This window comes from Cupressus sempervirens, chromosome 10 (assembly GCF_028749045.1).
Source record: "Cupressus sempervirens isolate cs-2001-9-10 chromosome 10, ASM2874904v1, whole genome shotgun sequence".
NCBI lineage: Eukaryota > Viridiplantae > Streptophyta > Pinopsida > Cupressales > Cupressaceae > Cupressus > Cupressus sempervirens.
In genome coordinates this window covers 41,778,726-41,986,002 of record NC_143127.1, presented here as the reverse complement: position 1 = coordinate 41,986,002, position 207,277 = coordinate 41,778,726, and the positions used below count along the sequence as shown (strand labels likewise).

The 207,277-nt window shown below is 34.9% G+C and overlaps 1 protein-coding gene across 2 annotated transcripts; it reads right to left on the bottom strand.

Annotated features, from left to right (window-relative positions):
* Window positions 1-61,816: 61,816 nt before the first annotated feature.
* On the bottom strand, window positions 61,817-179,189 carry LOC149532468 (uncharacterized). Of its 2 annotated transcripts, XM_089804768.1 has the most exons (17): window positions 178,769-179,125; window positions 131,542-131,942; window positions 123,577-123,652; window positions 123,276-123,317; window positions 123,001-123,063; window positions 108,398-108,447; window positions 108,266-108,293; window positions 106,760-106,834; window positions 106,436-106,546; window positions 106,280-106,340; window positions 104,931-105,065; window positions 104,665-104,786; window positions 83,205-83,280; window positions 82,857-82,901; window positions 82,684-82,724; window positions 62,262-62,385; window positions 61,817-62,128 (listed from the first exon to the last, which is right to left on the bottom strand). In XM_089804768.1, exons 1-17 carry the CDS (start codon window positions 179,027-179,029, stop codon window positions 62,049-62,051), a joined length of 1,791 nt encoding a protein of 596 aa, XP_089660894.1. In that variant the 5' UTR covers window positions 179,030-179,125; the 3' UTR covers window positions 61,817-62,048. The 2 variants fall into 2 exon arrangements, with proteins under 2 accessions (XP_089660894.1, XP_089660895.1); XM_089804769.1 differs by lacking the exon at window positions 82,857-82,901 and having other exon boundaries at window positions 178,769-179,189.
* Between the last annotated feature and the right edge of the window lie 28,088 nt (window positions 179,190-207,277).

Here is a 207,277-nt window from a genome sequence, read left to right as displayed (position 1 = left end):
TAAATCTTAGATATACAAGCATTTATTATTATAAAATATATATGCTATTTATAATGACAATAATTGTCATTATAACTCTTTTTTTCATTTAATAAATTTATATAAAAAATATAATTTATAAAAAAAAAAAAATCTTTTGTCTAATTATAAACTTTTTTGAATAATAATTTATTTTAAGTACTCATTAAATTTTATACATTGGATACTTTTGATTAAAAAAAAAACAAATATATTTGTAAACTCGTAGAAGTTTGAATCATTAATACAATATTTGCAAGCTTTAGATGTCATTTATAGTGCATAGAGACAAATGATGACAATAGACTTGATTACTCACTTAAGTCCCACTTCAATGGGTTAAATTCAACATGTATGAATAGGTTGGTTGGGAAAATATATTTCTATTTTCCATTTGCCAATATAGACTATTTTCTAACTTTAATTCCTCTTCTAAGCATTTTTACAGTTTATGAAGCACAATTCCATTAGTCTATTGCCAAAAGATAATCGTTTTGAAGATATAAATTATTTAACCAACTTGAAAGAAATTTGTGTGCAAAATAAACTTCGTACTCGAATTTAAGCAAGGAAGTAATACAAAGTACTATTAGAACCTTTAATTTTTTCCAAATTCAAATGCATGCATATAACAAAATAATCATGGATAAACAAATAATGCCAAACATATGTAGCAAGTCTTTTTGGAAGAAAAACCTCACTATGCAAAGCACAATTTATGTGTTAGGATTAAATAAGAGTTTACAATGCCACAACTCATCTTTCAGGAGGTTTCACACTTGAACTATATTTTGGATTAATTTTGACAACACATGGATACTAATGAATGGCTAATGATCCAATACTTCAATATATAGGAGTTTTCATTGTGTAAATTAGATGTTTCTAAAATGGTACCCAACTTATCGTACACATGTAAAGTAAAAGCTACTAATTATTAACAACACTTGCAAGTTCTCTACTCAACATACAAGGTAGATGTATTCATGCTAAAAATAATCTTTCCATGAAAATGAAACAACATTTACAAGTCCACCTATTCTAACAACTCCAAAATTGACTTCTCTTTGAAAGCTCAACATGGGTTAATAATTTTGGCATTGATGAAGTCACACAAGGTGGGATGTTTATCTCCTAAACAATATGAAGCATGACATCTTTGTCTCTTAAAAATAGGATCCTTAGCATCTTTGCAACTTTGCATGCAAGATGATAAGTCATAGTGAATCTAACATGTGACATAATCATATGTGCATAAAATTAATTGTAGTGGTAAATTAACAACATAAAATCAATATTAATAACTCAATGGAAAATCAAAGGTTAAGATAACTTGTTCATAACATTTTTTTGTTTGTCAAACATCTTTGAAAAGCTAATTCAAATAACAAGATTTTCATTGCTAGGGCTTGTGAGGCTCCTAATATTTGAACACCATCTTAACATTATCTATGTGCACAAGCTTTGAGGATTGAAGTATCAACTTTTTGGACAATTTCACATTTCCATCTTCCACCATCTCACAAGAAAAATGATATTGAATATTAATGTATTTAATTCTACCAGGAGAAGTAGGATTATTTGCTAAGTAAATGGAACTCCCAACATCACAGCAAAAGGATTCCTTATGAATTTATAAGCCAAATGGATTCCTTACAAGCATGTCTAATTGTCATATACTAAATGTTTTTCATGGAGCAATTGCAACTTGTTGCTTACTTATCCATCTGAGAGCACAACCATACATTTTCAATACATGCCCACTAGTAAATCTTATGTTGCTAACGTAACCTATATTATTTGAATGCACAAACCCACAAATACAAATAGAATGTCAAGGTCTTCTAGGACACAAATAATATTTGAAGGTATTGTGCAAGTACTTGAACAATTTCTTAATTGCCTCCTAATGTACTAATCCAAGAGAACCATAAATCAATTCAAGGCTTCCACTATTTAGGTAATGTTCAGCCTTGTATAGATCATGATACATCAAATTGGAAGTAGCACTTGCATATAGTACTTTGGTCATGTCATTCATCTTGATAGGAGATCTTGGACAATTCTCTGTAGAAATTTTTGTTCCTTGCAAAAAAGGAACTACAAAGGATTTGCAAGGTTCACACTAAACCTCTCCAACACTAAGCTTGTGTACTTACTTTGGATTAACCAAAGTTTTCTATTAGTATTATTTCTTTTAGTCTTAATTTCTAGAATGTACGTAGCTACATCTATATCATTTATCTCAAGTATTATTGGTAACTAAGTCTTCAAGCCAAAATAGAAAGTAACATATCATATACAAATAATGCAATAATGATATTGCAGCCATAATCAAGTTCATGGTAGACACAATAATTAGATTTAGATCTTTGAAACCTCAAACTCAACAATTAGGTATAAAAATTTTGGCACTAAATTGTAGGGGATTATTTCTAGTCATTGGTAGATACTTTTAAATTACAAATGAAATTCTCTTTACCTTGTATCGCAAAGTGCTTTGGACACCCCTTCCTCAAAGTGATGTCATCATTACATCCATCTACTCAAGTTTTAAATTGGAGGTTATCATAAGTGATAATACAAAGCAAATGAATGTTATCTTTGTTACATGAAAAATATTTCAAGTCAATTCCCTCTACTTGTAATTACTTCTTTGCAACCAACTAAATTTTATACTTGTCAACCTCAACATTAGGGTTGGATTTTTTCTTGCAAATCCATTTACAACCAACAACTTATATCCTTGAAGCAAAGGCACCAAATACCATGTGTTAGTTGTCCTCATTACAACCATTTCTTCGTCAATTGCATTCATCCAAGACTATATTAATCATACCTATAGCCAATTTAACAATCTTAGGACCATGCATATTAGTAATCAAGGTAAAAATACAATTGTACACTAACAATAAATAACCAAGCATTTATGGTTGTTGCTTAACTCATCTTAAATCATTAAGTTTGAGGTTCTTTTTCTTTAAAACTTCTTTACTTTGTAGAATTCTCCTCATCATCAAGTCCAATAGGTTGGGTAGTTCATTCTTCATCAAAATAGGTGGTATTTGAACTACCTTCTTATCTCACTTGTCTTTCTTTTATTGAAGTATGAAAAAGGAAGTTTTGATCTTTTTGAAAATTCACACTTTTTCTTTGGGCCATTGGACCCCAAAGCTTGTACAAATTCACATCAACTAGCCAATGAAGATTCATTTAACTACCTTCTCCAACTTTAAGATTTTCTCATTTGGCATATGTGTATATGACTCACAATCGTATGTATTGAGATGTCCCACTAAAGGCTTGTTGGTGTAATTGAATATTCACTAATTACACTGATGCAGGAGCATCTAAGGATCAAGGTTGTTGAATCAGATGTGGGTTTTGGTTGAGATTCACTTCTGAGGGTCATAAATTTTGACTCGGATGTGGGTTTTGGTTGAAATTTTATAGGCAGTTGCATGAGGAGTTATTTGGATTGCTAATGGAGCTTAGCTCAATCGGTGCCTATTTTGATATTTTTTGGGAGCTTGAAATATCATCTTGGCCTCTGAAATTGGGTTTTTGTGTTTTTTCCAATTTTTTAGAAAGTTGTTTGTAATAAATCTAAAATGATATTCTTGATTTTGTAGATTAGTTGGCAATTCATCTTGCCTTGGGGGCTTTTCTTGGGAAAAATTAGGATTTGTAGGATGGGTTTTGAAAATTACCAAAAATGGAAAAATCTATTTTTCCTAAAAATTTGCCAAATATGGTAATTTTCAAATTTGTATTAAGTAGTTGTTTTTCTTTCATTGTAGAGGAGAGTAGAGTTGGAAAAGTTTATTGAAGAATCTATCATTCTAAAACTTCTATGTTGTGTAATTTTTTGAGTTATTATTTTGAAGAGTTTCGGCTACATCATTTAGTATCAAAGTGGGAAGATGCTTGGGAGAGGAAGAGGAAGAGGAAGAGGAGGTGTCACTCCAATGTAAATATTTATGTTGGATATGTAGAAGTAGGTTGAATGACTAAATGAGCGAATGGATAATCAAGGAATACCAATAGTACAAGGAGAGAATGAATCAAATGAAGAAGGAAATCAAAGATATGCTAATCAAAATGAAGAAAATGACGAAGAACACTTGGAAGAGTTGAGCTATAAAGATAGAGTGCTCCAGGCTTTAAAAGGTAAAAATGAAGGGATCAAGATCAAAATTTCAGACTATGCTGGTAGTCTTAAGCCAAAAGAGTTGATAGACTAGTTAAATGAGATGGGGAATTTTTTTGAATCAAATCCTATGGTGGAGGAAAAGAAAATGAAGTTTGCATGCACTAAATTAAAAGGACATGCAATGATATGGTGGGACGACTTCCAGAAGGAATGAATCAAAAAACAAAAGGAAAAGATCAAAACGTGGAGCAAGATGGAGAAAAAACTTTGAGAAAAGTTCTTACCCTTGGATACTCACAAACCCTCTTTCATAAGTTCCAGAGTTTGAAGGAAAATTTGTCTCCTAAACAAGAGTATACAAATAAGTTCTATAAGTTATCCATGAGAATAGAGCATCAAGAAAATGATGAGTAAATGATTGCTAGATACATAAATGGCCTAAAATTTTCTATCCAAGATGAACTGAGCATGCATCGTGTTAACAATATGGAAGAAGCCTACAATTATCTCTAAAGGATAAAGAAAAGTAGAATAGGCAATATATCTAGATGAATAGAGGTGGTCGATAGGTACCTCTACTCCATTTTGGGGAGGTTCTAATAATGCTTGGCGAGAGTCTTTTCAAGGATTTGAAAAAAAATATAGACACTAGGCAAGATCCTCTAAATCAAGAAAGAGAAAGGGGGTTTTAGAGAGGTTGAGGCTACAAAAGCGGAAGAGGCTAGGAAAACCAGAGAAGGCCTCTCACTTGTTTTAGGTGTGGAGGAAATGAGGCCTTCGAGTGTTCCAATTTTAACATGCAAGATGGAAATCAAGGAGGGCCATCTAGAGTGAACCTAGCCCAGGCTGACAATGATGGATCTGAACAAGAAGTGTCTCTGGATATTGGAGAAAGTCTAACGATGAGGAGGACAATGATTATTCAAGCCAAGGAGGATGTAGAGGAGAAAAGCACTAATCATTCATGGCTCAAAACCAACATATTTTAGACAAGGTGTACCTTAGGAGGAAAGGTATGTCAAGTAATTGTTGATGGAGGCAATTGTGAGAATATGGTTTCTAAAGAAAGGGAGGAGAAACTAAATCTCCAATGTGGAAAGCACCCTCGTCCTTATCGGATTGCATGGTTTAAAAAGGGAATTGAAGTCATAGTAGGTAAGAGGTGCCTTGTTAAATTTTCCATAGGAAACGTCTACAAGGATGATCTATGCTATGATGTGATTCTGATAGATGCATGTCATGTCCTCTTGGGTCATCCTTGGCAGTATGAAAAAATAGTTAATCATAATGGGGAAAAGAATACTTACACCTTATAGAAGGATGGATCTAGGGTAATGTTATTACCTCTTAGGGGTGATGGAAAAATTGAAAGTATGCTATCTAAAAAAGAACTTGTCAAGGAGATGAAAGTAACAGGGTATTATTATGCATTGGTAATAGAAAAGGGGCAAGAGGAAGACTTGACTATACCACCAAAAGCAGTTGTAGTTTTGGAAGAATATTCAGATGTTATTCTAGAGGAGCTACCTAATGGACTTCCCCCAAAATGAGATATCCAACATCATATTGATCTTATTCTAGGAGCAAGTCTTCCCAATCAAGCGACATACATAATGAGTCTGACACAACATGTAGAACTAGACAAATAGGTGACTGAGCTTGTACAAAAAGGTTTAGTATAGAAAAACATGAGCCCCTGTGCTATCCAAGTGTTATTAACCCCAAAGAAAGATGGAATGTGGAGGATATGCATACAATCGAGCCATCAATAGGATAACCATTAGGTAACATTTTCCTATCCCATTTTTGGATGACATGATGGATGTTCTTGCTAGAGTAATGTATTTCTCTAAGATTGATCTTTGAATTGGGTACCACCAAATCCACATCTGAGAGGGGGATGAGTGAAAAATTGCTTTCAAATCTAGGGATGGTTTGTATAAATGGAAGGTTATGCCTTTTGGTTTATCTAATGCACTTAGTACTTTTTTGAGACTCATGAAGAATGCGTTGTGTTCCTATATTGCTAAGTTTGTAGTAGTTTATTTTTATGATATGTTGTTTTTAAGTAAGGGAAGGGAAGAACATCTGCAACACCTGAGGATCATATTTGGGGTATTGAGAAGAGAGGAACTCTATGCTAATTTAAAGAAATGTAGGTTCATGCAAGCAAGTTTGGTTTTTTTGGGGTTTGTCATTTTTGCAAATGGTGTCAAGATGGATCCAAAGAAAGTTCGAGTCATTCTTGAATGGAATAGTCCACGCAATATCATCAAGATGATAATTTTTCATGGCTTGGCTACTTTCTATAGAAAGTTTAGTTGTAATTTCAGCAACATTGTAGCCCCTGTGATAGACTGTACTAAGGGTCAAAAGTTTTCATAGACCAAAGAGGTTGAAGAGGGTTTTCAATACTTAAAGAAGGTCATTGAAGCTCCAATACTAGCCCTACCAAATTTTAATAAAGTGTTTGAAGTGGATCGTGATGCCCCACATGTGGGCATTAGTGTTGTACTTAGTCAAGAAGATAGGTCTATTGCCTTTTCTAGTAAAAAATTGAATGATGTATGAAAGAAATATTCTACATATGATATAGAATTTCATGCAATTGTGCAAGCTTTGAGACACTCGAAGCATTATCTAGTAGCCAGAGAATTGGTGTTGTTTACAGACCATATTGCTCTGAAATACTTGAACACACAAAAGGAATTAAACACTAGACATGCAAAATGGGTCTCTTTCTTACAAGGCTTTAGTTTTTTTCTAAAGCATAAATCAGGGAAACATAATCAAGTTGCAGATGCCTTGAGTAGGCGACTTGTTCTTCTGACCTTCAGGGAAAAATAAGTGGTTGGCTTTGATGCAATCAAAGACTTATATTTATCTGATAGTGGCTTTTGGGAAGTTGTTGATCAGTTGAAGAATCTAGTACATGGGAAGGCAAACACTATTCAAGGTGAGTATATTATGCAAGATGGTTATTTATTCAAGGGGAAACAATTGGGTGTTCTTGTAGGCTCAATGTAGGAAAATATTATTAGAGAATTTCATAGTAGTGGTATGGCTGGGCATTTTGGGAAGGATAAAACAATAGCTTTGGTAGCAGATAAGTACTACTGGCCAAAGATGAAGTGAGATATCATCGGGTTTGTGGAAAGGTGTCAAATTTGTCAAGTAGCCAAGGGGCACTCCCACAACACTAGATTGTACCTTCCATTACCAGTACTAGTAGGACCGTGGACAAACTTGAGTATGGATTTTGTATTGGGACTGCCACATACACAGTAAGGTAATGACTCTATAGTGAGGTAATGACTCTATCTTTGTAGTTGTGGACAAATTCTCAAAAATCGCTCATTTCATTGCTTGTAAGGAAACTAGTGATGTGACTAGGGTGGATGAGTTATTCTTTTCTAAAATAGCTAGATTGCATGAGGTTCTAAAAATGATCACCTTTGATCGAGATACTAAGTTCTTGAGTCATTTCTAGAGGATCTTATGGAAGAAGATGGGGATAAAGTTACTGTTGGATACAACTGTTCAATTATGTGTTGTCTTTGATGTTACACAAATGTCATATCAGTTATAAGACAGAGTCTACTGAGCTTAGTTGGTCAGCAAGGCAAAAGACAGAGTCTACCAAGCTCAGAAGGTTAGCAAAGAAGGTTTACAATGTCCACCGAGCATTCTTAGGCTTTACCTTATGTAGACAGTTGTTACCGAGCTTTCAAGGTTAAGCAAGGCAATCGTGTAATACCCCAAAATTGGCTCATTGCCATGTCAACCAATTCTGGTCTATTTTTGATCAATCCTAAAGTCCTATTCCATTAGGCAAATTCGTATTCAGCTACTCGCTACTTGACTTAATTGTCAGATGCAGAAAACCCTAATCTGCATTCATCATGCTTATTATTTAATTCCTACAGTATTTACTCATATTAGTCACATTAAACCTATTGATTAATATTTAATTTAATTACTAAGTATTTATACTTTAATTAAATTAAATTATATCTTAAGGCTAATGTACTATGGAATTAAATTTATTTAATTTAATAAATGTGCCTATTTTAATTAATGAAATGAAATTATTTAATTAAATGGAGTACTTACTTTTAATTAATTAAACAAAGTTATTTAATTAAATGGGAAGCCATTCCTAATTAATTAAATGAAGTTATTTAATTAAATAAGAAAAGTGTCTCTAATTAATTAAAGGATTATTTAGTTAAATAGAAAAGGTAATTATGAGAGTATATCTCATTTTATTAAATTAAATATCTCACCAAAATCTCTCTTCAGTTCAAAAAGGGAAATTTCCAGTTCACTATTGATAAAAAAGGAATTAAATCAGTTAACTCCTTATTCTACTCAAATTAAATTAGTTAACTCCTTATTCTACTCAAATTAAATCAATTAACTCCCTTTAATTTGGGAATCTTCCTTTATGACTGAACTTCATCTTCAATCCTGACTGTTGATTGAAATCAATCTCAACCGTTGATGGATTCCAGGAAAGTCTATTTAAGAGACCCTCATCTCTTCATTTTGGGGGAGGTTGAATGAGAATTTGCATCAAATTGCTGCTGGATTGTGCATTCATTTGAGCTCCTTATTTTCATAAGATTTTCATTGTTAGTTTAATTCTCATATAGATTTAATATGCATACATTTTAGCATAGCTTTCTTTTACATGTTCTTAGATTAAACGTGCACACTCCATTTTAGATTAATCTGCATTCTCATATAGATTAGTCACATTCTCTTTCAAATCCTTCATTCGTAGAGGGTCTGGTTGCTTAACACCTCAAATCTGAGGATATCTAACAAGCAATTCCCTTTAGATAGAAGGCAATAGGTCGTCTTGCCGACTGATTTTTAGATGAACAATTCAATGTTCATTCTGGGATGAATCTGCAAATAAAGATCGTGTTAGCAGAGGCCGCGTATTCACACATATAAATTCAGTGTTTATCGAGCTTACTTAGTCATCAAAAGGAAATATGGCAAAGACAGTTCTTACCGAGCTCTCATGGTTAGTGAAGGAAATTCAATTCTTACCGAGTTAACTTGGTAGCCAAAGGATTTCATAGAAATTGTAGTATTAACTGAGTTGAGATGGTTAACTCAAGAAATTATTTCTAGAGCAATGTTTATCGAGCAGGGTCAGCCAATGAAGGGTCTTATTATTTTGAGAAATAAAGTTTATTTGTTTAATGTAATATTTGTAGCCAACTGATGTATGGTTTATTAGTAAATGTAACTTGTGAATGAGCTGACTTGATAATCTGAATGGTATATATAAGAGGTCAAGTTGCAAATTCTAAGTGTGTGATGGATTAGATGTGATATGAGTGTGAAGGAGCGCTGATTATTGTGAGAGTGAATTTTGAAGGATGATCAAGGATCATTGAGGAGCAGCAAAGCTATATTTGATCGAGGAGGATCTAATGGTGTTGAATAGAGATCTGTAATGAGCAAATTTAGTTGCATCATATTCAAGTCAATTCATTGTTACTTTCTAACCATTGTAGTAGTGATTTGAAAATCTCTTAAGAAGTTGGTTTAACAGCCATTTTGTAAATCCTCTAGCAAGGTGACAGTTTAGTTGAATTGTTCTAAAGACCTCTAGCAAGGCCACTCCTAACAAGGTGATTAAATCCTCTAACAAGGTCACACATAAGAGTGTGTATTGTAACCTTTTACTGGATTGCCTCCTAACAGGGCTCACTTTAGAAGAGTGAAAATTGGTAGCTAGTTACTTGGTGGTTTTTCCCATATTGGGTTTCCACATTAAATCTGGTGTCTCTTGTGTTCATGATATTTACTTTTGCATGCATGTTAATAATTATGAATGGTTGAAGATTAGTAACAAGTTAATCTACTAAGTTACAACATTTTTATAGTATTTACTGAGTATCAATAGTAACTAGTTATTTAAGACATCTAAGGGATCTATGGATTTTTTTTTGTGGTAACTAATTCACCCCCCCCCCCCCCCCTCTTAGTTACTCCATCTATAATTCCAACAATTGGTATTAGAGCTTTTGGTGCTTGTAGGAAAAGATTTCAAGGCTCTATGCCAAAGATTAGGATGTCTTATAAGAGGGAAATTCCAAGACTTAACAGGGACAACTTCTCAGCATGGCAAGGGTTGATGAGACTTCATCTAGCTCCTATTGGTGATACAAGACTAAAGTATCTTGATGAAAAATATGCAGAACTTGCTGGTACATTATCTACCAATGATATTGCTGAAAAGAAGACTCACAACAACACGATCATAGATATTGCATCTGCCCTAAGTTGTGAAGAATTTGATGACATCAAATATTGAAAAATTGCCTTTGAAATGTAGAACAAGCTGAAAGAGATCTATGGAGGAGATGATAATGTGAGAAGAGCCAAAGCAAAAAGTTTGAGAGGTCAATTTGATCAAATGAGGATGAGAGAAGATGAAAACATTGCAAAATATGTTGAAAGAGTTAAAACATGTGTTAGTGCAATCAAAGCATATGGAGGAGATATCAAGGAGAAAATAGTTATAAGTAAAGTTCTTAGAACCCTACTTCCCATTTATGCAATCAGAGTTGTTGGAGTTTAAAAACTACTAAGTTGGAGTTTAAAAACTACTAAGCAACAAAAATGCTTAATACCAAAATGATATCACTCACACAATCTAAGGATTAGCCAATTCCTATTAACAATTATATGTGCAAACCATTCAAACCCAACTTCAACAAAACCAAGGGTGGTTTTCTACTCTTTAGGCTCTGCAAAACCAGGGTGGGTATACCCAAGGATGATTCAAGACTGGAAAACACTATATGAGAATTATTTTAGTTTCATTCTGATTCTCATCTCAAATCCTCAAATACATGCATAATTCTTGACAATTTGATAAACACATCCCATATAACAGATTTGGCCAAAATTCTTCTATGGATCTACACATGTTCTCAGCAATAGTGGCTAACTAAAGCTAAAAAGTTTTGTGCAAACAAGTACCGGCCAACTTTGAAGATCTTCAAGAAATAAAAGTAAAATTGATTATAATTATGCATTTGAAAACCATTTATGATATATTCCTCTTCTAGCTGAATCAATTTGACCAGTGCCTAATCCATTAAGGTTCAAAGTCTATTACAAATCCATAGATCTAATTTGTTGCCTTACAAAAAATATTATCAGTAATTTTTATCAGAATTCATCATTCAAAAAATCCTTCCTACTACTATAGCAACCTTATCAAATTCATCAAAGCTTTTACTTAATCCATTGAACTAATAGTAGTGGTGAATAGATATACAACCTAATTGGATTGCATTCAATTGCACAAGCCTTTACTCATACAATATCAAGATGACCAATTTACTAAAAGGAGACAAAATTTAGAAAGAACTGATATGGGGACAGGTCATAATTTTTATTCATTTTCTTTGAAAATTGTATACATTTGCAGTAAACTCATAATGACCTTAGGAAAAACACAGAGATCATTCTATATTAATGTATTCTCAGGAACTAATAGAGATAATACATCATAAAACTTGATCCAAACATTGGACCAAAAACAAACTAAGTACATGACCTAGAAACAATAGAAATCAGACCATTCTCTAGCCCTAGAATCTCACTTATATAATGTGAGATGCAACAAGCTATAGGCTAAGAGAAAATGACATGTGTCCTTTACAAGAGATAATTACATACACCTATCACAAAATGACAAAATGTGGGTAACAGAAGATGTCTAGATCAAACATTCCTTTTGGTGGGTCTGCTTCTGTCACATCCTCTATTGTTGTTGATTTGGATACTATTCTGATCTCTCTTTGTATGCAACTACCAAATTATCCAACGATGAAGTTTGTCCTGATGATTGCAAGTTACTCTCCACCTGTGGTTTTTCACCATCTTTATCTTGCATGGTGGGAATAACTTCTACTTTTCCTTCTTCTTTGGTTGTATCAATGTCCTATGGGCCCGGGCTACAATTGAAAGTGACTAATCATTCTTGTCTTCTTCCCCCTATTGGCCTTGTGTAGTGACGATGTCAATAATTTGGATCTCATCACCCTGCACCTCATCACTGTTAGTTTCTATTTCCTCAAACTGTTCACTAGGAGCTATTTCTGCCATCCACTTGTCAAACAATGTGTCATCTGGCCAATTGAATTGCAAGATATCACTCTGCCTCTTGAGTACATACTTAGCCTCATTATCAATAGCAACAAATTCCTATTTTAAAGAATCAAAGAATATTTGGGCCTTCACCATTTCTTCTGTTGTGGTAGCCCACCATGCATGTCATGTTTCATTTATAATTCTATTCATCCTTAAACAAAAAATATCATCAAGTTCCTTCACCCATTCATCTTTATTTTTCAAATTATTTCTTTTATCTAGGGCACAAGGAAACAAACTAAATTTTTGGCTCTTGTACTTGTTCAAGTAGCCTACTATTATTCTCTATAAATGAATCCTTTTATTGTCAAAATCAGCAAGATCAGAAACAATGTCAAAGGTTTTTTCAATTTGATCATAAGAATTCTTTATGAAAGAGAAACACAAAAATGTCATTTCTTTCTCGCTTCTCACCCATTTATTCACGATAGGCTTTAAAGCCTCATCATTGGCTTTCAACTCCTCCAAGATACTGATCACCCTGGCCAACTGGTCATGAATTAGTGGCCATTCAACTTTGTCCCCCAAATATGTGAGAGCTTTTCTTAATTTATCTTCATATTTTGCCTCCAACTCTACATGTAAGGCCCACAGTTTACCCTTTACTTCTTCAAAATCCTCACCAGTGTAGTATTGTGGCCTTTGCGGTGTATCTGGTATTTCTATGAGGGGGGTGGATTTGAAGGGTTCAACTAGGGGGTGAGGGTATGTTATTCTTAGTATTTCTGACCTACCCATTAGCTTGTTCTCAAGCTCAATTCTCCTCTTTACCCCTTTATTGTAGGCATCCACAATTGCCTCATACTTGCTCTGTAGCTGAATCATTTCCTTTTCCTCCCTCTCTACAGTAACCAAGGCAAATTAAGAGTAATCTACATTCATGTGAGTTGCCTGTACATGTGAGGTATCGACAACTCTCCTCACAATGATACTCCCTATTAGTCCTAAATCATCAGGTTGTGATGGAGCAGCCCTGGATCCTCTTCTCAATGACCACATGACAAGAGCAGCTTGGTCATTACTAAATGCAGTTCCTAAGAACCCTTTTTAATTTGGATCTTGCAATCCCAAATTATTTGACACAAAATTGAAAATCAAGGCATCAACAATGTCCCAATTGGGCAATAATAAAATATTTGCAACCTTTACCATCTATCTCCCTTCTTCAAGGGTTATATTCTATAACTCTTGAATCATTTGTTGCTTTATTTGATTTTGAATGGAGGCTTCATCCATTATTAGATGCTCTATTTTCATATTCTTACATCTTTCCTTAAAAATGTGCATGTTTTCCCTCCAAGCAAACTAATGGAAAGCCCTAGACTTTACAAAACTGTCATCATAAAAAAATTGTTGACTGGCTTGTTCCAAAATAGGATCTAATTCCCTTCCCCTAAAATTTACTACAGTCAACTCAAAACTTGGCACCAAAAGCTCTTGGGGGTTCCCTTCATCAATCTCTGCTTGGGTAACAAAAACTCCCCCTTGTGATCCAATTTGTTCAATTTTCTCATCAGTGAGCTGCTCCTGCTCAATTCTCATGGGGGTTTGGGAAGGTGAGTAACTCTCATCATGTGGTTCCTCTTCCCTTATTATCTTTCTCCTCTTAGGAGAAGGTTCAAGAGGCCTTTCTTCAAAAACAACACTAGAAGATTCAACTATCTGTTTTCCTTTATCCACAATGGGCCTTTGATCTGAATGACAGTAAATCCTAACCTCCTTTGAACAACTAGTGGGATTGCCCCTATATTAGGAGTGAAACCCAATCTCCTCATTATTTCCCCAGCCTTATCTGAAAAAGAATCAATGAAATATTTCTTTTTCTCATTCATCACCTCCATTATTTCAAAGAATGCATTCATAAGCTTATTAATTTTATCTGCAGTAGTTACAACATTACTTAGAGGAGTGTAATCTTTGTCAAAACAATTAATGAAACTCAAAACTTTTGAATAGACTCTCCATTTTTCTTTCTTTTTTTCTTGCTCCTGCAAAGAGTACTCATTCCTTATTATGTCTTCAGGGAAATAAAATTCATGCTCAACTGGACGAAGCTAGATCCTATGCCTAAGAACCAAATTAAAGAAACCTTTTGCATCACAAAAATGAGGGTGAGATACTACCATCTTATATTGATCCAAAAATTTGTAGAGGAAGACCCACCCTTCCTTGGTTATTACAAACTAGTGGGCTACTATGCAAGTGGGAAAAATTGATCTTGCTCCCCTTTTGTGCAAAAAGGCTTCTTCTACTCTTCCCAACTGCCGAAAGAATTCAGCTACTCCTACCTTTAATGGCACCTGGTAAGGTAGTACTTGAGGTGTTCCCATGAATCCATAAATTCTAATAACAGTTGAAACTGAATATGGGATGATATCTCCCCAATTATGTGAAACCTTTAGATTATGGGGTTTATCCATAGGCCTAACAAGGTGCATTAGTGCCTTAGGGATCCTAGGATTATCACTCAATACAAGGCACCTCGGTTTGGAGGTGAAGTACCTATCAAATCTAACAAAACTAGCATTTTTTGCTTTCCCAGTCATATCTACACTCCACAATTGAACTGGCAATGCTTACCCCTCTTGTTCTCTATTCAAAACCATTTCTTTACCAAAGTATGTAGCCCCCTTAAACAGAAACATGTGCATCAACAAGGAGTATTGGCCCCAAACCTTCTCCACCTTTCCCTTAGCAATCCCAACCAATCCAGTGTAAATCTCATCAGCCAGGTAAGAAGAAAAATAAAAAATTATATCCACACCGAAAGACAAGATTTGAGTAATCATATATATGAAACTCACAGGCATAAAATCTTCTTCACCCTCTTCAAAAACTCTACACAGGGTCTTGTATATCTCTACTGCCCTGGCATTGAAGCATGCTTTCTTGAAAGGTTCTTTAGAGGATTATGTTATTGCTGGTAGGGTTCCAATTCTTCCAATGTGGGCCTTGAGTGCACCTTGTTTAACTATATCCTTCTTTGACATATATTCTTTTTCTAAATCTGTCAAATTAATGGGCACATGATACCTAGTGGGAGGTCCCAAACGAAAAACTTCCCTAATCTCTTATGGACTGATGGTGATTAGAATTTCACCATCTACTCTTCTCACTACCCTAGTGGCTTGGTCATAGCTCTTCACCATAGCCTCAAGGAGATCATAATCCATAAACACATTGGGAACAACTATCTTTCCCAGGTCAAAATTCCATATATTGGCATGTGGGGCAAATAGTTTCCTTTTTGCATACCATTTATTGAACAAATTTAAATGAGTTTATGAGGTTTGAGCATCCTGGACCCAATTACCTTTATCATACAATCCATCTGCTATTCTCAACCTAGGTTTTAATGAGGTCAACTTTTTAACTTGTACTATCTCTACAGTAGACTCAAGAAGCAACTCAAGCAAATCATCATGTTCATTTCTATCCAAATAATTTACTTGACCTGAAAACTCCTTCTTCGGAGGCATCTTTGGTTATGCTTTACAAAACTGAAATATTACAGAGATTACAGTAGGATTACTTACTTGAATTCTATGCTCATTTTCCTTTGTATTTCTTTAATTTTTTCACGAACAAACTACTTCACAATTTTGTCAAACTTCAGCACGATCTTCTTCAGTAATTGCTTTTGCTCAGGAAAGGCTCAAAATCTTTGTTCACATCAGGTGAAACTGATAAAATCTTCTGTATTATACTCTATTTGTCCTCACATGTGAAGCTTTCACATCTAATTAATACATAGAGTGGCACCACCTTCTGCGTTTAAATCTATGTCGTCAATCTTTAAAAATCCTATGATCATGGGATACGGAGAAAGAAAACTTGGCGTTCCACTTGACAAGTTGGCCAGTCAATCCAATGAAAACTGCCCACATACATAGCTCCTTCCTTGATGGCACTTCTATCTAGACCCACTGGTGACTGAGGACACGTGTCAATAGGTTGCTACTTTGCTATACATAAAGAACGAGCACCTTTCCATAGTGAAGCAGTGACAACCATTGATTTGATCTTGATCTTGTGGATGATACATTACTACATTGCTTAGAAGAATAGTGGTGGGCCCTATATTCACTACCTTGCTATAAATATCCTCTAAGAAACTCTTCATGGTGAGATAGTGATGACCATTGATCTGAGATCAAATCAAAGGGTAAAGAAGCTGAATAGAGTATCTTGAAGAAGTGGTGGGTCCCATACTCGCTATGTCACATAAACTAAACATTGCACAACTTTCCATAGCAAGATAGCAAGGAATGTTGATTCTAGTTTGATCTGATGATCAGGATCCCTTATATGCTTTATGAATGGGGCATGGGTCTGGGGCACTAATGACGTAGGAAATTCTGCAGTGCTGGCACCCAACAAGACCTTACTTTTAATCCTAGTCACCCTTCTAGGTTACTTGAGGTCCCACCAGCTATTCTTTTCAGGGTGCCTCGCTACTTCGCTAATGGCAAGATGTCAAATTTTTTTGATAGCAAGGTAGTGAGCTCCGGTGACTTTAATAAAAATCAACGCCAGGAGAATTTTAAAAAAACATCAAATCACCATTGCTCCTACTAACTGCTTCTAACAATAGTAGTTATTACTCATCATGCCAACTAGACAAACTATGGGTACCAAGAAACTTGGAGGCCATCATATCTTTGGTTTCATGGCACCTTGCTACTTCGTAACGGCAAGATTCTTAGTTTTTTCAATAGCGAGGTAGCAAGGCATCAAAAAGACCTTTATTCTGGCGTTGACTTCTGGGGTCTTCTACTGGGTCCCTTTTCCTATTCTAATGGTACTTACAAGGTGCACATGACTAAAAAGTTGGCCAAAAAACAAATCCCTGACCATCGTTCCTGCATTTTACACTCTCGTTCTTTTAAAATTCTCGGTGCTCGCTACTTCGCTATGCATAAAAAGTGCACACCTTTTTATAGCGAGATAGCGATAACTATAGATCTTTCCAAATCAAACGATGAGGAACATGTGGAAAAAGGCTACCCAGGGGCATGAAAAAATAAAAAGAAAACAAAATATTCACCCAAGTTCCTTTTTCAAATATTTCATACTTGAAAAATTTTAAATGGAATGAGACATAGGGTTTTAACAAAAAATTTCAAAGGCTAACAATTGGATGATTTAGCTAGAAACCCTATTCATGATCAATGGATTCCAATCTGAATTTTTATACCTGGACAAAGGAATTTTATCATGCAAAAATTCAGACCAACAGTGGCTCTATCTAGGGACATTAAACTCTCTGGATTCAAATGAGGGCTCAAAATTTTTGGGAGAAGCAGACCAGCCAGACTCCCTACAAACCAACCACTACTAAGAGAACAACACACACAGGAGAACTATGCACAAGAAACTATAAAAAGACAAAATGATGTACACATATGTACAAAAAACCCTAAACTACTATTCATGGAAAAACAAGTATTTCAACAGAAATACCTCTTCAAGAACTATCCATGAACTCGCAATTCAAGAATATTGTCTGATAAAACTTTAAGAATATAGGAGTCTTCTCCCCATGAATTTACAATCACATAAGGACCTAACCAGATAGGATCAAGTTTGTCATGTTTTCCTTTATCCTCCATTCTGGCATTCCACATTAAGACTAGTTCTCCATCTTCAAACTTTTTGGTTATTGTCCTTTTATCATAGAGTGTCTTAACTTGCAGTTGCAACCTTTAGTTATGGAGATATGCTTCCTTTCTAGTTTTTGCTAATCCTACAAGTTCATCTAGACTTTCTTGCATGTCATCAGTAATATCTTCATCATATAACTGAATGTAATTGTAGAGTCCTACCAAGTTGTTCTAAGGCATCCTGGCCTGAATTCCATATACCAAATCAAATGGTGCCACACCAATAGCTTTCTTCATAGTTACCCTGTCAGCCCATATTGCTAACTGCAATTTAGAATCCCAAGCTTTCTTATTATCATCCAATGTCCTTTTTATTATTTTCAACAAACTCTTATTTGTGGACTCAACTTGTCCATTTCCTTGTGGATGATATGGGGAAGATGTTGATCTAGGGATTCCATATTCGTCACAGAATTTCTTGAATTCTTCAGACCTAAAGCACATTGCATTATCTATTACAATATTATGAGGAAAACCAAATCTGGAAATAATGTTATTCAGCAAGGAATTATTGACAACTTTACTTGTTGCATTCCTTGTGGGGATAGCCTCTACCCACTTTGTGAAATAGTTTGTAGCAACTAAAATCCAGGAATAGCCAGTGCTAGATTTGGGAGATATTTCACCTATAAAATCCACACCCCATTTTTGGAAAGATGCTTGGAGCTCAACAGGCTTTAATGGAGTATTACCTGAGAATTTTAGTTTTCTAGCAAATCTTTGGCAGGCATCACATTTTCTAATCATGATTTAAGCATCCTTGAAAAGAGAGGGCCACCAAAATCTAGCTCTCATCACCTTATGTGTAGTGGTCTTGGCCATATAGTGTCCTCCACAAACTCCAACATGCATTTTTTTTAAAACTTCTTTTGCCTTTTCTTGATCAATACATTTCAGTAACACTCCCTCAAAATTTCTCCACCATAGACTACCTTTGACAATTATGTATCTGATGGCTTGCAATTTAGTATTCCTTTTTTTATTTTTTTTCAAATGGGAAGGAGCTTCCATGTATTGAAGATAATAGATAATATTTACATACCAATCATAATGATCCATGTCACATAAGTCAGATTTAAGGTCATCAACTACCACATTTATCTGATTAGCATCCAAATTAGATTCAGCCATGAGTTTAGCCAAACCTTGACCTCTTACCAAATTAGTTATCTATATTTCAATATTGAATTCTTGGATCTTGTTGATCCATCTACACCTTCTTCTCGACACTTCTTGCTAAGAAAATATATCTTTCACTGTAGCACTAGGTACAAAGGCAATAACAATAGCACCTACCAAGTAGCATATGAAAGCCTTCACAACTTTTACTAAAGCATATGCTTGTTTTTCATTTATCTCATATTTTAATTTAGTAGGTTGCAATGACTTACTGAAAAAAGCAATGGGTTGTTCATATCCTTCTTCATTTTTCTGCAACAAGACTGTAGCTACAATGTGAAAGGAAGCAAAAGAAAATATGTGCATGGGCTTTATGTACTCTGGAGTTCTCAGTACTAGAGCATTTTTTATTGCAATTTTAATACCTTGGAATGCTTGTGAAGGCTCACCATTCTAATCTATGGTAACTCTCTTCTTGAGCATCTTTGAGATAGGTCTACTAATTTCAGCAAAATTGGTAACAAACCTTCTAAGAAAATTAACTTGGCCAAAGAAAGATTGTATTCCTTTCACATTTTTGGGCTTAGGCACCTTATCAATGGCTACCACTATTTCAGGGTTTATCTTCACTCTATCTTTAGACACTATATGTCCTAGCAATCTTCCTTTAGTCACCCCAAATGTACATTTCTTTGAGTTCAAGGATACTCCATATTCCAAAGCTTTGATAAAAAAATTCTCCAAATGCCTGTAGTGATCCTCACCCTTCTTGGAATAGGTTGTAAGATCATCTTGGTATACAACCATACATTTGTTGATATAACCATGAAATGTCACATCCATGTTTCAGGGTTTATCTTCACTCCATCTTTAGACACTATATGTCCTAGCAATCTTCCTTTACTCACCCCAAATGTACATTTCTTTGAGTTCAAGGATACTCCATATTCCAAAGCTTTGATAAAAAAATTCTCCAAATGCCTGTAGTGATCCTCACCCTTCTTGGAATAGGTTGTAAGATCATCTTGGTATACAACCATACATTTGTTGATATAACCATGAAATGTCACATCCATGGCTCTTTGGAAAGTTGCTATTGCATTAATCAAGCCAAATGGCATCCTTACATATACATAGGTTCCCCATGGGGTTGTGAAGGCTGTCTTAAATTGTTCATTTTTCTTTACCAAAATTTGATTGTACCTCGAGAAACCATCCATCATGGACATTAGTTCAGAACCAGTTACTTGCTACAGCATGGCTTCCATATTTGGCAATCTATAATCATCCTTCAAGGATGCAATGTTCAAATTCCTGAAATTCACACATAATCTTATGTCTCCATTTTTCTTTTTGATAGGTACCAAATTTGAAACCTAGGTGGAATGTCTAATTGGTTTGATTATCCCCCCATCCCTTAATTTCATCAATTTTTCTTACATTTTGGGAGCTAGGGCAGGGTTTACTTGTCTTTGTTTCTATTTGAAAGGTTTTACATTATCCTTTAGTGGTATCACATGTTGGGTACAAATCTTCCCTGTAAACCTTAAGGTTATCATATGACCATGCAAAAACATGTCTATACTTCCTAAGCAAGTCAATCAATGGTTTTTTGATTTCAACAGGCAGATTTTGGCCAATATAAACTTTTTTGGGAGCTTCATCATTACCAAGGTTCATCTCTTCTAATTCCTAAGGCTTAGGGTCCTTAACTCCTAGTTTTACTCTATCCTGATTATCAAAAATACTTTCCAAAACTACTAACCCCTTTGGCACCTTGTTGGTTTTCAACTGCATAATCTCCTGGCCAAAAGTAGTTTCCTTACCATCTATAGTTTCAATTAAATCACTGCAATCCATTTCTTGACCATGGTATTTGTCTTCATTTAAAAAAAAAATTAAAATTTCTTTATCATCTTCAAAGACTTGTCAATTTTCAACATTATCAGGTATTGAAGGTCTACTTTGTACCTCAGTTTGAGAGATTCTTGCAAATGATATCTCCTTAGGCTTGATTGCTACATTTTCTAATAAATAAACCATCTTATTTTGTGTCCTATCTCTCCATGAGATACCAAATCCATCAAAAGATTCTATCTGGTCCCAAACAACATTTCTATACTGCTTCAATCTCCTATTCTTGGATGCATAGGTTTCTTTTATCTTGGAGATAACTAGTTCAGAATCCCCTATGACATGAAATTTCTTAATTCCATGATGTGTAGCAACTTTCAATCCTACTTTTCTATGTTATTTGTGCAAGAAAACTTTAAAGTGAATGAGTATCTGAAAGTATTTTTCTCGGGAGAAACAAAAACTACCCCTGCCCCTGCACCCTCTTTTGAACTGGCCCCATCAAAAAAAATTGTCCATAATATTGGTGATTTCGTACAACATTCAACTTCATGTTCAATTACAATAGGAAAATTCTCAATTTCTTGAATAATCAATTCAGCTCTGAATGGATTCACACTAGCATCTAAGAAGCAAGTGGCATCTTTGTCAATTTCTTCCCCTAAAATGTGACTGACCCTAGGCTCTCTATTTACCTTGACATCTTTATCTCCAATGTGAAAAGTAGCATAGGTTAAGTCACATTGCAAACTGCCTCCCATAGCAGCACTCCATTTTTTAGAAAGCAACATTCCATAGTGTGGATGTATATCCACTACAAGGATTGACATAGTCATTTCCACCTTAGGGTAACCAGCTAGTCTAAATGGTAAAGCAGTGATAGTCCCTATGACTAGAACTTCCCTAGCATCCATACCTCTACACCTGCCTTGCTTAGTGTCTACTTTCAAACCTAATGCTTCCATTATCTTGAAAGACACAATGGTATTAGAGGCTCCTGAATCTATCATGCAATTTTTTAGGGTCTTTCCATTTATGATCATAGTGAGGAAAAACGGGTCAATATCTTCTATATATGCCACTAAGGAATCATCTAAAAACATTTGGGAAATTTGAGATATTATACCACTATCCTCTACTACTGATGGGGTTTATTGGATAACACTTTGTTCTACAACAATGTTGTTGTTTCCTATCCCTCCCAACCATGATAAAGCCTTGCTTTTATGCTCTTCAATTCTAAGAAGTTCAGATAAAGGTACTTTTACAATTATTTGGGACAACATGGATATCATATCAATAGGTTCAACAATAGTGGGTTTTACAAGAATACCTAGAGTTGAAGTCTTTTGAACAGCAGGCACCACTGTTTGCTTGATAGTATCAGGTCTTGATTTCTTTGCTTGTACAACTGCTTTTTTTGTTTCATTTGTTTGAAATTGAACCTTTTTTTTTTGTTCCCACTTATTAGCCTTGTTATCTTTGATCTTAGGCACATTTATATTGACCTTTTTATCTTCATCATTCATCTTATGGCTAATATCTTTGATGAATACACTGGATGGCTTTCCTGTATCATTATTTACTATTCTATTTCTCAAATTGTAGTTACTATGAACTTGGGAAATCATTTCTGTTGTGATTCTGTCAATCTCCTCTTTAGAGGGCATTCTTAAGCTTATCTGACCTACATCAAAAGATGTAACACATACCTTATCTTCATCATAACCTTCATCATCTGAAAGCACTTGCTAAAGATGTAAATGATAAGTAATTCTTTGACTAGTAATATCATTTTTAGGTTCCTCAGAATCAAAATCTATAAAATCATCACACATGCTTACCATATTGCAACTTATATCATCATGGCTTTTCTCTTCATTTTCTTCTTCAAGTTGCACACCTTGATCCAGTGGAAATGATTGAGCAACAGAAAAATAATCAGAAGAATGAAGTGATTGACATACAATGCACCATGGTACATCATCATTGATATTTACAGTGTTCCTTTGCAGGGGGTCTGGGGTACTCTTATCCTTCACATTTTGTGTCTGGTTAGGGATTGGCCTACCATCTTTCCACTGGGTGGTGTAAGGGTAATTTTGCATTCTAGGTTGCCTATTGAAACTGTTGTTATTCACAGGGGCCTTTTCTCCAATATTAGGCTTATGTGCATTGAAATTAGTTGGGTTCATCTTTTTTAGCAATTTCAACACCTGGCCTATTGTAGGTTCTTCTGGCTTTTTTCCTATAGGAGTTTTATCACCCTCCCTTTTTTTATTATTCTTGGGATTGAAACGCTTTGGGTCATCTTTTCTACCCATTTTTCCAGAGGCCTTCCTATTGTTTTCTATATTTACTGCAACTTTATAGGCATCCCTTAAAGTTTTGGGATCCTTATCCCTCAATTGGTAAGCCATTTTTCTAGTAAAAGCATTAAAATATGTTGTGAGAAAAACATCCTCATTCAACCTCATAACTTGAAACAATTTGTACATACCTTTTTGGAATCTAACATTGAAATCGAATGTGGACTCATTAGAATTCTTCTTAATGTTATTGAACTCATTTAACATGAATCCTACATTAGTGTTGTCTCCATATTGCTCTTTAAATAATTTCTTCAAATCACTCCATGAGGTGATACTATCATCAGGTAGCCTTCTAAACCAATCCCTTGCATCCTTAGTTAGTGAATAAATAAATAACTTCATGAACACATCTTCATGTTCAACTTCATAATCTTTTAACATATCAATGAAAATTTTCAAATGTCCTTCACTAATAACAACATTATTCCCAGAAAAATTAACCACTTTATCTCTTAAATCAAACGATATGGGATGTGGAGCACCAGGAATACCAACAAATGATATTTGTCTATACTTTTCAAGGTATACAGGTTTCTTTTGGAAACCAAGAACATTTGAGGTACTCGCTATGTTAGCTTGGTTTAGAGGAGCGGCTTGGGATTGTTGAGTTTGGACAATAGGGACTTGAGTATAAGTAGTGGATGATGAGGCAGGAACAGACTGAGATATTCCTGTCATTGAAACTAATGGTCCAGAGGGAGGTATAGAAGTTGAAGCTGGGAGGGATAAATTTTGTCGTGAGGCTAATGCAGAATTAGTCTTAATAAACTAAATTTTTCTCCTAGTTTCTGTTACTTGAGCTTCATTCTCCACCTTCTCAAGCTCTTTCACAAGATCTTTCTTCTCTTTTCTAGCCTTTTCTAGGTCTAAATCTAACTTTGAGATAGAAGGTTTTGTGGGTTTTCTTGGTTGAGCTTGAGGCTCATTCATCTGGACTCCTATAGCTTTACCCTTTCCTTTGTCTACAACTTTCACAATGGGTTCTATAGGCTTTACTTGAACATGTTTATAGTCTTGGACTTGAGCAATACCTGGTTCTTGCTTTTGATTTAGGCGTTGTTCTTGTTCTTGAACTTTAGCTCTCAAACTATCTACGTCTCGAAAAACATTAGTATGGAGTCATAGTTTTTTCTTCTAACTTTTTATTCTGCTCCTTCAAGGCAAAAATCCTTCTCGGCAGAGCATCTCTTTATATTATGGCATCCAAGGTGGCTTGCTCCTTCTCTTTTTCAAGACGAATGCATTTAGCTTCTTCCACAATAACCCATTTCTTTAGAAATCTTGTCTCAAATTGCACTTCTTTAGGGTCTGCAGAAGTAGCTTCTGAATTAGCAGGGTCATCCAGATCTATAAGATTTGGTTCTTTATATGGGACTGCTCTAGGATTAAAAGGATCATCAAGTGAACTCCTAAATCCTAGCCTATGATTCATATCTGCTATGAGATCTGGCCTTGGTGAAGCATTTCCTATTGGTGACATATCTTTATCTTGATATGCTCTTTCATCTAATACTAGGGTAGTAAATATCCCTCCTAAGAGTCTTGTGGTTTTGGATTCATAACTGAGTGAAGAAAACTGTCTCCCTAATACTAGTTGATACTGGGAATTGATGGATACACTACCTCTGAGTTTCTAGGTGGGATTAGGATCTATCCTTTTCTTATTTTGGTTCTTCTTACCACCTTTTGATAAATTAGTATACATTGGTTCGTCAGGATGAGTTCTTGTGTAAGCTCTTGTGTTTCTCCTTTTGTCAACCATACTCACTATTTATAAATTAGCACTAGCTCCAAAACCTTGACTGGTCACCACCCTTTTCTTGGGAAAATACAAGATTACAATTACTCCCGACTTTGAGGAAAAACACAATTAGAGATAGAAATATCAAATACAGACGGACCAATCACTGATATTGTATGACTACAACTCTTGCTTGTTAGAGAAGACACCTGGAGAAACTGGATACTTCAGTGTGTCGCCATAGTATTTGGGTTATTCTCTCTTTAAATAATCAAGGTTTGTCACTAAAATATCCCCTTATAACAATGGGAAAATCTTAGATAATCTGACACACAAGTACACAACAGGACCAAAGAATCTGCAGTACATTTCATAGATGTGTTAGACAACTCCCCAATAGAGTCACCATTTTGTTGGAGTTTTAAAACTACTAAGCAGCAAAAATGCTTAATACCAAAATGATATCACTCACACAATCTAAGGATTAGCCAATTCCTATTAATAGTTATATGTGCAAACCATTCAGACTCAACTTCAACAAAACCAAGGGTGGTTTTCTACTCTTTAGGCTCTGCAAAACCAGGGTGGGTATACCTAGGGATGATTCAAGACTGGGAAACACTGTATGAGAATTATTTTAGTTTCATTTTGATTCTCATCTCAAATCCTCAAATACATGCATAATTCTTGAAAATTTGATAAACATGTCCCATATAATAGATCTGGCCAAAATTCTTCTATAGATCTACACGTGCTCTCAGCAATAGTGGCAAACTAAAGCTAAAAACTTCCATGCAAACAAGTACCAACCAACTTTGAAGATCTTTAGGAAATAAAAGTAAAATTGATTATAATTCTGTATTTGAAAACCATTTATGATATATTCCTCTTCCAGCTGAATCAATTTGACCAGTGCCTAATCCATTAGGTTTCAGAGTCTATTACAAATCCATAGATCTAATTTTTTGCCTTACAATAAATATTATCAGCAATTCTTACTAGAAATCATCATTCAAAAAATCCTTCCTACTATTGTAGCAACCTTATCAAATTCACCAAAGCTTTTACTTAATCCATTGAAGTAATAGCAGTGGTGAACAGATATAGAACCTAACTGGATTGCATTCAATTTCACAAGCCTTTACTCATACAACATCAAGATGACCGAGTAACTAAAAGGAGACAAAACTCAGAAAGAATTGATATGGGGAAAACTCATAATTTGTATTCATTTTCTTTGAAAATTGTATACATTTGCAGTAAACTTAGAATGACCTTAGGAAAAACACAGAGATCATTCTATATTAATGTATTCTCAGAAACTAATAGAGATAATACATCATAAAACTTGCTCCAAACATTGGACCAAAAAAAAACTAAGTATATGACCTAGAAATAATAGAAATCAGACCATTCTCTAGCCTTGTAATCTCACTTATATAACGTGAGATGCAACAAGCTATAGGCTAAGAGAAAATGGAAGGTGTCCTTTACAAGAGATAATTACATACACCTATCACAAAATGACAAAATGTGGGTAACAGAAGATGTCTAGATCAAACATTCCTTTTGGTGGGTCCACTTTTGTCACATCCTCTATTGTTGTTGATTTGGCTACTATTATGATCCCTCTTTGTATGCAACTGCCAAATTAGCCAATGATGAAGTTTGTCTTGATGATTGCAAGTTAGTCTCCACCTGTGGGTTTTTACCATCTTTATCTTGCAGGCTGTGAATAACTTCTACTTTTCCTTCTTCTTTAGTTGTATCAGTGTCCTATGGGCCCAGGTCTGCAACTACAAGTGACTGATCATTCTCGTCTTCTTCTCCCTATAGGCCTTGTGTAGTGATGGTGTCAATAATTTGGATCTCATCACCCTGCACCTCATCACTATCAGTTTATATTTCCTCAAACTATTCACCAGGAGCTATTTTTGCCATCCACTTGTCAAACAACGTGTCATCTGGCCAATTGAATTGCAAGATATCACTCTACCTCTTGAGTACATACTTACCCTCATTATCAATAGCAACAAATTCCTATTTTAAAGAATCAAAGAATATTTGGGCCTTCACCATTTCTTCTGTTGTGGTAGCCCACCATGCATGCCCTATTTCATTTATAATTCTATTCATCCTTAAATAAAAAATATCATCAAGTTCCTTTGCCCATTCATCTTTGTTTTTCAAATTATTTCTTTTATCTAGGGCATGAGGAAACAAACTAAAGTTTTGGCTCTTGTACTTGTTTAAGTAGCCTACTATTGTTCTCTATAAATGAATCCTTTTATTGTCAAAATCAGCAAGATCAGAAACAATGTCAAAGGTTTTTCAATTTGAACATAAGAATTCTTTATGATAGAAAAACACAAAAATGTCATTTCTTTCTCGCTTCTCACCCATTTATTCACGATAGGCTTTAAAGCCTCATCATTGGCTTTCAATTCCTCCTAGATACTGATCACCTAGGCCAATTGGTCATGAATTAGTGGCCACTGAACTTTGTCCCCCAAATATGTGAGATCTTTTCTTAATTTATCTTCATATTTTGCCTCCAACTCTACATCTAAGGTCCACAGTTTACCCTTTTCTTCTTCAAAATTCTCAACAGTGCAATACTATGTCCTTTGGGGTATATCTGGTATTTCTATGAGGGGGGTGGATTTGAAGGGTTCAACTAGGGGGCGAGGGTATGTTATTCTTAGTATTGCTGACCTACCCATTAGCTTTTTCTCAAGCTCAATTCTCCTCTTTACCCCTTTATTGTAGGCATCCACAATTGCCTCATACTTGCTCTGTAGCTGAATCATTTCCTTTTCCTCCCTCTCTACAGTAACCAAGGAAAATTAAGAGTAATCTACATTCATGTGAGTTGCCTGTACGTGTGAGGTATCGGCAACTCTCCTCACAATGATACTCCCTATTAGTCCTAAATCATCAGGTTGTGATGGAGCAGCCCTGGATCCTCTTCTCAATGACCACATGACAAGAGCAGCTTGGTCATTACTAAATGCAGTTCCCAAGAACTCTTTTTAATTTAGATCTTGCAATCCCAAATTATTTGACACAGAATTGAAAATCAAGGCATCAACAATGTCCCAATTGGGCAATAATAAAATATTTGCAACCTTTACCATCTGTCTCCTTTCTTCAAGGGTTATATTGTAGAACTCTTGAATAATTTGTTCCTTTATTTGATTTTGAATGGAGGTTTCATCCATTTCTAGATGCTCTATTTTCATATCCTTACATCTTTCCTCAAAAATGTGCATGTTTTCCCTCCAAGAAAATTGATGGAAAGCCCTAGACTTTACAAAATTGTCACCAGACAAAAATTGTTGGTTGGCTTGTTGCAAAATAGGATCTAATTCCCTTCCACTAAAATTTTCTACAGTCAACTCAAAACTTGGCACAGGAGGCTCCTGGGGGTTCCCTTCATCAATCTGTGCTTGGGTAACAAAAACTCCATCTTGTGATCCAATTTGTTCAATTTGCTCATCAGTGAGCTGCTCCTCCTCAATTCTCATTTGGGTTTGGGAAGGTGAGTAACTCTCATCATTTGGTTCCTCTTCCCTTATTATCTTTCTCCTCTTAGGAGAAGGTTCAGGAGGCCTTTCTTCAAAAACGACACTAGCAGATTCAACTATCTATTTTCCTTTATCCACAATGGGCCTTTGATCCTAAATGATAGTATATCTTGACCTCCTTTGAAAAAATAGTGGGCTTGCTACTATATTAGGAGTGAAACCCAATCTCCTCATTATTTCCCTGGCCTTATCTGGAAAACAGTCAATGAAATATTGCTTTTTCTCATTCATCACCTCCATTATTTTAGGGAATGTATTCATAAGCTTATTAATTTTATCTGCAGTAGCTGTAGCATTACTTAGAGGGTAGTAATCTTTTTCAAAACAATTAATGAAACTCAAAACTTTTGAAAAGACTCTCCATTTTTCTTTCTATGTTTCTTACTCCTACAGAGAGTACTCATTCCTTATTACATCTTCAGAGAAATAACATTCATGCTCGATTGGACGAAGCTTGATCCTATGCCTAAGAACCAAATTAAAGAAACCTTTTGCATCACAAAAATGAGGGTGAGATACTGACATCTTATATTGATCCAAAAGTTTGTAGAGGAAGACCAACCCTTTCTTAGTTATTACAAATTGGTGGGCTACTGTGCAAGTGTGAAAAGTTGATCCTGTTCCCCTTTTGTGCAAAAAGGCTTCTTCTACTCCTCCCAACTGCTACAAGAATTCAGCTACTCCTACCTATAAGGGCACTTGGTAAGGTAGTACATGAGGTGTTCCCTTAAATCCATAAATTCTGATAACAGTTGAAACTGAATATGGGATGATATCTCCCCAATTATGTGAAACCTTCAGATTATGGGGTTTATCCATAGGCCTAAAAATGTGCATTAGTGCCTTAGGGATCCTGAGATTGTCACTCAATACAAGGCACCTCAGTTTGAAGGTGAAGTACCTGTCAAATCTAACAAAACTAGCATTTTCTGCTTCCCCAGTCATATCTGCACTCCACAATTGAATTGGCAGTGCTTCCCCCTCTTGTTCTCTATTCAAAACCATTTCATTACCAAAGTATGTAGCACCTTAAATAGAAACATGTGCATCAACAAAGAGTATTGGCCCCAAACCTTCTCCACCTTGCCCTTAGCAATCCCAACCAATCCAGTGTGAATCTCATCAGCCAGGTAAGAAGCAAAATCAAAAATTATATCCACACCGAAAGAGGAGATTTGAGTAATCATATATATGAAACTCATAGGCATAAAATCTTCTTCACCCTCTTCAAAAACTCTCCACAAGGTACTGTATATCTCTACTACCTTGGCATTGAAGCATGCTTTCTTGAAAGGTTCTTTAGAGGATGATGTGATTGCTGGTAGGGTTCCAATTTTTCCAATGTGGGCCTTCAGTGCACCTTGTCTAACTATATCCTTCTTTGACATATATTCTTTTTCTAAATTTGTCAAATTAATGGGCACATGATACCTAGTAAGAGGTCTCAAAAAAAAAACTTCCCTAATCTCTTATGGACTGATGGTGATTAGAATTTCACCATCTACTCTTCTCACTACCCTAGTGGCTTGATCATAACTCTTCGCCATAGCCTTAAGGAGGTCATAATCCATAAACACACTGGGAATAACTAGCTTTCACAGGTCAAAATTCCATATATTGGCATGTGGGGCAAACAGTTTCCTTTTTGCAAAGATTTTCTTGAACAAATTTAAATGAGTTTGCATTGTTTGAGCATCCTTGACCCAATTACCCTTATCATACAATCCATATGCTACCCTCAACCTAGGGTTTAATGAGGTCAACTTTTTAACTTGCATTGTCTCTACAGTAGACCCAGGAAGCAACTCAAGCAAATTATCATGTACATTTCTATCCAAATAATTTACTTGACGTGAAAACTCCTTCTTCGGAGGCATCTTTGGTTATGCTTTACAGAACTAAAATACTTAAAGAGATTATAGTAGGATTACTTACTTGAATTATGTCCTCATTTTCCTCTATATTTCTACAAATTTTTTGTGAACAAACTACTTCACAATCTTGTCAAACTTCATCATGATCTTCTTCAGTAATTGCTTCTGCTCAGGAAAGGCTTGAAATCTTTGTTCACTTGAGGTGAAACTGATAAAATCTTCTGTATTATACTCTATTTTTCCTCACATGTGAAGCTTTCATGTCTAATAAATACATAGAGTGGCACCACCTTCTACATTTAAATCTACATCGTTGATCTTTAAAAATCCTATGATCATGGGACATGGAGAAAGACAACTTGGCATTCCACTTGACAAGTTGGCTAGTCAATCCAATGAAAACTACCCATGTACATAGCTCCTTCCTTAATGACACTTCTATCTTGACCCATTATTGACTAAGGAAACGTGTCAACAGGTCGCTACTTTGCTATACGCAAAGAACGAGCACCTTGCCATAGCAAAGCAACGAAAGTCATTGATTTGATCTTGATCTTGTGGATGATAGGATACTGCATTGCTTAGAAGAATAATGGTGGGCCCTATATTCACTACCTCACTATAAATATCCTTCGAGCAACTCTTCATGGTGAGATAGCGATGGTCGTTGATCTAAGATTAAATCAAATGGTAAAGAAGCTGAACAGAGTACCTTGAAGAAGTGGCGGGTCTCATACTCGCTATGTTGCATAGACTAAACATCGTACAACTTTCCATAGCGAGATAGCGAGGACTATTGATTCTAGTTTGATCTAATGATAAGGATCCCTTATATTCTTTATGAATGTGGCATGGGTCCGAGGCACTAATGACTTAGGAAATTCTGCACTGCTGGCACCCAACAAGACCTTACTTTTAATCCTATTCACCCTTCCACGTTACTTGAAGTCCCACCGGCTGTTCTTTTCACAACACCTCACTACTTTGCTAACGGCGAGATGTCAATTTTTTTTGATAGAGAGATAGTGAGCTATGGTGAATTTAATAAAACTCAACATCGGGAGAATAAAAAAAACATCAAATCACCCTCGCTCCTACTAACTGCTTCTAACAATAGTAGTTATTACTCATCATGCCACTTGGAAAAGTTACTATGGTTACCGAGAAACTTTGAGGCCATCATGTCTTTGGTTTCACAGCACTTCACTACTTCGCTAACGGAAAGATGCTTAGTTTTTTTGATAGCGACGTAGCAAGGCATCAAAAGAACCTTTATTCTAGCACCGACTTCTGGCTACTTCTACTGGGTCGCTTTTCTTGTTCTAATGGTACTTACAAGGTGCACGTGATTGAAAAGTCAGCTAGAAAAAAAATCCCCGATCGCCGTTCTTTCATTTTATGGTCTTGTTCTTTTAAAATTGTCGGTGCTCGCTACTTCTCTCTGCATAAAAAGTGCACACCTTTTTATAGTGAGATAGCGATAACTGTAGATCTTTCCAAATCGGATGGTGATGAACATGAGGAAAAAGGCTACCTGGGGGGGCGAAAAAATAAAAAGAAAATAGAATATTCGCCCAAGTTCCTTTTTCAAATATTTCATGCTTGAAATTTTTTAAATGGAATGAGACATATGGTTTTAACAAAAAAATTCAAAGGCTAACAAATGGATGATTTAGCTAGAAACCCTATTCACCATTAATGGATTCCAATCTGAATTTTTATACCTAGACAAAAGAATTTTATCATGTGAAAATTCAGACCAACAAGAGTTTTTGCAATTTAAGAAAGAAGATGTGAAGCAAATGATAAGATAAATTTGGAGGCTATAGTTGGAAGATTGACTGGATTCAAGCTAGATAACTATGATAATTATGTTCCAGTTGCCAAAAATGTTGAATCAACATTTGAAGTCAAGTTTTCACTCAAGGAGAAAGGGAAAAAGATAAAGGATTCTTAGTCAGATAGTGATGAAGAATCAGAACAAAGTTCAGACAGTGATCTTGAGGTAGTTGAAGCTCTGCTAGCAAGGAAATATTCAAGAGGCAAAGGAAAATACAAAGGTAAGGCTCCTCTAATATGTTTTCTTGTGAAGAAATTGGACATATTGCTGCCAGGTGCCCAAACAAGTAGAACAAGGATGAGAAAAAAGGTCACAATTGCAATGGCAAGAAAGACTTCAAATCATTCAAGGACAAAGGTAAGAAAACATGTTTCATGGATAAAGATTCTAATGATTCTGATGGTGAAGAAGAAGATGAAATTGTCTACATTGTTGTAAAGGATGAATCTGATAATGATGAGGAAATGGCACTTATTTCTCATGTGATAAAAAATGATACATGGATTATAGATAGTGGTTGTTCTCATCACATGACTGGTGATAAAACTAAGTTTGAACATTTTGAAGATTATGATGGTGGCAGTGTGAGATTTGGTAATAATGAATCTTGTTGCATAAAAGGAAAAGGAAGAATCTCTCTAACCAAAGAATTGGTATGTGATAATGCATATTGGGTAGAAGGACTAAAACAAAACTTATTGAGTGTGGCACAACTACTCAATAATGGATTCAAAGTAGAATTCATGCATGGAAAAGCAAGACTGTTGGATGGCAAAGGAAAGCTGATTGGATTAGGCACTCAAACTAAAGGTAACTTGTTTTATCATGAACTTGGTGAATGTTCATGTTTTATTGCTCAAGTTGAAGAAAGTTGGTTATGTTGTAGGAGGTTATGTCATGTGAACTTTGATAATTTGGTGAAAATAAGTAAATTCAGGAAAGTAAGAGGCATTCCTAACATAAAGAAACTCGAGGTTGGTCTATGCAAGAATTATCAAATTGGCAAGATGGGAAAGACTAGCTTTAAAAGAAAGAACTATCAGTCTGAAGAAAGTTTAAAAATTGTGCATACTGATTTGTGTGGACCTATTGGCATTGAAAGTTATACTGGTGAAAAGTTATTCATTCTTTTTGTTGATGATTACTCAAGAATGATGACTGTCACGTACCTAAGAGAGAAATCAAAAGCATTTGAAAAGTTCAAATAGTATTTTGCTAGAGTAGAGAAGGAAATAGACAAAAGACTGAAATGTTTAAAGTTAGACAAAGGTGGTGAATTCATTTCACATGAGTTAAATAAATTTTTCATTGAAAGCGAAATCAAAAGACAGGTTTCAGCACCTAGAACTCTTGAACAAAATGGAATAGCTAAAAGAAGGAACAAATCTATCATAGATTGTGCAAGAACCTTAATGATTAAAAAGATCATTGCTATTAAATACTAGAAGGAATCTATTAGCACTGCAGTTCATATCTTGAACCAAGTACAACTGAAGAAGGACTCATTCAAAACCCCCTATGAGTTATGATATGGTTACAAACCAAATGTAAGTTACCTAAAAGTATTTGAAAGCAAATGTTACATTTTGAAAGAATCTAGAAAAGGTAAATTTGATGTAAAGGGTGATGAAGGAATATTTTTCGGATATTCTTGCAAAAGTAAAACATATAGATGGTTGAATTTGTCTACACACAAAGTCATATAAAGTGCACATGTGAAAGTTGATGAGTTTGCAGAAAGAACTAAAGAAGAAAGCAAAAGGGAACTAGAAGATTACAAGAGATTTGTTTACATTGAACCTGATACAATACCAAATACACCTATCAATTAGAATTCTTCAACTCTTGAGTCTTCTATAATCGAGTTGCAGGAAGTTCAAACCGAGCTAATGCCTATCGAGTTGCAAACAGAAGCTACCAAATCAATAGCTACTGACCCCAAACAACTTGAACCAAAACTAGAAGTTGAAGCACAGAAGGATAACAATGCAAGTGATTCAAAAGGCAAGGAGCCTATGCTAGCCAAGTATGTCAGAAAGAATCATGCACTAGATCAAATCATTGGAGATAAATCTAAAGAAACAATGATAAGAAGTAAATTGAAAGGCACTTGTTTACTTGCTAATTTTGAACCTAAAAATTGTCAAAGATGCATTAGAAAATGAAAGTTGGATTGAAGCCATGAATGGAGAGATAGAACAGATAGAGAAAAACAAAACATGGACTCTTGTACCTAGGCCTAGAGACAAAAATGTGATTGGAACTAAGTGGGTATTAAAAAATAAGTTAAATAAAGATGGTAAGGTGTCAAGGAACAAAGTTAGACTGGTATGCAAAGGATACTCTCATGAAGAAGGTGTAGACTACGGAGAGACTTTTGCTCCTATTGCAAGATTGGAAGGTGTCAGAACCTTACTTGCGTATGCTGCATACAAAGGATTCAAAGTTTATCAAATGGATGTCAAGTTAGCATTTCTCAATGGTATACTGGATGCAGAGGTTTACATTGAACAACCCAAAGGTTTTGTTGATCCAAACAAGAAGGACATGGTCTACAAATTACATAAAGCATTGTATGGTCTGAAACAAGCCCCTAAAGCATGGTATGAAAGATTGCATAACTATCTTATTTAGATTGGTTTTGAAAGAACTAATGATAACAGTAGCTTGAACATCAAGGAAGGACCAGATAATAAGATTGTTTTGGTAGAAATATTTGTGGATGATACTTTGTTCATAGGAAATGATCATCTTTGCAAAGAATTTTTAGAAAAAATGAACAAGAAATTTGAAATGTCAATGTTTGGTGAGATCAAATTCTTTGTTGGTCTTCAAATTTAGTAGAATAAGAATGTCATCTACATCACCCAATCTAAATACATCAAGGAGATACTGAAGAAGTTTGGTATGGAAGACTACAAACCAATTGGGAATCCCATGTGTATTGGATTGAAACTTACCAAGGATGATGAATCAAAGGAAGTGAATCAGACATTGTATAGATCTATAATTGGAAAGTTGTAGTATGTAGTGCACACAAGACCAGACATTGCTCTTGCAGTTGGTATTGTAGCTAGATTTTCAGAAAAACCAAAAGAAAATCATATCATGGTAATCAAAAGGATCATGAGATATTTGAAAGGAACTAAAGATTATGGATTATGGTATAAACTTGGAGGAAATCTGAATTTAAAAGTGTTTACTGATGCAGATTGGGTAGGGAACGTTGATGACAGAAAAAGTACAAGTGGAGGAGCCTTTTCTTGGACAAGAAAAAAGAAGAATTGTACATCTCAGTCCATAGTTGAGGCTGAATATGTTGTAACAGCAGTAAACTTCTCAAACATTGTATGGTTCAAACAATTATTGGAAGGTATGAAGCAAGAAATCAAAGAACCTATTGTTATGTTTTGTGAAAATACAAGTGCAATCAACATATCCAAGAATCCAGTGATACATTCAAAAACCAAGCATATTGCTATAAAGTATCACTTTGTCAGAGAATTGGTACAAGATAAGAAAATCAGATTGGAATATGTCCATACAAAGGAACAAATTGTTGACATATTCACAAAGCCTTTACCTAAAGATGCATTCTTGTATCTAAGAGGTAAGTTAGGGTCATTCCCCTATCTGAAACTCACTAAAATACATTTTTAGTGATGCATCAATAGGACCAAAGTTGAAGATCTATCAGTTGATGCAGCAAAGAAATAAAGACATTGCATATGAATCTATACTTAAGGTGCATTGAATTTCATTTGGTTTGTGTTGTCTTTGGTATGTGTTGTCAAAGAGGGAGAGTTTACTGTCATATCTTTCTAAAATTTGCAAGAAAAAAGAGAGTTTATGTAAGAGGGAGAGATTATTATAAATGAGGGAGATTACTATATTTAAGGAGTTTTGTGGAATGTAACATAAGAGGGAGAAGCATTCTGTCAGAAAAGAACTATTGTCAAATTTCATTCTGCTATGACATGTTGTGTTGCCATCAATGCCAAAGAGAGAGATTTTTGGATACAATTGTTCAATTGTGTGTTATCTTTGATGTTACACAAATGTCATATCAGTTATTAGATAGAGTTTACCAAGCTTAGTTGATTAGCAAGGTAAATGACAGAGTCTACTGAGCTCAGAAGGTTAGCAAAGAAGGTTTACAGTGTTTACCGAGCATTCTTAGGCTTTACCTTGTGTAGACAGTTGTTACCAAGCTTTCAAGGTTAAGCATGGCAATTCAGTGTCTATCAAGCTTACTCGGTCATCAAAAGGAAATATGGCAGAGACAATTCTTACAGAGCTCTCATGTAACCAAAGGATTTCGCAAAAATTGCAGTATTAACTGAGTTGACATGGTTAACTCAGGAAATTATTTTTGGAGCAGTGTTTACCGAGCAAGGTTGGCCAATGAAGGATCTCATTATTTTGAAAAATAAAGTTTATTTGTTTAATGTAATATTTGTAGCTGACTGATGTATGGTTTATTGGTATATGTAACTTTTGAATGAGCCGACTTGATAATTTGAATGGTATATATAAGAGGTCAAGTTGCGAATTATAAGTGTGTGATGGATTAGATGTGATATGAGTGTGAAGGGGCACCAATTATTGTGAGAGTGAATTTTGAAGGATGATCAGAGATCATTAAGGAGCAACAAAGCTATATTTGATTGAAGAGGATCTAATGGTGCAGAATAGAGATTTGTAATCAGCAAATTCAATTGCATCATATTCAAGTCAATTCATTGTTACTTTCTAACCATTGTAGCAATAATTTCAAAATATCTTAATAGAGTTGGTTTAACAGCCATTTTGTAAATCCTTTAACAAGGTGACAGTTCAGTTGAATTGTTTTAAAGACCTCTAGCAAGGCCACTCCTAATAGGGTGATTAAATCCTCTAACAAGGTCACACCTAACAGTGTGTATTGTAACCTTTAATCGGGTTGGCTCCTAACAGGGCTCACTTCAGAAGAGTGAAAATTGGTAGCTAGTTACTTGGTGGTTTTTCCCATATTGGGTTTCCACGTTAAATATGGTGTCTCTTGTTTTCATGATATTTAATTTTGCATGCATGTTAATAATTATGAATGGTTGAAGATCAGTAACAAGTTAATCTACTGAGTTACAACATTTTTATAGTGTTTATTGAGTATTAGCAGTAACTAGTTATTTAAGACATCTAAGGGATCTGTGGATTTGTTTATGTGGTAACTTATTCACTCCCCCCTCTCAGTTGCTCCATCTATAATTCCAACAGTTACAGTTTAGAATTTTCTTATAATAGCTCAGTGAATAGGTCAACTAGTAAGTCACCATTTCAAGTTGTTTATGGTCGTAATCCTTAGGGTGTTCTCAATATGGTGCAACTTCCCTTGGGTAATGGAGTAAGTGCTAATGGAGAAGCCTTTGCAGAGTAGCTCTACTAGTTGCAAGAAGATGTGATACAAAAGTTACAAGACAACAATGAGTGAGACAAAGCTTCCACAGATGCTACTAGAAGGTATTAGGTTTTTAGTGCAGGTGATCTAGTGATGGTTTATCTCAGAAAGGAGAGGTTTCCTATCGAGAATTATCATAAATTGAAATGTAAGAAAATTGGTCCCTATAAGATTTTGAAGAAGATTAATGATAATGCTTATGAGGTAGAGCTCCCCAGTGGTCTTGATATATCTCCTATGTTTAATGTTTTTGATTTATATACTTTCCATAGCGATGATGCCTCTATTGAAAATGAGGATGTGGTAGACTAGACATAGACTATCCTCATAAAGAAAAGGGAAAATGTTGCACAAATTCTAGACAAGAAGACTATTTAGACTCACCAGGGTGACTACAATAAATATCTTGTGCACTAGGAAGGGTTGGCATTGACAGATAGCACCTGGATTACAAAATGGGATTTATAGAAGCTAGATGAACCTAAATGGAAGCAGTTTGAGAACCAAAACTTGCAAGAGTTGCATTCTTTTCAAGAAAGGGAGAATGATGTAGGAGCATTTGAGGATCAAGGCTTTTGACTCAAATGTGGGTTTTGGTTGAAATTTTATAGGCAGCTGTGAGAGGAGTTTTTTGGATTGCCAATAGAGCTCAACTCAATTGGTGGCCATTTCAACATTTTTTTAGGAGCCTGAAATATCATCTTGGCCTTTGAAATTGAATTTTTGTGTTTTTTTTCTCTAGTTTTTAGGAAAAATAAAATATTAATAAATCTGAAATCATATTCTTGATTTCGTAGATTAGTTGACAATTCATCTTGCCTTACTTGGGGGCTTTTCTTGGGAAAAAAATAGGATTCGTAGGATGGGTTTTGAAAATTACAAAAAATGGAAAAGTTTGTTTTGATTGAAAATCTATCAAATATAGTAAATTTTGAAATTTTAATAAGTAGTTTTTTTTTTTTCTTTCATTATAGAGGAGAGTAGAGTTGGAAAAGTTTAATGAAGAATCTGGCATTTTGAAACTTCTATGTTGTGTAATTTTATGAGTTATTGTTTTAAAGGGTTTGGGCTACATCATACACTTACTTAAGTTTACTTAAGATAATGCCTTTACATCTTAGTTGTCATGCAGACACAAAGGAGTTTGTACTTCATTTAATTAACACCTTGTGTTCAAGAAATCCACTTGAAGTGGAGTTAGTTTTCATCTCATACCTCTTTGTATGTAAGATCCACCTATTTATTCTATCACATTATCATTCCCTCATTGTTGCACATACTTTATTGCATAATGCAGGATGGATTTCCTTTGGTGGACATGTGATTACACCTTGTCTAGTTGATAGGTTATTACTTGCATTACTTCTATTTATCATGCATTGCCTATATATTGAGGCACATTTACATTGTAAGGTATTAGACATCTTATTCATTATATTGTTGATTATTATTCACTTAATTAATAGATCATATCATTTTCCTATCTTTCTTGTGCTATCATTTGAGTTTCTAGATCTTGGTATTTTTCATTCTTTACCTTAGAAAAAATCTTACATGATATCAAAACATAAGAATGTCATTATAGAATCATTTTTACTTTTAATTTAAAGGACCATGATGTAGATTGTGCATCATTTTTGGTATCAACACTTTCTTAGATCTAACACATGCTTGAGTCTAAGCATCAACATCCAAAGGGCCAACTCCATCAATCCCTATTTGCAGACCTATCACATTCCAACTATCATCTCAACATTCGCATACTCCAACATGTTCTAAGATTGGAGGTTCTGATCCTTGCCAAGTTCAAATAGTGAGTGTTCCACTAAGTTCAACATTGAGTTATACTGACCTCCACATACTATCAAGCCTCCATTGTTGCTCTAGCAAAAGCCCGAGTCATGTCCATCCACCGTAGGTCATCAATCCATGCTTTGCTAGCAAATTCTAACATTGCTCACTCAGAATGTGCTACATGGCAAGGACACATCAACTAGATTGGTATTTTCCTAAAAATATTTTGTATTTTCATGGGATTTTGGGACGTTGGATTTGACTCCTATTTGGGTGTCATAGGGGGCATTTTTATTTTCATTTGATGACCTTATGCCCTTCAATTTTAATCAAATACTTACATCAACAATTTTCTACCTTAAGTTTGATGATCTTTTAACCAATAGATTTGATCATTTTGTTTTTTGCAATGGCCATATAACCATTAAATTTAACTTTCTAATTTTGTTAACATCATTATACTATGTAAATTTAGACCCCTCACTATATACAATTTTAATTTGGGACTTTGACTTCTTCGTTATAATGCACTTTTAACTTGGCAGTTTGACTCTGAGAAGTCATAATTTGGTAATTCAAACTCCAAAATTGGATACAATATTTTTGAATTTTTTTGACTAGAATCTTCTAAATTATTTTCTTTTTGCAATTAATTTCCACTTTTGGTGGTCAAATTTTGTATGATTGACATATTTTGGTGACTATACCTATCCGATCCTTGATTTTGCAATTTCAGAGGCTTCATTTGAACTCATATAGACACATTTCCAATTGCAATTTTAAAAAAAAGTTTATGATATTTTGTCTACTTTCAAGGTCTGATATAAGTTGGGAGAAATTTTTACTAAACATGTAACTTTCAACATTTTGTCTATTTTGGCAATTTTTATTTATTAGATCCTTGAGAGATCTTATACCTTGTTTTGTTCAGTTTGCTAAAGCTTCATATTTTCTATTTTAATTACTAGAATTGTGAGTCCATTTTGGCCCATTTTGACAAGTGACAATTGTACACACACTATATATAAAATTCCAAAATTATGTATTTTTGGTGGGGGTGTTTGATTAAGTGAGCTTTGGGAGGGGGGAAGGGACTGGGGTACCTTGTATGGTTGTTCTTCTATTTTACTTTCTTTTCGTTTTGCATCATGGGATCTCATACATTTCCACATAGGAGTTCCAACTTTATTTAAAACATGATTTTCGAGAAATTCACTTGAGGTGGAGTTAGTTTTCATCTCATGCATATTTTTTGTAAGATCAACCTATTTATTCAATCACATTATTATTCTTTCATTGTTGTACATACTTTATTGTATAATGGAGGATGACCCACCTTTGGTGGACATGTGATTACACTTTGTCTAGTTGATAGATTATCACTTGCATCACTCCCAATAATCATGAATCGCCTATATATTGGGACACATCTACATTGTAAGGTATTAGACATCTTATTCATTATATTGTTGATCATTATTGGCGTACTCAATTGACCATATCATTTTCATATCTCTTGTGCTATAATTGAGCTTCTAGATCTTGGAATTTTCATTGTCTTTGAAATTTTTTTACATGACTTATTTTCTAACCACATTTCTATAAATGTCTTATCAAAATTTCCATGATGTAAGAGATCTAGTTACTCGATAGAAACCAATGATGAACTGCTTCAACCTAGAACTTCGATTCAAGAGCAACATGAATAAGAATAACCCTAACACTCTCCATTGCAGTCATAGCTCTCCTTTCTATAACTTCATTTTGTTGAGGGGTGTATTGGATCCATCTCATGTCTCTAAATCTCATTCTCTTTATAGAACTTATCAAAGTTTTCTAACAAAAACTCACCATTGTTCCAAATTCTCAAATATTTACGTTTCTAATAGTATAATTTTCAACCATGTCTATAGATTGGTTACACTTCAAATTTGATCTTGAGACAATAATATATAAATATTTTTTCCTTGCTTGTCAATAAATGAAAAAATGCATATATTTCCAAATCAAAGGAATGTTAAAATGACCAAACATGGAGAAAGGATCAATATGTTTTAAAACCAAAGTTGTCTAAAACTTCTCAAGGATTATAAGAATTAGAATAAAATCAAACATGTAATTTTATTTTCTATAAATGCAATAGAAAAGGTGAGAATTTCACCTTCAATAAATGGTCATGGGTTTTGGGTGTCTAAGAGAACTTTTTCTTTGAAATCAAAGTTACTTGCAGATGAAATTGTGTTATGGAATTGAAGATTTCAATAAATGGTCATGGGTTTAGGGTGTCTAAGAAAACATTTTCTTCTGAATCAAACTAGTAGATAAAATTGTGTTATGTAAGGACCTTGAAAAATTAAACATCATTGAAGGTATAATCTTCATTTTGATTTATATGAGAATTGTAGTTATAGAAAACAAAACCATGTTGAGTTTTAATCAAGATCTCATAAATCTTGTGCAATATGCTAGATCTTATTCATTCTGATGTGTTTGGTGATGTAGATATTTCTTTCATTAGAAAATTCACAAATGATGTTGCATTTATTTATGATTATAATAGAAGAACATGGGCATATTTTATAAAAAATAATTTTAACATTTTCAGTTAATTTAAAGAATTTATTGAAATCGTTGAGTTACATACTAGAAGGGAAAATGAATATTTGAGCATTGATTATAGAAATAATATTTTCTCTAATGATTTTTTATCGATTCTACAAAAAATATGGGATTGATTAGTAGAAGAAACCTTTATATTTTCCAATTTATAATTTATTTGCACAAAGAATGAACATGATGTTGATGGAGAAGGATAGGAGTGCATTGAGTGGTGCTAACCTAGACTTATGATGGTGTGCTTAATCTATTGGAACCAGTTACTTGATTAATAATTCTTCTATATCAACTCTTTTCGATAAAACATGTATAGAGGCAAGGTTGGGTTATAAGCTTTATTGAGACATCTTAGAGTTTTTTATTGCAAGGTATGCATAACTATGCCAATGAAGAAACAAGAAAAGTTGGAGAACAAGGATGTGAAATGTATCTTCATTGGTATAGTATTGTTGTGAAACAATAAGATCTTTCGAACCTTGTTGCATAGAAGGAAAAACATAGTAGAAGTCTTAATTTTAGAGGAATTAACTCTCCTTCTATTATATTCTAGTATGAATAAAATTAAAGAAAAATAAAATTCAACAACCTTTTACACCTAAAGAAATTGAGTTGAGAACCCTAGATAGACAAGAAGTTGAGGAGAGAAGATCCATCACCAAATCTTCTGAAGAGGAGAAAGAACATCCAACTCATCTTTTTTGAAGGTCTACATGGCATAAACAACCATCTTAAAGGAATTTTATTTATGATTATAGATTTAATTTTGTGTTGTATGCTAGTGTGGATGAACTTATATTTGTAGAAGGAGCATTAGGTATGAAAGACACAAAATCTCAAAAAAAATCTATGGATGAAGAAATTACAACTTTGAATAAAATTTACATAGGATCTTGTTCCATTTCTCGAAGGATGAAAACCTATTGGTTGCAAATGACTATTTAAGAAAAATATTTGGTTGAAATGGAAGTAATAAGAAGTAGAAATAAAGGTTGGTTGTGAAAGGCTACTCTTAGATTATGGAGATATTATTTTATGTTTCCAAAAATGATATCTATTAGAATTTTTCTTTATATTCCTCCTTATGATATAGAGGTTGGGAAAACTGATGTGAAAATTTCTTTCCTTCGTGGAGATTTTGAGGAGGGTATTTATATGACACGATCACAATAGTGCATAGTAAAAGGTCAAAGTAATTTGGTTTATAAATTGAAGAAATATTTACATCACCTCGAGAAGTGCCTTGAGATGTGGTACTAGAAACTTGATACATATGTGTTAATTTTAGGATTAAGCATTCTAAATCATATTACTTTGTTTATTATAATTTTTATGGTGGTCATGTTCTATACATTGCATTATATGTTGATAATCTGTTGTTTATTGGTAAAGGGAAAAGTATGATTGTAGAACTAAAGACTCGACTTGCTATTAAATTTGAAACAAAAGATCTTGGTACAAATAAACACATTATTGGGATGAGAATTAGAAGATATAGGGTAAATAGAAAAATATTTCTTAGCTAGAGTAAGTATGTAAACTCAATTTCACAAAAACTTAACATATAGGATTGTAGACCATTGTGTTTTTCTTTTACAATTAGAACAACACTTTCTATTTTAGGTTGTCCTACATTTCCATTAGAGATGGAAGACATAAGTAGGGTACCTTTTCAAAGTGCAATTGAAAGTTTTATGTATGCTATAGTATTTACTACAACAAACCCTATCTAAGGAGTTAGATTTCTTTCTAGATATATGTCTAATCTTGTCAAAGTTCATTGAGATGCAATTAAAATAGTCTTAATATATTTGAAAGGTATTGTATACATCTAAAAATGTCCCTTCAACTTATAATCCATTTGTCCCTTTAATTAATTGAATCTTATTTAATTAATTTATCCCCATCCATATAATTAAATATAATTAATTAGTTATATTTATCACATTTCTTCTATATAGCTAAATAATTTTTGAAATTATTTATATTCATTATATATCTATTGTCCTTATTGTATTTAAGTTTTATTTAAATGTATTTAACTCCTTTCAATCTCCTACTTGAGTAATTTTATTATTTAAATCCCCTTAAATTTAAGTCCCTAATTTTAAATTAAAACGTATTAAAATTGAATCATAAACCTATCCTAAATCCTTAACCTATTCAAATTAACTTGGATCCTTAGACCTACTCTCATGATTAATCTTGGGTTAATTATACTGAATTTTTATTTTGTGAAAAAAAAAGAGTATCCTAATGTTTCTAACATGTTTGTGAGAAATCTTTGCTAATGTGGCTAACCACCTTCCTTATACAACCAACTACATTATTACGAGGTTGCCCCCCCTTCCCTCATTGGGAATTCCTCACATGTGTGAGCAACTTCAATCATTTCAAGCCTTCCACTTTGTCTCCTCTCTTAAATGACACATTCATTCAAAGGTTTCTCACATATGTTACATGCCCTTTTCATGGGAAACTACCTTTCTTGTGTGGATCTTCTGTGACTTGCACATTTGAAGTAGGAGCACCCCAAAATGTTAGGTTAATAAAGAATCTAACCCTAAAATTCCACTATTATATTTCTAGGTCAATTTCCCATTTTCTAGGGACTTTTTATTTTTAGGGAAAATAGGCTATTTTTTATGAGGGATTGAATTACAAGGTAGATAGGGACATAAATGATACACAAGTTTGTAGATGTAAAATTACACATCCAGGAAAAAGAATTAGGTCAAAATGCTTTATAGTTCACAAGTTATTAAAGTTTTAAGCTACTAAAAATCTATCAAAAAACCTTCAAGCTCACATTTGTGGCACTAAATAGTCCTGTACAACCTCAAAAATGGGTGGATGACCTTGGGTGCTTGATTGGTAAAATGGAGCATTTAACAAGATTTCTAACAATGCAAATGGTTTATCCATTAAAGTCCTAGATCAAAAGTTATGTCTTTCAAAAGTTGGAACACTTTTCAAGAATTGCCTATTTTTACACATGGTCCAAAGTTGGTTTACAATCCTCTATATTTTGCTCCCAAATGCTAAATTAACAAATGTAAGTTGTATTTTGGGTTCCAACTCTAAAAATAGGCTATTCAAGGTCCATCTTCAAGGATGTAAGGTAAGTTTTTGGAAAATAAATTTTTGTAGGAAAAGGGGTTTCTAGATTCTAATAATATTGTATTTTTTTTGACATGCAGGTTGTTACCAAATGTAATGTGCATTTAATAAGAATATTTATTTATATAATAGAGACTATCTTTATTTTTGTGTTATTTTGTTCTTTTATGTTGTGCCTTTATATCGACTAGTATCAGAAGAAGTGTTCTTGGGTGTATAGATAGATCATTAATTGTGAGATAGATTGCAACAAGATTGTGGTTGTGGGTTTGAAAGACAAGTGTAGGAAAATGCCTCCACAAAGAAAACTTGGTGGGATATTTTGGGTGTGATAGAAGAGGATTTTAGAACCCTTTAGAGACAAGTGAATGCAGAAGAGGATTTTTACAGAATGAATATCGCGATAAGAGACAAAAGTGAGGAGGAATTTGAATAAGGAAAATTTGGACAAGTAACATCAAATGCAGCTAGAGATCATCAGGATGACATGTTTTCTAGATTTATTACAAGATTTTAAAAAGATCCATGATTGAAGTCCCTACTTTTTCACAAATCTTAACCCAGAGGAATTGATTGACTAGATTAATGATCTAGAAGATTATTTTGAGCAAGAAAATCTTAAAGATTTTTAGAGGGTTAAATTTGTGAAGGTCAAATTGAAAGTTCATACAAAACTTTGGTGGTAGGACATTTCATTGGAGAGGAATAGAAGACGAAGGGAGAAAACCACAAGATAATATTTGAATATTGGAGAAGTAGAATAGACAATTATTCCCCTTGAATATGAGCTTGACTTTCTTAAGAAAATTCAAGGGTTGAAGAAATGGTGAAGATATTTCCAAGAATATATAAAAGAGTTTAATTGAGTTCTCATTAGAAAAGGTCATGCAAAAGTTTAAAAGGAAAAAGATGCCCATTACCTCAATAGATTAACGAAAAGTATCTGAGAGGAGCCAAGTGTGGTTAGAATGACCAATATTGAAGAGGTGTAACAATTTTCTTTGAGGATAGAAGAGAAGTTGAGGAGGAAATTTTAAGGGAAGCAATGAGAGAAAATTCAAAGAAGAGGTAGTGGAAGATACTTTGGGAATTGATGTGAGGACTAGAGGAAAAATTGATAAATGGGTACCATCCAAATTCCATGGAATGTGGGTTTCTAGTTATTCTCAAGATCAAAAAAATGAAGAAAAAAGAGGAAGAGGAAGACCTACAAAAGGGTGTGGAAGAGGTAGATTTAGAGGAACTTTCTTCCATTGTGGTGAGGAAGGAAGCTGGGCCTATGAATATATGCAATGCCAAGGAAGAATAGGTAGGAGGACTAAAGGTGATGCTATGATTGTGCATGTAGATAAAGAAGTATAGTGAGAACACTAAAATTAATTTGAGAGATGGGAAATCCTAGTTTTGAGAAGGACCCTAAAAATTAAAGAGATTAATCAGACCAGAGGAAGAGCCTATTTCAAACTAGGTGCAAGTGTGACAATAAGTGTTGTGAGGTTATTATTGATAGTGGAAGCACTAATAATCTAGCATCAAAGGAAATGGTCAGAAGCTTAAAGATGAAAAAGGGAGAGACACCCACATCCATATCAGATTTCTTGGTTGCAGAATGACCACAAGGTCATGGTCAATGAGAAGTTCTTGGTGATGTTCAAGAATGAAAGCTACCAAGATGTGGTACTACGTGGTATCACACGCATGGATGCATGTCATATATTGATACATAGGCCATGGAATTTTGATAGACATCCTATACATGATGGTTATACAAACAACAATTCTCTTGTAAAGGATGTAGTTCATCATAAGATGAAACCCATAATAAAGATGGAAGAAGAGGTATGTAGTAGTGCTAGAACATGCTTTGTTATTGGAAAGAAGTTTTTAGAAGATATGAAACATGATCATATGTCTTAGGATTTATCTCCTAAAATGGATAAAGAGGATGGTAGAGAAGTTCTAGTAGAGGTTTAAGGACTATTTAATCAATTTTATGAAATTTTGCTTCATAACATCCTTGATGGATGTTGGTAAAAAAAAATTTGGTGACTTTGCTGAGGAGGCAGAAAAGAAGATTAGTGTTAAGTTTTACTTCCTTAATTTATTATTATCTCTACTACCTAGAGATTGGTGACTTTATTTTTAATTCTCAAAATTTGTGGTAAAAGCAGATCTACAACTCACTGCTTTTATTAAATCTCTTTATCCTACCTATTCACACTATCTTGAATCTCTTCAAGCTAGTGAAAAGATGAAAGATATAACATTTGACAAACTTGTGGAGAAGATTGCAGAGAGGGAAAAAGCATTTGGGAAGAAAGAATCAGTTTCAAATTCTAAAACTTCGTGTCTTGCACAAAAACAATAGGGGCAACCATTGAAAGATGAGCTTTCCAAACATGATAGTAGCAACATAAGTCATGGAAGAAGACAATCTAGAGGTAGAGGGAATAAAAATTATCAAGGTGATAGACAATATTCTTAGCTACAACACCAGCATAGGGATTATCAAAAAAAAAAGAGGCAATCTATACAATGCTATAGATGTGTAAAAATGGGTCATAGTGCCAATCTTTGTCGAACTCCATGGGAGAAGATTTGTGACAAGAAGGAGAAGCCACTAGATAGAGGTAACCCTCCTAAATTTGCACATTATGTTATGGCACATTGTAATATTGCGATTGAAGAATTTTTTAGTACTTCAAATTCTAGTTTGAATGATAATTGGTTGTTAGATACTACAACCACATATCATATGACATTTAGAAGAGATTTTTTTGAGACATTTAATGATCAAGTGGATGGGGTAGTATATTTTTTTGACAAATATGAGTTAAAACCTTCAAGCATTGGGTCTATTAGACTTAAATTACCAGGACTTACTGATTATATACTTTCTAATGTTCTATATCTTCCATAATTGAAGAGAAATTTAATATCACTTGTGCATATTAGAAAGCAAGGTCATTCAATACATATGTTTGATGGTATTATTGATTAGAATAAATGATGATCATGTGATTGTAATGACTAGAGTTGAAGATGACACACTTTTATATTTGAAAGGTACTTCATCAAGTTCTCAGAATTATGCAAATTTCTCATAGCATGGTGGTAATATTTCTTCCAACTTGTTATGGCATGCAAGATTTGGTCACATTCACTATGACAGTCTTAGAATTATGAAACAAAATGGAATTCAAGGACTTCCCACTATCCCAAAAAAAATTTCTCAATGTGATGATTGCATATTAGGAAAACACAGTAAACAACCTTTTCATGATTCTATGTTTAGAGCTTCTAGAAAGCTAGGTCTCATTCACTTAGATTTGTGTGGACCTATGCCTTTTCCATCAACAAATGGAAACAAATACATAATGAATTTTATTGATGACTATACCAGGATGTGTTGGGTTTATTTATTAAAAGAGAAATCTCAAGCTTTTGATACCTTCAAAAATTTCCATTTGTGGGTTAAAAATGAGACTCAACTCAATATTGGAACCCTAAGAAGTGATAATGGTGGTGAGTACACCTCTAAAGATTTTGAAAAATATTTACAGGAAAATTGTATTAAGCATTAGACAACCATTCCTTATAACCCATGCAAAATGGTGTAGCAAAACGTATGAATCGAACACTCTTGAATATGGTAAGATATATGATGTTTTAAAAAAATGTTAAATTAATGTTTTGGGGAGAAGCAATTCTTTGTGTTGTCTACATAAAGAACAAAAGTCCTTCTATTTCACTACAAAGAAATTCCTTATGAAATGTGGCATGGCCATCTTCCAAGTGTCAAGCATTTTAGGGTTTTTGGTTGCACATGTTATGCTTTAATTCTTGCTTAGCTAAGAAATAAATTGGAAACTAGGAGTAGAAAATGCATTTTTTTGGGATATTCTACTACTTCCAAAGCTTATTGTCTATATGATGAGGAGAATAAAAAACTCATTATTTCAAGAGATGTTATATTTCTTGAATTTGAAAAAGATGCACACAACATTCACAAACAAATTTCTCATCTTGATAGATTTTGATCAAAAAAATTCTATCATGAATGGGATAATGAACTTCCAACTCTTAAAGGGGGGATTTCCTTTCTAGGTCAATCTTTGGAAGTTACAAAGAATGAAGAATATGTTGAAAGAGAAGAAAATAGTTCTAAATTTTTTGAAGAATCTAAAATAGTTTGTGAAGAACCTATTGAAAGAGAAGACAACAGTTCTAAAAGATCAAAAATTGTTTGTGAAGAACTTGTTGAAAAATGATATGAACCAGCATGTGAAGAATCTAATTCAAAGGCTCTAGCTTGTGAAGAATCTAATTCAAAGGCTCTGGAGATTGATAAAACATTAAAGCACTCAATTTGTAATTCAATGTGGACCAAGAAAATTCCTAAGAGGTATGAAGATTTTGAATGAAAATTTTCTATTGTTGATGGACCTTCTTCATTTCAAGAAGCAACAACAAGTGATGCATGGAGAAGTGCAACACAAAGAGAGTATGATGCTCTCATAAAAATGGAACTTGGAGGTTAGTGGATCCTCCAATTGGAGCCAAAATTATTGGCTACAAGTGGGTATAAAAGAAAAAATATAAAGCTAATGGTTCACTTGAAAAACACAAAGCAAGACTCGTAGCAAAAGGATATGCTCAGAGAGAAGGTGTTGACTACACCAAAACTTTTGCTCCTATGGCCAAGTGGTGAACTATTCAAGCATTATTTTCTTTGGCAGCACAAAAGAGATAGAATATACATCATATGGATGTTAAAACAACCTTTTTGAATGGAGATTTGAAGGAAGATGTCTATATGTTGCAACCTCAAGGTTTTGTTATCAAAGGCTAGGAACAAAAGGTATGTAAATTGGTAAAATATTTGTATGGCTTGAAGCAAGCACCATGTGCTTGGTATGAAAAATTAATTGAGCACCTCCTCAAATTAGACTACAAGCATTTTAGTCTAGATGATGCAACTCTCTTTGTCAAGAAAATTGGTAGATCAATTGTGTATCTAGTTGTATATGTTGATGATCTTCTCATCATAGGAAATAATGATGATTATATAGAATCCATTAAGAGAGAGCTGAAAAAATGTTTTGGTATGATTGACTTGGGATTAGTTCATTATTACCTAGGTATTGAAGTCATTCACAATCCTAAGTTCATTTTTATTTCTCAAAAAATAAATATTGGAGAGTTATTATACAGATTTGGCATGAAAGATTGTAATTTTGTTTCCACTCCAATGGAGCAAAATATGAAGATTTCATCCAATGAAGGAAATATTTTTGAAGATCCAACCAAGTATAGGAAGCTTGTTGGAAGTTTGATTTATCTCACCACTACTCACCTTGACATTACTTTTGTAGTAGGAATTTTACCTAGATTTATGCATAAACCATGTGAAGGGCATTGGATTGCAACACAAAAAGTTCTAAAATATTAAAAGGAACATAAAATCTTGGCATAAAATATTCAAAAGTTTTAGACTTCCATCTTACAAGATATTCTGACTTAGATTTTGATGGTGACAAAGAAAATGGGTTATCTACTTCTGGTTATTTGATGACCCTAGGATCAGCTGCTATTACTTGGAGATCAAAGAAACAAACAATTCCTGTTGACTCTACAACTGATGTAGAATATGTAGTAGCAGCTCAAGCTACAAAAGAAATTGTGTGGTTCAGGAAAATTCTTGATGACTTGCAGGAGAAATAGATAACTTCAACAACTTTATTTGTTGATAATAATTCTACAATACAATTGGCCAAGAATCCTAAATTTCATGACTGAACCAAGTATATCAATACCAAATATCACTTGATTCGATATCATGTTGAGGTAAAAACTATACAGTTGAAACATTGTGCCACCGAAGAACAAATCATTGATATTTTTACTAAAGCACTAGGACGTTTTAAATTTGAGCAATTTTGAATGCTACTTGGCATGACAAATATGCCTTTAGATCAAGGGGAGAACGCTAACTAATCCTTTGGGATATCTTTAGGTTAATTTATTTAAGAAGTAGTTTTCCGGTGCAGTTTGATGTAATGATTAATATAGTTTTTCTCAACTACCCGAAAACTTTTTAGGTTGTATATATTCACTTGTTATTATAATAAATTTTCTTTGTGTGCGTTTGCATTTTCATTTCACGTTCTTTGGGCCTATTACAGGATTAAGTCCACGTGTCTTTTGAGTCTTTAGGCTCAAGGAAACATATTTTTTATAGTGAAGTTGAGTCATTAACATAAGTGTGTTCTCACTTGGGTTATCGATAGATTTTTTCCTCAACTAGAAAGCCCTCTACATGTAAAAAGATAAGTTATAAGTTCCATGAAAAGGGTTGGGATTTATGGTTCTCCTTAAAGGAGAAGAGCATACTCTCCTACCAAATCACTTCACTCCAGAAATATCTGACAAGGTTCATTCTAAAATGATTGTATTTAATGTTGAAATTGCATCTATGGATATGAATAAATCCCTAGAAAAAAATCTAACCAAGACCCAACTTTTGTTGAAGGTGATCAAGGAAATCTGCAAAACAAACTCATTAGTAGTTTCATTTTATTTCTATCTTTGACATGCAAACCCTTTTTGGTGTTATCCTTTGACAACCATACCTGAAAAGTTAGATGAAATCCTCAAAATTGAAATGCAAACTCTGCAAAAGACACTACGACAGACCAAGAGAAGCCAAAAAATATTGCAAAAGTCTAAGAAAAGATGCATTTTCATCAATAAAAAGACACTATATTTTTAGTGTGATAAAATAGAGAGGTGTGACCTTTCACCAGGATATCATATGATGAACATGCTTAAGCCATGTGATAGGACTCGTATATGTAATACAAGTCCAAGAGGAGTGTGATAGAACCTTGTGAGTGGCATGATAAAACTATAGAAGTCATGTGATAACTATGGGAAAAGTTAATCACATTTAATGCACAATTCTATCACACAATTTTTTTGTACTCATGCATCAAAACCAAAAAAAAAAAATTGAGCATGTAGAGCTAGAAATTGGTTCTAACCTCATGGTAGGCACCAAAAATGTATCAGTAAAATTATGACAATTAAGTTAAGCCATTGATACCATTATTCCTAGATTGTAATGATTTAATAAAACTAAAAATAAAATCTAGAATGCATCTTATAGCTCTTTATCTGTAGTGTGTGAGGTTTATGCATGTTTGCTCTTAGAATATTGATCATGAATAAATTTAAGATAATTATCCATAGGAGAACCTCTAGCTTGCATGAAAGAAAGCCAAGGAATAGTAAGCTAAATTTGAAATTGGTCAGAAGTACGGATAACCACAATATAGTATTCACAACTTTTCCACCAAGTGTGATAGGAAGAGTTATATCACCTAATCATCATCTCCTAGGAATTGGTTGAACTATGTAAGTATCTTTTCAGCCTCCAACTTAGCCATTATTTTGCATTTATATCCCTATCTATAGTGGGGACATAATTCAAACAATATATCTTTAGTCTCCTCATTTTTATTCTTTTCTTTAGATAGTGTTCAATTGTGTTTTCATGTTGTTGTTCATGCCCTTCTTGAAATTCGATCATAGGTTAGTTATCTATGTCTTTGAGACTCCAATACCATTGGATTTCCTTATGGTATACCTATATCCTCTTCCTTCCTTTACAACAGTTGTAGAATAGTTTAGACAAGTATTCTTTATATCATTCAAAGATCATTGAGTTATGTCTCCTCTTGCCATCAGTTATATAGATCTAGTGCATCCTTAGTTTACTTGTCTAAGAAATAGTATCTATTTTGACTCCTCATTGATCTCATATTGATTGTTCTTTTGCAGGATAAAGAGAAACTAAGATGTGCAATCCTCTAATCTCTCATACTCTTTCTGTGACATCTTGAAGACATTGTTTCCTCCAAAGGATTATGTGTACTTCTCCAATAATACTATTTTTATCTCATCTCAATTATGAAGAAAATCAATTCCTAGACCCATAGACCATCTTAATGTTGACTCCTTAAGAGTTGTAGGAAACAATTTAATCTTATGACCATCAGTAGTGTAGACATAACTTCTATAGAGGATATCAACCTCAAAAAGAAAGGTATCAAGATCCTTTGTTACTAAACCATAAAAATTAGAAAGGACTCAAGTGGGGATATTATTGATGTGGTTGTTATAATTTTGATGAGTAATAGGAAATAGAAAGTAGGAAGATCTTCCATTATTGTTGGGCCTTTTTGTGGGTCTCTTTGTGGGTCTCTAGGTTGATAGACTACTAAAGCCAACTAGTTAGTAGGTCCTCAATTCTAATTGAAAGGAATTTTAGGATGTTAGATATGTCATTTTGCTAAGATTTCAATAAAAAGATTCAAGTCAAGCGACTCCTAAAAGATATTAAGGTCAAAAGGTTCTTTGTTTGATGAGGATGAGGATATAGGAAGATTTTGATCAACATCAAAAAGGGGTTCTCCTCCTTTTCATCTTCTTCTTGCACAAAATCTTCTCTTAACCAAATTATTAGGGTTACTAAGAAGAAATATTCTTAAAGAATCTCTTCTTTTTCTACTACTCATACAGGTTAAATGATTCAATACTAACTTAGACTAAGATGAAACTTTACAATTATTGAACACAAAGACTAAAGGTAGCATTAAATAAACTAGAAACTTGATTCATGACTACAATAGGTCCTTATCTTAACAACATCTCTAAAAAGGATGCTAAAGATGTAGGCCTTTCCAAATGGATTAATAACTAGGTGCAAATCGCATACTCATAGATTTAACATTTTCACAAGGTTCATTTAATATATAAAGCGGGGGGTGTAAGCTTGAAATATTTTTGCATAATATATGCACTAAGTTTCCATTGTAGTCATGATAACTATTACCTATAAAGGAGAGTTGTAGGAAAGTAAGTACTTGGAAGTAAGCATACCTAATCTTATCTACCAAATCATAACTAATCATGAATACTAAGTTCAACTTTACTAGGTGGGAACTACATCTCTACTTGCTTTGGCTACAAGAACAAACATGAGACCTATTTTGGTGTAGCTATGTGAATAGACAAAGGACTAAACGAAAAATAGAAAAATAGAAAAATGCAAAGGATCACTCACAAGAACAACCTCCTTGGGTGAGTGAATCCAATTTATTCAACATAATGTATACTTATAATAATTGTTACTTTACTTATATAGCTAACCCTGATCACATATGTAGTATCTTGAAACAAAAAATAATTACATTAGTTTCAACCTAGTGTTGATTGATTTCTTATTAACGAGCCCTCTTCCAAAGTGTTCTTAAACAACTTACTTATACTAAAACTTGTTGACCATTTCCAATAAAATAAGTGGATGTAGTATTGCATTAACGTAGAAATGAGAAAACTCCTCAACAAGAAAATGATCTTGTTATTATCCATGGGAGAGAATATAGCACAACTACTCCCTAGATTTATTGTACAATAAAAAATCACTAACTGATCCAACCAAGTAAGCTAACCAGTTGGGTCTATAATGTTGTCCTTACTTCTCTCTCCATGTTGAATGACTTGGCCCAAGAACTTGATGAAATCTAGTGAGTTTCTAATTGTTCGTTCCTCCTTGTTGACCTATTCCAACAACGAGGGATTAGGAGTATAAAAAATGTAGATACATTCATTTGCACTGGCATCCATTCATTAAATCTTAGGTCTCATTAATATGAATACATCACATGGCTACATAAAAATGAAGTACTTGGTTACAGGAACCCATTACGCTTCAATCATTTATAAAAGAATAAAATATTTAAATAACTATGGTTTTGAACATCTCTAAAAGAAGATATAAATCCATAGCTATATGACCATCAAATATAGTTAATATTGTTCATAGTCTTAGACCTATAATAGTAAAAGAGTCTTAAAACACCATAAATCTTATAACAAATTTAAAACAAAGAAACATAAACATAGATACACTTGGCCATTATTTTGGTTGATTAACACCAACAAAAACCTTCTATTTGTTGACCTTATAATAACTTGTTCTACTAAGGACTTTGATATAACTCTTCTATATATTCTTGTAGACATTCTTGCTTCCTTCAACCTTTTATTTAATTCAACAAATCAAACTTATAGTCAATAAAAAATAAATGTCTCTTCATTGTTCCACTGTTGATTTTCATCTTTTTTGTTTTCCTCTTCTAATCCTCTCTAATTAAAGTTTTGTCCACCAAATTTTAGCATGACCATTCAAGCTTGGTCTTCAAAAACTTGACCCTCTTAGGATCTTTGAATTCTTCATACTCAAAATACTCTTTCATATCATTGATCAAGTCCATCAACTTTTTTGGATTTAGATTTTCAGAAATTTTGAAAACTTCAATCTTTGATCTCTTTTTAATCTTGGAAATGGCTCTCGAAAACCTATCATCATCATGGTTGTAGGCAACTTCTTACTCTTCCTAAAACACACCTTCTTCTCCAAAATCATCTTCACTTTCACCTCTTGTCCTAATATTAGCTTCTCTACTTAGGTTCTCTTATGGTGTTTGCACTTGTCTCTATAGGGCCTGGAAAACTTTTTCCATCACACTCATGATTCTTCTACCAAGGTTCCATTATGGATGCATTTTTTGTATTTATTTCTTAAATCCATAACCATAATCTCGGTGCAATTTGTCTCATATTGGGATATCTAATCACACACTTAGGAACATCTTCTCTAATACCACTTTAGGAAGTATACAAACACAAAACACAATATAGAAATACACACCAATAATAAAAAAAAAACACAAACTTTTACTTTCTATTATCTTCAATGGAATGACATTACAAGACAAAAAAACCAAAAACAAACATGTTAAAATCACACAAACATTTTCATTATAGAATATGCAAGTTAGAGCCACATGGACAATCAAAACTATCACTTGTAACCCCCATTTTTCTTCTTTATATTGGAAAGTTCAACTATCTTACAATGTCATGGAAAATGTAACTCACCCTTGATCACATTTATATTAGATATATCAATCACTTTTTATATTAAATTTTTACAGCATTGAAATATATGAGAGTATGCTCAAAGTATGTTTTAAAACTGGATGGAGTATTTTGAATTTTTAAAATTTTTTTATAGAAGCACAATATTTAGAGGCCATATATTTTAATTTAATAAGTGTATTTTCAATTGTCATACAACTTCAAAAAGCTTGTGAAGAGATCTATCCCATGCTTCTCTCAAATTTGTAAGTTCACTCCTTTTTTAATCAGATTTTAAGATCTTAAAAAATACATTGGAAATTTTAATTTGAGAAATTTCATACAAAAAAATAAATATCTCCCAAAATATCACAAGATATTGGAAAATTTTATTCCTCGTCAACTCCATGTTCTTTTAGAAGATTTATGAAATATTTTTTTGTAAAATTAACAACTTACTAAAAAATAGTAACTCTATCAAAAAAAATTGTCCTTATTTACGACTAGACAATATTTTTTCGGGATGATCCAAGATTGCTCTTAGATGATCTTGGATGAAATATTATTTATCATAATGAAAAACAAAGCAAATGAATAAATCGTAGACAGTTACGTATAAAAGAAAATTTAGTTCAATAATCATTTATTTATAAGTTGAACCTGAGCTTAGTATGACATGTCCAAGAGAGCTTCAGGCATTCTTGGATTGGGGCAAGGAATGTCTTAATTTCTTTGAGTCGTATACTATCAATCATTTTTTTAGATAAGGGAACAACGAGACCGATACATTAGCAAATGAGGATAATGATGGAGTAGACAGAGTCTAATCAAATGATAGCTCATTAAAGAGAGAATTTAATAAATATTGGTTTATTAACGTGGTGAAATCATCATCGGTGTGATGTATCTTGTCCTTCGTTTCCTCTCAGAGAAAATTTAAGAACATTGAGATAATGTGCCTTGTTTGGCGCATGAATGAAGTGGAGATGGCATGACAATCTAGTCTTTTAAGGAGTTTCAATTACTAAGGATAGCCTACTGTAGGAATTCGGGTGGTTTTTCTTTAAATTGGCTTCCTCAATATTAGAGGTACATTACATTTTCGATTACTTTTCAAGTTATGGAATCCCCTATTTGACTCTAGTGTGAGAAAATAAAAATGTGTCTTGTCGGTGTGATCATGGACCTCAGATTACAATTAGTTTAAAATAAGCCAAGGCTTCTAACCATAGAAAAGTATGATATTGGGGCGGCAATGCTTATACTCAGTAAATTGAAATTGGGTTAATGCTGTTATCTCTTCTCATTTCCTCGCGTTGCTTTTGGACTTGGGAGGAGCTAAGGTTAAAATTGTGTTGTTGATCTGCAAAGTCTTTGATGAATAATTCTTTTAAAGAGAATAGATTTCTTTAATGCATAGATAATGTTTGATAATTTTTTGGTAGATTGTGTAATAGTTTTTTGAATAGTTCTTTGTCAATGATATAGATACAATAGTTTTTTTTTGAATTGAAAGTTGGAATGTTGTGTCTTGGTGATCTCTCCAAGCTTCTGTAACTTGGGTGGAGGTGGTTAGACAAACCATTTATCATGAATTTGGCGTTATCTGGGCTTGTGTTTCACATTGGGTTGTTGTGGGAAATATTTTTTTGGAAAACTAGATGGGCATAGAGATGGAGATGAATCTGTAGTGGATAAACCAGTTTGCAGAAGTGGTTTGCTCGGACGAGTTAAATAGAGAGGAGTGATGATGATGCTATGCTCTCTTTTTGGGATTTTTTCTCAATACCAGCTTACTTTGGATGGGGCTTTAGGGGATGACTGGCTTGTACAATTAGTTTTTTTGAAGGGTGATATTATTTTGATATTACCTTTTTCTTCCTGTCTTATGATGACTTTTGTGGTAGTTTTGGTGCATTTGATCAATAGCAAATTGAATTGAAGGATTTTGATCATGTCTATGAGACCAAATAGTCCAAGGGACTACAAAATCACAACTTTAAGTTATCTTCCAAATTCCTTTCCATGTTTGACCTCTTATGAATCTTGACAATCAAATGAGTAGTTTGGTTGATCTTATATTTCCCAAATAAATTGTGCATGTTGTTGGCCTTCAAAATGATTTCATAATAAGTTTGAATACCTCATACATTGTGCACTATATGACAAAGTGTCATTTTGTTTCAATCACCCATTTTGCAAAACTTGCCAATCCTTGAATCTTGCACCTCTTTGGGCCTTTTCCATCTCTATATCACATCTAGGATGATGAGAACCAATCCTCAATCATGTCACTAATAACCTAGCTTTCCCTTTAATAGGTGCCCTTTAGTAAGCCTTATCACCATGTTCCTAGGTTGGGTTGGACAGTTTAATATGATATACCTTGTTTGAACCCATGTTTTAACTCCACATGTCAATCTAGAATTTTTCAATGACAAGCATTTTTATTTCCACATTAGTTTTAGGGTATTATTGTAACTTGATGTCCCACTCACTCAACCACTTTATGTTTTGTTAAACCCATGTTTACTTCTTGCATTCCAAGCCCTCTTCCATTACAACTTTGGGCCACTATTAGTTAAATTCATGTTTCCAAGTTTCTTTAAATAACTTACTTGTCGAGTTATCACTGCTACCTCCAATGGGAAAATGCCTTCTTCTTCTACAAGCATTTCATATTGCCCTGAAGTCTTGACTTTGATACTGCTTGCAATTACCCATACTTGAATCCTCTCTATCTCCACCCACATTTCTTCATATTGCCTCCCAAAGCTTCACAAGCATAGAGGATAACCAGTGAGACCAAAAAACCAAAAAGAATTTTCTTTGTTTTCCAATCCATCTCCCAATATATTTTATCTCTATACATCTCTGAACTAAGCCTATAATGAAAGTCATGTTGGCATCACTATTTCTATTACACCAAAAGCTTGAGCTGCCAATAAATGTCACAACAACCAAAGACAAGGATCCACAGGAGGTGGTTAAGCACATGTCACAAATCCATCAGTCTATGATGAATGGTACCTTCACCTAGAGGGGATAGAGGCACCAACCTCCCAACGATCCCCCACTCAGCATGACTTGAGAGATTTGAGCCTATAACTCAGTGGTCTGATACCACTTGTTGGAATCACCATTGTCATTACACCAAAAACTTGAGCTATCAATGAATGTCACAATAGCTAGAGACAAGGATCCATGGGAGGTGGTTAAGCACATGTCACAAATCCATCGGTCTATGTTGAACAATACCTTCACCTATAGGGGATGAAGGCACCAACCTCCCAACAAGTCAATCCCTAGGTATTGAATTTTTTTTAAAAATTCTAAAAGTCTATCTTAAAAAGAAAAGTAAATATGTTTATATTGTGTCTTTAAAGAAAAACTATAATTTTCATTTTGGTTATGTTCACCTACATCCCCACTTGTCGACGAAAGTGCTATAGAGCCTCTAAATGATCTCTTATCCCTTGATCTATGTTTCAAATTAGGAAAAAAAGATCTACATATAAAAAACTTCACCATGCACCCTGCTAAACAAACCTCTTCACCATTTATCTTGTCTAACCAAGATTCTAATATATTAATATGTAAGCCAAACAAAGTGGGAGATAATGAACATCCTTGTTTAACACCAATGTCACTACCAAAGCATTCAAACATTCTTTAGTTTTTTTTTGCATCCAACTCTCTCATATGGCCCATGTGTAATTCTTTGATTTTGTTCCACAACTTGTCTCTAGGGAGGATGTCAAAGGCTTTCTTGAAGTCCACAAAACAACAATAAGCTTCTCCCCGCTAATTATCTCTTTTTTTTTTTATTAGATGTCGAAGAGTGATGCAATGATCAATGGTAGAATGTTTGGGCCTAGAACTCGCTTTCCCTTTTGCTTTTTTTTACTTCACATTCTACCTAGTTTTGATTAACTACATTCCACCATGCTCCCAAAAATTTTGCTAAATAGAGGATTGACATAAATGTCTGATAATTAGATTGGTTATTGATATCCCCATTCTCAAAGAGAGGGATAACAACACTAGTGGTCCAGTCAATTGGAAACTTGTCCCTTATGACATTGTCAATGACTCCTTTTATGTGGGGTACAAGAAGATCAACTCCACACTAAAAAATTCAGCTTAAGATTGTGTCAATGTCACTTGCCTTAGCACTTCCCAATTTATTTAGTCTTTGTTTGATGTCATCCATTATGAATGATTCCACCAAGATGTTTATAATGGGGTCAAATTCTTCCCATGTGTCCACTTGTAAAGTAACTCAACATGCTCTAACCATTAAACATTTGCAATATATATATATAGTTAAAATCATGCACACAAATAATAGATTATAAATATTACTATTAATTATAAAAAATTGAAGGTGTCCCTATGTAATATTTAGTTTTAAATAAAAATTAAAATATAAAAGTTAAAATCTTATCTTAATAATAATTACAATACTATATCGCAATAACAATTTAATATTAATTAGGCAAGAGCCTCCAACACAACAGAAAATTGTGAGCCTCTTATTCAAGACGTCTTGGGTTTGAATCTACTCACTTAATAATAAGATAATAATAATTAATCCTAGTTTCGACCTTATACCGATAAAAAATAATAATTTAATATTAATTAGATAAGAACCTATAATACAATAATAACTTGCTAGTCGCACATAATAATAATAATTAATTTCAATGAATAATAATAACTAACATGTCTAGACTTCAGCTTACCTATAACTATTTTTTAATATTAATTACAAACTAATAATTAAGCCGAGAGGCTTTCTCTAGTGGCAACAATCTTCAATGTAAACATTTTTCATTTGAGAAAAAAATTGATGTTTATTTACATGTCAGAAAAACAAAATAGAAATAGACTAACATAATTATAATTAAAATCATGAAAATTACAAACGAAATGGAAGTAAAAATGAGGCAGATCAAGAGTCTCGAAACATTTCCTCGCGCCTCTTAGACTCACATAAATATGCAATAATGGCACCTCAAAAAGGATATCTCTCGGTTATATATATATATATATATATATATATATATATATATATATATATAAGCTAGTAAATATACATATACATATTTTAAGTAATGTAACAAACAAATATCAGGTATTGTAATTTATATGTATTCACTTAAAAAAAATATATACTAATAACAATATAAAATGGTATGAATTAAAATTATATGACCTGAAATTTTTAAGTAAAAAATTTAGCACTTTCTAAAATCTAATTTTAATAAACTCAATAAACATTCGGCTTCAACAACAAATTGAAAACTTGTATCTATGCAACTAAATTTATCAATATAAATTTCCATTTTACGTTCCCATATTTTACTTTAAAACAGCCAGAACTGTTTGTCATCCTTGGCATATGATTATCCAACTATTAAGCATTTTGGTTCTCCACATCAAAGCATTGGAACTATTTTACATAATGAGTTTAATTTTTCATTCATGGTAAAAATGTGGCTTATACTTCACCAGATAAGTACAACTGAATGAAGTTTGAACTGTGGAGACCGATAGAAGAAAATGTTTTTTATACATTTAGTTTTTACTGATATATAAAAGAAAATGTTGCTGAAGAACCATTTATTTATAAGCCATTTGCAGCTTGTAAAGGTAATCAACATTTGGGATTCCTGAATACTGAATCCCTAGGCGATAAATTTGCGTGAGGCTTCCCATAACTTGCCCTCAATGCCTAGTTTTTGTAGTTCCATCAGTCCTCGCTGAACTGATAAAACAATAGGATACCTTAGCCCATTGTAATAGAATATTTATTACCATGGCTTGTAAAATCAAATATACTTGAAAGAATTGACAGGATCAAAGTATTTTGAGAGACATGAAAGCCAAAGAACGATTACCATCAACTATATCGCGAGATGTTGGGGGCTGATTATTCCGAGTAATCCAGTATTGAAGCCTTTCACCAGCAGTATCTTCTACTTTGTGTATTTTAGCTCTTCTCCAAAAATATATTAGCCATGCCTGAGAGTACAAAAGCCAGTATATAATCTATCAAATGCAAAGCCTAGTCGGTTTCACTTAAGGTACTGTAGTTGATTCAAGTATTTTTTAAAATTGAATAAAAATAATGTAGGCACTAGCTCCCGCTTTAAACAATCAAATCTATTGATTAAAGAAGAATTTAGGGGTAATATGTGGATTGCCATTATCAAAATTGCTGGATGAAACAATATAAGGTCTTTATTTAAATGGCCATTTAACCATCTGAGATTTATCGTTCAACTTGTCTAAATAACATGTCACCTGTAAAATGTCTTAAAAATAACATTTTTAGAATCTAAAACTTAATTTAAAAATTATATCCAACATAAATATAATATTTTGAAAATCTAAAAATAAAATAAAAACAGCACATTATTGTATAAAATACAACTTATATCTGAAACAGATATAAATCAATAATTTTATATGCATTCTGACCATCTCTCACTGAAAAATACAAGACATTTATTGTGTTAACAAGGAAATTATTAATATGGAATATTCTAATACATACACATTGCTATTCTAAAGCTGTTCACATAGGAGTAAATATTTTCACTCTGATAAATATACTTATTTATGTGAGCATCATATTTGGTTGAATAAGGATGCCATTTAATAAATTTTTGTTTACATGATTATTTAATTACAATATATCATTATCTACTATTTTATGCAATGTCTCCAATTTTAATAAAGTGACTTAATTAAATTAATAAAGTGGTCTTAAAATTAAAATAAAATTATAAACTATAAATGACTTCTTTAATTAATTAAATTATTTATAAAGGAGCCCAAAATAGTAAAATGATAATTGGGAACTTCCTAGAGCTCTCTATAATGCCATGTGACATTGTAGGAAGTGGTTGTCTTTTTAGAGGTGCAAGACCCTCCCTATTTTGTAATCGCAATTTCAGTGATTCCAACCACCCAAGTTGCCACTCAAGACTCCCTATTCTATAATTGTAATTTCAATTGTTCACAATCACCCTAGTCTTCTGTTAGAATTATATCAGATATTTCACCTTGTACTTGAATGCCAAATTTGTGAAGTCTCACTCAGAGACAAATTTGTATTGTTGAATTTCATTAGATATATATCTCAGATTTTGAAGTACAATATTGAATTTACAACCATTCAATCTTGCATTATTAATATTGTTAATCTATGCCTAATTTTGGAATCAAAGGAAGATCCATTCATGTAGTCGGAGAATCATGATATCTAGCGATGGAACAAGAAATTTTCATTTAACAACAACCTTGTTGAGGGAGTTAATAAAAAAAACAACAAAATTAGAAAGATCCTTGTAAGAAGGCACTTGCAGATAGAAGAGACACTCAACCACTTGACAAAAACAAGGATGAAAGGAGATTCATGATGCTTCAACACAAGGCTGATGATGCCAACTTTCCTTCCCAAGATAGAGCAACAAGAAATGCAAACACCTCATTTGGGTGATTCATTGAAGCAATTCAAGCAAGATTAGGTTGATGATGGATGGTAGGTGGACATATCTCTCAAGGACTACACGGACCTGCAAATGAAGTATCCATCCTCCAAGGGTAATATAGTCTACAACAATGATCGACATTGAGGTACTTACATCATGAACTCTACAAGGATGAAATCGTGCCTACAACTTCACTGCAACCACACAAGGATTTTGACAAGCAAGAATCAACAATTGTCCCTTTGAATGTAGTAGATCCAAATATTCAAGACAACCAAAAAAGTGAAGAAGATGGTTGGAAAAATTTCATCAAACCAACACTTGTTGATCAACTTGATGGAAATGCAAACATTATTAGTGATCCTTCAAATGACAAGGCTCTACCACTTTTTGATCAACTTCATAGAAATGTTGACTCTACCGATGATCTCTTGTAGGAGGAATCTCTACAATTGGTTGACTATGGCATTTACCCTTTAGTTGGGCATGTGATGTACATGATTACAATCTCTTCTTGTGAGGTGCATCCTCATGGAAACATAAAGTTGTACATGAGCTATGTGATTCTAGAAAAGATTCATAGGCATGACAACATGAAGTCTTTGGATCTGAGCATCGATGTGTTTTATGACTGACTTTAGTGGGATCCTAATGACTGGCTTTATATTGGAGTGGAGTAGCGGAAGCTTGATGGTGATTTTCTCTTCTTGCCTTCATTCAAGTATGTGCATGTAATCATAATGCAACATGGAGATTTCAGCAGATTTGGCTACCAGTACATTGTTTGAGATCTTAGAGCTAGCAAAGTGGTTGAGGGCAAACAATCTTTCAGCCGTGAGGACTGTAATGTCCCCAACTTTAATAAAGTGGTCTAATTAAATTAATTAGTTTAGTTGTCCCAAAAATTAAATAATATTTAAAGGTCTTCTTTAATTAATAAAGTTAGTTATCAAATAAATGGGGCCAAAATAGTAAAATAATAAATAAGCATGTTGGCCAATTTGTAACCTTTCAGGAAGCTTCTTGGATCTCTTTATATGGTTGTATTTGGCATTGCAGGAAGTGGTCCTAAACTTTATTTGTCTTGCATATTTGTACTTTTGGTTGGAATTCAATTTGTATGCAGTTTTAGAGGTGCAAGATCCTCAAATATTTTATAATTGGAGTTTCAATGGTTTAGCGCCACCCTAGTCTATTGTTGAAAATATCATCTGAGATATTTCACCTTGTAGTTGAACACAAAATTTGTAAAGTCTCCCTTGCAGAAAAACTTGTATTATTGAACTTCATCAGAAATCAAGAAGTACAATAACCAATTTGAAGTTATTCATTCTTGCAACAATAATATTGTTCTTGTAACAATAATATTGTTAGGTATAGCAACTTTATCTATATGTGATTTTGGAATTAGAGGAAGATCCATTCATGTATCACTATGCACTCAGAGAGTTGTTGCATGCTCAATTGGTTATATAGTCCATACAATGGAGGTAAAGTGTATGGGTGGTGTGCTAAGTGCATGCGGGTGGTGTGTGGAGTGCATGTGAGTGGCGCGCAGTTGGAAGAATGCATGCAGGTGGCATGTGGCATGGGGAGTGTTGAGTGAGTGTGTGTGCATGCAGTCAACGTGTATGCGGGTGGTGTGTAATGTGTGGAGTGTGTGCAAGTGGTGTCTGGTGTGTGGCATGAGGCAAGCGTGTGTGATATCCTTGTCAAAATAAATCTTAGTTACCGATTTGCAAAAAAAATCTGATTCAAGCATGTGAATCATTCATGATTTTTTTTTCCAATTATGATTCATGTGTATATATATACTAAAAATGAGAGAGATATACGTAATTCTAAAACTAAATCATTTAATAGTATGAATCTATGATTCTGGTATGAATCTATGGATCACATCCATTTGATTATAAGAGAATAATCAGAAAAAAGAAATCTGGAAGAATTCCGACAAATCCAAGCACAGATCCGGATCCAGCCTCTAGGGCATAAATCCGGTAACTAAGAAATAAATTCATATAATTAAATAATAAATAAATAAAATAAGTATACAATAAGTATATATAAAGAATAAAGAAGGTTTGAGAAAGAATTTAATGTCCTAGCAGGGAACATTACAAATGGTATCGAAGCGTTGATCTCGCCATCTTGTAGAATTTGTGTAAAACTAAATTGGTTTACAAAAGTTTTCTCAGAGTTGTATATTCTGCTAATCTGTAAGGTTTCATCACTGCAACCAGGTCTGTGTAGACGACAGAGCCAAACTTGTAAAGCAACAACAGTAGCATAAAGTTTGGTATACATCTGCAACAATTCTTTAGACTCAGACCTGGAAAATTTAGAAACAAACAACACATGGATTGGTCACATTCATTAGTGCCACCTAATGAAATCCTACTGAAGTATGCAGTTTTGGTACTACTGTATATTAAAATTTTATTGAAACGATTATCGTGAAATATTATTATACTTTAGAAAAGATTATAATGTGTGAGAAAAAAATATATAATATACCAACATTGGGATGCAGATGATGATTGTGTGGTGATGGTATGTGTCTTCTTGTGTTTCTGATCGATGGTTAATGCTTAGTATTATTCTTAGATGATCAGTGGTTATTCTATCTTTGACAGTGGACAATTTATGACTATGAAAGTCCCTCGCATATGGACAAATGATTCGAGACATACAAAAGTCTTTCATCTATAGATGAACGTTTCAAGAAATGTGAAGAGCCATGTCTTTGATTTCAACAATTTTCTTCATATGTCACAGTAGCTAGTTTCTGGTGTTATAAAAAATGTTGTCTTTGATCTTATTTGCTTTACAGGTTGGGGAAATCAGTTGCAGAGTAATCTTTGTCCCGAAATGAGTTGTCATTATTAAAAATCAGATAATAGAACATGAGATAAAGAAATATACCACTATTGGTAATACAATAATTGCATGGGTTGATAACAATAGGAAGAGAGGGAAATCTTTGTCTTAGCAAATGGGCAGGTGGGATATACTCAACAACCACAGAGTTGAAACATACACAACAGTGGAGTCAAACAGATTGAGGTGACATATAAGATAAATAGTTAGTGAATGGAAATGGGAAAGAAACAATTAGAAATCTTTGATATTTCAGAATGTATTCATATGCGGACAAGGATATGGGAGAGGATAATTAATTTTAAAGAGCATTACTTATCATGACTGATGTCAATAATCAGTTTCTGGTAAAACACTATGGCGTCTATATCGGTGGCTTGGAAGCTATTTTTCAACATTATATGGCACGCAATACAATATATGGTGGATAGGGAATGAGAAAAATACATGATCATGTCCAATGATAAAAAGAAATAAGACAAAATGATTATCAAAGGCATTGCAGGGAACTAAATTTATCCGAACTCCCATATATAATTTTGACCAAACCATTATTTAAGAAGAAGAGGGGGTGATTTGATAATACAGTTCAACAAAGAAATCATATGATACCAAGCATAGAGAGTCATCCACAAGACAACCATAGTCAAACACAAGAATGATTTGGAGAGGAGAATTCCTAACGAGGGTAAAGTAAGGAGTTAGACATAATATACATACATTCAGAATATAAGTTATCCAAAACATTTGACATTCTCTATAATTATGGTCACCGGGTTTAGAAGGGAATGATGGAAGAAAGGTGGATATTTTTGGTTTTAGGAAAAAAAAAGTAAAATTGGATAATTCATTGATTTTAAACATCAGTGTACGCATCATACCAGAAACAACAGCAGATTTGTGCACAAGTATATAAAGAAATCAAATACATAGAGATTGGTCACATGATTATCAAACAAGCAAAGATATCCTGACTATAGGAAGAACTTCATGTATCTCTAAGACTTGAATGTACCATGTTGTTTATGTTAATTATATGATGCATAGTCTAATAAGTGGAATATCAAATCATTCCCTTTAATTAACATCCATGCTTGAACCGATTATTAATTCTAAGCTAGAAGAAAAGAATAGGGGTGCAATATGGGAAAGGCACGTATAATTCCAACCGATCTGTTATTCCAAGATGGGTAAGATCAGTGTCCCTATATTTTGCTTGAGGTTTGACCAAAATGGGATCAAGTTGTCTTGAGGTCATTCCAAGATGGGATCATGGGCTTCAATCCACAGAAAACTTGAGGAAGATTGTTGAGTTTGGTACCAAACCGACTTATTGCATCTTAGTGTTCCTTCTACACCAGAGTTGTAATCAGAATAACATGACCTTTTTAATGCACATATAGTTTATTACTTACCTACAAAGGTAGCCTCAGGATAGAGAACAAAGGTGTATTTAGGCTAGTCTAACCAGTTGGTTATTTCGAGATGGCTAGGATCAGCATTCCTATAGTTGCCTTCCGGTTTGACCAATATGGGTTCAAGTTTCCTTGAGGTCATTCCAAGATGGGATCATGGGCTTAGATCATAGAAACTGTTCACCGTATAGGGTAAACGAATAGTTATTGCATTAAGAGACTAGAGTGTAACATAGAACAAGATAGCACTTTACTCATATAAGTAGGGTATACAATCACGATTACAATGATGCTCCATATTCCATTCCGACGATGTACATATATATTTCAAACGGGTGACTCAACTGTCATGCAACCTTTCAGGCACTAACTAATCCTGTTGGTTGTAGTATAGTTTTACCGACCACATTATCCCCCCCAAAAGAAAAGTCGTCTCCGGACGAAAAAATAGAGACAACTAAACTACGAAGTACATCAAGACAAAAACTATGAAGAAGAAAGGTCCATCCCTAGTGGAGCAGGTGTAGTAGTCGTCCTCTATGCTCATAACTCATTCAGCTATGCTCGCAACTCATGCACCTGTCGCGTCCGGGTGTTCAAATCCACCTTAGCCTGCATTTGAAGTTCTAATGCTCTCTTCATCATCTTATCTATGTTTCAGAGCTCCACCTCTTTTGCAATCGACTCCATCTTTGTGTCCTCCAACTAAGATATAAATGTTGCCTTCTTTGATTCCCTCTCAGTAATGAGTGTTGCCCGCTCTATCTCCCAAGTTGACTATGGTGCGGCCAAACTAACTTCTACTACAGCTAATCAGGTAGCTGTCTCCTGCCGAGCCCTCGCTACTGCTACCTGATCTGCCTTACTCCTTTGTAGGCCATAGTACGCATCTTGATACACTTGTACTATCTCTCACGTCAAGTTTTCAACTCTGCTGTTACATCCCAAATTTTGCCCTAAGTTTTAAATTGATCATAGCCATTGGTTTAATGAATTATTTCTTTCCTGATCATGTGAAACAAGTTAGTTAATTATAGACGTATCAATTTATTTCTTTTCCTAATCATGTGAAGTGAGTTAGTTAATTATATACATTGTACCAACTGATAACGAGTTATTTTGTTCATGATTACGTGAAATGAGTTAGTTATCATAGACATTGATGAAAATAATTAAGCAACCTATAACTGTCATTAGATGATTGACAATTGTTTGATTGGAATTAATGATCAATATATCTTGAATTAATGTCTTGGTGAGAATGTTTTTCTTGGGTGATTGTAGGAAGAAAATTGAAGAGAGGGGAAGCATTGCTAAACGGGATCATCGGAAGGGGATAGTTGATTGGTCCAGTCATTAGGATCGACAAGTATGACCTAAGACTACCTTGGAAAGGATATGAAGACTTGACAACATATTGCACTATGGGACCGTATGAGCTATTAGGAAAATAATATAATAAAAACTTAAATAATCTAAATTAAAAATATAAAATTCATACCTTTGAAGATTTATTATTGGAATTTCACATTTTATCATTATTACAACCCTTAAATACAAACACATGTATATAAAAATGAAGTGACACCAATAAATTATAATTTAATAATCCAACGATGTCATTTCACCAATATATACACATGAACGTATAAAAGAGCGCATAATAATAAAAAAATAAAAAAATTAAAACTCTTCAACTCTTTCTTATTCTTTTCCCCCTTTATTTCTTTCTTCTATATTTCGAATTTGGATGCATTCAAATGGCCTTCTTGATAACTGAAGGTAGCTGAAGAGCCAAGGCTGGCCAATTAATAGAATATCTTGGATCGTATTTGGCACAACATTCCTTCATACTACAATATCTTTACCCTTACATTTGCTTGAAGCTTAGCAAGCCGAGTTAGTCTCAGCCCAACATCGGAATACACATCTTTCCATTTTGAATTGAATCCATTATTCTTTCTTCTTCATCCGTCACCTAGCTCAGAGCAAAGGAACCCGTGGAAGTCCATTTAATCTGACCGTAGGAGGAAGAATTACCTTGCTACAGGTCATGTGAGTCATGCTACGATCATTTCATTACGTGCCTGCTCTGTCTCTTTTCTTTTATACTCAAAGTTACACCAAGTCTGAACTCTATTTGTTTATCTATCCATGTTGGTATTACTATTGTTGTCGGATCAGAATACTGGACTGAATGTAATAAGACATAGTTTCCCTAGCCAAAACTTTACAAGAAACTAATATCATGTCACTTGCTCACTACCAAATTATCATGAGATTGTCTTAGTTATATGAAGGATGGAAACTATAATAAAATCCAAGAGTCAAAGATCCTGTCTATAATTTTACATTTCTTTTCATACATTTAGTAGAAGTGTAAATGATGTCATAATGATCAAACACCAAGGAATTCACTGGCAAAGATGCCATTAAAGGTGAAGAGGTGTAAATAAGATGGAATGGATATAATCTCTCAAGCACCTAGGATTCATCGGCAGGAAGCCAAGAAGGGTGAAGAGGTGAAGATAACCTGCAAGAATCAAGAATGAAATCAGTTAACTAAGTAATAGAAAAATACATAATAGCTCATGCATGTCTTGATAATGAATTATATTGTCAAGTCGAGTGGTGGAGATCGGGTTTACGAACCCAAATTGAAATCCTTGGCCAAGGTAGTTTTAGGCATATGTGCCAATCATGAGATCTTTTTTGTTTGTCCATAAGCTTCAGTTATTTAGGAATAACTGATGGGGCACTCAAACCACTGGGTAGCTTGGATGGCTGGACTTAAGAACATCCCAGCCTGATTCCGAGGTAGGGAGGACCATTCTATTAAGTTAGGATGTGTGGGGATAAGTATGGTCCGCAATTGGGAGGTTAAGCCTGTGAAAATGCTTCTCCTCTCACTAATGCCAAGGCTTGAACAACATGACAAAGGGATTTCTCCATTATTTCTATATGTTTTTCTCTTGCAGCTTAACCTTCAGATTCATCGTAGAATAACTAGACAGTTGATACTTTATTTTCAGCTATACATGTTATCAGTTAGATTGAAGTTATTAGTTGATATTGAAGATAATTTGTATTTTACTTTCAATTGAACATGATATCAGTTATAATGGTTAAGATGCTAGCAACGTATTCATTTATTTATTTATTAGTAGTAGAATATAATTGGCAAATGGAATAGGACACAATTACTTCTTTCTAGTTATAATAGATAATGGAAGTCTTTTTCATGTGAAATGGAATTAGTTATTGGGTAATTCGGTGATTAAATTGGTTAGGAAAATTCATTTATTACATCTTCTCTCTACTAAAAGCTCCTTAGTAGTCCACTCCTACCGCATCTTTAGGGTCTTTGTGTTTGGCCATCCTCGTGCCTCCAAACCTACTGAGAAGGCCGTTGGACAACCAACTTGCATGAATGACAAAACTTGCTCCAACTCCTACACCACTACCTCTAATGCACATGTCTGTGTCGAAATCACTACTTGGCGACCTCAAGCCACCACATCAGCTAAGTACGTCTCAACATCCTCCCCTATAGCTGTTGAGGGGCCTAATGATGTGGGGTGCTTTGTGGCTATCACTGACTATACTGCTTCTAAAATCCTCTTTGCAGTACTTCCTGTCGGAGGTGGGGGTGATAGCTGAACTACAATGCTAGGATGACTCTCCTCTGGTGGGGCTAGAGGATCCATTGCCTGAGATACTTCTCTCATAGATGAGTGAGTGCTAGATGTCAGTGTTACTGGTCTAATGTTGAATCTTCTACTCAAGTACGTGCTCAAGTCCCACTCACTCAAGCCATTTGTTGCATTACCCTCACTGGTAGCCAATAATGCATTATCTATAGTGACCACCGCATCGGATCGCACTACCTCTAGTCTCACTTGAGGTGCCCCCGAACTCTCAAGAACCTCCTGTGCCAGTATCTCCATCACCTCGTTTGGCAAGGCTGTAGGCGGTGATGGGTGGGACTCTATCTGAACTATAGCTATGACCTCCACAATGGTTGGGGTTCCTACAGCTACTGGCTGAGCCACGATTGTGACAGGGTTCATCATTACTGGCTGTCTGAATTGTCCAAATCCTAGAATGTGTGTACTGTGCATACCCATAGGGGCCAAATGTGTTGTCCCTGAGAGTGCAGGCCATGGGAATAGCAATGGTGTGGTAGTAATGACTTCAACCTCTTTATCATCCTCTTCATCCTCTTCCTCTCTGTTAATCTCACTATCGTCAGATGATGTCTCCTATTGGCCTCTATTTGTATTCCCATGCTCCGAACCTGTGCCCAACTCTTGTTTGGGTCGCTTCTTCCTACCTAGTGTGTCTAAATGTCTCCACTGCATGATGAGGGCCTCAGTTGGTGCGAGTGGGCTAGGCTTGACCTCCATCCTATCAAGGGAAACCATCATAATTTCATTCGGACGATGTACATATATCTCTCGAACGAAGGAGACACTCAACCATCAAGCAATCTTTCGGGCACTAACTAATCCTGTCAACTGTAGTATAGTTTTACCAACAACAAAAACCTTGAGGAAGACCGTGAGTTTGGTGCCTAAGCAATCTAATTACACCCTAAGCGTTCTTCTTGATTAAAGAGTGATAATAAGTGCAAAATAAAACAATTGTCCCCGTAAAAAAACCACCTCATGTGGAAGTATGGGATTGGCTTGGAATAAATTATCTTGACTCACATTTTCTTTGATACTTATATATACACATCTACTTAGATGATCACTAGTGGTTGTAGGATTCTATTGAAGAAGTAAATTTTGTAAATCATTTTCTTGACTCTAGTGAACTATAAGGCATTAATCAAGAATGCATGTATTATGTGTTTACATCATGTCTTCTTCGTGTTTTCATGCATCGATATGTCTAATTCGTGTATGCTCCGTGCTTTCATGTATTATGATGTATACTAAATCTTCTTGCATCCAATTATATGCTTCGGATGTGATGGTTCTGCAAAAAGTCATGTACAAATGATTTTTGCTTGAGGACAAGCAAAATCTAAGAGGGTAGGAGTGCGATATCCTTGTCAAAATAAATCCATATAATTAAACAAAATAATAGTAAAATATTAATAATGTTAAATTTACTATATGCATGGAATAGTATATTAATATTAAATATGAGAATTATATATTATGTAATATATAGATCAAAAATCAAAGTATATAAAGTAAATATATTATAAATAGTAATATTGATATTAATATATTTGATATAATCTATATTACTAATATAATATATGTTACTAATGTAAATTATATTATCAAATATAATTATTATAATATAATTATTATTTCTGTAAAGTCACAACCCTTAGAATAAAAGAAGTATATATAAAGAATAAAGAAACTTTGAGAAAGAATCAATTAGTTAGGCAGAAATATAAATCGTTGATTTGTAAAAGTCTGAAAGCAAAATCCTATAACAAATAATTTAATGTCCTGGTAGGGGACATTATAGTGTGTGCAATACAAGAAGTGTATGCGGTATGGTGGAAGTGTGCATAGTATTGTAGAAGTGTACACGATATAGTGGAAGTGCTGACTGGTATGATGGAAGTGTGTCATTGAGTACGGTGGAAGTGTTTGTACCATTAAGGTATGCCATTTGGTACATTAAATTTTAGCATTGATACAAAGTTGGATGATACAGTATGTTTTAGCATTAACACATTTTTCCTTGTTATCGACTGGTTTGGCCTTGATTGAAATTTGCATATCAATATCTTTCATTCTGATATTGATTGATTTTTACATATATTCTGCTCATTTAATACTATTTGGAATAGTTTTCTTGTTGCTAGTTAGCTTGTGATTATATACTTTATTCATAACCTAGTTTTCATATGCTCTAACCTTGCCCGCATCAGGATCTGGGTAATCATGAAGAGCTTTAGTTTGTGTTCATTGTTTCAGTTTTTCTTATGAATTTGTGTTGATTGTCATGCTAGGGTCATCATACATTACAAAATGATGGATATTTTTTTATATCCAAATGCTCCTTGATGAATCTTGTTTTTTTATGCAAATGTTTGTAAGGAGCCCAATTGGCTTGCACCATTCTAATGTTGGATAATATTGTTTTTGTTTTGAATTGTCTTGCAATCTTGTGGGTTTTTCATAATATATGTTTTTTTCTGTGCTTTTCATGAGATATGAAATAGTTAAGTAATGCTGAAAGAAATTCAAATTGATAACTAGCAACAATGTCCAATTGGTTGTTGCCTTGCAATTACAACGTGCAATTTATTACTTCAATTTTCGAAGAAATTGTGATTGAACATAAGAACCTATAGGTTATTGTAGGAGATAATTAATTGCAGCATAATGATAATCCAATCATATTGGCGCTGCATAGGCATCCACTTACAGAGATATAATGATGCCTAGAAATCAAAGAGTGTGCACGCCAAAAACAAAGATGCTTGGCATGTAAAAAGAGATTAATTACGCCCAAAAACAGATAACAAAGGTGTCAGAAAGAAGCCCAATCTCCTACAGACCTCCCTTGGAGATGAATGCAGCTCATAATGCAATGATAACAGCAGTATATAGTGATGCCCAAAATCAGTGGTTATGCACGCCTAAAGCATAATTGCTAGGCATCTAGAAACAGTGAACAATAACGCCAACATCAATGACAAACACAGTCATGAATGCAACATGTCAATACTTTCCAATGCTTAGGATACTCCCCCAAAGTAGTATCATCAGCATTCATGCTAACAATAAGGCACTTTTTTGTTAAGTTGAAAAGTTATAATTGTATGCAAATCATTCTTGAAAAAAGAGGAATTGATCAAGAGAACCATCCTTTTTGTAATTTCAGTTAAGTTTCTATTGAGGCCACCTAGGGTAAGAAGGGAGCCTCCCCTATTGCTGAGAGGAGAGAGAAATCTCATGAAATGTTGCCTAAAGTCACAATTTTGTAAATTGTAGTTAGTGACATACAAAACTTTTAGCCAACAATCACATCAAGTTTGCAAATGACAATAGACAATTCATCAAAGAGAGAGGCTATCAAAAGATGCAACACTATGATTATCAAAATGAATGCAGTGGCACGAAATACATTAACTCCCAATCCTATGATCAATTGGGATTGCATTATCAAGTACAAGGCTCTTCAAAACAATCCGTAGGATTGTGTCAACTCTCTTTCACCATCTGCCTTCTCTAGTTTTCATGTTTATAGTTGGAGAGAATGAACTACATGAAAATATGTAATTACATGTAATTCGATTTGCATGTCCTTATGACATGTAATCCAATAATTTCTCTCACCTAGTTTGATCAAGTTAAAGTTGGTTGAGTTGTGTTAAGAATATAGCTTCATTCGAATTGAACCATTCTTATCATAATCATGAATTTAATAATGATGGATGAATATATATGTGTGATTTTGACATATATATATATATATATATATATATATATATATATATATATATATATATATATATATATATATATATATATTAGTATTTATCACATTGTATAATTCATGTGTTCATAACTAATATGTATCGGCTATGATGAATGAATGCATAGACACCATTATGTATATTAGTAATTGTAGCAGTTATGTTTGGAAGGAGTCACGGTCACAAATGAGTCTGACTCCTCGTGGCAAGTGCAAGGGGAGAGTCACAACCATCCATGATCGTGACCCCCAGCAATAATACATATACACACAGATGACTGTTGGAGAATACCATCTATAACATTGGCATCGTATCTCTTCCAATAGTCATCAAATTCATAAAGACATTTTAGTCTATTCTACATAAGTCTTCAATCATAACATATAAATCAGACAACGTCTAATCTATGTTATTAGCCAAGTAAAAAATTATTAAGGCACCAAGAGCACTCATAAATAAGATATTATTAACTGCTCATTAGTTGTTCCAGAAAACAATAAGTGTTGAGATTTATTCTCTAGAAAAGATCTGTAAGTTTAACATGGTATCAGAGCCTAACTAGAGAAAAATCAGTATTTAGATTTGTTCCTTGCCTTATAGAAGTCAAAACTCAATCTAAATCAAAATGGTGAATGGAATCAAAGTAGAAGATAGAGTGGAAGGGGCTGCAAACTTCTCTTCAATTCGAATCATAGCCTTATTGAAGAACTTGAACTAAATTCCTTCCTAGAAAAAAATATTAAGACGTCTGAAGAAGAGTCAGAACAAACAATTTGGGAAAGACGTAACAATAAAGCTAAGAAGATTCTAATTGATGCCATTAGGGATCACATACTTCCCTCCATAGCAAGGTTGAAAACAGTGTATGAAGTGTTTAAAACTATAAAAGATACATTTGAAAGAAATAATGCAAGCAAAATACTAAAATTAAAACATCAACTCTTGAATATAAAAATAAACAAAGGAGATTCAATGACAAATTACTTCTTAAGAATCTTTGAGATAAGAGACCAACTTGCCACAATTGGAAAGAATACAAATGATGAGGAGCTTACACTAATTTCTCTAAGAGGCTTACCTATATCATGGGAACCTTTCATTCAATGTGTAAGTCATTCCTCTCTTCCAAAATTTGATCAGCTCAAGAACGAGTGTGTTCAAGAAGAATCCCAGTTAATCTCTAGAGGAATCTGGAATTTGTACAAATCAAGAAAGGGAGATTCAAGCCCTACATACCAACAAAAAAGGGAAGAAGAGGAAGTTCAAATCAAAGAGAGGAAATAATTCCCAATACCACAAAGAAAAGGATCTATCCAAAGTTCAATGCTACTGATGTGATAAATTTGGTCAAATACAAAAATTTTGTCTTGAAAGAAAGAAAATTCAAGCTACCATATCGAAATCTCATGAAGTGGAAATTCCTCTATCCTATGTAGCTTTGTCAAGTGAATTAATACAAGTAATAATATTTGGATAATAGATAGTGGAGCTTCAAGACACATAATTGGATTCAAAAATCAATTAGAAACATTCAAAGAGTATTGTACAAAAGAAGTCACAATTGGAGATAATTTTACTCATCCAGTAAAAGGAATTTGGACCTGCTCCTTACAAATAAAAATAGGAGATACTCTTCTACTAAAAGATAAGCTATTTGTACCAGGGATAAAAAGAAACCTAATTTCCATTTTTGGCCTAGCCAACCAAGGATACCGCATCACCTTCAATGAGGATAAAGTGTTACTATGGACTAAAAACTCCAACATTAAGAACACCATTAGTATAAGATCAAGAGATGAAGGCTTGTACAAATCAAATATGAAAGAAAAACATCAAGCTCTAAATCATGAATTCAATAATTCAAATGAACTTTGGCATAGGTGATTAGGACACCTTGGCTTTAGTGTTCTTCCTACCATAGGGAAAATCGCCACAGGTATACCTAATCTCAAATCTGATCACATTAGCATTTGTAAAGGGTGTGCCTTAGGAAAAAATGAGAAAGAATGTTTTCCTTGAAGTAAACACAAGTCAAAAACTGTACTAGAACTTGTCCACACTGATTTGTGTGGACCCATGTCAACACCTTCACTCGGGGGGTCATTGTACTATGCAACTTTCGGTAATGATTACTCAAGGAAAAGTTGGATATACTTGCTAAAACTTAAAGAATGTAATGAATTCTTACAAAAATTCAAAGAATTTAAAGCCCTAGTGGCAAACCACACTAGAAAGAAAATAAAAACATCAAGATCAGATAACGGAGATGAATACACATCTGACATCTTCAAAGGATTCTGCATTTCTGTTGGGGTTAAGAGGGAGACAATGGTGCCTTATAATCCTCAAAAAAATGGGGTTGCTGAAAGAAAAAATAGAACTATTATAAAGCAACAAAAGCCATGATTCATAATCAAAATTTCTCTGTCATTTTGGGCCGGAGCAGCAAGTACAATAGTTTACATTCAAAACAAAAGCCCTTGTGTAACATTAGAAAATATAACTCACGAAGAAGCATTTACAAGGATCAAACCAGATTTGAGTCATCTAAGAATTTTTGTTTGTCCAGTCTACATTCACATTCCCAATGAGAAAAGGTCTAAATTAGAACCTTCCGGAAAGAAAGGCATATTCATTGGCTACAATGAAACAACTAAGAGATACAGAGTATATATTCTAGGACAAAAGTCTATTGAAATGAGAAGGGATGTGAAGTTTGACAAAGATATCGCTTTCAAAACATCCTCAAACAAAGAAGATGAGGAAATTGAAAATTAGAGGGAGTTTATCACAGAAGAAAATTATAATTATAAAAATCAGAGGGAGAACACCATATAAGATAATTCAACTGGAATTATGAGGGAATGTCTTTCTGAAGATAGGGACATGCCTACATATAATGTTGAAAGTGATGAAGTTTTAAGACACAAGAAAAGACCACTATGGGCAAGGAAAACGATTGAAGAGAATAATGTAGATCCAGATGAGGTCTCTAAAGAAAATAAGAAAATAAGAAATAAAAAATGCTATGTTGCCTTATTAACAGAAATCACAAAAACACAACCAATTAATGTTGAGGAGGCCTTAAAATGTCAAGCATGGAAAGATGCAATGATAGAGGAATATCAATCCATTCTAAAGAATGATGTCTAGGATATTGTTCCTAGACCTAAAAATAAATCAGTCGTATCTTCAAAATGGTTGTTTAAAATCAAATAGTAAAATACGCACTTAATAAAAGCATTAAAAAACATAAAGCCAGATTCGTTGCAAGGGGTTTTTCTCAAAAGGCCAGAATTGATTATGAAGAAAAATTTGCTCCAGTTGCACGCTACACTTCAATAAAAATGATAATTGCCATTGTTGCATCCAAAGGATGGAAAATACATCAAATGGACGTAAAGACAGCCGGAATGGCATCACTGAAGAAGTATTTATAGAAAAACCTGAGGGATTCACGACACAAGATCGGAAGCTATACATATGTAAACTAAAGAAAGCCCTCTATGGGTTGAAGCAAGCTCCCAGGGCTTGGTATGAGAGGATAGACAACTATCTTTTCAAATTGGGATATTCTAAGAATGAAGCTTATCCAAATATATATTTAAAAATCTAATAATGATATGTTGATACACATTCTTTATGTTGATGATTAGTTGATAACAGTCGCAGATCACCTAGTAGCCAAGTGTAAACAGGATCTCATAGCTAAATTTGACTTGAAGGATCTAGGCCTTCTACATTATTTTTTGGGTCTAGAAGTACGACAAAAGGAAAATTACATTTCCTAAATCAAGAACAATTTACTACAAATATCTTAATTAGGTTTGGAATGATGGACTGTAAACCATTACTCCAATGGAAATTAACCTTCATAAGCTTAAAACTAAAGTAGCAAATTTAGAACTAATAGATCCTACTCACTATCGGCAAATTGTTGGCTCCCTTATGTACTTAGTGAACACTCAACCAGATATTTGCTATGCTACAAATGTGTTAAGTCACTTCATGTGTGAACCCAAGAAGATTCATCTAATGGAAGCCAAGCATATTCTAAGGTATCTTTGAGGAACAGTTGGACTGGGGCTGAAGTATGAGAATACTGAGCTACAACTTCAAGGTTATACTGATTCAAATTGAAAAGTGATTCTACTGATCACAAGAGTACTACCGGAGGTTGTTTTAGCTTTGGTTCAGCTATGATATCTTGGTTCAGCAAAAAACAGTCAGCAGTTGCTTAGAACTCTACGGAAGTAGAGTATATGGCAGCCTCCACAAGAGCATGTGAAGTAGTATGGCTAAGGAAATTTTTATATGGACTATTTGGAAAACCATTGAACTCCACTATAATTCATTGCGACAATCAAAGTTGCATTAAACTATCAGTTAACCCATTTTTTCATAGCATTAAACTATCAGTTAACCCACTTAGAGATTCCTTATCATTATATAAGAAATATGGTGGATAGAGATGTTATTAAGTTGATATACATCAAAATTGAAGAACGAAGGCTGACATCTTCACTAAACCTCTTGCTAGGAAATTTGAGTACTTTAGGAACAAACTTGGTAAATTTATTATTAAATATTTAATAAAATCAATATTGCAATATTGTGGATATGTTTTGGCAAAAAAGGTGACGATCTTTCATGCGGATTAGGCCACTATTGTAAGGTGACAATATTAACAATAGTTTGACTTGTTGTTATGTATCTCCTAATGATTGGAACACATAACGACGGATGTATAAAGATTGACTACATTGGGTTGAAATCTAGGAATGAATTGAGTATCTTGATATGGTGATTATCACTACATTCAGTTCTGGAATAGATAGGAATAGTGATAATGGTTGATTCAAGTGCATTACTAGGAAGTATGCATTCAATCTTCTTTCTTCTAAGAGGGAGTGTTAAGAATATAGCTTCATGTGGATTGAAGTATTCTTATCATAATCATGAATTTAATAATGATGGATGAATATATATAAGTGTGATTTTGACATATACTAATATATATATATATATATATATATATATATATATATATATATATATATATATATAAAATTTTCTTATCACATTATATAATTCATGTGTTCATAACTAATATGTATGTGCTGTGGTGAATCGATGCATAGACAGCATTATGTATATCAATAATTATAGTGATTATGTTGGGAAGGAGTCACAGTCATGAATGGGTGTGACTCCCCATGATAAGTGCCACAAGAGAGTCACAACCATTCAAGATTGTGACCCCCAGCAGTAATACATATACTCACAGATGACTCTTGGAGAATACCATCTATAACATCAGCATTGTATCTCTTCCAACATTCATCAAATTCATAAAGAAATTTTAGTCTATTCTACATTAGTCTTCAATCATAACATATAAATTAGTCAATGTCTGATCTGTGTTATCAGCCAAGTAAAATTATTAAGGCATCAAGAGTACTCATCAATAAGATATTACTAAATTCTCATCAGTTGTTCCAGATAACTATAAGTGTTTAGATTTATTCCCTAGAAAAGATCTGTAAGTTTAACAAGTTGCTTCCACTTTTTGCTCAACTCCTTTGCCTATAAATGAGTGCCCTTTCATTGTAAGAATCAAATTTTTTGTATGCAAGAAAGCTTTGCCAAACTTGTGCAAGCATAACTTTGATTGTGTAGTACCAATTTGGGAGAAAAGTGAATAAAAGAAGCAACTGGATTAAAAAATTTGACCAGAAACAATTGTGATAGCACAAATTAGAAGCTTTTACTATAATTTGTGCCTATTGTCTTTGATTCATGTTATTATTGTGCATTTAATAATAGAGCACAGTGAGTTAAGAAGCAATCAGAGTTGAAGCTTTAACTGGGAGCGATTGTGGTGATACATAGACTAGAAACTTTGACTGTAGCTTGTATTACCATCTCAAATTCATGAAAAATAGTTAGAATTGCACTACTTCTAGAAGTCTTTGTGCCCCAATTGTAGAGGCTTTTCTTATAGAATAAATTAAAATAGGACCTAGAACAATCAACCTTTGAGTTGGTGTTGGTTTATCGGTATCACCATTTTTAGCTATTAGATAGAAGTGTAGTTAGAAATTTCATCTTACTCGTTACTTGCTACGTGGGTAAGTGGATTCTTTCTAAAAGTTAAGAGGAAAGAATATTGGTAATACTCTTTACAAAATCTCTCAACTTCTTGCTTACCTTGAGTTCATCCAAGGAATGATGAGAAGGGGGAGCCTTCCCTTTAATGCAAGAGAGACTTGGTCTCATACACTATGGCTGGTCTACCAATTTCGCAATTGGACAAAATTGACGGTTGCAAAATATTCACCCAACAATAGTCACAATAGAGCTTGCATAACTAATTATAAATATTATTTATCTTTACACTACAATTTTGATTGTTGGTATTGGCATGGTGTGATGGTTAAGTTGTGGTGGTGTCTTGTTGTCAAGGTTCAAACCCTATTGTAGTTCTATTAATGAATGTTTAAATGGAAATATGATCCCACATTTGTGACCTCATTAGTTTATATCTCCAAGTCAAAATTATTTTCCCCTTTCTAAAAATACTAAAATTTCGATATATATGTCAAATATATAATCTATAGTACTATTTGAATATATGCGACTCTTTTGTGAATATTTGCAATAATCTTCTTATAATTTACAGATATTTCTTTTGTACTCATGTCTTGAAATATTTCTACTCACTTGATGAAGAAATAAAGGATTTTTTTTTTTTTTAAATTTGTAATCTACGGTGGGTTTTGTCCTCAAGATTGTTGAATCTTGAATTTATACGCTACAATCAAAACATAAATAACAACTCTTCTAAATTGTTCTTCCTTCTCTTTGATTTATCTTCTTATAACCCATTTACTTCGGCAATCATAACCAATCATATTCGATTCCTTGTCTATTAGTTAACCACAATTAAAAAATTTCTTGTGTCATAACTTTTTCTAAAGAAACTATTTTAAAATAAAAAAATTGTAGTTCACTTTATTCGTCTACTTTCAAAAGCTTCATAAAATAAGCACAAATTTGCAAAGTAAACAACCTGCTTGAATTGTATGTCTTCAACCTCTTCCTTGGTAAGACCTGCAAATTAAGAAATTTGGATTTAATCATTTTGCATAGATTCAAGATAAACTAAACATTTCCATACATTCAGGCTATCCATGTTGAAAATCACACTTGCATTCAAACAGAAGCAGATGTCTATTTAGTTACCAAGGCACTCCTTAGACTTTGGAGTACTTGCAAGAGGCTTTGCATCTACAAAAATGACCGATAGTAAAAATAGATCTTAGAATTACAAAATAATCTACCATGGACAATAAAGTTCCAACATATTTAGCAGGATGCAAGCATCCAATTTTAAATCATAAGAGGTCTCTAAAGAAAAAAGAGGAAGAAAGCTTGAAAGATTAGAAATAGCATAACAATAGTTAACTAAAACTGAACAAATTTTGTTATTTTTATGACATAGTTATATGAAAAGCTTGATTTATACTCATCCTAGACAAGTTTTTAATATCAAATGCAATCATAATTTACAATAAAATAACAATCATCTACCTAGGAACAATTCATCCATAAGAACATGATTTAATTGTTGTTGTTGGGCCATTGCAATACCAATAGCATCTTCAACCTACAATCTCAATAGCAAAAAAAATAGCTTTATGAGGATCTTCAAAATTTGGAGCTATTAGAATCTTAGTAAAAGCATAAATGAATGACAAATAGCATGCTAATAAATTCTGATGTCCAAATGCATAACTCTATTTATAAAAATGTGAAAAATGCTATAGAAGGGTAATGCTGCATACATTCAATTTCCATGCTAAATAACAAATGAATAATCTTAGCAATAACACAAAAACATTTAAAGTTTTATAATAACAATTTTGTCAATTTAATCTTTTATCCAAACAATTAACTTCAAATGCAGAAATGAATAATTATGCATATAAAAACAATAACACAATTTTTACATGGAACGCCAATGCAGGAGAAAACCATGACAAATAAATGTTTTTTTATATAAATTGCTATGTTCCCCAAGTTCTCGGGACGAGGACGATAGGGGACAGCGGGACGGGTTTCCAAGACGCCAATTTTTTTTGCCGATTTTGGGGATTGGGGGGGGACAGCAATTAGGGATGAAAAAAGTGACATTTGTGTTTATTATTTTAATTTTTTGTGTTAAACAATTGGGGAGGAATGCAAGTCCCCAATGAAGTCCTTGATACGGGGACGTCCCCGTCCCCGAAATACTGGCTTTTTTGGGGGGGGGGGACGCATCCGCGTGGAACATAGATAAATTGTTCTTTACAATGATTTGTAGGCTCCAACCTATTAGAGGCTCCAACCCCTATGTTTATGAGCACCGATTCGTTGGAAGCTCCAACTCCCATGCTTCGTAGGCACTTGTTAGGATTAACCTCAGACAGAAATAATAGTTACATGCAAATATAACCAATACTAGAAAATAGTAGATCGCATAAAAGAAAACACAAGACACCAAGATTTAACGTGGTTCACCCAATCCTTGGGCTACATCCAACAATAGCAAGTCCAATATTAATAATATCAAGTTTCCACAATCCATTGTTAATGATGATGTTGCTTCTGGATTCGATTGTGTAAGTTTTTTTATCATCAACGTTTCGGATCACACTCTGTGATCCATCATCAGGATGAGAGAAGGAAGTAAAAACGTATGCAGACTAGCCAAGCCCAGCAAAATAAAAAGAAAGAAGAGAGGGGGAGGAGCACACAACACGAGGCAGAGAAAGAAAGAAATTTTTTAAAAATGGGGGGACAAGAGAAGAAAAAACAACAAAATAGAAGAAACAAAAGAAAGAGGGAAGAGTAGAGAAAAAACTCTTTAATTTATGAATCTATAGCAATAATTTTTAAGATAAAATTAAAAGAATAAAAATATTAAAAGTAAACATAAATAATTGAAAAATAAATTAAATCAATCTAAAAATAAAAATAAAAATAAAAGAACCAAATGTGTAAATATATATAATTATAAAGGAGAGATCGCAAAAGAACCCGAGACCAACTCGAAACACGAGACAAAGTAAACGAAAGCAAAAAATAAGAACATAAAAACCATAAAAATACAAAATATTAAAAATAATGAATAAATTAATAAAATTAAAAATAATAAAATTAATAAAATTAGAAGACCAACAACATAAAGAGAAGCAAGCCGCACGCGAAAAGAAACAACCAAGAGACAGAAAGGAAGAGGACAGAAAGGAAGTAGAGAAAACAAAGACAAAACAAGACAAAGAAGAGCCAACGTACAAGGACACCAAACCACAGACAGGGGAGGGGGCTATCCCTGCTGTTGCCGGCAATCGAGCGAGCGAAGCAAAGGTTGCCACGAGGGGTTCAAGGACCACCCATCATCTCGATTAAGGTTGAGGGGGTGGTGGCTAATTTCAATGGCTTCTTTGAGCTTTCTCTTGAAATAATTGCTCTCTTTGCAAAGGATTTGCGCTTGCTCCAAACAAATGTGATGTTTGGTGGTGACAGAGTGCTCTGCTAAGGCCGATTTTTGGACCCTATCATGCAAGATGTCTGCCCCGTGCTCACGTATCCTGGTCCGAAAAGAACGACCAGTTTCTCCAATGTAGGGGGTGCCACATGAGCACACAATCTTGTAGACTCCTGAGTCAAGAAATGAGTCTTTGGAGTCCTTGAGCTGCGGGACAAGATTACTTAACTTTGAAAGGGGTTTAAAAGCAACTCGGAGGCCCCTTTTTGTTAAGATTTTGGCAATCTTTTGGGAGATGCCATCCACAAAAGGAATGGAAACATGCAGAGCGGGGAGGTTCGTGGACAGGGAAGGCCTAGAGCAAGAAAGGAAGAAGGATTTGGCCTGGCGAAGAGCCCTAGAAATTTGCTTGCACGGATATCCATTCAAGGAGAAGACCTGACGAAGATGAGATAACTCACTATCTAAGTGTTCTTCATCACATATTCTGAAGGCTCTCAAGGCAAGGGTTCTAAGGATGCTGGCTTTATGGCTGGGGTGGTGGTGGGAAGAGGAGTGGAGATATAAGTCAGTGTGGGTGGATTTACGATAAACCTGCCTACCAAAGGTGCCATCCCGCTTCCTGATGAGAAGAACATCAAGAAAGGATAAGCGGTTGTCTGACTCTAGCTCCATGGTAAACGATATGCCAGGGACCAAGTTGTTGATGTGCTGGTGAAACTCCTCAAGTTTTTCAAGCCCATGTGGCCAACACACATTGGTGTCATCTACATATCGTTTCCACCATCTAGGTTTCAGGGGAAAGGAGTGGATGGCAGTCTCCTCAAAATGTTCCATGAAGAGGTTCGCAATGATCGGAGAGAGAGGGGAACCCATGGCAACCCCTTCCACTTGCTCATAGATAACATTTTGGAAGGAGAAAAACGTGGATCTTAGACAGAATTCAACCAAGTCTGCCATCTCATCACCAATCTTGTTCTTTACAATAAGAACAGACTCCTGAATAGGGACTTTGGTGAAGAGGGAGACCACATCAAAGCTTACCATGATGTCATCCTGTTCAGCCTTGCAGCCCCTAACAAATTGGACGAAATGCGAAGAATCCTTGATGAAAGAGTTGGAATTCCCAATCAAGGGGGAAATTAACTTGGCAAGGTGGGAGGCAAGGAGAAAAGTAGGTGACCCAATAGTGTCCACAATGGGTCTCAAAGGTATGCCTACTTTGTGGATTTTAGGGACCCCATAAATACGGGGGGTCACTTCTTTGGATGGAACCAATTTTTTCTTTGTGGTCTCATCAAAGGAGGAATTGAGAACCAAGGCTTTGACTCTCTTCAAGATCTTGGGGCACGGATTGCGAGAGAGAGTGCAATAGCTGCTGGTGTCAGCGAGCAAGTCACACATTTTGGCGACATAGTCTTGTCGGTCCATGATGACAGTAGCATTACCTTTATCAGCTTTGGTGATAATGATGTCATTATCCTTGACAAGACTTTTAAAGGCACGCATTTCTCCACTAGGCAAATTGGGTTTCGGTGGTTTGGCATGCCTAAGGGCGACCGCACAATCTTGCCTAACAGCTTCTGCCTCATCATTTGAAAGAGAGCGAATAGCATTCTCGATCTCAATGAGGAACTGCAAGTGAGGGATGACCCGAGGGGAGCAAGAGAAATTAAGACCCCGCTTTAAGAAATTAAAAGAAAGAGGGTCTAAGACAGCCGAGGACAGGTTGACAACCAACTTGTTTTCCCAATCCAACATTATTATGAGCCAGTGATTACAACCTGATTACAATCTATAATCCCTTACAGCTCAATACTGCTGCAAGGACCAATTTTTGCATCACGCCTTATAAGAAAACCCTAACCCTAAGCCTTTTTATACAACTTTTTTTTCCGTTTACAAAATTAGGGCTAAAATAGTAGAAAAAATAATATCTGACACCTTTTATAACATAAGGTCATTTTTGGCTTTGGCGCTGATGGACCCCAAATTTTCAACCTCTATTTATGATGTTGAATACTTGAAAGAAGTATGGTCATGGCAAATAGCTATTACTAAGAAAATCCTATTAGAACCAAGCAACAATGCAAGATTAAGGAAGATAAAAAAGTTCAGATCTGTCATTCACCTATTTGGATTTCATCAGCAATCTCTGGAAGTAAATATGTGCTGAAGCTATTTCTGAGAGGCCTGGCATATGGGTTACACCAGAATGGATAATGAACAGTTTTGGAAGAAAGAAAATTTTAGTCTGTTCAGATGCTGATGCCTGTCATTGATGATGCCAATTCCTAACTGTATTTAAGACAAGCATAGCTTCAATGAGGAAATTAAAGGGCTGGAGAATAGATTAAGTAAGATAAGCAGGTTTGAAAACCTATGCTGAACAAAGTATTCAAGTCAAAATGAGAGTGCATTTTCTCATGGCATTCACAATAGTTCTTGATAAACTGAGATGATCTATATAGTCTCTAGGGATTCACATTGCCAAGTCATCTACAATATAGTGCTACTATATTCCCAGCAATAGTATATATGAAGTCATGAATGAATAAAGCACCCGTGGCTTGGTAAGGGATAAGGATACTAATGAATATGTAATCTGGAAAAACCAATGGTGCATACTTGTACTATGACGGTGATAGAATCTAGGCCTCAACAAGGAGAGTTCATTGATCAAATATTGAAGTCAAAAAGGATAAGTGCTAATATATATCTAATGCAGCCAGTCTATTTATTAGTCAAAGGAAATTTTAATAATATCAGACAAAGACAGTGCAGTAAATGAAGTAACGAATGGGCCTTGTTCAAGATTCTTCAGCAAGTGATTGTTGAGGTTCCTAAAAGTCTGTTATTCAGATATAGAGATCAGATGTAAGTACTGGTCATATATTATTAGAAGCACAAGAATACAAAGCAAGGCACTAATGTTTGCATAAAAGGTTATGGCATCAGATCTTACCTTACGCTATAAAGGTCATCAGGACAAAAATATCAAGCATTGTTTCCAGATTTTGATGGGGAGCAAATTTCAGTATGAAGCAGCGTGAATACAATGCCATTGTTGATAACCAGTAATTTGACTCTTCATGTCACACATGGGGTATAATGTCATTCAAGGAAGAGTTAAATTTGGAGGCACTTTGCATAGCTTAACAAAAAAAGATCTCATAAATCTTAAGAAAAGAGTGAAGGAGATAATAGAAAGTCAAGCTGCTGTACATAGATGCATGGCTTTTGTTGATTTCTTAGAAAAGCAGCATCTGATGTACCCAGCTATTGAGAATGATGAAATTCTGCACAATCACATAAGGAAGGTTGGTGCAACTTTGCTTAGTTCAAATAATGTGAAAATTGGACAGCAAGTGATGGTAGGTGAAGATTTTTCATTCTATCAACAGATTATACCAGGTTTAATGTGACTATTGGTATTAGAAATGAAAATATTGGGTCAATCTATTCTCCACACTCACTATTTTTCTTTTTGGATGAAGATGTGCTTCCTATAGGAGCAGCCATGCATATTGCATCAGTTGAAATGTACTTTGACAATTGAATGAAGACAGGAGATGATGCTTCAAAAGAATCTCAGTGCACATGAAAGGAAGAATCATCAAGCACAAAATAAACTGAAGAAGCCACTTCACAGATGTCGTCGAGAGTTTTTGATAAACATATGATCCAAAAAAATGTGCACTTTGATATACGGCAACTTCCACTACAACTGAGTTTGAGGATAATATGTCCTAATCATATTGTTTTGCTTCTTGCAGATTGCACATGGAGAAAGGAGATGCCCATGATTAAAAAGAGCTATGTCAAGCCCCATTGGCAAGAAACGGTGAGTGACTGCAAAGTCACAAAGTTAAGCATTGATGGCATCATATACATCTATGATATAAAGACACCCGAGTCAGGAAACGTATGCTTGAGAGGAGGGCACGAATTTTTTTTCTGATGCCGATTAAAAATTACATACTCCAAGTCATAACCATGGTGGCTTTGAGATCAAGAATCCATGTTTAATCTGAGTATTGCGATCTAGGTGAAGAAGTTGTTCAGAGGAATGAGAAAAATTGCGTCCAAAGAAAAATGCCCACGGGAATGAGGGAAATCGCATCAAATATTATAAGCCATGGAGAGATATAACTGCTGGCTAAAAATTAAAACATATTAAGTTTTTAACATTAATCAGTTATTTGTTATGAAAAGTTACAATTGTTTTGGAAAAGGCATAGTGCCTTTTTGTTGTTTATAAATATAACATGTAAAATCAAACAAGAGACAATTTTAAATTTCATATTTGTAATTTAACATTTTTATCAATCCTATGCTCTATGATATATTTTATTTTTATTGTTAAAGAAATAATTTTTTGAACTAACCCTGTCGATGGTGGGTTATCGAATGAATTCTTGTGCGATCTGGAGTCGAACTGTATTGGATAGATCATCTGTGGGGAGTGTCTCCAATACAATTTTACTTCCAGATCAGTGAGAAATATTTATTTTAATTTATTTACATTAGAGTTTTAATTTATTATTTAGTTGTGTCCTTTATAAATATTTTTTATTATTTTCTATAAATATTTTAATATTTAGATAAGTGGACTGGGTCATTATTGCATTTTAAATTTGATAAACATAAATATTGTTGTCAGGAAATAGTGTATCAGGATGTATCCGTTAGTGTATCGGGTGCATCCCGTTAGTGTGTCAGGGTGCATCCCGTTAGTGCATTAGAATGCATTCCGTTAGTGTATCGGGGTGTATGCCGTTAGGCCGACAGGCTGTGTATCAAGAATGTTCTCATCGGTATCGAGAAGGTTCTATTATTGTAGCCAACATGTTGTATGTGGCCGACGGATACCTTCGGGAAGGTTCCTCGGATAGTATTTATATCCCCCTTCGAGATCATTGTAATCATCTTATCTGATCTGATAGCATCTAAAGCATAAAGCATAATGTAATATCTTGGCGTATGCGAATATAATTCTGCTATTCTGTTCTATTATCTGTATACATTATTTTCTTTACCCAGTACGGTAAACAAATATTGTGAAATATTTAATTATTTTCGTATTTATGTCTAATTTGTCTCCATAGGAGTTAAAGTGCATTTTAGACTAGTTTAAATTGCGTTTATATAATTGATCCATTGCATCAAAATTATTAAAATTGTTTATAGTATAAATATATTAAACTTTATAAAGTTGTACCTCTCAACTTATAATATTGACTCTGATTGCCCATTTAATTAAGCAGTGGTGTTCTACTCCTGATTCATAATCCATATGTTGGTAATTGTTTCATTTCTTTCCTTTAAGAATTAATCTATTCATCTATTGCATTAATTTATAATTATTCTTTATTTGAAACATTATCACATATATTATTCTTAATTCGTAATTTGCAATCTTAAAACTTTCTATAATTCTTGCCGTTTTGAAAGCTTTCATCGCATTCATGTTTTAACCGATCTGCCTTAAGCATCTTGGATATAAGGCTATTGTCTAGGATCAGGTACACCCACCTCAATTTTGCAAAGCCGAAAGCACAAGAGATTTAGATCATGTCGATCAATCTCGTCAAGTTGGCCTTAACCAATTGGATATCCTAGTATCGAGCAGGCAAGGCTCATAGGATTCCAATTTGTGGTTTTGGCAACCAACAGGTGCACTATCCCTAAAAACCCCTGCAGGGGTGTTGCCCCTCGACCCCACCCTATATTGCGACAGGGAGCGCACCTAGAGCACTGCCCCCAAACCCCCATAGAAATAATCTGGAGGGAAATCATGCCGAATAAACCTCTGAGTTTGATTAGGCTCCACATCACAACAATCTCCCACTTGGAGACTGATCAGACTCCATAATAATAACCTCCCAGTTGGAGATTGATCATAGCACTACTAAACCTGTAGCTCCCACTGGAATATCAAACCACCCTGGACGTTGGTGTTCTTTTATTTTGCTCAGTCAAGAAAACCAACTGAAGCTGAAGAGGAGTTCAGCTTCTCACTTGTCACTATCTTTGTAAAGATATCCATTGGATTGCCATTTGTATGTATCTTCTCCAGCTTTAACTATCCATCATCCCAAATTGACCGAATGAAATGGTACCACAACTGTATGAGTTTTCTCTTGGAATGCAGAGCTGAATTCTTTGCAAGATGAATGACACTCTGGCTATCAGTGAACAAATAATTATCCCTTTGTGGTGTTCCAATTCTTCCATGAAGAACTAAAGCCATATCATCTCCTTGGTTGCCTTTGTAGCAGCAACATACTCTGCCTTTGTAATGGATAAAGCATTAAACCTGTTGTAATCAAGAAACCCAGGTCACTGCTGCCCCACCAACAGTAAATACATAACCTATAGTACTCTGCCTAGTATCAATATCCCCCACCAAATCTGAGTCAACATATCCCTGTAAAGCAGTAGTAGAGCCCCCAAAGTGTAAACACTTACTTGATGTTCCTCTCAAATATTTGAGAATCCATTTAATTGCATTCCAATGCTCAATTTCTGGATGACTCATATACCTGCTAACAACTCCTACTGCATGTGCAATATCTGGCCTAGTACATACTATAACATGTATTAAACTTCCTACAGCTGAAGTGTAGGGTACCTTAGACATCTTGTCCTCCTCTTCTTGTGTCTTGGGGTACATCTCCTTAGTCAACTTCAAATGACCAGGTAAAGGTGTGGTGATAGCTTTAGCATTCTCCATAGAGAAACATTGCAACACGTTCTCAACATAATCAACCTGAGATAAGGTCAGTTTCCTGTTTTTCCTATCTCTACAAATCTTTATCCCAAGGATTTGTTTTGCTGCCCCCAAATCCTTCATAGCAAATGCATGTGCTAACTGTTCCTTTAACCCCTTACTGTGATCCATGTTAGACCCAGCTACAAGCATATCAACATATAAATATAAAATAATGTAGCTATCAGCATCCAACCTCCTAAAATAAACACAATGATCTGAATGACACCTTCTATATCCATGCTCGTGCATAAACTTGTCAAATTTCAGATACCATTGCCAAGGTGCTTGTTTCAAGCCATATAAATTTTTTTGTCAATCTGCACACTAAGTTCTCCTTACCTTTGACCTCAAATTTCTGTGGCTGTGCCATATATATCTCTTCATCCAAATCACCATGAAGGAAGGTTGTTTTAACATCAAGCTGCTCTAAATGCAAATCTTTAGTAGCCACAATACTTAAAAACAGTGTGGATAGAAGTCATTTTAACAACAGGAGAGAATATCTCATCAAAATCAATTCTTTTTTCTGTGCAAATCCTTTTACAACTAACCTGGCTTTAAATCGTTTCTTACCTCCATCCTCTTCTTTTAATCTGTAAACCCATTTATTCTGTAAAGCCTTTTTACTTGCAGGCAACTTGCATAAATCCCATGTCTTATTTTTTAACAAAGAATCCATTTCTTCTTTCATTGTAGACTCCCACTAAATCTTTGTATCCAACTGCACAACTTCATCATAACATTTAGGTTCACCAGCATCAGTAATTACATTAGAATACAAGGAAGGATAAAATCTTTCTGGTGATCTACTTATCCTTGTTGACCGTCTAACATTCACTAGAATGTGTGGTATTTGTTATTGTAGTTGTTACAAATCATGAGGAATTGCTGGAATATCAGCTTTTGGAGTTTCATCTAGCACTACATAATCATTTTCTTTCTTCTCATGTTGATGCAACATATCTTTGTACAACACTTTCTCATTGAATATGCCATCCTTGCTTCTTACGATTTTATAGTTTTTAAAATTTCAAAGCCTATAACCAAATTCATTAATGCCATATCCAATAAATACACATTTCTTTGACTTAGCTTCCCTCTTGATTCTAATTTTAAAATTTATATGAGCAAATGCTTCACAACCAAAGGTTCTGAGAAAAGAATAACTCACCTTCTTACCAATCCATGCTTCCTTTGGAATACCATAGCCAAAAGGAGTAGAGGGACCTCTATTAATCAAATATACAACAGTATTAACAACCTCCGCCCACATGTTTAAGAGCAACCCTACATGCAATCTCATACTCCTTGCACGCTCCATTATAGTCCTGTTCATGCACTCAGCCACTCCATTTTTCTGTGGAGTCCTTGGAATAGTTTTCTAGTCTATGAATACCATTAACAGAGCGATAATCTTCAAAATCATGACTGCAATACTCACCGCCATTATCAGATATGAGACATTTTAATTTCTTTCTAGTCTCATTTTCAATCAAGCATTTCCATTTCTTAGAAGTTTGAAATACATCATATTCTGTCTAAGGAAATAAACCCATACTTTTCTAGTTACATCATCAATAAATGTAACATAATAATGAGAGCCACCAAGAAAAGATACCTGAGCTTGTCCCCATACATCTATATGCACAAGCTCTAATTTCTCACTTTTATTTTCCTTCCTAGTCTTCACAAAACTCAATCTCTTTTGTTTTCTGTACAGACAACTTTCACAGAAATCCATATTGACAAATTTTAGACCTGGTAAAAGTTTCTTTGAATTAAGTATTTTGATACCTTTCTCACTCATGTGCCCAAGTCTGTTGTGTCACAAAGTTGTATTAGATTTTATAGCAGCTATTTATTCTCCCTGCTCAACTACAACAACTGTTCTTGAACATTCATTTTTATCTAAAATAATTAAAGTAGAAGGAACAATATAACTTGTACAAAGATATAAGGTACCTACTTTCACACTTTTTGTTACTACAAGGGAACCTTTTGAAACCTTCCAATTTTTATCATTAAAAGTAACTAGACAACCCTTATCACCAAGTTGCCGTGTTGAAATTAAGTTCCTACTTAGCCTTGGAACATGTCTTACTTTATATAGTAGCCAATAATTCCCATTCTGCAACTTAATCTTAAATTTTTCCTTTCCAACAATCTGATAGGGTTCATTATCCCCCAAATAAACAAGCCCAAAATCTCCTTGGACATAATCAATGAAATAACTTCTATGAGGTGTAGCATGAAATGAAGCACCAAAATCTAAAACCCATAAATCATCAACACTTCCAAAAAACAAAAGTAAAACATCCTCTTCGGATTTGTTACTTACCACATTTGCCTCCTTGTTCTCTTTCGTTTTATCTCCTTCATTGTTCTTTCGAGTCCAACAATCTTTCTTCTTATGTCCTGTTTTAACACAGTACTAGCAATCTCTCAGTCCTCTGGATTGAGACCTCTTCCCCTTTGACTTTCCTCTTGATTTCCCACGATTTCTGGAATTATTTCCTCTCTTAGTCATTCTACCTCTACTTTGTGCACTCAAAGCACTTCCTAATGTAGATCCACTTGAGGATTTCTTACGAGTTTCCTCATTCAAAATAACACCGATCACATTATCAAATTTTAGGGCATTAGATCCAGAAACAGAATTACTCATAGTCATTAACAAGTCGTTTAAGCTTTTAGGCAAAGAACACAAAATCAAGAGAGCCCTAATTTCTTCATCAAAATTAATACTCACAAAAGATAACTGACTAGCAACAGTATTAAACTCATTTAAATGATCTGCAATAGATCCACCTTCTATCATTTTCATGTTAAATAAACACTTCATGAGAAATACCTTATTTAAAGCACAGGGCTTGTCATACAAATTTGCTATGGTTTCCATCAACTCTTCTGTCATCTTTTCTTTTGTAATGTTAAATCTCACTAATGGTGCCAAACATAATTGAATGCTTCCAAGTGCCTTTCTATCTAAAATCTCCCAGTCCTCATCTGACATAGTTCCTTGTTTCTTGATTTTCCTTCCAACAGCTTCCATAAATCCTTCTAATAAAGATAGTCTTCCATTTGCATCTTCCATTATAGAAAGTTTTGCCCATTAAACTTCTCCACCTTTAGCTTACCCTCATCTGCCATAGCTCCCACTCAACCGTAAAGACCTTTCTACAAAGGATCCCTAAAAAAAAAAACCGACGACTAATTGGCTTTGATACCACTTGTTAGGATTAACCTCAGACAGAAATAACAGTTACATGCAAATATAACCAATACCAAAAAATAGTAGATCGCATAAAAGAGAACACAAGACACCAAGATTTAATGTGGTTCATCCAATCCTTGGCCTACGTCCACCAACAGCAAGTCCAATATTATTATAATCCAATGATTACAACCTGATTACAATCTGTAATCCCTTACAGCTCAATATCGCTGCAAGGACCAATTTTCGTATCACACCTTATAAAAAATCCCTAACCCTAAGCCTTTTTATACAAGTTTTTTGGCTGCTTACAAAATTAGGGCTAGAATAATAGAAAAAATACTATCTGACACCTTTTACAATATAAGGTTGTTTTCAACTTCGGCAGCGTTGCCTCGTGGAGGCATTGCCCCTCGACCCTACCCTGTACTGCGATAGGGAGTGCACCTGGGGCACTGCCCCTTAACCTTGTCTTGGGGGCGCTGCCCCCAAACTCCCGTAGAAATAATCTAGAGGGAAACTGCGTCTAATAAACCTCTGAGTCTAATTAGGCTCCACATCACAACAACACCTACCTACTGAAAGCTCCTACTCCCACACTTCGCAAGCTCCGATCTACTGGAAGTTCCTACTCCCATTGCTGATGAGACTTATCTTTCACCTTTGTTTTTGTTTCCCTTACAATTGATGATGGACATTTTAATTGCACAAATTTATCTTCTTCAATGAGGTCAAGCGTAGTTGACAACATGTTCTATAGTGTGTCTTGATGACGTGGCTAAGAGTGCGTGCATAAAATCGAGGACTATTAGTAGTAATTTGTGATTTACAGTAGACAGTTTGCAGATAGAGTTCCTGAGAAGTGGTTTCTGGTGTTTGGATTATATCTCCTAACTGGGATAGAATTTGGATGAGTACAATTGGACAGAGACAAAAGACACTCCAATGATGATGTCAACAAATGCGTGAAGTCCGAGGTCGCATGTATAAGAAATTGTGAAGACTGTGAGATGATAATATTTTGTAATTATGAAAAAATATGTATTGTAGCATGTTATCTTGATAAGGTCCTATTATAATTGCAATTGGAAAAGCCTCAAGGCGGACTCAATTAATTATTTTGAGGACATGGTATAAAGGAAAGTTACTTTCCTTGTGATAAAATATGCAAGTGATTTTTGAATGCGATAAGTGAAGTTTATTGGTAAATGTGAGTAAGGGATCAAAGGGATCATTGTGATATGAGTTTGCAGATTTGGTATTGAGATCTGAGAAGTATTTGGTGCGAAAGAGGCACAATAAGAGGACAGAGAAAGAGTTTGAGTTTTTGAGATCAATCGAATTTCTATTATTCTAAAAGGAATAATACATAGGCCAGTTGGATGGTGAGTTAAGTGCTCTTGCCCTTGAAGCTATTTGGACAGTGGGTCCATCTGCCTTCTACAACTCCTATTAGGGTTGGCACAACTCCTAACAGGGTTGGAATCTCCTAATAGGGATTCAAAGTCTCCTAACAGGGACTGATATGTATTGGATGTATTTCATTGGCTCCTAACAGAGTCCATCCTCTTATAAGGAATATTTATATAAGTAAATCAATTTGTGGGTATCATCCCCACTGGGGTTTTTCTTCTGATCAAGGATTTCCCTAGTTAACATATTTGGTGTTATTGTGTATGTGTATCTTCTTATGACTATTGTTTATATTGATCACATGTTTGAAGTTTAATAAGGTTGATAAAAATTGTATTGATCAGACAATTGATTCACCTCCCCTCTCTCAGTTATCTTGGTGGACTTTACTTTCTAATAGAACTATCATCTCCTAGACCTTATAGATACCTACTCTGGGTGTATCCATCCTCACATACTAATATATTCATAATTATAATAGTATATATTCACACAAAGAAGAGGAGCAAGTTGGCACAGAAAAGCCTAAACGACCTTGTCTTTGTACAATATAACCTTAAGTTGTGCATAAGAAAGGTAGAGTCTTCACCACTTGAGTCACTTGATTTGGATAACATAGATTCTTATGGTGATTGGACAGCATAGGAGTAACCTCCATTAATCACAAAAAAAATGACATGATTTGGAGAGGCAAGCCATGGACGATGGTTTTACACTGTGACTGGATGACATTCAAAAGCAGGGCAATAAGAGTGAGGACATTGATAGTTAGGAAAGTGATAGTGAGGATTCAAATGACTAGGAGCCATTGCTAGCACCAGCACTAGCTACATCGCAGAGGACTGCTAGGGCTAGACTAGGTTCATGACAAAAATTCGGTTATCTTTTTACAAAGACAAATTGCTATTTGTAGTTTGCTTCAAAATTCAGAGTCTCTGACTACATCAGTGTTCCTCATGAGGATACAATTTTGTTACTTATTTCATATATATATATATATATATATATATATATATATATATGTATCATCTGGTTTGGTTTATTTGCTCATTTACTGACTTATTAGATGCATCTACTTATTCAATTTTGCAAAAAAATGTATTTTTAATTTGTTTAAAGAATAGTCGCTTTCTTTTAATATAAATATAAAGTTTTATATTCACAAAAAAAAGGGTTGTTGGATATAGGATCACCCCCCAAGAGGCACATGACACCAAGGCCGAAAAAATCCCAATATTTTCAAGAGAAGTTATCGATTTATCTCCAATATTTGTCGGGAAAACATTTTTTCCCTTGTTGATAAGTGGCAAAGAACAAGATTTTGAACTATGGTTGGGCCTACAAATCGAAACCTTCATAAAATCGTCATCTGCATTTTGAGCCACCTATGCAATGCTTTGGGGTGTAAGTGCACTTGGAGTATGTTCGAGCACATTCACTTGAAAAGGTGCAATAGATTGTTCGTAGAGAGGTAAACAAATCTAGTCCTTGTTAATTACAACTTTCATCTTAGAACCAGATAGATTTTGGACGGTGACTCCAGCCCAACCATGCTATAGAAGGTTGATCAGAATCTAAGTAGATCATTGAGTCTACCAATCCTATCTTTATTGGTGGGGACCTTGTTTGGGTCGATCAGGAAGATATAGAGGTTGAGGTTGTGTTCATGGAAGAGGAGAACAATAAAGCATGTTTAGACACAAGTAATGTTGGTCAGAGTAGCACCTTAGAGGAATATAGTTGTTGAGTCATCTAGGACCTACCTTAGACACCTTTGTAGGAGAGATATAGGCTACTTTGAGGTTGAGCCTAAGCTTGAGCCAGACACTTGTTTGGTTTCCACATATGTTTGGAAATTTTTATCATGATTTCATATTCCATGTGTTTTATATACATTTGTGTTAAAAGTAATAGCGTCGGTCAGACTAGATTTTTATGGACAAGTTTCAATATCCATTTTCCATCAGCAATTTGATAGATTACACCAAGTATACTATATTGGTTATCACTTACCTATCAATCTAGCGTTATTTATTTGCATGATCAATTTTTTTTTTTTTTAATCTCGTACTTAATACTAAGGAGATCTATGTTATGGTTAACAACCAATATTAAACATGCCTCTTGGAAACAAGTACGATTGAACCTTCATGTCACATCGTAAGGAATAGATACATCTATTTGGTCTTGGACTTATATGTATCCGATGACAAATGTTAGAGATAGAAATCATTGAAAACTACAAATAATTTCTATCTTGGACATCAATATCCATTGGAGGTAAAATACCATTTTCAGAATTTCCTGTTAAAGTTAGAATATCATCATAATCATTGAGATCGCAGATCTATACCAATGATGGAAGAAACATATCAGAAGTCTAAAATCAAAACTATAGTTTGAAACTAACTTTATCAGTGCATTTACATGGTATTAGAGCCTCATTAGGAAGATTAGAGGTAAACTTGAGAAATCAAACTACCCACATTGAGAAAGTCCTATCAAACTTCCCTCATTTAAAATGACAAATCCAATCAGATCTGAGGATTTCCTTGAGGGAGCCAACAACTTCATAGCATGGAAATTAAGAATCATGATGATATTGGATGAGCACAAAGTAGATTCATATGTAAAGGATAAAAAGTCAGAACCTGAGAATGAGCAAAAAAAATCCCAATGGCTTAAAAATAACAAGAAAGCTATGAAATTAATAGTGGATTTTGTAAGAGACCACATAGTACATATTTTGGCAAAATAGACAACAGCATACCTCATGTTGAAATCTTTAGAGAGCAGCTTCAAGATAAATAATACAAGCAAAACCCTTGCACTCAAAACACAACTAAATCACATAAGTATGAATAAAGGAGAATTTGTAATTGCCTAGTTCATGAGAATAATAGAGTTGGTGGATCAACTATCAAACATTGGGCATGAGATAGAAAGAAAAGAATTATTGCTTATAGCTCTAACTGGATTACCAAACTCATGGGAATCATTCAAACAAGGCATAAGCGCAAGGTCAAAACTCCAAGAATTATATCGACTAAAGTTTAACTGTCTATAAGAAGCGAGATAGTAACCAAAAGGATTCAAATAAAAATCGATAAATGAGGACCTTGATTAGCTAAATGCCAACATCATAAGAAGGAAAGAAGAACTTCAAAAGGAATAAAAAATTTCATGGAAAGGGCAAGGAACGGAGAGATGCTTCACAAGTCCAATATTTTAGATGTGATAAATATGGACAGTATGTTGCCAAATTCTTGGTAGACTTAAGAAACAAGCATCCTATGCAGACTTAAGACACACTCCCCGCTTCCTAACTACCCACTAACACAAGTACAAAATACTTAAATTACCAAATGCTGACTACAAACCAATTGGCGACTACAAAGTTCAAGAAAACAAATACAGAAGAGGATTTGAGAAATTTCTATTCTATTCAGCACTATCAAATCATGTATCAAATAAAGTCAATACTTGGGTGATTGATAGTGGGTCTTTTAGATACATTATTGGATTCTGAGACCATCTAGATACGATGGTTGAAGAAACTGAGGAAAAGGTAACCATTGGAGATAACTTTGCACATCATGTAAAAGGAGTAGGGACCTATAACATCAAATTAGATTTTGGCATCACTGTACAACTACAAGATGTATTATTTGTACCAGGAATTAAAAGAAACCTAGTATCTATATCTGCCCTCAAAGATAATGGATATAGAGTCACCTTCATGAATGGAAAAGTCTTGGTATGGCCAAAGAATGCTACATTTAAGAAGGCTAAAACAATAGGTGTAAGACATGAATACCTATACAAACTCTGCATTAAGTCAAAACAAGCACTCATTCATGATACCCATGACTCCAATGAAATTTGGCACAAAAGATTAGGGCATATACATTTTCGAGCCCTAACATCTATGGAAAAATTAGTAGTTCAAGACTTCCCAAACTAAATGCAAACCATAATGGAACATGTAAGGGGTGTACTTTAGGGAAGAACACTAAAGGATCTTTCCAAAATAGTTTAAGAAAAACTGAAAATGTATTGGAATTAGTCAACTCAAACTTATGTGGACCTATGTCAACCCCATCGGTGGAAGGATCTCTATACTACATAATTTTTGTGGATGATTTCTCTAGAAAGACCTAGTTATCCTTCCTGAAATGCAAAGAGTCAGAAGAGATCCTTAAAAAATTTAAAGAATTCAAAGCCCTAACAAAAAAACACCTGGAAAGAAAATTAAAAACCCAGAGAACTGACAATGGAAAAAAATTCACTTCAGGAATCTTTAAAATGATTTGTGTTAATGTAGAGATTAAGAGAGAGTTTATTGTACTCTATAATCCTCAACAAAATGGGGTAGCTGAGAGGAAAAACAAAACTATTGTGGAAGTTGCAAAGTCAATGATGTATGATCAAAACCTTGATACTTCGTTGTGGGAAAAAGCATCAAGAATAGTTGTCCAAATACAAAATAGATGCCCTCACTCACAACTTGATAATAAAACACCAAAAGAGGCCTTTATGCATGAAACTTGATATAAGCCATCTTAGGATATTTGGGCGTCCTATATACATACATGTACCTAAAGAGAAAGATTTTTGTTGGTTACAATGAAAATTCTAAAGGCTACAAGATATATCAACTTGGTCAAGGTCAAGTGGACTTAAGAAGAGATGTCACCTTTGAGGAAAATATTGCCTTAAAATATTCAAAGAGCTCAAATCAGTTATAAAGTCAAAACTCACTTGAGAACATGGAGGAAGAACTTACTTCTAAGACTTTGAGGGAGAGACTAGAAGAAAAATCTATTGAAAACCATACTAATTCTTAAATTCAGAGGGAGCAAAATCATAATGTCAACAAAACGAAAAAACCACTTTGGGCTAGAAGGGTTGTTGAGGAAGCAAAAAAACTTTGCTACACCAAAAGACACTTTTAGAGAGATTAAGAGGAGTAATTAATTATCAAACTATGTAGCACTAATGGACGAGATTATAAATTCATAACCTACTAATACAACTGAAGCTCTTAAACACCAAGTATGGAAAAATGCCATAACAAAAGATTATCAGTCCATTCTATAAAATGATGTGTGGGAATTAGTACCTAGGCCATAAGGGAAATCTATTGTCTCCTCTAAATGGCTCTTCAAATTAAACATGCTGCTAACAATAGCATAGAAAAACAAAAGGCACATTTTGTTGCAAGATGTTTCTCAAAGAAGGAGGGAATCGATTACAAGGAGACATTTGCACCAGTTGTCAGATATACATTTATTAGAGTAGTTTTAGCCATTGTTGTACCAAAGGGCTGGAAAGTACACTAGATGGATGTAAAGATGGCATTCTTAAATGGAACTATAGAAGAGGAAGTCTATCTAGAACAACCTAATGGTTTTGTGATTCATGATGCAACATCTCATGTGTGCAAATTGGAGAAAGCCTTGTATGGACTTAAACAAGCCCCTAGAGCTTGGTATGAGAGAATTGACAAATATCTTACAGGACTAGGTTTCTCTAAAAATGAAGCTGATCCAAATCTCTTATTTAAAGTTATTAAAGGTGATATGATAATATTAATTCTATATGTTGATGACTTGCCAATTATAGGAAAAGATCACCTAATTGCTCAATGCAAAAAGGAATTGGATTCAGAATTTAATATGAATGATTTGGGTCTACTACACTACTTTTGATGATTGAAAGTTTGGTAGAAACCTGATGGTATCCTTCTAAATCAAGGAAAATACACAATTGATATTCAAAAAAGGTTTGGAATGGTTAAATGAAGGCCTATGTCTACACCCATGGAAACTTACACAAGTTGAAACAAGAAACAGTTGAATCTAGATTTGCAGATCCTACTTTGTATAGACAAATCATCGAATCCCTGATGTCCTTGTTTAACAAACGACCTAACATTTGTTATGCAGTGAATGCCTTGAGTCATTTTATGTGTGAACCACGTGAAATACACCTTGTTGCTGCTAAACACATTTTGAAGTACCTACAAGGTACTATTGGATATGGACTCAAATATAAGAATGTTGATCTAGACTTACATGGATACTCAGATTCAGATTGGGACAGAAGTGTGATAGATCATAAGAGCACATCTGGATGTTGTTTTAGTTTGCGATCAATCATGATGTCTTGGATAAGTAGGAAGCAGTCTTTTATAGAAAAAAGTTCTATTGAAGCCGAATACATTGCAACTGCCATGGGAGCTAGAGATGTAGTATGGCTTCGAAAATTGATTGTAGGACTGTTTGGAAAGTACTTGAAACCTACTACTATTCATTGTGACAATCAAAGTTACATCAAACTCTCAGTTAATCCTGTTTTCCATGATTGATCCAAGGATATAGAGATTCCTTATCACTATGTAAGGGATATGGTTGAAAGGAAAGCAATTTAATTGGAATATATTTGTACAAATAATCAAAGAGAAGATATCCTTACCAAACCTCTCTCCAGAGTTAAAGTGAAGCACCTCAGAAAGAAACTTGGTATGGTTGAAATGTAATTCATTGAGATTAAATCTCAAAATTGTGCTTTTGTACTTATATATATATATATATCTATATATATATATATATATATATATATATATATATGTATGTATGTATGTATGTATGTATGTATGTATGTATGTATGTATTTTTAATGTGTAAACTCTTTTGTCATATGTGTGACTATGACGTTTTGGGCCTCACCTATGTATATTATTGAAAGGTGATGATCATTCTGATAATATATATTTGTATTCAACATTGTTAGGTGACGAATTTACAATGTCTACTATTATGCTGACTTGATAGTAAACATCTCTAAGACTAATTAATTGATATTATGCATACTTGATATCTATTGCAAGATGAATTTGGTCTTTGTGAGATAATCATGGTGGACATTATGTGACGTATTGTCCCTGGACAAGCCATGACATGTTATGGTAGATATCATGCGACGTAGTGTCAGTGCACATACCATAACTAGGATATACAAGTATCATGCTGACTTGATTTCTGTATATACCTTGATATCACGTGCTAGGTGATATCTAAAACTATTCATACCTTGCTGTCTTCCCTAGCTAAGAGGGAGTGTTAAAAGTAATAGTGTAGGTCAGCTTGGATTTTCATGGTCAAGTTTGACAGTTCTAGCAGATCACACCAACAAGTATGCTATATTGGTTATCACTTACCTATCGATCTAGTATTATTTATTTGCTTGATCAATCTGTTTTATTAACTAATACTTAACACATCTATTCAGTCTTGGACTTATATATATCCGATGGCAAATGTAAGAGATAGCAATCATTAAAAACTACAAATCATTTCTATCTCTGCCATCGATATTCGTTGGAGGTAAAATACCATTTTCAGAATTTCCTGTTCAAGTTAGAATATCATCATAATCATTGAGATCGCAGATCTATACCACTGACAGAAGAAACATATCAGAATTCTGAAAATCAAAACTGTAGCCTGAAACTAGGTTTATTAGTGCATTTACAACTCAAAAATATTTAGAATTTTATATATCTAAGTTTTCTATTTCCTTTAGCTTCAATTTATGTTTGTACTTATGTGATCGATGTATGTTATGCATGTGATCATATTAGCTTCTATTAGATGAGTTATTGTGTCTTTAAGGTTTATTCAATAATGGGTGCATTAAACAAGGTTTAAATCCTTAAAAGCTCTAAATTTCAAGGCTCTTTTTTCACTGCCAATTCATTTTTCCAAGTCACGAGTCAAGTCAGCCTTGCCAAGTCCGAGTCTAGGAACTTCGATTTTGAAGGAACCTTGAACCCAATTAATTCACACTTCAAGTTTTCTTATTGTGCTTGAAGCTGCAAAAATTAATAAAAATCAAAGACATTGAAAAAATAAGTGCAAATTAAGATATCATATAAACTGAAGATAGTTAACATATCTTCAAAATAAAGCTTATATGCTGCTGAATATAAATAGTACTAATCCAACAACAATTGAGCAGGAGGAATTGTAATGTGTGGAGAAACTATTCAAACCAATTGTGCGGAGATAAAAAGTGTAGAAAAATATTAATAATCATTTTGTAAGGTTAAACTCACCTTGAAAGAAGCCAATTCATTCAATGCTTTGTCAACGGAAAGCATATTCTCAATATTTCCATCTCCATTTAGATCACTCAGACTGAAAGAAATTCTACCCTTTTCCTTGACCCTACTATTTCCTGCTTTCATACATAAAGAATGTTTTAGATTTGTATCAACCATAAGAAACCAGTGTATCTAAGAGTTGAGAGAAAATCACTTTTTTATTTTTTAAAGAAAATTAATAACAATCAGGTAAGAAAGACATGATAGTCAAATTATACCATCTTCTAAAGTATGGTTTCCATTCATATGCTCTTCCTTTGCTTTGAATCCAGCTGACATAACTATCTCGAAAGGAAGAGGAGCCAGAGAAGACCAATATTCATGCCTTTCACCAGATATCTCAGAATAAATTCCTTTACCAAAAAAGAGTCAATATGCATGGTGGCCTTTTCAAATCACAAAAGGTAACACAATTGTCACTTTCAAGAGCTAGACATATAGCTTATTCTCCCAAATCAATTATCAACCAAGCATTTCATGTTATGTTGTAATTTTCTGAGTGGAACTAACTGCAAAGAAGAAAGAATTATAAATATATCTACTTGTGAGGAAGAATGGCTGAAATGAGAAGTCAAAAATATTTTAATGTTATATACTAAGGTAACATACACAATTGTTTTCACTCAAGAACTTCTGAAGTAAAACTCAAAAAATCCAAAATAAAAACAAAACTCAAATATGAAAGACAAAAGTGTCTTTAGTGTATTATTGAGCTGAAACCATGAAAATCAAATCACTCAGAAGTTATAGGCCATTAAAAGGTGTAATGTTGGAAATTGTGTACCCCTGTGATTTCACAATACAGAGTGTCCCTCCTTTCAGCTCACAATGTGAAAATATTTCAAATGTAAAGCTCTGAAAGAAAAATATCTCCTAAATAAAAATTATTGATGATCTTGTGTTTTTTTTTTTTTTTTTCTTTTCTCAAACTGAGTATCATGCATGAACATTTGTGCAATGCATTAGTTTTCAGCAACAAATTGTATCTTCTTGTTGAGTTCCCAGTTATAAATAAACATTATCATTCTCCCATCCTTCTTGACCGCCACCTCGGCAGAACCAAAAGGACTCGGAACAGCCTTAAGTGCTCCATATCCAACAACTCTCAAATGGCCTTTCCTATCTCCACTTTGTGCCTCTTTGGGTGACAATAAGGATTAGTAATAAATGTCTTAGCCCTTTTTTCAAGCTCATTCACATGGTCAAATCCTCCCTGGTATCCTTCCCAGAGGAGTATAATTGAATATCACACTACGCTTATCCAAAAGAGTATGAATATCCACACAATATGTTGTCTAGCTGTCTGAAGGATCCTTACAAGAAGTGAAGCATTCAGCTGCCCAAGAAACCTCACCATGACAAAATAATAAATATGGTATCCATATTGATAAATCAGCCAAGGAAAGATAAGAGAACATGAAAAATTAAGATAGAAAATAAATCATCAACCAAAGTAATGTGGAAAAAAGTAAGATGGGAAGAAATAGTCATTGATTTTTGTTTTATCTAATCAACAAAATTCAATATTTGACAACAACGCTACTCTAAGGTGAGGACATAGGCTTACCATGGTGAAAAGCTAGACCCCAATAACGAGCAAGCCAGCACCTCTTGAGAACCACTTCTTCCTATCAATATTAGAAGGTATTAGATTCTGTCCAAACCTACGAGAAAAAACTACATTAATCCACGAAATTCTTGAAGATATCAATAACTAACAAACCATCTCTTCTTGTGTTAAAATCATTCTTTGCATCATAAGCCGTAATGAATTTGCCTCTGCTTCTACTTCATGTGCTTGTTGAACACTTTTTAATGCTTCACCTTTTACAGTCTGGGCTGTAACAGATCGGCAGAGACATTCATTTAGCCTTCAATAGTAATCACATAATTAATTAAAAAAAAGTGAGCAGAAAAGTTGTCATCGAAACAAAAACCTTTCACTATGCTATCAAATTATCAATCAAGGATATAAAAAAATCTTCCATCATTGAAAATATTTTTATGTTTTACTATGTACTGTTTATTATTCTGAACTAAAAATTACCTCCACTGCCAAATGAAGAGCTGCTATTCTATCATCTTTATCATTTATTACTTGTTTCTCAGCTTTAAGAGCGTCCTGCAAGAAATTTGTCAAGTTCTCACCATGTAATGAAAGCTTAATATATTTATTACCTTTTACCATTAGAATAAGAAGTACTTGACATGTCTTATTTTTATCAATGTTTTTATTTCCCATAAATTTCAAAGGCATATTATCAAAATCTGAAAAAAGTACATATTGCACAAGTTCTCTTATTAAGATTGTTGTAAAGATAACATCTTAAGGAGACTCATATAGTGATACATCTTAACGGGTTTATCTACTGTCACAGTTATACATTCATTATCATAGGCCAAAATTCAAATATTGTGAGTAAAAAATTGTGCACATCATCTCTTGTAAATCACTCCAGCAAGTTGCTGTTTAATTTAGACCTAATAAGATTAATGCCTTAGAATTACGCACTTGAATGTCTGTTGGCATTGGGTGTTTGAGCTATATCAGAATTTCTATCTGATGTATGACACGGTTGACTAATCTGAGCGTAATTTCATGTCAAAGAGTGATCTGACAGCTGTACATTTCATATCAGACATTTTCCAGCACTTTCTTTTAGTTTTTTTATTATCTACAAGTTTTATTTTTTTGTTAGCATGAATTTGAAGTTTAGTTCCAGACATTGAGAATTAGATAACAAGTGTCTAGCAATTATTTCCAGTTTTGTTGTTCTTGTCTGTGTTTTGAATAACAAATCAAAAAATATACAAAAAATCTCAATTGCAGAACTATATTTAGCAAATGAAATGAAAAGCATAAGATCATTTACACCTCTTTGATGCAATACTGCCTCCTTGTACAATTATTTTTAATTTGAATTACCATCTAAACTTTTCTTATTCCATTTTCTAAAAAAGAAAATAGGACTTCAAATATTTGAAGAAGTAATATTAGTGGTGCTTTCATCAACTTGCTATGCAAATGAGGCTCTAAAGATAGACCTCCTCCAAACAAAGGAACTTAATACCTTTCAGAAAAGTGGGATTTACTTTAACAAGACCTTTCTCTTAGTTATTCCATACATGGACAACTCTTAGGCTATTTTTATTCGTTTTGGTTGTTTTGCAAGTTCCATTAGTTTTGAAGGGACATGGGTATTCCTAGTGTGGGTTGACCTCCCATTTTGGAAAGTCTTTCAGCATTTGTTTTTCCTTTAATTATGTTTTAGTTTGAACCTTCTTTGGGCTCTCATTTTGCTACAGTATCTAATCGTATCTTTGAGTTCCGTTGACCTATCTTGGTCACTTTGAACATTTATATATAAAAGGATAAGCCAAAGAGTAGCAATCTTTTGTTTACTGTCAGTCTAAGACACCATAAAGGAAAATAAATCAAGAATACTTAACTTTATCTAGCAATAATGAAATAAATTTGGTCTATTCAATCCATGCTTAACCTAAGAAATTAGAAGCATGTAGTCCGTTGCATGTGATAATATATACTACTTACCTCTCTTTGTTGCAATGCTTCCTGCTTTCTGCAGCAAATTTATTCTAAATGTTATTCAAACCTTTCTCATTCCAATCTAAATATAGAATAATATTTTGAATCTCTGAAGTAAATATGCTGGTAGTTTCTTACTTGCTGAGCAAATGAGCATCTAAAGATAGACCTTCGCCAAGCAAAGCAACCTAGCATGAAAATTATATGTCACAAAAACCTCAAAGCATCTCACAAAATTCATTGTAAGGCTAAGACTTAATAGTTTTATGCCATAACATGATTAAGGCATATAAAATTGGAACTTTAAAACTTACATAAGAAATATAAAAGAAATACTTGATCGTAAACGAGACATTTATCGTCTCCATGCTTTGTATCAACATATAAAAGATAATACTTTCATTGTATATTAAGCAAAAGAGCCAGATAAATTACAAATATTATTTAGCCGACTATAAAGGTCCATGTCATGTCCCCATTAAGATATAGTTAATAATAATTTGATAATACAATATTATTAAATAAATGATGATAATAAAAATCATATATTAAAATACAAAAAAATTAGAAATAATAATAAAATATTATTACAATAATGCAAATAATAAAATATAGAATCTATTTAAAATATATATTAATATGTGTTGGACCTTGGATCTTTTTCTGCTGGTGCCCGTACTGAACTAAGGACCCAAAATATAAAATTAATTTCAATTTATATGATTAAATAGGACTAAGATTACAATGAATGAACAAGTAAATAAAACTAACTATATGAGAGAATATTGTAGAAACTTTGTTATCTTTCTAAATAGGATTTAATAAGTGATAGTAAACAAAATAAATAAGTAAATAAATATACAATATAGAATAATATAAATTAACTAAATCTAATGAAAAGTCAAAAGATATGTAATAAAGAGATGTGACTCCCTTCAAATTAAGATATAAGGGGAGAGTTCATTTGAAAAAGGAAGGGAGAAGAGGGAAAGATAGGAGTTGAAGAAGAATTAATGGAAGGAATGAAAACAAGATAAGTTTTTAAAAAGTTTCAAAAAGATGCGACTCTTCAAAAAGGTTGTAGTTATGAATGGTTGTGACTCTTTGAAAATGTTGTAATTATGAAGTGTTGTTACTTTTTGAAAGGATTGTAATTATGAAGTGTTATGATTTTTTGAATGATTGTTATTATTAAAGGTTGTACCTCTTTGAAAAGGACATAGATGACGAATAAAGTATGGGAAGACTGGAAACCAATTATACTCAAGAGAGTTGGGATGCAAAACCATCAAAGTAGAGAAAGTAAAAGAACTGAACTAATATATATTTTGACTAGATGCTGAGAATTAAAACAACATATATTCTATGAAGGATTATATAGTGCAAAGCTAAAGGGAACCAGAGGTATGTTCATTTGAAAAATATATATATCAGAAATAAACATGAATCATTTGGTAGATAAAATCATCAATCAAGGATTGATAATCATGGTTGAGATGACAACTTTATAGCTCTCCTAGAGGCCAAGTAAGAGATTGGGAGAGGACATTCATTAGAATGTCGAGCTTCTCTTAAGAGAACTCAGAGATTAGAGGGAAATCTTGATTGAATGTCAGGATTCCAAATTGGAAACTAGAGAGAGATCGATAGAGAATATATATCTATATCTATATATATATATATATATATATATATAGTAGTGGTTAATCATATGCATATGTTAGAGACAAGAGACACGGTTAGAGGTGCAATCTCTGTCAAGTATGTATTGTTAATGAGTTCACTCATTAATAGATATCCTAGAGGCCTTAGAAGACACTGTTAACATGTTGGTTTCCTGAGAGTTATTCATCAAAGGGTTCGGTAAATCTGAGTAGAGCCTCCTTCTAAGGATTAAGTGGGTTTAGTATGGGAATTAGTACTTGGATAATTTAATTAATTATTAATCTAGTTAATTGCTAATAATTGTTTCATACTCATATGTATTTATGTTATCCTTTCCATATACTAACAATTGTTACAAGTTTTAAGCATCAAATACTAGAACCAAATGAAGAGACATTACAGTCCATGTTGAAGACTTAGTGAGTTCAATTAGATAGGTTACAAAACCAACATAAGTGTAATAATATCTCATTCTATGTTGAAGCCATATCAAACACTTATCAACGATTTAGCTTAGAAAAGGGATAATTTGTTCATATTTGTCTAAACCAATAGCTAGTGTCTCTATCTATTGGGCAAAGGTAATCCTCATTGTCACAAGGCTTAGGCCCCAACATAACCAAAGAGTGAGTAGTGCATGTACAAGACTATGTAAATTTCTCCTATTAGACTCTCTTTAAATCCTTATTTGATGAATTAAATTGGAATATATGTCAACTTGTAGGATCTTTAGTTACCAAATGACCTCACGAATTGTTGATTAAATGGGAATTTAGAGGTAGGTTCGTCCAACCCTTGTTCACAGAGCTGCTGTAATTATCTTAATATTGCAGATTCTATAATATTATAAACATAATTAAAGGTTATAGTTTTATAGTATTTTATTTTCTTGCATATTATAAATAGTCATCTTGAAAATGTACTAAATAGTCATCCAAAATTTAAAGAAGTTACTTTTATTAGACAAACATGTACATTGTATTTCTTTTTGAATTAATACAATTCCGAGTTTCACATTTTCATTATCATTTTTTCATTTTAATGATCTAGTTTCCTAACCTAACATTGGCGTCAAACCATACACATGAATTTACCTTTCGCCAAATCCTAGTCCCCCATCACTAGCTTGCATTTTTGTTCATGCTCATAGTTATTTCAAAATCAATGTTAGTTTACATGCTTGCAAAACCACAAAAGTTGCTTCCTATATTTGCAAGGCCCCACTTATTAGGCAAAGTACTCAATCAAATATTTGTGAACCTTGATGTTAGTACAAATTGTTGTTAACATGTGATTAGTGTATCTCAAGTGGAGGTAGTTTGGGTAGTTGGTGAGTCATGTCAGATTGTCGTAACCCTTTGGCACATATATACTATGTACTTGTATTTGACTAACAACATTGTGAATGAAGGAATGTTGTCAATATGACTCTGAACATATGAATGTAAGTATTTCCTAAGATTAATAAAGAAGTTGGCAAGTTCTCTGATACTTTGTTGTGTTACATTATATATATTACTTCCTTTGCTATCTATTTTGCATGTGTTAAACCTATTATCAAAAGCAATAATTATTTGGCATCATTGCCTTTCAAGAATTTGGGGGTGATGGAGTGGTACATAGCAAAGGATGTATAATAGGACAACCCATCAATGAAGGAACTAGCCACAATAAAGATGATACATTTCAGGAGTTGTTCGAGAGAGAAAGAGCATTGGCATCTAACTTCATCTCATTGTTTCATGCATCGATAGAAACCCACGTGCAAAGAGAAGTTGTGGAGGAACAAGTTCCTGAGAGTGTAGTGTGGCATTCTTATGAAGTAAGCCTTGTTGTAAATCAATTGATGACAAGGTTCCCATGATAGTTAGCACAAACATTACTGGTGCTATAGAACTCACATAAGTAAGTCAACCAAGAAAAATGGCATAAAATCCCTCGAAGGCTTGAGGAGAATAGGTGAAGGGAGACAGAGGACAAGGATGATCACTGAAAAGGACAAGGCGAGCCTTCACAGAAAAGAAATTAATTCCAAATTCTCTAAATAAAGACAAATAATGTAAAGAGTATATATATATGTTTGAGGTTATTTACAGGGCCTAGAGACTTGAGTAACAAGCGGAGCATCAAAGATGGCTGGGGAGACTTGTTGAGGGAATGTTGGAGGAAAGGTTGGCTGAAGGGAACTAGGTAGGTGCCACAACAAGTGATCAAATTAGAGACAGAGCATAGTGCCCAAGAAGGGTACCATACAGAGGGGGATGAAGTAAATGGTGAAGACATAAACCATAGTAGACTATTAGAAGACACTAGGAACCGGTTGGGGAAGCTCACTCTCACACTAAGAAAAGAGGTACATGGGGTCCAAGGGGGATAAAGAAGAGGTCGAGGATGGTGGTGCAAGGGATACTAGTACAGCCACGAGTATCGGGGGGATCTAGGGGCATGGTAGCCAAAGAAACATATTCGAAATTAACACATGCATTTCCATAACCCACACTACACTGGTTGTAACTAGCTATAGTCATGTCTCAGCAAAAAAAAATACTGAAATTCAAAAGCGACAGGAAGGAAGAGCCTACATGTCATTGTAGAACCTATGAAACCATATGGTCTGCCAACGGGGTGACAAACCAAGATGAGTGGACCAAGAAATTCCTAGCAACCTTGAGGGCAGTGTCGCTAGACTAGTACTCAGATGTGGATAAAACTAACGTCACTTCATGGACAGATTTGAAGAAGGAATTCCAGCTAGAGTTCTGATTGTTGGAAAAGGATAATGGAATGATGGAAGAAAATTTACAATACTAAACAAGCCAAACATGAAACTGTCTGAGCATTCGTTCAAAAGTTGATAGGATTGTTGTTAAAAATGCATAGCTAGCCATTGAATGGACTAAAGAAGTGGTGGTTCATTGAAGTGTTGAGACCCTTACTAGAGAAGAAGATGAAAATTGTTGCTCCACCATCTTATGCATATGCATAAAATAGAGAAATGGACTTGGAAAGTGAGAGAAAGATGGCTAAAAAGAAGAAGCACAAGTCATCATATGAGGATGATGATTCCTCCACACATGCCAGTGACAAGAATCTAGTAAGAAAGTACAAGCCATCTAAAAAGGACATGCTAAGAATGATGCGGGAATTCAAATCCATGAAGTCTAGTATGAGTAAGAATAAGGATGGAGATTTGTGGTGTATGGAATGTAAGGAAGAGGGGGGGAATTGCCCAAAGAAAAAAAATTGTGATGTTTGCTAGATTACAAGTCATTCCACTAAGGAATGTCCATATAATATGAAGACACAAGGTCAACAAGTGTTGTTAACCCAAGAGCCCTCCACATCTACAGTAGTGGCCAACCCTCAAGCGAATAACACCACAATGTCATCTAGTGGCTACAAGAACAATAGGCATGGAGGAAGGAAGACCAATAATAATAAAAATAACATTAGTCGGAGTCATATCTGGTACGATGCAAAGGGAAGGCCAATGATCCAATGTCATGCATTTAGCCAGTGGGGACACTTTTCTCATAACTACCTGAGAGAAGAAACGTGTTAGTTTTGTGTAGATGGTGCAAAGTAAGAGATCATAAGCACACAGGTTGTCTAAATTCTATTGTTGGCTTGTTCAATATTGAAAAGGTGGGCACAGAGGAGGTAATGGCAATTATCCATGCGTGGGCAAAGAAGGCCATGTACCCCAATCCTCATATAGAGAAGTAGAGAACATAGGATTCTAAGACCGACATAGAAACAAAAACTATGGCTAAGAGGAGGGAGACACACAAAATGGCAAGCCCCTCACTATAGACGAAAGCTAAGAAGAATATTTTGTGGAAAATGATGCAGATAGAGGTTCTAGTCAAACTCAAAGACGTCTTCTAAACAATGCCACAACTACACATGGACCTTCAAAACAACTTACAAGTTCCAAACCATATGACACACCATGCTAAATGTATAGAATGAATGTTGCACACAGGTATTAGTTTCAAATTTTGAACAAGTGAATGGGTCTCTCCCATAGTTATATCATTAAAGGAAATGAACAAAATTTGCATTTGTGTAGACTTTTGATGCCTCAATGCGATCATGGTGAAAGACCGGGCTTTCTAATTCCATTCATTGATAAGATCCTCAAAGAAGTGGTCGGGCATGAAATCTATTCCTTCATAGATTAATTCTCGGGATACTATCAAATATCTATAGCTGAGGACGATAAATTGAAGACAACATTCATGGTGGAGGACAATGTTCATGCATATAACAAGATTCCCTTAGACTCTCTAATGGGCCAATAATGTTTCAGAGAATCATATATTTAATGAAAAATGTTTGTTGGAAATTTCAAAGCATTTTTGGATGATCAATTGATCTTTAGTGTGTAGAACACACGGTGACTCTCAACAAGTGCATGGAAAGATATAGCAGAGCTAAATTAGCACTGAACCCAAAGAAATGTAGGTTCATAGTACTATACGGGAAGTTCTGAGGCATATTTTATGCAAGGTAGGACTAAAGATGGACCGGAACAAAGGTACACATGATTGTAGAAATGGAAGCAGTTATAGCCATTATATGGTTGAAGTCTTTCTTGGGGTACATAGGATATTACAATTGGTTAATCAAAAAAATTGATCAAATATCATACCCATTAGACAAGCTTACACGGAAGGAAAAACCTCACATTGGGGGGCGACGTAGGAGGAAGCATTTCAAGAATTTACCCAAACTTGGACAAGTCGTTTCATGTGCATGTGGATGCGTCAAACTTTTCTATTGGAGCCATAGTAGTGTAAGTGGGAGATCATAAGTTGGACCACCCAGTGCACTTTGCTAGTAGGTTGTTGTCTATCATGTCCCCCAATTATGACATAGATCAAAAAAATAAATGAAACAAAATAATTATAATAATCATTTTAATGAATACATAAATAGATTATATATATATATATATATATATATATATATAAATTATTAATACATACTAAATTATTGAAGTAAATGACGATATATAAATTATGTATGCTCATTTTAAACAAATATAATTTAATAAATATAGAGGAATAAATAATAATAAATCTAATAAGGTCAAATTAATACCAATAATAATTAATAAATAAGGATATAATACATATATAAATTGATATAATCTAATATTTAATCTTTATAAAGGGATAATATATTTATAAATAAATATATTAAATGAAGTCAACTAATAATCAATTAACTGATTAAGTTACATAGAGTCATGACCAATGGGAAATAATCTATATAACAATTAGGAAGAAATGTCACTTAGGAGGACCGAGAGAATATATGAATTCAGTTTGTAAGGATTTTAAGGAAGAAATGTTTAACTGATGTCTTTCATAGGGACATTACATTGTCTAAGGCGAAGAAAAATTATAGCAAAATGGAGAGGAAGGCTCTCAGAATGGTGTATGCCATTCAAAAAATTTGATCCTACTTGTTGGTGACACCATTTACTATCTACATGGACCGTCACACTTTGATGTATCTGATTAACAAACCCATAATACAGGGGAGAGTATGAAGATAGTTGTTACTATTGCAAAAGTTAACATTCAACATCATTATACGATTGTGGAAGAGCCATGTGATTGTCGATCATCTTTTCCACATCAAGTCTAGAGAACCACTTGAGGGGTGAACAATGATTTCCTAGACACACATATTATTCATACTACAGTATTGCCAACATGGTATACAAGTATTGGCAAGTAGCTATCCACAAACCAATTCTCGAGTATGCCACCTAGAGAGAGGAGGAAGTTAGCCTTGAGTAGGATGTTCCAGATAATCTAAATTATTTTATAAGATGGGACTGGACCAAGTGCTACAAAGGTGCATCATGGAGGAAGAAGTCCTAATTGTGCTTTGAGAGGTATACGAGGGTCTGGCTAGTAGACACATAGGGCCCGATAGAACAATGAGAAAGGTACTACTTGCAGCATTTTGGTGGTCTATATTTTAGAATGACACTAGCAAGTGAGTCATTAGTTGTAACTTGTGACACATGTCAGAGGGTTAGAAAATCATTGAAGCAAGACTCCATGCTTTTGAATGCCTCACAAGCACAAGAGTTATTCGAAAGGTGGGAACTTAACTTCATAGGGTACTTGAAGGCTAGTAGAGAGAAGATGAAAATATATTGTGGTGGCTATGAAGTACCTTATGAAGTGGGTGGAGGCATGAGCCTTGCCAGACAACTCGACATTGAGCACAACAAGCTTCATTTATGAACAAAGTATCAAAAGGTATGGTATTCCAATACAACTGACAAGTGACCGAGGGGCCACATCATGAATCATTTTTTCTAGTAGCCCACCACAAAGTTCAAGATCTTTCACTCCTTGTCGATTCTATATTACCCTAAAAAAAATGCCAAGCTGAAGCCACAAATAAAATATTGGTGTCTCTGATCAGCAAATCATAGGGGATGGAGGAAGAAGAATGGAGAGACAAGCTACTGTCAATACTTTGGGCCTACTATACCATGTACAAGGTAACTACTAGGAAGACACCATTTTAGTTAATGTCCCTCCAAAATTTATAGTTCCAAGCCTAGAATTGCAATTGAGAATAGATCAAGACATATGGAAAGCCTTTAGAAAAGGTTATACACCATGAGTAAATTCAATGAGCATTGAAAGATGACACAATGGGTGACTAAGGTAGCCCAACAAAGAAGTTTTGGTACAATAAACATCTCAAGTCGGTACAGTTCACTCCTAGGCAACTCGTATTGAATATAATGGAAGGAATGAGATTAAACTGGGAATATTTAAAGTTAGGTGGCTTGGTCCATAACAAAATTGGGAGAAAATGAAGCGATCAAGTTATGAACACTGTATGGATGGGATATCCCTAATATGGTTAATAGGTCCAGGTTGAGACCCTACTATGAAAGGTGAGGGTGATAGGAAGGAGCAACCCAAGCCAGTAGATGACATCGCACAAGGTAAAATAGACTAAGAATTTTGTTTTAAAATAGTTTAAAAGAAAATAACGTCAAACTCACAATATAGGAGTCACCGTAAGGTGAACCCCGTATAGTGGACTCCTATGCATTGGTCACAATACAATGGACACTGTATTTTACACCCCTATGGTGGTCATTGTCCACTGTACAGGATGACAAAAAAGTGCAAGGTCCACCGCACGAGAAAACTTGGTAAAGACTGTATTTTAGCAGCATTATAAAGAAAATGACGAGCATAACATATAAGATGCATAGGCATTACAAAGGAGTAAAACTGAGTGTATGACACTCAACAACGAAGACCAAGCCAACCATATAGTGACACTTGTGCAGAGGTTTATTGTGCAAAGTGGCAAAGTACATTGTGTGATGACGGAGATCGGAGGGCATGCGGTAAGATATATTGAAGGCATGCGGTGATAGACATAGAAGGCATCTTAATGAAACTAAACATGTAATACTATGGAGTGGCCAATTGGGTATTTAGAAGCATTGTGTTGTCTAGTAGAATGAAGAGTGACAACAAGACACAAGTTTTTGGTGAAGAAGAAAGACCAAAGAAGCATGTTTAAGAATCTTGTAGCATTGAGGAGACCAAGACCATACTAAGGGTGCAGAAGTGGAATTAATAAAGGAGTTGAGAATTGCAAACACCATGATCCACTGAGGTAAAGAGATTGGAGAAGGGTAATTTAAAAATCTGAACTACACGATGACCGTACTAAGGGTGCAAAAGTGGAATTAATAAAGGAGTTGAAAATTGCGAACACCATGATCCACTAAGGTAAAGAGATTGGAGAAGGTTAATTTAAAAATCTAAACTACACGACGAAATGAAGTTGCACAAAAGAAATACTACTACGTTGATAGGAGATTATGGGTGAAGTAAGTTATATAGGAGTAAGTCCAAAACATGTACCTTAACTACTTTGGTCCATATTTCCCAAAAAATGACAAGAAGGGCGATAGTTATTGATGGATCCTAGAAGGAAGAAGGATAGGAAGAAAAAATTAGAGTCGGCCTAAAGTAGTTCTTTCAAAATGAACAGGGATGCAAAAATATTATACTTTAAAGTTAAAATTGTAGTAAGAATGTGTTGTTTTCAGAGGATCTCTGCAATTGTATTTGCATTGCCTATTTCAGTATGTGTATTCCAAATGCAGTGATCTCTTTGTATTTGTACTAGGAATAAACCAAGAGAAGTCATGTCCCTTTATGGGACATGTCTATTCATTAATATAATTAATATAATGGTAATCTTAATTATAGTTGTATATATATATATATATATATGAATCATTATTATTATATTAATTAATCTCACAGGTTTATCCTACTAAAGCTACCCAACATCAATACTCCCTCTTAGCTAGGGAGGATAAACACACGTATTACCTCAAAGTAATATTAAGTTAGCAAGATTAAGGATATCTTTGATTAGAAGATATCCATCATTTAGATATCATCTCATGATAACAAGAGTAATGGCCTCCTAAATGTCATGGCACATGATATTCACCAAGTAATCTTTGAGTAATGGCCTCCTAAATGTTGAGTTGCAAGATATTCTCCAAATACTGTGGGTAATGACCTCTGAACATCGAGTCACATGATATTCACTGTGTACTCTATGTAATGGCCTCCTGAACATCAATTTGCATTACATTCACCATGTACTCAAAATGTTCATAAGGTATGTGCACACGCATTCTCATAATGCTGACCATATGAACAGTTAAGGTTCATTTAAGGAACTTAATCTACCATGCAAGTTATCTTCTATAGTGATCAACTTAGACGTCATAAGATGTCCATCACAATAGAAGGCCATGGTCTATTTAAGGAACTTAATCCACCATGCAGGATATCATCTATCATGATCTACTTAGACATCATAAGATGTTGATCATGATAGATAGCCATGGTTTGTTCAAGAAACTTAATCCACCATGCAAGATGTAATCTATAATTATCTGTCTCAATAGTCATAAGATGTCTATCACAATAGATTAAGTTATTGAAAGATTGCCACCTTCCAATAACTTCTGCAAATACAAGTGATAATCATTTTAAAGACGTTACATCCTCATGATGTAAAGAGGAGGTAGGCCAATTAAATCATGCAGTCACACCCATGATATCAAAGGTTTACATGAAGTCAAAAAATCCCTTTGATTCTAATATGATCTAGATCTTGAAAGATCAACTGAAACATATCTTCTATCCACTTCTTCAGACAAGGTGTGTCAAACTCCTTTTGATATCAATCTTCTAAGCTCCTTTTCCTTTGAAGAAGTCTTAGATTCCCTTTGAATTTGATATCAATCCTTCTTTCCTGCAAGAATATTCTCAAAGGAAAAGATCAAGGGAAATAGCTTTAATAGTATAAAAAATACAAATCAGAGAGAGACTGCATTGATTAAATAAAATACTGAAGGATAATAAATACTTATTTGTAGATCAATTTCCTTTTATTTAATCTTTCATTCCATTAAACATTAATATTTTAATAAAACAATAATAAATAGTATTATTTATTTCCTTCAAACAATATAATTAGTGTATCATGAAAATGATATTCCTTTTGATCATTATATAATGAATTTCATTCTATTTTATATTCTTAACAATGAGAATATTAAAAATTCATAAAAATACAAAAAATTATATTAACTATAATCATTAATATATTCCTACATACCTTGGTGGTGGGTCCATCTTACCCTTTATGGTGATGTCTTATTTGAAGATTCTTCTAGCATCATATATTAAAAAAAAATCACATCTAACATAGTAAACATGTCGTGAGGTTCAATGCATTGCATTTAATACTATATGAAGGTCAAGGGTACATTGTGGAGATATCTCATGGAATGTACTGAGTGGAATGGGTCTTGTCCATGTGCAATTTTCCTCAACCTTCGTGTTCCATCCATCAAATAGTTTCGCCTTTTCTCTAAACCTCACAAATGAAATCAATTTGTATAGAAAATGACCATCATTATTAGCCCAAACCTATCCTTCGTATTGAAGCTGCCGATTATGATAATGATGAGGGTTATGATTTTGATGTGCGGTAAGTGAATAGCCCTTCTACCAATTTAATATTGTTAATGAGTGGGGTTGGAAATGTACTGCCCCTTTTGCCACATTTACTTTTCCACTCCTTACGACTCCTCCGTGGACCTTTCCACAGTGGCAGTGCATGTAACAACTAAGATGAAGTTATTCTCCCTTGATGCAAGTGTCTATTTCCCTTTTACTATGACTTCCATTGTCTTTCAATTCTATATGTGGCATTGTTTGCAAGACTTCTTGGTCGAAATGTCGTTGTTCATGAGAAAGAGGTATGATAGAGCCGCGTCTTTATACAGATCAGCTTTCTTGTCGAGCTTACATATCAGCATGAAGACCATCCATCTCGGTTAAGCAGACAATGTCGCAAAGGGATCGTTCAACTTGTTGTCGGGTAGCGCTACCAGTGCATCTATGATTATGTTTACCAAAGATTCCTTGTAATCAGAGAGAAAAGCGAGATAATTCATGATGTATCCAATGAGAGGATGAACATTTCTGCCCCTAATGGGAATCTTTGATTTCTCTTTCTTGACAGCTAGATTGTATAATCTTTCTTCCACCACGGATTGTATAAGCCTACAACCTTCTCCTTGTGATTGCCAATTACTACTCACCAAGCTAGTGAACCTAAGCTATTGTGACAATCAAACTGGCATGGCAACATTATAATGCTTGATTTATAGTAAGATACTTGTCTTTTGTTGAGACATGTTGACTCCTTTCCATAAGTTATTTTGAGGAAGATCTCTAGTGTCTATATGCTGCTCTTCTTGCATCTTCCAAACCTCATGAAGATTTTTTGTTTCCATCCAATGAGAGAACACAAAAAATGATATTTAATCTCTATAAATCTATGTTAATCAATGCATAACTCTTATGCAAGAATGAATCTTGCTTGTCAAATATAATGCTAGTCTGGCTCTGATACCATGTTTTCAGAGGATCTCTGCAAATGTATTTGCACTACCTATTTTGGTATGCGTGTTCCAAACACAGTGATTTCTTTGTATTTGTATGCGGAATAAACCAAGAGGAGACATGTCCCGTGGGTCTATTCATTAATAAAATTATTATAATGATAATCTTAATTATAGTTGTATATATATATATATATATGAATCATTATTATTACATTAAATAATATTACAGGTTTATCCTGCTAAAGCTACCAAACATCAACACGATGGATACAAACTCTACACAAAGGCAGAATATAAGGCCAAAGGTGCTATGGGAATCTCACATGTAGCCATACAATTTCCTGTCTTCTGCATTAGGGATTATAGAATTCCCTTAGCATGCTAGTCGAGACCTTCGGAAAATTTACACACAATAGTTCTTTGAGTATCTTGGGTATAATCTCAAAGTCTCCTTCACAACTACTGAATTCACACTTGTGTTTGGTATTCCTGGCAAGGATGAAAAGAAAATTGATTTGAAGGCCAAGAAGGTAACTCATGACGAGAAGGACCACTTCATACAATTGGTCCAATAGACTCTCATGCCTATGGCTTAGAAGGCCTAGTAGATTCCACCTCATGCCTATGGACCTTGTGAGGGTAGTCGTTCCATCTCTTTAATGTCAAGTACCATTGGAGATAGTGGACTTAGAGGGAAAGACTTCACCAGTATGATGAATGGAGGCAAGTGTCCTTATAGTAAGGTAGTTGGAGGAAAGTGCACTTGTGGCACAGTTGACAGTAGCACCTAAGGAAGGCCTACCAAAGCCCCTAAAGGATTACAGTGATGTCAACTAGTGCACTGAGGAGGTAGCAGGAGGAGCTAGGTGCATAGCGACCTTTGTGTAGTCACAGGGTCAGTAGGTACCTGAGGAGCAAGTAGAGGCCTTGCTAGATCTTGTCAAAATGGAATGGACACAGGAGTTTCACCAATGCTTTCAGTCTCGAGGGTGGCCAGCCACAAAGACTTGAGAGATGATGGAGACTTGGAGCCTTCCAGAGGGTTGGGTGATTCTAGGAGTAGGGAAAATCGAGTTCAAGCTATACTCCAGAAGGTGATGCAAGCATTTAGAGAGGATAACTATGAGTTGAGGCAGACTCAACCCATAGCATCTGGGCCTAAGGCTTAGCAATTAGCAGTGGTCACAACCAAGGAGGAGTTGGCATGTTTCCTTCAGATGATTAAGGACAAGCATAGACAAGAGTTGGTTTGAGTGAGGGTTGTGTGGGTAGGTGAGAGAGAGTCCTTATTGAAAGAGAAGGCATCCATAGCATCTTGGTCTTATGGGTGCTTTTATGGTGAAGACAACCCCATGGAGTGATAGAGATGGCTAAGTAGGATTTGAAGCTAAGGATGGATCAGGTGTATGGGTTGAGAGCTCGTCTAGGAGTACTTACACCCTCTTCATTAAGGACGCTTTCTCAACAACCTAAGGCATGATTGTTTGTAGTGTTGTATAGTCTCACTTTTTTTATGTGCCGTCGGAGACGACTTTCTTTTTGGAGGGGTGATGTTGTCAGTACAAATAGTTGTTAACATGTAATTAGTGTGTTTGAAGGGGTAGTTGGTGGGTTGCGACAATTGTGAATGAAGAAGGAATGCTGTCACAGTGAGTCTGAAAAAATGAATATAAGCATTTTTTGAGATTAATAAATAAGTTTGCAAGTTCTTTGGTAATGTGTTGTGTTACATTATATTACTTCATTTTCTATCTATTTTGTATGTGTTAAACCTGTTATCCAAAGCAATAAACAAATCTCATACAAATAAACCTTTTAGAATATTCATAGAAGTCCAAAAATTCAATATAATGGCTGGTTCTAAAGTTCCCTAGTGTTGTAAAAAATAAAACCAATTCTCATTCAACTTTTAATATAGGAAAACTCATTGGATGGATAATCATCTACAATGCAGCAAGAGTCTACTACATAGCATCTCCTGAATTTGAATTATGTTAAACGTATAATCATTCCATGTTTTGAATCAAACGAATTTATTTGTTTTATCATTATGGTGGTAAAGAAGTACCTTTTTTTCACACTCTGTTGATTTAACTTCTTGTTCTATGAATTTCTGTTCAGCAAGTTGAATCTGCATGGTACAATTTCAGGAAAACAAAAAAAATTCCAAACATATATAAAAAAAAAAAGATAACGAGGGTAAAGATAGATGATAGATTGAACAATTGTAAGTTCTACTAGGAGAACTACCATATTTCTCAAACAGGGGAAAAAAATGAACAAGCTTAGTCAGGGACTGGGAGAGTTAAGTACATAACATCATCATAACTACCTACAACAAACCTTGTGAAGAAGCTTTTTCTTCTCCTCTTTCAAGAGATCAACCTGCAAGTTTAGCAAAAATCAACAATAAACATAATGGTTTAGCATGGGAATAGATGTCACTTTCACAAAAAGAAGAAAAGAAGAAGTTAGTTCCTATGCAAATGAATTTTCGTTTTAGAAAGAACATGATTAGCTAATACAGTCAACTTGTTAAAAATGTCAAGAGCAGATGATTCAAAGTCTTAATCTGATACTATTCTCTATGCATGTGGTCTGATAGAGAAAATTAAAATAATTTCATGCAAATTATAAAGCTTACCTCATCATGAAGGGTGGAAACTTCCCATTGTTTGTCACTTTCTCGATACTTCACATGTTGAAGATGTGCTGAATATCTGCCAAAAGTAGTCAGCACCAATAGAATGAAATGTGTACATTCTCTTTAATCATTTGACATAAAATAATTATATATTTTGTATGTGACCTAAAATGACACATAATGTACTCATTTGTATGGTTGGATATGCTAGGATGGGGCTTGTCTAGGCAGGTTTCTAGCCAGCCCCTATTCTATATTATTGTGGGGAGGGCAGGTCATTCTAGTGTGGTAGGGGCACCTTCTATAGTGGCAGGCATGCCCATAGAACAGTAGGGGGTCAATTATAGAAATGCCAGGGTCCCTACTTGAAAAGCAATAGTTGGCAAGGGGTTAAGTTGTTTGCATCCTAGTTACAGAAGCAACGTAGTGCATGCCATTACCCATATGCTAATATCAACAGTTCTGCCTTCAACAAATAAAAGCTAATGAAAGTTAGAAAGGTGTGCCAGGATTCTTATGCAAGACAATGGCAGATTGAAAGAGGACTATGAGAAAGACCATTACAGTCAAAAGAACAGATGACCATGTCAATGAAAGGGTGTTTTGGTGAGCAGCTATGGTATAGTTCCATGCAAACTAAATGTGATCCATCAAATATAGTAAAAAAGTAGATGCAAGTAAAGAAGTTATTCAACAACTACAGACACTTGCATTTCATATAAGAAAAAAGACAGTCTTCATGAAGAGTGTACACCATAAACATATGAAGAAAATCTGACAGTCACAAAGGTAAAACAGTAGAGACTTATCGAGGAAAAGGTCAAGTTTTTAAAAGAATAAATAAGTCAGTCATAAGAACATTCTCAGGAAAAGACATCAAACAAGTGATCAAGTTGTAACAATGTGGTTTGATGGTGAAAGGCAGAGTATAAGATCAAGTGATACAGGCAAGACTTAGGGATCTTATCAAACTACCTAATCTTACAGACTTCATATATCATCCCACCTACAAAAGAAGATACAAAATAAAGGTTGACACATATCTTTATTAGAAAATTCTTCATTAACAATAATATTTATGGAGGATTACAAGAAAAGACAAAATTCAAATGGATATGGCAGTTTACACTTGGGAAGATAGAAGTAAAGGCATTGCTATCAAGCCAAAAGAACATTACTGTTTTCCAGGATAATCATCATTTTTGGATGATAGGCCATGTAGTAAGAGAACCCATGGTAAAAGCACATTAAGCTACAGGACAGTGGTAGCCAAGTAAATGGGAGAGTCAAGTTGACTGAACAAATCATGGAACAAAATCAACTGAAAAACCAGTCCTGCAGGCATTTTACACCCTCCTAGGGCATTCGACCACCTTCAAGCCTCTTTACCATGTCCTTAAAACATGGGATGAGCAGTTACAACAATTTGAGAGCATCAATGACTGATTATAGAAAATGAGAGCACATAAGAGTCAGCTGACAAGGTGGGTAATAGTTGAATGGTAGCTTTTAGGCAGTTTGAGCAGCTTGGACAAAATTTGAAGACTTATGGGAAATATGAGAAACATATGCCAGGCATCTAGGGGACTCCAAAGGAATTATGCAAGCTAAGACCAAGTCAGCACTCCCTTTTCAATGCCAACCAAAAGGACACATCAGTTAACTTTCTACATGGGTGTCCAAAGTAGTGTTGAAGTAATTATGTAATGTTTATATATTGGTCATTCAGTTAGGATCTTTCCTTTTCGTAATTAGTTCTTTTTTACAATGTTTCTTTTTAACCTTCCGGTTTTTAATTAATATCTTTGCATGTAATCTCTATTTAAGGAGTTTTTGTCTTCTTTGTAATGTTAAATATCAATCAAGTGTCAATTCATGGTCTCAAAGGTTATAACTATTTTTTTGCAAATTTTCAAAATTCACAGTTTCAAAAGCTGGAATTTATTTCCAAAAGTTTTTTAACAATTTTTTTCAAAAAATGTGTGGATTACATAGAATTTTCTTTGAAATTTTCAGAATAGCTCAAAGGTTTCCTGGATTTGCGTTCTCTAGGTCAAGTTGCAAATATTGGGTAAAATTCTCTTTGAGAATAGAAGTTTCTAGTTGGTGTTTTTTGGGAGTTTTTGCATACTTTCTACAAAATTGTGGTTTTTTCTTGGGTTTTTGTAGTTTTTTTCAAAAAATAAAATTCCAAAAAAAATATAGTTTTCTTTTTCATGGTTTGCTAGTTTTTTGACTATTTTTTGAAAAGGAAAATCATGAATTTTTATCATTTTTCCACAAAATAAGGGTTTAGACAATTTTTTATACAAAATTGTGGCTTTCCATCTTTGACAAAGTGTTTGCACAGTTTTTCATAAAATAATGGTTTCTTGCCAAGTGTTTAGGTCACACCTAGGGTTTCTAGGGAAAACGATGTTCGTGCAAATCTACTAGAGTTTTTGTTTGCAGATTTTTTTACAAAATCATGGGTATTATTGTTTCCCTAAAGTGGTAGAAGGGTTTTGACAAATTTTTCACAAAGTTGTGGGATCTTAGCATTGCATCAAGGGTATGATGATTTACCCACAAAATCATAATTTTGTTTTGCAATAGCTTCTTTTGGCAATTGTTTTGGCAAAATAGTGGGTTTTAGAGTCTTTTGTTGATTTTTTATCCATAAAAGTCATTTTTGAAGTTGATCTTGGTTTTTGAATCTCTAATTGATGGGAGGGATGACTTAGTTACCCAACATTAGGATGGAAGGCTTTATCATGTTTTTGTTCTTGGTCTTATGAGGAAGTTTTGTAGAATGTAGTTGGTTAATCAGAAGTCCAACCAAAGAGGAGCTCAATATTAGACTCATATCACATACCATTCTAAAGAGGAGACAACCTTCTATGTAGTGGTCAAATGACCTATAGATTATGTCAAGTCTTCTGTGAGGTAGTTCCTAGAATGACCCTTAAGGGAGGGTGTCAAGTAATTATGGTCATTTAGTAAGGATCTTTCTTTCTTGTGGTTAGATCTTTTTCACAATGTTGCTTTTCTGCCTTTTCTTTTTTATTTTAGAATCTCATCATGTAATCTCCTTTTAAGGAGATTTTGTCTCTTTTGTAATATTAAATATCAATCAATTATCATTTCAAGGTGGTTGAGCCTTTCAAACAATAATGCAATGATATATGAAAACCTTGGACATTATGTAGGATTAGGCTGTAAATTGAGCAACTGTGTTTCAAAACAGCGACATTGATCTTAACCTATTTGGTACATTACCCTTCAGAGTTTAGTTTTTGTTTTAAGTCTCTTTCGTCCCTTTCTCAATGAAATGTAGGTGAAATAATGAAAAGGGAACTAGCTCACTGTGGAAATTCACTTCAACCTACAGGCAACCCATAGGCCTTGAGTGTTTCCATTTTCACTAGGTTTCTAATTTGAGAGCATAGCAAGGGTGCAGAATTTTAGTGATAACATCTATTAGGAGATGTGAAAGATTATTCTTGGTGGACTAAAAGTTCAAGTATTGTTGAACTGCTCCCTTTTATTTTGGAAAGGTTTCATAATGTAATCATTTTAATTCTTTTTTAAAATTAATAAAAATATAATAGAAGAGGGCCATGATTCCTCGATTGAACGACAAAATTAAAAAATAACTTAAAATTGAATTAGAAACAACTTGTAACTTCTCCATTCAAGATACACTTTTTGAAATGTGTTCCATCTAAATCTCTCAAACTTTGTGCGTTCATTTTTCTAGGATGCTTAGATATTTGAAAACCTCATTTTAACTAGTTTTTTTCAAAGCTCTCAGGTTTCCACAATCCATCTATGTTTGTAAGATAGTTTCTGGATCTGATTGTGTAAGATTTATTAACATCAACATTTTGGATCACACTACATGATCCATCATCAAGATGGAAGAGAGCATTAGAAGAATAAAATCGTAGATTGAAGACCTAGGAAAAGAATAAGAAAATAGGGGTAGAAAGAGAGAGTAATGTCCCCAATTTAGCAAGTTCCAGTGCTTGTTGATGTCGGTTCATTAACGTGACTCTTGTGAGCTGACAATTTGTTTTGAGGGTCTCAATGGAGTGACTTTCTATTTATAGTAAGTCAGTCTTGGCAGATTTATATTTTAGCAGTGCAGTTAAGGCACTTAGTGACTTAGTTTTTTCAGTGATTGATTGGGCTTCATTGTTGAATAGCATATTGTAAATTAATCTATTAAGTTATACTTAATGAATAGCTTATGAGACTTCATTATAATTTGATAGTGTGTGGTTGAAGGCTCTTAAGTGAAAAGTATAACCAAGAAGCTATTGGGTGTTGTGTGTGATGGAGAAGCCAAGTTTCATTTTATGTTATAAAAAGGACTTCAACAGGAAATCGAACCATTCCATGTTTGCATTTTTTTGTTTGTATTTTCTCTCCAAGGGTTTGGGATTGGATTTGAGGTAACATGTGTTCCTCCTTGCAATTTGAGCTGGTAATCGCTTTGGTGATTTGTGTTTGCTACTCAAGGATGCAGGAATAAGATTGTCTTTGGGGTATTCCAATTTATTGTTACTAGTCTGCAAACTTCCAGCCTGATATCAAGGGTATTTTACCTGTGTTTTTGTAAAAACCCTGTTGGTTATAACCTTGGCAAACACCAATTTCTTTTCTATTTAGTTGTTTGAGATTTTGTCACAGTTTGAAGTTATCAGAATGAATAGATTATTAATGGAAAATAAATTTCACAAGAGCCAACTAAATGTTGAATGAAGAACCAGTCCAATATATCTCAGATTTCAGACAACTTCACTATTTATTGAAGAACTGGTCCAAATGCACTAATCACTACCAGGTAAATCACTTTGTAATTGAATATTGCAATGAAGAGAAAATAAATTTACAACCAATATCAAAAGGAACCTGGAAATACTAATTTTAGCTTGATGAGGATCAATAATTACTAGCTGTAGCCTTCAGATAAAGAACAAATCCCTATCTTCTTCAACCCCAGGTCACAACCAGTACTTGCAAGGCCCAGATTTTCCAGACTGCCAACCAAAGTCTGAAAGTAGCCATCACTAGAGTGATCGCAGGTGTATGCAGTCCAATCGCAGCCTATTATAGATGATCGTTGGGCTTGTAGAAATGCTTCTCATAGCCTCTAAATGCCTCAAAATACATATTGCAAGCAATCTTTGTAAATGCAAACCACAGAATTAAATCACAGGCACTGTGGAATGGCATCCAGGAAACTATAGCAGACATGTGACCTCCCAATAACCTCACACAGCCTGTCACAATGACACACAGGCTCCAGTACAAGCTACGATGTCCTCCTGCAGATGTCTAGTTCAGAAGTAGGGCTAGGAATGATGTCTGGGCACAATGTGGTTGCCATCCAGACTCTTCAATATACTCTGCCTTTGTTTCAACCTTGATCAACAGTCTTGAGAAAAGTGTAGACTTCTCAATATCAATTCGAACCCAAGGTGGACCCATAGCAAAATAGTGTTATTCTTCACACTTCAGGAATTAATTACTAGCAAATCTCCAAGCTACAGGAATACAGGAAGGAGACTCAACAAATTGTTTACAACAGCACACGAGAGCAATCTCCCAGACACAAGAAAACACAGATAGGAGATTTAGCTAATGAAACCACTATACTTCAGCAGTGGAATGAAAACACTTCTCAGAAACAGTGATGAACAGTAGAGAAGTTGGACAAACTTAGCTATACCTCAGCAGCTAAATTGCAAAAAGAATTTCTAGACTCTTATATATCAGCAAGGGCATACAATTTAGAACTCACGAAAAAACCACAAAGGCACAAAATCAAATATATAATCAAGCATGCCTTTCCCAATGAAATGAGCTCTTATTTATAAGCATTCATTGGCCAAAGTTTCCCTAAAACTCCACTTCAGAAATTGTGGAAGTTTACAAAAAAACTCAACACTAGAAACTTTCCAAGTTGCTATTTAAGAAATATCTCTTGAAGTCATTATTATAATAATATAAACATTATTATAATAATGCAACTCAATAATTAATAAATAAATAAGAACCCATGCAATTTATTGCTTTATTAACTGTAGGTGACAACCAACTGCTGAAGCCATCCACTGCACTGCCAAAAATAGCAACTACCAAAAATAGACTTACTCTTTTAAGTCCGCAACTGAGACCCCCAAAACACCTTGTCAGTTCATGAGGGTCACTATGATGAGAAAACTCCATCCATTGTGTTGACCTACCAAAATTGGGGACATTACAGTTTTCCTTGAGATTGCTGCAATTAGGAGCTGACTGAGACAACTCATTGTATAAGGTTTTTATGTGCAAGTTCTAAGCTTTAAGGTGTCATTGGGAGATGCCAATGACATGCTGCAATCTTCATTACTAGGCAGCGTTGAATTTAAGATAGTTGCCACTGAACTTAGTACTGCTGTAGTTGATCCAAATTGACAATATGCATTCATTATCAGAGCTGCGTTTGAAGTCTGGAAGCAGTATTCACATGCTAAATGGTAGCGACTACCTAATTTGGGTCTATATTTGATTTCCCAGTGCTGGCATTTGGAGCTAAGGGTCTGGATTTAATTCCAACGTCACTTCTACATTATCAGGTTCTTTAAATAAAGATATGCATTTGATTTTAGCAATTGTAAATACATTTGTAGCTTGGTTGCAAAGTAATTTATTATTCAGTTTGTCATTTCTCTATAATTTAAAAAAACACAAAAAACATATATATCCCAAAAACAAAATTGCAAGCATTTCTAAAACAAAAAAACAAAACAGAATCCTTCAAAACATTCCTTGAGGGAGGGAGGGAGAGAGAACAAGTTACTTGGGGTTGATAAGACCCCGGGGACATTAAGGGAAAAAGATAAAACTTTGAAAATTGAAAATAGAATTAAAAAACCAGGCTTAAAGATTAAAGTTATTAAAAGTACCCAATTAAGAGGAACACATAAAAATGTAAAAATATATACAGATATTATAATGATACTAATATATATATATATATATATATATATACATACATACATATACATACATACATACATACATGTGTGTGTGTGTGTGTGTGTGATAGTAGAAAATATAAATATGTATACAAGTACAAGTACATAAATGTATACAAAAAAATGTCATAAAGTGAAAAAGATAATCATAGCATTACGAATTTGATAGATAAAAACAACATACAAACAAAGAAACCACAAATAAAACATAGAATTATTAAAATATTTATATAATATAGAATATAATAAACTGCTATATATATATATATATATATATATATATATAAAATTTAAACAAGAGAAAAAAATTAAATTAAGATGAAAAAATAATAATATGAGAACAATATTTTTTTTTTCTTTTAGGTTCTACATGATGCTAAAGAGGGCTAGATATGCCCCGTTATGGTTATTCAAGGTTCTTAACCAATTAGATTAAATGTAAACCAAAAAGACAATGTTTCTTTTGTCCCTAGCAATATAAGGTAATTGCAGATGTTATTGAGAAAATGATGAGGCATATATAGTATCTAATTTCTTATCTCCCTAAAATATTATTTTCTCTATTTACTTGAGCACAATAAGTTAATGTTAGTAGATCAGTATAGTGTTGACAACAACACAATCTAGATTTTCCTTTCATAAAAGAAACAAATTAAAATTAGGTCCACCATGTTTGCATGTATAATTATACTTAAAATTTCACAATTTCATCTTTAACTTGGTATCTAAATTTAAGATCACAAGTTAAAAAATGTAGATTCTAGAAATTTTTAATTAAGATTAATAATATTGGAATCAATCTTGTAGAGCACCCTTAAAGGGCTGTTAAAATGAAAAAGAATCAGATTAGTGAATCGTATTTCCTATAATTACATGATATTTGCACAACTTCAAACATCAAAGAATTAAAAAAATCAACTATATTTGAAGATAAATAATAATAGAAAATCTCACTTGCCTTTTTTCATTTTGAGCATCATCAACAACCTGTATAGGAGGTTTTAGAGGTCTTTGCTTCAGACTTGCTTCAATAGATTGTGCTCTAGGACTTGGAGGCATTTGCTTCATACTTGCTACATTGGATTTTGCTCTAGGACTTGGAGATTGTGGTCTAGGAGTTGGAGGTATTTGCTTCGCACTTGCTTCAATGGGTTTTGGTGTAGGACTTGTAGAGCGCATCCTAGGACTTGCAAATACTTGCGTCACACTTTTTGCATTGGATTGTGCTCTAGGGCTTGCAGGCATCTGCTTCCCACTTGCTCCATTAGTTATTGCTTTACGACTTCGTTGAGGGCTTGTACACATACGGATTGTTGATGTAGATGGAGTTGATGTGTGTCCATTCATATTTTTTCTGACCTATTGATGTAAATAGCCAAAAATAATGTGAATTAATTTGAAATTTAATAGACAAGTTGATTTAACAAAAGGGACCCGTGTTTCCAAAAGATTAAATATGGTTAGAATATTACCACAATAATGACAAAAAAAGTAGCAAATAACATCCAAGAAAATGGTTGAGTAAAAGAATATATTTCATACAAACAAAACTCATCCACAAAAATATTTTTGTTTCTGACAATAATGACTATTGTTATGAATTTCAAAGTTATCCAAATAACACGTATATGAGTATTGAATAAACCAATATAAGGTTATCACAAGTAAATGTTTATGGTTACCTAGAATAAATCCACAAAATCATACTCATAAGGCATGCTCTATAACACTAGTTAGAGAAAAGAGAAAAACAATTTTAAATATTGTATATAACAAATCAAAAAATCAATAGGTTTATCCTGCTTCAATTTTTGTTCTCTAGACTGGTATTTTTGTTCTTTATCCTTTTACAATCATAGGAGGTTATCTCATATTCGTACAAATTAAAGATAAAGTCCCTTGTAATGAGGACATTAATTATTGGTACAGTTGTTAGACATCAAATACAAGGGATGTTGCTTGATATGATAGGTTGAGAAAACTGAAAATATTGTACTCTTCTTTATTGAGAATGAGTGTGTTAATAAGCATGCACAATGTTAATGTAATGAGAATTAACCCACATTGCCATACTTTTTTTAATATGAAAGGGATGCTAAGTAGGATGTACTGAACACAAAAAGTAACTTATTTTGGTCTAATAAAGCCCTTTTGAAGGGGTTTCATAGTTAAAACAAATTATCAAGTTTCATTTCAAAGAGAACATTCTTAAGAGAAACAAAACTTAAAAAAGGTCCTTCTAGATTTGCATTGCATCAATGTTTGGCATCTCAAAGAAATAGGAATTTTAATTCTCAATTGATTGAGAGATATAATACACTTGTGATTTATAAAGGCTAAATTATTTCTCTACTAGGTTGAAATTTTGGTTTCCCTCAATATCACCACTATAGTCATCATATAACTTAATTAAGAAAAGAGAAGTTAATTCCAAATGGCTTTTATTGAAAATGTCCTATGTCAAATGCTAAATGTGATTTGACTAGTCATATTAGGCATGTTTTAGATGGGCTCTATGGTGGAATTTACGAACAAGTATTTCCTACTTTCTAAATTATAAAAAATAATTTTTAAAGTAACTTAACAACTATATAGGAGAGAGTTCTTATATTTAATGGGGCTACCATCTTAAGTAGTGCTAAAGACTTCACTAGTTCCATCTTCTAGCTACTATGAGATGTCCCAATTTTAGCAGGTGTTAGGGGCATGTTGATGTTAACTCATCATTGAGACCCTCGTGAGATAACAACTCAGTTTGAGGGTCTTTGGTGGTTGACTTACTATTTATAGGAAGTCTATGTTGGCTAGTTTCCATCTTTGGCATGGCACTTGGGCGCGATACCCAATCAGTGTGGGTTTTGCACTTAAGTGGATTACTAGATGAGTTATGGAATATTATAAGTTATGATTATAATTGATGTTATTTAATTGAGTTATACTTAATTAAATTATGTTATAAGCCTAAGTTGAGAGAGTTTAATAATAAAGTGCAATTGGTGCCTAGAGGGAACTAATTAATGTTCATTCAAATTTAAGGCATGCCTAAGTGAAAAGCTAGTTTATGTTTTAAGTGAAAGGTGTGATCTTCAAGCTACTAGCCATTGTGTGAAAAAGTTACATCAATCAATTATGTAAATATGTTAATCACATCCAAATTCATTCATCTATGTATTTTGTGAATAGTTGAGACAAAGGTTTCAAGAAGAATTGATCTGCAGGAATTGAGGATTTGTGTTCAATCTTGGCACTTTGAATCAGTCCATTGCTTCTGAATTGTGCATTCTACATCAGCTATATCCAGTAGCTGAGATTTCATTTATTAGAGGTGAATCAAATGAAGGGCCTGCATTAAGTTGAGAAGTGATTGCAGGTCATGGCATGTTTTTAGAATCCAACGCATTTCCATTAGCAGGTAGTGTGATACATATTTGAGGCTTCTGTCTACTAAGCAAACACTCACGTGATATGCGCATACCTTGCAATATCTATGGACTTCTCTGGGGGTATTTGGCATTACAAGTAATCAGTATTTCTTCCCAGTGTAAAATATTAATTGGTCATTGTGACAGTGGATTACATACAGATTTACAGACAGCTTCCATTGCATATACTTTTCAGTTTCTTTCATAGTGCCATGATGTGTCTAGTTGGCTTTCATCTTTCATTGTAAATGCTTACCGTCTAAAGGTTAAGAATAAATATATCTGGCTGAGTTCAATTTCATAACTAAGATTCTAAATCAATTGTTCATGCATAAATTAATTTATTTCCTGATTAACCAAAACTTCAAGGTATATATTTGAGAAGTTTCAAAAAAAATTAGATCTCAAAAACACAGAAGGTTGCAAAAACTTAATAACAATTTAAAAAAAAAAAAAACTTAATTCTTCAACATATTTGGAGTTAGAGCCAGCAGGGCTTCTTACATGCTCTCATTTCATTTGTGAAAAGTCAATAATTGGTGAGAATGACAAGAAAATATTTGTCTTAATGTGCCCTATTCAATCTTAAAACTTGTTGTATATGTATGTAATCATGTAAATTGAAATAATGAGATAAGAGTTTGAATTAGTAAATAACCTTTAGCTTGTAAAATCTTAAATTACCACGTGTCACATGTTGTCATATCCCCTCTTCTTTAAGCAGGACCTAACTAAGATAAAGCCTTTTAGCTCATATAGTCCCTGTTAAGTGTATGTAAGAGGGCCTAATCAGTGGCTTACATATGCCACCACTTCCTTGGCAAAGATCTGATTGCATAATTCATATTTGGGCACCATTCTTTATGGTCTGACTTGGTGATGTTAAAGATACTTTGACATCATTTATTATTGATAGATTTGACATCATTCAACTCATATTACTCTTTCATTTTGGCGATTCCAAATTGGAATTTGTTGTGTTTGGAGGATCACTGCAAATGTATTGGCATTGCTTGGATGGTATGTATTTTCCAAAGGCAATGGTCTCTTATATTCATATTGAAAATAAATCAAGGAGAGACATGTTCCTTAATGGGACATGTCTATTCATTATTTTGTGATTAATACAAACATCATTCAACTCGTATTACTCTTTCATTTTGGCGATTCCAAATTGGAATTTGTTGTGTTTGGAGGATCACTGCAAATGTATTGGCATTGCTTGGATGGTATGTATATTCCAAATGCAATGGTCTCTTATATTCATATTGAAAATAAATCAAGGAGAGACATGTTCCTTAATGGGACATGTCTATTCATTATTTTGTGATTAATACAAATGACAATTAATAATTATGTCCGTGTGTCTATATATATATTCACACACACATAATACCTCTTGAGTCATTATTATATTAGTTTCTCTAATATTTGCATAATAATATATATATATATATATATATATATATATATATATATATATATATATATATATATATATATATATATATATACATACCTTCACTAGTTTTGACTCATAGGTTTGTCTAACTCAAGCTACCAAACATCAACACTCCCTCTTAGCTAGGGAGGATAAACACAAGATTACCTCAATGTAAAAGTAGGAAAGACAAGTTTAAGGATATCTTTGATTAGAAGATATCCAACATTTAGATACCATGTCATGATTTCAAGAGTAATGGCCTCAGAGTATCAAGTCACATGATTTCACCAAGTACTCAAAAAAATGTTCATAGATAATGTATCCTCAATAATATTTACCATAGAAACATCCATAGTCTATTTAAGGAACTTAATCCACCATGCAAGATATAATCTCTCATGATATCAAGAGTAATGGGCTCAAATTATCAAGTCACATGATATTCACCAAGTACTCAAAAAAAAGTCCATAGATAATGTATCCTCAATAATACTTACCATAGAAACATCCATTGTCTATTTAAGGAACTTAATCCACCATGCAAGATATAATTTGTCATGATCTGTCTCAAACATCATAAGATGTCCATTACAATAGAAGGTCTTGGTGTGTTTAAGGATTTTTATCCACCATGCAAGTTATCATCTATCATGATCTGCTTAGACATCATAAGATGTCCATCACAATAGAAGACCATGGTCTATTTAAGGAACTTAATCCACCATGCAAATTATCATCTATCATGATTTTCTTAGACACCATAAGAAGTCCATCACAATAGAAGGCCATGGTCTTTTCAGGGAGCTTAATCCACAATTCATATTATAATATATCATGATCTTCTTGGACATCATCAAATATCTATTACAATAAAAGATTAAGTTACTGTAAGATCGTCACCTTTCAATGACTTCTACAGATGCAAGTGATAATCATTTGGAAGTCCTCATTTCCTTATGTTGTACATAGGTAGGATCTCCATTGCTTTTGGATTTAGCAATTGAGTAGAAAAATTTGTATATATCATTTGAATTTCTATAACAGCATTGAACCGAAGTTTTCAGAAACATTTGATAACAAGTCTACAGATGTGGGATATAATATACAGAGAAGCAACAAGGAGAGCTGATTTTCAAGACCATATTTGAGAGAATAAAATAGGCACTAGTGTCATAAATTGCGAGCACGACTGCAGAACCAAAAAAAACATGCTTTGTGGATTATAGTTTGGTGAAAAGAAAAAAATCTGTGGACAGACTTGTTAAGTCCTCAATTGGGATGTGATTTTGATCCTGAGGGCATTTCAAAGATACGATCTTGAAACTCTTTGAAAATGCATCATTATTTCATTCTAGTAGATATAGTTCAAAAATTACTCTAATATTGTTGTGGTTCTCACTTTCTCTTTTAAGTTTTATAGTATGGTTTGCCCCTTTCCCCGACTGTCTTTGCTCTCTCAATAATAATTTTTTATCTAAAGAGTCGGTGAATTTAAGGCCGTTTTATAAAAAAGGATCGCAAATTAGATAGGTCAAGGATCAAAATAGGAAGAAACTATTTTCTCAAAGTAAAATTATTTAAAGCTCCTCAAGTTTTGTTAGAATGGACTGGTAGAAAGCAGAGTAAAATGAGATTGAGGACAAAACTTGTACTTTTATTAAACAAAGCAACGCCATCCTTTTAAACTTAAAATATGTCTGATAAGATCAAATGAAATGAGTGTATTTTTAATGGCAAACATGAGACAAAGCAATTGTTTATTCAATTATGTTGGGAAACATGTGAAATGTATAGGGAAGCACTTTACGATGGCCAATATAGTAAACTGTAGTTTGAAACTTTTCAATGAAAAAAAATACTACAGTTTGAAATGCACACAAAAACAGTTTATCGATGTACGATACAGTAAACAACAATGACTGAATATTTTAAATTTTTATTTATTTATTTTTTAATATTTTAAGATTTTGTAGTTGGCACGATATAGTAAACAGCAATGGCTGAATATTTCAAGTTTTTTATTTAGTTATTTTTGAATATTTTAAAATTTTGTAGTGAGCAAAGGTCAATGCTTACCTACTTTGGATGATCCGTAAGTCAAATTCCATGCATTACAGTATTGTTGAAAACTAAGCCCCTGACAATGTTTTCCCTCTCCACAAGATGTTGGACACGCATTAGATAAAGATAAATCAAGCAATTCAAACAATTGTCGGAAACATGTAATTTTTACCTTTACGATGTATGTTCAAGAAGAAGGTAAAATTAATAGAGATGTATTATCCTTACAGTTATTTGTTTAAATGAAAGTAATTGTCATCATCAATATAATTGGTAACTAGTTAGATCGGTTGACCTTCTAATTGAATATGGAATATATCTATAAGATTGTTATTTCAGTTTTTCATATATAAGAATAATGAATATGAGCATATCTTCTAATTTTTTATTAATGCCACGGTATAGCAAATCAGAAGGAAAGGAATGATACAATGGTATCTGAAGCCCTAAATGATACAGTGGTATCTGAAGCCCTAAGTGATATAGTGGTATCTGATGGCCTAAATGATCCAATGGTAATCGATGCCCTAATTGATAGAGTGGTATGTGATGCCCTAATTGATATAGTGGTATTTAATGGTAATCATCACTTGATTTTGATATAGTAGTATTAGATGGTAGTCGTCATTTGATAATGTTATAGTGGTATTTGTGAACTAACCTAGGTGGTTGCAAAAGCATCCCTAGATTGTTTTCTTTTTGAATTCCATGGTATGTAGATTTTAGTTTCCATAGTAAATTCATTTATGGTGTTTTCAATTCTTAGTTATGAAATTTTGTTTAACTAATTTTAACCGTAAATCTCATTCACATGAACATGATTGATATAACTGTCTTCCTATGAAAATGAAGTAATAACTATATTTTTTTGAATATGTTAGTTATTAATTAAGACCCGGGAATTGTGAATGTTACATGGCCCATCAAAATCATGCACACACACACATGGATTTTCAAAATCCCTCTAAATACGAATCTTCAGAGCTCCTCATCCAATGTTTCCTCTAATGAAGTATCAGACTCTCTCAAGAATCTAATATCAATCTTCCTTTTCCTGCAAGAATGTCCTTGAAGAAAAAGAAAAAGATCAAGGCAAATAGCTCTTATAGTACGTATTGAAATAAAAAATAAAAGAGAGACTAATATAGTACTTAAGGATAATAAATAATTCTGCATAATAATACAAGCTCATTCCAATATAATGTAGATAAATATCTAGTTTATATATATATTTTTTGAACATATATAGTTTCAACTATAATATTCCATATGATATAAAAATATTAATAAATATTTAATAAAATGCCAAAACATATCTTAATACCTTCTTGGTTGGGTCAGTGCCTGAGACCTTATCTTTTATCACCACAAATTTTTTTGAAACATGTTAAGGTTCTCTATAAGTAATGGTGATCTTGCCTAATCCCACTTTGAACATATTCAGCCCTAACTTATTCGTGCACCACATGTACTTGTTCTCTTCTTTAATTATCACTTACACCTCTTGTATGGTATGCTGCATGTGGTGAGAAAACTTGGAGTACTCAGATAAAAATGGTTTGACATGAGTTTGTGTCCTCATTTTATATCTGCACTACTCAATATTTAAATCTAGGTCACATCTATCGTGAACCCAATCTGCAGAATTTGCATTTGATTTCAATTTGATCAACAACCTAAGTCATCATACTTGTTGCTTGCGTATGAAATGGGACCGTGGAAAGTAAAAAATTATAATCACCAAAAATGCCTTAATGTTACGTGATTCCCATTGTTAGATATACACAAGTCAGATTGGGAAAGCGGCTCTAGAAATATTTCAATAGGGGCGCAAGTAGTTTCAAGGGAAAGTGACAACATACAATGAATTTGTCTAGAATGATTTGCAGGGCAAGCACCAGTATTATGGGTTTGTTGAAAATTATTATGCCATTGGAAATGTGTATATAGCACCAACATGTGATTGAGCAGCCTTGTAGGCGAATGCTGCTGATGGGAATGAAGCCAATGTTGTCGACAGAAATGAAGCCAATGCTGTGGATAGGAATGAAGCTACCATCCTACACTAGGAAAAAATATTGTTGATGTTGATCAAAGTGTAATGAAGCTAGCATTCTCTTTGTATATATGTCAAACTGCTTTGTCTTCTCAATAGAACACTTAGACAACAATTTCATGATTTAAAAATTAGTGTTCGGCTTCACTCGAGCGAAAGGAGTCGAAGATGAATTTTTCCGCATAAGCCTTTGTCGTGGAGATAGAGAGAGGGTGTCTACACATTTGGCATCGCTATCTAGGAAGATTTGGATCCAAATAAGAGCTTGTGCCTGTACCTATGCCTCCTTTGGATTTGTCACCCTCTAGTTCTTTTATTTTCACTTTATCCACCCCAATTCAAAATTCAGAAACAATAATTTAGACCGAATTCGTAGCGTAAAGCACCAGACAAAATCTAGTGTCTTTAAAAAATGTGTGTAGCTTTATGATAAGATTAGTAAGGAATATCGATTTTCCACAAGTAGTATATTTTCATGGCTATCAACCTATATGATAGACATCATATTCATATAAAATTGAAAATGTATTTCTTCAATATATGTTCTGCAATTTAAATACTATCCTTTACGATGAATATCAATGTTTCTGACTGTATTTCTTCCAATCTTACTCTCTCATTTCTTACATTTGTAGCCTGGCTCTGTCTATTCATTATTATGTGATTAATATAAATCAATTATGTGTGTGTGTGTGTGTATATGTATATGCATATGCATAATACCTCTTAAGTCATTATTATATTAATTTCTCTAATATTTACATTATATATATATATATATATATATATATCTTCACTAGTTTTGACTCATAGGTTTGTGGCTTTGTTTGACTGAAGCTACCAAACATCAACAGAATTGGCTTCCTAAGGCTTGCAACTTTGAAGGTGCAAAACCATCCCTTGTCTGCATTTGTCAATTTGGAGGTCTCCCTTGGTGAACGGATTGGCATCACTCAATTTTGGGATATTCTCAAGGTATATTTCTCAATCAAAGACATACTATTTTGAAGTAAACAAGGCACTTTGACATTCAGAAATAATCACAGCATCTTTAACAATAGTGGATCTGCCTCATGGACAAGCAATATTATTCATAGCAATGATAACGATTTTGATAACTATAATCTCTACAATATATTGTAATACCAACCACATTGGAGGTGGCAATGGCATTGGAAAGCATTGCGATGACATGCATCTTTGCATTATCTATGATACAACATACCCACATAATTCACCAAGGAAGCTGCACAACAAGAGAACAATAGCAACAACTTCAATAATAAGGGATTAGAGATTCAACAGCAGTAATATACAAATCAGAGGCATCAATATATATATATATATATATATCCTCTACAATTCATAGTGATAACACTTGTGTGGAGTTGTGCCAACATCTATAGTAGTGGTGTTTATTTTGACATCAATAGGATGGACATAGTGACACTAGCATATCCAACATTCAGACATTTGCATCTCGACCATACTAACATCTGCACATTGAACATCTTGCTCTCAAAACATTAGTCATACTGACATCATCCTTTAGTGACTTCCAATGCAAAACAATTGTTAGATGGAATATCCCCAATGAAACATTTGAGAATGTACCTCCTTTTTTGCTAAGAATTTTGTTCAATAATTTGATAATGATTGATAGTTTTCTTTGATATATGATATTAGAACAGAAGTAACTATTGTCAAGTTTCTTCCCAAAAATATTTAAACATCAATAACCAAAAGTTGTTTCATTAACTTGCAAAAAGAGTAGTCTAAATGCACGTGAAAAAATTATATATTGCCTAACCTTTATGTATCCATATGATAGCCTTGTAGTTGTATTGCTTGCTACTCCCATTGACCTTTTATCTAGAGAAGTTAAAGATACTTCAGCACCTAGTGTTTTTGTATGTGAAACTTGGCCTAGAAGATTCGCTTCTCTCCTGAATAAATGTTGATCACTCACCGGTGAATTATATGTTTTTCCTTAGTGTTTATATCTGCGCTATCCCTTTTACCTTTTGTCTTGCATCTCACCTTTGTATGCTAGAGGTAGTGAGATTTATTCTAAATATTGTGTATATGGTTGTTCAATATTGATCAAATAAGAGTTGTCTTCATAACTTTACTAACTCCCAAATATATGTCTTCAGCACCACACATTAGTCTACCTCCAATGTGATATTGATCTTGAACATGAATTCCAAAGGTATAAGCTCAAAAAATGTGCTTTGTTTGATATTCTAGAATATATTTACCAGCAATCATTTCCAAAATGGTTGCCAGATACATATTGTTTATACTGCCCACGATAATCTCTTAGTACATAGCTCAATCCACACTTCCCTTGGATATAATTTTTTATCTACACTGCACAAACTTGGAAAGGGCTGACTCTAATAAGAAATGATGGATTTGTTAGTATTTTGGCCACTCGATGGTTACTGAAGAGATCATTGTATGTAATATATTGTCTCAAGCTCTACATATGTTTATCAAATTATCTTTTGATTACTTAATTTGCACTTGAGAATATTGTGCTCAAAACATATATCCTCATATAAATTGATAAGGTAAAATAAAGATAGTTTGAAGAAATCTTGTTGACAAAGATGCTAGTTGTATAACAAAATGATTTAATTGTTAAATATTAATCTCTTCTAATGTATACTCCATGCCCAGTATGTACTAGGTGTAGGTAGAGAAACAACTCATTAATACTTCAAAGAATTGCCACCATTATTAATACCCAAGAATATCAAACCATTAGGATGTATGTACGAATCAATATTGAATTTGTAATTAGATTTATCAAGCACATAAATAGCTCACAATCAAATAATAGCCATAGAAATTAATTGCAACAATGAGATATTTGTAATTTTAGAAAATATGTTGAATATCTTTAGTTTTTACAAAATTGCCTTCAATTGGAGACTTAATAAATTTGTGAAAATCTAACAAGTTAGGGAGGGTCTTGCAACTCTGGAACTATTTACCATACAGGATAAAGAACTTAACACATGTAGTATAGCACGATACAACACAGAGCAGATACTTTATTCATATGTGCACTCAATGATTACAATCCGAATACAATGATTACAATGATGATTCCAAAGTCCATCTTGGACAATGTACATATACCTTTCCGAAGGGGTGACTCAAGCGTCACGTGCCCATTCGGATACTATTCTACCTGTCGGCTACAATATAGATTTTACCGACAACATCATCCCCCCCAAAAGAAAAATCGTCTTAGGACGACAATACAACAAAACTCGAAGTAAAAAAAAAAAATCAAAAATACTAAACAGAAGGATGCATCCTTGGCGTAGTGGCTGTCCGCGCCCTCAACTCGTTCAGCTCTACCCGTAGCTTGTAGACTTGCTCTTTCCTAATCTTTAGTTCTGCTTCTGCTTCCATCTGAAGCTCTAGGGCTGATTGCATCATCTTTGCGATTTCTCCCAACTCTTTCTTTTTTCCTGCTGCCAACTTTTGTAGTTGACTTTGTCTATCTAATAGGGCCGTCCTCTCAGATTCCCAGGCCACCCTTTCTGAAGCTAACCTGCCAACTGACTCCTTCCGAGCTCTCTCAGCTGCTACCTAATTCGCTTGACTCCTCTGAAGAGTGTAACATGCCTTCCTGTGTAACTTCACTATCTCATGAGTCAAAGCCTCTACCCGGCTCTCCATACTAGGATCTTCGTCATGGTCTAGTCTTGCCGCATCTCTATAGTCTCCACATCTAGTCATCCCCGCTCCTCAAAACATATTGTAAAGGTGGTTGGGCATCCCAACCTCATAAAAGATATGACTCCCTCTAGCTCCTTCACCACTATATCCAATGCCTAAGTTTCTGTCGAATTTAACACTTGGCGAGCCTGAGTCGCTAGAGCTGCTATGTCAATAACAAATGTCTCTCTCATCCCTACCTCCCGCGCTACTAGATGTTCTTGCTGTGCACCTATAGCCTTCTCCACTGCTTCCGCCATACGCTCAACAGCGCTATGTAGTACTCCCTCACCCTATGTCTGCCCAACATCCTGTAATGGGTTCTCCGAAACTACTTTCGGCGTGGGTGTCAGCAAGTACGTCACTCAAGGTGCCGGGGTTCGGTGGAACTGCGTACTCAGGTAAGCACTTAGCTTTTGGGTTCGACTCTCTCTGTCTTGCTCAGGTGATGCCAGCAGTGTCGTATCTACCGTGACCACCGCATCAGAACCTACTACATCCAATCGGACACCCAATGCCCCCAACTCCTTGCCTATCAGTACCTCCATTACCCCTGTCTCTGTGTCCATCTCCATATCAGGTACCAAAGTCTCATCTCCCGTATCTGGTAGAGTCTCACGAGCTGGCTCCAGCGGTACCTCCGAAGCTGCTATCTCCATTGGTGACAGATGTGCCTCCGCTGCTGCCTCCTGAATAGCTCGTGTCTCTATGGTGGGTTGTGTCATAGTTGAAACTGACGTCATCACCATTGGCTGCCTAAACTGACCAAATCCTGGAATGCCATATATGCCCACAGGAACCAAGTGTGTTGTAGTCGAAAGTACAAGTTGCGGAAATCTCAATGGTGTAGCAATGATCACCTCTACCTCCTCATCCTCTTCCTCTTCTCCCTCGGTCCCACTCTCCTCTGAAGAAGTCTCCTCTCGACCACTATCTGTGTTTCCACCATCTGGCCTCGGTCGTTTTTGTCCGATGGTTTTATTGCCGACTGTATCCAAATGCCTCCACTGCATAATAGGTGGTTCGCCAGGCGTGAGTGGTCTCGGTTTGGCCTCCAGTGCATCATTCGGAATCATCCGCGTCGTTGCTTCTAGGAACAGGTTGATAGCATAATGCAGCATATAAAACGTTTTTTGTGCTGCAATGTCATAAATTCCGACATTCGTTTGGCCAATAATGTTGCCCAGTCATATACTCTGTCATGCAAAATTTCATTCATCATTGCTACATGTGGGAATGAGATCTCCGAAGCACGGCTCAAACTTGTAAGGCGGCTTTTCACTATGTCCATCAAACAACACCAATGACCCTCTTGAATATTAGATTTCTTTAACCCTCTACCCTTGGATGTGTCTAAAAGAGCCTCCTGTTCTGTCTGTGACAGGTCTCCACACACAAGCTGTATCAACTTTAACTTCACTTCACAGCTCATCTTTTTTGGCTTGCTTTCTATTTTTCTTTTGCCTTGGGCATGACCAGGTATCCCAAATACCCGTGTAAAATCAATTGGTTTGAATGATACTATTAAATTGCAACCAAGATATTCAAACATATTGGTTTGAGAGAACCTATCATACGTTTCTATCATTATGCACAAAAAACCTTCATAGTCTCTGATGCAAAATACTGGCATTTGCACTGCCCATTCTACTTGTGTTTTCCGAATACTAGCCTTCACCTGGTGGTTGTTTGGAGTCTCCTGCCACCACTTCTAGCATTCTACACCATTTAACCCTTTGAATGTAATACTTTGTATTGTAAGAATGTCTCCTGGCTGCTTCAGTTGCTTTACTTTTTGCTTACTGGTTCCTACACTGGTCCCTCCCGCTACACGGATTTTGGATGGCAATGTCTTCACATTCCTGTTCGTGGCTGCATCTTCGTCTAGTTTCTTTTTCCACGCCCTTTTTTTAGTTGACTACATAACTGTCACCTCTTTGTCATTTTGTTGAGTAATCACAAACCGTTAGGTCAGTTGTTTTCCATACCAAACTTGCTACAAAATCCTCTCTTCCTTAGTGTCTGTACTGTACGGATTCCCTCAAGCTTGGTGAAGTAAGGCTACACAATTCCTTCACTGAATCAGTTCCTCCTATGATGGTATGGCTTGGCTTCCTTCCTGATTGGCCGTACGGCTTGTTATTCCTCTCTACATATTCCTGCGGTATAACCCTTTTCCCCTTATAATATGAGATTGTACGGTCTTTCCCTTCTCTGTTATTGGTTTCTGTACGGAATTCGCTTCCCTGACTCTTAACCTTCAAGCAATGCTTAGTCTCTTTCAGTCTGTTGTTTTCTTGCCAAAATAATTGCTCTCACTTGTACATAGTACGACTCTTAAATTTTGATTTCTTTTTAGCTCCTTGACACCTCTCTTGCTGTACATCATATGACCCTCCTTTCTCCTTCCTGTGTTCGTACGGTCTTCACTTTCACACGATCTTCCCTTCTTCCATATGGTAGTAGCTTACCTGACATGTTTTCCCTCCTTTCCTTTCCTACAGTAGCTTTTATGTACCTGCAAGGCTTTCTTAAGGCCGTACAATCTTAGCCTCCTTATAATCAACCTCTTTTCCTTCCTTGATGGCCGTACGGTCCTTTTCCAGCTTCAATTCACCATACAATCCTCTCTTTTTAACACCGTATGGCTATCTTTTCCTACTCCCTCAAGTGTATGGCTATGCTATGTCACCGTACGGTCCCCTTCTAGCTGTACGGTCCTTGTTTTCAATCATATGGGTTCTGGTTGTACGGCTTCAAATTCTCTCTTGTGCACTTCCTATTTGTCATACACCATATGGTCTTATGTTACCTCTTGTGGTATCTATCAAGTTCGTATAGACTTAGGCCGTATGGTAGGCCATACTTCCATTGTTTTTATATCTTGATTTCACAATTATATTTTAATTTTTTTTATTCTTTTAATCCTTCATCTTTTGTTTCTTTATTATCTAGCACTTAAGAGCTATGTTTAACTCCATATTCTATCCCTTAAGGCCATATGGTAGACTTTTAATGTTAAAATTTCAATCATTCCCAAATTTGCGTCCTGCTTCTTCATTTTTTTAAACTATAGTTTATTACTTGGCACTTTAAAACTATGTTCAACTTCTATATTTTATTTAGTTATTATACATATATATATTATTTACAGTCGGTTTCTTTTCTCAATTGTTTGTCGGTGGGGGACCATTTCTTTCATGATATATTTTTAACTTTGATCCATTCAATACATCTAGTATTTCTTTTCCGTCCAGTGTCCACAATTTAATTGCTCTATTATAGCCAACTTCCTTATCTTGTATGGTCCAACCCATTTAACTTTGAACTTTCCAAGTCTAATTTCATTCCGTCCGTTATACTTCAATATTAACTGGCCTTGTTGAAAGTTGTTTAATTTTAAGTGCTTATCATGCCATGCCTTTTGCCGGTTTTGTGTAACTTCGATGGCCCACTGTGCTTGCAACCGTTGCTCATCGAGTTTGTTCAAATTGTACAATCTCTCCCTTAAGCTTTCCATATCGCCCAACTTGTTCTCAATTGCTATCCTCAAATTGGGTACCATGAATTCTGTTGGCATCACTACCTCCTGCCCATACATCAGCTAAAATGGGGTATGTCTTATAGTTACTTTATATGAAGTACGGTATGCCCATAGGGCTGATGGCAATTTTTCTTCCCAATCTTCTCCCTCAACTACACAGGATTTATAAATCACTCCAACCAAGATTTTGTTCCTTGCTCTGCTTGTCCGTTGGCTCTTGGATAGTATGCGCTTGACAATGAATGATAGATCTTAAATTTAGTAGTAAACAGTCAGGTAACATGGTTAACAAAGTGTCCTCCCTGATCACTTGTCAATTGCTGTGGAATCCTGTACTTGGTAATAATCTGCTCATAAATAAATCTTGTTGTGCTTACTGCCGAGTTATCCGGTAATCCGCATGCCTCTACCCATTTAGTCAAGTACTTAGTCACTACAACAATGTATTGGCACCTTCTAGTTTTGCTCACCTTCAGAGGTCCAATGAAGTCCAATCCCCATTTTTCAAAGAGCACCTGCGCGTGCGAGGGATTCAGAGGCATGAACTCTCTTCAATGGTTTCCCAGCTAGTTGACATGTGTTGCATGCAACGACCCACTCGTTGGCATCATTGTATATGGTTGGCCACCATAGTCCTACTAGAAGTATCTTCTACGCAGTTGTATTCAGCCCCATGTGTCCTCCTACTGGTCCTTCGTGTGCTTCCTTTAGTACCTTTGGAATTTCCTCCTCTAGGACGCACCGCCTTAGCATCTGATCAGGTCCCATTTTGTATAATACCCCATTGATTAACTAAAATGTCCGACTCCTCAGCACTAGTTTCCTTCTTTCATTTGGTGGCATGTCACTCAGAAACTATCCTATTGATAAATATTCTCCAATATGTGTGTACCAAGCTGGTAGTACTATAACATGAAATAGTTGGGCATTTGGAAAATCGTCATTAATTCCTTTAGGTGGCTCGTCCAATTTTATTCTCGACAGATGATCTGCACTTACATGACTTTTTCCTAGTCATACCATGATCTTAAATGTGAACTCTTGTAATAATAGCAACCATCGACTTATTCTTCCTTGAATAATCAGCTTATTTACCAAGTATAGCAGTGCTTGATGATCTACATAGAATACGAATGGCATGGCCAACAAGTGGTGCCTGAACTTCTACACTGCGTATACCATCCCTAATGCCTCTTGCTCCATCGTACTATAGTTTTTCTTTGTCTTCGATAACAATCTACTTGTAAAATATATTGGATGGTCCAATCCATGGTCACCAATCTGCGCCAATGTTGCTCCGATGGCATAATTTGATGCATCTACATGAACATGAAATTCTTTGTCCCAATTCGGATAGGCCAAAATCAAAGCCGTGGCCAACCTTGTTTTTAGTCCCTCAAAAGCTTCATTCTGTTCAGCCTCCCATTTGTAAGGTTCACCCTTGCAGGTGAGTTTGTCCAGCGAATAAGAAACTTTTGTAAAGTTTTTAATAAATCTCCGATAATAACCGATGTGCCCTAAAAATGACTTTACTTCCGATACATAACCGAAGGTGGCATCTCCAAGATTACACAGACCTTGTCTGGATCCGTCCTCGATCCTTCTTTACAAACTATGTGTCCGAGTAGCTTTCCCTGTGGCACCATAAACCTACACTTCTTTGGGTTCAATGCATATCTTGCTCATCTGCACCTCTCCATGCATTCTCCGAGTGTCGTTATGTGTTTCTCCTCTATGCTAAAAATTGACCAATCATCTAGGAACACCTTAAAACTTCCGACAGATATTTTATCAAATATGTGTAAGATAATCCTATGGAATGTCGTCGGGGCATTACACAATCCGAACGGCATCCTATTGTATGCATATACCCCATCTTCCACAATGAATGTCATTTTTAATTTGTCCTCCTTAGCGATGGATATCTGACTGTACCCGAAGAATCTATCCATGAATGAATAGATTTCATGCCCCACTACTTCCTCCAAAATGCTATCTGTAAATGGTATTGGAAGCAGGTCTTTAAATGTTACGGTGTTTAGAAATTGGAAGTCCACACATATTCTTATCTGTGTTCTGTCCTTTTTTAGCGATATCACGATCGGTGATACCCAATCACTTGTGTGCACTAGAAAAATGATTCTCGCCTCCAACATCCTATCGATTTCTTCTGTGACCCGTGCTACATAGTTCTTATTCATTCGGTACGACCACTTCTGTATAGGTACTACACCTTCGATCAATGGTATCCGATGAACACATAGCTCTAGTGGCACTCCTTTTAAGTCTTTATAATACCAAGAAAAAACACCCTTGTACTCTATGAATATTTTGAATGCTGCCGCCTTCAACACTGGTTTCCAATCATCTCCTACCAGAATGTTGTTCGGATTTTCCTCATTGCCCAAGTTCATTGTTTTCACTGTAGGCTCTTCGTACTTCACTAATTTATCTTCATTGAACGTATGGGCTGGTGTTTCATCCATCTGCACTTCTCCCTCCTTTAGTTCACTGTACTCCTTCAAGAACTCATTTCTTCCTTTTTCTTCCTCGACACTCAACATGTTGCAGCTCGAAAAGAACTCATAATCTTCCATTTGCCAGTGTAGTAGTCCATTCATTGAGTCTAGGTCATCATCAGTTGACCCTCCTAATCTCAACACCCCTTCCTCATCTGGTTCCATCCTCTTTTTTCCTTCGTCATCACTCTCGCCTTTGCCTTCTGAGTCTGACGACGCTGCCTCTTCCCCTACCATTTGTGTCTGCAAATCAATTGTGAATCTTCTACCGCCTCGCTCCATGGATAGGGTGTTCCATTTCCAATCATGTTTTACCTTTGCTTACACCAATCACCCCCGTCCAAGGATGGCATCATACCCTCTTCTCTTCAATGGGATGACCACAATCTAGTAAAAACGGTTGTGTCCCAATTGTTACTGATTGTGCCATCAAGGTTCCCAATGGTTTTATTCCATGCTGATCTTCCATGAGTAACTGGAAAGTAGGTGGCCACGTGGGTTGTCCTAGTTCTTTTCAAATATCCTCCGGTAGCACGTGCACACCCGATCCTCCGTCTACAATTGTATCGATTAGCACAGTACCCAGATTGCCCATCTCTACTACTACCAGGTGTCTTCTTGTTGTAAGTGCCATTAGCATCGAGTCTGCTGTCATTGTTCCCTTACTATCCCTTACTTCCTCCATCACTCTTGGGGATGGTGTCATATTCATAATAGCTGTACGCAACTGTGGCATTGTGAGAAGGTCATTTAGTTTAATAGGCACTTCTGTTTGCATTATCTGCCTCATCATATTCTGTTCCACCAAGTTCCTTTTCGAAGTTTCGGTAGTGTCTTTGACTTGTGATTTCTCTGCTTTCATCTACTTTTTTATCTCTATTCGTTCTTTTTGTAACCTCTCCTTCTGCATCTAGATATTTCACTTTCCTCGCCTACTCCCGTGTAATTGCCAATACTTTCTCATCACATGTTTCAATGCTTAATAGATTTACCCCTTGTTTTGGACACTTTGCATCTTTGTGGTCCCTTGGACCACACCATCTGCATAGTAGTTGTGGCGTCTCCTTCGTAGGACAATCCATAATGAAATGGCCCCAAAGATTGCATGCCTGACACTGTATCATTGGCCATCCACTCACATCATACAATATTCAACTCTGGCCTCCATTGTTATTATTGTTGTTTCCACCCCTTCCGCATCTATTATTGTTGCGATATCCACCTGAAGTTGCATCATTGCTTGTGTTATTGCTATTGGATGCTTCCTGTGTTAGTAAAACCTATTGGTGTCCTTTTGATTTCATGTTAAATGGGCACTCTTTCAGAGAATGTCTCGCCACCTGGTAGATGTCACAGAACTATTTCTTTGGGCATGAGCCCTTCGTATCGCCATCCTCTTTACAATCTGTGCACCACAGTTCTCCCTTCACTGTGTCCCGATTCTTTTTCAAATTTTTAAATTCTTTCATCATTCGGAGCATATCTTTCTGCAGTGCTCGCACCTTCTTGTTTGATTCCTCGTCACTGCTACTTTCAGATGATGAATCATCTAAATCCGAGGATTTATGCTTTTTCTTCTTACTTTTCTTTTGTTCACTTTCTAAATCCATTGCACGAGTATACACATTGGTGTACGACATCGGTGGTACAATCTTCATCTTCTTTTTCAGCGTTGGCCGTAGCCCTTCCACAAACCATCATTTTTTCAAATCGTCTGCCGGTTGACTTTCCATCTTTCCAACCAGCTCTTTCAGTTGTCTGGCATAGGCTCAAACTGTTTCGTTCTTCCCTTGGTTAGTACTATATATTATTTCATTATTGTCCCGAAGCAATTTGAATTCTGCTATGAACTCTTTTTTAACATTCACCCATGTAGTCAATTTCTGAGGTTTGGTGTCAGAAAACCAGTCAATTGCCACACCCTGCAAAGTTGTTGGGAACTGTCTGATCCAATCGTCCTCATCTGTCATACCATTTGCTGTCCATATGGTTTCGCATGTTTTGCAATGTTAGATTGGATCTATTGTACCATCACTGTTAAACTTGGGTAATTTTTCTTTGGGACCTGCCATCGTTACTTTCTTTTGATTCTTAGGTACTTGTTGAGCACCTGTGCTATTTTAAGCACCCGCGCTATTCAAAGCACCCGCACTGTTCTGAGCACCCGTGCTATTCTACACACCCACGTTGCTCCGGATAATAGCCTTGCTTCCAACAACTGCGTTGCCTGGTGAAATGTCTTCTTCAAGTAAAGTTGTTCAATTCTCCGCCTATATTCGTTCGTTTGGTGTATCAGGAACGAAGAGTTCACTCCACACTCATGCTCCCTTGGTACTTCAAGCCGTGCGAGTTGCTTCCCTTCCATTCAGACACTCTCCCCTCAACGTATATAGGTTAAGGAACTCCTTTGTTTCTTCCACCGAATTTAATAGCTGTCAAGTCTCCTCCAACAATTCCTCAGTACTCCTCAGTCTACTAGGTGAGTGCACTCCCTCCATTTGTGCCTCTTCACCCCTTCAGTGCCCCTCGGCAATCTGCTGAAGCCTCTGCCTGCGCTCTACCTGCTGTGCTAAAATTAAAACTTCTTGTGTTGTACATATTTCATCTTTGTCTTTTACCTTATTCCTGTGTTTGTTAAGCAAATTCAGCATTAATCTTCATTACATTTCTTCATTCCCAGTTCATCTGGCAACAGCGCCAAATGTTTACCATATAGGATAAAGAACTTAACACATGTAGTATAGCACGATACAACACAGAGCAGATACTTTATTCATATATGCACTCAATGATTACAATCCGAATACAATGATTACAATGATGATTCCAAAGTCCATCTTGAATGGTGTACATATACCTTTCCGAAGGAGTGACACAAGCATCACGTGCCCATTCGGATACTATTCTACCCGTCAGCTACAATATAGATTTTACCGACAATAGGAACTACAAACAAGATACTGAATTCCAACTAGAACTGCAAGTACAAAAGACAAGGAGATGATTGATCAATTTTGACTACAAATGCTCCTTGGAAGCTAAATATGTGTGAGGTTCACAACTCCATGAACAAGAAAGCTGGCCCCTATATAAAGTTCAAATCAGCGGTTCAAAAGATGGTGTTAAAACCAATAGGTCCCCAAGTTATACATAGGCCCTTGCTAAGGAGGTCACAACCTACAAATGCAAGTTTGAAGTGTTTCTATGTTAATGATCAAATTCCTGAAGTCAGTTTTCTATTAAGGAGAGCAACCCCATATACTCTTGTAGCTACATAAACATTGGCGATTGAAATTCAACATAGTCTTATTCTGGCTGGGAAGATAAGAATTGAAGCAAGTAGGTTAGAAGAAAGTTATCTTCTTTCTAACTCATCTTCTTTCATCACAAGGACAAATCCTTTTTTAATGAGTAATTGGATTATTTCCTTAAAAAAAGAGGAAAGAATATTGGTAGCATCCCTTTTTAGATTCTCTCGACTTTTTGTTACCTTGAATTAAAAAAGTATGAAAGAGAAGGGGGAGCCTTCCCTTTATGATCCAAGTTAGCCTCTAATTGGAATGCTGATGAACAACGAATATTTTTTCGTATTTTATTGTTTTTCTAAATTATTTTGTATTTTTAAAAAATTTATAATTTTTTTCTTTTTTTCAAGGAACCAATAAATATATATATATATATATATACACAAATAAGGGAATGAGAACATATGAATCTGACTTGTTTTTTAATAATTCAAAAAGGAGATACAAGCTAAGTAACATATATTCAATCACATGGGAAACAATATAGGACAACCTGAATCTGTTTGCAGAATAGTAATTATTACAGGCCTGCCCACCAATTATATGACTATCGCTCCTTGTATCTTGGTACAATGTTAGCCATTGATAATATCTGAAACCCCCAATCACTAAAGCAAGTTGTCTGTCCAAGACTAGTTGATCTGCTGTCAAAATATCCCTCAATTCGACGCCACAATCACCAAAAGATAACCCATGACCCTTAGGAATTCCTAACACTGCCCACAACAACCTCACAATTCATAGAAGGTGAAATTGCAAGGGAAAATACACCAAACTTCATAAGAATGGTAAATGCAATTTCAGGTACCAAACACCACCTATGGAATAAAAATGGAAGTCTCCTAGCCAATTCAATTTCTAATCTGCAATCTCAAAAATTGTAGAAAGACTCATTCGATTTTCTCCACAAATCAGCAAATGTCCAAAAATTCCAATCTCCAAGGCATAGTAAAAAACAGTAGGAGGTTTTTGCAAATTGTCATACTTCAGTAACCAAATTGCAACAATACTCAAAGCAATTCCTAGAGTTTCTCAGAAACCCTTAGCAGGATAATCAATAAGACGATATATTTCCAAGATTATTCTTCTTCGCCACAAAAAATACAGTAAGAGGTGTTGGCCAATTGTATACTTCAGCACAATTGCCACGAACTTCTCAGAATCTCAAACTCAACCCTTATACTTCAGCACTGGCCACAAAATTCAGAATCTTAGAAAAGGCCACAACGGTAACAAAAAAGAAAATAAATTTTCCAAGTGTTCTTTTTCTAATGAAATGAGCTCCTATTTATAATCTATTGTTGGCAAAAGTTTCCCAACGAACTCCACTTCACAAACTACAAAAGTTTCCCAAAAGAACTCAACACTTAAAACTTTCCAACACACTCTTTTAGAAATATCTTTTATCCCATTATTATAATAATATAAATATTATTATAATAATGCAAATTTAATAACCTAATTAATAAGTAAGAGCTCATGCAAATATTAATTTGGTTTGCACAGTCGTGGCGGGGTAAGAGCTAACTGGAGTTCGAGTGGCGACAAGGCAATTGAACTATTTTCGCTCGGTCGCAGTGAGTTAAAGTTTAACTGAGGTCTAGGCCTTGACGACACAATTGCACTTGCTCGCTCGGTCGCAAGGTTAATTTGATAGATCATGGTTTAGGTCACGATAGTGTGGTAAGGGAAAAATCTTCAGTGTTTCAAGGATGCATTTTGCACCGTTAGATCTTTTAGATCTATGGCTAGTGTGCTAAGAAGGAAGCTACGGTTAGAGTTACAATTAAGCGACTTGTTTGTTTCGCTTGGTCGCAAGGTTAGGAGGTAAACCTTGAGTCACAACGGTGATGGTGTGTCTATGGTCAGGATCTCAATCTTTGCAAGGTAATGGTGGTTAAAAAAGGTGTCAAGGGCAGGCTGCGAAGCAGCAATAGCCAGTTGGTTGCGGTTTCACAAGCAATATCTATTAATAAAGAAAGGTGGTGGTGAAGCTACGATCACAAGCAGTCAAACATAAGACATAGGGTTGAATGCTAGTAGAGTGGTAGAATGCTGAAGGATGATTGGTCCACATAATAAGGCCTGATGGTTTGACTCCAGTTGACCAATGACAGCTGATTTGGCACACTTATGACAGAGGAAGTAGTTCTTTGATGATAGATCCGATCTTTTCGATCTCTTGCAACCACTTGCATCATTCCCTAGGTCTGAGAAATGCAAAAGAACACTCCATTGCCGCCTGTTGATCCATCTACTCAGTTAGAAGTTAATGGCCACTGTTCCTAACCTCTTAGAGCTTTGTTTGGTGGACAACTGAATTTCCAACATCCAATTTTGTACCATGATTAATTATTTTCCAGATTTGCAATAATGGTTGGATGTAGTGGTTGTGAAGTGATTCTCAGGTAGAAATATCTAGTTATGGTTAAGCTATAGAAACACATTTTGTAACCCTAAAATAGGAGATTCTTCTCTATTTTCCTTGGCATGTTTTACATGCACATTGTAAATTCTCTTTGCCTCTGAGCTATTCATGATATTTTGTCTTATCTCTTTTAGCCATTGATGTACTGTGCAAGCTCTATTTGCCTTTCTTCAATTTTTTGTGGCTATCTGCAATTTGCATGATTGTCTCTTTTAACTTGTGAATGATATATAAGTGAACATTCTTTTTTCCTTGTGTTATTCATGTTGGTTTTCTGATCTACATGTGATTATAGGATTTAAACAAGTCTGAATCTGTATATCTTTGATATCATAACAGTTCAAGTGTGCATATATGGGCAGAGGTAGGATTAAACACCCTATTTTGGTGCATCACCTCATTAGAAAAGATCAGGTAGTTTCTTTCATGTATTTCTTCTCCCTTTTTCTCTTCAAGTATGGTTTAGGTGCATCTTGATAGCTAAGAAAGCCAGCCTTCTGTGGAAACTCAACCTCATAGTTTAAGTCCCACATCTTGGAGGTTGTTTCAGGTTGTCCTTAGGTAAAAACTTTGGACAAGGGTGCAAGCTTTTGTGACAACTTCTTCAGGTAGGACCGATGCATGTATGGAGTCACCTAGCTGTGATGGTAGTGATTTGGGTGTTACGATTAGAAGAGATTGGTTTAGGCTCTAACATGGTGCAAGGGCACCCAAACAAGGATTTGATCAAATGAAAACATCATGTGTGAAGTAAGGTTCAAAAACATCATTGAGGGTCAATTGGAATGTTTTAAGGCCCATTATGGCCATATGTAATGATCAAACTAATAGAATATGCATAAATAAGGACCTTAGGATCAAAATGATGTAAGGGGGGGTAATAGTGCCCAAATAAGCATAAAATAGAGGAAAAAGGTTATTATATATGTTATGTTAACCTTTAAGAATATTTGGAACAAATTTGAATAAGTTTTGAATAGAATAAAACATGGAAGTGTAAGTTGGAAATTCAAATTTTTGAATTCCATCAGTTAGGACGATTTTGGAAGTGAAAATGGTTTTAGGCTCTTAAACACATTTCTAATAACTCAAACCAGTTTGGATTGGTTGGGGAAGTTGTTTACCATGTTATATATCTTGTACAAGGCCTGCGACATCAACATGTACGAACTAGAGATTATATTGTATGGGTTGTGGTTCAAAAGGGAATAATAAAACTTCATTTCTATTGCAAATTTGATAATTTTTTGTCATTGTTCACATTTGTAGGTTATGATTTGAAGTTGTTCTGATATTATTCATCAATGCAGGCATCCATATTGAGTTGATTGTTTGATAACTTTCCTTTCAATAGTGGCATATTGTTGTAGCAAATAAGGCATTCCCTTAAGGCCAATTTTGAAATTTCAAATATGAATGGAGTCATTCTATCAATGTAGTTCTTATTTCTCATGGAATGGACTCTATACCATTTGTATAATATGATGCTAACCAAAAACATGCAGTAGAAATAGATATCATAGGTGTACACCATCGGGAAGAGTAGGAAAGGGCACAAAAGTAGTGCCATAGGTATAGCAGCAGAGAATCAAGTGTAAAATAGTCAAAGTACTCATCATATACATGGTGTAGGATAAAAGAATAGGTCATGGAAGTGAATTCTTGGTCAGGTTTGAGAAGTCCCTAGTTTTGGGCCCTTTTTGATGAGGGTTTTTGAGTATGCCTATATAGAGAGTTTCAAGGTTCAAAATAATTGAAGAATGCTTGGTTTAGGATCACTTTAAGATACTGTACAAAAGTAGAAGGTTGGGTGATTAAGTATTTCTAATACCTCCTTTGTAAAAGTATGGGTTTTTAAGCCTAAAGGTGGCCCATAGTGTAATAGCAGAGACACGGTCCAAAAAAAACCTACCCAATCTTTTGATATGTTGTAGAGAATTCAAATGGGTATCCAAATATGCAATTTATGTGTCTAATGTTTTGGGAAAGTTGGGAGGAAAAAGAGGGGGAACAACATTGGTGGCCTAATTGGGGCTAGTAGGCCTAGTAGGCAGTGCAGTTTGGTTTTTCCTTAGAGATGGGCACTTAAAACTTGGTGAAGTGATTATTTGGATTGAATTGGGGGATTCAAGGCACTTAGAGTCCTAAGAAGTCATTAGAGAGATTAGGTACTTGATTTGGGAAACATACTATCTTAAGCATTTTTTCACAGAAACTTGGAAAGGCCCATCTTTCTCTACATCATAACATTATTAATTCACAACATGACATTAAGTCATGTATGCAAGGTCAAGTGATAATAATGGATGTTCAGTCAGGAGTTGTGGATATGGATAGTATGACACCTCTGATGATTTGTTTAAGGATGCTATGAGCTGTTGTGGGTTTGGTTTTCTAGCCAGATGTTAGGTGATGACTCCAAGGTGTTTTTGCATGGGTCCCAAAATCGGTGTTTATAAGGACTTATTATTGAGGGGGAAGTTGAGACATGCGAGGGCTTCAGTACTATGTGGGCTTCCACTTCTTCAGATGAGGAGTTGGTAGAGGTACTGAGTGGTTGTACCTCGGTTATTGAATTGTGCAATGGGAGCACACATGATATTAGCAACCATGGGGTGAGAAAATTAGATTCAGTATCCTATCAAAATGCAATTAATGAGGTAGAGAGCTTGCAAATGAGCTAGGGGTTGCAAAGGCATCATGCGACTAGTCAGTTGAAGGTGAGTGATAGTGACATCTCTTCATCTCTTGGGCATTATGATGTTATTCATAAAATGTTAGTCGCATTTGGTTGGGTTGCTCCTATGTCAAATAAGCACAATGATAATAGTCTTTCTCTAGCAGAGGTTTATGCGCTTCGAGAGGCTGTTAGGATTTTGAAGCATAATTTTTAACAGTTAATTGCTGACAAAGATTACCTTCAAGAGTAGGGGAGCACCTTTAATGAGACATTTTTAGGGAAAGAGGAGGTGGTTGAGCTCACCCATGAGCTTGAGGTGACTATGGATTCTCTTTAAAATACTCAGTTGGTTTTCCAAGAGTCACAATCATAGTTGGATGAGGTCTTCGTGTAATTGGAGCGGGTACAATTGACACTAGCCCTAGACACACTTCAGTTGCATATTGTGGTGCTGGTGAATTTGCCTCCTTGGTTGGGGATGATGGATGTGACGATGTGGAAGTCACATCCATCCAGGATATGGGGGTCACAGTGTAATGTCCCTTCTTTGGGGACATTAGAATTATCAAGAAGAAACAAATTTACAATATTAAATTTGACTATGTAAGCTAGAGTTTTATTATTAAAGGTCAAATTAATATTCGATGTGGTCACAAGAGGATGAGGAGGAATAAGATGATTTATCAAAGAGAAGTTGAAGAGTCACAAGGAATAGGATGAAGGCCAGAGGTGAGCTGAAAAGTCTCAAGATTGTGTATTAAAAGAGGAAAGAAGTTCATTGTTGGTATGCTTGATTTATTATTCAGTTCAATTTTCTCTCTTGTGAGAGTCTCAGAAAGCTTCAGCTTTCAGCTAGTTGGAGGACATAGCCCCTCGTGCTAGCAGGCAGTGGACGCAAACCCATTGTCTCGAGAAACATCACTTCAAGTGTTTCATTCGCGCTTACAGGTTCTTATCCTATCGTTCCAATCTGACTGTTGAATCTATATTTAGGATTGGTTTCTATGTACTGGTTATTGTATTGCTGTTATATAATACAATAATGCTTTAGCTGTTGGTTGTTATATTGCTGCTATATAAGGCAATAACATTGTTTAAGGTATTATAAGAGTTTTTTGGTTTTATATTATCAGTTTGTAATTCATGATTATAGGTTCGACATCTTGAATGTTATTTTGGAAATAGCGAATTGTTATTTTGTGGAGAACCATTGGTTTTATTGAATGTCTCATATTACATTTGTTTATATTGGAGTCTGATATTGTATTCAAGTAGAGGCTAGAAAAGTGTCAGTTGGCATTTCTACTGTTTACAAATGTATTGAAAATTTATCTGCAAAGTTTATTTCTGATTATATAGCAAAAAAGGAAATCAGTTAATATCCGGTTTAGAATATTACAGTGGTATCAGAGCTAGTTTTTCCTGCCATCCTATGGGGTTATTCATAAATATTTGTAGAGGATTTTTTTTTGTTAAAGACATAGTCCACTCCGGGTTTTGGAAATTTCTATTGCTTGCATTGCAAATGTTAAAGGTTTGAGAGTCCGCAAATGAACAAAGTTTTCTAGATTAATTTAATGAAAGAGTTTCCATGGAAGTGTAATTAATTTGGGACAGTAAGCTTTGAGACCATTTATCTTGCTGAAACACATTAGATACAGTTTTTAGAGGATATTTTCTTGATGATGATGGATTTGACCTTGTCAAGTTGGATCTTTTTGAAACAAATTAAGGTCTAGAAGCGAAGCTTAAGGGAATATCTCAAAAACATATACAAAAGCTGAGCTGACACATTGATTAACAGGTGTTCGAAGACATTCAAGCACATACAGGTTAGTACTAGACAACAGGGATAGAAAGTTTATCTTATAGCGCAACTACCAATTCTTCTTTATGTTTGTTCTCTCATCCATAGTGTTGTGTGCTTGTATCTTTTTCATCTGCTGTTTGACATTATTGAATACAACCATAAACAAACTCTTTCCTATATTCTCAGTAAGGAAGGAAGAATTGCTTCAGTTGCGCTCGTGGTCTATACTTTGTTGCATTTTGGTGTGGGGTTGTTGCATTTCACGTTTACCTAAATTATACAAACTAGACCACATACGAGAACTTTTGTTCTAGGTATGAAAGTAAAGTGAATCCCTACAATCGAGGAGTTTTCTCTAACATCACAGAAGTTTTCTGCGGAAATATCCCTCCTTCAAGAACAATTTTTATGAAAAGGTGCAATGCGATTCTAATCATGGTGATCTTGATTCCAATGGTTGTGGAAATATTGTGAGCCCAAACATAAGTGGAGAACAAGAGGCATAAAAGAAAAAAAAGGGCAACTACACAAGTTCAAAGAGACTCGGAAGTCGAAGTTGAAAGGGCACAACTTGTAGCTTCTTGTGTTGAGTTGGAAGTATCATTATGACCAGCGGAGTGGTATTACCAAGCGGAAATTAACAACCGTCATGGTATCCTTGTTGAGGAAGCATCAATTCTGAGCGCATAAATCTTTGGTGTTGTTCGGAAGGAATTTGACTAGATCCTATAATGGCTGACGACGGAAGGAACTCAGAAGAAGCATTTTCGAAGGGCACAACATATATGTTGACAATGATGAAATCAGGGTAGAACTGCCGAATATCAATGATGTAGAGCGGTTATACAGAATAGTCATCGAGTGGGGACATAGTTGTCGTCCACTGCCACGAAGCTATGTATCAAAGACAGAAAGACAATACAAGGAGTATCTAATACATTTGTAGACTACTATATATCGTTCTTCCATAGAATACGACCTTGGCAAGAGTGGGACAAATTATTCTTGAAGGATAATGATGAATTTGACGAACGTTATCTTGGGAACCCTTGTTGTAAGGTGAAGACAAATTTTGAATGAGTGCGAGTTGCATATTCTTGACAAACGTCATTGTCCTTAGAGAATCAATCTGACCTCCAGAAGCTCGAAGAATTGTTACCACTGAAGAGTGGTAACTCCATGAGTTAGCGTGGTGTATTACAAGAAGCTGCAACAAAGGTGTAATCATCAACTCGAAGGGAAGGATTTTCTGCCATCCCAAATGTTAAATGGGATGATGTAGGGGCTCTTGGTTCTCTACGCAATGATTTTGAACTGTATGTTGTTAGACGGATCAAGCACCTAGAGGAATATGAGGCATTTGGAATGGATCTGGATAATGGTTATTTGCTTTAAGGGCCACCGGGTGGTGGTAAAACTTGGGTTGCAAAGGCTGTAGCCAATGAAGCTAGGGCTAATTTTATACACATCAAGGGTCCAAAACTTTTAAACAAATATGTTGGAGAAAGTGAAGGTGCAATCCAGACGATTTTTACTCCTGCATGTACTTGCGCCCCTTGCATACTCTTCTTTGACAAGATTGATGCCTTGACTATCAAACGAGAGAAAGATGGTGGGTGGGTTGTAGAGCGTCTGTTGAATCAGGTTATGAAGCTTGCATGTGTGCGTTACAAGAGAGAATCGTAACTATAGTAGAGGCTACTCCAGATCTTAGGAAGCATGCTTTGGTGGTTAATTTATCACAATTTGAGAAAGCATTCAAGAAAGTTGTGCCTTCTGTGTCTAAAGTGCAACGACATTATTATGAACAAGTATTTAAACGATTTATGGGGCTGACTGGAACTCACTAAAGCAATTTTAGTGGCTTACTTCTACAAGACCAATTAAAGACACTCCTATTTGACATTTTGGAGCATGAGACGTCAGCTGAGTCAAGTTCTTTTCAAGCCGCCCATTGAATATATTTTTGACATCAAAATCTGGTTATAGAAGTCAGCATTTTAACCTTTTGTAAATAATTAGAGGCAAAGAGGTAGTTATAGGGAAGCTTGTGTTGAGGATCCTACAAAATTTTGTGGTTTGTTATTTCATTTGCTTTCCTTTGAATGGCATGCCATGCACAGAAGAATGTCCTTTGAAAATTGTAGACATGAGAGCCCATTAGAGAGGCGCATAAAAGAAATGAGGCAGATATTAGAATAAAATAAATTTAATGGCAGTCAATGTGGTTTGCTTAGCGCCAAACTGGGTTTGCATAAACAACAGGAAGCAATAAGAATGGGATTGTATACAGATTAAAGGATTTGAATCTAGTTTAAGGATGCGCATGCGAGTATGACAAATAGAGCGTAGCGTGAGTTAAGAGTTGGGGGGCATGTAGGAGATGCTACAGCAGTATATGATTCATTGATAGCTACCCGGCCAAATGATTTCCGAGGATTCTTAGCAAAGTGAATACTATTGAAGGAAAGTGGTAAAAAAGGTGATGTAGAGTGCAGGTTTAGTGAAGCAAAATATATAGCACCTCAGAGTGTATTGTCTTCTGCATTAGCACTTGGTACTGACCGAATTGCAATGAATCCCCTTCAGTCATCATTTGATACCCAAACTATGAACCCTTATCCTCCATTCCTCATCCATTCCTCATAACAAGAATGCGTGCCAATGTCTTGGTGATGAATCTGAATTAAAAGCCGAAATACTTGATGTCTATAAAGAGTATAAAATGTTTCCCAACCGAATTCTAAATGACTTATCATTCAAAGACTACTTGGATTTTTATCTAGGGCAGCTAAGTATGATTGATATAGCAAAACAAAAGTATCTGGAGTTGGCCTAGGATCCTTTTGCAAACGAATAGCACCCAAGGGTGTATGAAGAAATTCTGATAGACTAGAATTATCTTTTGGATGATCTTGAAAAGGAAGAACAAACAACTACTGGAGATGAACAACCTACTCGCGATCACATAGAAGATGTTACACGAGGTACAGGTTTCTTCGTTGGTGACTTGGAGGTGAGTTTTGTCAAGCAGATTGCACTCAAGGTAATAACAGTTTAGGACCATGGTATCATGAACCATATATTCATGATACTCAGAACATGAATTTAGACAATTTCAGCAGGGAGACAATGAAACACATGCCTTATAGAATCAACTAAAGGTTAATAAAGACATGGTTGTGGCATCCTTGGTGCAATATGACCATGCCCATGAGTTGGTTGAGGAACTTTACAGGAAACTCCCAAGGGAAGAGGAAGGTGACTGGCATGTAGCCGATTTACAGAAGATCAAAACAGCCCTAGAGACTATGAAATCAGATTACTTATATCTATTGTCCGACAGGGATCATATTCTTAAGGTTGCTAAGATTTTTGCAACACAATCAAATAGGGAAAAAGATGAGATTGAGGATCTCAAAAGGACGCTAAGGTATGTTCGGAAGGCACTGAGTGAAACTCAAATATCTCTATAGGGAGCAAAAAATCAAATCAAGCTCATGTAACACTCTTGGGAACATGCAAATATAATGAGGTAGGAGTTTTTCCAGGAAGTCATTGACGAATTTGAGAGCATTCAGCAGATGTATGACTTGGATAGCTGCCCCAAACAAAACAATTTTAGCTTGTTGACAACCCTTTGTTTGAAGTTGTTGCTGATTGGACATCCGAAAATCCTCTTTTTGTGTTAAATGAGGGATCATCTCTTGTTTTCCATGAAGAGGAAGAGCTTGATTTCTGACTTTGGGATCCTGGCTCAGATTCTAGCAATGAATCTAGACCTCAGCAAGGGAATGATGAATCAACTTCTGTTGCTTATCATTTGATCAGTCCCAACATATTTTCTGATTTCATTTCATTCAGGAGTTGGGTGAAATTGCTTCATCAACCTCTCATCAGTTCTCAGTGGAATATTTATTTGAGGTTTGTGGTTAAACTCTCAGCATCTTTCATTCTCAGAGCACCTATGCATTTGGGAATTCTCCAAGTTTATGCTGACAATCTGAACTTTGATATCCATGGGATGGTGGTTTCAGTTTTTGAGTAGCTCATTTCTTACATCATCCATTTAGGACAGGTCTTCACATTCTACTGGATTATACATGGACCCTGGATATATTTCTATCTCATCATAGCAATGAGGCAGCGTAACAGAGTTTGGGATCCAGGTGTTAGTAGATTGGATCTATGACTGGACAAGAATTTTATTGTGGTTCTATTCAGTTTGAGGCTAATTATGGTGGTCATCAGTGTTGATTAGTTTACAAGCACAGTGTTTCTTCAAAGAGTAATATGGGATCCAGGAATTCGGTTGACAAGTGTTTTGTAGAGTGGTACAGTGCTTCATAGTTTGGCTGAGTTTGTTGTTAGTTTGGGCTACTAGATTAACTACAGAATTATATGGGATCTTGGTACATATTGCTTGAGGGCAAGCAATCTCAAGGAGGGGAGATTTGTAATGTCCTTTCTTTGGGCACATTAGAATTATTAAGAAGAAACAAATTTACAATATTAAATTTGACTATGTAAGCTAGAGTTTTATTATTAAAGGTCAAATTAATATTCTATGCAGTCACAAGAGGGTGAGGAGGAATAAGACGATTTATCAGAGAGAAGTTGAAGAGTCACAAGGAATAGGATGAAGGCTAGAGGGGAGCTGAAAAGTCTCAAGATTGTGTATTAAAAGAGGAAAGAAGTTCATTGTTGGTATGCTTGATTTATTATTTGGTTCAATTTTCTCTCTTGTGAGAGTCTCAGAAAGCTTCAGCTTTCAGTTAGTTGGAGGACGTAGCCCCTCGTGCTAGCAGGTAGTGGACACAAACCCATTGTCTCAGGAAACATCACTTCAAGTGTTTCATTCGCACTTACAGGTTCTTATCCTATCATTCCAGTCTGACTATTGAATCTGTATTTAGGATTGGTTTCTGTGTACTAGTTATTGTATTGCTATTGTATAATACAATAACGTTTTAGCTGTTGGTTGTTATATTGTTGCTGTATAAGGCAATAACATTGTTTAAGGTATTATAGGAGTTTGCTAGTTTCGTATTATCAGTTTGTAATTCAAGATTATAGGTTCGACATCTTGAATGTTATTTTGGAAATAACAAATTGTTATCTTGTGGAGAACCACTGGTTTTATTGAAGGTCTCATATTACATTTGTTTATAATTGAGTCTGATATTGTATTCAAGTAGAGGTTGGAAAAGTGTCGGTTGGCATTTCTACTGTTTACGAATGTACATGAAATTTATCTGCAAAGTTTATTTCTGATTATATAGCAAAAAGGGAAACCAATTAATATCTAGTTCAGGATATTACACACGATTGGATGGGGTCTCTATGGAGTTGGAGCAGGTAGAGTTGACACCAACCCTAGACACAGTTCAACTACATATTGTGGTGCTGGTGAATTTGCCTCCACGGTTGGGATGAGGGATGTAATGATGTGGAAGTGACATTTGTCTAGGATATGGGGACAACAGGTATAGAGTGTCATATCCCCAAATTTTAATGTAATTTTTTAAATTTAATTAATTAATTAACTAGTCCTAGAATTTAAATAATATAAGGACCTTTAATTAGTTACTTTAATTAACTAATTTGGGGCCGAAGTTAATTAATATTTGGATTTGTGGTTCCGATTGATTTAATATATCTTAGACTTATTTTTATTTTAGTTTTCATTGGTAAGTGTTGCCGTTGACTATGTTTGTACACCCTTGGAAAGGTTTTCCCCGATAGGTATTTAAGCACGGCTTGTTGGTAGTCGTGGATATGCAATTTGGATTATTTCTTTGTATTGTGAATTATTGTTCGCCATTTTGGAAGTGAAAGATCTTCCCTACTTGGCTATTTCGATTTCGGTGGGATTCAACACTCACCCTATTCCGTCACCTGTAATACTTCGCTCAGATCTATTAAATCGGAGCATCATCTTTTGGCATTTATTAATTAATGGTTGTTTGTGTTCAAATCTCCATTATTGTTTGGATTTATCTCATAAATTCCAATCTATAAGTTTTGGTTATAGTACTTAGTTCTTTTCCTCCAATCCACACACCATTCATCACCGTGGCTTAGCACAAATCATCATGCATCGGCCCTTTCACCATTCCATACAGCCATCTCCTTGTCTTCACCATATAATAGTCATTCTGTTCACCCCTAGTAACCGTACGACCCCCTCTAGCCACCATATGGCCTACTCCTTCCTACCATACAACCTTGTACCATACGTTGATGCTAATAAACTTACACACAATCTCACCAAAAGCATAAATAAGAATAGCATGGATTGTGGAAATCTGTTACAATTAATATCTCATTTGCACAAGTGATTGAAAATGGATGACAACGATAAGGGTGATGCTTTACGTGAGGAGAATGAAGGCATGATTACAGGGCCACTCTAGGAGGATTTGCTAAGTCTTTCTACTACACCAACATGGGGAGAACACCAAAAAAATGAAGTTGCTTGAATGGATCTTGTGAAGACATGGAGGGATCAAGTTGTGCCCATTACTGAAGTTGTGCCCAAGGCTGTGTCTATCACAAAGGTTGTGTTTATTGTCGAGGCTGTGTGTTTGTCACTGAAGCAATATCCATCATCGTGGTCTTGACCACCATTGAGGTTGTATGTCCCTCACTGTCATCGTGTTTTTCACCGTTGTGCTCATCACCGATGCCGAGTTTGTGTCCATCAGCGTCATGTTCATCACCAATGTCGAGTTCATGTCCATTATTGTCATGTCTATCACCGACATCGAGTCTATGACCGTCGTCAAGTTTGTGTTCATCACTGTCGTCGTGTCTGTCACCACGGTTGTGTCTGTCACCGTCATGTTCGTCACCATTGTGTCTATCACCGTCGTGTTCATCACTGTTGTGTCTGTCACCATCGTGTCCATCACCGTTGTGTTTGTCACCAATGTCGAGTTCATATTTGACATTGTCGTGTCTGTCACCAATGCTAAGTCCTTGTTTGTCGTCGAGTTCGTGTCTATCACTATCATGTTCGTCACTATTGTGTTTGTCACCATCGTGTCTATCACCATCATGTCTGTCACCGATGCCAAGTTCGTGTCCATCATCGTCATGTCAGTCACTGACACCGAGTTCATGTTCATCACCATCATGTCTGTCACCGATGTTGAGTCTGTGTCCATCATCAAGTTCGTGTCCATCACCGTTGTCATGTCTGTCACTGTTGTGTTCGTCACCATTGTCTCTGCTACCATCGTGTTTGTCACCATTGTGTTCATCACCATCGTGTTCATCATTGTTGTGTCTATCACCATGGTGTCCATCACCGTCATGTCTGTCACTGACACCGAGTTCATGTTCAACACCATCGTGTCTAACACCAACACCGAGTCCTTGTCCATTGTTGAGTTCGTGTCTATCACTCTCATCATGTCTATCATCGCCATGTTCGTCATTGAAGCCAAGTCCATGTCCATTGTTGAGTTCGTGTCCATCACCATTGTGTTCATCACTGACGTCGACTTCGTGTCCGTCATCGACTTTGTATCCATCACCGTTGTGTCCATCGTCAAGTTCGTATCCGTCATTGTTGTGTCCATCGTCGAGTTCGTATCCATCACTGTCGTGTCCATCATTGATGCCGAGTCTGTATCCATCGTCATAGTTGTGTTCGTCAACAACGTCATGGCTGTCTCTATCATCATTGTGTGTTTGTCATTGTGGCTGCATTGGTCACAATAGCTACGTTTGTATCCATTGAGACATTGCTCATTGTCAAGGCTCTATCCATCATCGAGGCTTCAACCTAGATTTTGTGTGCCATTGAGGTTTTATTTGCAGCTAAAATTTTATTTGTTGCCGAGGTACTCTCTATTGAGGTTTTTTTGTCAAGGTTCCCTTTACTGAGGTACTCTTTGCTGAGGCTCCCATCATCACGACACCTTTCACTAAAGCTCCTGTCGCCAAGGTACTCACAATCGAGGCCCCCTTCATTGACATTTTCACCACTAAAGCTCTCTTCATCAAGGTTTCATCTATCAGGAATATAATAGTGATTGCTATGGTTGTGTTAGTGGGTAAGTTTGTGCTAGCATCAGCATCTGTGTGCATGACCATACCCAAAGATATTTTGAACATAATGACATGAAATATTTCATCAATTTGTGTCATTGGGATCCTAGTGAAGGCGAAAACAATGTTTATATCCGAGTGGCACAACGGATGCTTAATGACACTGAGGTGCAAGGGAGGTTTGATGACAATTCACTCATTTTTCCTGCGTGTTTGGTTTGGGATCTTGGTGACTCAGGATACGATAATATTTATATTAGAATGGCACAACGAAAGTTTGATCACAATGTGGTGTTGCAAAGGATTGATGTCATTTCACTTGTCTTGCCTACGTGTTTGATTTGGGACCCTAGAATTGTTGGTGTTTCATCAAATGACGAATTGCTTGAGGGCAAGCAATCTTTGGGTAGCGAGGATTTGTCATGCCCCCAAATTTTTATGTAATTTTTTTAATTAAATTAATTAATTAACTGGTCCCAAAATTTAAATAATATAAGGACCTTTAATTAGTTTAATTAATTAATATGGGGCCCAAGTTAATATTTGGATTTGTGGTTACAATTGATTTAATATATCTCGAATCTATTTTTATTTTAGTTTTCATTGGTAACTGTTGCCGTCGGCTATCTTTGTACACCCTCGGAAAGGTTTTCCCCGAGGGGTATTTAAGCACGGCTTGTAGGTAGTCATGGATATGCAATTTGGATTATTTCTTTGTACAACGAATTCTAGTCGAGATTCTCTATTGTTTTCCATTTCAGAAGTGAAAGATCTTCCCTACTTGGCTATTCCGATTTCGGTGCGATTCAACCCTCATCCTATTCCGTCGCCTATAATACTTTGCTCAGATATGGCAAGTCGGAGCATCATCTTTTGACATATATTAATTAAAGGTTGGTTGTGTTCAAATCTCCATTATTGTTTGGATTTATCTCATAAATTCGGATCTATAAGTTTTGGTTACAGGACTTAGTTCTTTTCCTCCAATCCGCACACCATTTGTCACCGTGGCTTAGCAGAAATCATTGTACATCAGCCCTTTCACCATTTCGTACGACCATCTCCCTGTCTTCATCGTACGACAGTCATTTTGTTCACCCCCAATAATCGTACAACCCTCTCTAGCCACTATACAACCTACTTCCTACTATACGGCCTTGTACCATACGTTTAGGCCCACACCCCCTCTATTGTACGGCTCACACTCCCTTGGCACTCACTGTACAACCATCACCCAACTGCATTCCATATGACATCTAGAGCTCATCGAACTTCCCATACACTGTACAACCTCTGTCCCTCCCCTCCCAACTTGGTGTGGCACATGTATGGACCTTCCTACATTGAGGGAGAACTACCTTAAGCACTGACCTTAAGCACTGGGCACCCGAAGCACTGACCCGAAGCACTGAGGGATACTACTTGGAGCACACAACTAGACTACCTGAAGTAGACGACAAGACTACCTAAAGCATACTACGAACTTCATAAGGGAACTCTAGAACAAAGTATTACAGTGGTACCAAAGCAAAAACCGTTCGGGAGAATCTCTGAAACTTTCGAGAACATTATAGAAATAGTTCGGAACATTACATAGAGGGGAGAGCATCAGTGGAGGACTACAAAGTAATTCCTATTGTGCTAGGTTCTCCAGTGGTTAGCATGATAGTGGTAGATTATTCAGAATGTTGTGCATCAGTTCTTAACACTACTCCCTTTCCTTCACAAGATTTGGGCATGATATCACTTGATGTGGGGATGTGCTCTTATGGAGATTTGTTTCCTTCTGCCAATAGAAAATCTTTTGTTTCATCTCATACAACTGATAATATCGGACAGTTGGCAATGCCACAATTTTAGAGGGATCACTCATGGATTGCAAGGGAGCGGGATTTTCTATTGTACTGAGTCATTCATGCAATATTTACTTGAGAGTGAGGATTTGCAAGAGAGACCATACAGAGAGTCTGAGGGTAGACTCATTTGAGGCACTTGTGATATATGGCGTTTGGTGAGAAAGATTGTAGAGTCCTTGACTACAATGCTTCCCTAGAGGAATTTTGTGGTTGGTTTTGTTAGAGTAATAAAGTTTTTTCTTATTAATTAAATCATATTAATTTAATTATTAAGTCACTTATTATCTCTAGTTTACTTAAGCTAAACTTTAGACATCTAATAATTAATTCTTTGATTGATTATTATAATGCAACTTAGGTTATTTACCTGTTAGGGTTTTGATCTCCTTTATAAGGATGATCTCTCTTTGTAATCCATTCATTTACTTTTGATAATAGCAATCTTTTTTTGTTCATCAAGAACGTTTCATTTATGGACCGGGGAATTCCAACCTCCATAGCTTTTACTTCTCTCTTTCTATGATAGGTGTTTGCATGTAGGGGATTCTTGGGAGCTATGGGGTTGATCTTTCATCAACTTCAACATGGTATCAGAGCTCTAGATCTTCATGCCCCTGCTCTGTTCATGAGAAATTTGGCTTGGCTTATAGATCTGTGTTTTTTTCAGAGGGTTTTAGTTCTTTAGAAATATTTTTTGGATCTAGGGGGTCACTGGTTTTTGGGACACTTTGAGCCCAAACATACCTCATTATTGATCTTAGAGCACCCAAAAATCCCTATTTTCATATAAAATTTGTCCAATTCAAAGACAAATAGAATCTGAGGCAAAAAAATATTGCTCCCAGATTGGGCACATTTACTAAGGCGACGATTTGATGATTTTTTTGACACAAAAATTGATAATTTTGGCATGAAAATTGAGATCTTTTGACACAAAAATTGAGATTTTTCGGCACACAAATTGAGATTTTTGACATGAAAATCAAGAATTTTTGGCACATAAAAAGAGATTTTTTGCGCACAAATCAAGATCTTTTGGCACAAAAATTGAGACAATTTTGATACGAAATTGACATGCTTCCCGACATAATTTTTCTCCTAGTATCATGTTTCCCAAGACATTTTGGTGTGGATTCCAAGGCAGTAAATATTTTTATTTTGCCCTTCTAGCTCTGCTTTGACCTACATGTGGTTTTGTGGCCGTAAATTGCTCATTCGGACTTTGCTCTTTGCAAATGAGATATCACCAGAAAGCTAGTTCTAAGCCTTTCATGAAGGTGCAATTTATTTGGACTTTTGATGTTATTTGATTGTCAATTTATGCAATCAAAGTGAGAGGTTCCATTTTGCACTCTGAGAGACATATCTTGAGACATTCTATTCTCTAGATTTTTCTCTAGGCACATCCCATTCAGTTTTTTTCTTATTTTTGCATTCGGGTGGATATCTTTGGTTGTTCCAGGTCCAAAGATCAATTTTGTTGCTTCAGATGATTTTCATGTGAAAATCTTGATTTTCTATCTCTTTTGATCTTTGTTGACATCCTTTTGTAGTGTTTTTTGCAAATGTACTAAGATAAAATGCCACTCTTGCATTTCGAGATCTTGCACATCTTTGTGTTTTTTTTGTACTCGCACTACATTATAAAGTGCTTTGGGGGGTTTTCATGTTGGCCATATTTGTCATCTTCCTTTATCAAGTGAGTGTTCCTTCCATGACATTAGCTTCATGATGTGTTGATGACACATGCCATTATAGGTGTTTGTATTTCTTTTGCACTCTTGATGTTCCTGGTTCTTCATTCTATAGGAGATATTGCATGCAATTTCAGTGTTCATGTCTTACCTCTCAGCATTATAGGGGGTTATGTTGGTTCTATTGCTTTCATGGTTCGATGGAGTGAGCTATGTATTCAGTATTTGATCCTATGTACTAGGCAATTGCAATGGTTGGATACCTATGCATTTCAGTGAGATGGATTATTTACCGTATAGATAATCTTTCATTCCTATTTTTGGAGACTATGAAGATACATTTCATCTTTGATTGATCAGCTCTTCAGACTTAGTCTTCTCTACCTGGTCATGTTATAGTGGAGGTTCTTCAGATTAGCAGTTTGGTAGTGTTTGCAACTTCATGCTTCAGTGGTGTTCTTCATGATCATTCTTTTGTTCCTATCTTTTGGGACATTCCTTAGTTTGGAGGCTTCTTTGGTCCTTCACTAGTTCTTTTAGTATTATTTCCATCTCTTTTTGGAGTAGGGCTTTTCCCATGTGGTTTTCTCTATTTCTCCTCTTTTTAGAGATTTGGTTGTGCTTGATTAGCTCATTAGGCCTTGTTGTCGGGACCCAAATTTACTTTCAACAGTAGTTTCTAGGTTTTTAGTTACTCCCTAAATTTATCTTAAGCGAGGGTGTTAGAGTAATAAAAAAATTTCTTATTAATTAAATCATATTGATTTAATTATTAAATCACTTATTATCTCTAGTTTACTTAAGCTAAACTTTAGGCATCTAATAATTAATTCTTTGATCAATTATTAAATGCAACTTAGGTTAGTTACCTGTTAGGGTTTTGATCTCTTTTATAAGGATGATCTCTCTTTGTAATTCATTCATTCACTTTTGATAATAGCAATTTTTTTGTTCATCAAGAATGTCGCATTTATGGATCTGGGAATTCTAGCATCCATAGCTTTTGCTTCTCCCTTTTTGTGATAGGTGTTTGCATGTAGGTGATTCTTGGGAGCTGTGGGGTTGATCTTTCATCAACTTCAACAGGTTTTGCTAAAAGGGTTGCCTAGGATCTTGCTCAATCAATAGTTTGAAGTTAGAGATTGGAGTCATCTCTAGATTCTTAATTTGGTATTGATGAGCCATTGACAGAGATTGGAGCTTTTTACTAGCATTACACAATGAGGAGTGCTCATCATTTCACTTTTTCCCTACTAGTAGAAGATTTGGTTTCATGTTAGTGTAGGTTGGCTCCAATTTCATACCATCCATTATGGGATGGGTTAGTACCATCTTTTGTAGATGGGATCAACATTTGTGATTTAGATCGCTTGCAGTACCCACACACCCAGGACAATTTGGCAGAGGTTGGAGCTGGTAGTAGTGTTTTAGGTACGTATGGTTGTTACCATCTCCACAATGTTGTTGGGCGTGGGTGTCAGTTAGATGGGGACTCAAGTGTTGACGAAGTTGGTGTTTTGATTGGGTTGAGTTCCAATGAGTTATTGCCTCCATCAGCACCTATAGTCAGTTTTCAAATGATTTTGCTATTGATATCCATTATTTGGGTGTCAATATTATAAGAGTTAGTAGTGTACGACAAAGATATTGCATAGTTTCACCCTTGGAATCTAGGTGGACTGTGGTGTACATTTTTTCTTTAGATTGCTTGGGGACAAGCAATCTTAGGGAGGGAGGACTGTAATGTCCCCATTTTTAGCAGGTTCCTACAATTGTATTGGTTAGTTCATCACCGCAACCCTCATGAGCTAATAATGGAATTTGAGAGTCTTAGTTGTGGAGTTTTTAGGCTTTCCAATGGGTTATGGTGAATTTTGGCTCTGTTTTGAGGGACTTACTATTTTTAGTAAGTTAACAATTGGTTCTAATGAGCTCAATTGAGTTAGGAGTTGAGTGATGCTCTTAGTTTTTATTTTTGGCTTCTGGTTTGAGCTCCAAGAATCTTGGAGGGAGCGTTTATTTTTAGTAAGTCACCCCGTCAAGTTCATTCATCAATTTTCTTCACCAGGATCACTCCTGTGTTGTCAAATTTTGATTTTAATGCTTCTTCAATCATTTTTGCAAGATAGGTGAATTATTATTATTATATAACTAATATGTTGAGGTTGCTAATCTTGTTGGTATTGTATGTTGGCCACCTTAGTGTCATAGCTCATTGGAATGGGTTGAAAAGTTATAAATCTTCAGCACAAGAAACAATGACCTCGCGTATCAGAATATCATGATTGGTTGAAAAGGTCATTTTGGGAGCCAAAAGAAAATTAATAAATTATATTATGTGCCTAGGTATAAAGAGCAAAAAGTCTTTTAATTGAAAGGTGTGTAGTTGAAGCTAACTTGCACAATGGAGATTATAAATATAGCTCCCATTATGAGAATTCATCATCCATTTGTCTATTGCTTTTGTTTTGATCTTTGTGAGGGTTTATGAATTTGGTGGTTTCCAATTCCTTTGTGGAGGTATAGGGGTATTGATCTGATTTGATTTTCAATCTGAATATAGTTTCTTCTCTTCTGAGATCACTGTTGCTGAGAAGAAGATTAGTTGCTGAAGAATTAGTTTTTAGAGACTTCTCTTATGTTTCCTACTGTGGCTGAGAAGTATTTCTTGCTAGCAATTTAGAGGTCTGTTGGATGCCCAAGTTTATTTGTTACTGGGCATTACATCAATCTGCATATAGGCATTGGAAATCTGGCTTGATCAAGAGCTGCCTTTGTAACTGTTTGCATTAATAATCTGAGCGATTAAGGGTTTCAGTTTTGGGCGCCCAATCGCCCTTGCATTTTGCATGTGAATTGCTTGGTTAAACCACATCCATCTTGGCATCTCTCTCATTGCAAATGATAGCCAAAGGTTGGCGATCTTTCTGCCCTATTACAACCAGCTTATACTACTCCAAGGCCTCTTTCAGTAGGCTGCAAATTTAGTCAGTACAGGCCTGTGAATTCCTTGTTGGAAGAGGATGTGAAAGGAACGGAACATTCTGTTTTTTATCAATTTGTAAAGCAATCTGTAAATTCAGGAGTCTAGAATAGTAAAATGTAAGTTGATGTTTATTAAGTTTGATTGCATGTATTATTTTAGCTTCGCTGTTGTGGCTTATCTATTCACACTTGGCTATATCAAGAAATCAAAACCCATTTATTGAAAGATTACAAGGGGAAAGAATAACAAAATTTACAAAGAAACAATACTATCATTCAGTTTGAGCAGCGGAAGCCAGTTTGGGTTCTTTACACGTGAGGCCAAAGAAGCCTATAGGACCACCTAAGTAGCACACCCTATAATGGGTGTCAAGATCTTGAGCACTTTGCAACCTCTTATTTAGATTTCTTCTTGAACAATATATTTTGATCACAAGGGTTTTTGGTTTTGTCTAGCTATGTTTCTTCAAATAGAGTACTTAAATCATATGTTTCTAAAAATTCCACATAGCTAGAAATAGATGTCATTGTATGCTAGGTACTCTAGGATAATATGTTGTTTTCTCTCTTCCACACCCCTATTGCAGAATAGGCATATCCTTTTTCCCCAATCTTCCTTAGGAGTTATCCATCTACTTGATTCACACCTCAAATGGTACAAACTAGTCCTAAGTTGAGCTATGATAAATTTTTCTCTCCATTTGATATTTGCTCCTATGTATTCTTTTTCCTTGTGATCTACTTTTCCCTCATGGTCTCCCATGAGGTTAAATTCTTTGTAGTAGGCTATCTTACGTCCATTTTGCTTTGACCATATGATATTCTTGAATTTGTGCCCCACAAATTTTTTAATTTCTTCATTGGTATCCAAGCATTCTTGTATGTTAACATCACAGGTTTTTCATTCACTTGTCATTTTGCTTCATCCACATAATAAAATTAGGCCAGCAGTGTTTTACCATACTTTGCGTTTTCTTTAAGTAGCTTAACAACTGGACCATTGCCAACGTCTTTTAACGGGAAAAAACCTGTTTCTGCCAATAAGATATAAGGGACAGCAATTTAAATTCTGAGTCTGCTGATAATTGGATGTTTTTGAATTCTTTCTGCTTGCCTCTATTTCTGATTTGACATGTTGCTGCCCCAAATCTCACATCTATAAAGGGTCACTGGGGTGACCAACAAACCAAAATGCATTTTCTTGGTTTTTAATCATAGTTGAGTTTGATAGTAATTAGTTTCTTGAGATCCTTGGCATGCATTCAGTATTGTTAATTTTCTGAGGCTTCTGGGGACTTTCCAGACCCAACCATACACAATCATGTGAGATGGTTAAACTTATAAGTTACATGCAAGTGTTTGGTGAGCTGAAATCTTTTGGTGAGTACTTTTATTAAGGCATCTTGATGCTAGTTGATCAGTTTTGACTAGATTTGAGGTAGAAAAAATAGAAGTTTGAATTTCTTAAAGAGGCTGAACACCTTCAGCTAGCCACACCATTCATTGGAACGAGTAAGATTGAGATAGAAGAGGCCTTGGTTACTGTGCTAAGAATCGGCTGTAGAAGGTGCCCAGCACTTGAAAAGGCAATGCAAACAGTTGTCTATTCATTAAGGATTAACTGCAGGGATTTAGGGGTATATCGAATCAGCTGCCCCTGTCATTGATGCTTAGAAATCAAATCTGTACCTTTGGAGTGTTCTGTTATCATTTAAGAGAATCTTCCTTTCATTTTGTAGCGGAATATTAGCAAAAGACTTCTCTTAATTTAGTAGTTTATTGAGCGTTGACATGATGAAGACTTGAATTTTTTAGTGTTTTTTTCAAGATTAATTGTGGACTGGAATTGTGTTGCAGGGGACCTATTCAGTTCACATTGGTGCTTTCAGTCAGTATTTCATGTTGTTCTTCATATTAACCTAGAAGTTTTCTTTCCACTGATATCAAGGTCTTTCAATAGTTAAGTGAAGGCGGGGATTGGCAAATAGGTGATGAAGAGTCTTTCCAAAATTTTAATAACTTTCTGCTGCATGACCTGCTGCTACCAAGCTGAATAAATCTGCCAGACTTCTTTACTGAGGTATTTTTATACGATTAGTTGCTAGTTGAATTCTGCAAACATCTCCTGTTGCTATATATAATTGAAAGATCAAATTTTCATGATCATAAGATCATTCAATCATTATAAGATCATTCCAAGAAACATTGAATAAATTCACTAGAGAGTAAATTACTAAATACTATCAGCAGAGAGATCTATTTCCATTATCATATGACCTATTATTTGACAAGTTTCCCAAAAAAATTCTAGCAAACAGGGTAGGACCCTAGATATTGAAAAAGAAATGGATAGAAACTTTCTCTCACAGGATCTGCCTTCCAGGAATTAAGTATCTTTGACTTCTTATCCATGTTAATGAATACTTCGGCAAGACAATATCAGGCAGACAATTCTAGAAGATATTGTGATATACCTTGGTGGTTTCCAAATTATAAATTTGTGAGGTTTTGAGGACCAGTGCACCCTGAATGAATCACAAACAATAGAATGATTCGCTGATCACCAAGAATGACTAGTAACTTAGCAAGTGAACCCATTGTTCGTGATTTGTGCACAGTACATTGGCCCCCAAAACAAGAGCCTCACAAACTCATCAACAGATTCTGGACAATACGTAATTCCCATCAAAATTTGGTTGAATTATTGTACGAGTCATTAGGAATGTGTATTCTACACTAGCAGAGCAGAATTCAACTACTGAATTCTCATCAACACTTGAATTATTGTAATGCATTCTCATTAACTCTTGCCTTGAATAAAGACTTTCTTACAGCTGTATCTTGTAATTTGGTATTTCCTGTCATTGCCCTAGGTGTCAGCTTGTAGCCAAGTTTTTTCTAATTCTAAGGTCCCCTAGCAAGATGTCAGCCAAATGTTAAAACCATCAACACGCGTAAATATATATCTCATGAGCCAAACTAACCATAACCTTGATTCAAAATCTTCCTAACCCCTCACTTACTTCTTAAAACAGGGTACAGAAAAATGAGGCAAAACTAATTTACTGCAGACTGCACAAGTATGATCGAATCACCCCAAATTTACTTTTATACAATTTTTGCTTTTTGAATATTGACATTTAGAAATTTATCCTAAAAATGTATTGTGGCTGGGTGAAGTGATGAGTCAAGGTGTAATGAAGCTAAGATCAAAAGATTCAGAACGGTCCACTGCCCCAAATGTGCGTGTGTGTGGATTAGCCAGCTGCTATTACAGTATGTGCTCTTGCTCCAATGTTCTATGGGCGAATGACAGTTTTCCAACCCCACTCTTCATACTATAATTTCCAGCCTCAATGTAAAATTCAGAAAAATCTATTTGCATAAAGGAAAATAGGTCATCTTTCTCGCTTGGTTGTATTTGTATATTAAATTTCCTTATTCTAAAATTAAGAGACTTCATCCACTCTGATACATTAAACAGTGAAACAAATCTCAATCCTTTCCTAGATCGCTGACTGTACAGTATAGTGCAGAAGACACTGTACAAAACAATACATACAAGCAGACTGCAAGATTGGAGGAAACCTCTATAACTGAGTAGATTGCCAAGAGTCTAAATTGAACCATGTGCCAAATTTCTGCTAATATCCACAAAAGTCTGTCAATGGGCAAATCCTGGAAAAATTTAAATATCGTTAACCATTAACAGAATCGTATTAGTCCTTTCTCGAGATCCATAAGTGTACTGTAGAAGGCACTATACAAAACAATCTACACTGTATCAGGCTATAAGAATTGGAAGAGTCAATTGCAGCTCATGTCAAGTTTATGATAACACCCATATATTATTGGGCATATCATGAAAGAACTTTGGTATTTTGAACCATCACCATAAAATTAAGTAAATTATTTATAGCAATAAAATTCACTCATATAATGCACTGACAAGCAAACAGTCTTAATCCAATTGTGCACATTGTGGAGCCTGTCTGATTTTTTTATCAGGTAGTTCAAAGGTTCAAATCTGGCTGAAAAGGTGGGGCAAAGAAGCACTTGTATTCTCAACTTCAGCCTCTTAGAGAGGAGGAAACACCTCTAACATTAGTGGTCCCATCTACCATCCGATGGATGCAATTGAAATGTTTCCTTTCAATTCAATTCCATAGTGAATAGAATTCACAAGGAAATGGTCAAAGAACAAGTAGTTTCATTCACTAATGCAGTCAGAAATTTGGGACACGATTTAAAACACCTATTTGTGTACAATTCGAACACTGAATTGAACATAAATGCACGAAGTAGACTACCGCAGGGGAGGGAATGCAGATGCCATCACTGAGCTCAACTACAAATGTAAACATGAAATTGAAGATTCAAATCTCACGGCAACATACAAATTGCAGCAGATTATTCTCTAAAGGGAAACGAATTGTGAATAGTTAACTAATCGAATTTTCCCCTGTACATAATGTGTCCTGTTCCTGAATGCATACCGCGCAAATAATACATAATTTCTAAGAGATTGCATTTAAATGCCTCACGAACAATGCGGGCTAAGCCAAAAGAGAAAAGATGAACTTACAGCCGGAGACAGAGATCTGGCAGTCCTGGTTTCAGCATTTGAAGTAGATTTTGCATAAGCTTTGTTGGCAGAGGGCGAAGCGCTACGAGACGGTAAAAAATGACTTCTGTCACCGTTCCTTGAAGGAGACTGTGAAGCCATGGCATGCGCAAGGCGCTGAGCTGCAGCCTTCGCTGCATTGCTCTTCTCAGACTTTTTAACGGGCGAAGGCACTTCCTTAACATTCGAATTGACAAGTTTTTGCCTCGAATGTCGATCCATGAAAATTACTCAGATCTGAATAATTTCCGTGGTGCGCAGCACAAATATATTTAGAAAAATGTGTAGCGTTTCAGCTTAGTGCGGGTTACGACACGTAGAATTAAGTACAGGGTATTCTGCGTGCTTTGGCCAGTTACGAAATATGACCGTCCGTTGCTTCAAGTATCGGACGGCTGGCAAGAGTTAGTTAAAAGCAACCATGGAAAGTGATTATAAAAGGAAGTTAATAATGGCGCATAAAGGGTAACGTCCACTTCAAAAATCCTCACGAAGACATTCGGACAGCGACACCGCGATAGCAGTCGCTTTAAAGGAATGTAACTAAATCTCAACTTAGAGTTTGAGATTTAACACGTGCGTAACTTCGTTCTTCCCCTCAGGCCTGGAATTTGATGGCTGTATTGGTCGTTTTTCTAGTTTTAAATTGTATATGACAGTCATAAAATTTCTTGGGCCGTATGTGGTGACAAGTTAAACTTTTATGAAAGCATAAATATTACACTTAAATACTGTCAAGATTTATTATAGTTATGTACTATTTTTAATTCATATAAACTTATTTTAGTAATTTAAGATCATACATAATATATACTTGTTTTAGCAACTTAAATTATTAGTATGAAGTATACATACTTATAAACTTTCTTAATCTTAGATATATTACAAGTTCATAATTATTATTTATAATTTTATTAAACATATGTATTTAGAAACATCTCTTTATTGTAAATGTTACTAATTATTACATATATTATATCGATAAAATATTTCAATTTAAAAGTATTATTAAATTATTCTTAAATTAGTGAAAAATGACAACTAATATTAGTTTTAAAACGTAAAATGAAAGGCAACAAACAAACTAAACCGTCATAAAAAATCATATCACATGCAAGGGTGACCGTCAAATTCCAAGCCTGCTTCCCCTTGCTAGTCACCATGGGGTTGAAAATTGATGGCCGTATATAGCTGTAATTTTCATTATCTCAAAAAATTGAATGTGTTATTTTAAGTTTTTTGAGCCAAACGATTTAGCAAGACTTATTTAGTCATTAGTATCCAAAAAAAACAAAAAAATAAATCACCTAAATACTATGAGTGTTTAGTGTCTTATTTGTTTTCATGACATGTGATTTCTTTTGAGCTCTATTTTGAAACATAGATCAATGAATTTGACTCAAAAACTATAGGGTTGATAGCAATATTAGAATATGTAATTTTTTTCCAAAAGCTATTAATAGACTTAAATTTATTCTTGTTAATTTAGTTTTAACTTCTAGATTTTATTGAGTGGAGTTTGTTTTATCATCAATGTTTTGGATCATGCTGCATTATCCATCATTAAGATGCAAGAGAGCAAAAGGGATGATGGATCATGTAGTATGATCTTAAACATTGGTGATAAAAAAACTCTACCCAATCAAATTCATAAGTTGAAACTACATTAGCATGGATTGTGGAAATCCAATAATCTTCTTGATAATTGTTCACTAATTTTTGTTATCGATATTTGAAATGTTTTCATTTACATTTAGTATATTAGGACTTTTACGATTTAAAGAGAGTTTATCTTTAAAAATTTGTATAATATATTTTAACTTATTATTATAATATTATTTAATTAGGATTTTGAAGGATTTTTCATATTCTTTTAGAAAGGTGGTTGATGATATTAATTCATAATAGATTTATACTTATAGGATTATTTGTGTCCAATTGTTTTTTCATTATAATAAAGTTTAATTAGTAATATGTCGAATATGTATTTTATTTAAAATCTTTTGCAATTTTGAGAAGTATGATTCAAGTTAGACACTGTCCACTTTTTATAGTTAACTTATCTTAAAAGAGTTTAGTTTTAGGGCAAGGTTTGTTTATTATGAGACAATTTAGTTGTGATTTATTACTTATCAGAAAATTAAGAGCTTTAAGTAATTCTTTTTGGCATAATTCCAATTGAACCTTGTTGGAATTAGATCCATAGCTTGTTTTGCAACTTTACATCCCAACTTTTTCTCATTATGTCATAATTTGGGATACACCCCTTTTCTAGTTATATTATTAGATTTATTTTTTAAAATTACCTTTTTTAAAAACCTATAATTGAGATTTTTGTAGTCAAGTTTTTTTAATGCTATTAACTTTGATTGTAATTGTTAAAGACTCTTACTGATGTACCCCTAGCATGACACATATTACTAGTTAATTGGATCATGGTTTCTTGTTTAATGATTTTATGTTTGATTTTACTCTTTTCATTTTGCTGCTTTTTGTCTTACAATAAGATTCTATGAATAACATTTTGCTTTGATTTTTGTGTTTTTAAGATATAAAGCTACCAAAAAAAGGGGGTCGGCCCTTACAAACAAAATGCTGGCAACCAACACACTACTAGCAAAAAAAAATATGGGACATCACTATAGTAGAGAACTACCCTAACAACCAAGAACAACCAGCTAGCAGAGAATTAATCAAACTAAATTGACAGTAATACTAACCATACTATGATTGTTCAAAGTATAATCCATTAGCATAAACAAACCAACCCATCTTAGAAACAACACACTACCATTTACATCTATTAGAGTAACATCAATTCTAGTATCCAAACCTATAATACTTAACAAACTATTAGAGTTTAGAATATAAAATTGTTGGCAAACAAGCCAACCCAAGTCTAAATAATAGCTGTAAACCAGCAAACTAGATAGCAACTGAAAATAAAAAACAACTAGGGACATAAACACCACTTTTATTTTCCATCCCTTTCTTTTCCTTTCCTAGCCAGGAGCACCCTAGCCTATTCCTCAACAAGAAACTTATAGAGGAGCTTATTATCCTCCATGTACAACCCCTTTTCATCCTTCTCCTACGCTAGCAATTGGAGTGTGGTAACAACAACATGAGTAACCTTTAGTGCAAGTTTAGAGAAGGAGTAAAACCCCTCCTCTAAGAATTTGACCTTTTTTTCTAATTATACCTTATTTTCATCATGTTCCTCCTCTTGTTTTCTTTTTCATCATTTCTATACACCTCATTAGTCTTTGTCAAGGGCTAGTTTTTATCCTGCAAAACTTGGGGTTAGTAAAAACATTGGTTTTTTCCTTTACCGAGGTGGAGATGGTAATGGGAGAGGTGTCCACTTTTTTGTTGTCCTCACAGAAGGTTATAGGCTATAGGGTAAAGCTCGGTGACACATGTGTAGTCTTAGTGGTGATGACATTACCAACAGATACTTGGGTAGTACCAGCAGACACCTGGGTATTATCAATAAAGTTTTCACTTTTTCTTTCTCCTCGTTCCCCTTTTCTCTCTTGGAGATAGAATGTTTCTCCTCCATTTCTCTTTCATTATTTTCAGAACTCTCCTCCTCCGCCTCATCTACCCTATATCTATTTTCTTTCAATTTGTACTTTGCCTATGTTTTTGCAAGCCTTCTTGACCTTCTCCTACCCTTTCCACCTCCTTCCTCTTTGGACTCCTCAATTTCCACTTGCACTAGTTTTTCAATTTTATTTTTTTTACTACCCTTATGTTCAATGACTAGTTCAGGGTTTTTCTTTTTCTTATTTTCCCTACTAGGGGAAGGGCACAGAGTGTGGATTTTGGTACCAATGCTAGTATTTGGTGGGGAATTCTAGTGGTGGCATTGATTTTCAACCATGAAAACCCTAGGGGGCAGAGGGCAAGATGGAATTAATAGAGTCTAAAAATCAAGCCCTAGTGGATGATGGTAAAATTATTACCCTTACTCGTCTTCTTCCTAACATCACTAATCATATCCTCAAGGGAATGTAACAAAAAGAACGAAATAGAAATGAAGTCTCTATTTCTAAAATGGTTCAGAAGGAGGAAGTGATACTAATAGCTTATCCCTTTAGAAGCCTCCTCTATAGCGAATAGGTTCTTCATTTTCTACAACAAATCTATTCATACTAGCCTCATCCACCATCTTCGTAATCTTCTTCCATTTCTTCCCCTTCATAGACATCCCAGTAGCCATAGCAATAACCTCTTCATTAACTTGGAATGTAATACCATTAATGGTGACCCTACGATCGTTCCACATGTTCACAAACTGAAGAGAACAATTTTTGTCATACCCTGCCATTGCCTACATGTAAGGAAGAAAACTCCCCTCTTTTAACAGGAACCAGGTTGTCATCCTATCTTTAAAATTTTCTATTTTTGTTGGCTCCAATCGATTCAAATCTCCACCCATTTCTTCCCCACTAACTCCTAATCCACCAACTTCAATAATTTGCATTTGAACCTTCTTGTCATTAATCTTTCTGTCAATAGTGATATTATTAAACATCAATAGCACAACAATGATGCGAATAGCCTCTAGAGTGTCTTTAAACTTCTTGCAAGAAATTTTTTTGGGTGCTTCAAAATCTCATTCATTTTCATTATGCGATTCATGCGTACTTGGTATCATTACTCTACCATCCATAAAATCTTTGATAGCATCCGAAACTATATAATTCGTACTTCCAAAAAGGTAATAATTTAAAATTTGCATTATGTTACCATAATGGTGAAGTAACTCATATCTCAAATTGTGACTATTTATTATCCAGTTTGTATGACGGTGTCTCATCATCTTTCCCTTATTCTTTTCATTAAATTTAGCAAATATCGCCTTCCTAGATATAATATTGCTACCAAAATTGGCACTAATCTTTATTTGTCTAGCCATGCATAATTTTTGTCCCCCCCCCCCCCCCCTTTCCTTGTAGATTAGTGTCTTAATTTCCTCCTTTAGCATATCCATGCTTCTCCAACATGTCATTTAATTCAAACCCCATGGCAGTCACAACGTCTGGGCCACCATATTAACTTCCTTGTATATGTGCTACAACTGGACTTTTTCTATCCCATTTATGATATGTCTAATGTTTGTGATGATAGTTTGGATATTCCAGCTAGGCTGAGAAGCTCCCTTCACCATGTCAATTATTAATTTGGAGTCATCTTCTATAGTTATTTCCTTTATTTGCATTTCACTAATTGATTGTAGACCCCAAGTAGAGCCACCGCTTCAGCCAAATTGTTACTTCCCCCTCCAACATTCCTAGAGTAGACTAGCAGCATATCACCATTTCCATTCCTCAGCACTTCGCCTGCCGCCCCTATTCCCTTTCTTGCAACACCATCAAAGTTCAACTTAAGTTGTGTTATTGTTGGTGGTTTCCATCTTGTTTGCTACCTCTTGATAACCTTATAATTATAAAATTTCTTAAAATTCCATTGAATACCCCACTTTTTCGCTATTCGGCATTCCTTCCTACTTGGTTCTTCCTTTGGTGTCTTACATTTGGCAATCCTTATATTTTATTTCAACAATTTCTCCATAATTCCCATAACTACCTCCTCAAGTCTTTCCTCTTCATGAAAAATGCTATTATTTCTTTCTTTCCATATGTGCCAGCAAATATATGGTGGGACTATCTTCCATAAGAATATCAACTTGAGATGAAAAAAAGGACAATCCTAGTTTTCCACAAATTGACTTAAGTTCTCCTTCATCACCCAACTTAATCCAAATTTCTCTCACACCAGCGACCAAATCTTTAGGGAATATGGGCATTCAAGGAAGAGGTGCGAGATAATCTCCTCTTTTTCTTTGCATAGATAACATTTGTTTGTCATAAAAAAACCCCTTTTATTAGATTATCTAGTGAGAATATTTTACCATGTTGAATAGTCCACCAAAAAAAATTTATTTTGGATAGAAGATTATTAATCCAAACTTTACTCCATATTTTGGGGCAAAAGTCCTTTCTAAAGATTTTTTGTAAGCTGACTTGACAATAAAATTACCAGTAGGAGTTAAATCCCATACCACCTTATCCTCCTGACCTTGAATTGGTAGTCTTTGTGCTTCAATCATCTCTTTGAGTTCATTAAGAAGTTGGATATCCTCCTAAGAACATGTATCTTTTGTAATTTCTTCCACTTCCTTCCATGGTTAATATGATCCCCCACTCTTAGCCCCATCTCTATCTTCAATTTCTCCATTAGTCTTCTAAATTTGTTGTAAACCAACAGTTCCCCCACCCCCCCGCCCCATCCAATTAGCCTCCTAGACTTGATTTTTCACCCATTACCCATAATCCACCTTACCCCTTCCCTCAGCATACCTTTTCTTTTGACAATATTCATCCATATTTTGGATCCCCTTGGGAGGTCATTGTTAAAAAGATTATGAGCAAAAAGGGAATTAGAAAGGTATTTAGCTTTCATGATATTGCTCCAATCCATATTATTTTCTCCCAGTCTCCATCCAATTTTAGCAAGGAGGGCTTTATTCAAATCTCAAAGCCTTCTCACTCCTAGTCCCCCCCTTTCCTTTGGTAAACATCCTCCTAGTTGACAAGATTTAATTTATTCTTTTCCTCTATACCTAACCAAAGGAAATTCCTCTATATTCTCTCAATTTTTTCTGCCATATTTTGATTTATTTTAAAATGGGACATAAAGTATATTGGAATACCGTGTAGAGCCACAAAGAGTAGTTGTAGTTTACCAGTATTACTAAGGATTTTCCCTTTCCATCCTGCCAACTTCTTTTGGATTCGTTCAACAATAGTATTCCATAAATCATTAGTCACCTCCCTAGTGGTTAATAGTAGGCCAAGATATGTATTTGAAAGGTTGGCCGATTGGTAGCCTAGGATGTTCCTAATCTTTCTGTGCATAATAGCATTAGTGTTAAAAAAAATAAAGTTTACTTTTAAAGTAGTTTATTTGCTGACCTGAGCTATCTTCATAGTTTCTAAGTATACTCTTCCATGCCTCAGCTTCCATAATAGAGGACTCTCTAAAGAGAAAGGTATCATCAACAAATTGTTGTAGTACTTCAGATTTAGTAGTGGTAGTAGGTTTAATTCCCTTAACACATTCTATACTTACCAATTTGGTAAATGATGTCCCTAGGACCTCTACCATCATAATAAAGATGTAAGAGGAAAGTGGGTCTCCTTGCCTTAAACCTCTTTATGCTTCAAAATTTCCCCAAAGAGAGCCATTCAGTAGGACTGCATATTGTACTGGGCCCACCATCATCCTAATAATGTTTATGACTTTATCATTAAACCCAACTCTTTCAAGCACATCATAAAGGAAGTCCCACTTTACCTTATCATACACCTTAGATATATCCAGCTTGAAGGCCATACCAGGTCTTTTACTTTTCTCCATGGAATGTATGATCTTGTGAGTAGTTATCACAACATCCAAAAAAATTCTTCCCAGCATGAACCCCTTTTGTGGTGCTTGTATGATGCTCTAGAGGAAGGGCTTGATCCTATTGACCAACACTTTGGAAAGAATTTTATAGATTGTATTACACAGGCTTATAGGTCTAAAGTCTAGGAGACTCGTGGGTGTTGGAGTCTTAGGGACTAGAGCAATAAAAGCCCTATCTATCCTTTTTAGCATCTTTCCCATTCTAAAGAAATCCCTAGTAGCCCAAATCAACTCATTTTTAATGACCTCCTAGAAATGCTGAAAAAATGTAGGGGGGAAACCATCAAGTCCTGGGGCCTTGTAAGCTTTCATGGAAAACATAACCCTTTTCACTTCCTCCTCTATGATGTTTCCTAGAATGCTATTATTTTCTAGTTCTCCAAGCACTTATGGAATAGTATTTATCAAACTTCTTCTAATAATCCATTTTCCTAATCTAAAATCCTTTTTATAAGCCTTGCTAAAGTATTCCACCACATGTCTTCCAATTTCCTCCTAATCCTTATATTCTCCCCCCCTTCTCCTTCTAACCTGTTGATTGTGTTTCTTATTTTATGATTAGAAGCCAACCTATGGAAAAAGGTGGTATTCCTATCTCCCTCAGTTAACCATTGAACCCTTGATCTTTGCTTCCAAAATATTTCTTTCTTCAGAATGATATCCTTCCATTTTTTTCTATACTCTTCTTCTTCTTGAGTAGCTCCATCCAAATTATTTCCCTCAACAATCTCCCCTTGCAGCTTCTTAAGCTTTTACTCCACCTCTCTTTTGACTTTGAATAGATCTCCAAAGGAGCTCTTAGCTGATCCCTTAACAGTTCTCCTTATATTATCTAACTTTTGAGTTAATTTATACATATCAGTACCATCAATCCTTATATTCCACCACTCTTAGACTTGGTCTTTGAATTCTGGGTGGGATTGCCACATAGTATCATACCTAAAAGGTTTTATACCATCCTCCGAATGAAAGATTAAAGGGGAATGGTCTGAAGTAGTTCTTGTAAGGTTCTCCAAGAGGGAATTACTCAACCAGTTCCAATTCCTTGTCACCATCAGTCTATCGAGTCTTACTTGAATGAGATCACCTCCTCTTCTATTATTACTCCATGTGAATGGGTTCCCTCTCAGATCAACATCAATGAAATCCATTTTTCCCATAAAATCATGAAGGTCCTACAAGCTTTCAGGGTACTCCCTATTTCCACCCAACTTTTTCGAATGATAGAGGGGGGTATTAAAATCTCCCATACACATTAACTATTTATCCTTCATAGTTTCTAAAATCCTTTCCAACTTTTTATAAGTTTCCTTCCTCCCTATCTTGCTATTAGAAGCATAGATATTGATAAGCTCCCATCTTTGAATACTAGTTTGGAACTCCGTTATTACAATTTTTTTTATCTCTCAATACCTCAACCCCTGTCATAGAACACGAATTCCACATGGTGGAAATACCCCCTAAGGCTCCATCAGCATCCATATGCATGAAGGCAGCCCCAAGCCAAACATGACTTACTAATCTATCAAAATTAGCACTAAACATTTTTGTTCCTTGAATATTAACATAATCCATTTTCTCCTGAAATATGCACTGTTTTAAAGCATACTATTTCTGGGGGTTATTTAACCCCCTTAAATTCCAAGAGAGGAATTTCATTTCTTGCCTCTTGTTATAGTCTCCAGTGTAAATTGTTTACCACTAGCCATGTCCTTTGCTACTTGTTTTGTCCTGGTAGCTCTACTAGTTGGTCTTCCAGTTGTACCACATGTTCCTACATCTGGTCCCCCCCCCCCCCCCCCCTTTCTTCCTTTTTTGTATTTCCCATTCTTCATTATCACTCGCTTGTGGGGAAGTAGGGAATAGTTCCTTTTTAGCTTTATCCAAACTTTCCATCACTTTTGTTGCCATCTCTACTGAAGATGCCTTCCTCATTCTCAAAGGGGTGTATAACCTTTCTTGTGGAGCACAATCTATAGCAATATGTTCCTATAAGTCCTTACCTCCCATACTTGTTGGAGTACTAGGAAGGGAGTGTTGAGCCACTATTTCACCTTCCTCCATCATTTCTCCTTCTTTAAGTCCCCCCAAAGGTGACCTTATTAATTCCTCTATTTCCCTTCTAAATGGATACTCCTCCATTTTCTTCTCTTCCTCTAAAGCTTCCCCCTCTTCAAGTTCACTTTGTCCCCTAGACCCTTTGACAGGGGTATCTTGTATCATATTAGCCTCCAAGTTTTGGTCAACCACAGCCACCTCCTCAAGTCTTGGGGCCTCTAAGGATTCCTCGACTGTATCTTTTACAATTCCTGGGGATCCTTCTTTTTGTTTCTACTTCTATAGTTGAGCTTTGTACAATCAACTATCACATGCCCAAAATGTCCACACTTCTGATAGAAAAGTACCACATTCTAATATTCTATGGGTTGGTATCTCTCTCCCCATTTATTTTTTAGAGTGGCCATAGTCAGGAGAGCCTGATTTAGTGCCACATTCACACAAAATCTAGCATACACTAGTCTAGATTTTTGCATTGTCACTGTGTCCATAGTAACAAAGTGACCAAAGGAATTCCCTATCCACCTTATAATCTTCTCATCCCAGAATTCTAGAGGTAAACCAGGTAACCTTACCCATACAGGAACTAGTTTGTTGAGCTCTACACTAGCATCAAAGCTCAGGTGCCACCTTGTTAAGGCAAGATAGTGCTTGCCATAATACCATGTTCTTGAGAGTATAAGATTTATATTTTCCCCTATCATGAATTTAAAACAAAAGAGGCCACTAGGCATCACAAAGATGTTAACACTACCCTTAATCTTCCATTTTTGACTTACCCACTTCTGGACCATCTTTAGTGTGGGTCTAAATGTAACAAATCTTCACACAATGCAAAGTTTAAGGCCAGAGGTAAAGCTGCCCACTAGAGTATTCAAGAGGGATATTATTGGCCCATTGGCACCATGAGTAATCTTGGGATCCTCCACAAAATCTCTAACTACCTGGGAACCCACAAGTGCATTCTTCCAGCCTCTGAAGGTCTCATTAGTCAGCTTTTTTCCACTATCCACTAGGCTACCAGCTGGTTCAACATTTCCCAAGGGAGTTCTCCCCACCTCTATGGTCCCACAGTAGTTTGTCCTGATTTCCAAATCCCTATGTAGGGTTAACATCATCTGCAGATCTGAGCATAGTGGAGGGTTCAGAGGCTTAGGGCCTTCCATGAGTGAATTCAAAATTCAAAATTGAAAAGGAGCGGCAATGGGCAACAGAGTTGCAGAGCGAAAAAAAATCCATTTTTGGAAAATCTTATTATACATGATTGCATGAGTTAATCTTCTAAGTTTGGGGACTTTCTCCCTTGAACTTAGTGAAAGCCTCTCTCTTGTAAACTTTGGTTGATGCCAAAGAAGACAAGGAGTGCATTTTTTTTATCTCGTCAAATCTTGAGGACATTTCTAAGTGTTTTCCTCTACCTTCCATTCCAATATGGATGTTATGAGAGAAGATCATAAAATGCCCTCATTCAAGGAGTTTTGTGAAAAATTAACTAGGGAGAAATCCAAGTTCATCCTAATGGATGCTCTTCTTATGAGTCATGCATTTCTGGCTCAATCTCCATAGGGAAAGGATAAGTACAAGAAGTGTAACCACAAACATATTCATATTTAGGAGATATGTATCTCTACAATCTTAAGGTGAACAATGATCTAAAGCCTAAACCTCCTCCTTCTCCTCCTCATGTAGGAGGGAAATCTTCTAAGCATGGGAAGAAAATGGAATTTTCCTCTTTTCATGGGAAATTAGGCATAATAATACACCATAATTTTCGAGGCAAGAAATATCAGAGGAAGCTATGAAGAGGCCCAAACTTGTTGTTCCTAATTCTTCTTCCTCTAGAAAAAGGACAAGTTATTGTTATGATTTAGCCACATACAGAAATAACAATTTCATGCAAATATAAACAATATCAAAAAATAATAGATCACATAGAAAAGAACACAAGACACAAAGATTTAACGTGGTTCACCCAATTCTTGGGCTACATCCACCAAATAACAAGTCCAATATTATTACGATCTAGTGATTACAACTTGATTACAATCTGTAATTCCTTATATCTCATTACCGCTACAAGAACTAATTTTCACATCACACTTTATGAAAATGCCTAACCCTAAGCCCTTTTATACAAGTAATTTTATGCCACTTTAGGGTCACAATAGGCCAGCCATATGTTAGCCACAATGTTAGCCACAACCCAAATTTTTTTAAAAAGAATTTATGAAGTATGTACAGTACTTCCTTGATTAGTCATCACAAACTAACAATCTCCTAGTTGGGGACTGATCATACTCCACACTAGACAACAATATCCCACTTGGAGACTGATCCTATAACAATATCACTACCACATGGGGCTCCCACTTGATCAAACCACCCTGGACTCTATTGTTCTTTTATTCTGTTTAGTCTAGATGACCAACCAAAGCTAAAGAGGAATTCAACTTCTCCCATGTCACTACCTTTGTAAACACATCTGCTGGATTATCATCTGTATTTATCTTATCCAGCTTTAACTATCCATCATCCAAAACTAACCAAATGAAATGTTAAAGCAACTAAATGTGGTTTGTCTTTGAATGCAGAGCTGAATTCTTTGCAAGATGAATGACACTTCAGCTATCTATAAAAAAATAATTATCCCTCTGAGGGTGTCCCAATTCTTCCAAGAAGAACTAAAGCCATATCATCTCCATGGTTGCCTCTAGAGCAATAACATACTCTGTCTCTGTAGTGGATAAAGCATTAACCTTCTATAACCTAGAAACCCAATTCACTACTGCCCCACCAATAGTAAATACATAACCTATAGTACTCCACCTATTATCAATATCCCTTTCCAAATCTGAGTCAACATATCCTTGTAAATTAGTAGTAGAACCCCCAAAGTGTAAACACTTACTAGATGTTCCTCTCAAATATCTGAGAATCCATTTGACTGCATTCCAATGCTCAATTCTTGGATGATTCATATACCTGCTAATGACTCCTACTACATGTGCAATATTTGGCCTTTTACATACCATATTATACATCAAGCTTCCTACTATTGAAGCATTGGGTACCTTGGACATCTTCTCCTCCTCTTCTTGTGTCTTAGGAAACATCTCTTTAGTCAACTTCAAATGACTAGGTAAATGTGTGCAGACAACTATAACATTCTCCATAGAGAAATGTTGCAACACCTTCTCAACATAATCAGCCTAACATAGTGTCAATTTCTTGTTCTTCCTATCTCTACAAATCTTCATACCAAGGATTTTTTTTTTTCTTCCCCCAAATCCTTCATAGCAAATGCATGTGCTAATAGGCATTTTAACCCCTTAATGTGATCCATGTTAGACCTAGCTACAAGCATATCATCAACATATAAACATAAAATAGTGTAGTTGTCATCATCCAACCTCTTAAAATAAACACAATAACTTGAATGACACCTACTATATCCATGCTCATGCATAAAATTGTCAAATTTCAGATACCATTACCGAGGTGCTTGCTTCAATCTATATAAACTTTTCTTCAATCTGCACACTAAGTTCTCCTTACCTTTGACCTCAAATCCCAGTGGTTGATCCATGTATATCTCTTCATCCAAATCACCATAAAGGTAGGTTGCTTTAACATCAAGCTACTCTACATGCAAATCTTCAATAGCCACAATACTTAAAATAGTACAGATAGAAGTCATTTTAATAATAGGAGAGAACATCTCATCAAAACCAATGCCCTTTTTATATGCAAATCCTTTTACCACTAATCTAGCTTTAAATCTTTTCTTACCTCCATCCTCTTTTATTAACCTGTAAACCCATTTATTTTGTAAAGCCCTTTTATCTATAAGCAACTTGCATAAATCCCATATCTTATTTTTCAGCAAAGAGTCCATTTTGTCTTTCATGGTAGACTCCCATTGAATCTTAATATCCACCTATACAACTTCATCATAATATTCAGATTCACCAGCATCAGTAAGTAAAATAGAATACAAGGAAGGAGAAGATCTTTCTAGAGATCTACTTAGCCTTGTTGACTATTTAACATTCATAGGGTTGTGCGGTATTTGTTGTTATGGTTGTTGCACATCATGAGGAATTGCTAGAACATCAACTTTTGGAGTATCATCCAATACTACATAATTATCTTCTTTCTTCTCATGTTGTTGTAATAGATCTTTGTACAACACTTTCTAATTGAATATGACATCCCTACTTCTTACATTTTTCCAATTTTCAAAATCTCAAAGCCTATAACCAAATTCATTAATGCCATTAACCAAATTCATTAATGCCATATCCAACAAATACACATTTCTTTGACTTAGCTTCTAGCTTGGTTCTATTTTCAGAATCTATATGAGAAAATACTTCATGACCAAAGGTTTTGAGAAAAGAATAGATCACCTTCTTACTAATCCATGCTTCCTTTGGAATACCACAACCCAAAGGATTAGAGGGACCTCTATCAATCAAATATACAATAATATTGATAACATGCTCCATTATAGTCTTGTTCATGTGTTCAACCACTCCATTTTCTTGTGGAGTCCTTGGAAAATTTTTCTATATATCAATACCATTAGTGGAGCAATAATCTTCAAATTCATGACTGCAATACTCACCACCATTAACAGATCTGAGACATTTTAATTTCTTACTAGTCTCATATTCAACCAAGCATTTCCATTTCTTAAATGTTTGAAATACATCAAATTTCTATCTAAGGAAATAAACCCATACTTTTCAAGTTGCATCATCAATAAAGGTAACATAATAATGAGAGCCATTGAGGGAAGATACCTGAGCTAGTCCCCATACATCTATATGCACAAGCTCTAATTTTTCACTTTTATTTTCCTTTCCAGTCTTCACAAAACTCACTCTCTTTTGTTTTCCATACACACAACTTTCACAGAAGTCCATATTAACACATTTTAGATTTGGTAAAACTTTCTTTGAATGAAGTGTTTTCATACCTTTCTCACTCATGTGCCCAAGTTTATAGTGCCACAACATTGTATCAAAATCTACAACAACTATTTGTTCTCTCTGCTCAACTACAACAACTATTCTTGGACATTCATTTTTCTTTGAAACAATTAAAGTGGAAGGAACAATATCAATTGTACTAAGATATAAGGTGCCTACTTTCACACCTCTTGCTACTACAAGGGAACCTTTTGAAACCTTCCAATTTTTATCATTAAAAGTAACTACACAACCCTCATCACCAAGTTTCCCTGCTGAAATTAAATTCTTACTCAACCTTGGAACATGTATTACCTCATGTAGTTGTCAAATATTCCCATTCTACAACTTAATCTTAACTTTTCCCTTTCCAACAATCTAACAGGGTTCATTATCCCCCAAATAAACAAGCCCAAAATTCACTTGGACATAATCAATGAAATAACCTCTATGAGGTGTAGCATGAAATGAAGCACCAGAATCTAAAACCCATGAATCATCAACACTTTCTAAAGATAGAAGCAAAGCATTATCTTCAGATTTGTTACTAACCACATTTGCCTCCTTGTCTCCATCTAGTTTATCTCCTTCATTTTTCTTTTGAGTCCAAAAGCCTTTCCTTTTATGCCTTAGTTTCCCACAATACCAACAGTTGTTCAGTCCTCTTGATTGAGACCTCCTCCCCTTTGACTTTCCTCTTGATTTCTCATGATTTTGAGAATTGTTTCCTCTCTCAATCATTTTGCCTTTGCTTTGTGTGTTCAAAGCACTTCTTAAGCTAGACCTACCTGAGGATTTCCTACTAGTTTCCTCACTCAAAATAATATCGATCACATCATCATATTTTAGGGTACTAGATCTAGAAACAAAATTATTCATAGCGATTACCAAACCATTCTAGCTTTTAGGAAAAGAACACAAAATCAAGAGAGCCCTAATTTCTTTATCATAATTGATACCCATAGAAGATAACTGATTAGCAATAGTATTAAACAAATTTGAATGATATACAATAGATCCACCTTCTACCATTTTCATATTAAATAAATGCTTCATGAGTAATAACTTATTTGAAGCAAAGGGCTTTTCATACAATTTTGCTAGGGTTTCCATCAATTCTTTCTTCATCTTTTCTTTTGTAATATTAAATGCCACTAATGGTGCCAGACATAATTGAATGCTTCCAAGTGCCTTTCTATCTAAAATATCTCAGTCATCATTTTACATAGATCCCTGATTCTTGGTTTTGCCTTCCAACGACTTCCATAAATCCTTTTGATAAAGATAGTCTTCTATTTACATCTTCCATAACTAAAAGTTCTACCCATTAAACTTGTCAGCCCTTAGCTTACCCTTGTATATCATTGCTCCCACTCAACCATGAGACTTTCCTATAGAGGACAACTAAAAAAAGCCTTGTTTTGATACCACTTGTTAATATTTAACCACAGATAGAAATACCAAATTCATGCAAATATAAACAATATCAGAAAATAATAGATCACACAGAAAAGAACACAAGAAACCAAGATTTAATGTGGTTCACCCAATCCCTGGGCTACGTCCATCAAACAACAAGTCCAATATTATTACAATCTGTAATCCCTTACAACTCAATACTGCCACAAGAACTAATTTTTGCATCACACCTTATGAAAACACCTAACCCTCAACCCTTTTATACAAGTAATGTTATGCTACTTTAGGGTTACAATAGGTCAGCCATATGTCAGCCATACGTCAGCCACAACATTGACCATGGTCCAAAAAATTTATGAAGTATGTGCAGTACTTCCCTAATCAATCACCACAAACTAACAGTTCTTTCAACTAGGGTTTTGTCAACTATTAGTCCTGGTTGGATTCTTGAATCTACTGCTTCAGATCAAATGAATCACTCTATTGATCTTCTTGATTCTCTTTCAAATAGTCATACTTCATGTATTATTATTTGGTAATCATCATATATTCTAGTTCTAGGGACAAACTCAATTTAGACAAAGAATGGTAACGTTGATGCTCTTTTGGTTCATAATATTTCACAGAATCTACTTTCCTTCAATCAAATTTTTAATCATAGTGATTGAAAAATGATTAGGGTTTTCCCTACTCACGTTGCTGTTAGAAAGATTCAAGATCTTGAAAAGTTCATCTTTGCAAGAACAATTGATCAAATATCTCACCTATATAGGTTTGATAGATTTGATTCTTCATTAGGGTCATCTCTTCTTGTTCATATAGATCTTTTGAGAAACTTTGACATGAAAGGTTTAGGAATTTGAATTAGAGATATCTTTAGTAGATGAAATTAGAGATATCTTCAGCAAATGAACATACATAATTTGGTGATTGATATTCTTGAGATCTCTTGTTCAAGTGGAGTTTGTTTGAGTTATGTTCTTCTCAAGCATTATAGAGATCTATTTTCCAAGGGTATGACCACACAATCTTTGACCCCTCTCAAGAGTTAGAGTATAATGACCTTTTATCATTACCAACTCCTTCATTTTTAAGATACAAGTATATGGTCACCTTTATTGATGAATTTTTCAAGCGCACATGGGTGTGCTTTTTGGAGTACAAGATTAAGGACCTTCACCATTTCATGACCTTTGTCTTTTTAGATAAGTGATAAGGATATTCCTATTGGGCACAATTGATGCTGATGAAAGAAAATGAGGTATTTTTGGACAAAAGTGATGTTAATGAATAACAAGGTCAAAACTGAGCTATGAATTGTATGTAGAAGAGTTAGATTAGTTTTTATATTGTCATTGATGTCATAATAATTAACAATACTAATTTATGTAAGTTTCAATCATCTAAAGGATGTGGTACTGAATAAAGAAGTGAAAGACACAAAATGAAGATGAGATGTAGAAGTGATTTTAAGTATGTGAACCTAATTGTGCAACTAAATAATTGGTCTATGGTAGTATTATGTTGGTTTGATTATTTTTCATGATTTCATGAAGTGTTGAGATAATGTACAAGAAAGTTAGTTTGGTTAGTAAAAGAAGAAATAAAGTTAGCAAGTTAAAAGATAAAGAATGTTGAGATGTGTGTTGCACACATTGCATTATATTGTTATATTATACTAATTTTATTTTATTATATAATGTTGCACCTAGGAGCACCTAAATAGACATGCAACATGTAAAGATTCTTATGGGATATACTTGATGAGTTGTATTGTAACATTACAATAATATTTGATGTCATTATTTAATATTAGGAAAAAAAATTAAATGTCCAATGTTAAACATGGGGTCAATTGGGTTTGGTGGCACATGGTTTATGTAATAGCACTTGGTGGTTTTGTGAGACTTGCTACTTTATAAGTAGCCACAAGGGTAGTTGTAGAGACAATACAAAAAGAAAAAAGACAAAAAGGAAAGTCAAGAAAGACAAGGCTTGCAAGTTAGCCAAGGGAGCATTTGTGAAGGTTGGAAGCATGACATGGGATGTGTGGATTCATGCTTGTTCACATGGATTGCTTGGTTGTGGCTATGGCTTTGAAGGTTTCTATAGTTGATATTTGTCCAAATAATATATGGTGATGGATGCTGAGTTTTTCCCTCAATGAGGGTTTCCTAAGGTATATCTTGTGTCACATTTTTGTGGGCATGTTGTCTATTCTCTTGCATATGGATTTCAATTACATATTTATTTCAAATCTATTATGGGTTATGTGGAAACAATGATATTTCCTTGCAAGTTTCCTGACAAGTGGTATTAGAGTTATGGTTTTCTTGTTGTAACCTTAAATTGGATCCATGGGAATGCATGCGAGGATAAAAGAAAGGGCAAGATATATGGATTTCATAGGTTGTTTATTCTAGATCTAAGTGTTTTTGGTTTTCTATTATGATGGGATGTTGACTGATTTTGGGCATGCAAAATTATTGGTTAAAATTTTTTTTTGGATGTTTCATTGAAATGAGGGTTTTATGAGGATCTTGTAGAAACGATCTCCTGGGCAAAAACATATTCACTATTGGATACATGTTGGCTTTTCCATAAATTTTAATATATAATATGCCCTAGTTTGGCCATGTTGATAGAAAATGCAAAAGGTTTTTAATTTTTTCCTATGATGGTCGTCAAATTTAATCTTGTTAGAATTTTTGTCACAAAAAAAAATTGTAGTGAAAACGGTAAAAATACTATCTTGGTAAAACAACCATAACTTTCTCTTAGGATATTAGATTTTGGACTTCTTATGGTCGTTAGAAAGATAATTTAGAGAACTACAAGTTATTGCAGGTTTCATTCCATGATTTTGACATTTTGCGAAGTATTTATAGCCCAAAAGTTAGATGTTATTTATTTTGAGCATGAATTGAGGCATAACTTGGGCATACATAGTCAGATTTTGAACTTCATATAGTTAACAGAATGATCTTGGAGAGGTCTACATAGTGGTTTAGATTTAGTGTAGGTTTGGAATGATTTATTTGGTGATATATTGATCTAGATAGTTTATGATATATATTGACTATGGTAACATTGTGAGTTTATGACATTGTATATTTTGGAGGTTTGACTTTGATATCATTGTACACTTAGCTTATATTTTAGATTGGTCTCATGATGATATGATTATCAATGTTTAGTTTGGATATGTATGATGACTTTTTGGGTCTACAAGTTGTGTAGTATTGTAAGTGGTCTATGCTTACAAGTTACATTTATGCTTTGGTTATGGGTTGTCTTTGCCCATTGATCTTTCATTATTGATGCATATTTAGATTGGTGGCTTGGATTTAAGTTGTCTATGCCCTAAGTCACATGATTTACTAATTTTTTTTCATGTAGAAGGGATGAGATGTTATCATGTGGAGAATTATGGTTGACTATTTTATGTTGATATATTGGATACTTTGAGAGTTAGATGCTCAGTTCATGGATGTGATCATGGTGCCATCAATTTTTTGGCATGACATGATTGGATATACAGGTACATCCTTGATATTCATTGGCTTAGATTTCTAATTTAGTTATGGTGGTATATCTTCTTGGTTGAAGATAATGGTTATTTGATTTCTTTCGAGGAGTTCATAATGTACACTTTAAGTTCCTTAATGGTTTAATACCTTGGTTGATTCTCATTGTTAGAGGATGGTTTTTTCATCATGATGTCATAGATATATTGGATACACATTTTAGTGGGAGCTTGTGATAGTAATAAGGTGGTAGTGTAGGATTAGTTCCTAGTTTGGTTTGCATCTTCATGGTTTGGAGATCTTGGTTTCACTTGGTAGCGATACTTTGGTTATGTGAGTGTAGACCTAGGGACCTTAATGTAGGAGATGGATTTTATGATGACATAGGTGACTCAATACCATAGTTGAGTGAGAGTTATTGGCATTGATATATTTATTGAGTGTTTCAAGATGTTAGAAGATTTTCTTAGATCGTGTTGTTGCAGAAGTGTCTTTGACATTTGCATGGTGCACTTGGTATCTTCATGGTGTTTGAAGATAGTTGAATCTTGAGGACTCATGAGGTTCTTGGTTGTCTTCATGGTGTGTGGAGATGGTTGCATCTTAAGGACTCGTGGGGTTCTTAGTAAAGGTGTGGTTTATGCTTTCATTTGACATGTTATCCTTGGTGTGAGAATTATTTCATTATTATGTCATGATAGACTCTTGATACACATTTAGAGTTTTGACATGTTATGGTATTTTTGAATATGGAGCATTCTATCTCTTTGGTTGATATAGTTTAGATCATGTTGTTATGCTTATGTTTCTGAGACCATGTTTGGAATTTTGACATTGATGTTAGTTTAATTTCTTTATATTGAGTACATTGATCATTTGTTAGATACTTCATGATATTGCTATGTTGTATTTGGAGTTGGCATGAATTGATTAGTTACAAGTGTTCATGGATACTTAGAGATAGTGGTGATGTTAATTTCTCTTGTGAATAGAGAAGTACTTGTTGGGAAAATTGTTTGGTTTCAGGAAGAAGTCTGAAGAACATTCACCTAATATGACTTGAGAATAGATTATACTTAGACAAGTCTTGGTTGAAGACTTGAATATCTTGATGAGCATTCTCATTCCCCACTCTTAGTCTACTTGATAGTTTACTACTTGAGAGATATAGCCCATTATTTCTCTTAGGTGTATTACATTTATGCTTATCTTTTATGCATATGCATCTTGAGCTATGATACATGAGTTAGTTCTAGAGGGTTCATTTGAGAGATGACTTGGCATTGGTTATCTCCTTGTGCATATGTTGTTATGTTGGATGAGTTTGGGAGATGGTTTTATATTGGACATATTTGTTGGATTAGGAATGGTTTATGAGCTTGATCTTCTCCTAAGAGGCTTAAATGCATGATTAGTTATATGGTATGGTTTTGGTGTTGTTGTGGTTTCTTGGTTGAGGTTTAATGGATGTAATATTACTTGGCATAGTTTACATCTAGAGGTGTGTGTAGAAGGACATGATATTGGTTATGATTTGCATGGTTTCTCTTTGGTCTTGATTGTCTTTCTAGACATTTAGTTTCACTTACATTGAATTTTAGATTGCCTAGAGATAGTAATTAGTAGTTTGTGTTCATGGATGACATGTGAGTGATAGCATGGTTATTTATTTTATCTCCTTCCTTTGTTGGTTGTGCAAAACCTGGGAGAGTGTTGGAGACTTGTTATGAGAGTTGTTCTTGCAGGTTAATATTTTATGTATTGAGTTTTTCCTTAATGCTACATAAATTCACTTCTTTGAGATGTTGTGAGTCGATTGGTTACATATTTGACACTATCTTTTGCAGTTGGATCTTCTTGGTATACATATGGCAAAAATTTCTCTTAGGCTTGTAATTGCAAATTACAAATTGGATATGTTGATGATATGAGATGCACTTGGTATGTACCTTTGGAGGTATGGATATTTGGATGGGTTAGCACTTGTTGTGGGTGTAATTTTATTTGTGGATATTTTGACAGCTATAGATACATGTGATTACCTTTGGATCAGGTATAGGATTTTATGATCTTCTTATGTGACATGTTGGGTGGATTTATCTTTGGATAGCTTCTATTTATGTCTAGTAGCAGTGACATAATAGGAGGTGGGATTATTCATGTTTAAGAAGCTGGATACTTTGATTTTGTTGTGGGTACCAAGATAGAGCACATGGTGTAATTTGATCCATGATGATGGATGTGCTAGGAGGGGTTATTTCCTTGTTCATTTATGTGGCTATGGATTTAACCTTTGCAATGTATACAACAAGTGGGAGGTTGTTGAGATTATGTGTGTTGCACACATTCCATAATACTATTATATTGTAATATTTTATTTTCTTATGTAATATTTCACCTAGGAGCACCTAGATGGATGTGAAATATGTAAAGATTCTCATGGGATATACACGATGAGTTGTATTGTAACATTGTGATAATATACTATGTAATTTTATAATATTGGAGAAAAGAATTAAATGTCCAAAATTAAATGTGGGGTCAATGGGGTTTTGGTAGCGCATGGTTTAAGCACATGGCTTATGTAATACCACTTGGTGGTTTTGTGGGACATGCTACTGTATAAGAAGCCATAAGAATAGTTGTAGAGATAAGACAAAAGGGGAAAAGGCAAAAAGGAAAGTCAAGCAAGACAAGACTTGATAGGTTAGCCAAGGGAGCATTTGTGAAGGTTGGAAGCATGACATGAGATGTGTAGATTCATGCTTTTTCACATGGATTTCTTGATTGTGGCTATGGATTTGAAGGTTTCATGGTTGTATTGCAATGGTATTTTGCTAAATAATACACAGTGATGGATGCTTTTGGAGGCTAGTTTTTTCCCCTCAATGAGGGTTTCCCAGGATGTATCTTGTGTCACATTTTTGTGGGTATGTTACCTATTCTCTTGCATGTGGATTTCAATTTCATATTTATTTTAGATCTATTATGGGTTATGTGGAAACAATTATATTTTTGTTGAAAACTTCCTTACAATCAGTGAGGTACATTGAGCTAGAGATAATGGTCAGTAAATGAAGATGAGACAAGGTTAAGTAAAGAATAGTATTAGTCGAGAAAGTCTAGTGTTAATTGTGTTGGTGTGCTTCCCTAAGTAAGTTATCCATTTTCTAACTTAGGGTTTCCTTTTAATTTATTTTGTTCCAAATTGTTTTCCATGTATGTTATTTTCCTGCATTATTTTTTCATTCACTTAATTAAGGGGTTGTCCACCATTATGTTGTGTTTGATCCTAGGGGTTATCTTTAAGTTGTGGTCCTATACCTTTTTGGTCCTAAGCATGTTATACATCTTAAGCGGTAAAGGTTAAATAATGATAGTTGAAACCTTTTTATAAGTCTCTAGGTTTTGATTGTTATATCACCCGTACTCATTAGCTTAATTATTAAACTGTGGTCTTAAACATCTTAAACATTCATTAATTTTAAGCACATGAAATGGTGAGACCTCAAATCAATAATACACATTTCTTCACTGGCTTTGACAATTTGTTTGGAAAGAATGCACAATGTCTCCACATGGTGTGTTTCTCTTGGCTGGATATTTACCCCACTGAGAAAAACAACCCAAAGCAATTTCCTAATTCTCAATCATCATATCTTAGAAGATCTATAGTTGTCTCTTAGTCACATCAAGTAGACACAATATGCTTACCAAAAACAAATTTGTGACTACTCAACACGTGTCCATGGGGGGTTGGCCAAAGCATGAAGTGTCTACATACCTAACTTACTTCAAAGCCATCATATGTGAAATAATCAATGGATGTCGCTTAGTCACTAAAGAAAGATGCAAGACTTTTAATGAAAGTGAGAACACAACATAATGCAATGTGTCCTATGAGGACTAGTCATACCTACATAAATGACTATATGTCATCTTATTCTACAACCATCAGATGTAATAAGATCAATGATTACTGCTTCATTGCATTAAGGAGGTTTGAGAGTCTTACCAAAATTGAGAATGTGACAATGCGACACATGTCCATGGTGGGATAGATTGTGCAAGGTCTTTAACAAATGCGAGAAAATGATTTATTGGCACGTGTCTTTGAGTTTCAAAATTTTACTCAAATTTTGATACCATTGGATTAGGGTGAATCAGAAAGTTGCATTCTCACTAAAGAAAGGTGCAAAATATTTAATGAAAGCAATAATGCAACAATGTGACACATGTCCATGAGTTTTCAAATGCACCAAGTAGGGGTCTACAAAGTATAGATTGACTATAGTTGGCATTTTTTGATTGGTTTGATTGCCTCATCATTACTTGAAGAATGATTCAACATCTAAATTAAAGCAAGAATGTTTGATCATTTTGAATAAATAGATCATTTTTGAAATTTTGCGCTCATTGTATGCAATGATTTGATAGTGAATTTATTTCAAATTCATACAATTGTAATAAATGGAAAAATTGTCTCTTGCATTACATATGTGATAAAAGGTGTCTGATTTATTGATTAATAGTGAAAAGAGAACAAACCTTTATCACTACTAAAAATTGTAAGCAAGATAGAGATCATTTGTGTGGAAATTCATAGAGATTGGAAGCTTAAGGGTGAGTACTTCCTTCTGTTTGAAATTGTTCATTCTACAGAAGGAAATTAAGAAAAAATTATTTGTGTGTTATATTATATATATTCCAAGATGCCTCCTAGAAAATAATTTAGTGGAAACTTTTTTTTTTGGATAGGAACATCCATGGTGATTTTCTAGAGAAATTAGACATGTCCAAAAATGACTCAGCTAAGGGCAAAGCATTAATCCCAAGTCCCCTAGGTTGAAAATTTATGAGGGTTTGTATCATAAGGGGAATTTTCTTAGAGATACACATACATATACAAGTGGTTTTGATATTTTCAAGAGGTGGTTTTCCAAGAGAAAACAAGATACCCCTCATAATAATGTTTGGCACTTTGATTTGGGAAAATTGGTTGTCCCAAGGGTGTTCATGGATGTCAATCTCTTAAAACGAATTGCCAAGGGTTATGACCCATTTCTCTAGCTAGTGAGGAATCACTTTGGAGGAGGTTTGTTAAAAGTCAAAACAAAGGTAACATGTGAAGTTTCTATGTTGCACCCTCACTCCTCCCTACATGAAGCAATTGACTTTAAGAAATTGCAATCAATATATGAAGCTCATAGGTTTTACCTTATAAGTGGGTCTCTGCAAGAGCATTTTATGAAGGTTGGAAACCTAACCTTGGTTTTCTCATCCACACCAATGCCACTATTAAAAACTATTTCAATCCTCAATCTCAAGCTATATACATGTCTTTGCGTATTTTTTTGGAATGGATGAGTAGGATTATGTACCCATTCTGATCTGTAAACTCCTTGTTATGAATCACTTACAATTTTAAGATTCACTAGGATATAGATTTAATATAGATCATAACTGATGTTTCTTGTGAACTAAGAAAGTAATACTTAGAAATGTGGGAAATAACTAAGTAGACAAAAATATGCATCAAAAAGAATAAGAGACAAAGGATTTGATTTCAGAGTTCACCAAACTCTAGCAATGTCTTCAAATCTACAAACCTTCAAGACCGTTGCCATTATTATGATGCAAAATGCATACATCACCATGGTCTTCCATGAAGTTACAATCTTCTTCCTGCTTCTACACTACAATGAGAGGAACTTGCCAGTAACATGTTCGTGCCTAGCTCCTTCGTCACTTTTTACAATGCTAAGAAATAAACCTACAACTCTCTCTTAATTGGCATTAAGCCTTTACAATAATGACAAAAAAGCTGTGGGAATTTTCTCAAAGAATTTCAATATGTTCTTATCTCATTCATGAGACCACTTAGCTCTCTAATTCTTCACAAAAGAATTTAACTCCAAAATTCTCCCCAGATCTCCTTCCAAGCTAATTTTCCTTCAAAGGAAAATAATTCCCCTTTTATACTTGATATTGGCTATATTTGGCTTGAACCTATATAACCAATATAATTACAATTTTCCTTATTTAAAATAACTAAATAATCCAAATCTCCCAAATTTACTGCCATCCTTGAAAATAATGAGCCTTATAATTTTGGGCTTATGTTATAATCTCTAGAAAATATGCAAACCTGTTCAAAATTATATCCAAATAAATAACCTCTCCTTTTGGCTTTTATAATTTTAAGTCGTACAAAATAAACTAACCCTTTAAAAAATAACAATATATAGCTCTTTTTATAAAAATCATAATAATATATGGTTCATATTAACCACATATTATATTTAGGAGTATACATTATTTTAAAACTTGTTATATTATTAAGAGCATAAAATGAGGATGATGACATCATGATCATGTCATCAAAACTTGTTTCTTCCTCCAATTTCAAATGACCATAACTTTCACAACTTGAACTTTGTTGTTGGAAAGCTCTCAACGAACTCTTTAATTTGAAACTAATTGTTGACCACTTTTGAGATGGACAAGTTTTTACTGTTTTGGTCAACTCCTAGTTCTCCAATTTGACCAAGCATATCTCGAAAATAAATTCATTTTGACATGCTTCAAGTTATCATGAACATTTCATTGTGCTCTATGTATTGATGTCAATTTTGGGAGATTTTGAGTGGGTTGAACTTTGAGGTCTTCAAGATCGACCTAGATCATTCCTCCCCAGTAAAGGAGCTTTTGGACCTCCAAAAGGTTCTTAATCAGATACTAAATGAGATAAACACTTTCCCACTTATCATGTATCTCTCCACCTCATTTTCATAGTTTCTTCACCAAAAAATTGTACAATAATTATGAAAATTGTAATCACATTGTTGCTTATTTGCATTTTCCCGCATCTTGTTGTATTCATTACCCTAGCTACTATCCATGTATAATAGATTGGCAACACTAGAAAATACAAAGATGATAATGAAAATGAGCTAAAAACACTCTTAATCCTCTCAATAGGTTTACACGAAAAATCCTCATGTTGTGGCATTGATGATCCTTGAAGCACATGATGGTTAAGCATACAAGCAACTACATCATTTTCATGCTTCAAATCACCTTGTTTTCCCACCTTTATAGACATAAGTAAAGAAGTTTTTCTCATATGAATGAGCCTCTTCATTTTCCCAATGTTCACCAGTGGAGAATCAACTGCAATATTCTTGTTTTCCTTCTTTGGACGAAGCTTTGGATGAAGCTTCCAACAATGAGCTTCTTGATGTCCACCTTTTTTGTAATAAGAGCAAGGTGTTTTCAATATCCATCCTTTATTTTCCTTCTCTTTCTTATGATTTGGAAATGAGTCTTGATGCATTGTCTCTTTACTAGTTGACTTGATCTTCTTGTACAAAGCCATTCTTTTCCAACACTTGGCAATACTATAGTTATTCAACCCACAAAATGTGTATGGTTTTCTAAACCATAAACTTTCTATATTGCCAATACACTTATAATTAAAAGAAACATTGAATTTACCAATTTTTATATACATTTCATGGTCACCCTTGGTGCATGCATGGTGAGAAGAATCTATGTTTTCTCTTCTCTTGGACATCTTGCATGTATCACTACTACCTGAAGATGATGTTCCATTGCCTCCCTCAGATTATTCTTGAGATTGTTCTTCATCTAGAGAATTATTTGAATCCACTACATGGGAGTATTCTCCTTCACCAACCCCAATGTTAAATAAGGCCTAGCTTCCACCTACATAGGTTCAACCATATTTGTTCATGAATCCCAAGGCCCTTTCCTTTGTTTCCCAGCTTGGTTAATGACCTCTATCCAACACTTTGAGATTGTTTATGAGAATCACCAAGAGAACAAGAAAGAGAATAAGAAGAATTAGGAGATTTCAGCAAGTCTACATCTTTATCTTCCTTCAAGAATCCTTCTTTTTTAGACTTCCATTCCTCATACATTCCATCAACCTTGGCTTTCATCACCATGAAGCCCTTATAGAATTCTACATAAAAAAATTAGGAAACTAATTTTCCTTATGTGAAGCCATCTTACCTCACTTTGTTTAAATGTTCTCTAAGTATCTCACAACCTACAACTTGTTAGACTAGCTTTGATGCCAAACTTGAATTTTAAACTCCTTGTTATGAATCACTTACAATTTTAAGATTCACTAGGATACATATTTAATAAAGATCATAACTAATGTTGCTTGTGAACTGAGAAAGTAATACTTAGAAATGTTAGAAATAACTAAGTAGACAAAAATATGCATCATAAAGAATAAGAGACAAATGATTTGATTTCAGAGTTCACCAAACTCTTGCCACATCTCTAAATTTACAAACTCACAAGATTGATGCCATTATTATGATGCAAAACTCATACATCACCATGTTCTTCCATGGAGTTACAGTCTTCTTCCCGCTTCTACATTGCAATGACATGAACTTGCTAGCAACATGTTCGTGCCTAGCTCCTTCATCACTTTTTGCAATAATAAGCAATAAAACTACAACTCTCTCTCAATGGGCTTTAAGCCTTTGTACAATAATGACAAAAAAACCATGGGAATTTTCTCACAGAATTTCACTAAGTTTTTATCTCATTCATGAAACCACTTAGCTCTCTAATTCTTCACAAAAGAATTTTACTCCAAAATTCTCCCCACATCTCCTTCTAGGCTAATTGTCTCGCAAAGGAAAATAATTCCCCTTTTATACTTAATATTGACTATATTTGGCTTGAAACCATATAACCAATATAATACTATTTTCCTTATTTAAAATAACTAAATAACCCAAATCTCCCAATTTTACTAATATCCTTGAAAATAATGGCCCTTATAATTTCGGGCTTAAATTATAATCTTTAGAAAATATGCAAATTCATTCAAAATTATATCCAAATAAATAACCTCTCTTTTTGGCTTTTATAATTTTAAGCCATACAAAATAAACCAACCCTTTAACAAATAACAATATATAGCCCCTTTTTATAATAATCATCATAATTTATGGTTCATATTAACCACT

Excerpts from the sequence above, each read along its gene's own strand:
- LOC149532468 (XM_089804768.1), bottom strand. The coding sequence starts at position 179,029 with ATGGATCGACATTCGAGGCAAAAACTTGTCAATTCGAATGTTAAGGAA. Across the intron at positions 131,943-178,768 it reads CCAGATCTCTGTCTCCGGCT|GTCAGAAAAAATATGAATGG; the intron begins GTAAGTTCATCT and ends TTACATCAATAG. Across the intron at positions 108,448-123,000 it reads CAACAGAGTGTGAAAAAAAG|GTTGCTTTGCTTGGCGAAGG; the intron begins GTACTTCTTTAC and ends TTTTCATGCTAG.